The 225,811-nt window shown below is 43.7% G+C and overlaps 7 protein-coding genes and 1 pseudogene across 20 annotated transcripts; 4 read left to right on the top strand and 4 right to left on the bottom strand.

Annotated features, from left to right (window-relative positions):
* Positions 1–43,796: 43,796 nt before the first annotated feature.
* Cct6b (chaperonin containing TCP1 subunit 6B) lies at positions 43,797–94,280 on the bottom strand. 4 transcript variants are annotated; one of them, XM_013359816.4, is made up of 14 exons: positions 94,139–94,280; positions 75,015–75,078; positions 74,345–74,479; positions 70,914–71,087; positions 67,612–67,715; positions 59,665–59,775; positions 59,374–59,533; positions 56,458–56,540; positions 55,438–55,534; positions 52,229–52,376; positions 46,159–46,292; positions 45,336–45,438; positions 44,567–44,639; positions 43,797–44,060 (listed from the first exon to the last, which is right to left on the bottom strand). In XM_013359816.4, the coding sequence occupies exons 2-14, from the start codon at positions 75,015–75,017 to the stop codon at positions 43,988–43,990; spliced, it is 1,398 nt and encodes a 465-aa protein (XP_013215270.1). In that variant the 5' UTR covers positions 75,018–75,078; positions 94,139–94,280; the 3' UTR covers positions 43,797–43,987. The 4 variants fall into 4 exon arrangements, with proteins under 4 accessions (XP_013215270.1, XP_021583732.1, XP_005327828.1 ...); XM_021728057.3 differs by having other exon boundaries at positions 94,007–94,247; XM_005327771.4 differs by lacking the exon at positions 94,139–94,280 and adding an exon at positions 77,021–77,300.
* Positions 77,324–78,714, top strand: Znf830 (zinc finger protein 830). The gene has a single exon (XM_005327770.5). The coding sequence runs from the start codon at positions 77,324–77,326 to the stop codon at positions 78,434–78,436; it is 1,113 nt and encodes a 370-aa protein (XP_005327827.1). The 3' UTR covers positions 78,437–78,714.
* Positions 79,500–93,256, top strand: LOC101972213 (trafficking protein particle complex subunit 4-like; annotated as a pseudogene).
* Positions 94,281–94,287: 7 nt separating the features above from the next.
* Lig3 (DNA ligase 3) lies at positions 94,288–119,310 on the top strand. Of its 4 annotated transcripts, XM_078042457.1 has the most exons (21): positions 94,288–94,430; positions 95,008–95,079; positions 96,373–96,926; positions 100,175–100,318; positions 102,651–102,848; positions 103,703–103,854; positions 104,528–104,694; positions 104,824–104,901; positions 105,348–105,516; positions 107,225–107,380; positions 109,093–109,224; positions 109,883–109,962; positions 110,963–111,050; positions 111,418–111,495; positions 111,756–111,879; positions 112,467–112,609; positions 112,897–112,971; positions 113,498–113,644; positions 114,104–114,308; positions 114,671–114,750; positions 115,788–119,310. In XM_078042457.1, exons 3-21 carry the CDS (start codon positions 96,377–96,379, stop codon positions 116,019–116,021), a joined length of 3,000 nt encoding a protein of 999 aa, XP_077898583.1. In that variant the 5' UTR covers positions 94,288–94,430; positions 95,008–95,079; positions 96,373–96,376; the 3' UTR covers positions 116,022–119,310. The 4 variants fall into 4 exon arrangements, with proteins under 4 accessions (XP_077898583.1, XP_077898585.1, XP_077898584.1 ...); XM_078042458.1 differs by lacking the exons at positions 94,288–94,430; positions 115,788–119,310 and adding an exon at positions 114,946–115,053 and having other exon boundaries at positions 94,568–95,079; XM_078042456.1 differs by lacking the exon at positions 94,288–94,430 and having other exon boundaries at positions 94,569–95,079.
* Positions 119,258–182,981, bottom strand: Rffl (ring finger and FYVE like domain containing E3 ubiquitin protein ligase). Of its 5 annotated transcripts, none has more exons than XM_078042462.1 (8): positions 182,287–182,423; positions 161,978–162,121; positions 134,779–134,966; positions 129,942–130,346; positions 126,469–126,552; positions 125,320–125,530; positions 124,033–124,056; positions 119,258–121,365 (listed from the first exon to the last, which is right to left on the bottom strand). In XM_078042462.1, exons 2-8 carry the CDS (start codon positions 162,072–162,074, stop codon positions 121,184–121,186), a joined length of 1,191 nt encoding a protein of 396 aa, XP_077898588.1. In that variant the 5' UTR covers positions 162,075–162,121; positions 182,287–182,423; the 3' UTR covers positions 119,258–121,183. The 5 variants fall into 5 exon arrangements, with proteins under 5 accessions (XP_077898588.1, XP_077898589.1, XP_077898590.1 ...); XM_078042463.1 differs by lacking the exon at positions 182,287–182,423 and adding an exon at positions 145,430–145,548 and having other exon boundaries at positions 161,978–162,107; XM_078042464.1 differs by lacking the exons at positions 161,978–162,121; positions 182,287–182,423 and adding an exon at positions 182,721–182,981.
* Positions 182,982–190,563: 7,582 nt separating this feature from the next.
* Positions 190,564–203,570, bottom strand: Rad51d (RAD51 paralog D). Of its 3 annotated transcripts, none has more exons than XR_005726421.2 (10): positions 203,238–203,570; positions 202,832–202,893; positions 202,596–202,714; positions 197,152–197,233; positions 196,913–197,047; positions 196,326–196,421; positions 195,088–195,178; positions 194,908–195,012; positions 191,432–191,599; positions 190,564–191,270 (listed from the first exon to the last, which is right to left on the bottom strand). XR_005726421.2 is itself a non-coding variant. In XM_040269131.2 (10 exons), the coding sequence occupies exons 1-10, from the start codon at positions 203,317–203,319 to the stop codon at positions 191,187–191,189; spliced, it is 1,023 nt and encodes a 340-aa protein (XP_040125065.1). In that variant the 5' UTR covers positions 203,320–203,570; the 3' UTR covers positions 190,564–191,186. The 3 variants fall into 3 exon arrangements, 2 of the variants coding, with proteins under 2 accessions (XP_040125065.1, XP_005327816.1); XM_040269131.2 differs by lacking the exon at positions 195,088–195,178 and adding an exon at positions 195,179–195,302 and having other exon boundaries at positions 194,908–194,978; XM_005327759.5 differs by having other exon boundaries at positions 194,908–194,978; positions 203,238–203,569.
* A 1,392-nt stretch (positions 203,571–204,962) lies between these two features.
* Positions 204,963–212,283, top strand: Fndc8 (fibronectin type III domain containing 8). Its single transcript, XM_005327932.4, has 4 exons — positions 204,963–205,197; positions 209,079–209,448; positions 210,818–211,054; positions 211,513–212,283. The coding sequence occupies exons 1-4, from the start codon at positions 204,968–204,970 to the stop codon at positions 211,663–211,665; spliced, it is 990 nt and encodes a 329-aa protein (XP_005327989.2). The 5' UTR covers positions 204,963–204,967; the 3' UTR covers positions 211,666–212,283.
* An 827-nt stretch (positions 212,284–213,110) lies between these two features.
* Nle1 (notchless homolog 1) lies at positions 213,111–221,667 on the bottom strand. Of its 2 annotated transcripts, XM_005327758.5 has the most exons (13): positions 221,589–221,667; positions 221,315–221,458; positions 220,188–220,405; positions 219,329–219,408; positions 218,409–218,485; positions 217,957–218,054; positions 217,426–217,618; positions 216,782–216,917; positions 216,599–216,645; positions 215,505–215,707; positions 214,350–214,509; positions 214,181–214,251; positions 213,111–213,453 (listed from the first exon to the last, which is right to left on the bottom strand). In XM_005327758.5, the coding sequence occupies exons 1-13, from the start codon at positions 221,604–221,606 to the stop codon at positions 213,441–213,443; spliced, it is 1,458 nt and encodes a 485-aa protein (XP_005327815.1). In that variant the 5' UTR covers positions 221,607–221,667; the 3' UTR covers positions 213,111–213,440. The 2 variants fall into 2 exon arrangements, with proteins under 2 accessions (XP_005327815.1, XP_040125064.1); XM_040269130.2 differs by lacking the exons at positions 217,957–218,054; positions 220,188–220,405; positions 221,315–221,458; positions 221,589–221,667 and having other exon boundaries at positions 219,329–219,370.
* Positions 221,668–225,811: the final 4,144 nt, after the last annotated feature.

Here is a 225,811-nt window from a genome sequence, read left to right as displayed (position 1 = left end):
TCTATGAATTTCTGTGTACAAGCTTTTGCGTGGATGAGTGTTTTCATCATTTGGGGATGTATCCATAGGAGGAGAAGTGCCCGATCACATGGATAAGTTTGTGTTTGACTTTATGAAGAACTGCCGACTGCTTTCCAAAGTGGCTGTACCATTCTATCCTCTCACCAGCAGTGGAAGATTCCAGGTTCCCCCCACATCGTCCCAACACTTCTTATTATCTGTCTGCTTTATTATAGCCACCCTCCTGGATATGAAGAAGTATCTCCCCTGTGGTCTCGATTTGCATTTTCCTAACGGCTAATGATGGTGAGCATCTTTTCATGTGCTCGCTGACCATCTGTATGCCTTCTTCGAATAAGTATCTATTCAGCTCCTTTGTCCACTTTTAAATTGGGTTGTCTCTTCATTATTGAGTTGTAAGAGTTCTTTCTATATTCTAAGTAGAAGTCCTTTATCAGATATGTGATTTAAAATATTTTCTCCCATTCAGTGGGTTGCCTTTTCACTTTCTAGATAGTATTCTTTTGAAGCACAAAAGTTTTAATTTTGATGAAGTCCAATTTCTCTATTTTTTTTTCTTTTGTTGCTTCTAATAACCCCATTGTGTATGTGGGGGAAAAAAAAAAGAAAAGAAAAGCAAGGCATAGAGATTGAGAAACTTGCCTGAGAACACATCATCGTAACTGATTCAAAACCAGGTCAGCAGATGCCAGAGGAAGGCCTGAGGATGTCACCACCAATGGGGACACAGCCCAAGCCCTGGGAGAAGGCTCCTTCTGCACCCAGGGTTCAGGAATGGCCCTAGTCATAAAATAGTGACACCTGGTCCCAACACTGATCGGCAAGTCTGTCTCCGAGGGCCCCGAGGCACAGAAGAGAGACCCTCCCTGATGTTCTAGAGAGCATCTCCTGGGACAAGGGGCGTGGGTAAAGAGGACTCTCAACCTGTGGCTCACTGGCTCACCACAGGCCAGGAGTTCAGCCAATCATGTTAAGAGATTCCTTCCAAGCCCTTTGTGCTCCAGCTGCATGTCCCCCATACCTCACCGCACCATCCTCAGTGAATAGTCCGATCTTCAGCAGACACGTATCAGGTTCCCATCTGATGGAGAGCCCTAAGCTGAGACAATGTGGAAGAGGAAGCGTTCTTCTCTAGGAAAGGGGAGAGATCCATACGCTTAACCCAGAGAGGAGGAAAAGAAGCTACCAGAGTATTCCAGGACTTGTCCAAGGTGACAAAAACCAAACATCAGTCCCTTACTAGAGCGTAGATCTCTGGGCCTTGCATCTGTGATGAACGCCACAGTGTGCCTCCAGCCGACAGGGTCAAACTCAAGATGACCTCTGCCTCGGTTTCCCCCCTCTAAGAAGGGAACTCACCGGTCAGACAGAAGGTAAAGGCGGGAGCAAGAGGTCCCGCAGCAAGTTCCTCCTGCCTCTCCACCAGGGACAACATGGCCACAGTTTCCGAGAGGAGACCCTGCCAGGAGCTGACTCGGCAAGCCAGCCTCCTGCCTAGCAAGATGGGGCCAAACCTATCTTCTGATTATTATTATTTTACGACTAATTTTCCGGGCAAATCTTTCACTTGTGTAAAAGCCCATCCAGCCTTAAGCACATTCCTCTTGTCTTTGAATTTTATCTCTCTTTTTAATTAAAAAAAAAAAAAAGTTCTCGCATAAGGAGACACAAATTAGGTCACCATCAAAGACTTCTTCCCCCTCTTAAAGAGCAGGTCTGCAGATATTAACCCTCACACTGCTGCTGACTCGGGGCTGAGCATCCAGGCCACTTCACCTGTCGAGGCTGGTTTATCTCCTCTGCAGGTCATAGCTTGGGCTCCCCTCTCCCCAGAGCCCCCTCCAGCCCTGTCCTTCCAGGGCTCTCTCTCTCTCTCTTGCTAGGACTGAGTCGCTAATCCTCGGCTCTATCCAGCCAGCAGGGAAGGGGAGCCAAGATGCACAGTGACCTCAAATGCAAACCAAGGACACATTCCACCTGTTCCTGAGGATGACAGGCCCATTTGTTGAGCACCTGTTGTATGTCAGAAACCTCATCTTTAATCTTCCGTCGCCAATGTGAGGGAGCAGCCAGGGGAATTCTTTTTAAATATACGTCAGATCGCATCAATTCTCGGCTCAAAACCCTCCGGGCCTTCCTTTTCACTTGGAGTCAAAGCCAAAATCTTAACCATGACGTCCAAGGCCATCCGCCGTCTGACATCCCTCAATCCCTCTCCTCAGCACCCGCTCGCTCCACTCCAGCCATGTTGCATGGACACCAAGGGGGTGCTTCCCTCTTGGGCTTCAGTCCCTCAGCCTAGGATTCTCTTCCCAGTGGCTCTCAACCAAGGGTTGCCCCCAAGGGACATGTGACAAAATGTGAGGACATTTTGGTTGTCCTAAGTGGGGAGAAGGTGCTAAATAGAGGCAAGGGATGCTGCTGAATATCCTCCAATGAAGACAATCACCTCCTACAGCAAAGAATTGTCCCTTTGGAATGCCGACCATGATTCCCAGGGCCTCCCGGCTCCCGTCCTCACTTGCTTCAGGTTTCTGTCCTCTTCATAGAAACGAGAAAGCTCCCTGTCTCATATGACCTGCCTCCCAGTGACCTGACTTTTCTCTGTAAAAGTGAGAACCCTCTCTGGCCCTCGTCATTGCTCTTTCCTGTGAAGAGCTAGCAGGCAAGTTCCCTGGGGACAGGGCAGGGAATCTGTGGTCTCTGCTGCCATAGGACCCGCCCCCTCATTTCACAACTGTGGCAGCTGAGGCTCCCTTCGGCATCTCATCCACAGTAGCTGTGGGCGTGCGGTGGGTGCTGCCCAGGGACCCCCTGCAGGGCTGGGGCCTTCGCTCCCCAGCCGCCAGGATGGCTGTCCGCCAAGGGCTGAGTCCCTCTGAAGGCATCGCCTTCAGCCCCAATCTGCCAGGTCCTGGCTGAGGCCGCTGCCTTGGAGAGCTCACCTGCACCGGCGGCTCCATGAGGAACGGGTAGGTGGTGACCTCTTGCCTCGATCTAGGATGAGTCGGCCTCACCTGGAATGCCCCAGAGGATCCCTGAGGCCTCTGTCACCAGGGTTTGGATGGGAAATGCCCCCTCACCGCCCCTCCCCCACACTGATTCCCTCATTTCCCGTGGGGGTGGTTCCTACCGGGAACCCTGTAAATCTCCTCGCACCAGCTGTTCACCAAATCAGCTCCCAGGAGACGCAGACCTTCCATCACACAGCGTGAAAGTCATGGAAGTGGGGCCTCACCCAAACCCCATTGATAGACAGCCTCACTCTTCCTGCTCTTCCACGATGTCCCTGCCTGGACTTTGATCAGTCGTGGGTGGCCTGTGGGCTGGTGGTATCGAGCGACTCTGACAGATTCCCTCGGTGTGAGACATCGCAGTCCCCCAGGAAGACAGTTCCCCACCCAGCTTACCAGTGCTCACCCCACGGGCTCAGGGCCCGTAGCACCACCTGCAAAGGTCAACGAGACACGTCCCCGATCCCAGACTCGGGCACAGTCATTGCAACCTCCAGCCGGCGGGGACTACAGCAGCCACTGGATCTCTTGGGGTGAACTTGAACAAAGGACCCCTAAGTGTCTTGTGTTCATGGAAAATGGTCCAGAATTCTCAGTCCCCGGCCGGGTCTCTCCAGGAAGGCTGAGTCTGGTTCTTGGCACAGTGAAGACCCTCTAATTCCCTCCCCTGCCTCTCCTGACACTGGACTCCAATCTGCTGACCACCTTGCTTCAGGTAGCTTTGGGGTCATTGTGATCAAAAAACCTGACAAGAATAACGTAGAGGAAGGGAAGTCTATTTGGGGGTTCACAGTTTTAGAGGGCTCAGTGCACGGTTGGCCAGCTCCATGGCTCTGGGCCCTGGATGAGGTTGAACATCATGGCAGAGGGCTCATGACATGGCAATCAGGAAGCAGAGAGAGCTCCACTCACCAGGGGCAAAATATACATCCCAAAGTCATGTCCCAGTGACCGTCTCCTCCAGGCACACCTATCTCCCTACAGTTACTACCCAACTAATCCATATCTACGATTAATCCACCAACTGGGTTACAACCTTCATAATCTAATTATTTCACCTCTGAATGTTCTTGCATCGTCTCACACACGAGCTTTTGGGGAAAACCATATATCCAACCATAACACACCTCTGCCTCTTCTCCTGTATCCCTCTAGTCTTTGCTGTGCCTCCCCCATTTCCCAAGGCTCTCAAGAAATTCTCCAAATATACCCACCCCTTTCCATATGATTCTATCGTCCAGACCCACCTCCTTGTTGTAGGTTTTTTTTTTTTTTAAGATATTAGAGATTGAACCAAGGGGCACTCTGTCACTGAACTGCATGCCCAGCTCTTCAAAAAAAAAAAAAAAGCTTTTTTTTTTTTGAGGCAGAGTCTCAGTAAGTTGGTGAGTCTGGCCTCTCACTTGCAATCCTCCTGCCTCAGCCTCCTGAATCATGGGGATTACAGGTGTGTACCACTGGGCCCAGCCTTGGCTTTTGGTCTCCGATGCTCAACAAGTGTCATGAATGGATGGGGAAAGGGAGGAGAAAAGAAAAAGAGAAGGAAAGGGAAGGGAAGGGAAGAGCACTAGTAAGAAAACTAACAGGATGCCCCACGTTTATCTGTTTGAAGGGACTGACAGGTTCCAAAGTGTCACCTAGGGATTTCTACAGCACTCTGATCCCCCAATGTAGGTCCCTTCCCTCTGTCTTACAGCTGGAAACACTGAGGCTGGGGGATAAATGAGAAAACTTTCCTGAGTACATTGAGAGACAGCAGCGAGAGATCCAGATCTGGAGCGTCCTCGATGCTGGCAAGGCTGAGCCCCGTGTGTGAGACACTGACGGTCAGCTGTCCCCCATGGTGACCAGAGGCAGGCCAGAGCTGCCTGGGCAGGAGCAGGAGCCACTCCAGGCAGTCTGCACACCCACTGCTGGCTTCAGGTATGGCCGCTGGGCCCCCGAGGTGCACCGGTTCTGGGGACACGGCCCCGGTGCCTTCAAGGCCGTGATACTCCACCTTTGTCCTCGGCCCCCATCACCAGCTTCGGAGGCTGCAGAACCGAGGCCCAGCTTCCGTGCTGCCCGCTACTTGCTGTGTAGAGTTGGCCACGTCCCTTTGCTTTTCTGACCTCCGTTCCCTGCCCATAAGATGGGAAGGCTGGAGGAGATGGTTTCCAAGAGAACGTTCCAGAAGGAAGGCCTCCAGGCTCCAGGGCACAGCAGGTAAGAGACACCCAGCACTGGGGCCCCCACATGGACACTAGCTCTACCCAGTCCCCCTTCAAGGGCTTGAACGGTGGCCTCCTCCAGCCAGTCCATCAGGGCGGCCGGGGGCCCCTCCAGGGGGCACCTTCAGCCTCCCTGGCTTTCTCCAGGATTCTGCATCTCAGCCCCTGTTCCCGGGGCTGAGCCCTGAACCTCTCACAGCTGGAGGGGAAGAGGAGCAAGACCAACACTTGCTAAGCCCCTTTTCCAGGCCAGGCCCAGAACCCTGGGCTTTGACCCACACTTCTTGTTAGGATTCTTCCAGTGAGTCATCTTCTCCTTACATGAGAACCCTAAGGCTCAGAAGTTCAGTCACTTGCTGCACATCACACAGCTCTTGGTGGCCAAGGCCAGAATTCCATCCTCTGCATCCTCAAAGTCGCTCCCTGGAGAACCCATCCCCTCCCTCCTCTGGCCAAAGAACATTCCATGCATTTTGTTGCTGTCGGCAGCCAGGGTTCGGAACTCCTGTGCCAGGTGACCAGAAATAATGGAGGAAACCCAAAGTCTAACCTTGAGATTGGACCGCCACCTTGTCCCTTGCTAACTGAATGAACTTGAGTACAGTATAACCTCGGTTTTCTGATCTGGAATAAAAGGTATTCATTTTAATCCACCTCGTTGTCGCGGGCATTGAACCTGACAGTGGATGTGAAAATATCCGGCATAGCGTATGCAGTGGATCAATACGACGGCCCTGCCCTTTCCTCGCAGCCCCGTTTCTCTTAGGCTCAAGCCCTGCTTCTCGCTCATATGCTAAGTCCCGAGAGATGGACAGGGATGCATTCACCTTAGCAAAATGCTTCTGATATAAAGATCTGCACTCAGGGTGCTTCTTCCCCTGCCCCCATCCACCGAGCTGCATCAAGGAGGCTCAGCCCGGGCAGTGGCCACAGCAGCCTGGGGGCCGGGACAGGCTTGGCCTTCCTCCCCTCCAGCCTGGGCGCCTGCCATCCCGCCGCACACCTCTCCAGCTGAATGCTGGCACAGGGGCGCCACGAGCCAGATGTTTGAGTTTTGTTAAGAGCAGCTTAAATGAAGCCTTTAAAACAATAATTCTCAGCCATCAAAGGGACCGTTCTCTTCTGGCTCCATCGTTCTGACACACACAGGGTGTTTTTAAAAGAAGCAAAGAGGGAGAAAAACAAGGGCTCTACAAAGCAGGAATATATTTGAAAAGCACGCAGGTTTTGCTCTGGCCCTTCTGATATCGCCCACGAAAGAAGAATGGAACTTTGAGGAGGGACCAATTTTCTCAGGCTCCCGGTACACACCTGCGGCTCCAGAAGGTGTCTGGGGAAAACTGATCAAGTGGTGGCCACTTGACAAGGCCCCAAAGGCAGCATTCAAAGAGACCTACACTTGGACATTGCTGGCGAGTTGGGGAGTCTACCTTCTCCCTCCAAGACTGCTTCTCCCAACAGGGACAGTGCCAGGAGAGTGTGTGCTCAAGAGAGGGACAAAGCCCACCTCTCAGCTCCGTGCATGAGGACACCTGGGTGCCCCAGCAGCCCACACCTTCTTCCCAAGGAAGGACATATTGAAGGGGACATCCAAAGGAGGCAGCACCACCCAGAGGGTTGTCATGGACACAGTCACCACACTTCCAAGAGCCGGTTGGTGACAAAACAGCAGCATCTTGGTGTAAGTACCTATGAAAAGGAGTTGGAGACCAGACTTCTTGAGACTCTGCTGGGCCTGATGTAGCTTTAAGAACTGAGCCCAAGCTGAGTGCAGAGGCACGTGCCTGAAATCCCAGCGGCTTGGGAGGCTGAGGCAGGAGGACTGCAAGTTCAAAGCCAGCCTCAGCAATTTAATGAGGCTCTAAGCAACTTTTAGTGAGACCCTGTCTCAAAATAAAACATAAAAAGGGCTGGGGATGTGGCCACCTTGGGTTCAATGCCCAGTTACCAAAAAAAAAACAACAACAACCACAAAAATGTAGAAACAAGCCTACCTGCTCAGAGCCCTAGAAGGAACTGTCCACTTCAAAGTTGAGCACGGCTTTCAATAACGGCCAAGTAGCTCCTATCAGACCTGTCCTCCCACAGATAACACCATAAACTCTGCGTACACTGCTCCAAAGGCATTGGTAAAACAAACAGCAGGCAGAAAATCAGAGGGGAATTGATACTTGGAAGAACAGCCGAGGGTGTATTTCATGTTTTAAAAGCTTTTCTCTTGTGGGCAGATGTCATATAAGGTAGGGGAATTTATAGGAACCCACAGTGTTAGAAGATTGAAGAACTAGAAAAAAAATGTGAGTACATTAGTTGAAGAGTGATGATGGAAATCCCATAAAGAAGAGAGTCGCAGAAACTAAGCCATAACTTCTGTATATAAACTTTGCCCAGATCTCTGCCAAGCCTTCGGCATACACTCCCAGGAAGACGGCAGGCTCCCCGGCTGAGATGAGATAAACTGAACTGAGATTTCACCTGGGGTCCGCCAGAGGGGAGACGGAGTTTGAAGTTGAGTTCGGGCAAACCAAAAAATTTAAAAAAAAATCAATACCCTTCAGAGGAATATAATGGAATCCAGATTCTCTCCAACATGCCCTTCAGGATGGCCCAGTCACAACCCAGGATTACTAAGCCTGTAAAGAGACAGCAAAATATCACCACACTCAAGAGCAAAAGGCACTCAATGAAGACCAGTACTGAGATGGTATTGTGGCTTCAATCGACACGTAAGTGGGTCTGGAATAAGGAATCACTGCTGGGGAAGCTCCCATTCTGAGGCAGATGGCCTTGGTTTATGTCCCTGGTCTACCACTCACAGATGTGTGACCCTGGACAGTTTAGTTCCTTTATTTCTCTGAGCCTCAGTTTCCTCATCTGCGTAAAGAGACTCACACCGTCTTCCTTCATGGAACCAAATGAAGCAATGAATATAAAAGTGCTTACATTGGGCTGGGGTTGTGGCTCAGCGGTAGAGCACTCGCCTAGCACGTGTGAGGCCCTGGGTTCGATCCTCAGCACCACAGAAAAATAAATAAATAAATAAAGATATTATGTCCAACTATAACTAAAACATAAATATTTTTAAAAAATGCTTACATTGCATCGGGAGCATCATATGAACTCATATAACTTATTTGTTGAATCCCTGTCTCCATCTCAAGAATCTTTAAGCTCCTTGACATTCCATCTCCTTCAGCCTTGAAAATGCAAATGTTTTGCTTTGAATAATGGGAGTTCGGGGACAATCTCTGAAATATATTCTAAGAGAGAGCCTCATTTAGTCATTAGAAGGCATATATCCAGGGCTGGGGTCATGGCTCAGTGGTAGAGCTCTTGCCTAGCACTCGTGAGGCCCTAGGTTCGATCCTCAGCACCGCATGATATAAATAAATAAAATAAAATAAAGATATTATGTCCCTCTACGACTAAAGAAATATTAAAATCAAAAAGAAAGCACATAGCCAATATTACATATCTTCTTAGTAGAGCCCTAGAAGATATTTTCCTCACCCATCACAAGGCTCATGGCTGACGTCTCACTAACAAATGATATAGATTACCAAGAGAGAAGAATTGCAAAGTTAATGTAAGTGTTACATGATGAAGAAGCCTTCATAAAGGAAGACCCAAAGACCCCTGAGAAACCGTGTGTTTTTAGGATCATGCAGAAGTGCAATTGGAGAACAAGAGGGATATAACTTAGTGGTGATAAACTAGGGGGGATTTAGTAAGATCTACTTGCAGATTCTTCTTGGCCCCCAGGTATATGGCAGGAACCCTCTGGAATGAGGGTCTCGGTGGCCTACTTTCAGGTGAGGTAGGTCACAAACTTATTTTATGACAATGCTTCAAATGGGAAAGGTAGGAGAAAGAGAGTCACCTTCTTGCCTCTGTGCTTGTCTCAATTTCCTTCAGTTTAAAGTACCGGGTCTATGAAAGTACTGCTACATGTGGGGGAATTATGTCCTGAGTCCCAACACCTCCTGCCTAGAAATCATTTTAGTAAAATGCCTGTCCAAACAAAGCTCTGCCTCTTCCAAAATTCTGCATGTCCCACTCTCAGCTGGGGACATGTCAGTCAGGAACCAAGGTACCAAAATAGTGGTAGGATCAGAAGATGTTTAGGAAGGACAAGGACCAAAAGTTCATTGGATCTAAGCTCTGGATTTAGACACGGGGTCTCTGAAACCAGGAAAAAGCAGTGACTGGAATGGATTCCTGTGGGAAATTAACCAAAGAGTTCATCACGACACAACCCATTACAAGGTAACCAGCACGCGTTCACGATTTTATTTAATCTATACTGAAATTTTATTTATGAGATATGAAGACGGCTAAGGGAAGAAAATGCTAGTCCTGTTTTCCAGATAAGGAAGCTGCAGCCCTAAGAGGTGATGTGACTTATTCAATGCCACCTTAACAAGGAATGTCTACTTGGGGTCTATCCTGGCCTCTCAATCCTGGGTCCTCAGATGCAGCCATTTCTGTTAGATCGTGTGCCTGAGAAGGCTCTTCTTGGAGTCCAATCTAGTAGAGGAACCTACACAGAAGTTGGGACTATCCAGAAGGATCCATGATAGAGAGAGGGTAGGACCAGCTTCTGCTGTTTGCCTCCCAGAAGCGCTGCCCTGACAGTCCAGCCAGGCCTCTGGATTCTGTCTAGCCCCCACCCCTAGGCTGAGAATAGCCCTCTGTTCCCACCTGTCTCTCCTCTTGCTCAGCCCAGACCCAGGCCGTGGGGATCCCAGCAGGGTTTGCTCTTCCTGGGGCCTGACGCACATCCTGGCCCGCTCATTGGACCCTCCTTCCTCATTTTTCCAGGGCACAGACAAATTCTACCAAGCTTGGTGGCCTGGGTGCTAGAGCCCAGGGCCCCAGCCCCACTCCCACCTCTGCCTCCCCACAGGGCAGCCCCCAGCCCTTCAGACGTCCTCCTCCCTTCCCCTTCCCACCCCAGACTGCTATTTTGAGCTGCTCATAAATTGCCAAGTTCGACTCATTTTTCTTCATAAATCCAGAGCTTCCAGCCTCCTGTTTGATTTGTGTTACTGAATTATCCATGAAATTTTCAATGGCTCAGCAAACCGCCAAGCGGAGGTCCCCCTTGGCCCCGAAGAGAAGCACTGGGGGCCAAGACGAGTCGATGGAGAGGGTGACAAACTGGGGAGAGCGCCAGACTCTGGAGGGACAAGGAACTTCAGGGGGCATGACCAGAAATTTCTGGAAAGCTGTAAGGGGAGGCCACTGACCGGGTCCGGAGGAGCCACTTTCTGCCACCACCCAAGGAGGCAGAATGCAAGAGGGAAAGGGACTTCCCCGAGCTCTACAGTCTGCTCCTGGAGTCCCCACACCTTCTTTAAATCCAGGATCATCCTTCCACAGAACAAGACCGGAAGGACACTTCAGATTAAACTCATTCTTAAGACGGTTTTTTTATTTTATTTTTTATTGCACTAAAATATATTTAACATAAAACTTACCGCTTTCCCCATTTTTGGTCTATAGATCAATGAGACCAACTCTGTTCACCTTTCGTAGCCATCACCACCCACGGGGGGCAGGGGGGCTGCACCTGATCCTACAGACGGAGCAACCAAGCCCAGAAAGACAGAGCACCCTGCAGAGGTGGGACTGCAGCACCTGCCAGGCTAGAACCTGCCCAGCCCAGTGTCCCCCACAAGCAGACCCCTGCTGGACACCGGCTGCGCCTACACTCCAGGAGAGAAAGGACTCCCCCAAACCCCACCCTGCCGGAGCCCCTCTTCTCCAGCACCTGCTCATCCACTCCCTCTGTGAACTTGAGAAATGGTCCCGGCTGCAAGTGAGCCGCCAAGCGCAGTAGGGGTCCAGGGCCCTGAGGGTTCCAGGAAGACATCCATCCCCAGCAGAGAACACCACCACAGAATCAGCTCTCCCTCACCCTCTTGCTGCCACCCGTCCTCCCGAAACCTCTCTGAAGCACTAATCCTTCTTCTTTTCCTATATATATATATATATATATATATATATCTTTTTTTTCTTAATTGAAAACATAAATGGACCCAGGGCAGACCAGAAACCCTGCCTGTCACCAGCCCTCTCTCCTCCCCTCTACCAGTGGCAGAGCAGAGTGGCCTCTGTTTAGGCCCAAGTTCCTGGTGTGGCACAGGTGAGATCAGACACTGGGAGGGGACCAGTAATAGAATCCATCTCCTGAACACACTCACACACTCACACACACTCACACACACACCCCACTCCATGCACCCCACATACGCCGCAGGGTGAACACTGGATCATCCCAGGAAATCGCTTCCTGGCAGTGAACACCCCCGGGTCTCTCTCTGCTCTCGCCACACGCCTTCCACTGGGACACTTGTCCCCATAATAAGCCCTCAGTCTCCATCTGAATAATCCAGACCTGGGCAGGGCCAGGTCTTATAGGGAGGTCTGGGATGAAGCAAGAAGCCAGGGAGAGCCCGAGGGCTGGCAGAGGAGGGGGCTCAGGCCGGTTACCAGCATCTCTCTGAGAAGGTGGCATTTAAACGGAGGCTGAAAGTGTAAGGGGAGGAGGGCATAATGGGAGGAGGGCACTTCCGGCAGAGGAACCCCAGGCCTCCTGGATGCCTGTCCAGTCCTATCGAGTCCAGGGATAGCTCCCCTCTGCCCTGCGTCCCAGGTGCTCCCGGGTGAACCCTGAACAGCTCCCCCCAGCTACAGACCCACCACGGGCGCCCTGGGAGTGGGTCGGGGAGATGCTTCAGAGAGGAGGAAAGCCAGGCTTCAGAGACATGGAGAGACTGTTCAGGGACACAGAGGCCGGGACAAGCCTGGCATCCTCCCTCCAGAGCCTGTTCTACTTGCCTCCTGCTGGAAGCCCAAAGAAGCAGAGCGGAGCGGCGGGGGCCAGTGTGAGTCCCACCCGCTACCTGAGCACCCTTGGTTTTCCCTCCCTGCTGATGACAGGGCAGCTGAGCCAGAAGGACACAGGCCCCAGAATCAGACTGACCAGCTTCACACCCCTGTGCCTCCAGCCAGCTCACCCACTCCTCCAAGCCTCAGTTTCCCCATCTATAAAACGAGCTCAGTATGTTTCCTACCTGGCAAGGTTGCTCTGTGAGCCTTTGCACAGAGCGGGGATTAAATCTGATTAGCATTACTCAGGTTCAAAACCAAGACAAGTGTGGGCTCCTTTATTTGTCTTAAATAAAGGGCCGGGGTACAACTCAGTGGCAGAGGACTTGCCCAGCATGTGCCAGGCCCTGAGCTTGATTCCCATCTCTGGAACAAAAAAGATAAGAAAAAACAAAAAAAACATGAAAAAATGAACCGCACACCTCCAGCCCTCCCATGCACATAGTTTCTATATAAATCCACAGGCTCTCTCTCCCTTTCCTCCCCACCTGCTACAAAGGGCCTAACTATTGACCTTGGCCCCCACAGCTGGGAAGCACAGGGTGCTGTCACGGTCTATGAACACCACGTGTGGCTTTGCCCACTGGAAGGAGCTGCACAAATGGTCTCTGTGGATTCACCTGCTCCTAAAGCACCGACCTCATTATCTGATGCTCCCGGCTCCTGCTGGTCCCCCTACTTCTGTTTTTCTGTTTGTGAGCAAGCAACCATCCAGCTGCACCCTACGTCTGGAGCAGACTTTTCTATGTTGTAATCAAATAAAACTTACAACAAAGCTCATCAGCGCAGTGCGTCATGATGATCCTGCCACTTGGAGATAAGCTCCCAGCGGAAAGCAGCGGCTCAGAGAGGAAGCGTTTGTTCTCCTCCTTTGGGGACGCTTCTGAACTTTGAAATGGGGTGGTGGGAGCTTGAATCCATGTCGCAGACACGTAGGCTGAAATGCACACTTGGCAAGTTCCAAAGACCCCGGATCCCAGCAGCCAGGGTGCCCTGATTGCCCTCTGATCCATCCAACCACTCCCAGGTGGTCCCAGGTGTCTGAAGCATCCAGTGTCCATCCAGGCAGGTGCAGACTTCCAGTTAATGTGCTCACCTTCAAGTCCCATCTGTGCCACTCACTAGATACAGGACTGAAGTCGGTACAGGGATGTGTGAAATAGCACGTGTCTTAACGTAGCACCACACCACACGGGCTCCGGCACCAGATGGCGTGGGTTCAAATCCCAGTTCCTCCATTTATGAGTAGAGACCTTTGACCTCCCTGAGCTTCAGACTCCTCTTCTGTACAATCGGAATAGAAACGGTCCCTGCTGAATAGGGTTGTCGTGGGGATTGACAAGGACATTGCACAGTAAGTGTTTGGAAGAATGCCTGTTTTGCAGAGAGCACAGAACAGATTGTCACGGTGGCTGGGGGCACTGTGACTGTCCTTGTGCTTGGCACATCTTAGGGACTATTATCCAACGCGTATGTTCTCCGCTCACACCCAGAAGGGAGAGACCAGGTGTCTCGAGCAACAGTCTTGGAACCCAGAGCCATGGCCGAGTGGCTGCAAAGTGGCTTTACGGAGCTTCACCTGGGGTTAGGTTGGGGCTGGGGTAAGAATCCAGACAGGGAAAGATCAGGGAGGGGGTCAGCCTGCCGGGTGGGAGGCCAGGGCTTAACAAGACAAGTTCCAGAGCTTAGGGCTATGACTTAACACTATTGATGAGCCTAAAAATGTGGGCCTTCACCCTCAGCAATTCTGGGAAGATATGCCCAGCAGCCTTGGCTTTGAAATGTGCTCCATTCCACGGTGAATGAATAATTTACAGTCTTTGATCTTATATTGCTGAGAAGACCATGAAGGCATTGGGTGTCCGAAGATGAGAAAGGAGAGAGGAAATGACTTCACTCTCTGGCCTACCTGGACGGACAGTCTCCAGAGGAGTCAGTTCTGAGCGTCTGGAAGTTGGAAGCCTGTGATTCCTGCCTCACCAGGAGCCCATGCACCCCCCCCCGTGCCCCATCCCCCATCAAGAGCCACGAGAACACCTTCAGGCTGGCTCGTCACTCAGGCCAGGGGGCGGAGAGAAAGGAGAGGCTGCTAACGTGTGAGTCACAAAGGTGGGCACAGTTATCAACATTGCCGCCGACTCCTGTCTCCCCCACAGAGATCGCCTCTCCTGTTGACAAGTCGCTTTCTTCATGCAGAAAACATTGCTATGGCCCTTTCTCCACCAGCCAGTGGGTGTGAATGGCACAAACACCCAAATGTCACAGGCGCCAAGCACCTCGCTGCCGACTGGAGATTTGGATCCTTTGCAAAACCTACTCCCATCCTTGAGAGTCCCTGGGTCGCCTGGGACTCCACTTGCTAGACTACTACTCTGCGGGTGGCTTTGTCCTCCCGAGACCCCTGCAAATTGTCAATGACAAAAACCGTTCATTGAATGAGCTTTGGGGACTTAATGGGAAGGGAGCATTACTTTAACCAAGAGTGTCTGAGCACCTGCTTTGAAGTGGCTGCTGTAAAGATTCAGTGTTCTCCTGCCAGGAAGGAAGAAGGCTCCCTCAGCCCACCTGGGGTTCAGGTCCTGAAGGAGGGGGTCCCCTGCAGCACTGCTTGGCCCCAGAGGGTTAGGGAGTTGTAGAAACAATTATTTCAGTCCACACACAGTTTTTTTTTCCTCTCTCGGGGACACACAGGCCATCAAAGTCATTGGGTTGGGAAGGGTTTGACGACCAGCCGCACGCCGTTTCCCAAGATAACTGGTCCTCTGGTCCTCTGCAGCCACCAAACCCAGGGCCAGACCTCGTTAGGTCCTCATGATGCAATCTCTCCCAGGGACACGACTGTCCCACACCATCCTGGCTCCCACTGGCCTTCCCTCTAGACACATGACCCCCGTTGTGGTGGACAGAGTGAAGTATTTAGGTCCCCTCCTCCTCCAAGTGTCACTCTCCGAGGAATCAAGGAATGCTAACAGGCCCTTGGGGTAAGAGGGGTCATTATGACACATGCCAGCTAGATCAGCGCCTTGGCTCAGGCCTGGCCAGACCCGGAGGCTGCCATCTCCGTCTCTGCCGTGGGCTCTGTCCTGACTGGCAGCCCCTGGTGGGAAGCAGCCCCAGGCTGGAATGAAAGGCCACTTGGCCTGGCCTCTCCTGCAGAATTGGGCCTGTTCTTTTCTGAGTCTGGCCACATAGGAGCCTGGGACATAAGTGTCCCTGATATGGACAACTTCATTTGACCCTTGCAGCTAGGACTCAAGGTAATCAGGAATAAGTGTCAGGAAGAGACTAGAGGAAGAGAGGTGGTGGCCAGCCCCAACCAGCTCCATGCACACGCCCCAGGCGGACAGCCCACACAGGCAGGCACGCAACCTGGAGGCTCAACCCTGACCAACACATGGGGCCTGACCCATAGTTTCCATGGCCTCCTGCCTCCTTCTGAGGCCAAGTCCCACTCGAGGCTCCCATTCTGATAACTGCAGCCAAAGCCCTGAGCCTGAGACCTGGCCTCGATAGCCAACTAAGAATAACCTCAAAATCAATAAGGATAGCTAAGATTTATTGACATTGTGAGTCTTACACGGAGGCTCTCACTCACTCAGCCTTCACACAACCTTGAGAAATAAGTGCCCCGTTTTACAGATGTTAAAAATGAGGCCCAACCCCCAAGGGGCTGGAGGCCTTACCTAGCCCCCCATTCACCTCCAAAAGGGTCTCCCAAGGCTGATGCCCTCTCCCTGCATGACATCATCCAGCTGGCTCGTCGGCCAGCTAGAGACTAGGCTCCCTGCCTGCACCGGGTACCTTAGGTCATTTAATTTCGTCCTTAAAGTTCCAGAGGGTGAGCTTTACCGCCCCACTTTGCAGATTCTAATACTGAGGCTCAGAGGCTGGAGGGGCATACCCATGTTGGCACAGCTGCTAAGTAGCAAAGCAGGGATGCCTGTCTCCTGGCCTCCTGCCACGGATGCCCCTTCTACACCTGCATCCAACGTCCGTGGTTGCTGGCAGGTGCCCACCCTTACTTCACCATAACTCGGTTTCAGGGGAGTGGGGAGGCAGGAGGGAAAACCAGGCCAAGCACACACTGCAGGCAAGAGGACCTGGAGAACCCTCTGGGCAGAGGTAGCCCTCTTCCCTCAGCCTCCCTTCCCTAAGGAACCTCAGGGAGGAGAAGCACTCAGACCTGGAGGCCTCTTGTAAAGTGATTAAAGGCCCTCCAGCTAGAGGAGCGGGTCCTCCCGGAACACAGCCCCCAGGCTCAGGGCGCCAGGCTGAGCACTTCCCGGCATCTTGCTCACCCTCCTGCCCAGGGCTGCAGCCCCAGCCAGGTGTGAGGGTAGGGCCTCTTCACCTCAGTCCAGAGAGAAGGCCAGGTCCTACCTTCCTCCTCCACATGCCCCCCCCCCCCCACACACACACTTTACTTTGATTTTCTTTGTTTAAATCAATCTCTTTCTGCACAGGGAAGAGCTGCCTCCCCACTCCCTGGTTCTGAAATGGGCCTTATGAAACGTGGCCTCCCGTGACCTCTCGTGGCCTTCCACTGCCTTCCTGAACAGCCCCGCCCAGCTCTGTGCCACCCCTCCCCACCCCCAGGATGTGTCCCTTTGCTCCAGTTGGGGTGCACTGAGTGTTCTTGGGAGCTGGAGGAGCTACCCAGCTTCTCTCCCTCCGGGTCTTTGAAATGCTGTTTCTTCTGTGGGAAAACAACTCTACTCAGCTTGCTCTAGAATCTGACTTTTGCCTCATTGTACGATGCCCATGTCACCTCCTCTGTAAAGCCATCCACAATCATGCCCCGGGATTGATCATCCCCTGAACAATCCTTCCCGGTCACCCTGTCACCTAACTGTGGTCCCAGGAGCCTGAGAGCATCCGAGTCTTACCTAGCTTGCACAGGGTCAGCACATAGTAGGTGCTCAATAAAGGCTAGGCAGAGAAGCAGCTCTCCCTATCCCTGCGGTGGGCGTCCTCAGGAAAGGCAAAGGCCGCTCTCAAATCTTTGCAGATCTTGCACTGCAGCAGGGCCACGGGCGGGATCTGGCTGGGGCTGGGCTCCGTGGGCGCCCAGAGCAAACCAGGATGGCAGATTCTGAGTGCAGCGGACATTTAACGGGCCACTTGTTACTCTCATTATCCTATTCATTCCTCACCATGACCATGTCCTGTGGACACCATTAGCCCCATCTTCAGGTGGGCAGGTGGAAGACTAGAGGGGTTAATTGAGCTGGCCAGCCACACAGCGCCTAAGAGGTGCAGCCAGAATTCAAATCAGGTCCGTTTGCCTGGGTGCCGGCTCTTACCCCCCAGCTGTCCGCCAGCGCCACGGGCATCTGCACCCCACTCCTGCCAGGCCGCCCAGTGCCCCACCTGCTGTTTGGTCTCTTCTGAAGACAGAAAGGACCAGAGGCTCTGCTGAGACCAACAATAAGCTCCATGCCCCTCCCGGTGTCAGGACTCAGACTGCCCAGGACATCAAAGGGGAATGTCCTGGTCCATTACAGAGTCACCTCCAACCTGGGAGACCGGCCTCACCTGTCAGATCAAAGGTCCTACCAGGCAGGTGCTCGGCCACCTGCATGTGCTAATTAAAGGGAAGCCGGGGCTCAGATGCAGCTGAACCAGCAAGCCTGGCAGGCTCCCTCTGCCCACCCTCCCCTGGCTCCAGCCACCCAGGCCCCCAGCTCCCTTCCGGATGCAGGAACTTTGCAGCAGCCTCCCTGGCTCCACCAGAGGCCCATGCACTGGCCTCCCTCCCCCTGCTCCTGGACAACCTGGAGGAGGAGGCTCCAGTCTCACTGGTCAGTGCTGGGGGCTGGCAGGACTCAGGGTCTGGCTTCTGGAGGGCAAGTGAGTCCTCAGGACCATGCACCCGCTGGAAAGAACTTAAGGGTCGCCTTTCAAAGAAGGGACAAGATGATCCTGAGTAGGTCTCCTCATCTTGGGAGCCTCTGGATGCTCATCCATAAACCCAGTAGCCTCCTGCTGGGCCAGTCTTGAGGCAGCAGTGAGGGCTTCAGGCAGGTCCTTGGGGGTAACTGTAAGGAGCCAGGGCTGTGCAGGCATGTGACTGTTGATGGTGACAATGATTTCCACTCTTACAGAATGCGCACATGGGGCAGGCACTATTCTAAGCACTTTGTGTATATTTTATCATTGGAACGACCCTCTGATGTGGAGCTATTATTGTCCCATTTTTAGAGATGAGAAAAGTGAAGCACAGAGAGGTTAAGTAAATCGCCTAGGACACGGAGCTGGTCCTAGGGTTCAAGTCCTATCTGGCTCCAGATTGTCTCCAACCATTAGGTATTCCTGCCTCTCTAGAGTTGGGGTTGCGGGTCAGAGACAAGATCAGGGAGTCTGCCCCTTTGGACAAGGTGGCCAGAGGGAGCTGCCCCTTGTGGACACTTCCTATGTGCCAGGCACTTTCCTCGCCTCCTTTGTTCAGTAGCTCTGAGGGACAAGCCCCGTCACCACAGGGAGACTGAGATCTCCAGGGGGCAGGATCAACCCACCCGAGGTCGAATCCAGTTTCTGCACCCCTACATTCCTGGGCACTAGTGACTGCACACCCTGGGGATGGGCAGTGAGGTGACCAGAGGCTGGACCGGGGTCACCCAGCCCAGCACATCCCAACAGCACTTCGTCTCTCCCCACCCTGCAGCCAGCTGCTCAGCTGCCGCCTGCCCCCTACTGCCACAGCCCCGAAGCCTGCCCAGGCGCCCAGCAGAGCCCTGTGGAGGGGAAAAGCCTCAGGGGACCGCACTCAGGCACCAAGGAGCTCCCGGTGCTGGAGGACCCCTCCCCTGGCCAGCCTAATGTGGGGCCCCAAGTCCCCAGATTTCCACCCACGTGCCCAGCAGCCCAGCCGTGCCCTGGCCACCTGGGGCCAAGGTGCCCCTCCTCTCCCCTGGAGGCCCAGCCCTCCTCCCACCTCCTCCTGGAGCCCCTGCCTAACCCTGGAGCCGGCGGCTGGCAAGCTCTGCAGAGGGTGCGTGGGGCAAGGCTGCCCCCCGCAGGCAGTCGGGGGAGGAGGCAGCTGTGCTCAGAACCAGAAATCCCTTTCCCAGAAGTGGGGGAGGTTGGGCGTGGGGGAGTGGCATCAGAGTCTCTCTGCTGGATTATCTTCCCGATCCTGAACCTCACCCCTAAGACCAGGGCAGAGAGAAATCCATTTAAAAGGGTATCAGAAGCAGATTCAGAGCGGGGGTGGGGGTGGAGGCGTTCCAAACCATGAACGTGGGACTCAGGGTAGAGAGAGAACTCCAGTGTCGGATCCTTCCCCCAGCCCGTGCCCTCCCTGCTCACCTCACCCCCTCCATTGTCTCTACTGCTGGCTCCAGGCCCCCTTCCCACAGCCCTCAACTGTCTGGAAGTACTTCCTCAGATCCAACCAGAATCCCTCCTACTGCAACAGAAGTGCATGTCCAAATGCTGCGGTCCTGCTGGGTCCGGGATTGGGGGACATGGAGTGGAGGGCAGCCTAAGTGGAGAAGTGGGCAAACCAGTACTGCAAAGGAGCCCAGGGCAGCAAAGCAGTGCTCAGAGCATCTCATGACGAACTCTGTGCTTCCTTCAGCCCCATTTCCATAAAGACAGTGTGCGTCCTGCTCCTCCACTTAATTGGAGCGTGTCTGCAGCGGGGAACGTGCCCACACCAGCTGCGGGGGGAGAACTGACTTCAAAGCCACTGAAGAGGGGCTGGAGAGGGTGCGCCCACTGCCAGGCCAGGGGGGACTCTCGAAGGGGCAGTTTCTTCTTGGCTTTGGCCTGGGTGTGAATCTCAGCCCTACCATCCCCTCTCTGTGCCCCCTGGGAGTTTCCTTCTCTGTAAAGGAGGAGGCCATTCTGACCCTGGGGGGTATTTGGGAAGGTCATTTCCAAAGCCAGCGCTTGCTCCAAACATTTAAAAGCAAGTCCTTCCAGAAACGACGGGCCTGCCTGGGTGCCAAACCCACCTCGGCCCATTTCTGCAAGGACTCTTGGGTCACATGCAGGAACTCTGGTCTGTGCTGGGCCAGAATTATTGGTAACCACATGCCACCAGCGAATCACTGGCCGAGGCAGAGTCAGGAACAGGTCAGAGGGATTCGGAAGCCACCTGCGGGGTGTCCTGCTGGCCCCTCCTAGGCTGGGTTTCTCATCTGAACGGTCAAGCTCAGGGCACTCAACACCAGGGCCAGGTGGCCCTCATCAGGAGCCGCAGGACTGCTGGGTAGATGATGGGGACCACCTTCTCGCCCCAAAGCACAGAAGTCAGCTCCCTGATTGCTCCTCAGCTCCACCACCAGGGTGGGGTCGCCCTGCGGGCCAACTCGCTAAATCCTCTGCCTGAGCTCAGGAACCATCAAAAGGACAAACGGCCTGGACTTCTTCCTGACTCGTCCTGGGGACCCCCAGCGCTGTCCTGCCCTTGGCCCGGGAGGCCTCTCAGAGCCCCATATCTACAGCAGTAGGGCTACGGCTGGGGACTGGGGGAAACACGGGGCTTCGACTGGACAGGGTTAGGACAGGGAGGCTCAGAGAAGGGGAGGCTGGCCTCAAGTCAAAGGGCGAGTCATCAGGGACAAGGCTGAAATGGACTTCAGGCCAGCTGAGCCCTGGCCAGGACACTGTCCCTGCGCCCACTTTTGTCCTGGGGCCACACCAGGGCAGGCTGCCTCCACAGGACGGCGCTGGAGCAGAGGGCCCGAGTTCTAGGTCCCGCTGTCCCGCCTCCTGGCTGGAAGGACTCAGGCTCCAACTCACAGCCCTCTGACAGAGATGGGTCCTTGGTGGCCCATGAAGAGCGTCTGATACAGGGGAGCTGTTGCCACGCCACCATTGTGAGCTCTCTACCTACACGCGCACACGTGTGCACACATGCAAACACACCCACCGCCACACACACACAACACATGCTGCAAACATCAATAAAAGGGAACAAAATAAAAGCCTCGTGCCCCCAACCTGGGACATCGTCCCCTCTCTGCACACACCCGGCCTCGAGGCACTGCATGAAGCCAGACGGGGAAGGGACAAGAGGCAGTGGCACAGGGCCCACCAGGGCGCAGGGATTTACCCAGAAGCTAATGAGGAAAGAGCCCAGGTTTTCTACCTCTCCCCACGGCCCCCGCTGGTCACCTAGCAACAGCATCTCCCAGGTCCTTCCTAAATTGCCAAGAGCCTCCTCTTCTGCAGGCACCTGGAAACCCACCCCTTGCACATCCTCCACGTCACCTCCCAAGCAGGAGAAGCATTGCTGGGAGCCACGAGGACAAGGTGCTCCGTGTCTGACATCTGGATGTTGGGGACTGGAGGGGCAGCCGGCCTGGGCTGGACCAGGGTGTCTGTAAGCCATTAGGCACATTCCAATGGCCTGTGAGAGACCCTGGAACTTGGAGGAATCCTTGTCCCCTTTGGGAACACTGGGGAAGCCTGTCACCCCGTGACTCAGCCCTAGGCCTCCTCGGGTTCCACGCAGGGAGCTCTGCACATGGCCACAGCTGGCAGTGTGGCTGGTGGCTGCACGGAGAGGTGGCCATGGTGTTGCGGTGGAAACTGATCAATCAAATCAGTAAGAGTGCAAGTTACAGGTTATAGATTAGTAAAACTATATAGATTATCGATATGATTTTGATAAGTGAGCTAAGACAATTATAAAGCCAGAACTGTCATAGACACGCCTAAGATTCCATTTTGCTGCCTCCTATAAAAAAAACTGTTACAAGAGCTGTTTCTGAGAAACCGAAAGGAAAGCCGCTTTGTCATGTTGTTTTCTGTACTCTGTACCCCACAAAATGGACTCGACCCAGGGGTATTCTTGGTGACCCAAGACTTTGAAGACTCACCCCCACTAATCACCTGCTCCAACTCAGGACACGGCTGCTAACACCTGCTCAAACCTAAGATGCGACTGTGAGTTGCTGTGCTAAGGAAAGCTCCTGAGCTGTGGTTGTCATCTTTAAGTTCCCAGGACACAGGCCAGGAAGTTGCTGTTCTCCCACGGGGGCTTCAGTTGCTACGGGCGGGTGACAGTCCCTGTCCAGGTAATTAAAGCTCTCTTTGATTTGAATTCAGACTTAGAGTGTTCTGTGAAGCGGCTCCCAGGACAACGGGAACAGAAGTATCAGCAGAACCTGCCCCTCAGCAAGACAGCCAGCTCCTAGGACAGGTGTTAGGCTCATTTATTTCTGCACCCACAGCACCCAGCACGGGCCCGCCATGGAGAGGAACTTCGCAAACATCTAGCGAATGAAAGAACCCAGTAGTAGCACCTGGCCGCTGATGTCTCCTCCCCTCTTCTTCAGATGAGGCTCCCTGACTGCAAAGATGCCCAAGTCCCCTCTGTCTTGTCATCTCAGACCAGCTTGCCAGCCCTTGCCCATGGAGAGTCAAGTGTCCAAGTTGTCCCTGCACCAACCTGGGCAAGCCTCTCAGGTCATTCTGGCGGCTCCAGGAAGCCCCCCAAGATCAACCAGATGGACCCCCAACAATTCTTGGCTCAGAACACTCTTGGCTACTTTCCCACCATATCCTCCCCCGAGGGGTGGGGGGGTCTGGGAGTCTCAGCACTAAACTGGCCACAGATGAGACCTGGGGACAAAGAGTCAAGAGGTTTGGGTTCCTGCACCAATTTCCTGGGTGACCTTAGGCCAGTCACTTAATCTTTCTGTGCCTTTGATGTCCCATCTAGGAAAGAGAGGAAATAATGGAACACCTCTCACAGACTGGCTGCGAGAATCACATGAACCCGTGGGCCTCAGCTGGGCCAGGCACCGGGGGACTTCTGTCCTGGGCGTGTTCACCAGCTTCTCTCATCCAAGTCCAGGGAAGGAGAATCTCTGGGCTGGAGCCTTCCAGCTCCACATCTTACCCTAGCATCTAGCCCAAGGCCCCAACCATGGGCAAGGCCACCAGCAAGGGACAGTGACAGGCCTCTGGGTCCAAGTCTGCTGAGGTTTTTGTTTCTGTGAACACAGTCATGGCCCGGCTGACACCAGAGCTGGAGGGGGACCCCACATCACGGCGGGTCTCAGCCTGGGAGTGCAGATCTGCCCAGCGAGGCTCAGAAAAGGACCTGGGCAAGAAGCTGAGGCCACAGCAATGAGAGCTTGTTCTTCCTGCTCACTTCCAGCCTTCCTCTCCCCTGATCAGGCCCAGTTCGATTCCTTTCGTTCCCTCTCCCCTCTCCTTAAACAGACGGGAGCATCAAAGCGCGAAAAAACAGCGAAATTGCCAAATGCAATTTCTCTCCAGAGACGACGAATTTGCTGCAATTTGTATCTCCAAACAGGAACTGCGGCTCCTGAGCTCAGCGGCTCCCAGGCAGGTGCCCTGCCCCCCACCCACTGTGTCTTCGGGTGGGCTCCCCCCACTCCCTCCACCCATGAGAGGAGGGGGTGCCCACCCCATATTTGCTCCAGGGGCAGGGGCCCTCTTGAATTTTGGGGAAGATTGTCTGGGCAAGAGCAAGAGGCGGGAGAAACAGCCACCTCTGTGTGCACAACTCAGAGGGAACCCCCCAAGAATCCCAAGACCAGCTCTGCCTCCAACAGACAATGACAGTCCCCGAGCATCACCAGCTGTGCCAGTCTTAGAAATCCTCCTGTGGCTGCTCTGACAGCCAGTGGTTTTTATCTGAGGGGAAACCCCTAAGAAGTGTCAAGGGGCTGGACCAGATTTGAAACCCCAATTCTTCCCATCACCTGGGGACCCCACCCCTCTCTACACCTCAGTTTTCTCATCTGCAAATTGAAGAGATTGAACAATGACCCTCTTTTTTAATCTACGCCTTTTGGGTCTGATCATTAATTTTAACAAGTCAACTTTGACAGGGCCCTAGGGTGCTCAGATATTAGATTAGGCATAACTCTGGATGTTTCTGTGAGACTCTTTCTGAATGAGCTTTTCAGTGAAGTCAGTGGACTGAGAAAAGCATTTTGTTCTATCATGGGTGGGCCTTGTCCCATCAGTTGAAGACCGTCCCTGCTGAGTAAGAGAGAATCCCTCCTATCTGCCTATCTGCTATCAAACTGGGGGACCTGGGCTCCTTCCTGCCTTTGGACTCCAAAAAAACATGGACTCTCCCTGGGTCGGCTGCCTTCTGATGGAACTATCCCATCGGCTCTCCTGGTTCCTGATAGAGAACCTGAGCCTGCAGACTCAGACTGCAAGGAAACCACTGGCTTTCCGGGGTCTCCAGCTGCCAGACACACCCTGCGGAGGAGGCTGGGGCCTGCCTGTCTCCATAATTGCATGAACCAATCAGTTCCTTACAATAAATCCCCATGATCAGGCAATGTGGGGATGCACCTAAGCATCCTGTGCTTCTCTCTGGAGAACCCTCATACCCTAACATTACAATCCCATCCCCCTTCTGTGATCTGTCTTATGAAAAACAGGTTTGGGGTGTTGTTTTTTTCTTCTTTTCCAAAACAAAATTCTATTATCCAAAGGGAAAGGGAAGATTGATCTCCAGAGATGCTAACACTGTCCCCCCTCCCCCGTGTTTGTCCACCTGCTGCCCCTCTCCGCTGCGGGAGGTCCCGGAGGTTGGGGTGGGGAGGGCCGGGCTAGAGGCTCCCACCTGGTTGAGGTCTGGGCTCCAGCTCCCCGTGCAGTGGCATCTCCCACACTGCGGGAGGCGGAGGAGCCCCAGAGCCCCACTCTGCAATGAGAGCCTGGGCGGGGACCTCTCCGCTCCTTAGTTGTAACCTGGGAATAATAACAGTTCCTAGCGGTGTCGCGAGGATGCCATGAGCTAAACCTGCAGCGCAGTGAGAGCGCAGCGGGAAGTGCTCCAGAAGGGCTCACCATCCTTGTGCTTCACGGATGCTTAATTCCCAGAGCCCCTTTATTTGCCTGCACCCCCAGAAACTCCTGGAGCCGCTGCCCGTCCCCAGGCTGGGTCCCGGGAAGTCACTGTGGACCCGGGCGTGATTCAGCTGCAGCTTCTGGGCGCTCCAGGCTTATTGTGGGCCTGAGGATCTGCAGGGACCCAAACAAGTCAGCCTCTCTCCAGATTTTTCGTATTTGAGGAACTAGCCATCTGGGGGAAATTCGAAGTTAGATCTTTACCTCACTGCATACACCAAAATAAATTCCAGATGGATCTCAAATTTAAACATAAACAATGAAAGCAAAAATGTACTTAAAAAAAGAAAGCGAAAGCTAAAAGTGAGCAAAATCCTTTTCTAAGTAGGGCACAAACCAGAAACCATAAAAGGAAAAGAAGGATAAATTCAGTTCCATCATTGTTTTTTTCTTACTTAATGTGAAAAACAATTATAAACAAAATGAGGAGGGAAATGGTAAGTTCAAGGAAATACACCTTAGTTTTCATATTTCATAAATAAGGCTAATTTCTTAAACAAAGGAGAACTGCAAGTTAATGAGAAAACACAAAGATCCCATTTAAAAATGGACAAAGAACAGGCTTAGATGATTCCCAGAGATAAAAATGGCTCCCAGACATGTGATCAGGTGGCTAATCTCATCAACCAGGAAAACACAAATGCTGAACAGGTTACCTGTGGCTTTTCATCTGTCATTGAAAAAAAATTTCAGATTTGCTAATACTCTGTTGGGAAACAGGAAGCCTCAAGCTCTGCTGGTGGAGGTGGTAATGGACACAATTTCTGTTGGGGGGGGTTGGGATTTGGTAGAATTTGATCCCAGTACTCCCACCTCTAGCAACCTGTCCTTTCCACACATGCAAAAGGACCTAAGTACGAGGATATCATTGCTAAATAATAAACCCCACACCCATGAGCATCATCAGCCAGGCACAGGCCCTTCTCTGGGCCTCAGTTTCCTTGTTTGTAAGATGGGGATACCCAGGGAGCTGGCCTGAGATTGTTGTGTCCTGTGTGTATATAAAATTCCTAACACAGTGGCTGGCGTGTGGTGTAGGAAGAACTTAGTGATTGCCACTATTCGTATTATTAGGAGTGATTTTGCTGTCATCAGTGGGACCCCATCCAGAGATGACTCCAACCGTGTGAGGGGCTTGGGAACAGCCACATTGCCTGTCACCCTCCCTTAAGAAGGAGGAACCTGTGAGGCCAGGCAAGATTGCAGCTGCACCTGAGCAGGCAGAGACCTGGACGTTGTCCCTCTTGCCTGTAGAGCAATGGAAACAGCAAATGGCTTTCCCAGAAGCAAGTCTTGACAGTGCCTCTGCTCCAGCTGGGAAAGAGCGTTTAGGTTGAGGAGACTGGACCCTTCCTTTCTTCCTTTCTTAGCAGTTGTACCCAAGTGAAAGCTCAGCTTAAGTAAGACCCTCCTTCATCGTTCCTGATCATCACACTAAGAGCCAACATTTTGCAATGTGTTTTCTGAATGCCAGACTTCCCCACACCCTCAGCACACAGCAGTTCATTATTCCTGACTACAGCCCAGTTGGGCAGGTACCATTTTTCTTCCCATTTTTACGGAAGGGGAAATCGAGGTTCCAAGTTGCAAGGGTTTGCACAGCAAGTAAGTGGCAGAGCCCACATTTGGACCTAGATCTCTTGTGGCATCGCTGGCCAAGGTGAGCATTCCCTCCACTTGGGCAACTGTATGTCTCTTTATAAACCACAGCGTAACTGGGCGTGATGGTGCATGCCTGTGATCCCAGCTACTCGAGCAAGAAGTGGAGGCAGGAGGATCGCAAGTTGGAGGCCAGCCTGGGCAATGTAGCAAGACCCTATCTCAAAGCAGGAAGTCTGCAGGAAGGGGTTTAGAAAGGCCCATAAATAGGGCCAGCAAAGCATTCCTGCATCCCATAATGAGGTCCCCAGAAGAACCAGAATCCCATTCAAGGCCATCAAGCCCCCTCCCCTCCTGCAGGAAGGGTGGCTGAGGTGTGTGCTGCCAGCTGTCCTGGCTAATCGCCTCCCAAATAAAGGAGAGGTGGGCTCTGGGGAAGGGGTGGCAGTCAGCGACTCCCGCAGGGCTTCCAGGAATCCTTGTAGTCCCTTTTGCACAAGATAAATTGTTGCTTCAGATTCAATTTCTTTCTCCCTTGCCCCTGCCCACTGCAGTTTCCTTAAACAATAAGAAAACACATTCTTCATCCCCCATGTTTAATCCTTCAGGCCTGGAACACCAGCCACACATCCTGTTCTGAACATCAAATAAAGTGGGAGGGAGAGATGGCCGGCCAGGGAGAGCCCATGGGAGGGCTCGGGGAAGGCAGCTCGCTGGCAGTTCTTGAGCAGATAGGGTGAAGCTCGCCTTCCTGTGATCATAGTGAGATGCTCATGTTGTATGCTGGAGAGGGAAAGAGGAGAAAGACAGACCAGCTGGGCACGGTGGCACATGCCTGTAATCCTAGCAGCTCGGGAGGCTGAGGCAGGAGGATCAAGAGTTCAAAGCCAGTCTCAGGAAAAGCGAGGCACTAAGCAACTCAATGAGACCCTGTCTCTAAATAAAACACAAAAGATGGCTGGGATGTGGCTCAGTGGTCAAGTGCCCTCAAGTTCAATCCTTGGTACCCCAAGAAGAAATAAGAGACGTAGGCCAGGGTCCATGTAGTGGGGGCAACTGAACTGGAAGCCACTAACTAGATTAGAGCATCACACAATCTGATAGGGGAATGTGCTGGGTCCTCTGGGAATATGAGGGGAGGCTTCACTTTGCCTGTGGAGGTTTTGCAGAGGGTGGGGCATTTGTGTTTCTTGCCCACGCTCAGCCCCCAACTCTGCCAGGCAAACGACCCAGGGAGAAAAAAAATGCCATTTCAGTAATAACACCTACTACTGCAGCGTTCCTTACAGCGAACATGCGTACAGGGCCTCACAGCTGGCCAGGTGCTCTTGCACATGCCAGTGGGATTTCCTCATGCCTCATCCCTGTGAAGCAGGGACTGCCCTGTGGTGCCCATTCTGCAGAGACCCAGGTGGCTTGTCTGAGTCTCCACAGCCAGTGAGTGGCAGAGCTGGGGTTCCAACTCAGTTTTGTGTGACTACCAAAACCATGACATCATGTTCTTTCTACATCCTTAGAGAAGCCAGTCTGTCCCTCTGGCAAAGGGTTCGCTGGGGAGGCATCGAAGGTGGAGTGGGCCCAAGGTGGGGTTCAAGAGGCCTGGTGCCCATGGAGGACAGATGGCCAGGAATCCCTGAAGCCAGGCAGCCACCAACCCCACAACACAATCCATTGCACACAACTTCCTAGGCCTGAGCTGAGAGGACTCTGGTGCTCAGGGTGACAATTCTCACCCAACCACAAAGTCACGGTGGACCTGCATGTGGGTGGTTTTGTTTTTGTTTGTTCATTTGTTTTTTAAGGAAAGATGTCTCGTCTGTTGGCGTGGATTTGCTCTTGCCCTATAATATGGAGATATATATGTCTAGGTTGTGTGTGTGTGTGTGTGTGTGTGTGTGTGTGTGTGTGTGTGGTGTGTGATCAGCTGCTATTTTGAAAATGGACTGAAGGAACAAGAACATGACTCTTTTCTTAGCACCTAAAATGTGCTAGGTGCTGTGCTAGGCTATCTATCTGTCTCACCAGGCCACCCTGTCAACCTGTCCAGGAAAATACTAAAATACTGCAATCCCACTATAGGGATCAGGAAATTGAGTCTCTGGCCAAACTGTTTGCCCAGAGTCTCTGACCTGAGCCTGGGCAGAGGCTAATTCCTCTGCACCCTAAATCTCAGAAAAGGAGCAGCCAGACTTTCTCAGAGCCTGAAGAGCCCTGAGGGACACCGGGTGGCTTCCCCCTGGATTTGCCAGGGGCCTTCCAATAATCCCCTCACCTTCATTTTAAGATGATCAGTGTCAGTAACAGGAATTCCCAGTGCTACCATTTGTTTATCAGAGCAGGCTCCTGAGAGTCTTGACTACAAGTTAACTAAAGCAGAAGAGAGCACCAGAATTCCAACGGAGACTGTTTTAACATCTCAGGAAGTGCCACTCTGAGAAATGGAAAGAGCAAGCAGAACCACAGCGTCCCCTCAAAGCCAAAGGCTTCGGAGCCTGGAGACAAGAAGCCATCGAATGGCAAATCTAGCCCTGAGTGGCAGTGGCCTCGGAGAAGGTCACCTGTACCCGGGACTGGCCTGAAGAATTGCATAACAGAGGAATAGAGGCCAGGGCTAGGACAGAGAGGCTGAGCTCCTTCTTTAGTTTATAGAGCTCCTGAGAGAGCTCCAACAGAGCTTAGCGGGTGCCATCAAAGTCGCCATAGGAATCTTGTCAAGTTGCGATGGATACGCTGAAGATTTTGCAACCGCAACTGTCTGAGAAGATGACCCCCCAAAACAACTTGGGAAAGTGTAATTATCTCCTCAGTGGGTAAGGGTTTTCATCCTTAAATGTGGAAATGTTTGAGATACTTAAAGCCACAGGATGAACACTTTTAGATGTTAAAGAATCTGGGCATATTTGGTGCCCTAAGAATTTGTAATGAATGAGAATTGGAACTATTTCAGCAGCAGATCAGCTTCTAATTCCAATCTGAAATATAATTGAATCATCAAATTAGATTTATGATCTTATGTTTTTAAAAAAGCCATACTGACTTCATATTAACTGTAAGGTTCTCTAAGATTTCAAAGAATTATTCTTAACTTCTTGGGAAGGTTTATCACTCAGGAAGTAGAGAACTTAAAAATGAAACCTTAAATTTATCAAATGGTATTTTAAATATTTGAAGATGTGCAAGTTTTTGAATGGGACAGACACCATCCAAAAGCCCCTTTAAAGTGACTGCTAAAATTTAGTAGATTGACATGTGGAATAAGAAAAACTAGGGGCTAGGGACATAGCTGAGTTGGTAGAGTACCTGCCTCACATGCACAAGGCCGTGGCTTCAATCCCCAGCACCAAAAAAAAAAAAAAAAGAAAAGAAAAGAAAAGAAAAGGAAAAACCCTGGGGCTGAATTTCAAAAGAGAAGAACTAGATCATTACAAAATGCATCACTTAGATCAATTAAACATTCCTTTCAAAATATTTTTTTCTCTGCATTAAAAAGCTATCTCTGAAAACAGAAAATACCTCACGCCTACCTAGAAGATTTAGCACAAGCTAAGAGCTAATGCTTCACATGAATGATCTCATTTAATCCTTGCAACCATTCTAGAAGTAGGCACTATTCTCATCAGCCACTGGGGACCAAGTGCCGGAGATGGGGTTCTGACTAGACAGCTAGAATTTCAGAGCCATCTGTCTTTTTTTTTCTGTTTCTTTTTTGGGGGGAGGTACCAAGGATTGAACTCAGGGGCACTCAACCATTGAGCCCCATCCCCAGCCTTATTTTGTATTTCATTTAGAGATAGAATCTGAGTTACTTAGCGCTTTGCAGCTGGTTTTTCCTCCTGCTTTAGCCTCCCAGTCTGCTGGGATTAAAGGCATGCCCTGGCACCTGGCTTCAGAGCCATCTATCTGTCTTAATCCCTAGTCTAATTCTCGGCCCCCCCCCACCCCCCCCACCCCCCCACCCCCGTTGGGTTGGCTTGGAGCACTTTTCAAACAGCCTGGTCACTGGCCTCTTCTTTCCCTCTGATGAAACTAGATGAGTCTACACTCTTCATTAGCACTGGGCCACAGCTCCTGTCCTCACCTCTGGACTTATTTCCACAGCTTTGCTCCTCGATGTGTGGTTCAAGAATTCACAGCATGGGTGTCACCTGGGATCTTATCAACAAATGTGGCATCTCAGCCACCCCAGGCCTTTCTACATCAGAGTCTGCAGTTCTGGGTTGCCCAGGTGACGGGCGTGAGTCTGGAGAAGGCGTGCTCAGGGGCGTTCATTTAGACCCGCCTTGCCCTACCTGGCCAAGCAAGTTGCTGTGCTGCTCTTCCTGTGCACTTCTCCCAGGAAGTCACCAGAGAGAGGTGGCAGAGCCGGCTGGCCCAGCCTGGGGCACGTGAGTCCATTTCCACAATTTGAGGTTCTTCTAAAACCAGCTGCCAAGAGAGGTAAATTTTGTAGAACTGCCCAAGGCCACACTAGTCTTTAATTATCCCGATTATGTCCATCTCCCCCCAGGTTGTTGTGACACCTGCAGTTACTGTGTTGCTCTGGCTTGAAACAGCTTGCAGATTTCCTGACGGTATTAATGGAAGTTTCACAAATTGATTTGGGGAGATTAGGTAGAAAGAGCCTGGCTTGACTGGATGTGAAGCCCATTCTAAGCAGCTCAGAGCCCCATGTCCTTGGTCCCTGCCCAGGGCAAGAGGAAAGAGCAGGCATCAGGGATGAGGATTCCAGGCTTGGCTCTCTTCAAGTGTGTGACCTTGGGCCTGCCACTTCCTTCTGTGCCTCTTCTTCAAAATGAGCACTTTGGACTCCTCTAGATTCACTAGAGAGCTCTCCTGGCTTCGGATGGCTAATTCTTAGAGGCTGGCAGAAGGGCTCCCCTTAGAGAGGACCAGCCTCCTTCTCTTCTCCCCATTCACCCAGCCCCCAGCACACGATTGAGGACAGGGCTCCGTGAGGCTCTGCAGGTAGGCCAGCTTGGCACCCAGGTGCTGCTCCAAGACCCAGAGGAAGGCAAGGACCAGGACCAGCATCCCAATGGGGCAGAAACGAAGTGGCCTTGGTGCCAGAGGCCTGGCTGCTCTCACCAGGGCTGCGTCAAATCACCCCATGGCCCTGAGGAAGTCATCTTCTATTTATGGCCATCATTGCTGTCTATAGAAAATGGGGAAATGGGCACAATAATCCCATCCTGCCCTGCCTTGCTACAGGAAAAACCACAGTTAGTGAGCCCTGGGGGCCTTTTGTGTACAGATGAGGGGAGAAGGACCCCATCTTTCAGTTGCCCAGGAGCTGACATACCTGCTTCCAAAAAATCCCTCATGATAGGGTATCTGGAGGCCAGGCCTTTACTGAAATCTCACTGCCCTGTGCTCCTGTCTCATAAGTGACAGTGGCCTCAACACTTTTTATTTTTAATATATTTTTTATTTACACATGGACGCAATATCTTTGTTTTGTTTATTTATTTCTATGTGGTGCTGAGGATCAAACCCAGTGCCTTACATATGTGAGGCAAGCACTCTGCCACTGAGCCACAACCCAGCCCTGAACACTGTTAAAACATTCCCATGAAGACAGGCAGGGCAGGAACAATGGGAAAGTGACCCAGAGCAGAGGAAGCAGAGTCAGAGCCAGAATAAAGGCCAGGGGTCTGACCTGCTCCGTAAGAGGGTCCTCAGTGGGGGTCCATTCCATTGCAGATGGACAGAGACCCATGTCCCACCCCAGTATCCCAAAGACTAGGGGAAGTGTCCCTAGTTCCACATCCAGTGAGGTGGAATTAAGGCTCAGGCCTCCAGGTTCCCCAGGCCCAAGGCCTATCACTCTAAGCTGGGCCACCTCTGCGTCTCTGCCCTTGTCCCTCTGCCTGCCAGCTTCAGTCTCAGCTCCCTCTCCACCAGCAGGCATCTGCATCTTCTAACAGGCTGGCTACCTCCAGCCTCCGGATTTCTGCCAACGCCACGTCCCTGACTCCAGAGCCTCTGTCAGCTCTGGCTGACAGACTCACCCCTATCACCATCACAGCCAGCAACAGCAAGAAGGGCTTATGGACCTGGGGTTTATTCTAAAATTAAGTTTTCAGTTGAAGTATGAGAAGTATGAGAAAACACTGCCCCAGGCAGGCAGCCCCCCTCCCAGGCTTCCTCAAACAGATGGTTTGTAGCATTTTTAATTAATGCGTGATAGTGCAGATGGGGGCCCCTTAATATCCTGCAGCAAAATGTAGAGGCTGGGGATAGGTGGACGGGGTGGCCCTAGGCAGGCTCTGGACTGGGGCTGGTGCCAAGGCAGGGGAGGGGTACTGCCCTTCAGCCCTGTCTCCTTCAGGGCGGACCTGGTGTTTATGGTAGCACCTTGCCAGGTATGGCCAGCTCTGAGGATGGGAGAGTCACACACCCTGGGTTCTCTGCCCTGTCCCAGCACATGGGAAAGGAAGGAAGCAGAAGGGCAAGCCACTCTGAACAGAGCAGAGGGTCCTGGAGGGCCAAGCAGACCTGGCCCTAGGAGGTCCTCTGCCTGTCTCTCCCCAGATCTCTGACTTGAGCAAGTCATATAATTTATATCTCTGAGGAAGATGAGGATGGGAGACTCACACCCACCAGCCTGAAAGGATCATGAAGTCTCTGCAGGCCACCATCAGGGCTGGCACACTACCAAGACTCCCCTTCCAAGAGGGGGCCCAGGCCGGGGACCTCACCACCTCCCAGAGTCACACCCAAATCACTTTACCTGTAGTCAACTCTTAATTTGTCTTTAGGTACACTCTGCTTCCCTGAGTAGATTTTGATTATGAAAATTAAGAGAAGATGATACTTTAAAGCTGCTTTGAAAATGAAGTGAAACTACCTTGAATTACTGGTGCAGGCAATGGGGGGCCAGGAGAGGAGAATACAGGGGTCAGCCAGGAGAAAGCTGGGGATCAACACAGGATCCTAATACTTGCCACTGAAGCCCACCAGGTGACAACCAGCTCCCCTCCCCTAACCCAACCTCAGACTATCCCCACCCCTTGGAGTTTTTGCTCTTCCCTCTAAAATGGGAAACAAGACCAGAGAACGTGGCCCTCAGTCAGTACCAAGCAGCCATTCACTCCATTAGCTAAAGTCCAGAGCCCCCACTATGTGCCAGAGGCTGCCTAGGCACCGAGGATCCCTCCAGGGATAGGAAGCAGTCTGGTTGAAAAGCAGAGGAACAAAACTAAGTCCAGCATTTTATTTCGCTAAATATCAGATAGTGATGAGTGATCTGAAGAAAAAGCAGAGGACAGAAAACGTGTCAGGGGGAGAAGCAATTTTTTTTTTCTCTCAAGTGTAACTAAATTAAATGAGGGCCTGAGCCATGCAAGGGTCTGTCTGGCTGAGGGAAAAGCCAGGGCCAAGTCCCCAAGACAGAATTAAGCTTGGCAGGAGGAACAACAGGGAGGCTAATGAGGCTGGAGAGTGAGCAGGGGTGGGGGAGGGTGGGAGACAGAGCAGGAAGCAGAAGCCACTGTGATGGGGGCGGGTCCAGGAGCTCCTTCCTGGATGGAGCCATCTCTCACTTCCTGCCACAGCAGCAACCTCATTTCCATGATCTCTGGCTGCCCATGGTTCTGTGAGGACAGGGAGGCCCCAAACTATTTGTCATCCACTAAGGCATCCCAGATGTGGGTTGGCAAAGGAGGGCTGAGTGGCTATGGGGACAGAGGAAGAGGTACTTCATTATTCATAAGAGATGTGAATCTCTATGGAAAGCGGGGGGCACCATGAAATGTAGACAAATCAGGCAGAGAGAAGGACGGCAACAAATAATAATATTAGTGGGTGCAATCTACGCCAGGCACTATTCCTAAAACTTCATAGTATCTCTTCATCTTCCATCAACCCTATGGGGTGGCTACTATCGTGATGTCCATTTTACAGATGAAGAAACTGAGAGGTGCAGAACAGTTAAGTAACTTCAAAAGTCAGCCAGTGAAGTGGCAGGGCTGGGGTTCTACCCAGTGGGCTGATCTGAGTTTGTGCCTGTAGTTAGGTAGGATGCTTGGGGCAGGAACCTGGCTCAACAGAAGCAGCCTGAGTGGTGACAGGGGAAGCTTAGGGAATGAATGTGGCCTGTCCTACTATTTTCTCCCCATAAAATTCAAAGGTGGTGCTAACCATTCAGTGCCCGGGAAGTTCACACAGCGTCTTCCCAGTGGGTCCTTTCAATGACTCTGTGCAGTAGGTGTTATCCCCAGTTTGAACATGGGGATACTGAGACTCAAGAGGTGAAGTAAACTTACTAGGGAGGAGAAAGGATTTCAAATACGAGGTTCGCCTACCTCCAAATCCCGTGCTTTTTCATTCATTCAAAAAGCATGTATGGGCTCTTGAGTGGCAGGCACTAAGTATTCAAACATGGCAAAGAGACTGCCTTGGAAGAATCCCTGGGTTAGCGCCCGTGTCACCCACAATCTGTATACAGCTGCATAAGGAGCAGTCGTCTTACCCTGACTCCTGGATGAAGCATGTGAGCTGGGGCAGGGTTTCATCAGCCTCTGCTCAGTGATTGGCATGACGTCACTCACTGCTCCTTTCCATCAGCACAGCAGGGTGGGTGCTTTACCTATCCAGTGACACTCTCCCCTACCTCCACAGCATGAGAACTCTGGTTTTATCACCAATGCACTTAACTAAGGACTACATTTTAAAGCCTCTATTACAATTAACTAGCCATAGGGCCAAGTTCTAGCTAATGAAATACAAGAGGGAGTCACCATGCGGGACTTCTGGAAAAGCTCCTTAAAAGTAGTTAAGACTGCTGAGGTTGGGCCCTTTCTCCTTGTGTCCTGCCCCCCACCTGTGATAATGGCTGAAGTTCCCACAGACATTATGGATCATAAAAGCAATCTTTAGGTCGGAAATCATATCCTGGAACAAAATAATTAAGGCCCTGGGCCCCAGATGATGGGAAACCTCACGTCCTGATCTCTGTGTCTCTGAAAATGAGTAACCTTCTGCATTGCTTATTTTAATATTATTCCTGATCTCAGTCACTGGCATGGGTTTGTTTGTTTTGCAGGGGGGTCTTTTAAATTTTTTGTTCTGAGGATTGAACCCAGGGGTGCTTTACCAGTGAGCTAAGTCCCCAGCCTCTTTTCTTTTTTTTTTTTTATTTTGAGACAGGATCTCACTAAGTTGCTTAGGGCCTCACTAAACTGCTGAGGCTGGCCTCAAACTTTCGAGCCTCCTGACTTAGCCTCCAGAGCAAATGCATGTCAGAAACTAATACAATTGTTTTACCATCATCCCACTTGGAACTTGAGGCTGACATGTTGAGAGAAGAAACAGAATTCAAACTTAAGTCTTTCTGGTTCCCAAATCCATGACCCTCCCACCCCTTTGGTAAGAAGCCTGTGGAAAATTCAGTCTCAGGATTCATGTGGGCACAGGTGCTGCAGTGGGGTTTAAAGCAGCTGACAACTGCTATGTCCCCTGCTTGCCTTAGAAATGCACATCACAGCAGATGACCTTCCCCCATCTCTATGCACTCTCAGGAGGCAGACTGTTCATTTCCCATTTAACATCCTCTCTGCCTCCAAGTTCCAAGTTGGATGGATTCTTTTCAAGGGGCCCAGAAGAAAGACCTATGAATTAATTATCATGCAAACTTGATGATGTACTTTCACAGGAATACCTGTATTTATGAATTCCTTGTAATTTCTAAAGACTAGCTCTGGTGTTGTCTAAAAACAGGTTTACTTCCTTTCTTGCCTGGAGACACTAGCTAAGACCTCTAGTGCCATGTTGAATTGAGCATCTTTGGTCCTGATCTTGGGTGGAAGGCTTTCAGGCTTTTGTCTTTGCATACGGTGGTATTTCCTTTAGTTTTCTCTGGATGCCTTTTCATCAGATTGAGAAAGAAAACTATCTATATTGAGTTTTTATCATGAATTTTGTCTTTTTTTGGTGTATATATTGGGACAATTTGTGATCTTCATCCTTTATTCTATTAGTGTGGTATATTATATTAATTGATTTTGAACATTTTAGACATAAACCAACCTTGCATTCTTGGGATAATTCCCACTTGGTCATAGTGTATAATCTTTATATGAATATTGGATTTGGTTTGATATTTTATTTATGATTTTTGCTCAGATATTGTTATGCAATATTCCTGTGATGTCAAGAATACTAATCATACTAATCACTAAACCACCCTCAGGTTCAATGTTTCACTAGGAAGACTCAGGACTCAGCACAGGGTCACATTCATGGCTGTTGTTTCAGAAATAATACAATAGAAAATCAGCAAAGGAAAAGGCACATGGGATGAGCCCAGAGGAAACTTAGTACAAGCTTCTGAGGGTCCTCTCAGTAGAGTCAGAATGTTCTTAGTTCTTCCAGCAATAAACTGGGACATGTTGAAATGTTGTTACCAGTTAAACTCTATTAAATAGAGATAGTACCCAGGATCTTATTAGCATCGATTCACATTATGCCCTACATGTACCCAAATTCCAAACACCCAAAAGGAAAATAGGTGTTCGGCATAAACTGTTTAACAGTTTCGACACAATGAGATATTCTTATGAGGGCAATGGGAACACTTCCCAAATCCAAGTTTCCAGACACCAAGCAAGCACGTACTTGACAACTTGAAACATTCCCTTGCCTTTCCGACGTGTCTGTGTAAAGGTTAACCCTGCTTGTCTGGAAAGTTTAATTTGGAATGACAGAAAAGGGCTCTCAGTTCATGTCATACAGTGCATAGGCAAATCTTTTCCCTGCACTGTAGAGAAAATGACTTTAAGGGCCTGTGGTCTTTCAGCAACATGAGGCCCCCCAGCACTACAGGAGTTTTACCAGTCAGTCACGATTCTGGGGCACAGATTGGGAGAATGCCAAAGGGGAACACAGCAAAGCGAACACTCATTTGGCACACCCCTGGCATGCTCTCCAGGCTGCTTCCAGTCAGCTGCATCCTGTTCTGCCTCCTGTTCTGCTACAGCCAGAGCCAGCAGAGTTGTTGTCTCTAGTTAACTTTGTTCTTTATATATTAAAAACCGCACAGCCAACCCTCCTCTGATGCACACAATTAATGATAATAAAAACAATAACAGCTCAACAGTTAAGCACAAAGAAGAGATCAAGCACTGTGATGCAGTTTACACATACCAACTTATTCTCACAACAATCTAAGATAGATAGATTATTAGCTTTCTTTAAAGAAAGGGGAGGAGGAAACTGAGGCGCAACAACTGGCCAAGGTTGCACAATGAATCCACGGCAGAGATTGAAAAGGATCCCAGGTCTCACTGTGGTCCCAGAGCTGGCAATCTAAGCCACCAGCACAACCACACCACAAAGACAACCCCCCAAGACAGAGGAGGTTTCCGGCACTGGCCTCCTCATAGAATAGTTCCTCACCTTCTCTGATCTGGATTAGTGATTAAGGTAAAAAAATAGTACTTTTGGGCTGAGGATACAGCTCAAAAGTACTCTTTTTTTTACCTGTGCTTGCCTCACATGCACAAAGCCCTGGTTCAATCCCCAGCACCACAAATAAATTAAATTAAACTAAGGTATTGTGTTTATCTACAACGAAAAAAAAATTTTTAAAAGAGTACTTTTGAGATTGAAGTTTAGTGAAGACAAAACACAAAACAAACAACAACAAAAAAAAGAACAAGTATCCAAACAATGATACACAAATGGGTAAGCCTCTAAACAAAATTCCCTTCAGTAGTTAGCATCCTCCAGAAGACATGTAGAAATACAGGGGCCTTTTTTGCTGTATAAAAAAATGGGAGTTACTATTGGCCTTAACGCCTGGACACCAGGATGTAAAACCTCCTAAAAGTCAAGCACAATGAGCCATGGTAATAAACAGCACTCCTGCTAAAAAAATGCTGTCTATATATATATATATCCAGAGCTATAGAAGGAGGCAAAAGGAAAGATCCCTTTAAGCTCACTGCTTTCAGAGCCTTACTTTATCTTGAGCTTTCGTGAAATACATGCTAGGCAAGCATATGGCCCAAACCTTCCCTAACCTCTGCATATAGATTTATTTCCAAGGCATGGACAGGAGCCAGATTTAGGCCCACAGGCTATTTGTCCAACAAGACATTTGGCTCCCTCCTGGCCCAGGCAGTGAACAGACATAGGGCTACACCAGCTGATTCTTGGACTAAGCAATTGGAAAACATTAAGAGTCTCAGAAGAAAGCAAACTGTGGTCATTGCTCATCAAGACTGTCATCAGCTCAGTTCTGTACTGGCATCGACTCTGTTGAGCATGGAGAAGGTCTTGGCGAGACAGGCCAATGGGAAAACCATTCCTTACCATCTGTGGGTTCTAGGGAAATGCCAGCACCCCACCTGGTACTTCCCTTCTCTCTGTCCTTGACCACAACATCCCTCAGTAGAAGCCCAACCCAGGTCCCCAAGTTTCCTCTTTCAAGAAAGGCTAATATTTATGAAATAATTAAAGAGCAGGATAATCAGGAATGTGTGATCAACTCCATATTATAAGTCACTTAGCAGTATATGTTTTCTACTAAAGTCAAACAAAACTGATCTTCCAGTTTCCCATCTCTATCCCTTTGCTATACAGATGTTTCTTGACTTACAATGGGTCACATCCTGATGAACTCATCATAAGTTGAAAATATCATAAGTCAAAATGCACTGAATATACCAGATACACCAAATGTCCTAGCTTAGCAATGCAGTACATTGTGAAGTACGGATTATTTGCCCTCGCGATTGGATGGCTGGTTGGGAGCTGTGGATCCCTGCTGCTGTCCAGCAACCAGAGAGCATCACACTGAATATTCTCAGCCTGGGATAAGATCAAAAATTAAAATCTGAAGTACTGTTGCTACTGAATGCATTTCACTTTTACACAATCTTAAAAGTCAAAAACTCCTAGGTTGAACATTATATGGAAGGGACCATCTGTGTAGCCAAACATCTGACCAGGAAAGGAATGATTGAAAATTAAATGTAATTGATGGGGCATTTGATTTCCTCGTTGGTAATCCTAAAGACCTCTATCTAGAATAGAATAAGGAAAGCAAGACTGGGGATGCCCTTAATGATTGTATCCTTGTTCCCTAGATCTCTTTGACAATTATATAGGCAGCTGTAAAGGAAGAGTGAATGGATTGTTAGGAGGCCTTAATACCTACAGATATTAAACTGAATTATGTTCAAGAGCCAAACCCCTGGGATAGCAGTGGTACTGTGGGAGGCTAGGAGAGCAGTGTTATATGACTATGAGACAAGATCAAAACATAAAGCAATAGTGATGGCACCAATAAAATGACTGCAAAGTAATAGTTATTGTTACAGAAAGGACTGTTAAAAAAAAGGTAACAAACAGTTAAGAGAATGGCAGACGGGGGATAACGATTTTTGGCTCATGATATTTTAACTGAAACCAGGAGATTTATGAAACAATCTAAGGATAAAGTCTTTTTTATTTTTAAGGGAACTGTCATAAATTTTTATGGACTTACAAGTTGGATACTCGCCAAAAGACAGAAAAATCAAACAATTTGCATAGATAGGTCTGGCAGTTCTAGCACATTGCAGACTTCCTAATGTGGACCACTTTCTACCTTGCCCTGATTTACAAACAAAAATGCTGGAGAATATATATGACCCACAATGAGATACCATTCCACACCTCTTAGGTGGCCATTATCAAAAGATAACAACAGTTAGAGAATGCTGAGTAAAGTTAGCCAATCCCAAAAATCCAAATGCCGAATGTTTTCTTTGATATAAGGAGGCTGATTCACAGTGGGCTAGGGAGAGGGAGCATGGGAGGAATAGATGATAGATAGGGCAGAGGGGTGGGAGGGGAAGGGAGGGGGCATGGGGTAATTAATGATGGTTGGATGTGATGATCATTATGATCCAAAGTACAGGTATGAAGATACAAATTGGTGTGGATATACTTCGTATACAACCGGAGATATGAAAAATTGTGCTCTAAATGTGTAATAAAAATCATAATGCATTCCTCTGTCATATATAAAGAAAGAAGAAAAAATAAAGTGATATGTACCAGTAAAAAAATAAATAAAAATGTTTGCTAAAAAAAAAAGATAACAGTGGAGATGAACAGAAATTGAATCCTTGTATATTGCTGGTGGGTACGTAAAATGTGTGATAATTCCCCCCAATATTAAAAACAGAAATTACTATATGATCCATCAATTCCACTTGTGGGCATATATTCAAAAGAACGGAAAGCAGAAAATGTGCTCTGCTCAGGGATGCTATATGAAATTGAAACCCTAGGTCTACACCATGCTCAAGTGTGGATGATGAAATTATAATACCTGAAGTTTTAAAAAAAAGGGTAAAAGTAAGTGCTATGCTTTATAAATTGCCAATGAGAGTGCAGAAAACAATGGACTAATTTTTGAAAAGTGCTGAGAAAAAAACAACAGAACTCAGAATTCTCTGTGCAGGTAAATTAGCAATGAAAATAGTAAGGCACAATAAAGAATTTTTTGAGGGAAACAGACCTACACAAGAAGGATTAAAGATACATACATGAGGGTGTATGTATGTGTGTGTGTGTGTGTGTGTGTGTGTGTGTGTATATATATATATATACATATATATATATACCTACATACACACACAAATATGTGTATACATATATATGTATATATAATATATATATTATATATTATGTTATCTTTTTATAATAATATTTATCTTACATATATATATAAGATATATAATGTATATATCTAGAGAAAGTGAAAAATAAAGTGTTATATTTTGGTTGTGAGGATTCCCCCAAGAGCTCATGTGTGAGACAATGCAAGAGGATTTAGAGGAGAAATGACTGGATTATGAGAGCCTTAACCCAATCAGTGAATTAACCCCTATTGGGGATGAACTGAGTGGTAACGGAAGGCAGGTAGGGTATGGCTGGAGGAGGTGGGTCACTGGGGGGCGTGCCTTTGGGGTATTCGTTTCTTATCTGCTCAGTGGAGTTTCTCTCCTCCGTCCTGATCATCATGCTTCCATCCACTACTCTCTTCCTCCCTAATGTCCTGCCGCACCTTGAACCCCAAGGAATGGGGCTGGCTGTCTATGGACTGAGACCTCTGAAACCATGAGCCCCCAAGTAAACTTGACCTCTGCTAAAATTGTTCTTGTCAGGTCTTCTAGTCACAGCAGCAAAAAAGCTGACAAAAGCAGAAAGTGAGCCCAAAAAGAAGAAAATAGTTGCAAGAAAGGTACTATTGAACAAAGAAATTAATAAACATGAAAAAAACAATAGGAAATGACTTTATAAAACAATAATTATTATTATAAGACTAATTTAGGGAATTTAAAAACAAAATGGAACTAAAATACTGAATAAGAAAACACAAGCCAGGCACATACATGCCTGTAATCCCAGGTACTAGGGAGGCTGAAGCAGGAGGATTGTGATTTCAAACCTAGCCTCAGCAACTCAGTGAGACCTTGTCTCAAAATTAAAAATAAAAAGAGCTGGGGATGTAACTCAGTGGTAGAGTGCCCCAGGTTCAACCCCTAGTGGAATTAAGTGGAAAATAAAAGCAGCAAAACCATATCTACAGGATAACTACTTACACTTTTCAAGCCAAAAAAGAATATTTTACACTGTCCCAGATATTTGCACATATATTAAAAACAAAAAAAAATGCACGGGGTCAAAGATTACCTCTAGGGGTAAAGGATAGGAAAAGCAAATGATGGGGTATGAGTGGTTAAAGATGATGCTTTAATTAAAATTCACACTTTAATTTCTTAAAAAGAAAATCAAAAACAAACATGGCAAAATGTTACTATTGATTAAAGCTAGGTAAAGGGTACAAAGTGTTTATTATTTGCTCTCCTTTTTCTACATTTTAAATATTTCCTAATTTAAACATTTTACATAGAAAAGGTCCAGCAATATGCATGGTATGAGCATTTTAAAAGTCCTATACTACAGAATAAGGCATAAGGTTTAAAAAGGAGATCTTTGTTTATAATTTAAAAAGTTAAAAATAAAATTATATTATTTATAAACATAAAATTTATAATAGAAATAGGATATTGTTTGATTTATTTTCAAAATAAATTGAAGTGAAACCATACAATGAAATGCCATGTAAGACAGTTCAGAAGTGTAATTATTGACTTGGAAAGATATTGACAACATTTCAAGTGAAAAAAAAATGACTATAAAATTATAGGTGTTAAACCAGGGGAAACCTACATGCACAAATAGATCAAAGATCCATTAATGTACCTACCATATTTTAATCCCTTAGACCCATGAAAAGTTAACCAAAAGGAGCCTAATAACAATTAAAAAGTATAATAGATTAATTCTCGAGTTTGGAACATGAAAGATATTACTGTAATCCTATATAAGGGGAATGAAGGGAAGGGAGGAGGATGGGAGGAAAGATAGTAGAGTGAATCAGACATAACTTTCCTATGTTCATATATGAATACATGATCAGTGTAACTCCACGTCATGTACAACTACAAGAATGGGAAGTTATGGGCTGAGGTTGTGGCTCAGTGGTACAGTGCTTGCCTAGAATGTGTGAGACACTGGGTTTGATTCTCAATACCACATATAAATAAATAAAAAATAAAGGTCCATGAACAACTAAAAAATAACTTAAAAAAAGAATGGGAAGTTATTATACTCAATGTATGTGTAATATGTCAAAATACATTCTACTGTCATGCACAACTAAAAAGAACAAAAAACAGTGGCATTCAAAGCCCAAAACAATTATTTTAAAGAATTGATGCTAACAATATCTACCTTTTCAGGTGAAAGTACTTCATTATATATTCAGATCTGAATTAGCACAGTAACCTAAGTTGTTGATCACACATAAAATCAAATACACAAAAGAGCCAGGTAAAATATAAGATATTAAATAAATACCAGGTAATGTAAATCAATGCAATCCATAAAGTGATGCTATATTTATAAAAGGAAAGAGTGGCAACAAGAATTTACTGAAGGACTTTCAAGACAGTAAAACAGTTTGTCTTACTACCTTTATACCCTCTGATAAATGGGGAATTTATTTAGATTCTAAAACCTGTGCTGCATATTTGAATAATTAAAAGTTATCCCAAAATATCTAACAATTATAATAAATTCTATTTTATAAAAATTGCAATAGCTTACAAAACACAGAGTAAGGAGTTAGGACTCTGAAAAAATATTTCCATTATATCCTTTTACTGTGAAAACATTTCTTTGGCTCTTTATAACTTGATGATCTTTGAGACAATTTAAACCATAATATATAAGCTACATTTATTTTGTAAAAATTAAGAATGGCCCATGCTATCCCACAACAGTTGAATGTCAGATGCCCTGAATTGTCTTCCAGAAGAGTTGGGTTTCATTTCATCACCCTTTGAGAGAAGACATCCCAGCTCGCATAATTTCATCAACCAGGAGAATGTTGGTGGCAATCACTGTGCTAAGGGAAGAGATGAGAGTGAGTAAAGCCTCTACCCTGTGCTTATCCTTCCCCCGAAACCTGCAGCTATGAAGCACTTTTTCCTTCAATTATGTTAGTGTGAGATTTTACAAGACAAAGCTATTATAAATACAAATCATGCTTTGTATCACAATTCAACTCCTTTGCTGATAAGGTGGAAGACTGATTTATATTCCTGAAAAACTAGGCTTATTGTTAAGTACATGGTTTGATTTTCCACACAATGCAGATGGTACTATTTCAGAGAAGTTTGTTCTTTCCTTTCCCCCTCAGACAGTGAGATTAACCTTTCCTACAGCTAATACTGCTACAACCAAAATATAAAAGGGAATGTAAAATTATAGAAGCTAGTTTTAATAATTGGGTCATACCTTCTCAAATGCTTGACAATTTTTCCACTGTATGGTCACAAAAATAATAGAAATATTTTAATGTTATCAATTATACACTTAATGATACTTCTCTTTATGTTACTACCAACTTACCAAGAGTGAAGAAGTTGTTTTTTCACACAATAATTATCCCAGACTCCTGTATCTGCTGGTACCATTGACTCCCCTGCAAAGTAAACACACACACACACACACACACACACACACACAATATATATATATATATATATATATATATATATTTATTTTTTTAAACAGTGCTGGGGATTGAACTCAGAGCCTTGCTCATGGTTCAGTGTAGGCAAGTGATATGCAAGTGCTCTACCAATGAGCTACAACCCCAGCTTCAAATAAAACATTTAAATACTATGCTGTAATCAATCAGTGTTGATTGGTATAGTCTAACAATATTTAATACTACTTTTGTCAGAGTCATCAATGACCTCCATGTTGTTAAATCCAGTGGTCAATTTCCAGGCCTCATCCAGCAGAAGAATTTAACACAGCTGATAACACCCTCGTGTATTTTGTCCTCCAGGACACCACACTCTCCTATTTTTCTTTCTTTTGTACTAATGGTTCCTTTTCCCTGGGCTCTTAATGTTGGAGTACTCAAAGGTTCAATCCATTATTCTTCTCTTCTTTTTCTGCACTTATCCCCAAGGTGACCTCATCCAGTTTCCTAGATTTAAACGGTACAACCTCATGACTCTGGATGTTTTAAGAGATCTAAAAGTAAACTAGAGGCATCCAATATGTAAGTAATAAATTCACCCAAACACCCACCCTTACTATAAGATCTGGATCAATGAAGAATATCTTCTTTCTTTACTAAGGAATTAACTTTTCTTCAGTTTCTTACCTGTATTCAAATCTATGCCAACCAGTTGCTTTGATTCTGAATGCTCAGCCTGAATTTTTACTAGTGTTTCCTGCAAGTCATAACCAGAATTCTGAGCCAGAACCTTTATGAATAAAAATAATAATAAATACATGTGTTAAATACCTTTACATATATATTTTAACACCAAATATAAAAGTAATTCACTATTAGTCTTTTGAAAATATATCCACAATACAGTAATCATTTCCTTTTGAAGAATTCCATCCTTAAACTACATCAAAATATTGTCTATTTAGTAGTGTTTTTATTTATTTAAGCATTTCCCCTATGCACCTCACACTAAATTCTGAGGACACTCGAGTTCCCTCATCCCATTAATTTCCTTTCTTGAAAAATTCTTTTAAATGTGGAAAAAAGGAGAATAGTATTTTTTCTCTAGTCCACTAGCCACATGTTCCTCAATTTCTCCTAGCCACTTGCCAAAGAAAGCATATTTGCAGCCCCTTTTTGCCCCTCATCTTCAGGAGGACAGCCATGACCTGTGGTAACAGAGAGAGAGACACCCGCACTCCAAAACAGGCTCGTGTCAAGGTGGTCCCCAACAAATGGCTGATAAAGCTACCAAGAATATAATCAGGCTATTTCATGAAACTCCTAAAAGGATCTGAGCTATTATCCCAAAAGTTTCCCTGCTTGAGTTGTAAAATATATAAAACTGTGTGAGGATTTACAAATCAGTACCTGTCTTTCTCCTCTGCTAACTGTTCAACAGTATGGACAATATGCAATTAAACATCTTTAGATCTAACCAGTTATTATTTGGCCAGTAGAATGGTTGTACCTTGGGAATAATGAGTAAGGCATCAGCAAAAGCTTGGACTCCAAGACGAGCTCTTCCCTTTACACTGTGCTTGTGCTTAACAAGAGCTTCAGCTATTGCCACTTCAACTGCACCAGCCCCTGGAACCACACAACCTATCCAAGGAAAAAATGATTGGCAAGATACACCATATAGGAAAAGAGAGGAAGAGGAAAACGCAATCAGCCATGCAAACATGATCTATTACCTTGCCTACCCATACAATATTTTTAAGTATATATAGAAGTCAAATAAATCACACAGCTGAGCAATTAGTTGTCCTACAAAGCATTATGAAGTTAAATAATTAAGCAGGGTAGCGCTGGAGTTGTAGCTTAGTGGTAGAGCACTTGCCTAGCATGGGTGAGCACTAGATTTGATTCTAAGCACCATATATAAATAAATAAAATAAAGGTCCATCAATAACTAATATTTTTTAAAAATAATAATTAAGCATGGTATAGATAAATGGCTATAAACATCTAATTTCATCTTTTATTTTCTGGCAAATAAATTGTAGATTTTTTTTCACTTTCACCTTATTCTTCTATGACTTCATGGAAAAGGTAGCTATTCATAATTTATAGTAGCAGGTAATTATAATATCTGATTTGAAAACTTTTTAGGCCAAGATACTTTGGGCAGAGTTTTGGGATTGAAATTCTTGAGACTCAATGAAGTATTTGTTTTTTGCATTAGAGCAGAACCCAAACTACTGTTGTCTCCAGAGGGGTACTTCAGCTTGGAGCCATCCATACTCTTAACATTTGTCACAGAAAAAAATGGCAGGATGAGTCAATAAGTGAGGCACAGGTAAGGATTTCTTTATGGACAACAAAGAAATTCACATTCAGAGGAACTGTGGGCAATCCTCACCTCTCAGGAGTTTAACATCAAATATAAAAGTAATTCACTATTAGTCTTGTGAAAATACATCCATAATACAGGTGATGTGGCCAGATTTGGGGGGAAGCAGGCATCCTAAGTAGATGAACCACTGTTAAAATTTTGTTGATTTGGAAAATGTTTAAAAATATTTTTGGAGATCAAATCTATGGCAACCAAGTTTCTTGGTGAATACTCTGTACCTGGAGGTCAGAATATTCTTCTTTGATCAAATATCCTTAGATATAATCACCTGTAGGAAAAGTGTACAAGTTCCTCATGTGGGTGGCACTTAACCACTAAGCCACATCCCAAGCCTTTTTCTATTTTTTTTTTTTTTACTTTGAGGCCTCTAACTCGAGATCCCCCTACCTCAACCTCCCCAGTCACTGGGATTACAGATCACCTCACCCAGCTGGACAACTGATTTTTAATAGAGATGCAAAGGGAATCTGGTGGTGAAACGTGTTCTTTTCAAGAAATGGGGCTAAAACAATTTAACACTTATATGTGAAAAAAATGAGCATGGATCCATATCCTGAACTATATACAAAAATTAACTTGAAATGAATCATAGACCTACTGCTTCCTGATTGTCGTGTCCTGAACTGCTTTCCTCTACCATACCCTTCCACCACAATGTGCTGTGCCTCATCTCTGGCCAAAGCAATGGAGTTGGCCACCTAGGACTGACACCTCTGAAATGAAGGCCACTCCGACATAGATAGATGGATAGATCGATCGATAGATAGATAGATAGATTGATAATATTTTAGTCCTGATGAAGACTTACAATTTGTCATCAAAAGGCAGCCATGGAGGGCTGGGGTTCAGGCTCAGCGGTAGAGCACTCGCCTAGCACATGCAAGGCACTGGGTTCCATCCTAGCACTATGTAACAATAAATAAATAAAATAAAGGTATTGTGTCCAACTACAACTAAAAAATAAATGTTTAAAAAAAAAAGGCAGCCACGGATCTCTGCTACAAAGCAGTGTCTGTTAAACACCTTCCCCACTGCCATTAGGAAGGCAGCAGAGCTATTCTCTGAAATGAATAACTCCACATTCAAAAGAGGTTTTCAAAAGATGCTGGGAACTAAATAGATTAAGATGAACTGAAGACACAGAAAACCGGTATGTTTACAGAATAAGCAGTTTTAGTCATTTAATGTTATAATAAAAGTATTTGGCTGTGACGTGCTGCTCTCCCATGAAGCACCATGAAAGAAAGAAAGAAATCAAGCAAGCAAGTAAGCAAAAACCAAATGTAAACCTTAAGACAATAACATTTTAAAAAGAAAAAAAAATAAGAGAAATTTTGTGACCCTAGGTTAGGTAAATATTTCTTAGATACCACACCACAAGTATAATCTGTGAAAGAAAGAAAACTGATCTTAGACCTCCTCAAAATTAAGAACTTCTTTTGAAACACACTCTTTAGAGAATAACAAGCTATGGGCAGAGAAGGATAAAACTCTACAGATCATATATCTGACAAAGTACTTGAATCTATAACATAAAAGAACTTTTAAACTCAACAATAAGAAAACAATCTAATTTTCAAAAAGGACAAAAAATTGAACAGAAACCTTATGAAGGATACATGGATAACAAGCACATAAAAAGATGTTCAACATCAATAATCATTGGGAAATGCACATTAAAACCCTAATTTGTTTGTTTGTTTAATATTCAAAAGGCTAAAACAGCCTATCATATCAAGTATTGATGAGAATAACAGGAATATTCATACACTGATGATGGGTGTAATGTAAAGGTTACAAAACAGTTTGTCAATTTCTAAAAAATTAAATAAATACCTATCATAGCCATTGGATTCCTAGGCATTTATCCAAGAAAAATGAACACACATATCCGTAAAAGGCTTATTCATGGCATCTATATTTGTAATAGCCAAGAACTGGAACTAACTAAATTCCATTAACAGGTGAATGGATAAATTATAGTATATTCACACAAAGGAATCCTATTTAACAATAAAACAAAATCAACTACAGAAAGATAAAATATTTCAAAATAATTAATGAGTATCAAAGAAGTTATACTAAGGGCTGGGGTTGTAGCTCAGTGTAGATCATTTGCCTAGCATGTGTGAGGCACTGGGTTTGATTTTCAGCACCACATATAAATAAATGAATAAAATTAAGGCCCATCAATATCTAAAAAAATATTTTAAAACAGAAGCTATAATAAAACAAGAGAACAGGGGCTGGGGTTGTGTCTCAATGGTAGAGCACCTGCCTTGCATATGTGAGGCACTGGGTTAGATTCTCAGCACCACATATAAATAAATGAATAAAATAAAGGTCTGTCAACAACTAAAAAAAATTTTAAAAAATTAATAAAACAAGAGAACATACTATATTATTGCATTCATATAAAGTATTACAGAAGGCAAACTCATCTGTAATGTCAGAAAGCAGACCAGTGAATGCCTGGAGATGGGGTGGCATGGGGAGAAGCAGAGGGAGGAATTATCAATAGGCACTGAGGAACCTTTTTGGGGTGATGGATATGTTTATTATCTCAATTGAGATGATGATCAGGGGTGTTCACTTTAAATATGTGCGATTCCTTATGTCAATTATATCTTAATAAAATTCTTTAAAAAATAAGTGGTTGAAGTGATAAAGAAAAATACTAGTTTATTCATCCATCTATGTATTCTAAATTCTAAGAATTGAATGTAACTACCAAAGGCTTCAAGAGTCTATCAAAAGTAACTACAAAAATTGGGTATGCTGGTGCTAGTGACTTGGGAGGCTAAAGCAGAAGTATCTCCACATTTGAAGTCAGCCTGGGCAATTTAGTAAGACCCTGTCTTAAACTAAAATAATAAAAAGGGTTATAGATGTAGCTCAGTGCTAAAGTGCCCCTGGGTTCAATCCCCAAAATAGCAACAAAATTTTTCTGACTATAATAAGCAGCCAGTGACCCATATATAAAGCCCTATATTTCTTCCAATTAGGAACTAATATATTTTCTCTTTTTTTAGTAATGAAATCTATGTATATTCTGGTAACTTAAATATTAATAGTGATTCATAGTGGTTAAATATTAACATTATTATATTTGCTATTATTTATATTCTTTTCTCTAGGTTCTAACTTTCCACTTCAACTTTAATTTTACATTATTTCATATCTGTTTCTGCTTATCAAACAAATCTAACCATTATTTATGTTTCTTATCTTTCTTACATGCCATAAAATTCAACCTCTTAGAGTGTACTTTTCAGTATTTTAAAAAATATATTGCCGGGCGTGGTGGCGCATGCCTAAATCCCAGCGGCTTAGGAAGCTGAGGCAGAAGATCACAGCCTCACCAACTTAGCAAGGCCCAAAGCAACTCAGTGAGACCCTATCTCTAAATAAAATACAAATAAGGGCTGGGGATGAGGCTCAGTGGTTGCCCCTGAGTTCAATCCCTGGTGCCAAAAAAAAAAAATATATATATATATATATATATATATATATATATATATATATATATATATAATATTTACAAGACATTGCAATCAGGCTGGGGTGGTGGCTCAATGGTAAAGCATTTGCCTAGCATGTGTGAGGTACTAGGTTCGTTTCTCAGCACCACATATAAATAAATAAAATAAAGGTCCATTGACAACTAAAAAATATTAAAAAAAAAAAGACTGCAATCATCACCACTAATTTCAGAACATTTCAGCATCCCTCCCCCCCCAAAAAAATCCCTGTGCCCATTAGCAATCACTCTTCTCCCCTTCCCAGTCCTTGGCAATCATTAATCACTTTTTTGTCTATATGCATTTGTCTTTCTTGGACATTTCACATAAATGAAAGCATATAGGAGGACTTTTGTATCTGGATTCTTTGACCTAGCAATGTTTTCAAGGTTCATCCATGTTGTAATATATATCAGTACTTTATAATACTCTTATCATGAAATTACCACATTTTTATTCATTTATCAGCCAGTGCACATTTGGATTGTTTCCATGTTTAGCTATTTTGAATAATGCTGCCATGAACATTTGTGTGCAAGTTTTTGTGTGAACATGTTTTCAACCCTCTTACATATATCCCTAAGACTTGTTCAGTCATACAGTAACTACATGTTTAGTTTTTTGAGGAACTATATATCTTCCAACACTTTCCATTAGCAATGCATTCAGTTTCCAGTTTCTCTACATTCTATCAACACAATCTTGTCCAGCTTTTTTATTATACCCATCTTAGAGGTTGAGAAAGAGTACCTCTTTGTGGTTTTGATTTTCATCTCCCTAATGACTGGTGATGTTGAAAATCTTTTCATGTGCCTATCATCCTACTTTAAATAAAGTTATCTACCCCAAATCCTTTTCAGAAGAAAGTTGGTTATAAATTATTAATAAATAATAAATGCTAATATTCCTTCCTAATTTTTCATAAAATAATGCTGCACCTGAAGTAACAGAATGAATTCTAACTATTAAAATTTTCATGCTTTTAAAAATAAACTTCTAAGGCTGGTGCTGTAGGTCAGTGGCAGAGCACTTGCCTAGCACATGTGAGGCACTGGGTTTGATTCTCAGTACCACATAAAAATAAATAAAGGCATACTTTCCAGCTATAACTACAAAAAAATTAATAAAATACAATTAGACTTCTAAAAATAGTGACATTATATCATTAAGTCAAGTACTTTTTCATTTCATAAACTAATTAGGGAGGACAGCAGAATATTAAGAATATTTCAAAGGAAAAATCTGGTTTTTTTTGGGGGGGGGGACGTTGCATACTGGGGATTGAACTCAGGGGCACTCAACCACTGAGCCACATCCCCAACCCTATTTTGTATTTTTTTTAGAGACAGGGGTCTCACTGAGTGGCTTAGCACCTCACTTTTGCTGAGGCTGGCTTTGAACTCAAGATCCTCCTGCCTCAACCTCCTGAGTTGCTGGGATTAAAGGCATGCACCACTGTGCCCAGCAGGAAAAATATTTACAACCCAAACAACACAAAAATATTGTAAAAATTGTAAAAATATTTACAACCCAAACAATTTCCAAAGTGAAATGAAAAAATAGTAACAACTCTTTTCTTTTAAAATACCATATATATCATGACAGATTTACTACTAATTAAAAAATATGTGAGGTCCATATCCATCACAAAAAGATCTTACCATCTTCAATGGCATTTTTGATGGCACGAAGTCCATCTCTTAGGGCATCCTTGATTTGTGTAAGAGTATGCTTATTTGGTCCTTTGACCAACAAGGTGACAGAGCGAGGGTTAACACAGTCCTCAATAAAAGTGAACTTTTCTTCACCCTAAAGAATGACACAAGAATTTCAGGCTGGAGATGTAGCTCAGGGGTAGAATGCTTGTGGAGCATGTGTGAGACCCTAGGTTCCATCCTCAGCACCCCCCTCCCCCTGACACACAGATATAACTTTAATATTCAATGTCATTATGAAATCAAGACTTATTTTTTATTAGAATCTATTCTTCATGTGAATTTTTCTTAAGCATAACTAAAAATATATTTAAAAGTAAGTTGTGGCCGAGTGTGGTGGCACACGCCTGTAATCCCAGAAGCTTGGAGGCTGAGACAGGAGAACCGCGAGTTCAAAGCCAGTCTTAGCAACTGCGAGGCACTAAACAACTGTGTGAGAACCTATCTCTAAATAAAATACAAAACAGGGCTGGGAATGTGGTTCAGTGGTCGAGTACCCCTGAGTTCAATTCACAGTACCCCAAAATAAATAAATAAATAAATAAATTGTATTTAAACTCTTAAAAATATTTAGGTAAATAAACTGCAAAGTCTGTCCTATGGGATCGCCAGATTTCAAAATGCAAAATATGAATTAAAAAGTTAGTATTTTTTAAAAAGGCTTAGTTTTTTTTTTTTTAAGTGGAAAATAAAACATTCAAAGTTTATTTTGCAACAGACAAACACCATCAGCAATTCCTACAGGGGTTTCTCCATTGGTCACACATTCACTAGGCACTGTGAGCTCAGCAGTGAGAGCCACTGGGGTGGTCTCCGTAACAATATCTGTATCACAGTGTCAACAGGCGCTATGACTGTGTTCACTTACAATTCCAGAAGGAAAGGCACAACTTGGCAAAAACATATATTATTTTTCCTTTTCTTTCTTTTTTTTTTTTTTTTGTTTTTGGATCCTAAAGCCAGGTGCAATAACTAAGACAAAACTTCGGGTAGCATTCTTGATCCACGTTTCAACAAGGGCCATCCAAACAGAGGGAAAGAATCCTCGGCCCCAATGTTGGGTTCTTCTTTCTCCTTCCTCATTCAACCACTAGAGCAGTGTTTCGGCATCTGCTCTACATTATCACATGCACAAAAGGAGATTTAAAAAAGGAATCGCAAAGACATCCAGAATGTCTGCACCAATAAGTCAACTCTTAGGTTAAGACAGGGCCTGGGAATACTTCAGCGGTTATAAAATAGGAAAATAAAGACTATTGCTACTAACATAAAAAAATAAATGAGGTAGATAAATTAAAGCTTTCACACCCAGGACTTGCCTGTTTCAACTTCGTAGCCTTCATACAACTCAAGGAAAAATAAAAATCTCCATTATTACTGGACATAAGTTGCACTGGGGAAATTGAAAAAAAAAAAAAAAAGAAGAAGAAGAAGAAAATGTGAACCTGCGATAGAAGTACGCCCTTCCATGAGCTTCTTTTTTGAACTGTCTTTAAATAAGCAGCAACACACACATTGGCTCCCTAAGGACTAAAATAAGTCCATGAAAGGGCATCCTACTTAAGATTCTAAGGTTGAATGAATTTTGTTTATTCTACAACCTTAGAGTTTTTTTGTTTTGTTTTGTTTTGTTTTTTTGTTTTTGTTTTTTAAAGTACATTCAAAAATTAAAAATAAAAAGGATGGACACAGGATTCGAAGGTCAGGTAAAACAGGCCCCTAAGCAGAAGGTGTCCATCCACTTACTTATGCACATTTGGTTGCCCTGGAGGTAGAGTGTACCCCCCCCCCACCCAATTAGGCTAAGTAGTTGTCTTTTCCACCAGGGTGCAGTAAATTCCAACTGTTTCACCCTGAAAGAGGCAACAGTCTTTGGAAAGTCACTCTAAGTTGTACAAAGCTTCTATGTATACATACAGTTTGTCACAAGTAACAAAGGTACTTTGCAAGACCCGCTTCTTTCCAAAAGAAAAAAAAAGAAATAAACAGATTTCAGTCGGTTTTGGTATGCCTATTTTTCTTTTTCAATTTTTCCTTTTTTTGCAAAGCAGCATAGCAACAATCATGATTGTAGGACTGCTCAAGGTTGAGGTCACAACCATAAACATCATTTGCATATCAGTAAGAATAAAGAAAAGAGGACATGGGTTCTTGAAGAAAATTAAAAAAAAGTCCAGCTTTCATCCATTCCACAGGATCTGCATTTCTCATAGCAGTCAGGTTCACCTGGGCTTAGCTGACTGTGATCTTCTTTTCCTCCAGGAAGTGAGGGAACTGATGTTTGGCAACACTGTCGGCAACACCTGGCTTCTCCACCTCGGCACTGCCCCCAGACTGGGAGTCCATCTTGGAGATCATGGCGCTGGGGCCACAGAGCTGGCCCCCAGGGAAATGGGCAGGGTGGGAATACTACCACTCTGGATCTTAGAGATCTCGTTGTTCTTCACGGCCAGGCCACCATTGAGCACACTGGTGTACTGGTTCCACAGACAGGAACAGGGTTTTTCCATCCATACCCAACAGGGCCATAGTGTTCTCGATGGCCAGCTTCCTCCTGCAGTGAGCTGAGTTATTGTTTGCCCTATGTGTCATGTAGTGGACCCGGCTCCCCCGCCGCCGGCGCCGCTGGGACCTCATCTGCGAACTCTGGAGTTGGCTGCTGCCGCGGCTGCTTGCCTTGGTCCTGCTCGGAGTTGATGTGCTGGGGTCTTGCCTGCTTGCATCTCCACATGGTGCGAGCCTCGGGGTGCTGGGAGAGCTGTGGTTATTGGCCCTCTATGCCACAGATTCCTGGAGTTGGGAAATTTACGCCCTTCTGGCCAGAACTAGGGGCGGGACGCGGCGGTGGTGGAGGCTTGCAGAGTAGGCCCGGCGCCTGCCCAAGTCCACCCTCGTCTTCCGGGCTTGCAATGCATTTTGTAATGTGTTGACTTCCTCTGCAGCCAGTGTTTCTCCTTAGTTTTTTTTTTTTTTTGTTATTCACTTTATAACAACTATTTTTAAATATTATTTTAGTGGTAGAAGGACACAATACCTTTATTTTACTTATTTATTGGTGCTGAGGATTGAACCCAGTGCCTCACACATGCTAGGCAAGTGCTCCACCATTGAACTACAACCCCAGCCCTATAAAAATTATTCACAAAAATACTCACTAGTGTGTACTCATATACAAGACCAGCATGTCCCAAGCATTCTGCATTTAGGTCTTCAAGAGAATTCACAGCCACTCCACCACAAGCAAGAGAGAGTCTGAAATTACATAGTTTTGGTTATGGAAAACATAAAGGCTAACTTCTTAAAGATGAAAGGTTCTAACATAAAAGACTATATAGTTGCTGTGTTATATTATTTGGAGGCAGTTTTTTACTTTTTAGTTGACAAATAAATGTATTTAAAACATACAACATATTTTGAAATTTTATACACACACACACAGCAAAATGGCTAAATCTAGCTAATTAACAGATGCATTAACTTTCATAGTTATCATTTTTATGGTGACCACACTTAAAAATCTAGTCTTAGCATTTTCAATAATACGTATATTATTAACTACAGTCACTATGTTGTACAAGATCCTTGAATTTATTCTTCCTAACAGAAATTTGTATACTTTGACCTATATCTTCTAAACCCCCAAACTTCCCAGCCTCTGGTAAACTACCATTCTTTTATCTACCCCACCCTACCATACTGGGGATTTAATCCAGGGGTGGTGCTTTATCACTGAGTTACCATCCCCAGCCCTTTCAATTCTTTATTTTGAAACAGGTCTCACTAAGTTGCTTAAGATCTCACTAAGTCGCTGAGATTGGCCTCGAACTTGAAATTCTTCTACTTTAAACTCCGGAGTTGCTAGGATTACAGGTATGTGCCTTTGTTACTATTTTCTCTCTACTTCTATGACTGCAACATTATTAGACTCCACATGTAAGTGAGATCACATCCCATTACATTGCATTGTTTTTAAAATCTCTCTTAAAAATATGAAAACCTTCCTTGTACTTGACCCTAATTTTACAATTTCAACTGTTTATTAGAATTAAGAACAAAATTTGGAATTCATGCACTACTATTTTGTTCAACAATGTTTACTTATAAACTTAAAGGATTAAACATGGAATAACTTCAGTTTGTTTAAAGAAGTTGAGATGTACAATGCACAAGCTTACCTTTCCATATTTCTTCTTTTGGCTCTACGAAGAGCTACTATTCCATGTTTTGCAAGAACATCTAAGGAAAATGGATCAATTCCCTATGATTAAATAACACAAAAATTGTATATTTTTTTCTGTGCTATATATCAAACCCATGCTAGGCAAGCACTCTATCACTGAGCTACTCTCCTAGGCATAAACATATATTAAACGAGCATTTCTCAAACTTTTGTATCTCAGTATCATTTTATACTCTTAAATTTTTTTTTTTTTTAATGAGGTGAGGAAAGCAGGAAAGGTGGCCAAGAAGGAAGGCTCCTCAGAGGTCAAAGGGCCTTTGAACAAGCAGCTGTGAACTTGGGCTTTATTCTGCAAGTGGTGGGCTCTGGTGACTGCATGAAGATACAACAAGGCCCTGTTGTCCTCAGCAAGGAGCCTGTTTTTTTGTTTGTTTGTTTGTTTGTTTTGTTTTGTTTTGTTTTTTTAGAGAGAGAGAGGGAGAGAGAGAGAATTTTTTATTTTAAACAGAGAGAGAGAGAGAGAATTTTAATATTTATTTTTTAGTTCTCGGCGGACACAACATCTTTGTTTGTATGTGGTGCTGAGGATCGAACCTGGGCCGCACGAATGCCAGGCGAGCGCTCTACCACTTGAGCCACATCCCCAGCCCTATACTCTTAAAAATTAAGAACCCAAAGAGCTTTTGTTTATATGAGCTATATCTGTTTATCTTATTATAAGTTAAAATTAAGAAATTTAAAAATATTTGTTAACCATTAAAATAATATATCTATTTTATGTTAACATAAATAATACTTTTTAATAAAAATTTACTATACTTTCCAAAATGATTTACATGAGAATGATTTACATTTTTGCAAATCTCTTTAATTAAAGTCTGTCTAAATAAAAGACAGGTAGATTCTCATATATGTTTCTGCATTTGGTTTGGTATAATATGCTGTTTTGGTTCAGATACATAAAGAACTCTGGCCCCACATAGATAAAAATTGGAAAGAGAAATATTTTTAAAGACTTTTCAGCTGGGTGTGGAAATATTTTTAAGGACTTTTCAGCTGCACATGCCTGTTATCCTAATGACTCAAGAGGTTGAGGCAGGAGGATCACAAGTTTAAGGCCAATATCAGCAACATAGAGAGGCCCTTAGTAATTTAGTGAGGCTCTAAGCAACTTAATGAGACCTTGTCTCAATCAATCAATAAATAAAAGGGGATGGAGATGAGAATATGGCTCAGTACTTATATGCCCTTGGGTTCAATCCCTAAAAGCCTTTTCAGACAACTGGGTATTCTTCTCTGATACTGTATGTGTTACAGTTTAGATGTGAGATATCCCCCAAAAGCTCACATATGACACAATGCAAGTGTTTAGAGCTGAATTGATTAGGGGATTAACTAAGTGGTAAGTGAACGCAGGTAGAGTGTGGCTAGAGAAAGTGGGTCATTGGGAGTCTTCTTTTGAGGTACTTATTTCTTATCTGGTGAGTTGAGTTTCTCTCTGCTTCCTGGTATGAGGTCCTGAGCTGCTTTCCTCCACCATAATCATCTGCTATGATGTTGTGCCTCATCTCAGGCCCTAAGGAATAGAATGGGCCATCTATAAACTGAGACCTCTGAAACTATGAGGCCCCAAATAAACTTTTCTTCCTCTAATTGTTCTTGTCAGGTATTTTGGTCACAGCAGCGAAAAAACTGACTAAAACAACATGTATACCAAAACTCAACATGTAATAGTATCTGAAAATTTGGTTTCAATATGGAATAAAGGAACCACTATGAATGAACTTTTCAGACTCTCTCACATTAAAATCCATTGGTCTTTTTTTTTTTTTTTTTGATATGGGATATTGAACACACAGGTGTTCTCCCTCAAAGCTACATCCCCAATCTTTTTAATTTTTAGTTTGAGACACAGTCTCACTATGTTGCCAAGGCTGGCCTCAAATTTGCAATCCTTCTGCCTCAAGCCTCCTAAGTCACTGGAATTACAGGCCTGCATCACTATGCTCAAACATTGGTCTTATACTTTAAAATGCATTATTTATCTATGTGTGATTTTGAAAAATCCTGCATGTTTAGTCATTTATTAAATATTGATTAACTTGGGGCTGGGGTTGTGGCTCAGCGGTAGAGCACTCGTCTCGTGTGCACAGGACCCTGGGTTCGATCCTCAGTACCACGTAAAAAAATGAATGAGTGAAATAAAGGTATTGTTTCCAACTATAAAATAAATATTAAAAAAATATATTGATTAACTACATTAGACTCATATGTTACCACTGGCAACAAACACTGTCAGGTATTTTCCTTGAAGTGATAAAATTGCTTCATTCATTTCTCAGAAAAATCTTCCAAATACCCAAATCTAAATAATATATAGTTTGTCTATCAGTCATTCTTTCAAGTAAAAATGAATAAAAGTAACTAGTTTAGCTCACAGATCAATCATTCAAGGGTTTACTTCAAGACAGCTATCCCATTTTGGTATTTTAGTAGAAGTTCTCTTTGTGTATTTCATATTTTATCACATAAGATTTATAAAAGAATGCATTAAGGATCAAAATTTAATAAAACTTACTAGTGTTACCATTTGATCAAAACATTCATAAATGAAACTGCCTTTCTTTTTTCTGAAAGTGTGTGGTGGTGTGGCATAAAGACGATGAGGACTGCCAGGATAGTTGGGGCTGCTGCCTTCATTTGTATTAAGGTGCTGGCAGTTTTATCTACCGTTGCTTTTGCACCATCATTGCAAATGTCAGCACAATGTGAAAGGATTATTAACATGAAAATAGTTTTAACATCAGAGTCCCTGTAAGGGTCCTTGGAACCCTCAGGGTCCATAAAGCACACTTTGAGAAATACTGAAAAAAACTTACAAATAATTAAAATCTAAATGTTTTTTTCTCACCTTTTGATTAATGACAACAAATCCTTTATTGGTCTCAGAACAGACTTTCTCTTTCAGGTCTATTATTTTTTGTACTCTATCTTCAATAAATTTCCTTTCAGCTTTTACCAATTTCTCTTTCTCTTCTGCAGTCTTGTAAAAGAAACCAGAGTTCACCTCTCTAAAAGATTAATAAAAACAAGATAAAGACAGAGGGAAAGAAGGAAACAGAAGAAATCTAGGAGGGAAGAGATTTTAAAACACTTTTAGAAAAAATAGTTTAAAAATTTATAAAGAGAAATTATCACTTACGTTTTTTCATATTCTAGTGACACATTGCAAGTAAGAATAAATGCATCTCTTACTTGCTTCTTCATATCTGGATGACGGGCACCATGATCCAAAACTAATCCTCGGATCAACCTATTAAAACATGCAGTTTCTTACTTTGAATATACACTCTAAAATTTGACATAAATTATACTCAAATTTATAACAAAACAGCCAAGGCACACATTGTTTCTTTGTGAAAACTTCAAAATCTAACATGTAATTAGTAAAATCAGAAAAGAGAATCTATTTTAACATAGTATGACTGTGAACTCACAATGAAAAGTCAAACCAGAATTATTCTCTAAGTTCTACAGCTCAAAAACATGACACCACTGATCAAGTAATGAAAGGAAGGTATAAAATGAAGCTCTTAGGAAAAATCTGTTCAAAATAATTACATGAAACAACTAAAACTGTTACCTAAATATCTAACAATAGTATATTGCTCAGCAAATAATGACCCAACTATTTGATGGTCACAAATACTATGTAACAGAGTTGGGCATAGTGATGCACACCTTAATCCCAGTAACTCAGGAGGCTGAAGCAGGAGGATCCCAAGTTTGAGGCCAGCTTGGGCAACACAGAGAGAACCTATCTCAAAATAAAAACTTAAAAATGGCTGGGGATGTAACTCGGTGGTAAAGGACCCATAGATTCAATCCCCAGCACCAAAATAATAATAAAGTGGAAAAATATTTACAGGATAGTTGATAATCACTGAATGACAATTTGCATTTAAAGCATGAATGTAACTATACTTATAAAGAAATAAGGATCTTGACATTAAAAAGGAAAAATATAACCCCCTAGGCTTTCACGGTAGGAATTTAGTGGGGCACTTTTTTTCTGTTTGCCAAATATTCTTTCTAAAGTATATATTTTTATAACTTGTAAAGCTGATTTACACACACTTAGAGGATGGCATTTCTACTTACGAATCTTTTAGAAAACCAATATTTGTCCCACCTTAAAGAAATTATTTTTAAATAATTCAAAGTACTTATAAGGAAGTTTTCAAATGTTTAATACAACTAGATTACTACAACTCCTGAGTGAGAAGATGTTTTATTTAGGAAGAAACTAAACATTCAATGTTCTCCACTTTTTAAGCCACCTTCATGCTTCCTGTCTCATCACTCTCATCAAGTGATCTTGTTTCTTTGAGAAAACAGAAACATTGTTCCATCACTACCTTTAGCAATCCTACTGCTATGAATGAAGTATTCATCCTCCTCTGTAAGGTTAATCTCTCTGCTTATTTACTGAACTCTATTCCCCTCTCTGTTCCGGCATTGTCTCCTATATCAATTCTTCTTTCCTATCAGAACATCCTTATCAGCATACAAATTTGCTATGATAAAGCCCATCTTTAAAACAAAACAAAACAAAAACTTCTCCATGAGCTCCATTCCAGTATTTTCTTCTATTTCTTTGCTCCACTTTGAAGCTAAACTCCTCTGGTTGGTCCACATTTGCATTTCCACTTCTTCCCGAACTCCTCTCTCGAGCCCACCTTCAATCTGACTTTCATCTCTACCTCTTTAGAAACAGGTCTCATTAAAGAAACCAAAAACTGTTTTCCAAATATAACAATCAATTTTCAGTTTATAACAATATACTTAAACTTTCAGCAACATACAACAAAGCTGCTCTTTCTCTCCTTAATATACTTTCTGCTTTTGGTTTCTGGGGCACTACTCTCTTGGGTATCCCACTTCAGTGACCACTGCTTCTCAGCCTCCTTTATGAATCTTCATCTTTTCAAACTCTGGGCATTAGAATTCCCAAGCCTCAATCTTTAAACTTCCTCTTTTCTCTATTTTTATTCACCTCCCAGGTGATCTCATTTACTCTCATGGCTTTAAGTCATCTATATATTGATGATTCTCAAATACATATTTCCAGTCCAATCCTGAACTCCAAACATCACACCAACTACCTACTCAACATCTCCACAGGATACTTAACAGGCATCTCAAACATAACATTCCCCAAAATGAACTCATTTATTTCTTCAAACTTGTTCCTCTCACTCTTCTCCATCCCAAGATATAGTGTATCTACTTTTTCAGCTGATCATGCAAAAACCCCTTGACTTTTATTTCTATCTCATTCCATGCAGAACCATTGCCAAATCCTATTGCCTCTTCCTTCTAAAATATGCCCTGATCTAAACCATTTTCATTTTTAACCTGAACTATATTAACAAATTCCTAATTGCTCTCCTGTTTCTTCCCCTCCCCCACCTTCCAACTTGCTCTAAAGTGTATTCTCCACACAACTACAGATATCCTTCTGAAATATAAATCAAGAACTTGCTATCTTCAGTAATAGTAGGACCAACCCTATGACCAAAAACTAAATAATGCTGTATTATAAACCAAAACTTAACAACACTGAACATGTACAAGATAGTAGATTACAAGACCAAAACTAAAAACAAAACAGGAACTGCAGGTATTTTTTATTCTAAAGTTATTTGACATGCCAGACAAATATGAACTTTAGTTCCAATAACTTCACAATGAAAATGGGACAAAATTAAAAGCCCAGTGATCATCCAAAGTGGTGAGTCTAATAGGAGATCTTCACATTGAGCTTAGATCCCAAAAGGCTACATACTCAGGGTCATACAGAAGGATGAGCTAGAAATAATCAGTCCTCACATGAACTGGCATTAAGAATTCATATCAAATGAATATGCCAAAAAAGTCTCAAGCTGTAAATTTTAAGTAGTCCCTGGGCTCCCAACATAAGCGAATGCCTCTCTCCAGAAAGGCACCTTCATCCTAGGTCTCAAATTCTTTCTTTCTTTTTCTGGTACTGGAGATTGAACTCAGTGGCACTCAACAATTGAGCCACATCCCCAGCCCTGTTTTGTATTTTATTTAGAGACAGAGTCTCACTGACTTGCTTAGTGCCTCACCATTGCTGAGGCTGGCTTTGAACCAGAGATCCTCCTGTCTCAGCCTTCGAGCTGCTGGGATTAAAAGCATGAACCACTGCTCCCAGCCTCTGAAATTATTTTTACAAATACTTCTTTCAAGTGCAATGAATGGCACATATGGAAACAAAGCATGATGAGCAAGAACTAGAAAAATATAATTAACACCTGAAACAAACCAAAATTTAAGATATTATCAGATATAAATTCTATGCTTTAAGGAGTTTATTTAAAGGTAATTTTGGAAAGATCTCCAGGGAACAGAAAATCATAAGAAAGTGACAAGCAGATTCAAGGAAGAACAAAGTATAACTTCTATAAGTAAATACAAAAAGAAATACACACATGTACACACCACCGTTAAATTTTTTACAAACAAGCTGGGCACAGTGGCACACGCCTACAATTCCAACACTCAGAAAGCACAAGCTGGAGGATCACTTGAGTTCATGAGTTCAAGATTAGCCTGGGCAACAAAGCAAGACATCAGCTCAAAAAAACAAAACAAAACAAAACATTTTTTTTCCCCCAAGAGAGCAACAGACACAAATCCACATGTCTAACAAAAGGATGTTATAATGTTTACAGAAGCACTACTCATAAAGGTCAAAATTGAAAACTCCCTAACTATTCAATAATAGCAGAATGGATGGATTGCAAGAGTAACAATAAAATACTACAGAGAAATGAGAATGAACATGGAACAGTTCAGATGAGTGAAAACAATACTGAATTTTAAAAAAAGTCAGATACAAAAAAGCACTTGCTTTATGATTCCCCTTAGACAAACAAGTAATATTAATATATGTCACAGAAATTCAGGTTACTCTTGACAAATAAAGGCTGAAAGGGAACATACCAAGGAAAGGTTCTTAGAGATCTGTTTCTTTTATGAATCCTAATTATACAGATATATTATAAAATTCATCAAGCTATACCATTATGATGGGAACACTTTTAATTGTGTTACTTTTCAGTGATTATACTTCATCTAAAATTTCTCCTAATCAAAAGATTGATTTAAAGATTAGCCACTGCTCAACAGAAAATAATTGAATAAGTCACTACAAAATAAATAATTACAAATTAGCCAAATACTGGATATGTAATGTAACTCAAAAGAAAGAAAGTAAATGGAAGACAGAGTAAGAACATCAAGCATATGTTTAACTGAAGAAAAATAACAGGTAACAGGGCAGAATAAATATTTCAGGAGGTAATGGATGTGAACCAAATAAAATACATCAATTCATAAACTCAAGAAGCCCAGAAAATACCAAGCAGAATAAACAAAAAGAAATTCACATGTACGCACATCATAGTAAAAGTGTAGAATACCAAAGAGAAATATCTCTGCATCATCTAGGCAATTAAAAATTTCATTAAAACTGCTAATTTCTTAAGAACAATCATGGAAGTCAGAATACAGTATAACAATCCTTCAATCAGCTCAAAGAAAATGCTCCTCAACTTACAACAAAGTTTTATCTCAATAAAATCATCAAAGTTGAAATCATTGTAAGACAAAAATGACATTTACTTTTCCCAACCTTCTCAACATTATAGTTTACTCCACAGTACAATGTAGAATATTGGTCCTTTACTCTCCTAAATGTTCACTGGTGGGGAGCTGTGGCTACTCTCACTGCCCAGCAATGGCAGAGGGTATCACACCACAGATTACTAGGAAAAAATCAAAATTCAAAGTATAGTTACTACCGAATTCATATCACTTTCACAGCATTATAAATTTAAAAAATCATAAGTTGAACTGTTAGGGACCATCTGTACCTGTGAATCTAGTTCGATATATAAAAAAGTAAAATACAAAGAATGAAGATGAAATAAAGGCATTTTCTGGAAAAAAAATTAACAATACGCCTCCATCAAACTTTCACTAAAGGAAATCTATATAGAATGAACTTTAAGCAGAAGTGAAGTACAGTAGTCCCCTTGTCTGAAGTTTCATTTTCCTCAGTTTCAATTACCCATGGCCTCAGATACCTGTCAACTACTGTTTAACATTAACAAATGAGGGATTAGAAATGTTTGTTGAGTCATCTACAAAGAAAGAGGAAGACAAAGAAGCCGAGTCAGATGTGGTGGCCATGCCTGTAGTTTCAGCTACTGAGGAGGATGAGGCAGGAGGATCTCTTAAGTCCAAAAATTTGAGGCCAGCCTGGACAATGAGAAGGAGAAAGTGGAGGAAGAGGAGGAAGAGGAAGAAGTGAAGAGGAAGAGGAGGATGATGAGGAAGAAAAAGTAGAGGAGGAAGGAGGAGGAGGAGAAAGGGAAGCAGAATCACCAATGAGGACATTACCCAAATTTGCCAGTATGTTAAATGGCACAGACATTAAAGGACAAAATTATGGAATACAGTCCTCAGCTGGAATGCAACATTAAAGCTACTTATATGGTCACTGAAGTATTAGCTTCTGCAGCAACACCTTGATGAGACAAAAAGAAAAAAATAACAACTTTTGATTATAATGTTCTTCCAAAAAATTTCAGCAAGAGTTCTTTTAGTTGTCAAGGATCACTGACCACTGACATTGTCATTGCTCTATGATCTACCAGAAGAAGATGATCCTTCTTCTTAAGTATCATCAGAAGGTATAGTAGCTTATATGTAGCTTAACACTACATCACAATGCCTAAATCATTCATTTCTCTTCATCTCATCATGTAGACACTGTATTATATCACATCATTATAAGAAGTAAAAATTGTAAAAAATCATGTAGAATATAACAGAGAAAGATTGAAAGTAAAACATTAAAAAATGACAGGCAAATACTAATTTAAAAAAAGCTGGTGTGACAGCTATATCAATATCAGATAAATTATACTTTTAAGCCATTACTAGAGAGAAGATGGTCACTTCATATTGTTAAAAATGTTCAATGCACTGCAAAAATATAATGCTTTAAAAACTGTATGCAGCTAATAATACAGGCTTTTGTTTTGGTTTGGTTTGGTTCTTTTGGCCAGGGATCAAACGCAGGGCCTTACACATACTAGGCAAGTATTATACTACTGAGTAACATTCCCAAGCCAAGACAAGTCTCAAAATATATAAAGCAAAACTGTCAAAACTAAAAATACAAGGTTGGGGTTGTAGCTCAGTGGTAGAGAGCTTGCCTAGCATGTGTGAGGTATTGGTTTTAATCCTCAGCACCACATAAAAATAAAAACATAAGATATCATCTCCCTCTACAACAACCAAAAAATTTTAAAAAACTAAAAATACAAACAAATCTACAGTAACATTGAAAGATACTAACATATGTCTTTCAGTAATTGACAGAATAAGCAGATAAATACCAATAAGGATAAGAAGGTCTAAATGAAAGTATTAACAAACTTGATTCCCTTGATCTAACTGGACATATATAAACTTGTACCTAACAACTGCAGCATACATTTTTTTCAAGTACATGTAATATTAACAAAAATTGACTATTTATACACTTAGCCATAATGCACAGTCAAACAAATTTCAAAGCAATGACATTGGGTAGTGGCAAATGCTTGTAATCCCAGCAGCTCGGGAGGCTGAAACAGGAGTATCGACAGTTCAAAGCCAGCCTCAGCAACAGTGAGGTACTAAGCAACTCAGTGAGACCCTGTCTCTAAATAAAATACAAAATAGGGCTGGGGATGTGGCTCAGTGGTTGAGTGCCCCTGAGTTCAATCCTTAGTACCCCTGCCCCTGCAAAAGCAGTGAAATCTCATAGAACATAGTTTCTGACCATAATATAGTTAATCTAGAAATCAATTTACAAAAATGTCCCTAATATTTTGAAATTAAGAATCATAGTGCCAGATGCAATGGGTCATGCCTGTAATCCCAGCTACTCAAGAAGCTGAGGCAGGAGAATAGGGAATTTGAGGTCAGTCTAAGCAACTTTATGAGACCCTGCCTCCAAATCAAATTAAAAAGAAGGCTGGAGATGTAACTCAATGGTAGAGTACATGCAAAGCCCTGTGTTCAATCCCCAATACTGAAACACACACACACACACCCCTCATGGACATTAGAAAATATTTTAAACAGAATAAAAATTATAAAACCACATATCAAAATTTAAGGAATGCAGCTAAGTAATATTTTCAGGACAATTTAACACCTTAAATACTACATTATAAGAATAGAAAGCTGAAAATTAATAACCTAAGTAGCTATCTCAATAAAAGAAAAGCAAGAACTGGGTGCAGTGGCAAGCACCTGAAGTCCCAGCTACTCAGAAGGATGAGGCAGAAGAAATTACTGAGCTCAGGAGTTCTGGACCAGACTGGAAAACATAGTGAGACACTGTCTCCAAAAAAAAAAAAAGAAAGAAAAGGAAGGAAGGAAGGAAGGAAGGAAGGAAGGAAGGAAGGAAGGAAGGAAGGAAGGAAGGAAGGAAGGAAGGAAGGAAGGAAGGGGCAGGGAGGAAAAAATACATAGTATAGAAGAAGAAAATCTCTCCAAAAAAGTAAAAGAAATTAAATAATAAGGAGAAAGATACTATGAAGCAAAACCCAAACCAATCCCTGGAAAAAATTATCAAAAATGAAAAAAAAGGAAAAATAAAACAACACCAGGAAAAATAAGGATATCATTATAGATCTTGCAAATAGGATTTTTATGAACATTTATGTCAAATATTTAAAGATTTAGACAAAATTGATGAATTCCTGGAAAAATATTACTTAATAAAGTGGTTAAAAAAGAAGTAGAAAAACCTAACTTGTCCCAAGAAAACTGCATGAATAATCAAGACTCTTTCCACAAAAAATGTGGAAGACGAATAACCAGACTTCTTCAAAATAATTATCAAAGTAAAAAGTAACTGGCTCATGGTAGTGAAAGGCAAAAACCAGTCAATGAATGTTGAATGAATAGACTAATGTTGAGGTAAAACAACTAGTGAAATTAATGAAAGAATATTTGAAGAAAACCAAATATTCTAAACCCATGTATTGTCAAAATTTACTGTGTATCTGTTCCTGCTTTATGCTTCATCTCCACTATTTCCACCATGAAGAGATCAATAGGATAACCTGGTCTTCTAACAGCCAATACGGAATCCACCACAGCCTGAAAGAGAAGTGAATGAGGATAGTTGGTTATTTGGACTATTAAAAAAAAAAAAAACCTGGCCCCCATAATCAATCACCAAACACAGAAAGGGCTTCTCAGGTTTCAAAATATAAGGCAAAGCCAACAAATAGCACTTTATTGTAGACACTGACAAAAAATAATATCCATGGATACTTTAGAGTCTAAAGGAACTACAGAGATCATCAGGTCCAAATCCTTTATTACATAGATAAGAAAATTGAGAGAACCTAAGAAATTACAGTTTTAAAATAATAGTAGCAGAGCCAGGACTAGAATTCAGGTCTCTGTTAATGTCAATTTCTGCTATTTCTGCCTCACTAACACTATATAACCTCTTCCACCAAAGGGTACCTTAATAGAAAAGGAGGAAATGCAATCTAAGAGCTCAAATTTGCTGCCTATAATAACATGTCATTTTTCAGTCTCATGTTTTTCCATGAAAAGTTTCCAGGTCATGCCACACATTTATTTCAATGTGAAAATAATGCTTCCACCCAAATAGTAAAGTAAAATTGACATGCCAGGAAAACTTGTCTCATTTATTTTTCTATATTTCCCCAGGGCTGTGCAATTTTAAAAGCAGAACACAACATATCTTTTTTAAAAAAATATTTATTTTTTCAGCTGTAGCTGGACCCAATACCTTTATTTTATTTATTTTTAGGTGCTGCTGAGGATTGAACCCAGGGCCTCACACGTGCTAGGCAAGCACTCTACCACTCAGCCACAACCCCAGCTCCAAAACACAACATATATTATGGTTAGCTCAGAAAATAATTCAACATGCATTGACTGGTTTTTGCCTTTCACTACCATGAGCCAGTTACTTTTTACTTTGATAATTATTTTGAAGAAGTCTGGTTATTCGTCTTCCACATTTTTTGTGGAAAGAGTCTTGATTATTCATGCAGTTTTCTTGGGACAAGTTAGGTTTTTCTACTTCTTTTTTAACCACTTTATTAATAAAATAATATGAAAAAAACTAATTATGAAAATTAAGAGCTAAGGTATAACCACCCTAAAATAAAACAAAAAACCCACTATATCTTAGAAAATTTTACCTGCAGTAACATAATACTTAATTGCGGCACTTATTAGAGAATAAGACAAAGGTCACTGAGTAGTAAGAACATAAGTGGTTTTATATCTCCAAAAGAAAATGGTGCTTCTGCACAGCAAAGGAAACTATTAAGACTGAGAAGAGAGAACTTCTAGAATGACTGAAAATCTTTGCTAGCTACTCCTCTGACAGAGAATTAATATCTAGAATATATTTTTAAAACATTTACTTTTTAGTTTGAGGTGGACACAATATCTTTATTTTTATGTGGTGTTGAGGATCAAACTCAGCACCCTGCGCATGCCAGGTAAGTGCGCCACCCCTTGAGCCACATCCCCAGCCCTAGAATATATTTAAAAACTCAAAAACTTAACAATCTCCCCCCAAAATAACCCAATTAATAAATGGGTAAATGAATTAAACAAACACTTCTCAAAATAAGAAATATAAATGACCAACAAATATATGAAAAAATGTTCAACATCATTAGCAATTAGGGAAATGGAAATCAAAACTCCACTGAGATTTCATCTTTTGCCAGTCAGAATGGCAGTCATCAAGAATACAAATAATAAATGAAGGAGAGGATGTGGAGAAAAATGAATACTTTTCCACTGTTAATGGGATTGTAAATTATTACAATCACTATGAAAATCAGTATGGAGTTTCCTCAAAAAAACTAGGCATGGAAGTACCACATGACCCAACTATATAACTCCTTCGTATTTATCCTAAAGAATTAAAGTCAGCATACTATAGTGAGACATGTCTATACCCATGTGTAGAGCAGCACAATTCACAACAGCTACAGTGTCCATCAACAGATGTATGAATAAAGAAAATGTGGAAATATACTAATGGAGTTTTATTCAGCCATAAAGAAAAATGAAATTATATCATTTGCAGGAAAATGAATGAAACTAGACACTGTTTCATAAAGCAACATAGGTTAAACTGAAGTCAAGGATCATGTTTTCTCTCATATGTGGAAGCTAGAGAGGAAAAAGATAAAAATGGGGGCGAGGATCTCATGAAAATCAAAGGGAGATCAATAGAGGAAAGGGAAGAAAGGATGAGAGGAAGGTGGGAGGAAAGGAGGAAGGAAGAAGTGCTGGGGAGTGATATTGGCCAATTATATCATTATATTGTGTGCATGTACGAATATGTAACAATAAATTCCATCATTTTATACAACTATAATGCACCAGTAAAAAATGTGGAAAAAGGAAAAAAGAAAGAAAGAAAGAAAATGACTGCCCTAAATACCAGAGATCTTGAACCACTTGAGTATTCCAACAGCAGAAAATGTAGCTGCTTCTTCTGACTCTGCTCAGCAAGAAATTGTCTGATTTTAATCCAATTTCCCACACTTTTCCTATTGGGAAGGAGAATGAAGCAGAGGCAACTCAGGTGTTTCAGTCCATTTGGCATTTGTATTTCTCAAATTAGTAAGATAGCATTCTGCTTTGTATTTCCTTTGCTGTGCAGAAGCACCATTTTCTTTTGGAGATACAAATATGAGTTTGGTTACTATGAATTCATCATTTCTGATACATTTAATACGGTCAAGTTTTAGAAACTGCAAAGCTGGGGAACAATAATGATGTCATCAAATGATAACCACCTGATAAAAGCCTTCTTAAAATATCCAACCAATCTTGTCTGTATATTACATATGCTCCTCCTTTAGAAGAAAACAAACACACATTTCCCAAATGTGAATATTATATATCAGCTCAATCATGCTTCGTAAAAGTAGTAACCTTAACCACAAGACACAATGCAAAAACAACTTCCTCATGTGTCACTCCATATAACAAAATATGGACCTCTTCTAGGTTTAGACTAGTATACTACCCATAGGAGATAATCTACAGGAGGCCAACTCCCTCCCAACTTTCAAGTCACATAAGTGTTAATATGACACTTTTGGAAAACTACAAATACTATTCTGACCAATTAATGTCTATACATAAGCCTGTAAGTGTTTATCTCCTTATTTTGTTGTACATTCAAAAGAATCACAGGCAAATCTTGGCTGTCTTCTAGGAAAAAAAAATATCATCATGTGTTAGGCTATACTCATTCTCAATACAAAAAGTTTAATCACATACCTCTGTTAACACATTAGCCAGTTCTGCATGAACTTTCGTCCGTAGAGATGTTCTAGCCACATCCAAGAGGATTTCTCTTTTCATCTCCTTTTTTACTTTAACTTCCTCCAAAACATCAAGTGCTTTTATCTTTGCAGCTTCAAATCCTTCTGCTATTATTCTAGGGTGCAGGCCCTATTACATCAACATGAAATTTAAAATTATGAAGTAAATCATTGAAAGTCAAAAGTAACTATCCTCTCTTATTAATATATTCTAAAAAAGTAATGTCAGCCACATTAATGCCACTAAATGTAAATGAGCAATTTATAAAAGATAAAGTTGCTCTATTTCCAAAAATTATGACTACATTGTCATGTGGTGCCCTTCTAAATGAGCTCCAACAACAGCAACAACAAAAAAGGCTCCTTTTAATGCTAAGCATTTAGAAAAAAGTGCTAACAACACCTTCACCCAGTGATCAAAGTTAACATCACAGTAATGAGATAGACAGACATCATGTGCCTTCTGATAGGATGCATTCAGAAGAGCACAACAGTACTTCTGTGATTTTCCTGCCAAAAATTAATAAGCTGAGTATAATTGTGAGGAAAGAGACAAATCCAATTAAGGGACTTTGTATAAAATAACTGGCCTATAGTCCTTAAAAGTAGCAATGTCATGAAGCATAAAAGGAAGCTCAAGAATTATTTCAGCTTACAAGAGACTAAAGGAACATGACAACTGAATGCAATGCATGATCCTAGATTTTCTTTTTCTATAAAGGTCACTATTGGAAGCAGTGGTGAAATTTGAATAAAATCTGCAGATTAGATAATAGTACTACTTGAATGAGTCAATGTTAATATTAATTTCCTGTTTTATGTAATTACACTGTGGTTATATAAGAGAATCCTTAATTATAAAAATGTACACCGACTAATTCTGAAATAGATCATATCTGCAGCTTACTCTCAAATCATTTAGAAAAAGATACATAAAATGAAATATATTATTTCCTCTGATATATAGTACAATATGATATGTATGATATGTACAGTGATATATATGATTTCCTCTATTATAATGTTATATATAATTATATATACAAAATTATATATATATATATATGTGTGTGTGATATATATATATATATAAAATATCTCAGAGCAAGGCCAAGAATGGAGAAATTATAACAATTGGAGAATATGGATAACATTCTTGCAACTTTTCTGTAGATCTGAAATTCTGACAAAACAATTTTAAACAGTATTATTTACTCTGAAAAATAATAAATAGGGGCTGGGGTTGCAGCTCAGTAGTAGAACACCTGTCTATAGCATGTGTAAGGCACTAGATTTGATCCTCAGCACCACATATAAAATAAATAAATAAAGGTATTGCGTCCATCTATAACAAAAATATTTTTTAAAAAAATAGTTAACAAATTTTGTGAAGGCTGGTACAATTTCTAATTTATTCCCACCATTCCTTTATGTCACTCCTATAATATTTAAAAGTTGACATTTAATTGAACATTTGTGCTGGGCACTATCCTAAGAGCTTTACATGAATTAATTAGTTTAATCCTCTCAACAACAGTATGAAGTGGATAGTTATTACTCCCACTACACACAGGTGAGTGACCAAATTTTAAGGGAATAATGTAATTTGCCTAAGATTAGCAAACTAGTTAAGTGGAGCAATGTACCAGGGAATGAAATTGACCAAATTACGTGTATGCGTGTGTGAATGAATATGTAATAGCAAATCCCACTAACATGTAAAACTACAGTGTATCACTAAACATTTTTTTATAAAAGTGGAGCCAGGATTTAAACCCAAGAGACTTGACTCTAGAGCCTCGCTATTACCATTTTCAAAAATTTCCTCAGTCCAGGACATCACAATTGCTCATCTGGACTACTAGAACCTCTCTTGTCATGACGCCCTTAAAATTGTCCCCAAACATTTAAAATGCCAATATGATGTTACTATGTTGACATGTTTAGTCTATTCAAATCAGAATAAAGTGCAAGTTTCCTGGTTAACATACCACCCTCTGTGATCTGGCTCCCACCTCCTCCAGCCTCTTCTCTGCTACCATCCAAATCATTATAAACTCCAGCAATATCAAACTGCCGCCTGCTCTATAAAACACTATGTTGTTCCTTCTGTCTGGAATGCCATTCTCCTTGCTCCTCACTCTTTCATCTGGCTCATTCCATCCTGAAAATTTAGCTCAGGACTTACTTCCTCCAGTGAGTTGCTTTCTGACTACAACAGTTTAGTTTAGGAAATCCTTTCCTCCTCAGGGTTTCTGCCATATCCTGTGCCTAGCTCTATCACCAACTGCCAGTTTCATTATTATGTCATTATCTACCAATCTCTCAAAATAAACCAAACCTTATATTGTTTGGGTGTCCCTTTTCCCAGTCAAGGAGTAGATCCTGATTAATTTAAGTCAATTCCCCTTTAAATGGTTATTGGTTTAGAATGAGCATAAGACTAAAGTTGGCCCAACCACAAAAAAAGAAGTTGTGTCCCCTACTGAGTATTACCAAGAAGCAAGTAACCCTGATTTCCTCTGACAGTCTTACACTCAAGATAAAAACAAGCCTTAGGATGAAACAGTACCATGAATGGAAGAGCTAAGAGACAGAAAGGTCCCAGGTTCTTGATGACTGAATAAATTTTTTAATCAACTCAACTTGGATCCATCCTTATCTCTTAATGTTCTATTATGGGAGCTTAATAATTTCTTCATTGTTTAAGTGAGTTTTAGTTAATTTCTACTGCTTACCGGCCAAAGCATCCTAACTGAGATAAATTGCAGGTACTGAATTAATAGACAATTCTCAATACTGAATAAAACACAAAGAAGCAATAATTTCAGCACTTTAACTGGGTAATGCTTTGCTGAAAGGTCTCTGAATAAGAGAAAAAATTCAAATAATTATAGGAAACAGGTAGGTAATACTAAGAAAAGAATAGAGATCAAACAAAGACACAGAGCTAGAACTGTGCATGATGTTTCTGAGGCTAGTTAATGGAGGAATCTGAATAGATGGTTTATAAAGGAAAATAAATCTAAAAAGGTAGGTAAATTCACAAGATGGGAAACTTTCAATAAGGTTTTCCCTCCAGTTATTTTTTTAAAGGTGTGTAATTTGGTTTCAACTTTTATTAGTGGCATTTTCTTTCTTAAGCCATTACTCCTGGGTACATGGGTAATTTTTTATCTTTCTATAGATCTTAACCATTTCATTTTTAAAAGAGGCATATTATTCCAATAAAAGGCATTTATTTATTGGGGGGGTGAAGTTCAATGCTATTTCCATTTATAATTATCCAAGAATATCTTGAAATTAACCTGTACTCTCTCTAAAATTAAACCATTTTATTTTTTATAAACTTCATTCAAAATAGTGAATTCTGTGAAATAGTAATACCTCAGAAATGTAAAGATCAGCTTGTTTTAATAACTCTCCAATAATTAGAACATTTGAAGTAGTACCATCTCCTGTGATGTCATCCTGTGCTGTTGCAACTTTTGCTATCAAGGAAGCTGTTGGGTGTTGAATTTGCTAGAAAAAGTAAGCAACAGATTTAAAAAGAAAGGGGAATGAGATAGAGAAGGCTACAAAAAGATAACCTAAGGGTCAACAGTATAATTAAGAAATGAAATAAGCTTGATCCTACAAGTTTACAAGTTTTATATTATCAAATACTTAGTAAATGTCAAGTCCAAAATTTAAAAATTGAGAACTAATGAGGTTTGAACATTTTACAACACTCCTTTTTTCAGAATGCAATGATATTTACAAAAGAAGATTAAATCCTTCAATCTCAAAGATGAATATTTATGAAAATTGCAAAGGAATTTTTATTCTTCCATGATTACAAAGAATATAACACAGTGCCTTAAGTTTATTATTAATTTGCAAATATCCCTAAGTTATTGCTTGAAACAGCAAAAAAAAATTATTGAGGTTTAATCCAACAGGCATACCTCAAGACTGCAGTACTTAGCTGACAGCCTTGGCTTAAATGAATACAAATTGTACCATGTTCTTACTTAAGGCTTATTAAAGTTTATTAAAGTCAACAGCATCAGCTCACCATCTCATGAAGCAGTACATTGCCATCTTTGGTGAGTTTGATGTCACCGGCACCAGAAACAAGCCTGTTCAAAGAACAGTAATAATATTAACTTCACATGTCAAGAGTCAAACACAACATTCCTAGCACTTGTCGTTCCACTTTCCTTAATAAAGGAAACAGAGCTTTGAAAACTCCATTATGCCATGGGGGATTACCACAGTAACTATCACCACTTGCTGCTCACAGGATCCTTTCTCCCAAGATGAATTTATGGTGAATTCAGAACAAATGGAATATTCGGAGAGTACTTGAGTATTTAGAAACTTGGGTCAAAGAGTATGAGAAACAAAGCACATGTTTGCAAACTTTCCTGCAGGTTTTTATTTTGGTAAATGTCATCAATCATTCACTCCTTCAACTTAGTTCCCCTCATTCATCACCAAGCTAGATCATCAAGCTCTGTCAATTCTACGATCTAAATATCTCTGAGTCATAACCCCCCCTCCCCATTCCCACTGTCATTATCATTCTACCCTGGACTGCTTAAACAGCATCCTGATTACCTCCAAATTTGAATTTACCTTCCATGCTATACATTTATTTTTCTAAAAGGCAATGTGACTCAAAAATCCCTCAGTAATTTGTTTGTTCTCCATCACCTTCAAGGTAAAATCCAAACTAATTTAGCAATGACATACTTGACCTTTCCCAATCTGGCTTGTCTATCTTTCTTCCTCATCTACCACCTACCTACAAATCAAGTCTTTTACTTCCCCTTGTTTTTGTTTTGTTTGTTATGTTTACATTGTTGGGCTTTCTTATTCCTGAAATTATTCTACTTAGGAGGACTTGTACTCCCTTCTCCAACTGGTGAACTCATTCTTCTTTCAAGACTATGATCAAACGTCATCTGTTATCTTTTTAAAATATTTATTTATTTTAGTTTTAGGTGGACACAATACCTTTATTTTATTTTTATGTGATGCTGAGGATCCAACCCAGTGCCTCACGCATGCTAGGCAGACGCGCTACCACTTGAGCCACAACCCCAGCCCCATCATCTGTTATTTGAGAGGCTTTTCCTTCTGCCATCAGTAATTAGTCCCTTTCCTCAGTATAATCATATGCATCTATATATAATTAGCACATCTGTCTCTACCAGATTTCCTTAAGAACTAAAACTATCTTTGTCATCTGTTTTCCCAGCATCTAGTGCGTAAGTGCCTTCTTCTACTATTAATATTAGTTTTCTCCTTGCTGTCAGGATGTTTCTCTTATACCCTTTTGCTCTCACCAGTCTCTTCTCCACTTGTGAAAAGAAAAAAAAATGGTGCTAAATAAATACTAAAATAACGAACAATTATAGGCACAGAGCATTCAAGGAACTTGCCTAAGTACTCAGAGCTAGAAGATTAATTTGGATTTGAACCTATGCCTGCCTAGCTCCAAATCCTGTACCCTTTCCATAACAACACATTGCTTGCCATGCAAAAAGACTATCTGTCCTGGGTCTAAAAATTTAGCTCCGTGGTAGAGCCTGTGCTAAGCATGCACAAGACCCCTGCACCACGAAGCGGGGCTGGCAGTGGGGGGTAGAGTCGAATTTACAGACTAAGGGCATACAGTTTTAAAAAGCAGAGGAGTTGGGGCTGAAGATGTAATTCAGTGACAGGATTTGCCTAGGTACACCAAGCTCTGGGTTCGATGCCCTGCACGCGAGGAAGAAAGAGGTGTTAAACGCCTTCCATTTACAATGAGACAAATGAACTGGCTCTCTAATCCCACAGAAACCTTAACGAAAATGGGAGAGCGGGTGTCACGGCTTCACTGGGGGGGGGGGGGGGCTCTTTCCTCGGGGGAGGCTTTTCTCCTCCTGACCACCAGGCTAGAGATATTCTCAGGTCAGAAATGACAAAAAGGGAGCCAGGCCTACAAGTTGATCGCTCCAGTGTCTTCGCGGAACTTATGCATCAGAGGACGTCCCATCACCCCAAAACCGCCTGGTGCCCTAACCGCCGTCTCACATTTTCATGGTGCCCTTAGGACCCAGGTTGGTCCGCAGCACATCCTGCAACCCTCGGGCGGCGCATATGTTGACAGCCAAGGCCGCCTGGGCCCGCGCCACCTCAGCCTTGGAGTTTATAGCTTTGATCGCTGCCATAGCCTAACGGTTGAGCGGGGAAAAACAGCCTTCTTGCTGGTTCTGAGGTAAAATTCTGGCGCCACGCCCTCTCCTGCGCTGTGACCAATCGTCGCTCCATCAGGAAGTGACGCAATCAAGCCTCGCCGGGACGGAAGCCAGAATCGCCAGAGATCTGGTCGCAAAAATGGCGTCCTCCGCCTCCGCTCGGCCTGCGGCCGGGAAGCGAGTAGTAAATCAAGAAGAACTCAGACGATTGATGAAGGAGAAGCAGCGTCTGAGCAGTAACCGGAAAAGGATAGAATCTCCGTTCGCGAAGTACAACCGCTTGGGGCAGTTGAGCTGTGCCCTTTGTAACACCCCGGTAAAGAGCGAGCTCCTGTGGCAGACTCACGTCTTGGGAAAGCAGCACCGAGAGAAAGTGTCCGAGCTGAAAGGTGCGAAGGGAGCCGCCCAGGGTCCATCTGCAAACGCTGCGTCTCTTCTCATCAAGAGGAAAGCGTCGGATGCGGATAATCAAGACGCCAAGAGAGCGAAGGCCTCGGTTCCTCAGGTACAGCCCTCCACGTCCGCTTTGTCCACCAACTTTGACAAAACAGGAAAAGAGTCCGCTAGATCGACACCCAGTAAACCTTCGGGACTCGGTTTACTCCCTGATTATGAAGATGAGGAGGAGGAGGAGGAGGAAGAGGAGGGAGGCGGAGAAGGAAAAAAAGGAGATAGTAAGCTGCCGCCTAGTACACACGGCAAAGAACACTCACTTTCTTCCTCTCGGGAAGCAACAAGTAGTGTGCTACCAAACGATTCCTTTAATACCAATCCTCCCAAGGCCCCCTTAATTCCTCATTCAGGGTCAATTGAGAAAGCAGAAATACATGAAAAAGTGGTGGAAAGGAGAGAGAATACCGCGGAAGCATTACCGGAAGGATTTTTTGACGACCCTGAAGTAGATGCAAAGGTACGAAAGGTTGATGCTCCAAAGGACCAAATGGACAAAGAGTGGGAGGAATTTCAAAAAGCCATGAGGCAGGTCAACACTATTTCCGAAGCTATAGTCGCTGAAGAGGATGAGGAGGGACGGTTGGACCGCCAGATTGGGGAGATTGATGAGCAGATAGAATGTTACCGTCGGGTGGAAAAGCTGCGGAATCGCCAGGATGAGATTAAAAATAAACTTAAAGAGGTTTTGACTATAAAAGAACTGCAAAAAAAGGAAGAGGAGAATGCTGACAGCGACGATGAGGGAGAACTACAGGATTTGTTATCTCAGGATTGGAGGGTGAAAGGGGCTTTATTATAAGGTTTCTTGTTTTGTTTCTTACCTTACTGGGAATTGGATCCGGTGAAGCTCTACAGTTAAGTCCCAGCCCCAGCTCCCTGCCCCCCCCCTTTTTAAATTTGAGACAGGGTCTTCCTGACTTGCCCAGACTGGCCTCGAACTTGGAGATCCTCCTGCCTCAACCTGCGGAGTAGCTGGGATTCTATAGGCCTGCTCCACTATTGTTGTAGCTATTGTAAAGTTTTTTTCAGCAGTAAAAATGCTTTCAGTATAACAATACATCTGTTACTCCTTTCCTAGAGGTTTGGATACTCGTGTTTATTTTTGAGATAAAATGAGCCAGGAACAGTAGCACTTTGGAAGGTTGGTGTAATGTATTTTTGAGGTAAAGTTGCTTTTGAAATTTTTGAAGTGTTATGTAACAAAGTGCCAACTTTTTCATACATTTTAAGGCTTAAGTGTTTACTTTTGAGTTGAAAATCTGTTAAGTTGTAAATATTGTGTACAGTTAAATATATATTTACCTACATAATTATTTTGAAATTTATAAATTGATATAAGTCTGATAAACAGACAAGTGTTTACATGAGTACTCTGCTATTTGAGATGTATATATTTTTCTGAATCCTATATCAAAAGGTTGGAATTTTTTATTTTGTCTTGTTTTAAGAACACTACTCAAACACAAAAGTTATTCTGGGTTACTCAGTTCTCTGGATATTGTATTTTCAAAAAAATTTTAGAAGAACATTGAGAAAAATGTATACCAAACATGTTCAACCTTCTTAAAGCAAACTTTCCCTTTGATTAGACCAGTCATTGTCATACGTGGATGTATATGAGAATCACCTTTGATACTTTTAAAAGTGTACACATGAATCACCTATAAAGCTTAAAAAAAGAAAAAGTCGGGGCTGGGGATGTGGCTCAAGCGGTAGCGCGCTCGCCTGGCATGCGTGCGGCCCGGGTTCGATCCTCAGCACCACATACCAACAAAGATGTTGTGTCCGCCGAGAACTGAAAAATAAATGTTAAAAAAATTCTCTCACTCTCTCTCTCTCCTCTCTCACTCTCTCTTTAAAAAAAAAAAAAAAAAAAAAAAAAAAAAGAAAAAGTCAAATATCTTGAGTAAACCTGGGTGGGATGGGGTTCAGACAACTATTTTTCTTCTTCTTTTTACATGAGTAGGGATCAAATCTAGTGCCTATTAGACAAAACACTCTAACCCCAGCAGAGACAACTGTATTTTTGAAGTTCCTAAGTTATTCTAATAATATGCCAAAATTGGAGAGTGCCCTTAATCTAGAATCCATTTATGTTGTTTTCAGAATTACTTTTGCTCTAAAACATTTCATAAATTTCCTGTTTCTTGAATGAAAGAAATACTTATTACCTTTATTTCCATCTTATCCAGTCTGAATTTTGATTTTGTGATAAATTAGGATTCATTTTTATAGGTTTTGTTAATTATGGAGAGGACATTTAAAGTTTTTTTTATTATTATTTAAGTTTTCCTATTAGAAACAATTACCCTTGTTGATCTTTAATAGATTTAGTTATTCCTTCCTTTGGAGATTTGGTATTTAAACAGGAAAAGGGAATTAGTGTTCTGGAGGCAGAAATGCATACTCAGACAGCATATTCAAATAATACGTAAGACTTAACACTTCTTAGCACAGGCCAGGCAGGATTCTAAGTGCTTTACATATATTAACTCAATATATGAGTTTCCCTAAAGCGAAGATTTTATAGATAGAAGTAGGAAGAAAGTTTGCAAAGCCTTGAATTCTAAATAATTCTTCCTGTTGGCAATGTGGAAATCAATGGAGGTATTTTAAGCAAAGAATTAATCTGCAAAGAAATATCAGATGTCATTCTAGTTGCAGTATATAGAATGAAATGAACATGGAAGAAAGAAGCTGGGAGACTACTTGAAAAATGCATCTTCAAAAGCAAGGTAATAACTAAGACTGATTAGATATGGACTGGAAAAAAACAGAATTAAAAGAAATTTACAAGAAGAGTTGTTTTAGTGACTAGATGTAGAAGAAGAGAGAAAGATGGATTCAAAGGATAGATTTTTTTATTAGTGTGGATGCCTAGAAGTTGTTGTCTAACACTTATTGAGCAGAAGCACAAGTTATTAGTACTCTTTCCATCTCTGGCACAAAAAATCTTTGCTTTCTTGAGCTGCCAGTTGGTCAGGGATAGCACTTTCAGTTTGTCTAAGGGTACACCTACCTCAAATCTATGAACCCACACTTAGACTTTTCTGTCATTCATCACTTTAGTTGTAGTTGGACACAATACCTTTATTTCACTTATTACTTTTTTGTGGTGCTGAGGATCAAACCTCACACATGCAAGGCGAGTGCTCTGCCGATGAGCCACAACCTCAGCCCTCATTCATCACTTTATTATTTCAGCATGAAAAAAGTAGAAAAATGGGTTGAATTGTGAGCCCACTTCTCACTTTATTATTTCAGCATAAAAGAAGTACAAAAATGGGTTGAATTGTGAGCCCACTTCTACCTTGGTTAATTAATAGAGTAATACCCAATAAATAATGCAAGCCACATATATTTTAATTTTTACAATAGCTAATCTAAAAAGAAACAAGTGGATTTAGTTTTAATAATTTATTTGATTTATCAAAAATATTAACATTCGGGGCTGGGGATATGGCTCAAGCCCTAGTGCGCTTGCCTGGCATGCATGCAACCTGGGTTTGATCCTCAGCACCACATACAAAGAAAGATGTTGTGTCCGCCGATAACTAAAAAATAAATATTAAAAAATTCTCGGGTTGGGTATGTGGCTCAAGCGGTAGCGCGCTCCTCTCGCATGCGTGCTGCCCTGCGTGCTGCCAGGGTTCGATCCTCAGCACCACATACTAATGAAGATGTTGTGTCTGCCGATAACTAAAAATAAATAAATAAATATTTTAAAAATATATCTAAAAAAAAATTCTCTCAAAAAAATTAACATTTCAATATGTAATCAGTATTTAAAGGTTACTAATGTTACTTTTTCTTTTCTTTTTTCTTTTTTCCAAGCAAAAAGTGGGTTTACTGCAAAAGAGAGACTTCTTCAAAGAGAAGGGGCCCCAGAGTTGGGAATCCCTCTTTGCTTGTTTTCTAAAATCTGAGTGTTATCAGCAATCACAGTTTAGACTGGCCACTTTTCAAGTATTGAGTAGCCATTTTGTGACAGCACAGATTAAAGAGAATGTTATCTAAGTGAAAAAAATAAAACGGTAGGTAATAAGCAGACTGATATAACTGGAGCAGAGGGTTCATTCCTGGCAACAGTGAGAGTTAGCACTGGAAATATAGTTTGTGAACAGTGTGGAAAGGCCTTCAATGACATCTATAAAGAATTTGGACTTTCTAAGTTAACGTTTTATCCTTAAATGCTATCCCCCACCCCCATGGGGGCTTTGAACCAAGGGACGCTTTGTCACTGAGCCACATCTCCAGTCCTTTTTTTAAAGAGAGAGAGAGAGAATTTTTATTTCTTTATTTTTTTTTTAAAGAGAGAGGAGAGAGAGAATTTTTAATTTTTAGTTCTCGGCAGACACAACATCTTTGTTGGTATGTGGTGCTGAGGATCGAACCCGGGCCGAACGAATGCCAGGCGAGCGCGCTACCACTTGAGCCACATCCCCAGCCCAAGAGAGAATTTTTAATATTTATTTTTTTTAGTTTTTGGACAGAATCTGTCCATTTCTGTCTCCACTGGCCCTAGTCACTTGCCTCATTATTGCCCTGTCCTCCCACCTTTAACAACAGTCTTTTGACAAATTAGGATTGTTTTAAGAACCAAAATTAAGTCACTCCAAGTCATCATATGCTTCCATTACTGAGAAGGAAAAAAAAAATCAATCCTTCATTAAACCTACATGGTACTCCAGGATTGGTAAATATCATTTCCAAATTGATAATAGCCCCATTGAGGACAGAAGAAGACAGAATATAATTGTTCTACTTTGAAGCAAATGTTCCCATCCCAGAATATGGCTGTTTGTTTGTTGTTTTTTTAATTTTCAAAGAAATTGCAAGTCAAGAATGTTTTTGTTTTTAGTGAAATCTCAAAAACACCATGTGGGCTGAAGGTGCTCTGTGGCCCTCACTTTGTGCCGCCTCTCCAACTGGATCTGCTGTACTCTTCCTCTTTATTCTCATTGGCTAGCTTTCTAGTCCTCTAATGTGCCATTTGGGATCTTGAATCAATGTCCTTCTCTACTTGGAACCTGACTTCAGGTAGCATGACAGTCTTTGTCCCAATGTCCCTTTCTGAGATAAAAAGTCATCCCCCACCTCCTGTCACTACCATATTATAAGTTCATTAAACTGTTTACTATCTTAAATTAGCTTATTTGTACACGAGTTAATGTCTTTCCCCACAAGAATGTAAACTCCCACAAGGACAGGGAGCTTGTCTGTCCTGGTCACAACCTAAAATTATTCCAGGCACATAATGGGGCTCAATAAATATCTGTTGAATGAATAATACCCACATAGCTAGATGTTGATTGGTAAAGTGGTGAGAAGACCAACCTGACTCACAGAAGTGGCAACCAAAATAAAAGAGGCTTGTGTTTAAGAAGCCTCTTCCCGCTGTGTCTCCCTTACTTGCTTGACACATGAAATCTTTACCTGTTCTGAGCACATGAGCAGCTCAAGGAGGTTTACACAACAACCTCTAGAGTGCAGTGGGCCACCTCCGCAGTTAGCAGCTAATAGGAATTCCTCATGACACCAAACAAGCAAAAGGGGATGTCCATATGTCAGCGAGATCTGTGGGCAGCCCTGATTGCCTAGAGGACTCTTAAGTGGAGAATAGAGGAATAAAATGTTTCAGAAGCAGGGAAAGATCAAAGAGTCGGCAAGTACACACTGCCTCCCAGCTGCTCGCAGCCTTCCCATTGCATTTGGCTCCCTCCTTCCATCACTTGGCAGTCAAAGCCATTCCAGTGAATCTGCACTCAGCCATCCTTCACTAAAGCACTCTCCATCTCAGAGGAGGAACCGAGTTCCATCTGGCTGCACCACCATTTTGCTAACAGCATTTGGCAGGATTTGTGCACACTGGGGAGTCAGCAGTCACCTTTAGGGAATGGTAAGGACCACACTGGGTGGTTGATTATTTTCTTTTTCTTCCTCCTACCCCACTACACCATAATGGGGATTGAGCCTCGGGGCACCCTACCATTGAGACACACCCCCAATCTTTTTTTTTTTTTGAGACAGGGTCTTGCTGAGTTGCTCAGGCTGGCCTTGAATTTACAATCCTGCCTCAGCCTCCTGAGACCCCGGAATTACAAGTGTGTTTCTTTTCTTTCTTTTTTTTTTTTTTTTGGTGGTGCTGGGGTTTGAACCCAGGGTCTTGTGCATGCTAAGCAAGCACTCTACCAACTGAGCTATATCCCCAGCCCAAGTGTGTGTTTCTGCACCTGGCATTGTTCTCCCTGTGTGTGTTGTTGGTTGTCAGTTGTTTTGTAAATTGTAAGGCAATTTCAATCAAGCAAGCCTGGTGGTCAGATTATTAATAATAGCTACCATTTGTGAGATATCTACCATGTGTCTGGCCTTATGCTAAGGCTTGACCTATGCCATCTCTAATCTCACAACAACCTGTAAAGTACATCTCTTCATTATAAAGATGAGAAAACTGAGGCTAAGAAGTGAAGCAACTTGCTAAAGGAAACAATCCAAAAGCTCCTATACTTCCCACTATCACCATGCATCCTTATTATTTAATATTAATGTGTTTGCACAGTGAGAATACTTTTTCCTTCACTTTAGTTTTGAAGTCTCAACATACCCCAGAGAAGTAAAGCAACTTTTACTACCTAATGATTATTCTAGATGTCTATGATTTGTCCAAGTTCACTTAGCAAATTAATTGCTAAAAGACTAGATGTAGCTTAATTCCCAGTTATAGCTTTTTGTTTGTTTGCAGTACTAGGAATCAAACTCAGGGCCTCTTGCTCCACCATTGAGCTATATCCCCAGCTTCCCAACTACCCAAAGACATCTTTCTTTCTTTTTTTTTTTTTTTTAAATCGCTACTTTTTTTTAGAGAGAGAGAACTGTTTAATATTTATTTTTTAGTTTTCGGTGGACACAACATCTTTATTTTATTTTTATGTAGTGCTGAGGATGGATCCCAGCGCCCCGCGCATGCCAGGCAAGCGTGCTACCGCTTGAGCCACATCCCCAGCCCCCAGAGACATCTTTCTATATGTAAAAATGAAATGTATAAAATGGAAGATGATCTCCAAAATCACAAGAATTAAAATTACAGAAGCCAGGCATGGTAGCATATAATGCCTATAATCACAGCTACTTGGGAGGCTAAGGCAGAAAGAAAGTTCAAGGCCAGCCAGGGGAATTTAGTGAAACCCTCTCAAAAATAAAAAGGACTGGGGATGTAACTCTGGTAAGGTGCTTGCCTAGCATGTGCAAAGCCCTGGGTTCAATCCCCTGGTACTGGGGGGAAAAAAGGAAGTTGTTTCCCTTAGCAAGTTGCTAAAGTTTAAGGGAACTCAGTGCTTCTCAGAAACCGTGGCTGGGCTAGGAAGCCATATTTTTAAAAGTTTCTTATCCACACTGATTCTCTCCACGCACTCTTGTCCTGCCTTACCTCCATTTCAACAACAATAAAGTTTACTTCTTTGTCCTCTGATGGGAGGAAGAATGGTAACTTCAGTTCCCAGACACTCCAATGAGGAACAATCATTACACAGTGCCCATGATCCACCACTGCTATGGTTCAGATATGCTTTGTCCCCCAAAGATTGAGACTTTGGTCTTCCATGTGGTGATGATGGGAGGTAGGGCTTGGTGGGGGGTCCTCAGGTCACCGAGGCCTACCCTGTGAAGGGACTAAGGTAGTTCTTATGGAACCCCTGTGGTTAGTTCTTTGAAGATAAGCTATAAAAGCCTGAGCCTGAACCCTGAGTCATTCTCTGGCTTTCTGTTCTGCAATGTGGTCTCTCACTTCTGCACGTGCTCCTGTAATGCCATCCTTCCCAAAGCCAAGCTATTCCCCGGATCATGCCTTTGAACTCCAGAACTGTGAGCTAAGTAAACCTCCCTTCTTTATAAAGTTACCCAGCTTCAGGTATTTCATTATAATAATGGAAAATGGACCAATACAACCACTTTTTATTTATTTATTTTTTTTATATTTATTTTTCAGTTTTCGGTGGACACAACATCTTTATTTTATTTTTATGTGGTGATGAGGATCGAACCCAGCACCCCGCGCATGCCAGGTGAGCACATTACCGCTTGAGCCACATCCCCAGCCCCAAACCACTTTTTAACAACGCAACCTTAGGTCACCCTGGTTTTGAGAACACCATATTCGCTTAAGGAAAAGACTCTGAAAAAAGAAAATGCCTAAGGCTGGAGTCCCACTTCTGCCACTTACTTTGTATGCAATAGCCACCTGTCCAGGTTATACTAAGAGCCTGAGTATTACGCTGTCTGGGTGCCCCCTAAGGATCCTCCCAGTGGGTGCTATCAAGGCCAAGTGTAGGCAGGTGAGGGAGACACAAAGAGCTGCCCAGGTCAGTAGCCTTAAACCAGAGGGCGTGGGCAGGACTGCCCAACAAAAGAGAGAGGAGGGAAGGGGTTTTGGAATAAGAAAGGGGTCAGAGGAACAAGAGTGGCAGAAAGGGCGTGGTGGCGCACACCTGTAATCCCAGCGATTTGGGAAGCTGAGGCAGGAGGATCACAAGTTGAGACCAGCCTTAGCAACTGAGCCTGTCTCAAAAAATGAAAAGGGATGGGGGTTGTGGGAACATGGAGAGGAGGCTGGATCCGAGTTCTTGAGCAGCACCTGTTGCAATGATGATTTTTAGTATGTATGAGATGAACAAAGTTGGTGGCCTGATTTACCAACTGGACAACTGCTAGCCACGGGCTGAGCTACATTCAGGTACCCTCTGGATCTGCTATCGAGCTACACAAGAGCATGTGCTGGTTGCCTTCAGACAGCAAGACAGCATCCAGGTGGGCTGTAAGGAAAGAAATGAAGGAAATCAAGAGAGAGGAGAGGCAGCTCAACAGTAACAGGTTTATGAGGGACAAACCTGCAGAGGGGGCCCAGAGACTGAGCCCTTTCTTCTGCTTATAGCCTGAGGTAGTTATAGACAGATGAGGGAGTGGGTGAATTTTTGTGGTTAGGCTGCTGGGAGGGGTTTGTCAGGGAAGGGAAGGGTCCTTATGGTCAACTCCATTATTTGAGGTGGTCACTGTTCCATGTCAAACCAGGTGTTTACAGAATTCCAGTCCCAGATAGCAATTTCCTTTCTTTGCATGATGATCAAGTATTGCCTGAGGTTGAAGGTCAAGCTGACTCACAGTGATTGTGAGGTGGGTCTTGTTCTAAGATGAAGGATATGTTTCAAAATGACCTTGCCTTTGTCAAATCTTCCTAACATGGGCCAAACAGTGCTGGCCTTCAGAGGTGTGGACATGAAGGGCAGTACATGGCCAATGAAAAAGAGGTGCTGGAGCACCCTGCTAATTAGCTGGTGTCTCTTCAATTTAGTCAACCCGGCCCCACCTCCAATCAGAGAAGCTCATGCTGGCCTCCATATTCCACTTGCTCCTTGCCACTAGCTCCCAGCTGTCTCCTGAACAGGGAAGCTCAGGCACATTCAAACTGCACTTCTTCTAGATACTGACAGGGATCAAGGTTGTGGCAGAACCTGGGCAAACTGGAATAGATTCTGTTCTTTGAAAAATTTATGAAATTTACTGAGATTTTGCCCTCAATAATCCATTCTACTCCCTGGAAGTATGCATCAGGGGTGAGCTGTTTGATCAGAACCTGAAGCTAGCTTTGGAGGTGGCAGAGAAGCCTGGGACTTTTGGAACTGGATCATAGGCTAAACCTTCCTGGGACCCCCAAATTCTGATAGATCCTGCAGCATGAGTTCTACTGTTTCCATTCCAATGGGGATCCCAGGAGCCTTGAGTGTACTTGGGAGGATGCCACACCTGATGATGTGTACTATCCCTGAGCCTGAATGCCATGCTGTCTTCCTTTCTGTATATAACATGGTCCTAATTCCCAACTCTGTATGGATTTATTTATGGAAAAGGTAGACCCATAAATCCCTTTGATTCCAAAAAAAGGGGTTGGGGGTGATGAGGATGTAGCTCATGGTAAAGTACCTCTAGGTTCAATCCCTAGTTTCTTAAGATAGCTTTTTTTTTTTTTTTTTAAAGAGAAAAAAAGCTGTCTTCAACCTCTGCCCCCAAAACCAAAGCTGGAAAACTGACAATCACCAATACTACCTGTCAACCAGCTCTGTGTCCTATGCAGGATACAGAACTGAAATTTGCTTCCCAAATAGGCTCAACTCTTTATAAAAACCACATTGTCCTCTGAAAAGCGTTAACTTTCTTCTTCACACTAGAAAACCCAATTCAGGAGCTCAAGGAAAGTGACAACACCACCTTCCCCACACCTTAACTCTCCTCTCAGTCCTGCCCCCAAACTGTGCCCCCTCCCAGCTCTGCCATGCACAGCTACTCCCAAAGCTTTGCTCCTTCCTACCTGAGCCTGGCAGCTGTAGCACAAGGTTTTCAAAGGAGAGGCCAGGTAACACCTCTGATTAAGAACCAATCTCTGCAGCCTGTACTAAGATGAAAAACCAGGGATTGATTTTAATTATATCTTCCTACAGCTATTCCCTTTTAAATATTTATCCTGGCAAACACCACCACCATTTTTTACAACTTACTTTAATTGTGCGACTATTAAGCAAACCAAACCGTAAAATTGGCTTTCACTGCTGAGATTTATGTGATTCATAGAGCAGAGCTTATTAAAGAAGGGAATCCACTGAGAGGAAACTAACCTCATGAGTGCCCATCCTCTCTAGGAAGGTAAGAAACCTTTCCCCTATTCCTGCCTGTGGCTTCCCAGCTTCCAGCTTCTAGCATAGAAAATATAGAGAATCTACCCATCTCCCTGTGATTTTTATTTCTTCTTAACTCTAATGAATCTAAACTGGAAGTTAGGAATGATAGTCTTAAGAATGGTGTTAGCTTTGAGACACAAACAAGATCAATGCCCTGGAGGATTTATGACCATGGTCTGAAGAAAGGAGCTGATCATGGATTTTTGTTTCATTTTGTTTTTTTGTGGTGCTGGGGATTGAACCAAGGGCCTTGTGCATGCAAGGCAGGCACTCTGCCAAAGGAGCTCTATCCCCTGCCCTGTGATTTTTGAATAGCTAGAAATAGGCAAGGGGTGTCCTGATTATTCACCACCATAGTTTTGCTTTGAGACTCCAATAGAAGTTTTCCCCTCCAAAATGCATATGTACACATTTGTATAAAAATTCAGTGGGTTCCAGGACACCCCTGACCCCCTAGTATGGGTCCATAAGCCTCAGTTATTTCTCACTACTTTCATTCCTGCCACCAAAGCTGCCCTCATTTCTCCCAAAGCTGTTCTCATTTTTCACAGTAGTTACCTAACTCGTCTCCCGATTTCTGGATACAGCAGCCAGAGTGATAGAGATCCCGTTACTAAGCCAGATCATATCATTTATCGGTGCAGTGCAGTCCATTAGCTTCCCATTTCACCTGGACTAAAAGCTAGTGTCTTTATAATGGTTTAGGGCTCTGCAGGAGCTGTCTCTTTGTTGACCTCATCCTCTGCTCTTCTCAATCTTAACTTGAACCACTTTAGTTGTTCTCCCAATGTAATAAGCACATTCTGGCCTTCTAAGTCTTTCCTTGATACTCCCTCTACCCTAGATCTGCATATGGCTCTCACTTTCATTCACTTTTTTTTTTTGTACTGGGGATTAGACCCAGGGGCACTCTACCACTGAGCTACATACCCTATCCTTTTTATTCTTTTTTAAATTAAATTATTTATTTATTCTAATTCATTATACATGATGGCAGAATGTAACTCATTTCATATTACACAGATAGAGCATAATTTTTCGAGTCACTGATTGTACACAAAGTATACACAGACCTAAATGTAAAAAGTAAAACTAAAACCATTTGTGCCTTTTTATTCTTTATTTTGAGATAAATAGGGTCTTTCTAAATTGCTGAGGCTGGTTTCAAACTTGTGATGCTCCTGCCTCAGCTTCCCAAGTTGCTGCTATTACAGGCATGTACCACCACTCCCAGTTTTTTTCATTAATTCTCTTCTGAGTTTAGTTGGTGAATCCTTCCTGATCTTTATTTAAAACTGCAACTCTCCCCTCATTGTCCCATACCTCTGATCCTCTTTAGCTCCCTTCTTCTGCTTAGTACCCATCCATACCTTACAGCCTATGTACTTTACTAATTTGTTTGCTATGTCCCACACTAGCCTGTTAGCTTCATCAGAGTAGGAATGTTTGCTGTATTCCAGGTTGGAGAATTGTGCCCAATACAGAGTAGGCATTCAATGATCACTTGACTGATTAATCCACAAAAGAGAGTAAACTCTGAGTGGGACGAATGTACCCAGGCTGGAAGGTAGAGGAGAATGTACATTTACTGTAATACTTCTACGGGCTAAACAGTTTGCAAGTCAATATTGTCATCTCATTTAATTGTCATAAACAATCACAAAAGTTATTTTATCCTTATTTCACTCCACCCAAAATGAAATATTTAAGTATAAATCTAGCAAAATATGTACAAGATCTATATAAAGAATACTACAAAACTTTGAAGAAATCAAAGAACAAAATAAACGGAGATATTCAATGTTTATAAATAGGAGACTCAATACAAAACTGTCAAGATGTCAGTTCTTCCTCACTTGAGCTGAGGATTCAGTGCAATCACAAGAAAAATTCCAGCAAGTTATTTGTGAATATTAGCTTTAGGAAATAATCGTATAGTTTATATGAAGTAAAAGACCCTTAATAGTCAACATAACATTGAAGAATAACCATGTTGGTAAACCAACACCACCTGATATAAAGATTTATTATAAAGCTGAAGTGATCAAAATACTGTGGTACTAATGAAACAAATAGATCAGTGGGGGGAAAAAACAGAGCCCAAGCTGTGTGCAGTAGTGCTGTGATCCCAGCAACTTGGCAAGTAGAGGCAGGAAGATCACAACGTTCAAGGCCAGCCTGGGCAATTTAGCGAGGTCCTAAGCAACTGAGTAAAAACTTGTCTCAAAATAAAAAGGGCTGGGGATGTAACTCAGGGGTTAAGCATCCCTGGGTTCAATTCCCAGTACCAAAAAAACCCACCAAAATACATTAAAAAAAGAAAAAAAAAAAAACAGATCCCAGAAGTAGACCCATAAATATACTAAAATGATCTTTGACAAAGGAACAAAAAAGCATGAGTTTTTAAAAAATTGGTGTTTGTAGCCATGTGTGGTGGCACACGCAGCAGCTCAGGAGGCTGAGACTGGAGAATCCCGAGTTCAAAGCCAGCCTCAGCAATGGTGAAGTGCTGAGCAACTCGGTGAGACCCTGCCTCTAAATAAAATACAAAATAGGGCTGGGGATGTGGCTCAGTGGCTGGGTGGCCCTGAGTTTAATCTCTCAGGTACCCTCAACCTCAAAAATGGTGCTTGAATAACATAGGCATACATTAGCAAAAAAGAAAAAAAGAAAAGAATCAAAATAACAGACTATACACTCTTCCCAAAAATTAACTCAAAATGGAATACAGACCTAAATGTAAAATGTAAAACTATCGCCACTTCATTAAGAAAACTAAAGGCCCAGAGAACAAGACAGATGAAGGTCACACAAGTTGAGGTAGAATGTGAATCTATAACTACAAAGCTATAAAGTTGTTTTCCCCACCACACTTTACATTCTCCTTGGGAGAACAATTCCCACCTTTTTTTTTTTTTTAGTACCAGGGATTGAACTCAGGGGTACTAGACCACTGAGCCACATCCCCAGCCCTATTTTGTATTTTATTTAGAGACAGGGTCTCACTGAGTTGCTTAGCGCCTCGCAGTTGCTGAGGCTAGCTTTGAACTCACGATCCTCCTATCTCAGCCTCCCAAGCTGCTGGGATTTCAGGCATGTGCCACCACACCCAGCCAGTTCCCATCTTTCTAAAGAGATTCAATTGCCAGCCTTCACACCTAGTTCTATTTCATAGGAGGGGACCTGAGTCAGAGATCATTGGGGTGCCATGGAGCTCTAATGAAGCAAAACAATACTAACAATACTAAGTCTGTAATTATTGTCAAAGACACAACTTAATAAACATCCTTGTAAGGGATCTTTTTCCTTTCTGTGTACTATGTATGTGCCCGGCACCATCAGGGAGGCTAAAAAGAAGCACAAGGCACAGATGCCACCCTCTGCAAATAGGTTTTAAATGTAGGGCTTTGGCATCTAATAGGAAAATAGTGCATGCAGTTTCATATTTTCTAGTTGCCACATTGTCAAAAAAAGTAAAACAGCTGAGATTAATTTTAATAATATATTTTATTTAATCCAACATTTCAAAAATTATTTCAACATGTAATTAGCATACAGATATTATTAGTGAGATCTGACATTCTTGGGCAGTGGTATTTATTTATTGGTGTGTAGCTTTCACTTAATAGCCTCTCTCAACTTGCATTAGCCACATTTCAAGTGTTCAAAAGCCATACGTGGCTAGTCATTATTACAGTACTGGATAGCACAGGATTAGGGGAAAAGATGGATACCAGTTAAGTGTTTCAAATCAAAATGTAGTCAATGCAGTGGTAGAGACGTTCAGGATCACTGGAATTAGGATGTAAGCCTCTGAGGCCTTCCAATTCTGAAGACTCTTATTCTGCCACATATCATAGAAAAGACAGAGAAGCTTTAGTCCACTTTGTACACTGGAATCAACATTAGCCTTGGTTAACCAAATTTAATACACCCAAAACAAAACTGATCCCTTTATTGGATGTACTTCCTCCTCCTTTCTTAATTTTTTAGTTCAGGTGATGGCCTCTATATGGTCACTCAAGTCATCCTTATTTCATAACAGATATATGAGCACTTCATCAGGACACTCTCATCTCTCACATGGATTACCACAAGGGCCTTTGGGAGGATGACCTTAGGCCTGAGCCTAAGCAACTCCATTTTAAAGCCAGCAGTCTCACCAGGCACACCCACAGAGCCCTCCAGTATGACCTCAAACAAGTTACTTCCCCTCACCCTGGTAAAGCCCCCGGCAGGCTGACCTTGCCAGATACAAGGGAAAGGCGAGAGGATCAGGGTGGAGACCACCACCAGACCAGATGTTTCTGACCCCAGGGTAAATGATGTCATGGAAAATTCCAGTGGACTGAAAGGGGGGTCAAAAGTCCCAGAATTTAGTATAAATAATAGAGCTGATGAACAGGGATTCAGCCAGCTGAAACAAGAATGCACTGGAGCTGGAAAGCCTGGTGAGGACCTAACATCCCATCAACTGACGTGGTTTCCTGATCCTCTGCATGATCCTCACCCACTCTCAAACTCTACTGCCTGGTCTGGACCCTGGTGAGAGCCACAACTTCTCCCTACAACCCTCTCCTCAACTAGTCGTCCATTCCATGCCAGGAACAGCCTGCCTTGGTTCCAAAGCTGGTCACCCGGGTCTAAAGTGAGTGTGCATCAGCTGGACATAAAACCTAAGGCTTGAGATTTTTGAACTTAGCATGTAGAGGAAATGACTAGCCTATCATGATTAAGTGTTTTGCAGTGCTTAAAATTAATATAGAATTGTTTGCTGTGAATTGATTGTCTATTGCACTGCCTAGCATTAAGGATTGTTGTTTTCTTGTTTAAGAACCTATAGAGTGAAATTGTATTGAGTAGTTTGAGTGAATAAAGCACTAAAAAGGGCAGAAGCTCGTGTACATTCTTTATTTCTCCCCTTGACGGCAAACATTGCAATTTTGCCCCCCCCACCCACATAGCCTTCTATTTGGTTCCCTTGCCTCAGTCACTCCCTGACTAACAGTAATTAGTATTCCCTAGGTTCATTCATGGTTCACCTTCCCCTACAGAATGAAGGTCAAACTGTCACAAAGCAAAGAATCCTCTTGGGGGGTGGTGCATGCCAATAATCCCAGAGACTTGGGAGGCTGAGGCAGGAGGATCACAAGCTGGATGTCAGTCCCATCAACTTAATGAGACCCTCTGTCTTAAAAAATTAAAAAGGTTGGGGTATAGCTCAATTGTAGGAAGCCCCTGGGTTCAACTACCACTACCAAAAGGAGAAAAAAAAAATAAAGAATCCCCTTAGATATCTGTTCTTTGTTTATGTAATAAGATCCAGCTGTTTGCCCTTTCTGGACCCTGAACAAGGTTACTTGCCTTCTCTGTCGCTCTTTTGTAAAAATAGCCAAGTCAAGCTGTCATAAAGCGGACTTGAGGTTTAGAAGTGAAAGTACACTTTGAGGGCTGGGATTGTAGCTTAGTGGTAGAGTGTGAGGCACTGGGTTCGATTCTCAGCATCACATATAAATAGACTAAAAAATAATAAAGACCCATTGACAACTAAAAGATATTTTTTAAAAAATACACTCTGAACCATACCTAACCAAAGGGCTACTCTCCCCCACCGCTCCTTCACACGACAGCTACCTTCCACCTACCCAGTGTCTCTTTTCAATCCAGGAAGTTACTGCCCAGTGGCAGGGCGTGACACGGCACCGAGGAAATAAGGAAAAAGCCTGGATGACGCCACCTTTGCCAAGCTCACTACAGTACAGTTTCTCAACCAGTACCTTTAAGGACTAGACGATCCCTGGCAATCTGGGGGCGTCCTCGCGGGGCTGGGGATCCCACTACCTCCACTCATCACCAACCCGACCGAGCGGAATCCACACCAAGCACGTGGCGGGACCGGGGGCGGGGCCGGGTCACGTAGCTACGGCCTCGGTCGTTGCGCCTGCGTACTGCCGCCAGCTCAAGGACCCGTATTTAAAGAGACAGGCTCTTCAACTGCCAGTGGGCTGCCTGCGGCCTGTGGGCGCCTGGTCGGGAGGCGAGTGGTGGTCGCTGGAGCCGGGGAGGCAGGTGAGGGGCGGCGCGGCTGGGCGCGCTGTGGGGAGGGAAGCGGGCCGGGGCCAGAGCCGGGGCCCCAACGCAGTGCGGCCCGGGAGCCGCCACCGGCTCCTCCCCCGCCCGCCCGCCCGCCTGCGGAGCCTGGGGGCACACCCTCCGTGACGTGGCGTCCCCCCGGGAGCCCACGGGAGCCCGCGGGGCCCCGGGACCCCCAGGGGCCGCCCACTGCCCGCGCCTGGATGGATTTGGGAGCCTCTCGCGGCCGGCGGCCGTCCTGCCCTGAGAGCTCCGCAGAGGCCCCGGGACGGCGGCTGCGGCCAGGCCTCGGCGCTCCGATCCGGTTCCAGATTGGGCCCTTTCATTATTCTCCTTTGCTTCCCCTGGGGGCCGCGGGCTGCTCTTGTAAGGATCGCGTTGAGGTCCAGCTTTCCTGAGCTGCTCTTGTGAACCTCCTGGCCTTGCTCACCTCCGCGACGGTTCTTCAACTTCAGGGGGTTATGCAGTTCTTTGTGAATCTCACGAAACTTACTGATGTTCTCGCTCCAAAAACGTACATTGTCAAATATACATATTTTGTATGCATTTTCAGAGAGTTCAGAACTCCACCATTACCATCAGCCCGTCCATGGATTCTTTGTAATTTCCCCAACCACCCTTCGAGGTAGGTCTTATTTTCCGTTTTAGAAGTAGGAAAACTAAGACTCAGAAGTTCAGAGATTCCGCCAGGGTAACAGTTGCAAGCTGGACGCACTGGCCCTCCCATCCCTGATTCCTCAGTCCACCTGCTTTTCTCTGCACCATGTTGCACTGCTGTAAGGCCCTCTTTTATTATTAGAAATTAGAAATTTCACTTCATAGCACTGTGCAGACTGAATATAATTCACAGTGTATTTAAAATTAGAACAATAAAGTTATTTAAGTACAAATATAAAAAAGTCTGAATGAATCACAGTTGATAAACCACATGGCTTGACTTATCAGTTCCTTCGATTCTGACCATCTAGTTGCTGCAGCATTCCCTGATTCAAGTTGCTGAATTAAACAGGTTAATTGCACATAGGGATCCTCAGTTGTTTTTTTTTTTAAAAGATAGAGTGAGAGAGAGGAGAGAGAGAGAGAGAATTTTTAATATTTATTTTTTAGTTCTCGGTGGACACAACATCTTTGTTGGTATGTGGTGCTGAGGATCGAACCCGGGCCACACGCATGCCAGGCGAGCGCGCTACCGCTTGAGCCACATCCCCAGCCCGGGATCCTCAGTTTAAAGATTAACTGCTGCACTGACTAGTAGGAGCCAACATTATTGAGTCCTTGTTGTGTGCCCTATTCTAAAGGCTTTAGTCTTGGAACAAAAACCCCTTGATTTAGTTACTATTATTAGACATGTTTTGTAAATAAGAAAACAGCTACAGAGAAGTTAAGTAATCCACCAAGAACACACAGCTAATAAGTGGCTTAGCTAGGATTTGAACCTGAACCGTCTGGTTCTGGGCTCTGCTAAATTCTTAGCCTCACAAACGAGGACTTCTGTTTAGATCACGAATCTATATAGTGGTTTTGTTTTCTGGGGATGTAATATGTGTTACACTTCTAATTAAAACGTCATGAACATTATTTCATTTTTCTTGGTGATTAAAAAGAAACTTAAGGATTTTGTAATGCTTAAAGGTCATCATCCATTATGAGTATCAGATTGTTGATGGCCTGAGGAAAAAAATTTGTTATTTAGATTCTCTTCATTGTGATTTACTAGATGTATTTATGTACATTAGATAATTGAACACCTTTTTGGAAACTGGATTTTCCCGTACTGCTTCACTTAGGCAATGAGTCTTTAATCCTTTGGAAAGTGATTAGTCAGCATGGACTGTATGAGATTGTGGTCTTTGGGAAATTAAAAGCCTGGCTTCTCGTTTACATCTCACATTTTGTTGTCTCCTGTCCTTTCATGTAGCTATATGACTTTGGCCTTTAAGATCCTCTTCCCAAAAAACTTGTGTGCACTTGGCCGAAGAGAACTGTGCCTGTTCCGAGAACAATATCACTGGCCTGACATAAGGAAATTCAGCCAGTGCTTGGAAACAGATCTGCTACGTGGGCGTTGCCTCCTCCTGCGAAGAAAGCCTGTTCTGTCATTCCAGGGAGCCCATCTAAGACCACGTGCCACCTGCCTTGTTTTCTTGCCAGAGTCGCATGTGGGACTCTGCAGTAGCCCCTGTAAAATGGCCGAGCAACGGTTCTGTGTGGACTACGCCAAGCGCAGCACAGCCGGCTGCAAAAAATGCAAGGAGAAGATTGTGAAGGGCGTGTGCCGCATAGGCAAGGTGGTACCCAATCCCTTCTCCGAGTCTGGGGGTGACATGAAAGAATGGTACCACATTAAGTGCATGTTTGAGAAGCTGGAGAGGGCTCGGGCCACCACAAAAAAAATTGAAGACCTCACAGAGCTGGAAGGCTGGGAAGAGCTGGAAGACAACGAGAAGGAACAGATCACCCAGCACATTGCAGGTGGGATGGGGAGTAGGGCTTTCTCATCACACTGGGGCTGATGGAAAAAGGGAGGGGAGGAGAGCCCAGTTTTTTTGTTTTCCTTGGAGAGGGGTACTGTGGATTGAACTCAAGGGCACTCAACCACTGAGCCACATCCCCAGCTTTGTTTTGTATGCTATTTAGAGACAGTCTCACTGAGTTGCTTTGTGCCTTGCTTTTGGCTGAGGCTGGCTTTGAACTCAGATCCTCCTGCCTCAGCCTCCCAAGCTGCTGGGATTATAGGTGTGTGCCACCACGCCCGGCAAGCCCTTTTTTTGTTCCTTTTTTTCTTTAAGCTTTTAAACATTTTATTTGAAAATAATTTCAAACTCACAAGAGTATAAGAATAAAAATAGTGCAAAGAACACTTACCCTCTATAACCAGGTTTACCTACTGCTGAGTTTATTTCCTTTATCGTTTGTGTTCATGTCCTCTCTTTACACATGCACATTTTTTAGTTTTTATCCACCCCCACCCCCAACCATTTAAGTAAGTTGCTACATCATGACCTTTTAACTTTGTGTGTGTGTGTGTGGTACTGGAGATTGCAGGCAGGGATGCTCTACCACTGAGTTGGATGTATTTATGAGACAAGTAAATTGCTGAGGCTGACATGAAATTGGTGATCCTCCTTCCTCAGCCTCCTAAATTGCTGGGATTACAGGCAGGTGCTGCCACACTTTTAAATATTTTAGTTCATGTATCTTAAGAACAGAAATATTATCCTCCAGGACCATAATATTTTTTCCCTGTGACTTATAATTCATTGCTGTACTTAATTTTGCCACTTAACAGCCCCTTCCAGCTGCTTTCTGTATCCTGTTCATCTTCATGTTTTTTTCTTTTTACTATTTCATTTTCAGCATAATAAGAAACCCTTAGTCTTCTCTTGTGTCCTACCCCAGTCACAGAATCTTGTGTGTATCTTATGCCGTTTCTCTTTTTTTTTTTTTTAAAGAGAGAGTGAGAGAGGGAGAGAGAGAGAGAATTTTTAAATTTATTTTGTTTTAGTTATTGGCGGACACAACATCTTTGTTTGTATGTGGTGCTGAGAATCAAACCCAGGCCGCACGCATGCCAGTCAAGCGCGCTACCGCTTGAGCCACATCCCCAGCCCCTTATGCCGTTTCTCTTAAGAGTCCAGGTTCTTGTTAGTGGAGAATGATATTAGAAACTCAAATCTAAAGCTGGGTATAGTAGCTCACACCTGTAATCCCATCAACGTGGGAGACTGATGCAGGAGTTTGAGGCCAGACTTGGCAATTTAATGAGCCCTGTCTCAAAATTTAAAAACTAGGTTAAGGGCACTGGGGATGTAGCTCAGTGGTAGAGCTCTGCCTGGCCAGGAGGTTTGGGGATGTGCCTCAGTGGTAGAGCACCCCTGGCTTCAATCCCCGGTACCTCCCATACACAAAAATCTGGATGCTACATGTTCTCATCATCATGGGGTAGCTTAGCTTTTAAGCCCTTGGGACAGATAGAGCTAGGAAATACCTATGTGTACATACACAGCTAGGAAATACCTATGTGTACATACACGTAAACACACAGGTATTTATAGATACATGTGCCTATTCACATGTACACACATTCATGCATATGTGCATATTGCATATTTAGAAATCTTACACCAGGGGCTGGGAATGTGGTTCAGGCGGTAGCGCGCTCGACTGGCATGCATGCGGCCCAGGTTCGATCCTCAGCACCACATACCAACAAAGATGTTGTGTCCGCCGAGAACTAAAAAATATATATTAAAAGATTCTCTCTCAGGGGCTGGGATGTGGCTCAAGCGGTAGCGTGCTCGCCTAGCATGTGTGCGGCCCGGGTTCGATCCTCAGCAGCACCACATACCAACAAAGATGTTGTGTCCGCCGAGAACTAAAATAAATAAATGTTAAAATTCTCTCTCTTTCTCTGTCTCCCTCTTTCACTCTTTCTTTAAAAAAAAAAAAAAAGATTCTCTCTCTCTCTCTCTCTCTCTCTCTCTCTCTCTCCCTCTCTCATTCTCTCTTTAAAAAAAAAAAAAGAAATCTTACACCAGTACTTTCAAGTTTAATTAGTCAGTCCTCTTTGATCTTCAGCATCTGTAAAGTGATCCTTTTTTTTTTTTTTTTTTTTTGGCATACTGGGTATTGAACCCATTGGTATTCTTAACACTGAGTTACACCCCTGGCCCCACCCCATCCCCCTTTTTTTTAAATATTAAGACAGGTTCTCGCTAAGTTACCCAGGCTGATCTCAAACTTGGTATGCTCCTGCCTCAGCCTCCTAAATTGCTGAGATTGCAGGTCTGTGTCACTCTGCCTAGTTTAATATTCATATCTTCAGTTAATCACAGTTCTTGTTGCTGTAGGAAGACTTGTAAATGGCTTTAAAAAGAGAATCTATCCTTGTTGAGAGGAAAAATAAAGGACTTATAGGAGAGGAAACTGTTTCCCACATGCTTCATTCTCAAGTTCCCCATCCACTCTGCCCTGTGTCAGCCATTGGTCTCAGCCTTTGTTACCTTTACCCATCTCTCATTTAGAAGAAACGAAACACAGGTAAACCATCAGCTGACCTCAGATGAGCCAACAGCTGGAAATTTCCTTCCTATGCCAAACCAGCATGCTCTGATCTGTCTTCATTGTACTTTTTTATTCATCTGTAAATTGGGGCTATTCCATGGAGCTATCCCCCAGTTTTATCTATCAAAATGCAACTGCTTGGCTGGGGATATAGCTCAATTGGTTGAGTGCTTGCCTTGCATGCACAGGGCCCTGGGTTCATTAAAAAAAAAAAATGCAACTGTTGATTCTCTCAAGTCCTCTTAGTTCTGAAGATTATTATATGTGGGATAAGAGGTGAAGAAAGTTGATGAAAATTTTAAGTTACTCTGGACTGGGGATATAGCTGAGTTGGTAGAGGGCTTGCCTCACTTGCATAAGACTCTGGGTTCAATCCCCAGCACCACAAAAAAAAAAAAAAAAAAAAAAATTTAAGTTACTCAGAGAGATAAATGGTTAGTGGGTCTTTTGTCCCCAGAATCCTCTCCCTTTCCTTTCGCTTCACCTGGTATCTTACCACCTCCATTCAAGAAGACCTGCCTGCCACTAGGCCATGTTGGGGCTCATGGGAGTGGCTTACCAAGCAAGCCTCTAAAAGAAGTTAATAATTTGGAATTTTTATGAGACTTTTCACTGGAGGATATTTTTCTTTTTTTTGGGGGGGGGGTGTTCTATAGATCTGTCTTCTAAGGCAGCAGGCACACCAAAGAAGAAAGCTGTTGTGCAAGCTAAGTTGACAACAACTGGCCAGGTGGCATCCCCAGGGAAAGGAGCGTCACTTGTCACCAACACCAATCCCCGAAAGTTTTCTGGCTTTTCAGGTAAGATAAGTTAAGGTCCTCTTATTTGACTTGTTGAAAATTTTGCTTTTTTGTCTCAATAATTTGCTTCCCTTGGGGCTCCACGTGTGTGGCCTGTCTTTGTATACTTTAATCTCTTGTGTCAGGAAGAGGTTTGTTTTGTTAAAACTTTTTCTATGTGAAGTTATTTCCTGGTTCAGGCAGATTTTTATAAACTGCCCCTTTACTTCCTTATATTTTTGTAATGAAAAGACTTTGAGAAATTATCTTCCTAAACTTGCCTGAACTGGAGAGGAAAGTATGGTAGAAGAAGGGAGATACCCTGCACGGACCATATCCCTTAATTTCTCTTATTTCTTACAACTCTTTGTCAAAGGGTTGAAATGTTTGTGGTACAAGGAGCAAGAAGGAACAAAGGATCTAAGGGTATTAGCTTCTGTTTGGAAGCTGCAGCCTCGTCAGGAGGCATGTGCTCTCTGGAATCAGAGGGCTGTGTATTCAAATCCCATCTCCCAAGGGTTGGATTATAGCAGGACAGGTGAACAGTAAAGTGTTTATTTTTTTTTCTTTCTCTTTACCCTATGTACACATATAATCACGTACATGTGGTTTCTTTATATAACATAGAAGTACTGTTTCCTGGACCAAGGATTCAGGAAGATCTTGCTAGAAGGAGAAGATCAGGATTGTTTGTTGGCCTTCAAAAACAGGTAGCTTTGGCCTAGGGGCTTTTATCTCGTCTTCAGTTAATTGTAGGAAATGTTCTTATAAGGCCTACTTTATGAACAAGAAAGCTGAAGTTTAGGTTCATGATAGAGTATGTGCATTGAAGTCTGGCTGTAGTCCCAGTGTTCTTTCACTCAAATCCTATACTTTTTTTATTGTTTTGAGACATTCTTGTAATTGATTCAGAGAAAATAATAAAGCTATTTGGGAATTAAAAGAGGCTTGATGTGATTGAAAGAAGCCTGGACCTGAAGCTGGAGTGTTGGAGCCTGGTTCCAGCCCTGTTGCTTGACAGCTTGGAGCCCTGAGCGAGTCTTTACCTATCTGAGCTTCTGTGAATTGAGGGTGGCAGCATCTGCCTGATCTACTCCAGTGTTCTCCTGAGGACTATAAGAGATAATGTTGTAAAAATGGTGCCTAACTGTAGGATTTTTAGTATTTTAAAACCTTAGATTTGTACTTACTAGGCCAAAGACAGAAATAGAGAAGAATCCAGGTGAAGATAAGGACAACATGAGCCTGGAAGGGCCCTGTTTATTTTTGTTGTTGTTGTTTTTTTAATTTGGAAGGAGTTGAGAGGAATGGGGTGTCCTTACGCTTGCAACCTTGCTGAACATCAATGCTTTTGAGATTTTGTTCTCTAAAATCCGATTTAGAGTCCGGGTCAGAGACAATGACAGATTTATAATTTACAAGCCCAGACAAGAAGCTTATGTCAGCAGACAGCTTGCTGATGGCCTTGCTTTTGCTTTGTAAATGAGCACAAGGAAGTGAGAAGGAATCACTAAAGAGTTGTTCAGCATTATTTTTAGGTATCTGGAGGAAAGCTCATAAGCAACCTTTTAATTTGACAAACAGAAAGAACAGGCTGGAGTGGTGAGGGGAAGGAATGTTGGGAGTACACCACTGAGACCTGACTTTCTTGGTGGCATCCTTGTCCTGGCTCTGCCACCATGGAGGTAGGAGATACTGGAAGTCATCTGCTCTTCTTGGGCCTGGGTCCTCTCATCACTAAGGATTTGCACTAGATAATCTTGAAGGTTCCTTCCAGCTCTGATAATCTATGAGAGCAGTAACTTCACATTGACTAACATGTCCCTTGATTTCTTCCCCCTTTCTCAACCCAGCTTTTCTTTTTTTTTTTTTAAATGTGAATTTATTTATTTTTAAAGAGAGAGTGTAAGGAGAGAGAGAGAGAATTTTTTTTTTAATATTTATTTTTTTTAGTTATCGGCGGACACAACATCTTTGTCTGTATGTGGTGCTGAGGATCGAACTCGGGCCGCATGCATGCCAGGCGAGCGCACTACCACTTGAGCCACATCTCCAGTCCCCAGCTTTTCTTTTTTCGTCTTTACAGTTAATAAGATCCTCCTGGTCAGTCTTGGCACAGCCTGTGTTCCTCTCTGAAGCATTCACAGCTCCGGAGGGAGGGTGCCATTGCTCCTTGACCATTAATAGCTCTGAGATTTGGGGAAATGACCTTTAGTGGATACAGTGATGTCTACCCCAGGGAGCTCTTTGAAGAGATTGAGTGAAACTGTGTATAAAGCACCAACAGAATACCTGTGAGTTTCCTCCTTTCCCAGAAAGGCAAAATGAATCATCTTTGTTGTTTCTTCAACAGCCAAGCCCAACAACTCTAATCAAGCCCCCTCAAGCCCCACCCGCAAGACAAGTCTGTCCTCAAGCAAATGTGACCCCAAGCACAAGGATTGTCTGCTACGGGAGTTCAGGAAGCTGTGTGCCATGGTGGCTGATAATCCTAGCTACAACACGAAGACCCAGATCATCCAGGACTTCTTGCGGAAAGGCTCAGCAGGAGGTGGGGCCAGGAGCATCCTAAATGGGCTTTTCCCTGGAAAGCTCAGAGCCTTGGCTGGCTCTGCCATACAAGTCGTTGCACAGGGTCCCATGGTTGGTTTATTACTGTCTTAAAATTCCTAAAATTTTGGCTAGGTGCAGTGGTGCATACCTGTAATCCCAGGGATCGGGAGGCTGATGCAGGAGGACCGCAAGTTCAAAACCAGTTTCAGCAAAAGCAAGGCACTAAGCAACTCAGTGAGACCCGGTCTCTAAATAAAATACAAAAATGGGCTGGGGATGTGGCTCAGTGGTCAAGTGCCCCTGAGTTCAATTCCCCAGTACAAAAAAAAAAAAAATTCTTAACAGTTTTGAACAACGGACCTCACATTTGCATTTGCCACCAGACCCCTCAAATTTTGTAGCCAATTTTCAGAGACTGTGGCATCTTTCTTCTTCTGCTCTTATCCTGTCCCTAGGAAGGCAGAAAAATTCATCTCATTCAACCAGTAGGAAAATTTACTATCCTGCATATTTAATTAAGTTTTTGTGAACTACGTGCACAGCTTGGAATAGAATCTTCCAACTCTGTTTCTTTCATTCATGTAACATTCATGTCACTGAGCATCTGTAAGTGTGCTTGTCACTGGGGACATGAAGTCAAAGTCATGGCTCTTCCCTGTGAGAATTCATCCAGGAGCTAAAGATGGGACAGGTGCAAAAATAGCCAATCACTAAATTCTGGCCTCTGAACTAGTGATCTGCACAGGGTACTGTGGGAGCACAGTAATAGATCTTTTTAAACCTCTGCTTCCTTGAGTTCATCCATTGTTTTAAGCTCTATTTCTCAAGAAGGGTTCCTTTTTTTCTCTCCAGATGGTTTCCGGGGTGATGTGTACCTAACAGTGAAGCTGCTGCTGCCGGGTGTCATTAAGAGTGTTTACAACTTGAATGATAAGCAGATTGTGAAGCTTTTCAGCCGCATTTTTAACTGTAACCCGGATGATATGGCACGGGACCTGGAGCAGGTCAGAGGGAAGGGGAGGAGACTGTATTCCAGGTGGGGTTCACCAAGCCAGGCACCTGCAGCCATTTTTTTTAAATGGTTAGGCACATACTGTTTTAGGAAACTGAAATCTATTTGAGCAAGCTTCCGGTACAGAGGAAGCTGAATGTGAGGCTGCAGCTGTTAATGTCATAAGTTTCTGAGGACTGAACTGATACCACTGCTTAGCCACAAAAGGCCTTATCTCAGAAGTCAGGACTTGAGACTGTGCTCTGTCTCTTGTGGGGCCCTCATTCTGGACTCTTTTGCTTTCTTCCCCCACGGGCTTATCATTCATCATTGATCTGTTCATGTCTCAAGCCCCAGCCGCCAGTTCACATACGTAAACTTCCAAGAATCCTCACTATATGATGACTGCATTTACCTCTTAGCTCAAACTCATAAGCAGGAATCAAGTTGACTGGGCTTGGAATAGTGCTGTCTCTTCTCAGCTAAGCCAGGTGGGCATATTTTATGTGGAGAGATGCACCCCTTTTAGAACTGTTGATGAGATAGTCTCTGAGAAGTGAGGTAAATATGTTGAGTTGGGGACAGGAACTGTGAAATTTCTTGACTCCTCTTTAGTCCTGAGGTTTTAGGGGATACACCTGGCCACCCTGGGGTTGTAGCAGTGGCATTTTGGTTTTTGGAGACAGGGTGACGTGTCAGAGACGATCAGAGTCTTCTTTGAGCAGAGCAAGTCTTTCCCTCCAGCTGCCAAGAGCCTCCTCACCATCCAGGAAGTGGATGAATTCCTCCTGCGGCTCTCGAAGCTCACCAAGGAGGATGAGCAGCAGCAGGCCCTGCAGGACATCGCCTCCAGGTGGGGGAGCTGCCCCAAGCAAGTCAGACCCAATGGGGATGAGCTCAGGGAGAGGGAGTTACTTGGGAAAAAAGGTTTGGGGGTGCAGAGCTCTTCAGAGATCAAACTGAATAGGCCTCATTCCTTTAGGTGTACGGCCAATGACCTTAAGTGCATCATCAGGTTGATCAAACATGATCTGAAGATGAACTCAGGTGCAAAACATGTGTAAGTATCGTCTCCTGGGACAGCCTAAGCTTCCTTTGTTCCCAGCTGGTATCAGGACTCTGGAGTCCTCCTCTGGATTTGAATCCTCATTCCACTTTGTTGCCTCCTAGGTTACTTAATCCTGTCTCCACCTCCATTTTCTTATGTGAAGTGGAGGTAACAATACCTTTTGCAGAGAGTTGTTTTGATTGAAAGTATGGAGCATGTTTAGTAAGCACAGAATGCAGCTTTTGCCCATTCCAGCCCCCTCTTCTGCTAAGACTGCATCCTGATAGATAAAGGTCTCAAAAGACTGAATTGTCAGATTTTTCTCCTACTATGAATCCTCAAGATACTTGAACACAACTGCATATTGACAGATGAGGGTCTCTCCCCTCTGAGAACAGACTGCTATCCAAAGCCATAGTGTCAAATGCAGACGTCTTGGTTCCTTACTCCCTTGACAGGTTAGATGCCCTCGACCCCAATGCCTATGAAGCCTTCAAAGCTTCACGCAACCTGCAGGATGTAGTGGAGCGGGTCCTTCGCAATGAGCAGGAGGTGGAGAAGGATCCAGGACAGAGACGGGCTCTGAGTGTCCAGGCCTCGCTGATGACGCCTGTGCAGCCCATGCTGGTGAGGAGTGTTGCCCTGCCCTGCTGTGCACGTTGCACATCCCTTGGGGTGGGATCTGGTAGGGATGACTGTTGACTGGTTGCAGGGTGAGAGGATTTGGGGAAGGAAGTGAGTAGAGGCAGCAGAGTGTTGCTGTCGAGAAGTGAAGGCACAGGAGGAGACAGGTGATGGGGTGTACTGGCCAGAACCCAGTTCCCACTTTACTACCAAGCAGCTGTGGAGTGTTCAGCAAGTTACTTAGTCTTTTAGTTTCTTAGTCTTAGTTTCTTTGTGGGAATGACATGTGAGACTTGAAGCACCTACCTAAAATAGCTTATCTGTCATACTTGAACATGGGGCTGTGTTCCCTGAGGTCCCTTGACCTGATGCGGGGTGGCTTGGAGTGGGCAGCGAACCAGGCTCCCTATGATAGGGTAACTTGGGAAGGGAGAGGAAGCTTAAGGAAGAAAGACTAACTCCCACAAAGATCAGCGTGCACGTTTGCTCCTATCCTGAGAATGGGGATCTCCTCTGTGGCATTGGTTTTCCTGTGCAGCAGGACCCCGCAAATGCTGCCATGCCTACCACCAGGCCCTTTGGGTCTTCCAGCAGTGTATGGTGCTTTTTGGGGAACTCTCTTATGTGTTATTTTGAAATTTTGCCTTAGGGTTCTTTGTTTGGAATAGAGAAATGTCCTCTCCCTGCTAGGAGTGTGGAACAGCTGGCACTCCAACAGTGACATCTCCACAGGGACCCCTAGTCACCTGAAGTAGTGGCCTTTTGACTTCTATAGGAATTCTTCTGGAGTGTGTTGTACAGCCTGTCATTTGAAGAATGGCATGAGTTATATAGCTTAGTGGCTGAACACACAATCTTTGGAGTTGAGCCTAAATTAAAATCTCACTCCTGCTGTGTACTAGCTGTGTAACCTTAAATGACTACTTAACCTCTTTGACCTTTAATTTTCTCATCCATAAAATGAAAACGCTATCTATCATGTAAGATGCCACATCAAAGATGAAGTGAGATTATGTATGTGACCTGACAAGAATCCCCAAAACAGTAACTGTTGTTTGGCTTAGGCTAGTACAGGTGTGAGTGTAAGCACACCTCTGTCTGGATGGTCCTGTACTAGGGATCCCTGATCACTATCACCCTGCCAGCCTCATTGGCACCTACAGTCTCTACTCTGACCTCTGTCTGCCTCCTGTGCTGAGATAACTGATGTATTAACAAGCTAGAGGCCCTGCAGGAGCCTCAATTATTGATTTAAAAAATATTATTTCAGCGGAATTTTGTCTGCAATAAATAGCATTCATCTTCCTTGAAACGCAAGCTCCTGTGTCAATGCTGGTAATGATTTGATGCTCAGAATACATTTTTTTAAACAGTTCTATAGAATGAGTATTGTTCCTTTCTTTATTCTTAATTTTTTTTTTTAAGTTGTAGTTGGACACAAACCTTTATTCCATTCATTTATTTTTATGTGGTGCTGAGGATCGAACCCAGGGCCCTGCACATGCTAAGTGAGCGCTGTGCCACTGAGCCACAATCCCAGCCCCTGCCCAGCCTTTTTTATTCTCAGCTTTGTCCTTGCCCTGAGCGTGCACCATGGACAGTCAGTCCCAGAACCCAGATCCTGGCTGACAGCCCTATTCTGGGCTCTCTGGCTGTCTTCCTAAGCTGCACGTCATTGAAAATCTCCAGGCTTTGTTTTTCCCACCCCAAGGCCGAGGCCTGCAAGTCCATCGAGTATGCAATGAAGAAGTGTCCCAACGGCATGTTCTCTGAGATCAAGTATGATGGCGAGCGAGTCCAGGTGCATAAGAATGGGGACTACTTCAGCTACTTTAGCCGCAGTCTCAAGCCTGTCCTGCCTCACAAGGTATTGATCGCTTTCTGTTGGGACTGTCTTTTCCTTTCCTGCTGCTAAGAATCTCAAGGCCAGCTTTCCATAGTCTCCCAGCTAGAGTTCACAGTAAAGACTTTTTGTTTGTTTAATGAGTGGATAAATTCATTTTTGGAGTCTCAATAATGAAGGACTGCTCAGCAGGGACAGCCAGAGTCCAGACATTGGTTAGTCAAGACAGAGCTTCCTGGGACAGTGATAACTCTCTCCCATGATGTTGTGATATAGAGCTTATTTGCTCAGTGGCTGTGCAAGTCTTTTGCATTTTTTTGAATCCTGTGTGCTTCAAGCTAAATTAAAGTTCATGTATAACATTCATTCTTTCAACAAATATTTACCAAATGCATCTGTATTATTGTAGTTAATATGCAAATATCAGTGACAAAAAAGCGGATAAAAGCTTTGGCCTTCATGAAGCTTACATTCTGCTATAATCACAATACCATGGGGACAGCTGGGAGCCCAGATGCCTGCCCTAATTGGGGGAGGTGACAAAATCTCATTCCTGAGCCCTTTTCAGTTCCTAGGGGCAAGTCATTGTAGGTGTCTCTAGGGAAAAGCAGCTGGAGTGACCTGACCTTGCTACCCTCTTCTTTCAAGCTTTGACTCAGTTTTCCAGAGCCCCCAGGGGTCAAGGGGATGCGTTCTACACTCCGTGTACTCCCTTTAGCCCTGCCTTCCTGCTGGAGCACTGGAACCAAGCAGTCAGGCTACTTGTTTTAGGTGTTTGAAAGGAAAACTGAGCAGTGGCCTCATGTGACACTTTAGTGGAGGGTCACATGTCCTGTGGGACTCTGTGCAGGTGCTCAGGAAGTGCCCTGGTGAGGTTGGTGTAAGATGGACACCTCATGTGACCCAGGAAGACAACTGAGCATCTCTTTCCAGCCCTTTCCCATACCAGATTCACTCATCCTTTGCTTTTCCTGTGTTGTGGGTTCTTAAAGGGCTGGATTATTGACAGGGAGTGGGACAGATGGGCAAGCCTTTCCTGATCCTGCTCCAAGCATTCTGGGTAGGGGCAGGCATGTGCCCTGCCCAGGTGGGGAGTAGAGCCAGAGATGTGCTTTCTGGTTCCCATTGCTGTTATCACTTGACAGAAAATACCTTGAGTTCTGATGGCACTTCTCTCTGACTAGAGTTGTTGAAGATTAAGGTTCTGCCTTTATCAAGACAAATCCAATTCCAGGCATACTCTCTTAATCTCTAGATGGCTCTGGGAGTAGAGCTCCTACATAGGGAGGATTCTGCTCACATTTTCCTTCCTCCAGAGAGGGAGTTCATTTCTTTCTAACCAGTCTGTTCTCCCCATCCCAATTCTAAGCCTAATAACCATCTGTCTTCTAAAATAGGCTCTAATCTCTGCCCACCTGTTTTTCTTTCCTCCCCCACCCCCCGACATTTGTCTACCTCCACCTCCTCCCCCAAATGCTCATTTTGTTTCTTCCAAATCTGAGCCTTCTCTACAGCCCATAGACAGTGTCAGCATGGGCTGACTTCTGCCCGGGTCTGGACAGAGGTACTAAAGCAGCCACATCTTGTCCAGGTGGCTGACAGTTTTGCACATTAGCTGTTTTGCACAGAGCATGTTGCTCTGTGTTCCTTCTGAGGTCTGGCTTTGATCTCTATGGCTTGGCTTTGGGGTTTTGCCGCCTGTTCATCCCTCATCAAAGATACTTTTCCACTTCCAGGTGGCCCACTTTAAGGACTACATCCCCAAGGCTTTTCCTGGAGGCCACAGCATGATTTTGGACTCTGAGGTGCTCCTAATTGACAACAAGACAGGCAAACCACTGCCCTTTGGGACCCTAGGAGTGCACAAGGTACTGGGTTAAGTCATTTGTGCAAAAATGCATGTGCTGTCTCCAAAGGAAGTAATAAGTTACTTAGGATAGGGCTTATTTTTTGCTTCTGAACTATGTCTGAGTTTATTTAGTCTTGGGTTTAGTATTTCTTATTCCATAAAAAGACTCTATTAGGAGCTAATTTATAATTGATTTTCATTCAGTTCTGTCATTCAGCTTTCCATAACTGTAATAAAATACTTGAGCTAATTTATAAAGAGAAAACTTTTATTTTGGCTCATTGTTCCTGAGGTTCCAGGCCAAGATCTGAGGAGCCCATTGCTTTGGACCTCTTCATGGTAGAGCAAAACCACATGGATCACAAGCCAGGGAACAAAGAGAGAAGAAGGGGCCAGAGTCCCATGATCCCCCTTGGGGACATACCCACAATGATCAAAGCACCTCCCACAAAATTCTACTGTCTCTTACTAATACCTTCCTGAGACCAAGCCTTTATCACATGGGCTTCTGGTGAACATTTACAATCCCAACTATAGCGATCCCTGTCTGCTGTTTGCCCTTATGGCCCAGGTTTTTCTGGGCAGAAATAGAATTATCAGGTGCTTCAGGAAGCCTTCAGAAGTGGATTGGTACTCCCCATCTCCCCATTTTTTATGCCCTCTTTTTGTCTTTACAGAAAGCTGCTTTCCAAGATGCTAATGTCTGCCTGTTTGTTTTTGATTGTATCTACTTTAATGATGTCAGCTTGATGGACAGGTGAGTTGACTGATTTAGTTTTGTTTGTTTGTTTGGTGCTGAGGATCTAACACAGTTTCTTGTGCATGCTAAGCATGTACTCTGTTACTAAAGTATACCCTGAGGCCTGGCTAGCATCCTTAAACCCAGGAATCTATTTTAATTTCCTAGGTAAGAATGTGGGGGGTTCATTGGGAAGGAGGGGATAGGAAGTGGCTAGCATATGTGCCTTTGTATCCATGAGCTTGGTAGGGGCAAGAGCAGGAGGGAACTGAGAGGTAGCATAGTTGCTACAAATAAATTCCCCATTCACTGTAAGGAAGACTTACCTCTGTGAGCTTAAATCTCAGAGGAAACCCAAATCCCAAAGAAATCTCAGTCTGCTAAAGCAAGATGGACTGTTGAGAGACAGAGATGGTGAACATAGCAGGGTTTCAGTTTATTCTCCAGTGACACCCCTCAGGGCATAATGCAAGTGCTTTTCTGCTCAGAGGTTTTGATTTCAGGAGAGACTGGCAGTAGAAAACTCCCTATTGATGGTAGGGGTGGCTGTGGGTGGGACTGTCTTGGGAAGAGCTAGCAGTCCTGACTTAGCTGCCTTTAAAGGCTTGGGCCCAAGAAACCAGCATCCTGAGGCCCGACAGCCTGCTGACCCAAGGACCTGCCAGCCTTGGGGTTAGGGTGAAGCAAGGCAAAAAAAATACCCAAGTGGGAGTCATTTTTCAAATGAGACCATATTTTATATAATCTGGGCTAGAGGCCAGATCTCCCTTGGCTCCATAAAGTAGAAACAGGAACTACAGCTACGAACTGGCTAACTGGCTCCATACCCCTGCTCACAGTTGTCCATCTTCGGTCAGGATGGAGCCCTGCAGCCTATGGCAGCAGAACTGTCACACATGAGGGCTTTAGTTCACGTCAGACCCTCTCATGCAGCAGCAATTTTATCATTGTGCTCCTTCCCTCAGAACGGCTGCTAGGGGTGGGAAGATCCCTCCCTCAGCTTTCCTGTCCCCTTTAGGCCTCTGTGTGAGCGGCGGAAGTTTCTTCATGACAACATGGTTGAAATTCCCAACCGGATCATGTTCTCAGAAATGAAGCAAGTAACAGTAAGTGAAGAACCTACTCTAGACAGGGTCATGTGGCTTAAAAGCAGGACACAGAACCCCTTGCACAACAAGTGTGACAGAGTGAGTCTTACTTGTCCTTCTGGGGGTGGCTGATGTGTTTGCCTTTGTGTCTGTTGTCTGTTCGTTACCCAGGAGGACAGGGCATGGAAGTCCTTCCTAGGTAAGCACCCTGTGCCTCCAAGCCACTGCTGCGCTCTGGTTGAGAGGTTCCCTGGTTTACAAATCCCTTGTCCCTAGTATTCAAGTTAGGGCGTTTCCAGTGGGTACTCGACTAGCATGCCGTCGATGCACTCCTATGCCATCCTCTTCTCACACCATCTTCAACATCTCTCCTGCTGTCCCTCAGAAAGCTTCAGACTTGGCTGATATGATAAACCGGGTGATCCGGGAGGGCTTGGAAGGGCTGGTGCTGAAGGATGTAAAGGTAAGGTCATCACACCTGTTGCTTTCCTCTGAGCCTTTCCTGTCCTGGACAGATGGCAGTGCCATCTGAAGAGGTGGGGGTGGATCCTTTCTGGGGCTTGACAGGTCTGTTCTGGATTAGGAGGATGGGTTTTATACATCTCCTGAGGAGCCTGGAGTCCATGGCCCTTCCGGTGTGGGCTGGTGGGCTGCAGTGAAGAGCTAAATCCCTGCCTCAGAGAGTTTCCATTGTACTTTGTGTTCTCTTTCATGTCCCTTCAGGGTACATATGAGCCCGGAAAGCGGCACTGGCTGAAAGTGAAGAAAGACTATTTGAATGAGGGGGCCATGGCTGATACAGCTGACCTGGTGGTTCTTGGGGCCTTCTATGGACAAGGAAGCAAAGGTCAGGGTGGCTGCTGGTCCCTGTAGTGGTACTCTTGGAAAGTGCCATGTCAGAGAGGCTGGCCTTTTTCCTGGCTTGATCTGCCAGCATGGGCCTGGGAGCTATGGACTTGGCACAGTGAACTCTAGCAAGAATCCCCTGAGCTGTCCTGGCACAAGGAGGCTTATCACAAGCTATTTCATCAGGGCCAGTTTTTCCTTTTCAGGGAAAATCTCCTAACTGGAAGGAAGCTGGCATCTAAGGGATTAATACTTTTTAGGTGATTTACTGTATGACAGGCACTATTCAGTTCGCTAGGGCCCTGCAAGTTGGGTGTGATTACCCCTAATTTTTTATAGAGGAAATTTGAGTTCTTACAGATTGAAAAATCACACACTTAGAGCAGGTAGTTCAGTGGTGGAAAACTTGCCTAGGAAACTCAGGGCCCTGGGTTCAATTACACAGCTAAGAAGAGGTGAACTCTGGCACCCTGATGCCAAGGGGACCGCTTCCTCTCCACAAGGTTGCCCCTCATGGGACTTGTAGGGTTGGCAGAGGTGGTTTCTGCTATTCACACTCAGCCCATATTCTCTACCCTTACCCTGCAGGTGGTATGATGTCGATCTTCCTCATGGGCTGCTATGACCCTAGCAGCCAGAAGTGGTGCACAGTCACAAAGTGTGCAGGAGGCCATGACGATGCAACCCTTGCCCGCCTACAGAAGGAACTGGACATGGTGAAGATCAGCAAGGTGAGCAAGGGAGCCTGTTGATCCTGGCTTCTGATGGGCTGTTATGAGGCAGACGCTGTGCTTTGAGGACTGCAGATATCATTTATCTCCTCCCCAGTAAGGAGAGTGCTGTTTGGAGTGCCCGCCTTGTAGACAGTGGCCTGCATGTCCTGGAGGCCTCACTCCCTTTGAGCAGGGAGGATTACATGGGTGAGGAGTTGGTCACATCTCACAATTTCATTACCAAAAAGGGTTTAAGCCTTGTTGCAGCTTAGGAACAGCCCAGAACAGCATCTTTCTTCCTCCAGGATCCCAGCAAAATACCCTCCTGGCTGAAGATAAACAAGATCTACTATCCTGACTTCATCGTTCCAGACCCAAAGGTATTAGCCCAGTGGCTTGGGGTCTTCTAGCCTACAGAATCAGTTTGCAAGTTAGTTCTCTAGGGCCACAGAGAAGTTATCCGAACCTCACAGAAAGTCACCTTGAGATGGGGATCTGGATTATTCAGCCAAGTGAGAAGCCTAGGGATGACTAGCCACTGCTGAGGAATTGTCTTCAGTGAGGAAGATAATAGAATACCCACCCCCTGTCACAGAGGGTCTGTTCTAATGGGACCTGGCCTAATCTCTCGTTTTCGGCGGACACATCATCTTTGTTATGTGGTGCTGAGGATCGAACCCGGGCCGCACGCATGCCAGGCGAGCGCGCTACGGCTTGAGCCACATCCCCAGCCCTGGTCTAATCTCTAAATAATGGATTCACAGAAGAGGCAGGACTAGCACCCAGGTCTCCTAGCTGCAAGCCAGAGCCTCTGTGTTTTGACCCATTCTGTTTCACTTCTGGCTGATGGGAGGTGTTTCCTTCTCAACTAGAGATGACCTGACCTTCCTGCCTTGCTCTTGACAGAAAGCTGCTGTATGGGAGATCACAGGGGCAGAATTCTCCAAATCTGAGGCTCACACCGCTGATGGGATATCCATCCGATTTCCCCGCTGTACCCGAATCCGAGATGATAAGGACTGGAAATCTGCCACTAACCTCCCCCAACTCAAGGTGCCAGCTCTCAGGCTGCATGTTTGTCCTCCAACCCCATCTCAGTCTTAGAACCTTGGGCATCTGGCCTATTGACATGTCCTGTCTTCCTCTTGACCCTATTCCACTGATATAGCAAGGAGGGCAAGTAAAGGGAGACTAAACTGGCATGAGGGCCCTTCCCACCAGCTCCAAGTAGACGGTCTCACTTTCTTTAGGATCCCCTGAAAGGCCCTTGGTCTAGCTGCCTCATGAGGCCTTGCCCAAGTCCTTTGCTGATTAAGAGCTGGAGTCAAGAGAACAGTTACTCGGGTGAAGGCTCCATGTTGGAAAAGCACCAAGGAAGCCACCTCCTTTTCTCCTTGCTCTTTGTCTTTCTCTCCTGTTTCCCCAGCCACGAGTGCCTAAAACAGACCACACAGCACCCTCTGAGGCATGTCTGGGGAAGGGAGTGATAGCACCTGACCTTCTCCTTCTCAGGAACTGTATCAGCTGTCCAAGGAGAAGGCCGACTTCACTGTGGTAGCTGGAGATGAGGGAAGCTCCACTAAAGGAGGCAGCAATGGCGAGAACGAGGGCACTTCTGGGTCTGCTGCATCCCGCAAGGTCCCCAGAGCCTCCCCCAACAAACCCTTTCCCAGTGCCCAGAAGGCTGAAGGGAAGCTGAGGATCCCCAACAGCAAAGGTAGCCAGGATAAAGAAGGGGGTCTGGGGGGCGTAGGGGCAGGGACCCAATCTCACATTCCAGTTCTGAGAGCATGTGATCAAGTATCCACTGCAGCTGACAATGACCACATTCCTGGTGTGTGTCTAGCCATGGATCAGAAGATGCTCTGCTAGGCACCCCTTATCAGCTCAGCAAACCTGAATGATAGTGCACCAGAGCTGGTGTGACTGGGGACTAAGCCACTTTTGAGCTAAAGCATTGGGCTGATAACTCTTCCCTCTCACCCATGCTCATGGCAGGGGAAGGATCTGGCCCAGCTTTAGGAACCATGATCAGCAGTTCTTACTCTCCTAATTCTCATCCACAACTTTGTCCTGCAGGCAATAAGCCTACCACAAAGTCTTCAGTGAAAGTTGGGGAGAAGAGGAAAGCTACTGATGAGATGCCATACCAAGCAAAGGTGAGTGCAATGACAATGCAGAGGCAGGCCAGTTTGGCCAGGGCCCAGCGTTTCCAGCCTTGTGCACATGAACTTTGAAAGATGAGCAGAGGAGTTGGGGGAGGCTTGTTAATTCCTTCCCCTCCCACAGCTGCTCCTCCCTCAGGCAGGCCAGCATGCTGCTACTCCACCCTGTGCCCTCTTGTTACCTTGCAGAGGCGGCCAGCCAGCCGGCAGAGAGGAAGGAGAGCTGTACCAGCAGGCAGGAGATAGAGCCCAGCTGCCAGTCCCCAGTCAAATTTACATTAAAGGGGAGAAAGCCCAGTCTGGGTGTGGGGTGCAGCGTGAGTCTGTGGTTGGGGGAGCAGGTCCAGCCAGCAAGGAGGGAGAGTGCACTGCTTTGATGACTTTTCCCTTTATGCTGTCAGTCTTGTTTGGCAACATCTGTTGAGCGCCTGCTGAGGCCAGGAGCTGGGTTAGCACTGGCTCAACCCTGAGGAACTGCTGGCCCAAGGGGTGGAGGGAGAAGTAAAGCTAATCCCTAGAATGATTGTGCCCCACCCAAGAGAAGCACAGAAGTCTTGACAACTCATAGCCTGAACCCAGTTCCCAGCAGACTAGTAGAAACCATTTCCTTCTCCCTTCCTTGAAGCCCTTGAACCTATGCATAGTAATGAGCAAGACTACTGACCCTGCAGTCTACCCACCTGTGCAGTGGACTGTGATCTTAAGGGGAGGTCATTGAGTCACAGCCACTGGTTGGCTCCTGGAGACACATCCTTTTCCCATATCTAGGTCCCAAATGTTGGAACCCATCTCCTCCTCCTCATCACCTGGCAGGGAAGGGAAGAATGTCAGGCCTGTGTCATCCAGAGTGACTGGAGGATGGGGGGGGGGGGGGGATTGGCACCAGTGTCTTTTCTCCAGGACGCACTTTCTAGTTAAGTCCTAAACTCCATCTCTGGCTCTTGTCCTTGTCCTAAGTGAACTGTATTATACTAAACTGGGTAAAGATCCACCTGCACACCAACCCCTCCCTGACTCCTCTGTGTTTGCAGGTGCTGCTGGACATCTTCACTGGGGTGCGGCTCCACTTGCCACCCTCCACCCCAGACTTCTGCCGTCTCAGACGCTACTTTGTGGCATTTGATGGGGACCTAGTGCAGGAATTTGACATTGCCTCAGCCACACATGTGCTGGGTAGCAGGGACAAGAACCCTGAGGCCCAGCTGGTCTCCCCAGAGTGGATTTGGGCATGTATACGAAAACGGAGGCTGGTAGCTCCCTGCTAGGACTCAGGTCTTCCTGCCCCCTTGGGACATCTGCACCCTTACCACACTACTCTGCCAGCCTTAGCCTGGTGGTAGGTAGGTGGAGGAACAGGGGGTTGTCCTTTCGTCTTCAGGCAGCAGTCTTCCAAAATCTGCCAAGTCTTCATGGTCTCTTCTGGAGCAGGAATTATTTGCTGTGGGCACAAGTCAATTTCTCTTGCTGTTTTAGATCTCAAATCTGGGTGCTGGCTTTGTCATTTTTGTTTTCTTCAAAAAGCTGAGTTATTTTTATAAATGAAACAACCTGCAGCATCTGTCCTTCCCCCACCATTCCCTTAGTTTCCTTAGTGGTCAAGGAGTGAAGGCTGGGCTACTAAAGCTGGCGGCAGACTTCTCGCTGCCTCATTTTACTTCCATTCCTTTTAAAGCTGTATTTAAAAGACCACCCCAAGAAATGCATCTTACATTTGGCAAAACTTAACTATCTTTTGAAAGAGAACAAAATTAATTTTGATGACTTTATTCTCCATGTTCTCTATTACAGGGGAAGGACTAGGATTGGGTGGAAATGAGGCCTGTGTATGGGGAGGGAGGTTATTTGGGCTACTAGGGTGGGGTTATAGAGGCTCCAAAAAGATCAACCTGCCTTCTCAAAATCTGGAAATAAATGCCTTTTAAGAATACAGATTCACACCTCAGTACAAGTCTACATGCCCTGCTTACAAAGACCTGCCAGCTGTGACTGATTTGTTTGAAGAACAAAAGGAAAACAGTTTGTATAGAAGAGTGGTACCAGTAGCTGTTTTTGCAGCAATGGATAAAATGGAAATATCCTCTGAATCTATATATGATTGTTGAACATTTGAAATGTGACAAGTGTTGGGTGCAGTGGTTCACACCTAAAATCCTAGTGACTCAGAAGGCTAAGGCTGGAGAATCACAAGTTTAAGGCCAGCCTTAACTCAGTGAGGTCCTAACTTAGTGAGACCTTGTCTCAAAAAATAAAAAGGGTCATGATGTGGCTCAGTGGTAAAGCATCTGAGTTCAATCCCCAGTACCCACCCTCCAAAAAAGTGGCTAGCATAACTTAGGAACTCAAGTTCTTTTAATTCAAATGGCCACAAGTCAGTAGTGACCACAATGGACAGGTATAGACAGTCCTGAAATTTAATAGCTATAACCTTAGCAAGTTAACCATCTGAGCATCAATTCCTATAGAATGGGGAAATTCATTGTTCCTAAATCACAGGGTGGCTGTCAGTGACCTTAGATACATGTCAGAACGTGGCACACAATATGTAGAGTTGGGAATGTCACCTTTGGTTTGTGTGGCCAGGAGGGCTTTTAAATGCAGAACCCACAGCTATGCCTGCCTATTTAAACTCTCCTTGCTCTGACTGCAGGCTCATCAGGATTCTGTGTGGTTATAGACTGGCTTCTGTCTCAGTCTTGCCACCTCATGAGAATGAGCTCTTTTTCCTTATTGCATTAGCAGGCTTGTTTGTCTACCTCCTGAATTGGATTTACCCTTTTAAACACGTGAGCATCTGAACTTGTAAGATAGAGGGCCACACCCCCCTGCCCCATGTACTCAGCTAAGGTATGGGAGGCTGCCAGTCAGGCCGCTTACAGGCCAGCTCGGATGTGACCTTGGTTTCCACCTGGAAGGCAGGGAGGTGGTGCAGGTGCTGTCCTTGCTAGGAAAGGACACCTCATGTTTTTGAACTGGCACCCTTCAGTCTGGCTTCAGTATTGGAACTAAGACACCCTAATCTGTCCTATGGACACAATGCTGCTCCTCTGAGCAATGGCCTGCATAGATTTCCAGCCTCAGGCCAAGCAAGTGGGCAAGGACAGAACAAGGCTTCCCTCGAGTTCTGCCAAAGGCACTGACTTTTCATCCTCGGGGCAGCCTCCTAGCCACAGGCCATGATCTTGGCCACAAGCTCAGCCCTTGACCCTTCTCTGCCTTCCTGGATATCAGCTTCAATTTACCTTCATCAGTCTTTTGTATGTTTCCTTCCAGTCTTGGGTGCATCTTTTTCTTTGCTGCACAGATTAGACTGTATATACAATCTTATATCCTTTATTTCTACCTGACCCTAATCATCACCATGTTAAACCTCCCTAGGCCACTGGCCACCTGCCCCCTTTTCAGCTGTTCTTTAGATGCTGCTGGCTGGCAACAGGTAGAAGTCACCACTGGGTACCATCCACAGCACTAATAACCAAATGATGTGCCTCAGCCTCAAACCTTCCTCTGCGCCAGTCTCCCTCCTCTTCTGTCTTCAACCACAGGAATGTACCCACATCGCCCTACTCTCCCAAGGGCTGCACTCTCCTTCCCCTGGGCAGCTGGTTAGGGAAGAATGTGCAGGACTATGCACACACAGTCTACCCTTGAAGCTGGGCCCATCTTTTCTGAGCTGTTTCAGCCATACCACGACTGTACCCAAAAGCTACCATACACCTGCCAGGATAACCTGAAGACTTTTACTGGCTACACTGGCTGTCCTCGATTCCTTTCTACCTAGAACTTGAATGCTTAGCAATACTAACTAGATTACTGTGAATATCTGAACTCATTTGGTGCTTCTTCATGTTTGGTCTAGGGATTCATCCTTTCCCTACCACAGCTTCTTCTCCTTTCCCAGCTGTTTTATGGCCTCTTCCACATACTGCTTCTGAGCAGGGATACTGACCAAGGTCCCATGGCCCAACATTTCAAAAAATAATCTCTCAAGAGCATAGCCTTGGATTTACCTGTAGTTTATCAGTTTGTCAATAATCTAGCAGACCTCTGGCATCCTCACACCAGATCCAACAGGCATCTATGTTGAAACTTTATTACAAAATTATAAAGCAGAGCTCTGTAACAAAAAATACACATTTGGGTTTGCTTTAACACCCAAGTGAGTCTGAGAATCTTAATATAAGCCACTTGAAGTATCACATTCACATCCAAGAGATTTCAACAAATTTATACAATATATATTGAGCACTAATTCCTGTACAGCTTATTCTTATTAGTTTGGATCCAACTATTCCAAGGTATTATGAACCAGTCAGTTGTCCAAGTCTTTTAAAACAAGTCTCAACTGAAATCTCAGCAATCACAGCAAAATCCACAGAATAACTAGAGGAATTAGATGTTGCTGTGATAATTAAGACCAAGGATCCATGAGGGACAAAAGGGGAGGCTCAAGGATAAAATAGCAGGTTTTCTACCTGGGTTAAATATGAACTGGAATGGGATCTTAGAATTCCCAACTTTTATTTGGTGTAATAATAAAGACAATACAAAAACAAATCGGTTGTTTGACATCTTTTTTCCCCAATGGAAACCTTCACCAAAAGATGAGATTTAAAGGCAAGTTCTTATTTTTAAAACTGAGTGGCACCAGTTCCAATTCTTACTGAGGTCACCAACCAGCCACCAGTATGTTATTTTCAGTTCCTATCTATCTAGGAGGAAAGTTGGGAGGTAGGGGAGATGAGGCCTCAGCAGAGAAAGGAGGGAGAGCCTTGAAGTTATTGCTAGATCTAACTGAGTTGCATACACAGACCTGTTTCACAGTGGAATTGAGGGAGCTGAATTCAATCCCTTTGATAAACTGGTAGGCATTATAAACTACAGTACTAACTATTCAGCAGAAAGGTGAAAGGCAGAGTCTTGACAGGAAAATCTGATCCCAACTGTGGCCCAGATTATTCTGACTTGGTATAAGGTTGAGTCGAGTGTCCCAGAATAACATTGCCAACTACACCTCTTAAGGTGTTTAGTGGTTGATGATAAAAAAACTTTCTAAGATAATAGGTCCCCTTAGAAGTTTTCCTCTGCCTTCTAGAATCACAATTGATTGGTTCTAGTCTTGGACCTCAGCTGCAGCATGTTGGGAGAGGGGAGATTCTGCCAAGGCCCTTGGGTATTTCGAGTATGTTTTATCTGTTGGTAATGGGCGCACACAGTTCCGACAGCAGGCGTGTTCTGTGCTCTTTTGTGCTTCTCCAGCTCATTCAGGGGTATAAAAAAACAGTAGGAGGGTTCAAAAACATTACCTACTCATTACATGGCCCTTCATAAATGGTCCAGAGAATGCTGTTCCCAAATCTACAGAATGAGAAAGGAAATTAAAGTAGGGACTTCCAGCTGTTTAGTTAGGTGCTCTTACATGTATTTTTCCAGGAACTTCATGAGAAGTCTGTCTAGAGGAGAGCAACGCTCTTTGCCTGAGCCTGTCTATGCCTTGGGTGAGACCAAGTTTAAAACCTCAGTGGGAAAGGGAGAGATTTCATTGAAATGGTTAACAGTCCTGTCTGTAGGAAGAGGATCAGAAGCCAAAGTTAAGAAGAAAGCCACTGCCTCCACCAAATGCGTCCCCTTCCTCATAATCTGAAGTTCAGGATGTTGCAAGGTCAAGCCCCAAAAGAGGAAGCAGTAGAGTATCCATGCACCATCCCTTGCACACACAGACTAGACTAGATTTCCCAGCTGTTTGGGAGTCAGATGTTTTGTTGGCTCCCTAGATCAGGTTAGGAGATTGATAGCTCCCAATCCCAACCCTTAAGGAAGTGACTTCACAAATCGAAAATTTTCTATAATATTTTCCTATAGAATTTTCTCACCAGAGGTAAGTTTACTGATCCAAATTCTGCCCTAAGTACCACTGTTGATCTTAACCACATAAACTAACACATTTTTGGTCCAAAGAAACAAACGGATTTTAGGCAGTATAGCAAGAGACAGGTATGTTAAAGCACAGAAAGCCAGAGAGACCAGAAGTTTAAATCCAAATGTGCTGGGTCTAGGAGGACTTCTGACTGGTGGGATACAGGAGGAAGGGTGAAAATGTGTCTAGGTTCTCAGAGGAAGGAAGACATGGTCCAAGTTCTGGAAAGTCCTCTGTTCATCAGTTACTACCATCACCCAAGATCACTAATGCAGGCACTCACCCATGTGATTTGTACCAGTTCCCACTGGCCTCGGGGGCTCTGCCAGCCAAGAGGTGCACCCCTATGGCAAGACAGGCATGCCGAGGTATGACATGGCATCTTTGCTTGCCCTGGTCTTGGGAACACTACAAAATTTCCTGTTAGCCTGCCCCTCTGCAAGCTGACCAACCCTGAGCCCAGATACCCTGGGCTATATCCCTGTAAGGCACTGAAGAAGCCGGTGCCAGCCCTTAGGACCGGAAGACGTGAACAGCTCGGATCACATACTGCCGGCAGATGGGACATTCATTCATGCGCTTGCCACATTTGGTACAGGTTACCATGTGGCCACACTCCAGCAGAACACAGTCAATGGGTGAGTCCATGCAGATCTTACACAGGTTCTCCTCCAGTCCAGACGGCATTGCTCCCCCTGTACAAACACACAGTGCAGGAAATGGGCAGAGGACAAAGTGAACAGAGTATCCATTGTCTCAGATTGTCTCAGAAATTATTTCAGTGTGTTTGGGAAGTCAGAGGACAGAGGTGGGAGAAAATTGGAAAAATGAAATCCCCCAAATTCACACACTTCCTTCAAAATAGAGCTCCTTCCAGAAAACTTAGCAACTAATCCCAGTTGCTTGTTTAATCCATACCTCCTCCCAAGACTATAGATTTGAAGATAGTACTGTGGAAAAAATACAGCCAGAGCATGGAAACTAGGGCAAAGTCCTCAAAGCTTAAAAGAAATTAGATAAACCGGGCTGGTGGCACATGCCTGTAATCCCATTAGCTCAGGAGGCTGAGATAGGAGGATCACAATTTCAAAGCCAGCCTCAGCAAAAGTGAGGCACTAAGCAACTCAGTGAGAATGTTGTCTCTAAATAAAATGCAAAACAGGTCTAGGGATGTGACTCAGTGGTCAAGTGACTCTGAGGTCAATCCCTGGTATCCCCCACCCTACAAAATGAGACAACTGAGGGTGTAATATGGTGAGTGAGGGTTACTTGGACTCATTATCCCCTGAGGTAGAATATGCAGAAAAGACAAAACTGGTTCAGGAAGTTTAGACACAAGCAGAACTGTAATGAATGGTGCATTAGGAACCATGAGGCTTACCTATAAACACATTCCCAATTTAAGGAAGTTAAAGATCATGGGGGCCTCCTGTGCTATCCCATAAACTAGCTTTCTGAGGAGAATTCCTGATGCAGGAGCTCAGCAGTTTACCACTCCCCACTCTGTGCCAGTCTCACAAAAATTTTTTCTGGCCTCCTGACTGCTGCTATTCACATTGTATTCTATTTTTGGTTTGCCTACTTATCAGTCTCCCCCCAGGAGACTTAAGTAGATTTAATTTAACATACTCAATTTCCACAATCATATACTTAGCATTTGCTATGTGCTGAGGCTTCGTATTAATCTTTGAAACCCCAAATCACAAGTCACTCAGTAGATATTCTCAAAATGTCTTATAATAAATGTCTCCCAAGGGAATCGAAGAAGCTCACCTTGACCAAATGTCTAATGTGCAACAGGCTCCAAAGAACTTTGCATGTATTAACCCACTGAATCCTCATAGGAACTATGAAGTAGGTAAATTTATTTTTCTCATTTTATACATAAGGCAACTGAGGCTAGAGTTAAGTGACTGCCCAAGAGCACACAGCTACTAAGTGGACGAGCCAAGATTCAAACCCAGGCAGGCGGGTCCCACAGCTGCTCATTGGCAGTACAGCCTTCTGGATAAGTGCTCTGTGGGTAGAGACTACTGAGACAGTATTAACTGCCCAGTGTACAGAGTTCTCAGCAAATGCTAACTGCCTTGTGCCAGTGGTAGGATATGGTAAGCATGTCCAGTATCCTAGTTCAGCTGCATAAACAAAAAAATCTTCATGTTCAAAACTCCGGCTATTTCTAGCATGTCTTAAACTGCACCTGAACTGGGTCACCATAAACAGAGAAGTAGTTTCATACCAGTCACTGCTATATGGGGCTTCACCATTCCACAGGGGCAGTCTCTCAATCTATTGCTTCTAAAGTTTCTTTTTCTCTTCTCTGAACAAGTAATAAAGTCAAGAAAGACCTCCCCTAGGAGGTGGGCAGCTGTGAATGGGAGTAAAACCTATTTACTTCTCTTGAGGGGCTGTTGCCCTAACAGGGAAGGTTTGGAAGGCCTACAAATCTCAAGATCTACAGGATCACTTTGTAGAACTTCAGTTACTTTTTCCTTTTTTAGGAGCAACAATAAATTCATCAACCCAGTCCTCAGCATTCTCCCAGGGAACAGGGGGGAAAAAAAGGCAGGCACCAAGTGAGGGACGAACCCAGCCTCCAGACAGTTTCAGGAAACAGAAAAGCTCAACTCCCTGCTCCATTCTGAGCAAAAGGCCATTTTACTAATTAACAAATTTGGGTAGTGCTCTGAAAAAGGTTTAAAATGCTTTGCAGACCACAACACTACTCTGAGACTGTTTTCTTGGGAAGGAACTCACAACCCTAGACCTTGAGGCTTTCAAAATGATGTAACACAGTTTAGAATACTTCCTGGATTGTCAAGAGTGTATCCTGGAGCTCTACCACTGGTGGACCTCAACACACCAGTGGGTTACAGCAGTTGAGGTGGGAGATGCACCTTGTGCTCAGAGAGCACTCCAGGTGACTCCTATCCTGCTCTTTCCACAGCAGCTGACTACTGCCCAGCCCCATACCAATAGCTCCTTCAGTTCACCACCCTTTCTCTTTGGTTGGTACTAGAAGCTGGTACACATCTCAAGTGACTTTCCCACCTAGACCACAACTGAGTGGAAACACAGAATTAGGAAAAAACAAACTGAGCAGGACTTGTGGCAAAAAGGCATCCCAGAGCTGTGAAGATCAATCTGCCCCTGGGCACACTGCCACTCTGCTTTCTTCCCAGAGGACAGGAGGATGAGCATTTCTAAAGACCTGAGAAACCCCAGTGAATTTCCACACACCCTCTCTTTGGAAACCCATATGCTCATAATTTTAAAGAATGTCAAAAGGGATTAGGGTTGAAGATGGGAGGACAGAATCAGTAGGAGCCTAAGCCCATTTCCAAAAAGAAACAACTACATACCGTTTTGGTCCTCAGCACCACACACTGAAAAGGAAAGAGAAAGATGTCTAAATATGTGATGGTGTGATGGCACAAGGGAAGTCGCCCACCACCTTCATGTCATTTCTGACTCTAGCCACTTCCCTGCTGGGAACCAGGCCTGTCAAAAGTCTGCACAGACACTTGCCCTCCTCCTTCACTGCATGCTGAGAACTCCCACAGAGCTCCTGCTGGTACATCTGCTCTACTCTTAGAAGAAGGTCCTCCATTAGTCTGCAGGAGCAAAACCACCTGAAGGACACTCTAAATATGCCACATCCTTTCCTATTGCCTTTGAATTCAGCATTCAAGTAAAAGAAAAAAAGGAATGAAGAATCTGGCTGTTTCATTTAGTCATGGGTTCTGGATAAAGTTCTCACATGCAGTCATTATTCCACTTCCCAGGTCCTTGCAACTCTAGGGAGACTTGAGAGAATCTCAGAGAAAACTGAGACACCATGTCAGTAGGTCTCAGTCTGCAACCAGGTGAGTACTTAGATGACTCTTAACTCTGATGAATTTTTGCCATTTGAATTTATTAGAAGAGAGCCTGACATCTGGCTTCAACCACTGTTATGCAAGGAATCAAATAAAGCTCTGTGGGAACTGTATCAGCTGGGAATGGGAAGGAAGGTGAGGGTTTGATGGTGAAAAATTGGGGTAAATATTGACTTCAAAACAGCCAAACACCTTTCTCTTCTGTAGATAGGTATTAAAAAAATACCTACCATGAAATCAGTGTGGCATTAAATATTTCCCCAGACTCAACCACACACTAAGATATTGTACTAGATAACTCCTGAAAATGATGTCATGTCAAATGCTTTGGGAAATGAACAAAAGGTATGGCCCAAGTGCTGGCAGAACAGATATGTTCTCCCACTGTGGTTGCTGAGATTCACTTCCTAATCTCCCAAATATGCATGTGTTGCTGGAGTAGGGGTGAGTATGGAGGAGGCAGCGTATGGCAGGAAAGGCATGGGCTTAGACTAGAAAATCCTCCATTCAAACCTGAGCTCCACAATAAGGGGGTAATGCCAATAATCTCCCTCCCTGCTCAGGTTGCTTTGAGGATGAAACAAGTGTGTACAATATGAACCAAGTCTTGGCACTTAACCACAAGTGACAGCTATGATTAGATGGTACAAATATAAGTGGCCTTCCTCCTCAGCTTAAAAGCATGCAACTGAATCAGGTCATGCCATCATGTTTTGGGGTGATAGCAAACACCCTAGAGCTCTGTGTAGCTGCCACCCAGACAGCCCTCACCCAAGTGCTGGAGTCCTTTCTGATCCTTGTACAGCCGTGTCACTCTCTCCATCAGCTCCCACTTCTCACAGCAGCCCTTGTAGTTGACAAAGTTGCGAGCCAGGATCTCTTTCAGCTGCCGCACCGTCAGGCCTTCAATGTCTTCCAGGTGGGTCAGGTCAGACAGAGAGGCCCGCCGGCCTGGGACAAAGCTGTCCTCAGAGTCAATGGACTGAAATGGCAAAGATGAGATGGGGGTGTTCAGCTCTTACTTCCTCCGAGCACCTTTCTTCAAGGACTCCAACTCACTCATTGCACTGCATTTTGGTGATGGATCTCAAGAGTAGGAACAACAGAAACAAAGAAATGCCTGGCATGGGCCTTTGCGCTGCAAACTGGACTAGAGTCTCTTCCTGACTCACAGATCTGTGCCCAGATGCAGGTAGCCACAAAACAACCATGAAGTATAACATATACAGGGCGCACGGTCTTGAGTCAGACGGCCCTTTTTCTGATCTGACCCCTCTGCTATCTAAATGTTAAATAATTCCTGGCAAGCTGCTTCTCTCCTCTGGGCCTGTATGCCCCTCCACAAAGTATATAAAGCAGTGCTACCATATAAGGTTCTTATGAAGATCAAATGTGGCAGCGCATGAAACCCCCAATCATGGTGCTCGCCTGTCTCTCTGCCTGGGAGAGACTGCTTGCCTCTGGAAGAGGCCATACACATCCTCAATCATGGTTCTTGGCCCTGACAGCTGTGCTGTCTGGACTGACCTTGGCCTTAACTCCTCATTATCTGACCCTCTCCTCCTGACAATGGCTACTGTGTGAGAACACAAAAGAAAAGAACAACTAGGTTTTTACAGTAGCACCTATAGCCTACCCTCTGGCAGCTCTTAGAAAGTCAAAAGACCGGGAACATAATGGGCCACAAGGCTCCAGTCTCCACTGTGACCTCATCCCTGCTTACTCACACACTGACAGCACCAAAGGTTCATTTGGAATGCTAGCACTAAACTCCCCGGAGAACAAAACCTCAGGACCATCATATCACAGACTGGTTTCTTCTCTCTCCACCTCGGAGTCGGCTAAGAGGCTCTTAAGAGCATCCCAAGAATACCAGTGAAAGAGCAAAGGCAAAGGCGCAGACCGGAGTAGAGGCCCCACCTGGGTCTCATCCTCGGTAGGTGCTCTGGCTGTGCTCTCCAGGTAGACAGGCTCCTCTTGGTCCTGAGACACATGGCCATTGGCCTGTGGGAAGAGAAAGGTGCCATCACATCCACAGAGATGTCCAGGAAATTTGCATAGCATGAGACTCTTTCCAGCTCACATGTCCAAAATGTATATTCCCATATCCCCCAGAGACCAAACTTCCCACAACAGTGTCACAAATGCCTGTTCTCTACACCAAACCTGTCACTCAGAGAAAACTATACAGATTTCAGTAGACTCACAGCTGCCCTCCAGAATAAGAATGTGTTAGTGAATTCTACCCACGACCAAGATGGCATGGCCCCCACTCACAATTTATTATCAGCCTGAACATAATCACTGTGTCCATCCCACTGCTGAACTGCTCTCTCCCTACCACCAAGTTTGCTCCTGACACTGATCCAAAATTTCCCTCTCCACAACTTTCACCCAATGCTCCTTGTTCTGTCCCTCAGAACAATGGCCACTGTTTTTCCAAACAGCTCATAAAATCTCTTCCTCCTTCATACTGAATCTCCCTGGCTTCCTCAATGGAACCTGAGGGAATAGTGCCTAGATCCTCACCACTCTAGTCCTTGTCTCCAGCCTGGTCACTGCTCTCACATCTTCAAAATGTGCTTCAACCAGCAGGGCTTACTAAGAGTGTCTCAAAACCTGTTCAAACATCGTTTAATGAATCTACAAATCTACCAACCTAAGTCTACAGAAGACAAATGCCTAGGCTTGCAGAGTTTCATAATACTCAGAATTCTAGCTCCCCAAAAAGAGCCTCCTAGGTGCTACTCTAGGGGAGGGTTTGCCAAACAGTAGTTACAGCTCTGAGCTTTCTGTTCCATCACTATTTATACCACAAATCCCTATTTAGATCCTCTTCACTCCCTGCTGCTTCCAGGAAATGGGTCTGGTATGAGCTCAGAGCCTTTCAACCAGACCCTCAGAGTACCAACAAAGGGATAATTTGGGAAACCAAACTCACCCACTGGCCTAGCCACTTATCAAAAGAGTCAAACTACTGTGGAAATGAAAACAAAGACAATATGCCAGGTGACGACAAGAACCTACATGTGTATAGGGATGAATCCCAAACAACATCCACAGCTCCAGTTTTCTTTTTTTGGGTACTGAATTCAGGGGCACTCGGCCACTGAGCCACATTCCTAGTCCTACTTTGTTATTTTATTTAGAGACAGGGTCTCACTGAGTTGCTCCACCTTACTAAGTTGCTGAGGCTGGCTTTGAACTTCAATCCTCCTGCCTCAGCCACTGCATTTACAGGTGTGTGCTACCATGCCTGGCTACATCTCCAGCTCTCTTAACTTATGTAGACATGGTGTCCATCATTCTCTTGAGTCTGTTTCAGAGTCTAGCCTGTTCCTTGGTGGACAGCTTTTGTATGTCCTTTGTATCCCAGAAAGAGAAACTGGACCTCATGCCACAAAGCATGCTCCTGTATTGCCAGTTTGCCCACTGGCTAAATCAAAATCCACGACTCATATCTGTCCACTGTTTATTGCAGACTTTTCCTTCCCTAGCAACTGTCACTACGGCACTAAATGTAAAAGACAGAACCCTAGTGGAGCAAATAATATGAAAAGATTTGCATTCTGAGCACAGCTCACTTGTAGACTCAACTAATAGCCTTGCATAGGGTGCCTAACTTGGCCATGCCTGTCTGCCCTGCTTGCTAAATGTAGAATGTAGACTTCATCAGGACAAGGAAAGTGAGTTGACACTCAGGTCCTCTGGAAAAGTACTCAATAACAACCAGTATGCAGTTGTGACCTATGGATGCCATCTGGATATTTCTGGTTAATGACGAAAACCTTATAATATTTCATTAAAAAATCTACCAAAGTAACTAACTCTGGGGATTTGTTCAGTGGTTGAGTGCCCCTGGGTTTCAATTCCTGATATCAAAAAATAATAATAAAATAAAATTTTAAAAAATAAAAAAATAGAAATCCATCTGAAGCTGGGTGTAGTGGTGCCACCTGTAATTCCAGCCACTCAAGAGGCTGAGACATGAGGATCTGAAGTTCAAAGCCAGTCTCAGCAACCTAGTGAGGCCCTAAGCAACTCAGCAAGACCCTGTCTCAAAATAAAAAATAAAAAATGTTGGAGATGTGGCTCAGTGGTTAAATACCCATGGGTTCAATCCCCAGTATCTCCCGACCCTCGCTAAAAAAATAATTCCTCAAGTTCCTCTTCTTGTTTCCCTTAAACAGAGAGAAGTGCTCCAAAACCTGAGCAAAAAGAGGAACATATTGCAAGAGGTGAAACCTGTCTAGCATACCAAAAGCTTTGGAAAGAGTTAAAGTCCAGCTGGGAAGAAAAACATGCTCAAGCCAATTAGAGAGTAAAATGATTTTACTGCAGTTAAATTATGTGATTACATTGGCCTTTATGCCTCAGTGCCTGTCAAGAGCTGAATAAGAGTGCCCAGTCTTGGCAAAGGAGGTGATCATAACAAGAGGCAACTTTATGTCACATGTGAGAAAGGACAGTGCTAGCACCATACCAGCCCTGAAGCTCAAAGCTCTTTAGACATGGTATCACACTACTCAAGCCTTCCTCCATCCTGGCAAAATCAAAAGGGGTTTGGGATTGCTGATCCCATGTCATTGTTGCAAGTTTTTCCAAGGTGACCAAGGAGTCAGGAACAAAAGTGGATAGGGGGCTGGGGGATACTTCAGTGATAGAGTGCATGCTTAGCAAACACAAGACCCTAGGTTCAATACCTAGCAATCCCCAGCCAAAAAAAAAAAAAAAAGAATGTGGAAGCCAGATTTAAGTTCTGATCTCCCACTGCCCATATAGATATCAGGGTCACTAAAGTACTTCTGTAGATCTGTGTGACATCACTACTCCTAACACTAGGATTAATTAAGTCGACTGGCTGCACTAGAATCCAAGAATTGGTCTATCCTCCTCTCTTTCAGGGGCTGGTTGAGGATAGAGATCACTCATTTCTGCACTCCCCATGCCCAGCTCACAGTTCAGTCAATGTGCTACCTTAACTTACCATTTCCAGGCCCATGAGATAAGGACACCACAGTGACCAGGAAAGTAGCAAGCAAACTCCTCCTTCCCTGCTTAGAGTCCTTTTCTCCTATATGCCTTGTGATGGTTACCATGGAATGAGTCCCCAGTCTGGCTATAGAAGACCAAAGGTAAATTGGAGCACAAATATGAATAGAACTAAATTTACAGAGCTAATGGTGAACTAATGAATAGTTCTTCAAAATATCTGTGGAACAATGATTTTTTTTAAATGTCTGACTAGGATAATATCTATTAAAAACAAAAACCACAAAACATGGTGCCATGCACATCATCCCTGAAGAAACCCCAAACACAAGTCTGATGTCCAGAAATCAATATTTCCTGCATCAGTAAGCAGAGAGGCAGGACCATACATGGGCTCATACCTGCTGACTTTCCTGAGCAGGAGGAACAGAGGTGGCTTGTGCAGGTGAAGAAGGGAGGCTAGGTGAGGTAGGAGGTACTGTGCTGGCATGAGGCTGGGTCAGGAAGGCCTGCTGCTCAGGAAAGTCCGGGGACAAGGTTGGGACATGAGTCCTGTCCTCCTCGGAGATTACAGGCTGCTGGCCAAGCACCAAGAATACCAGCTCTTCTTTCTCCCGGCACATTTCAGTAGAGATGTCATGGAGGCTGAGGTAGTCCCTCAGGTCCTTCACCTTCATCTTCATGAGCTCCTCCCGCTGAAAGGCTGTGGCTCGGAACCGTTGGCAGAGAAGGCAGAGGCGGGGCCCATTCCCCTCTTGGCTTGAACAGGTCATGCAGAAATTTTTCTTACAGTCCAAACAGGTCTGCTGCTTAGAGCAAAAGGCAGAGGAAAATGTGTCAGCTTGAGGCAATAAGACAGATCTGGCAGGACCACCACACCTGGCAGGATCCTTCAAGTCACTTTGTTACAAGCTGTCTCCTATATCCAAGGGCACAAGCTACTTTGCAGAACCCAGAAGAAAAGCCACTCAAAGATACCTGTATATATCTATGTATTCATGTACAGGACACTTGGCATTTAGAATTTTATTTAAAGCTTCTTAATTAGTTTTACTGACAGGTTACCTGAAGCTATTAATTAAAACTACCACCTTTGGAATTCAAATACTCTGCATTTTTATTAAACCTCCTTCCCCATTTTTCATGATTATCACCTTGAGTATATAACTTTGCTTCTCTGGCACTTAGTTTCCACATCTATAAAATGGGGTAATATCAGTACTTATTGCATTTAAGTATATCTGACATGTAATGAGTTTCCAATAAGTGCTAGTGATTTTAGTTATTATTTCTAGGAAATATTGGCTAATGATAAAAGCCAAGATTCAAGTCCTAAACTGTCATTCTTTCTACTTTATTGCTAAGGAAAGAAGGTAAATGTGTGAAAGTTAAGGTGGCAGGTGTTGCTACTGTCAATTAGTATTAATTCAATTTATGGAGGTGTTATTATGTGCTAGAGCTATATCTAGCTTGTCACTGAATTCTCAAAGCACCCCGCAAAGTAGGTATCAGGGTTCTTTCATGATTTGCAAAGCAACAAGAAGGGAAACTGAGTATTCTGTTCAAGGTTAGGCAGGAAAGGCAGAGCTGAGGTTCACAGTTGAGGTCCGAGTCCAGTGCCTATGATTATGCCCCTCTCACCCTGCCCTGCTGCCACACTCAGAACCATCCAGACAGGCAGCAGTACTGAGTCATGAGCCTGGCTTTCCACCTCCAAACACCCAAGCCAGCGCCCCATCCAGAGGCTGGTACCAGCTTCCACTAATCTAGCAAGGCCACTCAGAGTGCTGGGAGATAGGTGGTGTATAAGGTCACTTCCAAGACAAATATTTAGATATAATGAGAGGCCCCAGACACTAGGGCACTCTCCTTTGTGAAAACACAGAGTGTCTTGGCGACAGCACCTGACAAACAAGCTGGCACAGCCTGGCGGCAGCTCCTCCCACAACCACAAACAGCACGCCAGAGTTTGCTGGACCCACAGGAAGCAAAGCCTTGTTGCTCAAGCTGCAGGCTGCGCCAGCACAGTGACACCTGGCTGAGCTCAGTTCCAGCCAAGGGTAGGTCACCCTCCCAGGAGAGGAAATTCCCTCCCAGCACCCTGGGTTTGTCCTCTTGAGCACCCTCACTGATCCTCTAAAGAAGTTAAACACTTTCATTCTGTGATGACTTAAGCATTAACCTGCATGTTTCTGCTTCCTCTCTTCTAAATATAGGAAGCTGTGCAACCCATGTAAGAATGCCCAAGAGAATTAAGAATCTCATAATCAAGGTCATAGGAACCTTATGTGGGGCTGAAGCTAGTCCACATAGTTAAGGCAGCTGCAACTAATGTTTGTGTAAGCATCATTCCTACCATAAAGGGAAAAGAACATATTAATCATCCAGTTTGGGCTATTAAGTCTTAGAAGGTATTGCAAAAGGACACACACCAGCTCCTTTATTCTCCACACAGTTATAACCAGACGATGAACTGCAGAGAGTGGCAGAAAAGAACACATGGCTGTGCTAACATCATAATGTTCTTACAGGACCAGCAGTCATGCAGGTGGAGTATTTGGGGTTCATTCATATCTAAAATTTTCCCATGTTAAAATGGAATGTTTAGGATGGCTGACAGTGAAATGAAGAGGCGTCAATGTCCTAAAGCTGTGGTCCTGACATGAACATTACTTAAGTCAGTGCAGTCTGACAAGCTCTAGCTTGACACAATTATATAGCCTATGTGGCTCAATCAACCAGATCCAAAGAATTCTATTCTTCAAATGTGTGTGGCTTGTTGGATGAAAGATCAAAAAGGAAAGATAGCAACTTGGCTTCTTTGTACCCCTGCCACCAGGGACTCTGAAGTAAGTGAACATCTGCTCAATACTCTAGAGGAGGAGGATAGCGCTCAAGGCTAAATTCCCAGAGTTGAGTGTGGTGGCAGAGAGAGCAAAGCAGAGGGGGAAAAAGCTATAAACCAATGTGGGCAGAACAGCAAAGGAATCCCTATATGTAAATTATAGCAAATGGTTCAAACCAGTCAATTAACAAGGTAGCGGGAAAGATGAATGAGGGACAGCAACATGCCTGCAGAAATGCCCAGAGTACACTCAGACACCCAGCATCAAGAGCTGGCAGTGGCACCTCAGGTAGGCACTACCCTTCAGGGATACCAAGTAGGGTACTTTGCTTTCTCATCCTCAACAATCAATCTGCTTCCCTTCTCTATCCCCTCTTTGCCTGTGTTTCCTGGCACTGCTCAGGCCCACTTTTTCAATGTACCAGTCTAAGGACCACTGGGACATTATATGAGAGATAATTCACATAAAGCTAAAGGTACAGAGTCATCTTTTATTCTCTTTCCCTACTGCCTCATCTCAGCTCTTCCCAACACCTAAGAACCACTTCTCTTTCCACTCTTGAGATATGTATACCACTCCTGTGTTTCCAAGCACAACTTCTCCCTCCTCTTCAAAACGGTACAATTAAAGAGGCTGGGTGCCAAAACACAATCCAAAATTGCCAGGGCCATTGCTAACTATAGGCAGGTATTATATGCTGATGGGATAAATGGCTTATGAAAAAATTACAGCCTGCCACTTCTTTCAAAGACTGGGAATTTGGGAATGCAGGGAGTTCTTCTTACTTATATTTTCTTAAAAAGTCCTAAATGTTATCTATACTTTGCACCCAATAGGCATGCAGAAAATACTGACCATAATGGGGGGGGGGGAGACACCAGGATCCATGTAATCAATGCAATTCAACCACTTCTAGAAAAGACATTTTAAAAGCCTCTGGCTATTAAATGCCAAGCACTTAAGATAAGAATGCTGATCCACTTAAGCATGAAATTACAAATGAAAAATTCTTGTAGGAGAAAACATCCTTACTATCCACAAAATTCACTGTGAATTGCACAAAATTAACTTGTACTTTTGCAGCAAGAAAACAACTTACCAATAATCATCTTTCATCATCCAAATTGGGATTCGTCTCCCCCCCCAAAGCTTTTCATGCCATAGTGGCTTTTCTCTGGCAGGTCTCATTGTGTGGTATTTGTTGCCCCAACTTCCCTGTCCAATTGCAAGCTCCCTGGTGAGCAGGGATGGTCTCTATTTGTCTGTCTCCCTAGCAGAGGTCTGTCACTTATCATCAACTCATGCTAAATGTCTCCTGAGAGGGAGCTTTGGAATCCAGGACCTGTTTGAATCAGCTCTGCCACTTAATAGTCATGTGCTCTTGGGCACTGGCTAAATAAAGAAAAGAGTTTTTTTGTGTGTGTGTTTTTTTTCTCTTTGGCTATTTGTCAGAAAGTTGACAGGTACAGTTTTAATATTTTGAACTGTAAGCCTTAGTTTATCATATATAATATGAGACTTGGTGGACTCCAAAACGTATATATAGTTACTATGAGGATTAAATGAAACCAACAATCTAAATTTAAAAAACACCTAAAAATCTAAAGGAAATTAAAAATCTAAATCTTAAAACTAACTCTTACACACACTGGGTGGTTTCAAAAATAATATTTCTCTCAATTTCCCATTACCACCATTTTAACTTCATATCCTATCACCCTCTCTGGGCTGCAAATCTCTCATTCTACAGAAGAAAAAACTTGTTACTGCTGGGCACTGGAAAAAGGACAGCCCACACCCACACCTTCACATAGCCAATGATTCCATTTCCTGCTCGCTGATCTGGGAAGCACGGCTCCCAAGCATTTCAAAAGAAAATCTGTTACAGTAAACAAGCTCCAACCTCTGTCTACTATGGTCTGGATGCACCTGAGACATCCTTGACATTGCCTTTGATAAAAAGAACAGGTTACCCTGCAGTCAGGCCTTGTACAATCGCAGCTAATGGAGCAAACAACACTGGGGCCTGTTAAATTCCGAGCATCATGTTGGGGGGCTCTTAATACCTTATTTTATTCTAACTCTAGGACATGGCTACCATTGTCATCCTCACTTCACAGAAGGGAAAACTGAATCTCAAGAGAGGTTAAGTCATACAATTAGTAATTGACAAAGCTGTTATCTGAATTCAAGTCAATTGGTTCCAAATCTATGCTGAGATGCTTGGCTTTTACTTGAGTAGTCGTTCTTGAACATCCTTAAAAAAGGGATGGGCCAGGGTCCCTAGCACCACATTAGTAGAGGTCAGGTGGCAGGCATTCAGAGCAAGGCCAATGGCCTTGCCTATGGTCCTAAGGCTGTGGACAGAGCAGATTGAGAAGTCAGCACTCACCTTCCTGGCTGTGTTTGCAAAGTGGGCCCCACAGGCCTTGCAGCTTGGTTCCAAGCCTGTTGGGGATGGGAAGGAGCTGTACCCAGGGTTGGAATAGGCTTGTGTCCTGGCTCCGGGGGCTGGTGGGACCTCCTCAGGCTGTCCATCCAGGCAGAACCAGTTGCAGCAGGTTGCCCACATGATAAAATCTGGTGCAAGGGAGGAAGGGAGGAAAGGTCCAGGTTAAGACACACCAGTACTGCAGATTCCATCCCCAAGAGTGCAGGTGAGCAGGGACCCTGGAGCCACACCTTCCAAGTAGAAGAGAGGATGTGTCCCAGGAATTGAACCCAGGCATGCTTAACCACTAAGCCACTTCCCTGGCATTTTTTATTTTTTATTTGGAGACAGGATCTTACTGTTGCTCAGAGCCTTGCTAAATTGCTGAGATTGGCCTTGAACTTGTGATCCTTCTGCCTCAGCCTCCCAGGTAAGTGGGATTACAGGTGTATGCCACTACACTCAACTCTACTGTTAATTCCTATTATATACATGAGGCAAGGGCATGGTGGCACATACCTCTCTAGTCCCAGCTACTTAGGAGGCTGAGAGAGGAGGACTGCTTGAACCCAGAACAGCCTGGGAAACAGCAAGACCCTGTCTCAAAACAAACAAACAAAAAAAACCACAATGCAGTGGCACATGCCTATAATTTCAACAGGTTGGGAGGCTGACGCAAAAGGATCTAAGTTCAAAGCCAGCCTCAGCAACTTATCGAGGCCCTAAGCAACTTAATGAGACCATGTCTCAAGAAAAAAATAAAGGGTTGGGGGCAGGAGATATGGCTCAGTGGCTTTCAATCCCTGGGTAACAAAAAGAAAATGAAAAAAATACATAGATAAATCAACTCAGGCTCAAAGAATCAAATACAGAGAGCTAAATCGGAGAGAAAGCTAATCTGAGTAGAGTGCTTAGATTCTAAAACCCTAGGTTTTCTGACTCTAAATCTCAGGTCCTCTTCCTTACGCCATGTTGTCCTCTCATTTCCCCTCTTGCCAGTCTGTAAAACCAGCTACTCTTACATATGTGCCCCTAATTCCAGGTAAACTACTAGGACAGTACTTATAACAGTTTCTTACATAGGTGATTTCTTCTCTACCCCGAAGTCACAAATTCTTTAAGGGCAGGGACTACTTCTCTTTCCCATCTGTACTGTACCCTATCAGCCCTGTGCCTGAAGCAGATGTTCAACGAATGTTTGCTTCCTTGCTGAATCAGTGCCTCTGAGGGTTTAAGAAGTTTTGGATTATTATTCCTGCTTTACACATCAAATACTGGTACTGGGGGCAAGAGGATTGATGATTTTTATGATCAAAAAGAGAATCCAATCTCTCAAATTATCAGATCACCTATAAAGAGAGCCCACTAGAATATGAAGCATAGCTGTGACCTATGGGTGTTTTCCACAGCAGAGGAAGACAGTCATTATGGACATTCTGAGCCTGAACTCTCTGCTTACAGAGATAATAAATGAAACATTTAGCCTTATTATTGAATAATTAGTTCACATAAAAGAATGATACTTTCTGTTCTGTTGCCTGACTCATGGTTTTAACAAAGGCACCTTCATAGTAAAAGACATGATAAGCTGGAAGGAACTAGGAGGCACCCCTTGGTCGACTTGTAGAAGAAAGAACAAGGCCAGTTAGAGGAAGTAACCTCTAGGTCCCCAGGTTAACCTTAGGCCTCAATACACCTGCAATACAAGTCATTCTCTCTGGTAGACATGTCTTATTAATACCTGTCTATGACTACTTGCCTGCAACCCTTATGAGAAAAGGGAATGTAACAGTCTTACAGTTCTTAGACAAGTGGCTCAACAAGGACTGCTGAACAAATGAGTCACATACAATATTTAAATCTTCACTAACCACATACTCATTCAATTTCCTGCACATCAAAAACATTTCTCTCAGATTCAGTATTGCTTGTCTGAAGACTCTAAGTTCCCAGAAGACAAAGACCTCATCTGCCTTCCTTGAAATTATGAGTTCACAGGGAATAATGAAGCAAAAAATTCATCACACTGTGTGTGCCTGTGTGTGTGTGATAAAGTAAATGAACTCTTTGTTGACAAGAGAACGAGGACAATGGAGGAGAGTATCCCTCTGAAAAAAGGAACTTTGTTAATTCTTTAAATCATATGTTGGTAGACACATTGGAGACAGCATGTAATGATAAGAACACAGGCTCTGGAATCAGAAGGTCTGGGGCCCAAGCCCTGCTTGACTGCTCATGGGCTGTAGTCTTCCTCTAGTAGGCTGCATCCTTCCCTACTTCATGTTTCTCCTCTGGACATTCCACAGGACATAAAGCGCTAAATAAACATTAGTTGTTGCTATCTGCATTATAACGATTCCTTTAATTACAACTTATCTGGGAAGGTAAGATATAAAGTAAATCTTGAGGTTTCACCACAATTATCTCTTGGCTTTCTGGGCATGTCTCCTGAAAGGGAACAAGATTGTAGGTGATTCACCAATTTTTACTAAAAGCTCTTCACATTCACCTATGCCTGTAACCTTTACTGAAGCAAACCACCTACCCTTCCCAGTGTTAGGTGAGTAAGGCTTAATTAGTACCTATGCTCAAGAAGCCCATAGCTGGGTCAGAGAATTAAAACTGCAAAACCAAAAATTGAAATTTCAGGGTGGTCCCTACTTTTTAAGGGAGACTTATACCTGAGGGTGGCAGGCTACAATGATGGAAGGATAGCTCTATAGGGGCAGAGGCAAGACCAGAGAGACTTCTCAAGTGAGGTACCACATCTTTTTTTTTTTTTTTTTAAAGAGAGAGTGAGAGAGAGGGACAGAGAGAGAGAGAGAGAATTTTAACATTTATTTATTTTTTCTTAGTTCTCGGCGGACACAACATCTTTGTTGGTATATGGTGCTGCTGAGGATTGAACCCGGGCCGCACGCATGCTAGGCGAGCGCGCTACCGCTTGAGCCACCTCCCCAGCCCGAGGTACCACATCTTGATGTGAGAATAGGCAGGAATTTACCAGGAAGTAAGGAATAGAAGAAACTTGTAAGAAAAAAAAAAAAAAAAAGGCATGCACCATGTCATTAGAGAAACTACAAAATGCTTGGTTGGTCAAGGGTAGGAGTAAGATGGGGTGGGATAGATAAGGGCACACAAGTTAAATAAACAGGGAAGACCTCATATTCCAAGGTAAGAAATCTGGTCTTTACCTTATATGTAATGGGACACAGCTGGGGTCTTTAGGCAGCGAGGTTTTATGATGTTATTTGCACATGAGAATGCACGTATAGTACTAGTCAGTGTAGAGGACAGATCACCAAGGAGAAGGTTAGGAGCAGAAAACTGCTAGAGTAGTACAGGCAAGATATGAGAATGCAGACTTAAAAGAAAGGGACAGATCTCTGACAGAATTAGCAGGATGCATCAATTAACTGAATGAAATAGGAAAAGGAGAGAAAAAGGAGTACAGGACAAATGCAAGGGTCTCTTAATTCACAACAAGAAAACCAGTGAATTTATTTACTGGGATAATGCTCTCAGGAGGAGGCATCTGTCGTGTGGAGGACAGCAGGTGCAAGGCTGAGATGATGAGCTGAGGTATTGTGTTCAACTATAACTCAAAAATAAAAGAAAAAAAGAAAAAAAATAAAAAATAAAATAAAATGGACTGGGAGTGTGAGAGGTGCCCTCCCAGCAGCTCAGGAGGCTAAGGCAGAAGGATAGCGATTTCAAAGCCAGCCTTAGGAAAAGCAACTCAGTGAGGCCCTGTCTCCAAATAAAATATGAAATAGGGCTGGGGATGTGGCTCAGTGGTTGAGTGCCCCGGAATTCAATCCCAAGTAACAGCTCCCAACAAAAAATAAATTAAATAAATGGACTGGGTATGTAGCTCACTAATAGAGCACCCCTGCATTCACTTCCCAGTAGCAAAAAGAAAAGAAAACCAACTGATAACCACAGACTGGAAAGGAAATGAGAAGTGAGACTTGCAAGATTCTAAAAATAAATTATTCTTTCAAGAAACTTGATCATGAGAGAAGGCAGTTAACTAAAGAGCACTGAGGATCACCAAGATAAATGTAGACATATTCAGAGACTGCAGAGGAAACCCACAAGATAAAGAGACTGTAAAGAAGGGAAGCTGGGAATCAATGAAGGGCTAAAGGGCCAAGAGAAGGAAGAAAAGCAATCAGGTGATTAGACTAAGAGGTAGACTACTCTTGGGCAGGAGAAGGGTTATCTCTTTCATCAGAGAGGAGCAGAGAGGTAAAGGCAGATGAAACCAAAGAGAAGTTCACAGCATTAGCAACAGAAAGATAAAAGAATGAAATAAAAAGGAAAGAGGAAATACACTTAGCTATAGAAGAAAATAAACTCTTTTGGTTATAATTCAGTGGTAGAGCTCTCTCCTAGCAAGCACAAGGCCCTGGGTTTGATCCACACCAAAAAAAAAAAAAGACAAGAAGAAGAAAGAAAAGATGTTTCTTCTACACAGGAAAATTACAATGTGTAGATTCCTTAAGAAGTAAAAGCTCTGCCACAAAATGAGCAGACACACTTGGTAAAGCACAAATAGTAGGGTGGGGGCAACCTGAAGGCTGTATGTTACTGAAATCCACATGCTTTAGCAAGCACTTGGGAAGCACCAACATCAAGGATACAAAAAGCAATTGGACAAGATCTTACCCAAGAGGTCTGTAGCCCCAGAAAGATACGGTAGCTTCACTGTGCCATCCTGATGGCACCCCCCCGCCCCCACCGCCAAAAAAAAAAAAAAATCCATCAGCCTGTCCAGATATCTGGTTACTGGGTTCTGTGAGAAGACGTGAAATGTGGGGGCAGGGTTTACAGTTCAGTGGTAGAGCGTTTGCCTAGCATGTGTGAGGCACTGGGTTTGATTCTCAGCACCACATATAAGTAAATAAAATAAACATCCATTGATAATTAAACAATAAAAAAAGAAGACATGAAATTTACCTTTCTGTGATCCCATAGGTCCCATGTTAGGGTGGAGAACAAAGTCTCTTAATCTAGGTATGTATATGTGGGAAAGGGGATGACTACAGGAAGGAGGAGGCTGATGTCAAGAGTCTCAGTGCTAAAAATACCTCAGACCACCTAGGTCTAATAGAACAGGGTCACTGAAATCAGTAGACGAGGATTTTATTCTTTTTGACAGATATTTGAATACCAAAAAAGAAACATTTGCTAATGTGATCATATACAAGTACTCTCCTGCCAAACTGGCAAGCTCTAAGCCTAAATAACAACTGCATTCAGGATAATTTCAGGGCACAGGAAACCTAATGTAGACAGTGACACGCAAGCTAAACACTTTTTTCTTGGGAATATTCTTTTCACCCCTCAGCACTAAATAGACATGCACACAGCATCTGATGTAGCTAAAGGACTGAAGTGGAGACAACAGTGAGGTGTGGTAAGTGCTACACTTTGAAAAACTTCACTCTCTGACCTGCAAAGCTCTTCCTGATCTTAAAAGAAAATCAGTATCATGTCTTTTCTGAGTGCTTGAAAATTCCTTCCCAGGCTTTCTTCCCCCTCTTCTGAAAAGATGGACTTGGTAATTTAATCCTTAAGAACAGTTTGACTGCTCTCCTGCTGTCCTTGTCTGAAATTTCAAGTTCTCCTCTTCCACTCTGCCTAATGGGAGAAAGATAGGAGTTGTAGGATCAGATGCAGGGCGGGGGGGGGGGGGGGGCGGGGGGAGATAAGAAAAATTTACTATTCCTTGTGGAAGAACCCTGTGTTGAGAGGCAAGAATGGCTAGCCAGTACATAGGATTTTGACGATTTGATAGGTATGCTGGTATTTCTTGGGAGACTTAGCCCTGCTAAATGGGAAAATTATACTTAATAACAGAGTAAGATAAATGACCTCTTGCAGGCAGGTTCAGTTAGAGGCAAGAAGATAGATAATGTGATTGCTTCCTATTAAGTCCCAGATCCCTAAATAATTTTAAAACACTTCTCTACTTGTTCACCTGCCCATGGCCAATAATTTGAAGTGGATCCGTGGCTGTTACTGGCTTTCCTAAGAAAGGGAGAAGAGAATAGAAGGGTCGTCCTAGTTTGCAATGTAACTCCAAACCACCTTTCTAACCATCAAAAACTAAGGCAATAAAGTCCCCAAATTTTTATACAATCTGTTCAACCCTGCGCACAAAAGCAGTTCTGCAAACAAAAGGTGTTACACAGATGCAAGGTCAGCTAAATCCTGGAACTAACAGACGTACAGTAAACACAGCATGTAAGACTATACCAAAATCCCTGAAAAATAACTAACTAAAATGCCCCCAAACCTCAAAGAAATATTCTTTGACATGTAAAGTCAGAAATGGCTGGACAGCAAATCTTACAGAATCATCATCAGTTTATTGAGGATGGCACACCTATTTATTGTCACTAATGTATTTCTGGAATGTTTAAAAGCATCTATGCTATAAGTATATAAAGGAAAGTATCCCACCTTACAGATCATTAATTCAGAATGGGCTTAGCTTCATCTTGTATATTATACTTAAAAAGCAATTAAAAGGCTTTGAACAGAAACGCTGTGAAAGGCCTATCAATATGGCTTAGCTAAGCCTCCCTGAAATAATTGATAATTACATATTTTGAGAAGGAGAAAGTTATTCACTAGAAGAATGCTTCTTATCTGCCTGGCATGAGCTAGGTCCTTTACCTAGTGTTCTCATGTGATTCTGACAAGGTTGATTAGTTCTTGCTTTCAGGTAAAGCCAAGGCTTAGAGAACTTGTTAAATGTCACAGCCAGAAGTTAGCCAAGCTAAGATCTAAACTTAGGTCCCACAGACCCTGAAGCCTATGCTAAATAGGCTACAAGGGAAATACTTTGATTTAAAAAAAGAAAAAAAAGTTAACCAGGCATGGTGGCATACACCTATGACTCAGGAGGATGAGGTAGGAGAATCATAAGTTCAAAGCCAGCTTCAGCAATTTAGCAAGGCCCTGAGTACCTTAGTGAGACCCTGTCTCAAAATAAAAAAGGTTGGGGATATGGGGCTCAGTGGTTAAGCACCCCTGGGTTCATTCCCCTTAGTACCAAAAAAAAAAAAAAAAAAGTCATCTGTCTACCCTGCAACCCATCCCCCTCTGGGATCTGGCTCTCCGGCTCTACTAGAGCTTTCCTATCAGCATACGGGTATGCTCCAGGATCTGCTGTTTTATAAAAACTCTTCCTTATCATAAGACAAATACAAATTACATCCAGTATGCGTTACCACCACCCATAAAAATGGGTGAAAAGAGGAGAGATTCCAGCAAGCAATGGTAAGGATGCAGGGCAGCTAGAACTCAAACACTGCTGATAGAAGTGTAAATGAATACCAACAACTTGGGTCTTCCAACTCTGTCCTCAAATGTTGGCAACTGCCTTGGGTGCCCACATTCCACCTCAGATGGCTTTCGATACCTTTCTAAAGCTCCAGATTTGGATTCCTCTTTTCATCTCCCCACCATGACAGTGGGCTAACTCATGTTTCATCTGCTACTTATGTTTCATTCCTTAGGTCCTTTGGGTTTGCTGTTATTCTTTCTGCCTGGACTATTTTCCCCAGAACTCTATCTGCTTAGCTCCTTCTTGTCATCCAACCCTCAGCTTCAATGTCACTTTCTAATCTCATGTATTGCAAACACTTGGTACTAGCTGGTATTATCCACTTGCTTGCTAACTGCCTTTTCTCACTAGACTAGAAACTCCCTGAGAGCAGGGACTTTGTGTCCTACTACATTTCCAGACTCTAGAGTGGCTTCTAGGAGGAAAGAAAAGTCTCTCAAGTAGCTTCAATTCCTTTTGCTCTCCAGTTCTTTCTCCATAAGGCATCATCCTCTCCCTTCCTTCCCACATAGATACTTGCAGTTCTTTAATAGAGCCCTGTTGCATTTTAGAATGAAAAGCCCCACTCCTCACATGGTTAAGACTTTGCTGTGCTCCTTTTCTCACAAAGCTTCCAGCCATAGTGAATCTTCAGCTCCTCAAGCTGTGGGTGGGTCTCTATGCTTTCTTTCCTGCCTCTACTGCTCCTTCCCATGCTCTGATCTCAACTCAAGCATCATGTCTCTTGGGAAGTCCTCTCCAGTTCCACATACTTGCTCATGTCTGTTGCTTTCCTTCAGAACTATCATAATCTGTAATCATATTTTTGGTTCATAGTCTACCTCCCAGGGCAAGAACCTTGTTTATCATCATCATTTAAAAAAAAAAAAAACCTGGGGCAACTAGCCCAGTGCCACTTTATTGTAAGCACCCAAATAATTTGTGGAATGAACAGACTAAGGTCTGAGAACATTCAAGTACTAGTTCTTTCCTTGGGATCAAAAGCATTTTCTCAATATAGTTATAAAATGACTGTAAGAAGGAAAATTCTTAATGAAAAATGAAGGGCAGCTAACCTTAGACAGGTTACCTTTTTGCATCTGTTTCCTCACCTATATACGTGTGTGTGTGTGTGTGTGTGTGTATGTGTGTAGAATATATACATATACCTCACCTCATCTCTATACCCATCTAGGAGGATAACTATAAGAAATAACACAAAATACTTCAACATTAGTAAACATTTGATAAATGGTACATCAAAAAATTATTAAACCACAAGTTATAATTTTAAAATGGCAACGGCCCATATATTTAAAAGTGACTCGACTGGAAAGCCCACAGTCTCTCTCTGGTCACGAAGAGCTTGTTTCCTACCACCCAAGGCACTAGGAGGTGGGGGGAGGGTGAGAAGGGCCCTGACAAAGGTGATGACATGCTGCACATGATGACACACACCCATAATCCAGTGACTTCTGAGGCTGAGCTAGGAGGATCACAAATTTGAGGTTAGCCTGGGCAACTTAACAAGGCCCTATCTCAAGATAAAAATAAAAGACTCAAGGTGTAGTTCAGTGGTAGAGTGGCCCTGTACCAAAAAAAAAAAATTCAATCCCAAGTACAAAAAAAAAAAAAAAAAAGCTCATGCCACCACCTACATGATATAGAATCATCTGTTTCTGGAGAACTCACCTGAAATTTAAAATCATCTCTCAACTTGGAAGGCTGTCTGCCTTTACAAATAAGTTGGTCAGGCAAGAAACTTGAACTCCCTTGACACTGTTAAATTTAAAACAGAATCTCAGAGTTGCAACTAGAATTTTCCAGTAAACCCACCTTCAGTGGCCACCCCAATTGGGGAAGATTTAAAATGCTGGTGACAATACAATAAGCATAAAATAGGGTGACTACTATTGTACTTGTAAGTAAGCAACCTGCAGAGTGAACCATATTACCAACTGGTCTCATTGGCTGGGTGTGGGACAATGTAGCATGTTCTCTCTGATACAAGAATTCTTTCTGAAATATTTATTTAGGAATAAAGAATTCAGAACACCTAAGTCACAGAGGAGACAAGTGGAGAGTGGAACTTTAGAACCCAAAGCTTAATCAAAATAAACAGCCCTGCTAAAGTGGTACCTGGGCCAGACATAAACAAAGCATGTTTCACAAGGCTGGAACTCAGCAGAGGAAAACACTTCCAAGGACTTTAAATCCTAACAGATGTCTTCCATCCTCCAAGGCAGTCCTATGGATGTGGGTAATGGATAGTACATATTTCCTAGATAAGAATTTTATTTGAAGGATAAATTTTTAGAAGACAAAACAGTTTGGAGGTGAAAAGTTGTTCCCAAATATGTTTTACTTTAGTTTTAGAACCAGTCAGACTTTACCTTAAATCCTGGCTTTCATGCTGAGTGAGACAAATTGAATGAGTTCTCTCTCTCTGAGCTTCAGAATAACAGGAATAGACTTCCCTACACCTGGTAGCACATCTTCTGTAAGAGGTGCTGAGTACAGAGATGATCATACTTTTACTGGGTTTTTCAATCTTCCATTAAAGAGAGGACAGTGACGAAAATGCAGGCATTCTAATAAGGCCCGAAGTTAATATGAATTAATGTCTGCCTCTCTCCAAGCCAGCTTCCAGAACCTCCATGAACATCAATGTCAGTGACTTTAAAGACACTAGGCCTAGGGGCTCCTCTTATCCACTCCTCAAATTATATTTTAATATAAAGTACTAAATCTGTAGGAGTGAGATAATCTTCTGTGCTGTTCCTTCAAGCAGCAAAGGGAAAATCAGAGGCGCTATTCATATTTAAGGTTCCTTAAACTTCTCTTTTCAGATGATCCTAGAAAATTTTATTTTGTAAGAACAAAGTGAAAACACTCCAAAACATCTAATATATGCCAAATGAGTTATGTCTGCATCTAACATCTCATTTAACATAATAATCCTACAAAACTCAGAATTAAAATGCTTATTTTGTGAACACTGACTTGGGGCCCTGAGGTTTATTAACTGGATCAGAGTCACAAAGCTAGAGGTTGAAGATTGTGAGTACAAAGTCTTTGACTATTTGGGGATCATATAGAAAGAGTAAGCTACTTGCACTTTCCATACTGCCCACAATTAGCAATAGTAATTCAAGGGCTTTGCTGTGAGAGATGATAATGAAAATCACCTAATATGGCTTGCTTACAGGGAGCAAGTATTTAATACTAGTTCCTCCCCACTTCTAAAGACACCAAAAAGGGGTACCTACTCACCAAGCCAAGCATTCCACACTTGAGCACTTTATAAAGTGCACTAGATAACTGTAATCCCTCCGATTTGTGAAGCTAAAGCAGGAGGATCACAAGTTCAAGGCCAGCCTCAGCAACATATCCTGTTTCAAAATGAAAAATAAAAAAGACTGGGGATGGAGTTCAGTGGTAGAGTGCCCATGGGCTCAATCCCCAAGTACTGCAAAGAATAAAAAAAGTATAATAGTGTAATAAACAGAAAAACCATCCTTAGAAAGCTAAAATTTTCATTTATACATCTGTGGATCATCTGCATTTCTCTTTCTACAACTTAAGGATAAGCAGGGCGCAGTGGTACACACCTGTAATCCCAGTGGCTCAGGAGGCTGAGGCAGGAGGATCACAAGTTCAAAGCCAGCCTCAGCAAAAAGTGAGGCACAAAGCAACTCAGTGAGACCCTGTCTCTAAATAAAATACAGAAATGGGCCGGGATGTGGCTCAGTGGTAAGTGCCTCTGAGTTTAATCCCTGGTACCAAAATTAATTAATTAATTAGTTAATAAGCCAATTTTCAACTTCATAGCTAAGATGCATCTCAGTTCCTATTCTTGCCCATCTTTATTCTAGTTGTGTAGGTTTTTATAGTTTGTTTTTTTGCTTTGCTGGAGATCAAACCCAGTGCCTTGTGCATACTCAAGGGTAAGTGCTCTACCACTGAACTAATCACATCCCCAGTCAAGAAGGGGTCTTTTAAAAATTGTCTCAACTGTACTGAGAGTAACTACTAAATTACAATGAAAGTAAATCTTCATCACTCAGGGCCTTAGTTTCCCTGCCTTACATTGAGGTATACCCCATTCTTTCAGTACCTCAGATGCCAAGCTTATTTTGGCCTTAGGAATCCCCTTCAAGTATACTCATCCTGGAGCACTAGCTCAAGGAGACCTTCTCTGACCCATATGTGCTCTCATAGCATCCCACACATCTCCCTGTAACTCTAATTCACTCCCTGGAGTATCAGCTCAGCACTATGCTCTGCCAACACTACTGCAAATCCAGGAGGACCAACAACTAGCAAGTGCTACATCTCTCACAGTGATTACAGTCTGGGGGATGAGCATTCTAGCAGCACTACATCTAACCATAGCTAATGATCTATATATTCTTTTTGAAATATTTTTCTCCTAGAGTTACACTATGGAAGGTGAAATAGGAAACAAGAATGAGTATTTATTCTCAGCCTTAATGACAGCTAAGTGTAATCACCATGTATTCACTGAACTAAATAAAGGTAACAGCAATAGAGTGAAGAGTGGGGATGGAGGGGCAGAAATTCATGCTTGAAAACTCCACAATATGATTCTAAAATGATTAGCAAACTAAGGGTTTAAAATACATATAACCATAGCAACGCCTTTAAGTAAAGACCTAAGAGTATGTAACATGCCCACTTCAGGCATACTGACAATAATTTTGAAAATGTCTGCTAAGATTACTGGATAACAATAAAAGAATGGCAAGTTTGGCCTAAAATGTAACAGAAAAATGTTAAAGTTGTCAGTTATTACAACAGTAGAAAACCAGAAAGGAAAAGCCTAGAAGAAGAACTGGCCATCACTTCTTCCATCCCTTTCTTGCATCAAAAGGCACAGCTGGTTTCAATGCCTTCCCAATCATATTGTCCTGACACTGTGATGGGAATCACAAAGAATACAAATGAATATGAAAACATCAGAGAAAAGAAATGCTAGAAATCACAGAAACCAACCCTACTAAATACACCAGGTCAGGGTGGAGCTTAGCCTATCTGTCATTCCTGACTCACCAAGACAGAGGGAGAAGCAATCAAAGGATATAAGAAATACGATACCAGAGGCCTTGGAGCATGAAGTGTTAAAATAACATTATAAATAAAGGAAAAGGAAAGAGACTACACTTTCTACTAGCAGTAAGTGAGCTCTTTTCCTGAAGTGGGAACTGCTATAAACAACTGAAAAACATACATAATAATCACAAGTTATAAATGTTCTTGGAAACTCCCTGGTTTCAACTAGTCCATGACAAATATCTGCAGAGGGAGCTCAGCATCTGCTATGAAGTTCAGGGAAAAGTAATTCTAACCAATGGAGTTGTGCCAAAATATCATCCCCGGGGTCTGACCAATTAAATGGCTGCTTCTTAGTGTGGCATTTAGGAAAGATGACAGATTGAACACTGCAGCAGAGAAACCTACACATTTATTTCAGCCCAGGCATTCTATCCCAAAGGGCAAAGTCAATCAGGAAAGAAAGCAGTTCGAGTAAAATCTCCTACCAATGCTGAAAACAGAATAAACAAACCTGCAGTTTAATTACCATAGAATCCTTTTTCTATTAGAATACTCTTTCCATCAAAATGGATAACAAAACTCTTTGAGAACAGAGACTCTGATCCCCCCAGTAGTCCTGTGCAGGAAAAAGGATGTATCAAACATGCCTGTCAGAACCTTCTGCCTGAAGAAGCTACTTTCACAAGATAATATCACAGTGACTACTGGGCAACTAGGATTTTTTTAAAAAGCAGCCACTGTTAGAGACTACAGCAGAGGGTTTAGCCTTCCCGTGCCCTGGGAAAAGGCAGCAATTCAGGACCAGGATCAAGTAGGATCAAAGTTAAGCAATCTGCCTTTCCAAAATGAACTGCACAAAAGTTAACGAGGTCAAACACTGTAATGAAGAATGAATAGGACTCTAAATCCTAGTGTTTACTAAACCTCAGTATAACTTAAATTTTCTTAAAATAATAGAACCTGTTATATTTCAATTATAACTGAAAAGAATAAAATACTGGGCTGGGGTTGTAGCTCAAGTAGTAGAGCACATGCCTAGCACATCTGAGGCACTGGGTTCGATCCTCAGCACCACATAAAAAAATAAAGAGACTGTATCCATCTAAAAGCTAAAAAATAAAATTTTTTTAAAAGAATAAAATACTGCATCCTGGGGTTGTGTCTCAGTGGTACAGTGCTTGCTTGGATGTATGAGGCAGTGGGTTCGATTTTTAGCACCACATAAAAATAAATAAAATTTTTTAAAAATACTGCATGTCAAGTATTTACTCCATAGTCTAAGACTTAACAAGTGTTCAATACAAGTTAACTATAAATAATTTTAAAAGGAAGTATTTTTTAAGGTTCTTAAAATTTACCTGCTCTATCTGTACCTTTTTTCTTTAAACACACCAATATTTTTAATCATATTCAATTTGGTTCTCCAACCATCCTCCAAGAACTAAATGACTGATCCCAGGCCTTTCCCACTAGCTCAAAATTACACACACACACACACACAAACTTATATTCCCTTGAAGAATGTCTCTCAGAACTGGTGAGAAGTGGTTTATCCTCCTCATAGAATTTCCTCCCAAGTCTACCTCACTACTAACGAGTTTCAGTTTGTCATCCACCTCCCAGGCAGTCTACACAATTCAGAATTTCTCCCTTAGCTCCTCAACCCTTCTTCCCCGCCACATCCAAAGAATGGACTGTACACCTTTGGCCCCCACCTGGTGCACCATAATTGCTCACACTGCACTGAGGCCAAAATGGGATTCTGTGATAAATGGAAGATGAATTCAGATGAAGTACCACCTCCTCCCACAGACCTTTAGCTTGGTTCGATATTTAATCTCAATCTGAAAAATAATGCTGACTTCCTGAACATTTTCTGCTCCTGCCAGGATGTAATATGCCCAATATTTATCCCAAGAAGCAGAAATAAATGGATTTCAATTTCATAGAATGCCACCAAAACCACAACAAACCTTTGTATTCTCACTGTATTCTCTCCTTGCAAAGAAAACCTATGCTTAATTTGGGCTTCAGTTTTCCTCTTTGCCTCTGTCCCACAACAAAGTGTAAAATATTGCATATTTTTACCACTTTTCCATAGATTCAAGGAAAAAACACTCATGTAAATATCAAGCAGTTTCTTGCTATTTTCACTTGCGAAGTCCCCAGACCATCCCTGTTGATCAGATGTGCCTTTTTTTTCACCCATTTTTCTTTATCCCTTTGCTCCTGGATTTACAAACTGGAAGGATAGGCAATCTTCTTTGTGACATGGCTGGGATATGAAACGCACAAAAAACATTATCAAGACCTATACCTGCAGCAAGTATGGTTAGAGACCAGAGAATGAACCAGTTCAGAAATAACTCACAGGACTGCAATAATCCGCCAAGATCCCAAGGTGACTCCCTGCAGGTGGTTATCCCTTAGCCAACCTAGTCTCCTAATGAAGGTAATAAAGCAGATTTCAAAATAAAAAGCAACGAGAATTTGGAAAAACAAAAGTCTCTGAGATTGTTTACCAACAGAGTGACCCTAAACAAATTACTTATTTAACCGCTTCTCCAGAGACTTGCCAACTGAGCAGCTAGCATTTGATGCAGCCTCCAGTATTCAATGAAATTTTCAATTCAAAGATTAATAAAACCTTCACAACCCCCATTCTGTAATTTGTAAAGTAATTTGTAAACTACCATGGTCAGAAAACACTCAAAAAGGTGTGCTAGAAATCCTGGAACCTAACAAAATTAAACTATTATTTAAAAGGCTGGTGAATTGCAGGCTAAAATTTCCTATTGTTATTAAAAGAATAAATAGCTAAGCACAGATCGAGTCCTACACCTACCCAAAGTAACAGACCAGCAGTCAATTTTCTGCTTCCAGTTCATAAACCACATGAGTGTGGTGTAAGCTGGGAAAAACAACCATGCCCCAGGAAGAAAGAATAACCTGGTCCCTAGAATTAAGATGTGCACATGCATCAAGGCAAAGGCCATAAAGGACTATTATGTTAGTTTCTTCACAAACCAAAAACAGATTTATTCAGTCAAGCACCAATATTAACAGCTTGACTTTTTTAATCACAGCAAGTTTCAAAACACAGGCACACAAGTTACAGTAAAGAAAAGCATATCCTTGGGGCTGGGGTGGTGGCTCAGTGGTAGAGTGCTCCCCTAGCATGTATGAGGCACTGGGTTAGATCCTCTGCACCACATAAAAACAAACTAATGTATCCACCTAAAACTAAAGATACATAAATAAATAAATATTTTTTTTTTAAAAAAAAGAAAAGCACATCCTGGTTTGCACTGGACTTCCTGTTTGGGGCTATCTGATCTCTTTACACCACTGCTCCTAGGCCAACAGTGTTACGTCTTCGACAAACAGGTAACCTATTCATACGTGCTGACAAATGGCTTACTGGATGGTATTTCAATTGATAATAAAATCCATTACTCTACAAATTAGGTAAAAGATTCACTTAACAAACATCAAAAACAAGCACAAGCCTCTAAGACACTTTCTGGATCTCCCATATTTCATACTGACATTTGTCCTAAAGTAAACAATAAAAACTTAACACAAGCCTGACTCTAATCCTAGCCACTCAGGAAGCCAAAGCAGGAGATGAGGCCAGCCTAGACAATCTAGCAAGACTCTTGTCTCAAAAAAAAAAAAAAAAAATCAAAGGGCTGTGAACACAGCCCAGAGCACCACTGGTTCAATTACCGACACCACCCAAAGTGGGGGAAAACGAATATAAATAGTGCTGAAATAAGGAAATGAAGTCTGAAACAAAATTTGGAATACAAGGGCTGGGAAAAGGAGCAAAAAAAGTTGGAAATGCTTTTATAATTAAATACTGGCCCCTTTCCAAATGCAGAAGGAATAGATTTCTTCTATCAGCTGGTCATCACTGAACAGACCCCAGAAGGGAGAAACTGAGAATCTTCAAAGGGTCCTCCTGGTATGCACTAGCCCAAATCTACCAGCTACCCCACTAATAGTTTACTCTTGGTATTTCTGCGGCCCTCAGCAGCTTCAAGGCTGAAGCCTCTCACTTTAAGCCTAACTTCCACTGCTCTCAAAGAGCTGGTGGTTTCCCAGCCACATTCAGTATTAGGAATAAACACTCATCAACAAATATCCCAGCTTTTATGGACAAGTCATATTGCCTGTTTCCTCTGGAAGAGGAAGGTTGGACTACACTAACCTCTAATGTTTTTTCCAGCTGTAGAAAAAATTTCAGGATTCAATATTAACAGTGGAAGCTACTATAGCTTCCTGAATTATTTCTATGGTCAAATAGATGCCTCTGACATCCCACAGTGCAAATATTATATGCCTTTATCTACTATGCAAGAATTTTTCCCCCTTTCCCTTGAAACACAGAATCAGAAAATTCCCCGCTTGGAAGCAATATACTAACAAACCATAAGGGCTGTGCTTCATACATGGTCTTTTTATTAAGGTCTTACTGTAATCATCACTCAATTCCCACGCTAGTCATATGATTCACAGGGAGAAGAGAAAGGTACAAGAGAACACAGGAGATCTGACCAGCAACATGTGGCACACCCACACAGTGGCTGTTAATGGGGAAAGAATTTGAGGCAAAATCTGGGTAAAGAAAGGGGAGGAAAGAAGTGCAGTGAGTCAGTGCATGGGAAAACATAGCAAGTTTAATAGAAAACAAGGAAAAGGGAATAAGAGAGAAAGAAAAAGAGGGAAAATCTAAATCATAGAAATTTAAATCTGAAATTCTGTTCATCCATCCTTCATTCATTTGACAAATACTGAACACCTACTATGTGAAGGAAACTGAACTATATACACCAGGGCAAATACAAAGGTCAACACACAGTTCTTACTCAGTGAGGTTATGGTCTGGTAGGAGAAATAAAGGCAAGTACACAAACCATTGAAATGCATGGCAGAAAGCATACTGTGCTATAAAGGCAGCGTAAGTAGAATCCTCTGTTACAAGACTCTGAGGATATGATTACTCCCAGTAATGGATCAGACAAAGGAGGCTTCATACCAAGAGTGAACTGTAAGACAAAAGCAAAATGGAAACAAAGGCACCCAAAGAGGAAATCAAGGATGTGTTAAGTACAATGAGTAACTGGATTTGATTTAAGACAGAGGCAAACATCAAGGGAGGGAGAGTATTAATAATTGCTAGCAATTCAGAGAGTCATAGCTAAATCAGAGAGCTGGACTGGAGCCAGAGAGAATTCAGAAACCAGCCTAAGAATCTGAATTTTAATCCAGTGGAAGAGGAATGGGAGAAGCTAACATGATAGAAGAAACTAAAAAAAAAACTTGGCCCCTAACTGGCACAGTGGCTCACACCTGAGGCAGAAGGATCACCTGTTATAGGCCAGTCATGGCAACTTAGGGAGACCTTGTCTCAAAATAAAAAATACAAAGGGCTGGAGATGCTGTAGCTCAGTAGTAGAGAGCCCCTGAGGTCAATCCACAGTATTTAAAAAAACAAAAACACTTGACCGAAAAAGATAATGAAATCAACATAAAATTAATGTGTGCAAATACATAAAGTCTCTCCAAAGAGAAAAGACGATCAAATTAAAAGAAAAAACAAAAAGGCTTGAATAACAGTATTAATACATTTAAGCAAAGAATGTCACTATATCAAAGAGTAGTCAACCAAAAACTTTGGAAAAATCTAGGAAAAAGCCGTGGTGCACCTTTGGACTCTGGAACTGCCCAAGGCAAAGAAATACTAGAGTTAGGTGGCACATCATTATCTCTGGAGTAGAACAAGTTTATTTCATGAAGCTTAAATGGAAACAGCAAAATAGCACATAGTGATAACTAGGAGTATGAGCTCTTAGACAGGAACTTGGTTCAAATCTTGGTTCAGCCTCTTACCAGTTTGAACAGAGGCTTAGTTTCCTCACTTGTAAGTTAAGAATGATTGAGCCTACTTTTCAGGAGGGTCACTGGGAAAATTAAATGTTCTACTGTATCCAAAATACTTATAATACCCAGCATATAGTAAGCAATCAACAATCTGAGCTTTTTTGTAACTGCCCCATAAATCATCTTATTTTATTAATCCATGCTTACCAAGCGAGCTTAATGTTATTATATTTGATTTCCCAGATCTCTTGATATCAAAGAGCAATATCCTAGCAAACCCTAGAATCCTGTTAACAGGAAAGGAAATTTTCACTTTAAAATAATAAATTGGCATTCTGTTCTGAGCTCAATCACTCAACCCCAAATGCAATGCTGCCTCCAAGACTCATCATTCCCAGACACCCAACAAAATATATTTTATATATAACCCAAGAACAAACCTAGAACATACTGACCAAAACTGAGGAGTCCTCCTGAGAACCTCGTTTGGCATCCCTTTAGCCAGCCCCACCTAAATGCCACTCCCCTAGTTTGTATTCTTTCCCATACTCCTCCATCCTCCACCTCTCCCTCTCTAACCTTCTAGAGGTCAAAGATTTCATCTTACACATTTTTGCATTCCTTCCCCTCCATATTCCAATATACCTTTCAGCAAACCAAATTACAATAAATATTTATTACAAGAACAAATTTCAAACACAACTTTCATTTAACAACACAATCCACTGCAATCCACCATTCCTGCACTGAACTCTCTGAACTTTTTCAGATTACTGAACTCTTCTGCACTCCTCCCACCTTTATATTCCTGCATATTACAGAAAATTCAGAAACTTTATTTAACTGGGTTCTCAAGTAAATTATATAATTGGGGGCAAGCCATCACTAGCTCTGAAAAACTTTTATCTATCTCTGGTTGATGTCCCATAGAACTTTTCAAAGAGCAATTCTATGCAGGGTTAGGGAGTATGAGGCCTAGAGTCAGAGCTCATAGTCTTTTCATTCATGCAAACGCTTAACAACAGATTAAGTGGACCAAATGGGAACTAATACAATGTTCTACTCTAAGTAACCTCCAACCACTATATTCTCCTCTTTCATCCTTCTGTGTCATAGAACTAGAAATCCCCTCACTTTACCAAAACAATTCAATCTGATTCCACTTACTTTTTCTTTTTTCTTTTTTTTTTTTAAGTTGTAGGTGGACACAATACCTTTATTTATTTTCATGTGGTGCTGAGGACTGAACCCAGTGCCTCACATATGCTAGGCCAGCACTCTACTTCTGAGCTACAACCCCAGCCCCCTGATTCCACCTACTTTTGAGAAGCATTATGGTAAAGTGAAAAAAGAACAAATCAGAAGTCCATCTGGTGCCATAGAATAGTAATCATTTTGTCTGTGCCTCAGATTCCTCAATTGCAAAATGGGTATTTTAATATGTTTCTTACAGAATCATTGAGAATTAAATGGAAAAATATAAGAAAGCATTTAAGAAAATGAAGAAGGAAAAGGGTAAGGTGGTAAATTTTTTGAGTGAAACAGACCTGGAGTCAAATTCTAGTTGTATCACTTAACTAGTTGTGTGATCTCAGGTAAATTAAAAATTTCTAGTCCTGTTTCTTATCATGAGAGGTGTGTAGACAGACTACAGGCTAGTTCACTTTCCACTCTACCCTCTGCCTCATTTTCTCTCCCTATATTTAAAAAAATCCCTCAGTAAAGTCCTCCATTTTTGATCAGCAGCAAAACAAACAGAACTGTATATTTAACAACAATTGGACATGTACTCCTATACAAATATACTATGTTCTATCTAAATCATAAACTAAAAAGGAATTTCAAAGGGTAAGGTAAAGCTGTAGAAAAATTTGAGTTCTAATATTTCCTTTTTCTACCCCAAAGGAGAGCCTTATGCATCCCTAAAATTTGGAAATTATATACTGTTTAGTAAAATAGTTCAGAACTATTTTGCAGACTTTTTTTGGGGGGTGAGGGGGTATGAGGGATTGAACTCAGGGGCACTCGATCACTGAGCCACATCCCCAGTCCTATTTTGTACTTTATTTAGAGACAGGGTTTCACTGAGTTGTTTAGCACCTCACTGTTGCTGAGGCTAGCTTTGAACTGGTAATCTTCCTGCCTTAGCCTCCCAAGAAGCTGGGATTACAGGCATGAGCCACCATGCCTGGCTTATTTTGCAAATTTTTTAAAGACAAAAAGTAAATAGAATAGACTGGGTACAGCATCTAGCACAGTGACAGGCATAGAGAGCTGCTTAAGTAAATGTTGGCGCCCTGGTTTTTAAAAGCTAACCTTCACACTCAGGCCTCTTTCTACAAGTTTATGCAAAGTGAGCTCTGTTGTGTCCCTTTTACTTCATTCCCAGTCTCTAAGAAAGCAGCTGGCACTCTGCCTTCACTTCCTCTTCATACACTCAATCATTAACTCCACTCCACTCTACAGAAGCTCTTCTCCAGGTCACCAATGAACAGATGGAGAAATGCATAGCTTTTCCTAAGTCCTCAGACTTCATGACCTCCTCCTCATGATGATGACCTACTGACATTTCTTCCTGAATCTCTTACTGGATCCTTCTTCTGTCTTCCACAGAAAATGCAGTAGTTGGACTATCCTTTGACTTCAAGGACCAATCTTTCTCCCTGTCCTCCTTTCCTGGCTTCTCCTTTTGCTCCCTAAATATGCTCTAGGGTTCTGTCTCCCCACTCTTCCTTTCCTTCTCTAGTGAATTTTACTGGTTTTAGTCTTTAAATATATCCATCATCTATTCTATGTCCACTGCCATACCCTAACCTATCTGCCTCCATCTTTTAAGAAGGAAAGTAAGCACTTCTTCATTGGTTCCTCCTTTGCCACTCTCTATCCTCAAGACAGTAGCTATGATAAACTTTTATTTTAAAAAATAAATTTCTGCTTGTTACTTTCCTGTTTCAAAGTTTTCTATGGTTTCAAAAGTCTATCATTCTTTTGAGTAAATACTAGGCTTCTTACATGGTCCACAAAAGCTCCACATGATGTGGCCTCCCCTGCCTCACCACTTACTTCACGCCGCTCTCCCTCTCTTTGACCTCACTCAGTCTTCTGTCATGTCTTTATTATTCCTCAAAAAAAAGAAAGGTATTTATTATCCTCAAGGCCTCACACTTGTGGTTCCTATCAGAAGGAGGGCTCCTTAAGTCAGTCAGCCTTTGGTTCACCTTCCCTATAACATAATTGTCTGGCACACAGTGAGGGAACACTATTTGCTGGAAGAATAGATTTCTTAGTATTCAGTCAGTTAACTCCCAAATCTAAATCTCTGGCATCAGTCTCTCCCTTCAGTTTCAGTACCTTATTTCTAAATGCCTGCTAGATATTCACCCCTCAACTTTAGCAATACCAAGTATACTCAAAACCAGACACTTTTTCTTTTTTTTTCTTTTTTTTTTTCCAGACACTTTTTCAAAACCAGTTCCTCCAATCTTCTGAAAGTATATGAGCAACATGATTCCCACTTTCCAGTTCAAAACACTGAATTCCTCATTTATTTGCTCTGTCTGTCCAAAACTCTAATCACTCTTTGAAAGTAAATTCAAATACCACTTCATTCATTCATGCATTCAATTATCTACTTATTCATTCAACAAATACCGAGTACCTTTTTTGAGGCAAAGATACAGGAAAGCAAAGCAGACATACTTTTGTCAATTATATGTGAGTCAATCACACAAATATTTAATTATAGACTAAAAAATGCTAAGAAGAAAAATCATTAGGAACCATGAGAAAAAAAGTGAGGCATCAAGAAACACTACTCAACCAAGCACAGGGGTATACACCTGTAATCCCAACAATTCAGGAGTCTGAGGCAGGAGGATTGCAAGTTTGAGACCAGCCACAGCAACTCAGCAAGGCCCTAAGCAACTCAGCGAAACCCTGTCTCAAAAAAAAGGGCTGGGATATGGCTCAATGGTTAAATGCCCTGGGTTCAATCACTGGAACCAAAAAGAAACACTGCTCTGATGATGTGCTGACTGAGAGAGAGATGACTTCTAATAGGCAGCCTGGAGGGAAGAACAGGCCAAGCAGAGGAATCAACCAAGTCCTGAAAGCAGGAGACCAGCAGGCCTATTTAAGGCACCTACCATTTCTGCCATACATAACATATCTATCTGGACCTGTCCCCCACCTCCATACTCATTTCACTGGTGGTTACCCGAGAGAAAGGACAGAGAGTGTCTCTCATGAGCCAAAAGCCCCAGGAGATGCTGAGTCACATGTCTGGTGCCTAGGAATCTAAGATTGTAAAAAGCTCCCACATGACTCTGATATGCAGCCAAATTTGCAAATCATATGCCCAATGGCCCATTCAAAAGACATATATGATTATTCTCTCATGAAAAACCTCTATGGCCAGTGTGACAAATAGTTTCTAAAATTGGCAGCAATAATCCCAACCATAATTTGTCCCAAAAGGACAACCAAGTCCTTTTGTGGGGTGACTTAAACGTTCTACCCTTACAGAGGTAAAGTTCATGGCCCCACCTCTTGAATCTGGGCTATACTTGTGACCAACTTTGACCAAAGAATGGTTCAGAAGTGATAATGAATGGCTCCCAGACTAGAAAAAGACCCTGCAGCTTCCATTATGGCCCAGTCACTACGCACAAGGAGCCTGATTTAGATTAATAAACAATGGGAGGCCATGAAAGAGACAGACTGCATGGAGAACCAATAAGTCCCCGCCAAAAGCTAGCATCAAGGCCCCAAACACATGAGTGAAGCCGTAGACTGAATCCTCCAGTCCAATCATCATCACTTGGAGGAAAGCAATGTGTCCTCTTCCCTGAACTAGTAACCCACAGAATCATGAAAAACAAAATGGTTGTCATTTTACTCCAACAAAAACTTCTGGGGCTGGGGATGTAGAGCACTTTCCTAGCATGTGCATGTGCGCACCCACACTTTTGGGTAATTTTTTACTAGATAACTGTAACAGTCAGAAATTCAAAACTCTCTCTAGCAGTCATTCAAATGTTTCCTAACTTTGATGACCAAAAACATCTTCCTTATATTCATCAAAATTACTCCTCTTTCAATTTAAGCCCATTTCTTCTTACATCTTTGAAGTTGATGAAGAATAATTAATCAAAATCCCTCTGGCAACTATTCTCATGCTTGAAAATGATAATCAAGCTATCCCTTAGCTTCTTCTCTAGGCTAAAATCTTTCTCCTCTTTTAAACTTACACTGATAGGGCCTATTTCCCAATCTTTTAATCATCTTTGATTATCCTCTCAACTATAAAAGAATCAAAATTGAGTGTCAAAATGTTTCTAACAGAGATTATTTCCTAGCCCCGATGGTTCATCTTTTTATAATCTCATTTCACATAGTCCCAAATATGGCAGCACCCCAAAAGTTATGAAGTGTTCTACAAACTTAATCACTCACTAGAATTGCTATGAGCCCTTTTCTGCTCTTAACAATTTACTTTTTTTTCATTCTGACTCCCTTCACTCATCAAGCTGATGTGACACTGCAGAACAGCAGTCAGTTTTTACATATTCCAAATATTATAAGTACAATAGAAGTCCAATGAGACAGGAGTATGACTCAGTGGTAGAGCACTTGAGTAGTACTTGAGGCCCAAGATTCAATCCTTAGCACTGTCAACTTAAGGGGGGAAAAAAAGGGATAAAAAAGAAGGGAGAGAAAAGCCTGAGAGGTTGGAGTAGGCACACCATTAATTTCAATCAAGGTCTTTAATCATAACTGGGGCCTTTCCATAGGTCAGGTAAACTCTGGTACCTCCTCTATCTACCTTGATAATAAGGTGGCCTTGTAAAAGGCAAGATCTGTAGCACTTGCCTCTTCAGCAAAGGTCTCATTTATGTAGAACCAGATAGGGTGTATTTAACTACAAAGAATCCAACTGGTTATGTAATGCATTGCAAGAATACATTTTTTTCCTGAGTCTTACCTCAACATATGCTTCTAAATAGAATTAGACACTGGTAAAATAGGGATAATAAAGCCTACCCCAACATAATATATGGAAATAATTTTTGTAAAGCACTATAAAAATGTTAGGATAAGACTTCAGCAAGTCCCTTAAATCTTCACACTAACTTAAAATTGTTACCTGAGGGTTTCAGGTAACACATACTGTTATGGTTTGGATGTGAAGTGTCCCCCAAAAAGCCTTTTTGCATGTGAGACAATGCAAAAATGTTCAGAGATGAAATGACTGGGTTATAAGAGCCTTAACCCAAACAGCGAATTAATCACCTGATAGAATTGAGTGGCAAGTGGAGTATCTCTCTGCTTTCTGATAATCATATGAGCTGCTTCCCTCTGCCACACTCTTCTGCCATGATGTTCTGCTTGACCTCCAGCCCTGAGGCTGAGGAAAGGAGTCTACTGTCTGTGGATTGAGACCTCTGAAACTGTGAGCCCCTACATAAACTTCTCCTCTCCTAAAATGGTTCTGATCAGATCTTTGAGTCATAGTAGTGAAAAAGCTGACTAAAACACATACTGAATAGGTAGCCATGGGCTCAAAGTCACCAACGGGAGCCAAAACCATCTGTCTAAGCAGAGTATATGAATTTTTCAACCTTTCAAAACCTAGAACAGTGGTTTGACCTTGGTAACTCACTTCAGACACTGTTTCTGATGGTGCCAGTCTCCACACTCAGAACCAAATTCAGTCAAGGAACTCAACAATCTAAAGCAAAAGAGACAGTGCTGTTGGAGTCAAATCAGGCAGAATAACTATACTTGGGAGGTCGGAGCTCACTTCATATATTAACTATGACTTCTAGGGGATAAGAATTTCTCAATCAGAGAAAGGGAGACCGTTAGGAAAAGGCATGGAGTGCTGAAGAGATATCTAGGAATGGGATAAGAAAAGTTTAGTGAAGGCAGAGAGGAGAGCATTGGCTGAGAGAAGGAGAGGAGGAGAGAACAGTGACTGGCAGGACGGGGTCAAATTTAAAGCGTTTTACAAATAAAGCTACACAGAAAACTGAGAACCAATGGCATCCTGAAAAGACAAGAGTAAAGATTAGATTTGGCCTTTAGGAAGATTACTTGGGCAACAATATGAAGAAGATAGGAGCAGAGAAAGATTTAAAGTGGAGTAACCAAAGTATATTTGATAAGAGTCTGAACCAAGAGTTGCAAACATCAAATTCCTGCAGGCAAAATAAATAAAATGTGAAATCTTTGGTCTATAAGATCTTGGAGAACGGTAGTCTCTGTGATCTTTGAAGAGTACAGGGCCTGACAAAATGTTCACAAAAATTTTAAGCCACTGAGCTGTTTAAACAAAATGTCCAGTTTTTTGATCTCAGGTAAACTGAAGCAATGACAGTGAAGATGAAGAAAAGCCACACATCAAACCAATATTAACAAGGTTTAGCAATCATGGGTTTATCATATTTAGAAGACGTGAACATAAAAGGAGCGAACAGGAAGACTCGGTAGATATAATTAACAGAGTTCAAACCTACAGCAATATACACAGAGCATGTGAGACAGCAGGTGAGAAAATGCGTTCAGGTGTGTGCATGCTGAATTTAAGATGCCTTTTGAACACCCTGATAGTTGTCAGATTGGACAAAGCTTGTTGAGATTGCCCAGTTGGCAATAAGAATCCAGATGGATAAGAGGGATCACTGGGCTACTAAAACATACTAGGGGCAGCTGAAGTTATGGGCATCTTTGAGATTCTTGGAGGGAAGACAGAAGGGCAAAGACTTGGAGCATCTCAACATTTGCTGGATTATCAAAAGAGAATGAGAAAAAATAACAGAAGGACACTGGAAACTCAGGAGAGGAAAAATGAAAAGGACTGTTGAGGTAAAATAGCTCAACAGTGTTAAATGCTAGGCAGAAATTAAGATGGAGGCTGAAACAGGGACAATGGTTTGATAATTAGTTCACTGATGAGCTGCAGAAAAGCCACAGTAGAGTGCTCATGGTGGAAACAAAAAGGACAAAAAGCTCATTGAGAAAGAGAGGAGCTCTTCCTCTCTCTGTCCTTACTGAGAACCTAATATGTGCAGAGTACTGGTGAATATGATTCTAAAACAAACCCTCATTCCCAGCATCCCTACCCTGTGCCTGAAGTAAAAACCAGATTCTCCTGGTACTCAAAGACCTGGTAAATAAGCAGCAGCTTTGTGGAAGTGACTTCTAGGCCGAAACCAGCTGGCCAGGTTCGCTGGGGAAAGATGTTTCAGAGAAGGCCCACAGGTGCAAAGGTGAGATTACACAGACCACTTCGAGTAACTATACAGACAAGTGCCTCAAAGATATGAGAGTTTTGACTCTAGCTGAAGAGTTTAAAGGTGAAAACAGGAGGGAAAAGGGCAGGAACCTGAACAGAATTTAAGGGGAGGCTCTTCACAATCCCTCACAAAGGAAGATGGGCACATACTCACAGGTAACACAGTTCAGTATTCCATCAATTCAACATTCACAGTTAGGAGGAAGGTACTCAAATGTGTATCTCTCTTCTATTCACAATGGTTTAGTCTGACAAAACTGTTTCTCACAAGATACAAAAATAACAGAAAAAAAATTTTTAAATAAGAGCAAAAGATGGATGAAGTTGCAAACCTAACATGGTTTCTCAAAGGCTTACATAAACAATGTTCTAATGAGTTCTAAAACCACATTCAGATCCCAAATGAAAGGAAATGTTTCCTCTCAAGGACCCCTTCAAAGAGTTTGAAGGGCTAACTTTAACACACCCAAACTGATAAAGCATTGACTCATTTCTTAAGACTAAGGGCTTCCCCAGTTTCTTCCCCCAGCTTAGTCTAGCTTAAGAAAACAATCTAGGGTTACCTGATTTTTCCTGTTTCAAAATACTGCCACGGCACACAGCAAGCTGCCTCCAATTCCTGCCACCAAGGTTGCTGGAGCCATGTTCAGATGAGATCATCTCAGGAACCAACAGCAGCAGCTTTCAGGCAGAGTGAATGGTGCCGCCTGGGGACGTATCTTTGGTAAGCAAGATTGCAACAGAGCAGGCAGTTTACCCAGGGCAGTGCTGACTCACGCTAGGCAAAACTCCTATTACCCAAACAACTCAGCCTGAGCCAACTGCAATCAACTGCAACCTAGAAAAGAAAAGGCACCCCACTGATTGTTTTAAATCAAGGGCTGATTATTGGGGGGCAGGTAAACCTCATTCCCCTACTGCTGGTAGTAACTCAGCAGCTCCTAGAGCCCTTACTATGAAAGAAAGCCTCCAAGGCCGTTTCTGAAATTTCATCTGAACACAGCCTTGAACTGGGCACAGCAAGATTGCCGCAGGTGGGAGGTTCACAGCTCTAAAGATTTCCCTAGGAAGGTAAAGAAGTCACTCTGCATTTACAAACTGAATCATCTGGGCTGGTGGCTTCAGAGGAAATGGCCCAGTCATTTCACCACTTGCTGGTCAAGTCATTAGGGTGAATTTTTGTCAGCTCTACCCAGGCTCACTATTCTTTTTTCCATCTAGGCCTGCTCTGGTCTCTGTTTCCTTAGACAACTCGACTCTCTCATTAAGACAGAACTACAGCAGGATTCTTCCTTTTTTTTAATTAGCTGCCACATTCTCTGTGCTAAAATAAAATATGGGAGGCTGTGAAAATCACTTAACCAACTTGCTCTTAAGAGAAAAATCCCTAAATGTATGTCAATTCTTATTTATTAGCCTACTTATTAAAAAAATTAATCCTAGAATGACTGACTCATCATTATTATTGAATTCGCCCTGATAGGTTGGAACTAGCACTGGTGTTATGCAAAGAAAACAAAAGATCAAGTCCTTGTTGTTTTAACTTGAAAGGAGAAAAAGTAAAGTTCATATCATATCCTTCTGTCCCCTGTTTAAAAAATTCAAGAATTCTATGTCCCATCAGCTATTTCTTAGCCAGGGCATTTGAGGCTGCTGTACCTAGCCTTCTTGTCTTTCACAGTAGGTCTCACAGGACATGAACTCTGGATGTAGCTGCCAAGCCAACTTGTCATTCAATAAATGTTAGGTTAATTAAAATGTTCAAGCAGATACTTTCATTCCTTTTCACGGGACTAAGTTTTTTTGTTGTTGTTGTTAAATAAGTCTTTTATCCAACTCACAGAATTCTCCTTAACTACATTATTCAAGTAGGATAACCACTCTGGGCTTTTATAAAATATTATAAAATGTTTCCCCCCTTTTTTCCCCTCAACTTCAGTGCTTCCTATTCAGAAAATGGCTGTTTAAAGAAACTTTGTCTTCAGTGTGTTAATTAGTCCTTTTCAAATGATAAAAGCATCTTTATAGCAGCTGACAACAATTATCTCGTGAACCACACTTTTAAAAATATTTCTGTAGTTGATGATAAGTCACAAACATTCTAATATGAAACAACTCTTAGGATACAAATACAAAACCTCATTTGGAAAAAACATGGTATTGTTAGAAAAGCTTCTGGCCCATTCAACATTAGTGAACTCTAAATAAGGGAGAGAATATCCAGACTATAGAGTGTCCAAGAAGTAATATGAAATAGGAGGAAAGCAATCAAGAACCAGAAGCATCGGAACTCCATAACTGATAAGACAAATACCATTCAGCAGGTGAGGAGAGCCTCTGAAGCTCTGGAATTCTGATAGTTTTTATCAGTTTCCCCCAAATACAGCCATACTCCATCCTAGTTCCTTCTTTTAGACCAGAAAGGTTGAAGATACACATCTGGAGCTTATGAAAGACGCTAAATTTGAACTATGGCTTCAGACGCTTCAAGTTTTATGAGGTTATATGAAAATAATGAGAATATGAGATTATGTAAAAATAAGAAAAATAACTGCAGTATGTGATTAAGTTCTTTCAAAACATTATTTTAGGGTTGGGGCTGTAGCTCAATGATAGATAGAGTGCCTGCCTTGCATGTGTGCGGGCGGCACTGGGTTCAATCCTCGGCACCACATAAAAATAAATAAAGATATTGTGTCCATCTACAACTAAAAAGAAAAAAAAATTTAAACTCAAGTAATTTATACCCAAAATTATTAATAGGGTTTGGTAGTATAAACTCTACCACAGAGCTACTACATTCCCAGCCCTACGTTTATTTATTTATAAATAAGTGGCGCGCGGGTACACACACATACCACGTACATAAAATTTCACCACATATAAAATTTGTATGTATCCACACCCACTGTTTTATTTGAATAGAAAAATGTAACATCATTTATAGCCCACATTTATTTTTTCCTCCAATAGATCTTAGCATTATAAACAAAAAGCAAGTGTCAAAAAGAAGTATTCATTTCTCAGGATTCTGTAACTTTCAAATCCTCAGAAAATTAACAAATATACAAAAAGAACAGAGGATAACACAACCAGGCGGAACTGCAATGGGGACAAGGATCAAGGAGCTGTGTTCAGCTTTCCTGGTATTTGAACTTTTCTTAAACAACAAGGATATATTCAAATATGACTCTGTTATTTAAAATTCAGTAAATTTTCACAATTTTTATTGTTTACATACTACTTTATTACTGGTTCTTGTCTTCTATCATGTGTTAACAAACAACAAATAGAAATGTACCAAAAGCATAGATCAACTAAGAATGGATCTACAATTTCTTACAAATTGTATGCAGTTTTATTTTTATGTTGGAATGTAGAAATCTATATTGATAATATTTTCTGATAGTAAAATTGTACCTAATTAACAGATTTCAAGTAAATCGAGAGCTCCTGTCATTCTACTTCTTGGCTTCCGCTGAGCTTTACAATCTGATTCAGTTTGAGAATGACTAGTAATAAGCACACATCAAAGTCCAACAAATGTTTTCCATCACGTCAAGAAAACTCAAATATCACAGTGAAAGTGGTGAAAAGAAATCTTTTCTTCTTTATATTCTTTCCTCTCCATACCTTCTGTCTACTTTCTACCCCTTGCATCTTAAATGATACTGAGCATTTCTTCTTTTTATCAAAATTAATCTTAAGTCCACTTCCTTTTTCTGATCAAGAAAGTTAATTAGTAAATCTAAATTTCCAGGAATCAGTGGCTGTCTCACACTATTGCTAATTAAAGACACTGCCAAAATCTAATCTTTTGTGTTCAGGAATCATATTACCTTTTTTTTTTTTTTTAAACTGAAGTACCTACTATTTAAGAAAAATAATATGGGTGCCAACCAAACATTATCATCTAATAAATCATAAAAACTTAAACACGAAAAATGAAGTAAATTTTAGGATAGTCAAAAATCAACTGTAGGGGTACTTAGAAATCAAAAGGGTGCTTAGTGAAAATAATCACTTACCATCTCAGTCCTTCAGATGCTCTGAATTAACAGAAGTGGAAGGAGACCCCAGAATCTGAATTTTAAATAAGCGTCTCCCCCACACAGGATTCTGATGCAGAAAAGAGCCTTGGAGTGTACTTTGAGAGACAGGTGACAGCTACTTTCCCTAAGTGCTACTCAGGGCAAAATCACTTTTTTTCCCAAAGACCACCAAAGCAGAACAGTAGTCACACTAAGCAGGTCCCAGACATCAGTCCCCTCACCCACAAGAACCACAAAGAATATAATAATTGAACTGTTATTTTGTTGGTTGGAACATTATTTTCTTCAAGTCTCCAGAGGCAATTATCCTAGCTACTATTAAGGACTTCAGCTGTCACCCACAATCTTGTTACACAGAGACATTTTCATACCTGGGCTGCAATACAAGGGGCTTAATGGAATTTTTATAGCTGTGAAAAAGTTCACTTGACTCAACAGAACAGTCAAATGAAACAAAGGCAAAAACCTCCCCCAAAGGTACAGGTTGAAAGTTGAGGCTTTTGACTTCCTGATGAGGCAGTTTTGCCAGAAATTCAAACCATGGATGCTCTATAGCTCATGTGTCTCAAGAGTGCCCAAATGTCAACTTATCACCACAGCATCAGCCAGCACAGGCTCACTGTAACGTTTGGAAGCACAAACCTGCTGTATAAAATGGCCTCTCCTGGGAGACAAAGGCTGTCGCCATGGCAGAGATCATTCCATCTTGGGGCCAGAAGGACCAGGCAGTCCCTTTAATCTTTAACGAGCCACTTCCACGTTCAGATATGGGAACTGGCGATGTTCAACCTGCTTCACAGCACTCTGCTGCAAAACAACCCCCGAGTGGCATGATGGTATGCCCACCAAATCTGTCCCCGCTGGTACAGTTACCAGAATCTGTTCTATAATGTAATTGTGAGCACTTTATTATCCACTATGGTATAATACTTCATATCTCAAGAAAGGTATCCAATATCAAGAGCCTAGCGATTGCCCACCTCAGGCACAATGAAATAGTAGGTTCCTGTATGTCAATATTTGAAAAAGTAGCAAACAGGCAGGAAAGGGAGGAATCCAAAACTGTCAAGACAGTGTCTGAAGACCCGATGACAAGGCTGAGAGAAAGGAAGTCAGCGATGTGATCAAATTGCTATCTTGCTATTTATTTCAGAAAACTGGCAATGGAAATCTTGGAACTATTTGATGGGTGTAATTTTCTACCCAAGGCTATTTCTTAGTTTTCTTCATGAGCTGCTAATACAGAGAAAGGGCAGGGAAAAGGCCCCCATCATCAAACTCCATCACCTAAACAACTGTTAACAGCTTCAAATGAAGTGACCTAGGCTCGTGTCCTATTACTTACCTGCCTCAGTCACCTTCCTCTCAGAATAAAGATTCTGTAATTCAGCTTTGAAGTTTTCCTGAATTCTTAATAATTCTTTACTATATACCTCTGGATTCTTCTCCTCCTTCTTACACACATGCCTTGCTTCCAATAAGTCAAACATTCCAAATGTTCACCCCGATTTCCACTAAAAATGTCATAGGATTAAGTTACCTTTGTCTCTCTCATCCCCCAAATCTAGGGGGCCTTTGTCAACATTGTGAAGGGCGATTTCTAGCCAAGTAGAGAAGATTACCTGTTCACCCACAGTTCATCTTCAAACTGACTTCTGTAGGCTATGGAAATAAAAGGATAAGACTGCAGAACTTGAATGTCCCATCAAGGTAATTAAAGTAATGAAAGAGAGAAAGACAATAGAAGGAGAGAATTCAAAATAAAGACTGAACTATGCATTTCAGGACACTTAAGAAAACACTCCATCTGACTAAGCAGCTGATGAGTAGACAAATACCCAAAGGCCTGCACATTCTCTAGAGACCACTGTGCTCACAATGCCTGTTTGCTCCCTGATTCTGCAAGAGATCACTTCATAACCTCAGACTCAGTACGTATGATAAAGCAGATGAACACATTTCAACATCCAGAATTCTACTGATCTACTTGCAAATAAAGTTACAGACTTACTTCATCCCAAACCCATGTAACAAGGAATAAAACTTTTTTTTTTTCAAGTCTTTCAAGGGTAGAGAGAGGGAGAGAATTACGGAGAGAGAGGATGATCACTGGGTACTCAAGTATAGTTTGAGAGAAATAAGAAAGCCAGGGCTGGGGCTATAGCTCAGTGGTAGAGCACTTGCCTTGCATGTGTGAGCCACTGGGTTCCATCCTCAGCACCACATAAAAATAAATAAAGATAATGTGTCCATCTAAACTAAAAAAAAAAAAAAAAAGAAAGAAAGAAGAGAGCCAGGCACAGTAGTACACATAATCCCAGCCACTGGGGAGGCTGAGGTAGGAGAACTGCAAGTTCGAGGCCAGCCTCAGTAACTTAGTGAACCCTATGTCAGATTTCTTTTTTTTTTAAATATTTACGTTTTAGTTGTAGTTGGACACAATATGTGATGCTGAGGATTGAACCCAGGGCCTTGCATGTGCTAGGCGAGCACTCTATCACTGAGCCACAACCCCAGCCTCTATCTCAGAATTTTAAAAATTTAAAAAATCAAGGACTAGAGATATAGCTCATTGATAAAGCACGCCTGGAACCAGGGGGGTAAAAAACGAAGGAGGAGGAGAAGGAGAAGAAAAAGAGGAGGAAGAGATAGGACTAAAGAGATTTTGCTATTTGATTGCAAGTAGGGTGACTACAGATAATGAGATTGTACTATGTGTGTTTTGCAGTATTGGAGTTCAAACCCAGAGCCTCACACATGCTTAGCAAATGCTCTCCCAGGTCCTTTTAAAATCTTATTTTGACAGGGTCTCACTAAATTTCTAAAGCTGGCCTCAAACTTGCGATCCTCCTCTACTTCAGTAACTTAGTGAACCCTAGGTCAGAGTGGCAGGGATTATAAGCGTGCACCACCATGCCATACTGTACTGTGTATTTCAGAAGCTGGAATAAAAGAGTTTGAATGTTTTCACCACAAAGAAATGGTAATTGGGGCTGGGGATGTGGCTCAAGCGGTAACGAGCTCACCTGGCATGCGAGGGGAGCTGGGTTCGATCCTCAGCACCACATAAAAATAAAGATGTGTCCACCAAAAACTAAAAAATAAATATTAAAAAATTCTTGGGCTGGGGATGTGGCTCAAGCGGTAGCGTGCTCGCCTGGCATGTGTGTGGCCCGGGTTCCATCCTCAGCACCATATACAAACAAAAGATGTTGTGTCCGACAAAAACTAAAAAATAAATATTAAAAAAAAATTCTCTCTTTAAAAAAAAAAAGTATGTTTATATATATATATATATGTATGTATGTATGTATGTATGTATTTATACTGGGGATTGAACAGGGGCACTTTGCTATTGAGCTACATTGCCAGTCCATTTTGTAATTTTTTATTTTGAGGCAGGGTCTAAGTTACTGAGGCTAGCCTTAAACTAGCAATCCTCCTGCCTCAGCCTCCCCAGTTGCTTGGATTATAGAAGCTTACCACCAGGCCTAGCAAGAAGACAAACATATTTAAGCTGATTTAAACATTACATGTTGAAAACTCACATGGCATCCTATACATATGCACAACTTTTATGTTTTTATGTAAAAGTTAAAAAATAAATTTAAAATTCAAATTAACAACAAAAAAATAAGAGATACTTCACACATCCCTTTTCTAAAAGAACAAACCACAATGGTTAAAGGGAAGAACCATAATGCACAAGGCCCTAGATTCAATCCCTAGCACCACCAAAAAAAAAAAAGCAATAATAAATGTTATCGGGGCTGGGGATGTGGCTCAAGCGGTAGCGCGCTCGCCTAGCATGCGTGCGGCCCGGGTTCGATCCTCAGCAGCACCACATACCAACAAAGATGTTGTGTCCGCCGAGAACTAAGAAAAAATAAATAAATGTTAAAATTCTCTCTCTCTGTCCCCCTATCTCTCTCACTCTCTCTTAAAAAAAATAATAATAATAATAATAATAAATGTTATCGAGGATATGGGGGGAAAGGTATACTCATACACTGCTGGTGGGACTGCAAATTGGTGCAACCACTCTGGAAAGCAGTGGGAATGAAGCCACCCTTTGATCTAGCTATTCCACTCCTCAGTTTATATCCAAAGGACTTAAAATCAGCATACTACAATGACACAGCCACATCAATGTTTATAGCAGCTCAATTCACAACAGCTAAACTATGGAATCTACCTAGGTGCCTTTTACAGATAAATGGATAAAGAAAATGTGGTACATATACACAATGGGATATTACTCAGCCTTAAAGAAAAATGAAATTATGGCATTTGCAGGTAAATGGATGGAACTAGAGAATATCATGATGGGCTGGGGTTGTGGCTCAGAGGTACAGTGCTCACCTACCATGCATGAGGCACTGGATTTGATCCTCAGCACCACATAAAAACGAAAGATATTGTGTCCACCTATTACTAAAAAATAAATATAAATATAAGAGAGAATATCATGCTAAGTGAAATGAGCCAATCCCAAAAAAACAAAGGCCAAATGTTTTCTCTGTTAAGTGGATAATGATCCACAGTGGGAGAGCCGGGAGGAAGAATGGAGGAACTCTGGATTGTGCAGAAGGGAGTGAGGGGAGAGATGGGGTGTTGGAGATGGGAAGGATGGTAGAATGAGACAGACATTATTACCCTATATACCTGGATGATTACACTATTGGTGTGCCTCAGCATTATGTACAGCCAGAAGAATGAAAAGTTATGCTCCATTTGTGTACATTGTGTCAAAATGTATTCTACTGCGGCTGGGGTTGAGGCTCAGCAGTAGAGCGCTTGCTTAGCACGTTCAAGGACCTGGGTTCAAGGACCTGAGTTCGATCCTCAGCATCACATAAAAATGGAGTGGGGCTGGGGATATAGCTCAGTTGGTAGAGTGCTTGCCTTGCATGCACAAGGCCCTGGGTTTGATCCCCAGCATCAAAAAAAAAAAAAAAAAAAAGATAGTGTCCAACTAAAAAAATAAATATTTTTAATAAGTGCATTCTACTGTCATTTATAACTAAATAGAACAAACAAAAAAATAGGGCTAAGGATGTGGCTTAGTGGTCGAGTGATCCTGAGTTCAATCCCTGGTCCTGCTCCCTCCAATTAAACAAATAAATCAAATAAAATTTTAAAATTCACATGGAAAATTTCCCACAATAAACTTTTAGGGAAAAAAAAGCACTGTGAATAGGTGAGGAATATACATTTATATACATACATATGATAGATATGCACACTGACATGCATATTTACACATATATGACACAAGCAGAAATACAAAATATATATAATTAAAAGTCTAGCTGGGGCTGGAGCTCAGAAGTACAGCACTTGCTAAAGTCTATAACAACTACAAAAAATATTTTTTTAAAAATTTAATAGTAGTTACTTCTGGGACAGATGAAGGTTTAGCTTTTGCTACATATGTACATTCTTGTGCTATCTTGGTATTTTTCCCCCAAAGACCTAGACAGAGGTTTATTTAGGAAATAGATACAAATTCAAGGGAGAATGGGGGCAATCTCAAGAGAGATGCCTCTGGGGTAAAGCAAGGAATATTCCTTCCAGGGAGAATGTGAACCATCCCCAGAGATAGTCTATTTTAGTATTTTTAAATGAGCAGTGTAAGCTATCAATATTGTCAGGAATAAGATTCCACAGACCACTTGACAAATAAAATAATTTGAACAAGACGCTATGGTCATGGTTGCAAATTTGTAAGGAATTAAGACAAGCAAAGCAGGAAATCACAGCTTACTGACATAACTGTGCTGTCTGCAGTGCTGTGCTAGGTACTATTGGGTATAGACTTAGCCCCTACTCTCCAGGAAGCCACTGGGCTAAAAAGCAAGATAACAGAGCCCTGGCCACACTGCAGAAAATCCACTCAAAATCCACCTTTGTTGGCCAACCCAAAAATATAACCTATAAGAACAGCTAAAAACTTAAAAATAACAATACCAAAAGTGAGAATACAAAGAAACCAGATCTCATCCATTGCTGGTGGGACTGTAAAATAGTACAGCCACTCAAAGAGAGTTTGTTAATTTCTTGAGAAATCTGAAAATATGCACTTACCATAGACCCAGGAACTACATTCCTGACACTTAACCCAGGGAAATTAAAACTTGTGACCATATACTCACCTGTACACAAAACATTCACAATGGCTTTATTTCTAATAGTTCCAAAGTGGCAATAAACCCATAATGCCCTTCAAGGACTGTGGTATGCGAAGATAGCCAAGTTTTACTTTCTATACTGATCAGGGCTTCCTACTGAAAATGGTCTAGCACCATTTATTCCACTAACATCCCTTACAACATGAGGTCCTGTGGGTCACTAACACTATGGATCTTACAGAGTCATTGATTCCTTAAGAAGGCCTGTTGACAAACAGGAAGGCACAACACTGGTACTCAGAAAAATGAAAACAAAATACCAATGAACTATTCTCTAACCCAAAGCTTTAGATAGTCAGATATGATTTTAAAGGTGGCTGGCTTATGTATCAAATACATTTATAATTTTAGAATTATGAATAAACTGCAAAACAGTTCTTCAGAACAGAACTAGTGTAAAAAACCGATATTGGTAATATTTTAAAATCCCATTCCACATAAGGAGGCTCATGTAAAAGCATAGCTTTAAGCCTACATTATATAAAAAAAGAACTTATTCATAAAGACCTCCTCCAAAAAAAAATCCTATGAGATGAGAAGATGGAGCAGGAGGCAACTGTAGCCTATGACTGAGAGCTTAGCCTTTAATTGAAGGACTTTTGGGTTTCAATGCTGTACTGCCTTAGGCCTGCTCTTTAACATCTCTGTTCAGCATTTTCACATCTGTGGAACACAAATAATAGTACCTACATTAACAATCATTAGGTTGTTGAGAGAATTAAATGGGTTAATACAGTATAAACCCCTGGCACACAAAAAGCACACAATAATATTAGTACTGTATGTACAAGGTACCATAGATTGAATCTAGGGCCTTGTGCATGCTGGGTAAGCTCTCTACCACTGAGCCACAGTCCCAGTCCATTGTATTCATACTGTTTATAGAAGTAAAGAATACACAGAGAAATATCACATAGCAAAAGAAATGTCAGTCTTTTGAAGAGTCTTACACAAAATTCTCTTACTTTTATACAAGACTGTGCCTTCCCCTAACTCCTACTAAAGAATGCTCACAATTTCGTTCAGAAAAAAAGTCTCATTTTACCCAATGGAATGAGTAAAGTAAATCCTGCTGAGCATGCCAACACTGCCCAAGATCCTGTGGCCAACATATTATTTCAATAGCAAAGGGGACTGTTTAAAGACAATTTTATAACATTTACCACTGAATTTTCACCAGTGAAAATTCAAGATTTCGTGGCGGGCAGAGACTTTCAAAAACATCTGTGCCCTCACTCGTGCCCCACCCCTCTTTCCTAATCAAGGTTATGGTAACCAAAGCCCTCTACAGGCTGGCACGGATCTGACCACAAGCTCTCCCACTGACTAGTCATTAACTAGGAAAGAAAGGCCTCAGGGGCCAACAACAGTCCATAAACAGCCCCTTCTTTGATATGAGAGAGTTTATTGTAGAAATGCTTAAAGAAAAAAACACTTGACTTGAATAACCTAGATACACCCAATGCCTTTCTCCCCCTTCTAGTTTCCTAATCTATTTAGGGAAGAACCATAGAAATTGTTGTGATCAGAAACATAAATTGTTTCCAGAAGTGTTAAACAATGCTTGTCCAAAGGCCCCAATATAGCCAGGGGTTTAGACAGCTGTGTTAGGAGCCACAGAAGCTGCATTTTCTAACCAGCATTGCTTCTGGACAATTGAAACTTTCTCTGTGCAAAGTCCAGACACAGGAAGCAGTGTTCCCTGCAAATGTCCAAACAGCTTCATTATTGTTTAACTACCAAAATAACACTCCAATAATCTATCAAGTTTGACATTTCATCCAACCAAGCAATCAAACCAGGATGAAAAACATGCATGGAGAAATTATTTTCTCCCCTAGCCCCAAATCAACAAGAGTTTTGATGTCACAGACATAAATTAATAATGCTTCTTCCTACACTACTTATAAAAGACCTCTGGAAAACAAATAGAAACCAAAGTGCCTCAGTTGGGTGTGCTGGCACATGCCCCAGTGACTCAGGAGTCAGGAGGATCACAGGTTCCAGGCTAACTTCATTAACTTAGCATGGCCCTAAGACTCTGTCTCAAAATAAAAAAGGGCAGAGGAGGGGCTGGGGTTGTGGCTCAGCGCCTGGCACGTGCAAGACCCTAGGTTCCATCCTCAGCACCACATAAAAATAAATGAATAAAATAAAGGTATTGTGTCCAACTACAACTAAAAACTAATATATATATATATATATATATTTTTTTTTTTTTTTAAGGGCAGGGGATATGGCTCAGTGGTTGAATGTTCCTGGGTTCAATCCCCCATACCAAAAAAAAAAAAAAGTGATGCTTGACTGAGAAGACCAAATAATACTAAAACACATATCAACACTGAATTACATACTATGGCATCAAAAACTGCTTTCTTGACGTCATGTTCAGAACTCTTGAATTTTGTGCTAATCCTTTCCAAACAAAACTAGAGGGCTTTTTGAGGTACTGGGATCAAACTCAGGCTTCCCACATGGTGAGCAAGAGCTCTGCCACCGAGTTAATATCCCCCAAAACCTAGAGGTTTATCTGTGTGTTATTTCTAAAAAAAAAATTGAGAAAAAAAATATTTCAGACTGCTATTTGCAAGCATTTTCACAAATAACACTGTAGCCTAAATTGCATATAAAAATCAAATTAGATATAATTGTCAACATATTTTCATTCTTAATATTAATTTTGGTAATATAAGAGATATGCTGGTATTCTCTATAAAATATTTTAACAAGTAAATGCAATTTAGGAATCTGATAAAGACCATCTGGAAGAGAAATAGAACTACTTTCATTTTTATGTTCCCCATTAATCGGTGGGTTCACAGTCACTATTCCTTAAGCTGTCGGTCTACAACAGTCCCAAGAGTTGAAAAACACTGAGGATGATGGTTCAGTGTCATCTGGAGGAATCAGTCCAACCACATGGCCAAGGATAGACTGGGAAGGCAGAAGGCCCTTTGTCAAGCTCTCCAGGAATATTCTGATACAGCCTTCTCCTCCCCCACTCGGTAAACACTGGCTAAGGTACACTTCAGTTCTGTCTAGAATGATTATGTAAACTCTTCCATGGTATATGATGAAATGACCAAGAATGGTACCTGAATCTAGTCTTAACCCAAACACAGAAATAGCTTAGTTTCTGTTCCACTCTAATATTACTTTTTCAGTGCAGGTGGGATGGCACCCAGAACCTTGCTCACGCCAGCAAGCACTGTACCACTGAGCTACATCTCCAGCCTCTCTGGATTATCTCTGAGAACAAGGTGCTCGAAGGTCAGAAGTCCCTCTTCAGGTGGGCTAGAAAAAACCAATTAGCTCTAAAATGGCTCCAGAGTGACAACAAATAACTTCTAACTTCACTTAGTGAAGTGGACAAAGATTGAAAAGAACCATAAAAGGAGGGAAGAGAAGTGGACCCTGAATTCCAGAATAATCTCCACCTATTCTCAGAAAACACCTGAATATTCCTCCCCTTATTATTATTTTCTATCCTTTATCTATAACCTCCCAACCCCCAATAGATTGAGAAACTAATCTGTGGAGCCCCTCTTCCTGTTTGGCTAGAAATAAACTACCTTCCAGGCTCAATCCATGCTGTCATGTTACAGGTTTCACAATTAGAGGGAAAAAGGACCCAGTTTGGGGTCAAAATGGTAACACCTGAAAGACTTAAGAATCTTCCATTGTGGACTGGGAAATTACTTATCCCTCAAATTATTCCTTTTTATCCCTCTTTGCATATAATTTTAGTCCTTTTCATTTGCCCAAACAATGACTGCTTATCTTCAAAAACAATTCTACCTTTGACTAAATAATCCTCAAACTAGCTAAACTTCAGTAGATTGCCCTTGCTATCCCCCTAGTAAACACTGTCCTCTTTCCCCAAATTAGAGCACCCCTTTGTTCAGAATTTTCAAATAAAGAGTATGCATTAGTTAATCTTCCACACTGTGTAAAATAATAATTAGCATAGTTAAAGATGGTAATAATCCAATCTAATGGCAATTGGCTATGTACCCACTGACCCAAGACCTAGAAGTTGGGAAGCCAAAAGAGGACAAAGGAGCTGGGGTTGTAGCTCAATGGCAAAGCACTTGTCTAGCATGTTGTGAGATGCTGGGTTCCATCCTCAGCACCACATTAAAATAAAGGTACTATGTCCATCTACAACTAAAATTAAGAGAGAGAGAGAGAGAGAGAGAGAGAGAGAGAGAGAGAGAGAGAGAAAGAGAGAACACAAGCTTGGTTATTTCTAAAACAGAAATATTAATTATTATAAAAGTGAAAAGGCATGAGAAGATGCAGAAAAATAGAGTGTCAGACACATGCTTTCCCATATGTTTTAGGATAAAATATATTAATTCATGTGCCACTAAGTCTGTGTTGTAAGTACCAAGACTCAAGAGATTTTGTAAAGAGTAAAAGAAGGAGGTGGGGTAGAAGCGGAGGACATTCCATTTACTTAAGAAAATACTTTTTTCCTTTGGAATCTTTTAACATAATCCAGCAGTTGCAAATAAACAATGGTGCTGATTACTAATGAATTGCATTTAACCACTCAGAAGCCTGTGCCAGCAGAGCCTCCAGTTGGCCTAACTTCCGGTAAATTTCAGAATGACTAGGCAGCATTTCTTTAAAGAGGATGGATACTGTTAAAATGTTTCAGCAAATTATACTGGCTCCTAGTAGTTCAAGTGGGGGTGGGCTTTCCCTACTCTTAAAACTAGTAACAAATGGCTGTGCTGGAGATCCCTGATTATTCCCTATCTTTAGTTGTAATTTTAGAAAAGCTATGTGAATGTTAAACTAGGAGACTAAGGCTTAACCAACCTGTCTGTAGCTGCAGAGAGAAGCAGCTTTAAAAAGTAAAGTAACACCAGCTCAACAAAATAAAAAATGCAAATGTGCTCAAGCACATGTAGAGTAGCAGTTGAAAAAAGTTTCGGAGAGAGCTGGGAGGTTTTGCCTGTACTTCTTCATGGAGAGCACCAAGGAGATATTACCAGACCAAGGTCACTTTCATTTAAAAAAGAAAAAAAAAAAAAAGGTTAGTAACCTTAACAAATATTTTAAAAAAAAATTGTATAGGTCATAACCATGAAAGTAGCAGCCTGTTGAGAAGCCCTCCAAGAATCCTGTAGGAAATTAAGTGGAGATTAGAATAATTAAATGTAAAGTCTCCTTGAGAACAAGTTCCGCTGCTGAAGACTAAAGTCATTTTTATGAAACATACAGAAAAATTATGAAAGGATTTACCAAGCATCACAGCCTTTCTACTTTCATATCAAGTTTGTAAATGCTATGATCTACCAAAAAAAAAAAAACAACCATTTGGGGAGGGAATTAAATAATACAGCTTATCCGAGAAAACCACCCCATTCTCCAGTCTTTGCAAAAGTTCACTTGCTCATGGAACTGTAATGTACTTAGGAGTTGCCAAAAATTACATACATTTCCTCAAAAGAGATGGAGAAAAAAATATAATCACGGGGTAAAAGGCCAAACATTGTCTCTTCTGAATGCTTAAACAGCCAATTATGTGGCTTAATATATTAATTCTATAGAAAGAAAGAGACTATTACAGGAAAGTTGAATAAGACATCTTAAAAAATGTACCCTGGGGCCTAAGTCCATTCAACTGACAGTAAAATCACCCCTCAAAAAAGCACTTTTATGCAACATCTAGTATTTTAATTTTCCAGCTGCCAACAGGAATATATAAAGGAGAAGAAATTAAACTAATTATGAAAGCAGCACAGTGAACAAAACTTTAATTGTATTACACACTAGACATTTACCGAACAATACAAAGGCCCTTAAGGGTAGAAACTTCTTTAGAATATAAATGATTCCCAATCAATATGACAGAAATTAGTCTGTTTAGGCAATAAACAGATTCATAGTTTAGGTGCAAAAATTCAACCGACAATCCAATATAAAAAATAAACGGTATAAAGAAACTAATTTGTAAAATGGCTTTAAATCACTCCATGATTTACACATGCTGTATCATTATTAGGCCCTTAAAGCCAGTATTGTACTAATCAGCTTCTTTAACATCCTGCACACAAAAGAGCCTATTCATTTAGCTGGAAGACAGGTGTTAGCAACCAGCAACCTCTTTTAGCCTCAAGTTCTAGGGGCCCAGCCTATATTATTATGGCGTGATTGGCAAGTCAGGAAGGACACCTTGAAAGAGAGAGAGACAGAAGGAAAGAATTAAAAAAAAGACCAAAAAGGGAGAAAGGAAGATAAGGCAAGAAATGGATGTCAGGTACTACTTAATAGGGCCACCCTCAAAGCCTCATAGCCTAATCAGAGCTCCTGGGCTACCATCCAAATACATACAGCAGAATTTGGATAACGTTATTAATTTATTCTTGCAGATAGTAACTCTGGGCACATGCCAACACTCCATTCATTCTGAAAAAAAAAATTTAAACATTGCTAATTGTCCTATGACTCATTTTTCTTACCCATATTCTCTAGTTCACTTTCTACTCTAGTACACTTTCTACAAGAGCTGAGTAGATATTCCTGGAAAGAGATATAAAGGCTAGATTTAGAAAGACATCTTAAACCTACAAAATAAAAATCCTACAGAAAAAGTGGAAGAGAAACTGAGTGGCCTACAATGTACGAAAAACATCTGCTATCTTAACTTTAGTATGCATATTTTTCTTCATTTGGTTGGCTTATTTTAAATTCTTACATAGAGAATTCCCAGGCATCTCCCATCATTGATCAAAACTAGATTCAGCTACCAATTCAGACCTCCAGTTGTTTCCACATTATCACTCATTTGTCCACTCATGAGATAAAGAAAGCTACTTTCACCAGAAATTCTCCCTCATGACTCCTGACAAATAATACAGCAGAGGTGCTTTGCTGTAAAGCAATTAACATAAAAGTTATAAAAGCTCTTTGTTATCTGTCATGACTAGGAAATAGGTTATTCTAGCAAATCAAACATCATGGACAGCATGATGCTATTAGAGGAACTACCAATTTAAAAAGAGTTTCAGAGCATATAATTTCAATAATTTTAAAAAACAGAAGTGAACCCCAATTTTCAAAGTTCCATAAGGCTTGTTGCACAGGAAATACAGTTAAAAAGAAAATACAGTTAAAAAGAAAATGCAACAGTTCCCAAACTAGGCTGCATATCAAAAGCACCAGGAGCTTTTTGGAAATATTGCCAGGGAAGTTTTTTAAATAGAGATTCCTGTTCATCACTTACCTACTCAACCAAAATGTCCAGGAGGTGGGGCTGGGAAATCTGCATTTTAAAAGAATGCCTGGGTGACTCAGTTCCAAAATGCCAGGTAGAGAATCTTGCAAGGAGTGGCTGGCCTTAGGTAACTCCTTGCAATAAAAGCTAAAAATCTAAAGCTGCTCTAAATACAATGTGACCTTCCTTTGATGAATCAGGAAACTTCAGGATCCTCCTATGCCACTGGGTCATAATTCACTTCTAGTGACTAGCTGGTGCACTGGCAAAACCAGAAAGTAAGGAAAAGTAAATGAAGACTTCCTATTGGTAGAAAGCTGGAAAAACCAGCTCTTTTTTACTATCAGATTTAAAGAGCTGGTCCTCTCCCAGAAGAAAGGTTTTATGCTTGCTTTAAAAGAAGAAAATGTTTCAAAACATGTAGTACATGTAGTATTCTTAACTGCTTAGCTCCACTTCAGATGTAAACAGACTCAAATGCATCAAAAATGTGGGATATTCAGCCTGAATAAGAAAAGTAAAGGAAGAACTTCATGACAATCTAATGAAGAGAAAGGATCATGGGTTTAGACTGGCATAACAGGATTAGATAAGACCAATGTCCCAACCGTGGCAGCTGTTAAATCCTGGGAGCAGGAAGAAAGGAGGTATATTTGCACCTGAGGCCAATGATTACTTACCTGAGATGGCTTTTATCTGAGATATAAAAGGATATTCTACTAAGGGCTCAACTATTTTTAGGATTTTAAAACTCCAGGACTATAAAGTCACAAAATAAAATGAACTTTTCCCTATATCAGAACTTTTCTCTATTTAAGAATGGGAGACTGTGTGTTTGTATATGAAAAAACTGTCCTTATAATTGAAAAATCTTTTAATACAAACATCAAATAACATTGTCAATAACCAGTAACCAAACATGGAGCTGCAGATATCTCTCAGTGGTAGAATGTGTTCATTATGAAGGAGGCCCTGGGTTAGATCCCCAGTACCACAATAATAACAATAACCACCATCAATCAGTAACTACACCAAACAACAATAATAAAAACAAAGCAGCTCTTCCCTGGAGACTTCACCAAAGGCAATCTAAACCATCTGTTCTCCTTAAACTCTAAATTACACCTTAACTCTGTATTGCAGAGGTTATGAATTTCCAAAGTACAGAGGATAAATCTTGTGCTCTCCAAACATAAACATTACTGTCAGTACAAGTTTGGTATAAAAGTCTGTCATTAAAACAGCAACAGTATTAAAAATTCTATTACAAGAATAAAAATCAAGGTGGAATTAGTCCAACATTCCTTAAGTTTCTGTAGGTGTTTTCACAAAGTACTGGGTGACACCAATACAGACAGGAGTGGCTGGCTGTATTAAACATCACAGTGCACATGTAATTAGAAAAGAAAAGGTGTCCTTTTCTTTGTTTTTGTTGATGTTTCCTCATCTTACACACTGGTCAATAAAAATGCCTTTTGCACTAATAGGAACAGTATTCTTATTAAATGGCACTAGGCAGAGTTATGTCAACTGACTGGGCCAACAGAAAGTTTGAAAACAAATTGTTGAGCTTTCTGAGAACAACTCTCTTTGTGCTCATTATTTTAACAGTTGGCTAAAGTGGTCAATTTAGAGGATTTATAATCCTCGATCCCAATGTAAACAGGATAACAGCTGATCAATATGAGAAGTTTTAATGGGCTGTTCTTCATAATTAGGTAGACATTAAAATGTGTGTATATCCTAAATGACATATATTCCTGCACAAGATATTAGTCCTGACACATCAGTCTGCAACTGTTATGCCCAATATACAAACATTTTCAAACTTAAGAAAATAATACCTCTAAATAAACCCTAATTTATGAATTGTACTCTGAAGTCCAGAATTAAGAAATATGCAATAAGATTTACGAAATGCTTTTCATCATATTTCCTTGAATGTGAAAGAGAATGCAATCAGGGAAAAGGGTAAAGTTGTCAAACCTGAAATCCCCTTACCAGAAAAAGAAATATGGCCAGCTTTCAGTTCTAGATCTCTGTATACAAACTCTGCCTAGGCCCATGTCCTCTGTATTTGAGTTCCTAGAAAAATGGTACAATACATGAACAGCCTTGCCTTCGTTTCAATACACTAACCATCACTGAGAGAACTACAGGGCTCTCAGTTGTAGTAACAGTGGTAACAGGAAGTCTCTGCTCTTTAAACCACCAAAGGATGTAAAGGAACTTACTGCTTTCTTAAAAGGCTATATGCACCCTACAATGTTTGTTCATCTGTCACTCTGCCCTGTAACCAGGGTGCAAAGTGACAGTTATGGGCAAAGCCCTATTTCCAAGCTAACAATAATTCTTTCCTGTAGTTGACTGGGAAGAGTGTGGTACTTTTTGTTTTTGAGGGGTTTTTTGGTTCTGGAGATTGAACCCAGGGTCACTTTATCACTGAGGTACATTCTCAGCCCTTTAAATTTTTAAAATTTGAGACAAGGTCTCACTAAGCTGCTGAGGCTGGCCTCAAACTTGCCATCCTCCTGCCTCTGCCTCCTAAGCAGCTGAGATTACAGGCGTGCGCCAGGCATTCTTCCTTGACTACACAGGTTTTCCCCCTATAACAAATGACAGACCAACAACAACAAGAAAATATGCTGTTGTCTCTTCTGCCAGCCTAAAATCAAGCTCTGAGCAGGCAGATCCGCGGAGGCTCTGGGCTCCCCTGGTCCAGCCAGACTTCCCCATGCCTAGTCAAATGTCTCCCGGGCAGCCAGCTGGAGAGAGGCCCCACTTCCCTCTCTGCCTTGCCCAGTGCCGCACAGTGGCGACCTTTCACACATCCTGGAGAGGACGACTCCCAGGAGAAGGAACTGCGGACCCTGTGGGATAAGAGCTGCATTCCCAAACTTCTCCATCATACCTCCAAACTCCAAGCCTCTCTCCTTCAGCCTCCTCCTTCATCCGAGCAGCCCGCGGGGCTCCTCAACTAGGAAGGGGACAAGCTAGCTCTTATAGAGGGGAGAGCAGGCCGCCGCAAACCTGCCTCAGTTTCCTCTGCCTTACAAAGAGGCGTCCTGCCCCCACAAGCCAGCTGGACCTGCCAGTCTCTAAGGCGCTTGGGTATAGCGGAGGACACACCGTCCCAGGTTACCGTCCCCGTGGGTGAAATGCTTTGAGGGCACTTTCAATGGGACAGGTGTGGGCTACCCTGAACGCAGAGACTTCCAGCGATGAAGGTGCTTCCCCACCCCTGGAGGGCAGGGAGAGCCCCAGGCCGCGCCCCACACGGAGGAGGCGACCCCAGCCCACACTCTAGGGTACCGGAGGCCAAGGAGCGCCCCCGTCCTCCCGCCAGACCCCACCCCAGGCCCGGCGTCCCGCGGACCCCAGCGCCGCCGCCGCCTCCTCACCTGCCGCGGCCGCCTGCCCGGCCCGCACCTGGGTTAAGGAGGGGAGGGGAGAGGCCGGATCCGCGCCCAGACACCTCAGACAGGGGGGGTGCGGGCTTCGCCGAGGCGGCGTCTCCGGGGCTGAGGGGCACAGGGGGGCGGTCGCGACATCCTCACGGGCGGCCCCAGGAAGTCGCCCCCCCCAACCCATCCCCTGGCGGCTCGGCGCGGCCGCTCCCGCCCCTCGCGCGGCTCCGCCCCCGGATCGCCCCGCCCCCGCCCGGGAGCGCGCCTCCGCCCTGCCGCTCCACCATAGAGAGGAGCCAGGCGCGCGGCGGCTAGAGCGCGCTCTCCGCGCGCGCCCCCTGGCGGAGCCGAAGCTCGGGAGGCGGGGCCGGCAGGAGCCGGTGAAGCTTGGGTGCGCAGAAAACAGGGCGTCTGGAGCGCCTCGTTACCTGAGCCACACAACTCTGATGCCCGAGCGAAGGGTCAGGGTCTGAGTCTCGGCTGGGCCTAGCCCCGGTGTGATGACCTTGAGCGAGTCCCTTAACTTCTTTGAATTCGTTACATAGAGTTTGGAAGTGGCCTCACTTCGGTAGCTTGGCGTTCTGCACCCAGTGCTTTGGGGCGGGCGATGATTCCCCAGTCCCCCGCGGAAGAAACCCGGCCCGGTCGAGGTCCCACAGCTGGGAGATGTGGGAAGCCCGAGCTCTGGGACATCAGGACCCGTCCTTGTCCGCTCGCGCTCTGGCACCTCCCTCCTGTAGCATCTCCCAGTCTAAACCCCTGGGATTAGTGCTTTCGCCTTAGGAAGGTTGGGAAACTGCTGAGAAAGGCTGTGGTAGACTGCAGATGACCCCGCCAAGGAACCACCTGGGCCATTCATCCGCTGAGTACCTTTCAGCAAGGCACTTAACCTTTCTGAACTCTTCCCCATCCCAGGAATGCAGGTTGCCCTGCGAATTAAATGACCTGATGCCCTAGCATTTAGTAAACTATAATGCACGAGGATAGCATAGGGGGTCCTTAGCCAATCTGAGCTAAAAAGATGCCTAGGTATGAAAATAAATAAATGCTAATCCTTCTTTTGACTGATGTCTAATGACACAATTTCCTTGTATTTATTTATTCATTTTTTTTATTTTTTTGTTGTGTTGGGGATCAAACCCAGAGCCTTGCCACTTCTAAACTATATCCCCAGCTCCTTGTATTTTAAAATAAGAAATATCATAAGAAAAATTGATATAAAAATAAATATGCATCAGGCTTTGTCATTTTATAAATATCTTTATTTCCAATCCTCAAAACAGCCCAGGAAGGGCTGGGGATGTGGCTCAAGCGGTAGCGCGCTCGCCTGACATGCGTGCAGCCTGGGTTCGATCCTCAGCACCACATACCAACAAAGATGTTGTGTCCCCCGAGAACTAAACAATAAAACATTAAAAATTCTCTCTCTCTCTCTCTCTCCTCTCTCACTCTCTCTTTAAAAAAAAAAAAAAAAAAAACAGCCCAGGAAACCCAGCGTGGTGGCTTTTATATGCAATCCCAGCTACTCCATGGGCTGAGGCAGAATTGCAAATTTGAAACCAGGGGCTGGGGATGTGGCTCAAGCGGTAGCGCGCTCGCCTAGCATGCGTGCGGCCCGGGTTCGATCCTCAGCAGCACCACATACCAACAAAGATGTTGTGTCCGCCAAGAACTAAGAAAAAATAAATAAATGTTAAAATTCTCTCTCTCTCTCTCTCTGTCCCCCTCTCTCTCTCACTCTCTCTCTAAAAAAAAAAAAAAAAAAAAAAAAAAAAAAATTTGAAACCAACTTGGGCAACTAGTGAGACCCTTTCTCAAATTAAAAAAAAAAGGGGCTGGAGATGTTGCTCAGTCAGTGGTAAAGCATCCCTGCGTTCAACTCCCAGTGCAAAAAAAAAAAAAAAAAGTAAACTGAGTGCTATTATTTCATGTTACCTTATTAAGTAATTTACCCAAAACCATACAGATAAGCTGGAATGTGAAACCACTTCTTTTCCTTCACCTGGAATGCACAGAAAGATCTAGAAGTTTTCTATACCTAAATTAAATGTGCCCATATTTTTTCCTACCTGGCTATTTTTGTAACTTTCCTTGATGCAATTCCCTGTCTTCTCTGTTTCTTTCCAGAGGTTTATTCTTCCCCACAAAAAGAGAATAAAGTCCCTCTTTTCCCTCTCTGGTTCCTTTTCCCTTGAGATGCCGACATTGTCCATCCTCTCTTGTTTCTGAAATGGATTCCTGAGCAGTGACAGAGGTGTAGTGTTCTCCATGACATCTCTTCTCTGCATATGAATCATACCCAGAGAAAATATAATAAGTCCAAAATAAGGATAAAATGACAGTCAGGGATATCCTTTTTGTAAACTTGGTTTATAAACTGAGTGCTGAGTTCTGAAAGGGAGTGCATTTAATCCACTAATTGGACCCAGTAATTTGGAGTCTGGATTCATGACATCCCATGGAAATCTTTCTCTGGGCCCTCTGGTCCATATTATGGCTAAATCATTGGAATGCTGCTAAATAATGTGCATATCATTGAAGCGATGAGGCCTCAGAGCTGCATTTACCCATACTCCTCTTTTCTCCACCTTAGGCATTACCACCATCACTATTTTTCATCTTTATCGTGCCTTTCCACAGAGGCACTCCATAATGTACCCATTGTGCAAGTAATCTGAAATCCTTTTCGGTGAGCAATAGTATTTAGTAGTAATAAAACACTAATTTGTCTACCAAGTGACATATTTATAGGAGCTGTTTACTTTGACATATTTTTATTATTTCTGCTCATTTGCTAAGTACTTTCCAATACATATTTATGAAGCACATGCCTTTCCCCAAACAGTAGTAAAAAAATAAATCTTATTATTTCTTTTATTAGTAGCAAAAAGGCTTGTAAGTCCTAGTGCCCTGATTTTTGTTAGTTCTGGCAAGAACTAGAAAAATTAATAGTGATTGAACACCTACTATGTGCCAGATTCTCTGCTGAAAGGTCACTTTACATAAATTACCTGTTTAATTCCCCTGAGATATATATTTTACCAATAAGGAAAATGTAATTCCCCTGCAACATAGATTTTACCAGTAGGACAGAAACATTATCTTGTCCAAGGAACTCAGCCAGGAAGGGCTTAGCAGGGTTTTGAACCTAGATCTTTCCCTGATTCCTAAATCCTGTATCATCCTTCTACTTCACTAGGCACCCCAGTGGAATTTCTCAGGACCTCATATATTCTATAAAATACAGAGTATCCCTTTCTGAGACAGGCTGCAGAGGTTATGCCAGAATGGAACACTTAAACATACACAGGATGCTAGCCCTAATTTATTTATGGGTAAATTATGTATTAATTCCAAGGGAGTTATTCCCTAGGAAATCAGTGGTAGTATAGCTCCCAAAAAGAAGGATCCAAACTGAAGCCATTCCTGAAAACAAGACTGGCCACATTGTTTGCAAGCACAGTATAAAATGAGGACCCTTGGTCAGAAATTCAAAATTACAAGATGGCCATAACACAGCTTTAAACTAAGTGCAGGGCCCTTCTGAGCAAGGTGTCCGGGATGACTGCACCAGTCACACCACCATGAAGCTGCCCTTCCTGGACAGAAGCTCTCACCAGTATCTCTAAGGCATTATGAGCCTCCCAATGATACGAGATTGAGTGCCTATGATACACCTGGTAATATGATATTACCTATGATATTTGGCACTTTACATAAGCTACATGACCCTAAAACAAGTCTATGAAATAGGCATTATTTTTCCCATTCCTCAGTGGATGAAACTGTCTTCAAAAGGCCATGTCACTCATCCACTGTCATAAAACAAGTAAATATCAGAGCTAAGACCAACTTAGTTGAAATGTTAAAAATCCTGCTCCTTAGCTGGGCATGGTGGCACACACCAATAATCCCAGTGACTCAGGAGTCTGAGGCAGAAGGACTGCCAAGTTCAAGGCCAGCCTCAACACTTTAGTGAGACCCTCAGAAACTGAATGAGACAGTCTCAAAATTTTAAAAAAGGTTGGGGATGTTGCTTAGTAGTAAAGCACCCCTGGGTTTAATTCCCATTACCAAAAAAGAAAAAAAAATTGTTCCTTGACTTTGTATCCTTTTCAGCACTGGTCCTTTGTCTTCTGGCAAAACATAAACATAAACTGAGGCTATAATATCCAGAGACTATGAAGGATCCAGGGAAGCTGGGCATGGCACAGTGGCACATGCCTGTAATCCTAGCTGGTCAGGAGGCTAAGGCAGGAGGGTTGTGAATTCAAAGCCAGCCTTAGCAATTTAATGAGGCCCTAAGCAACTAAGTGAGACTCTATCTCTAAATAAAATACAAAAAAGGGACTGGGGATGTGGGTCAGTGGTTAAGTGCTGGGCTCAATCCCCTATACCCCTGTGCCCCTCACTGTGCCCATAATTAAAAGATGCCAGGGAAGAAAAGGGAGTTACTCAAGGAGTCCATATGTGCTGCAGCTAAAGCACCTGTTCCAAGATTGGTGATAAACACTAGAGGTGTTTGGGTTTTGTTTAGTTTTATGGGGGTAGAGGGGTTGGGGGTGGTATGGTGCCAGGGAAGGAACCCAGGGCCTCATGCATGCTGGGCAAGAATTCTACCAGAGCCACCTACCCTCCAAGTTCTAACTCAATGATAAAATATTGGAAAGGGCCTTCTAAAGTCAGGAACAAGACAAGGATGATAGCTGTTGTTGCTTCTACCTACAGAATACTGGAAGTTAATCTAACCAGTGCAGTAGATAAGAAAAAATGTTGAAAAGCATTCAGAAAAAAAATTTTTTTATTTGTCCTGCTGTGTTGAGAATTGAACCAAAGGCCTTAAACATGCTAGGCAAGTACTCTACCACAGAGCTTCATCCTCAGCCCCCAGGGTCCCCTTTGATTCATTATATACCTAACTCTAAAAGGAAAATAAAGGGCGAGGGGCTAGGGATACAGCTCAGTGGTAGACTGCTTACCTAGCATGAATGAGGCCCTGGATTTAACCCTCAGTACCACAACATCCTCCTCTAATGCCCATTTTCCACACACAAAATTGCAGTTGTAACTCTACCCAGACAGTTCCATGTTAGAACACGGCAAAAACCTAGAGGGATATGCATCTAAATCCCTTATCTCCTCCTGGCTCATGTCTCAGGGATGCAAAGCCCCGTTGTTTTTTATTCAGCTTTATTTTCCCCTAATCCTCCACTTCTCTTTAATACTAATGATATCTGCCTTCTCCAAGTGTTTGTCACTCTCTCTTCCCTAGGGAAAATCAGAAAAAGCTGATAAAGTAGATCTCTGATCCAGAGTTTTATGGTGAGCTAAGCTGAAAGAGGTTGGGATATAGGCAGCCTTTGCTGCTACCATGGCAAAATATGAAAAACAATTTTGTTAAAACACTTGCATATTTATAGCTGAAGGCAATGTGAAGTTGGGAAGAAGTGGGTTAGGCATCAGATAGATTCAAGTTTGGAGTCCTGTGCTATCACTTATTGGTTTTACGTCACAGAGCTCTCATTTACCATCTGTAAGATAGAAAGATCCCCTGTGTCACACAGCTGTTCTAATGTCACCATGAGTCACGTGTACAGGGCCTGAACAAACATAAGGGAGCCTGGATGAACTTGCCCTCTAGACTATGGCAGGCCTACCCAATGTCTGATTCCCCTACACTCTCCCTCCTTTCCAGTAGACCACAGCATTTGCTTCAGAAAAACCCACCCCCAGCCCCAGCTCCAGGGCTATTTCCTGGCTGATCTCAACCAATCACAGCAGCCCCACTTCCTCTGCCAGTTACTGAATTAAACATGGGTGTATGAAGCAATTCGACTAATCAGATACAGAATAAGTCAGCTTTGGTTAGAAGGAACTTCTGCATTTTCCTTGTTCTTCAAAGGACAAAAGTAGGTGATCCCTTTCCTACTTGTAGATTTTGTCATATCTGGATTGATGCTCAGAGCGGTATCAATCCAGAGGGCAAGTTCTTTTGATGAGGGCAACAAGCTTTAAGACAAAATACAAAACAAGAACAGAGCGGAAAGGCCCTCTGCTACCAATCCTGGACTTTACATTATCAGAGATGAGTGACCTTGTTGATGCATCTTTAAGCCAGGTTTTAAAACTTGCAGTGCAAAGTGGCCTTAATAATACACAGAGGAGTGGGATGTAGCTCAGTGGGAGAGCACTTGCCTAGCATGCATGAGAATTTAATCCCCAGCACCAAAAAGAGGTGGTAGGCGGGGGACTTCTGCCTGACAGTCTTTAGTTCAAGTGCCATGCCATCAGTGCTAGCACATAGTAGGAACTTAACATTAATTCCATCTTATTTCAAATAAAGGACATACCAGTCTCCTGTAGAGGGCTGTAAAAAGTGACTATGGGAAGTTAATGACTACTTAGATCAAGAAGACATTCCTGCATTCCTCCTTGACCATCTTTCAAATGTGTTCAATCCCACTCATTTCATAAGCACCCATAAAATGGAAAAATAAGAGAAAAATTGACAGGGAGCTCTTGGAGTGGAGCTTGGGCTCCTGGGCAGACACATGAACAGAAAGTACAGGTGACTAGTACAGGGGAGCTATTATGAAAATCTAGCCCATGATTGGGACATAAGGGAGGATGTCAGGATGGGTATGCATCAGGCACTGTGAGGGACAGGCAAAGGTATGCACATAAGCCAAGAGAACAAAAGACTCCCTGGCAGGAGAACCCACTTGCTGGAGGCCTTTTAAGAGCCTGCAGTATGGTACAGCCAGGATGGAGAGTGGAGCAGCATGCAGGCAAGACAAAGGCCTGGTCTAGGAACAAGAGCCAAAGGGATGAAGCAGGCCACCCAGGTGCCTGCAGCAATGCTGCCTGGTGGCCTGGAGTAGCCAGGAATAGAACACTCTCCCATGGCTAGTGTGAGCACCTGGGCAAAGGCTGCGCAGCTCAGCTGCAGCCATGCCCCAGCAGAAACACAACTACGAGGCTGGAAACTGCAAGGCCCCGTGGTGATAGCAACAGTCCTGACCTATGAACTAAGAGTCCTTGTTCTGCAAGCCCTTGTTCTGCCCTGGGACTGCCACTTTTCCTTTATGCCCCAAGTTCTTTTATAAATGACACGATGGGCCAGGTGATCTTTATATGCCCCTCAAAACTGCACTTTTTGAGGGTTCTCAGTCAGGTAGGAAGTACCTAAACTCACACAGGGAACAGGACAAGTCTGCCCAGGACAGAGGGGGCAACCAGGCCACCTTGAATGCCAGCTTCAACTGACAAGTAGCATCTGTCTGTAGTGCTGCACTGAGGAAAAACTGCAAAGTACTCCAAGTTCTACAGAAAAGAGTGGCTGCGATGGCTGATGATATCTGCCGTGGGCTCTGGATGCCCAAATGGTACCATGAAGGGCAGAGCTATGCCATTCCTAGCTTAATGAATTGCTTCTTAGTATAACTCCAGGAAAGTGCCAACCAAAATGGTGTAAAGATTCTGAAGATTGATTTTGTCCTAGGGTCTTCCGTGGGATCAAGAATCAGACTCACCAATCCTGTCCTCACTCAGACACCCCTGTGCAGGCGTGCCGCTCATTGCTCATCCTCCCTGCTTGTAGTACTACCTGTTTCAGTCATCACCCATAAATGTCGTATCTTCTAAGTGTAACTCTGACCCCCTTTTCCTGCACCCAGGATACAACTGATTACACAACAGGTTCTCTAATCAAGAAGAGTAACCTTTAAAAAAAATGTGATGAGTACCCAATCCTGATCATTTCTCTACTTCACCTTTTGTTTTCCTTCCCCTGGCATGATCCTCCCCTCCCAGACAGGGTTATAGCTCTCAGACAAATGGCCACAGTAGTGGTATCAGATGAGGGGGGTGGGGGCGGCTTTATTTCATACACTAAGGAACAAGGCTGTGGTACAGCTGGCAGGAAGAGGTGTAATTATATTGCATCTTGGAGCCACCAGCAATGAATTTCTGCATAAAGGACTAGGTTTGCCATGTATTATTTACACTAGCATCAATTTTCCCAGCTGGCTGTATTTATTGTGCAAATTCTCCTGTTTGTGGGCAAGGCCACGGTTCAGCACCTCTGGTTACTCTATACTGTGGAAGGGCCCCACAGGGCACCATGCATATTAAACAAGTGGCTGGATTCACCAGGAGCAGGTCATTGCCTTCCTTCTTGTTAAATTATATCCCTGGGACAGCAGCAAGCTCACATTCTAGTCATGGTGATGCATGCAGGTGTGTGAAACCAAATCAGCAGGAGCAAAGGAATAATCATTCTTTGGGGGCTTTACTGGGAGAAACTGAAAAACAACCTTGGGGGGGTGGTTCTGGAGCTCAGGGAATTGTCTTTTACATATACTTTTAAGAGAAGAACCTAGATGAAGAATTATTTTTGCATTTATGAGGTTATTTCCATCCAGTAACTCAGAGGCAGCTGACGGGAAAGGAAGCCCATCCTACAGATGGAAAAACAGAGACAAAAAAAAGAGGAAGAGAGGGAGGCAAGCTAGTGGCTCTCTGGCCCGATCATTGTGCTAGGACTGAGCACAAGATCTGATGGTGATACACAGGAGTATTCTTCCATTTACTAGTATGGCCTCTGCAGTGATGCCCAGGGTGAACTCAGCTTCCATTGGAAATATAGAAAGTGGATGCAGAGGGAGGAAATGTGGCACCAGCATGGACCTGTGCATCCTCCACGGCAGCTTTCTCTTGGCCTGTGGCTCTAAGAGTCTCCATAGAGATTGAAGCTCAGGAAACTGAGCCTGTTCTTTGGGCCAGTCTGAGAACTTCTGCAGTCCCAGGTGCAGGCTGGCAGTAAACAGCAACATTACTAAGAAGGAAAGGTAGGGGACTGTGATGCCTCCTCCTGTCCCAATCAACAGCATCAGTCATGTCTGCTCTCCCTGAAACACTGGGCTCTGCTCTGGAGTCTCCCAGGTCCCAATGTCCACCACTTCCTGGAACCCTGTTGGCTGGAAGAAGAGACAGAGGGAAGGGTAAGTTGAGTTAAGCAACCCACGTGGGTAGACCTATTCCACAGTTTCAGCATCAGAGAATTCAGTAAGATACTTGTGGGCATGGAAACCTCCCTCCAGGGCCCAAGGTCACTGGCGCTCCCCTGGGGCTGGCTCACCTGACGTGGAGACTTGGTCAGAGACACTGTGCGCTGGCTGCTGCCTGATGCTCCTGTACCCTCAATTATGTCCAGAAGAATTCGGGTGCTGGGCACAAAGCTCCAGGAACGTCCAAGAGCAGGTTTGAACTTACCACTGTCCCTGTCCCGGGTCATGTGGTTGGTCACCTGCAGAAAGGCTTATAGATCCATAATGCTAGTACAGAGGACATCTGCTCCTACTGCTTCAATTTATGGATGGGAAAAGTGAGGCCTGGCATAGACAGATGACTCCCCCAAGGCTCTATAACTTCATGGCAGGTCTGGGACTAGATCATAGGGCTCCTGACCTGGACCCAGCTCTCTCTGCTAAAACCTTCAAGCCTCAAGCCTAACCCCCAACTAGAAGGCAATGTGGCACCTGTTTGGGAAAAAGCAGTGCTAGTCACACTTTCCCATAGGGAAGTTACTGGTGGGCTTGCAGCCACTATACCCCCAACCCAGCAAATGGGCATCCAGAGACCATGTCCACCCAGCCCTTTGTAATATACCTGTGTGTTTATGGGGGCAAGAGGAGTTCTGTCTTTTTTTTTTTTTTTTTTTTTTGGTGGTACTGGGTATTGAATCCAGGGCATCAGGCATGCTAGGCAAGCATTCTACCACTGAGCTATGCCCCCTGCCCTGAGAGAGTCGTCTGGTTTGATACCAGGGGCACTTAATCACTGCGTCACATCACATTTCCAGCCCTTTTTTTTAATGTTAATGTGCAAATATATTTCATACCCAAATTCATACAAGATGATTCAAATACTAGATGTACAATGATCTGTGACTGACTAAACAGACACATAAACAAGAAAGTTACAAGCACAATGCAAGCATGAAAAAGCTGTTGAATTCCTGTTTTAAAACTGACTTTTCACCTAAACTACAGTTCCTGCGGCCCAAAGCAAAGTATAACTGTATTTGTGTATGTTTGGGAAATAATAGTTTGACCTGTATTGGTCACTTGTGCTCTGATGGGGGACAGAAACCCTGAGTATTCACAGAAATATTTATAATATTCTTGATATCATTCATTTATATCTAAGTGGGATCATAAGCAAATATTTACATGCTAAATCATACCTTTCTTATCATTAACAATCAAGCCTTTAAAATGTGACCTCAGAAATATTTTCAAATAACGTGAAAGAATAGCTAAAAGGACTAATATGAAAACAAGGTGTAGTGGTCCACATCTGTAATCCCAGTTATTTGTGAGGCTGAGGCAGGAGGATCAAAAGTTCCAGCCTAGCCTAGACAACTTAATGAGACCTTATCTCACAATAAAATTTAAAAAGGGCTGGACATGGGGCAGGGGTTGTGGCTTAGTGGTAGAGCACTTGCATAATATGTTTGAGGCACTGGGTTCTATCCTCAGTACCACATAAAAAAAATATATATATAAATAAAATAAAATTATTTTAATAAGGGGGGTCCAGCATTTTTTATTTTGAGATAGGATCTCAATAAGTTGCTTAGGGCCTCACCAAATTGCTGAGGCTGGCCTCAAACTTGCAATCTTCCTTCCTTAGCCTCCCGAGTCACTGGGATTGTAGGCATGCACAGCACAAGTTTTTGAATAGGAGTCCTAATCTGGTGGATCGGCTCCCATAGAGGCATGCAAGTGTGATAGCCTCTAGAGGCTAGGGCTTGTTCATCACTGAATCCCTACTGCCTATTCTGGAGTCTGGCACACAGAAGGTGCTTACAGACATCCAAAAGCCAGGAAAGCAAGGCCCCAAGAACTTGTATTTGAATAAAAGGATAGGAAAACAGATCCTTCTACACTGCCAGTGAGAATACAAATTAGTATAACCTTCCACAAAATGTGGAAATGTTGCTTCTAGACATTTATTTATTTATTTGGTGGGGGGGTACTGTAGATTGAACACAGAGGTGCTTAACCACTGAGCCATATCCTCAGGCTTTTTAAAATTTTTATTTATAGACAGGGTATCACTAGGTTGCTTAGGGCCTCGCTAAGTGGCTGAGGCTAGCCTGGAACTTGTGACCTTCTTGCCTCAGCCTCCCAAGCCACTGGGATTACAGGTGTGTGCCACAGTGCCTGGCCCATGAGTTATTTTTCATGGGCACAGAATTTCAGTTTTATAAGATGAAAACAGCCATGGAGATGGACAGTGATAAGGGTACATTACAAATGTATTTTATACCACTTATCATAACATAATTTTAAAAACTGGGAAAAACATGCATAGCTCCTAGGAAGAATGTGAGTTGAAGGCCACCAGAGTGAGAATCTATCTCAAAAAAAAAAAAAAAGAAAAGGAAAAACCTGCTAAAAATGCCAGTCTTAAAGATCTATGTAAGAACAAGGGAGATGGACTGAAATGGTAATTTTTTATGGTTTCTTAAACAAGTTTACTTTAGTTAGAAGGTTAGTTAAAAGTATAACTTTAGCCGGGAGCAGCAATGCACATCTGTAATACCTGCAGCTTGGGAGGCTGAGACAGGAAGATCGTGAGTTCAAAGCCAACCTCGGCAAGGGTGAGGTGCTCAGCAACTTAATGAGACCCTGTCTCTAATAAAATACACAATTGGGCTGGGGATGTGGCTCAGTGGTTGAATGCCCCCGAGTTCAATTCCTGGAAACCCCTCACCCCCCAAAAAAGTATAAATATATATACAAAGAAAAAAGATTTTATGGAGATAAAATATAATTAAGTTTCTGTGGATATGGAGATTGATTACAAGTTTGAATTTTATATTTAATTACTTTTTAAATCTTCCTATGAGAAGCATGAAGACTTTAAAAACTGCTTCTAGCCAGGCATAATGGTGTATGCCTGTAATACCAGTGACCTGGGAGGCTGAGGCAGAAGGATGGCAAGTTTGAGGCCAGCCTCAATAACTTAGCAAGACCCCAATCTCGAAATAAATAAATAAAACAGAAAAAGGATGGGATGTGCCTCAGTGGTAGAGTGCCCCTGAGATCAATTCCCAGTAATAATAAAAAAAAAAGAAAGAAAGAAAGAATGAATGAATGAAAACAAAAAATAAACTGCTTCCTGAGCAGAAAAAGTTACTTTAACAACAAAATGATCCATTATAGGAAAAACTGGAGAAAGGAAAACCATAGGGACAGAAAAATTACGAGGTTGTCTGGGATCAAGGGACCTTTGGGTAGGATAACAAGATTGGATACAACTGTATTTATTAGTCAAACTTCAAACAAGGAAGAGCTACTCTATGTAAATTATACCTCAATAAACATGACTTAAAAAAAGAAAAAGAAAAACAAATTGGTTCCTAATCCTCCTGGCTATTAATGGTCCAGTTTCTTCCCTTTCAGTCCAGAGCTCCAGCTGACCTGGGGAAATTGGGCTATATCCCTTTCCTAAAGGGTTTACTCTGGGTTCAGAGCTGCCATTTAAGGGAAATGAAGAGTTAGCTGTAACTGCAAATTAAATTTGTAGGCTGAGCCTCTTCCTCACCACCACTGCCATGCTGAGCTCCCGGGCCAGGGTCTTCAGCTCTCGGGCCAGCTGCATCATCAAGGCCAAGCCTGAGGGAGGAGAAGGAGAGGACAAGGGATAGGGCTGGCCGGGGGTCGGACTCCAGAGTCAGGAGATGAGGGTCCGTCCGCTCCCCTCAAGCTCTGCCACAGCACTCACCATCTCTCTGCTGACCTCCCAGAAGTGGGGAGACCACTGCAGTGACCGAGTCCACAATCACCACCTTCACAGTCCCTGAAGAACACCTCACCTGGAGGGATTTGGGGGAAGCAGCCACTATGAACCAGTGGCCTCTTGGGCAGGGCACCCGTTGCAGGACAAGCTTGCACATCCATCAGAAGCTGGTCAGAAACAAGCTCTCCATTCCAAGTAAGCTGCACGGGCATCACAGAATTCCAGCAATGCTTTCCCCGACCCAGCTGAGTGCCTAACAGACTTCACTGAAGACTTGGGTGGGCAGAGGGGGTTTAAATCACAGGATGTGGCAAATGCTCCTTCATAAATTCCCATTCAGAGGACTGTGGTCAGCTCTGGGTTCTCTCACGTCCTGTTTCCCACCAACCATCCTCTTAGGACCTTCTCCTTTTCTGACTCACTCCTCATCTCTCTCCTACTCACTTCCACCCCAAATTCCCAACTTCTTTCACTGAAGAGTTTGCTTTCTCTTTATTTCATTGCCTCTTTCTAGATCATTCCTCCAAAGCCTCCTTTCCCATAGCTAAAGTGGTTCCAAATAAAGACAGCTCTTTAAGAAGAGCTCTGATGCCATCTTTCAAACCACAAGCATTAACATCCTCCTGGTTCCTTGGGCCTAGGTTGTGTTCCAGGATTCCTTTCTCTTCTCCCTTACTTCTTATATTCTGATTCTGTTTCTACAACACTGGCCTGAATGTGGATGTGGATGTGTGAAGAGAAGACACTTGAGGATATAGCAGCCACTTAGCAATCATGAGGGGATGAACAAGAGAATCAGACATACAGCCTCGTCCCCTGATGTTCTGGAGTGGCCAACCTCCATAACTCATGTGAGATAATTAGATGTCCTTAAAGTTCAAGTCTGTCAAACAATCTCTATTACTTGCAGCTGAAATCATTTCTATTTGGTTTTAGTGGTTTTATTCGTCTCTTCATCTCTTTAGTGCAGAGATGAAGAGACGAATACAACATAATCCTTGTATTCAAGGAAATTACTGTTTAGCAGGGATGGGGAATACGTAAACAATAAGGCATATGAAATAAGTACTAAGGAATTCCACTTTGGGAGTGGCACACACAGCTGACGTCATCAGATTGTACATATGTATTCCCAAAGAGAGTCTGTAATAGGATATCTGCCCACATACAGACGGTACCTGGAGAGCAGAGTAAAACAAGGAAGGGCAGGACAGAAGCCTCACCTGTTGGGTCACAGTGCCTCGGAGGTCCTGCAGCACATCCAGCATCTGAAAGATGTCAAATGCACGCACCACCTGGATCCTCTGGAGAGCTCTTGCCTGTAGGGATGGGAAAGAAATGTAGAGGCTTGGGATAGATGGATCAGGGGGCTGAGGAAGGTAATGAAGAGGAATTATAAGGCTGAGAAGGGGAAGAGGCACTCAGACTTGGGTTTTGTCCAAGGGGCTAGATCTGCCTGGGTATTGAACTATAACATATTTGCAACTTGGTGGGAAAGAGATACAACTGATTGATGATATCTGCCATGGGCAAGAAATGGGTTGGAAACAGATGTTGGGTGATTGCCAGCTCTGATTAGAATATGCAAGGAGCTGGGAGGGATTCCTGGAAGAACTGTCCCAGTGGCATGCAAGCTGGGAAGATGACACTAACAGAGCAAGCTTGAGGGACACAGGAAGTATCAACAGAACCTCAAATTTCAAAGCAAGAAATGACTGTTCACTGAAACAGCCCACATTTTTGCAGTGTAGGGGACAATAGGGTCTTCTAGTCAAGAGTCTCACAGGAACCCAACCGTCCTGCCCCTTACCTGTTCCTCTTCATCCTGGGTCCTAGGCTGAAGTAGCTGGAGGAGGCGAGAAGCTGTCAGCCCTCCATTAGAATCAATGTATAGGACGTTTTGCTGCAGGCCATGGGCCACATTTGCAGCCACACAAAGACATACCTTAAGAGAGAATGGGCCATCAGGTGAACCTGAGCCCTCAGAAAGGGAAGGTCTGATTAGGCACTCACCTCTACCAGTCTTCCTGGCTTCTGCCTCACACATACCTGGGTTTTGCCACTACCTGGGCCTCCTACAATTTCAGTCACTTCTCCTGTATACAGACCAGCATCAAGCAGTTTGTCCAAGCTGATGGCAGAAGAGAAATCAATCATGAGGTTGGGGGGGAAAAAAAGAGAAGAAAAGACCTTCCTTCCAAGCACTGGTTCTGTTCAGAGATGTCCCAGTCATCTCTGGCTAGGAGCTCCTCTCTCTAGCAGAGCAAAAGCTTTTAATTTTTATTAGGTCCAATTTATCATTTTTTTTTTGACAGTGCTGTGTGAATTTTTTTAATGGATTATACTTCTAGTGTCAAGTCTAAGGCTTTTGCCTAGCCTCAGATCCCCAAGATTTTTCTAAAAGCTAAAGAAATTTATGTTTTACATTTAAATTCATGATCCATCTTTAGTCTTTTTTTTCCCCCTTTTTTTCTTTTTTGGTACCAGGGACTGAACCCAAGGATGCTTAATCAAGGAACCACATCCACAGCCCTTTTTATTTAGATGGGGTCTTGCTAGGTTGCTTAGAGCCTCACTAAGTTGCTTTGAACTCATAATCCTCCTGCCTCAGCCTCCCGAGTCACTGGGATTACAGATGTCTGCCACCATGCCTGGCTCATTTTTAGTCAATTTTTATATCAAGTATGAAATTTAGATTTTTTATGTCCAATAGCTCTAGTATAATTTGTTTAAAAGGCTATCTTTCCTTTTTGCTTCTGTATCTTTGTCAAAATAATTTTTTAAAAAATTTTTTTTTTAGCTGGCGATGGATCTCCATTTCATTTACTTATATGTGGTTCTGAGAATCGGACCCAGCGCCCCACACATGCCAGTCAAGTGCTCTACCTGAGCCACAACCCCAACTTGAGTCATTCATTTTTTATCTCTCTCATCAGCAATTTTTAATTTCTCACAGGCAAATCCTACACAATCTTTTGACTCATACCTAAGTATTTCATTTTCTTTGGTGCAACTCTAAATGGTACTGTTTTTAATTTCAGTTTCCACATGTTCATTGAGAATATAAAGAAATGCAATTGATTTTTATGTGATGTTGTACTCCGCAACCTTGCTGAACTCCATTATTTGTTCTAGGAGTTTGTAATTATCTGCTTGTTTGTCTGTCTCCCTCATCTGGTAAGAGCACCCTGGGGCAAGGACCAGGCCTTGTGCCTGCTACATCACCAACATTAGCACATGCCCCAGACCTGAGAGGCACACAATAAAGGTTACTAGAGAAATGATAATAGAACAAGGCTGTTGTTTTATTTAGTTCCTGTATAGTCAACACTCAGGCTCTGCAAGCCTTGGGATAAACTTTAAGAAGCAGACAATTCCTAAGCCAGGTTCTGTCCTTGTACCACCATAAAACAGATCACCCTCCTTGCCCTGCCTGGTATGGGGCTGAAGCTTCATCTGAGCCACAGCCTGTACCACATGCATCCCTTTTCTGATGCTGCAATCATCTTCACAGACTCCAGGCCTCTGAAAATGGTTCTTAAAGACCTCCCATGACCTACCTATGACCTGCAACCTGCAACGTGTCAGGCAGCACTCTAGTAATTGTCCCTTCTATTTCAAACCCAGGGACCACAGGTTTCTGCCAGTCAAAATCCTTCTGGTTAACACTCCAGCCTTATGGCTTCTTGGAATAACTGTGCTCACACCGTCTCTGTTTAACAAGCACCTGTTTAATACACATCCAAGCTCCAGCACTCCTGGATCCCATCCCTCCCACTAAGATCTGGGAAGCTCCAGTTTCATTCCATTGTGGTCACCAGATCAGCAGTATCTGCCACACTCCAGAATGGCTAGAAATGCAAGATCCCGTTTCCCCTATCTTGACCTACTGATCAAATATTCTGGCAGTGGACCCACATCTAGGTTTCAATAAGAACTCCAGGTGATTTTGATGCATTTTACTAGTCATTCTCAATCCTTCCCATTATAGGGAAAGGTTTTGTTTTTGTTTGAGATGGGGTCTTGCCATGTTGCTTATGAGTCTCAAAGTTGGGGGCTCAAGCAATCTTACTACCTAAGCCTTTGGGGTAGCTGGGACTACAGGGGCATACCACCACACTTACCTTCCAGGGAAGTGTTATGTTGTGGGTTTTTTGTTTTGTTTTGTTTTGTTTTGGTGGTGCCGGGAATTGAACCCAGGGCCATGCACATGCTAGGCAAGCACTCTACCAACTTAGATAAATCCCCAGCCTGGTTTCCCCCCCCCCCCATTATTGGTTGTTTGTTTTCTTTTTTTGGGTGGGGGTGGGTAACAGGGAATTAAATATGGGCACTTAACCACTGAGCTACACGCCCAGCCCTTTTTTTGTTTTTTGACATGCCAGGCAGCACTCTTGTAATTGTCCCACTTTAGCAAGGCATTTGCTAAAGTTGCTTTAGGGCCATGCTAAATTTCTGAGGCTGGCCTCAAACTTGTCATCCTCCTGCCTCAGCCTTCCAAATCACTGGGACTACAGATGTGCCACCACACCTGGCTCCAGGGAAGTTTTTAAAAAGATGCCTTTATCAGCAGTTCCTCAAACTTATCCACCCACTAGAGTCAGGTGGGAGTTTCAAAAACAAAAATAAAAACACTGATGCCTGGGTCCCACCCCCAAGGAATACTACTGGTCTCGGGGGAGGCTTGTGCTTGGGATGTTGATAAGTTCCCCAGGGGATTCTAATGCACAGACAAGTTTAGGAATCACTGGCTTAGATCAATTAAGTTAGAATTTGTAGAAGTGAGACCTAAGCCTGAGTTTCTTTTTGAGTCACCCAGGCAATTCTAATGTGCAGCCAGGATTCAATCAGTGGGCTTAACTCTAGTCAAGAACCAACCACATCCTTGGTTGCCTTGTTCAGCCTACATGAGCTATTCCCAAATCCACCTGTGTTCCTTTCCATGTTTCCTCCAATTATGTAGAGGACCTTCCTACCAATATATTCCATATCCCTCTAGCAGCACAGCAGCATGAAAAAGAACCCCTGGCCACCACTGCCTAGGATGCCAGTGATTGCTGGGGTTTATCCTCTATCTTTTCCTCTGAATTACCTTTCAATCACTCTTTCAATTATTCATCCAAACATCACCTGAATCCCTCATATTTCCTGAAGGCCTTATTATAAAATGAGGGGGTACAGAGATGAACAGACAAAGCTCTTGCTTGAATGGAACCACCTTCTCTCTGATGAATCTAGTTTTTCCAAGGTACATTACCTTCTCTATTACTCTGCCAAGATTCACATTGCCCACAGCACAAAGGCTCTGAGAACGCTTACAACAAAGAAACCTGCTTAACTGGAGTCAATCAGGCATTTCTCAAACTTCTGACATAGGAATTCCCTCCCCGCAGCCAAGTTTTAAAGTTATATCCATTAACTGCCCACGGTGCACTGGGAGGAGGTCATCTTTGACTCTTCATATCTGTATCCTACCTGTTAGTATAATTCTTCTTCAGTATGTTGCCAAATCTCACTTGTCCTGGATCAGACTCATACACCCTGCATCGGCACCACCAGACCCCTGCTTGATCTTTCTCAGTTCATCTACCCTGCACAGCTCTACCCCACTGCCTGGAACTCTACTTTCACAATGCCCTCCCACCTGGAAGAAGGCAACACAGCAGATCAGTTAGGCTGTTAGACAGGACCTCAAGTGCCCAGTCTGGTAAAGTAAGATCTTCAGCAAATCATTTAACCCAAGTCACAATTTATTCATCAAGAAAAAGATTTTTTTTTTTTTTTTTTGGTACAGGGTATTAAACCCAGGTGCTCTTTACCTTTTTATTTTGAAACAGGGTCTCCCTAAGTTGCCAGGCTGACTTTGAGCTTGCAATTTTCCTGCCTCAGCCTCCCAAGTAGCTGGGATTACTGATGTGCATCACCGAGCCCAGCTAAAATGATGATTTTAAAGGCAAGGCACTCACTCAATAGTGGTTGTGAAGAACAAATGACATAATGTATCAGGAATTGCTAAGCACTCGGGGAAAGTCCATCTATTCCTCAGGGCCAAGACCCTGCTTATCCAGGGTCTTCCTGCACTCTGATCTGCACCTGCTAGTAACCTATCAGCTTGCCATTCGACTGCTCCCTCTGTGTATGTTGGTTTAAAAGCTTCTGAAGCCCAGAGGCCAATCTGCTTCCTGTTAATCACTCCCTCCGTGGGGCTGCTTCCCTGTGTGCATCCACATGTCTTCTATTCATGTTTTCCTCCTATACACACTATATGCCATACTCCTAAGAGCAGGAGCCTTGCCTCACTCGCATATGTATTCTCTGCATGTGTCTGGCACCCACTAGTTTGGATTACAAACTCATACCCCAAACCAGTGAGAGCAAGCACCATGCTGTATGAACCTTGCCAACAGAATGTGTTATGGAAACAGTAAGGGCCAGCCAGACCAATCCAAAGGCCTTTGTGGTGGCAGAGCTATTCATCAAGCTCTGCACAAACAGGCCAGAAGAGAGATCAGTCTGACTTGGCCAGAAAGCGCCTGTTGTCTTCCAAGTCTTTCCTAACCTAAAAGACATGGCACAATGTAACTGCTCCTTCTGGTGAGCTCCCCTGTTCTCTATGACTGCAGAGTGTAGCAAAGGCACCAGGTTCTGGGTCAGATACCCGTGGACTTGAGCCTTATCTCTGCTACTTGCTCTTCTTAGGCTAATGCAAGGGGAACTAACAATCTCTATCTTGCAGTTTCACTGGAGAGATATCCTATAGGCAGCGACTACATGCACAAGCTCTAGGTAAATGTTAATCCTGCTCTGTTCTCTCTTGCCCTACCTTTAAGTGACATGGAAGGTAGGGCGGATTCTAATATGCTGAATAACAATGAGAGGCGAGGGACATCCTACTCGCCCTCCTTCACTAGCAATTTAAATAAGGGGCACTCCATCTCCGAGCTAAATCCTCAGACCATTTTATTTTTTATTTTGAGACAGGATTTGGCTAAATTGCCCAGCTGGCCTTGAACTTGTGAATCTTCCACCTCTGCCTCCCAAGTAGATGGGATTACAAACCTGGGCCACTGTGCCCAGCTGATACTGCAGACATCTTGTATTGTTTGACAGTAGATCTTACCAGGGGTAATTTTCCACGCAAGGGACATTTAGCCATGTCTGGAGACATTTTTGATTGTCACAACTGCAGGGAGGGGAGGTACTACTGGCATCTGGTGGGTAGAGGTCAGGCATACTGCTAGACATATTCCAAAGCACAGCACAGCCCCCACCCCAATAAATAATTACCTGTCCTAGAGTATCAATAGTGTTAAGGCTGAGAAACCCTATAACCTTGTTCTAAGATAAAAGAACTCAGAAGTCCCAATGCCTCTCCTTCACATCTGTCTATATACTGCTCCCACTCCAGCCTTCAAAAACCCTGCTCTCTCTTGATCCAAGCACTGAACGTTCTTCTGTCTCTGGCTTTTTTTTATCCAAATACGTGTACAAACCTTCCAATGCCGGTGGACAGGATGGCAGTGGAGGTCTTCATTTCCTCATAGAGATCCGCGCCATTGGAAGGGAAAGCTGAGAACTGAGCCAGCAACACACGCCTCAGGGCAACCAGGGCCTGCCAAAAGGGTAGGCACTCATACCACTCAGTACCGAGCCACCCACGGGGCTTCCCAGGTCCTCACTGGAACTCACTGCTCCCGAGGCTTAAGGGGCGTGGAGATCTCGAGCTCACCTTGTATGACAAGCTACACTTCTGAGCTACCTCCTCCAGGTCTGCCGCAGCCAGGTCCACCACTAAAAACAAAACACGTGCAGGTGATTGTCGCCCGGGCAGCCCGGGCTTCCCGCGTTGGTTTCCCTGCTCTGTGATTCGGGGGTGCACTCTGCCTCTGCGCAGGCAGTCTCAGGAGGCCTGCGTGAAGTCTCAGCCATTGGGCCCGGCACACAGTAGGGCTCCTCCCCGGGGCCCGGGTTTGGCTCCCGCACTCCCAACCTTTCCAGAAGTGTATGGGGAGTGGCCCTTCAGTGAGAAGGCAGCACCCCCTGCGGGTATGGCAGGGGACGCGGGTCCCGCCCGAGGCTTGTGCCCAGGCTGTGTGCTGGGCGCGCGGCTGCCGGACACGCGCCCACACGGTCACCTGTCTTGATGCCACGGCTCTTCAGAAGCTGGACCATCTCCTGGGTGAGGCCCGGGCACAGTCCAGCTCTGAGCACGCCCATGTCCCTGCAGGCCGGGGACGGTCCGACGGGCTCCGGCACTGTTCGTCACGTGGGTACCGCGGGACCCTCTCCAGACGCCGCTTCGCATCCGCTTTCGGGAGAGGGCCCTGGTGCGCCGACTGCGCAAGGAGGAGGCAAGGCAGCAGCAAAGCAGGGGGAGGCCCACCTGCCCTCCAGGATCGCCTGGGACTCCCGGCGCCCCGGGGCCCGCTCTCCTCCGCTTCCGGATTCCGGGCTCGCGCGCGCGACGTGAGCTTGGCCTACAGCGCCATCTGCTGGCAGCACGGGCAGATCCACGGCGGCGAACCTAGCCGGACCCGGGCGCCCAGTTCCTGCTCCCATGAGCAGCGGGACTCTGCCTGCCACTCGACTCTGGGCGCTAGGAGCCTCCCACATTCAGCTGCATTCGGCTCCCAACTTCTTCGCCAACACACGCGCCAACCTTCTAAAGAAGGTTGAACGCCAGCTTCTGTTTCAAACGCTGGGGACACAAAGTTAAGCAAGATAGACAATCCCATCCCCTCAAGGAGTTTACATATTATTGAGGGAGACTGACAGGGAAAAGGAATCAAAGACATCAATCAGATCCTTACAGATTACATAACAGGTGCTAAGATGCAGCAATGTGCATCGAAGTCACCTGCTTCTCTGTATTTTCCCAAAATTCTTTCTTGTGTGTGTGTGTGGGGGGGGTGGAAGGGGTGGGTTGTCTGTGGAACCTCAAGTACATATGAGACACGAAAATATAATTTGGTATTTTGAAATGGCCTTTGGTTTGCCACATCCACTGGAAGAAATAAAACAGTTTCACAAATCTATGAGGGAGGTGTTATTTGTATCCATATTTTATAGGTGAGGAAACTGAGGCTCAGAAAAGTCACTTAGCAAAGGTTACACACAGCTAGTTGGTACAGGGCTGGACTCACACTAAGTGTACATCTAGATGCAAAGCCAGTGCTGTTTCTAAGAGCCCTGCCTCCTGCCCCCAGAAGTGACAGAAATGTTTTCCTACTGTAGAGGTGGTTTTCTTGAGAGTGGAGCTAATGACTGGCTTTGTTTTGGAATCTCTCTGCAATGGCTATCATTGTCACTCAACGCCAAGTCACTTGAAAGTGAGGGTGTAGCACATTTGCACTTCTGGCAGTAAAACCAGGTTATGCGTGAGTTCTAAGCTCTTAGAAAGCACCTGGGCTTTCCTTGTGCCTATGCAACATCCTGCTTGGCCTGTGTGTCAGGATACAGATCGGGACTCAGCACCTATAGGCAAAGTCTCCCACCCTGGTGGCCCTCCTGGGAGCTGCCTCCTCCTGTGCCCAGGTGCCTTTCTCTCACCATCCTTTTTCTCCTTCCACAGCAGCTCTGAAAGGCACAGGTGTTAAACACATTGAGGTTCTCAGAGGCCAGGGCTACTGTGACTACGGTGTGTTAGAGAGCTTTGTTCCTAACTACCCCACTCCTGACGCAGGCTCTAGATCTGGCCAGCTGTAGTGAGAGCCTCAGATCAAGGGCAAGGCTGGCCCCTAATTGTTACACTCCGTGATGATTGTGAAGTCAGCTCACTGCAGCCCCATCCCACTCAAACTAAGGGTGGGCCTACTGTCCTCCAGTTTCTCTCTACTTCCTATTAGCTGGGCTATCCTGCATACTGATGGCTGTGGTTCCCCCAAACCAGATGGCATCAGAGACACTTTTTAAAGTGGGGGATGGGGAGGAAGCCCTACTGAAGAAGGAAAACCTCAACGTGATGAATGCGCTCGATCAACTACCGAAGCCTTTTCCAAACCCCAATTTTATGAACAGGGCTGTTGCTACCAAAGGACTCCCACTTTCTTCAAAAGGCAGTTTGGCTAACTTCTTGGAGTCAGATAACAATCTCATGTAAGATACCAGTATGGTCCTCCCTTCTTTTTTTTTTTTTTTTTTTTGGTCCTGGGGATTTAACCCAGGGGCACTTAATCACTGAGCCATATCCCCAGCCCTTTTTTTGTATTTTATTTAGAGACAGGGTCTTGCTGATTTGCTTAGGGCCTCGCCAAGTTGCTGAGGCTGGCTTTGAACTCTCAATCCTCCTGCCTCAGTCTCCTGAGCCACTGGGGTTACAGGTGTGCACCACCGTGCCGGGCCCTTCCCTTCTTTCTAAGGCTGGAGCTGTGGATGGGAAGAGAGACATGAAGAAACCTGACTTCCTTACCTGTCTCAACCCTCCTTGGACTCTCAGGGAAGAGCATGTGTGCAGGTTGGACCTGTCTGTGTGTACCTCTGCCCCCAGGTCTGTTCTCAGAGCATGTGGGCTGCCCCCTCCACAAGGCCTTCCTGGATTAGACAAGAGTTTTGTTGATGGTCTTTCTCATCCTGCTTTGTCTGGATAGAGTCCTTACCCTCCCTCCCGCCTCCCCACTGCATGCACCCCATGGCCTAATCTTCCCCCTCTAATACCTTCATCTGCCTGATGATACTCCCCATAGCCTTCCTTCCTTCCACTGAAGTTCACTATTACTCTCAGAGTCTGATTTTCCTCTACTTCATGCCTCAAAACTCTTTCTGCTGGCAGGATGTCTGGCCCAATATTAAGTTCTGGGAATGTAGAGCAGAATTCCCTGCATTCAAGGAGCAGCTAGCTTAATATGTGGCAGGGTGGGGAGAGTGCAGGAGCCTCAGACAATAATGAGAATGATACAGCACCGTCTGGTGCTAGGATAGGACACCTAAAGGAACCAAAGGTATCACCCTCTTGGGAGAGGGTGCAGAGAAGGGGAGGCTTCTTGGAGAAAGTGGTATTTGAGCAGAATCTCCAGGGAAGGGGTGTTGGCGCAGGGTGATGTGGGCTAAGGGAACTGTATGCAAGGCAGTTTCATGGATATGACCTATCAAGTCACATGCAGCCCCACTTCAGAAGAGGGTTGTACTTAGTTCAATGCTTTGCTGTCACTGTCTAAAAATCCTTAGTAATTTTTCAGATGAGGGGCTCCACTCTTCAATTTGCACACACTATGTAGTTGGTCTTGATGATATGGGAGGGATGCGGTGTCCATTACCTAAGGTCCTGTAAGTAAGATCTGGTTAAAGTACCCAATGCTTGGAGAAAATTAATGGTGTAGTGGAAAAAGGTCTTGGGTTGAGTTGAAATCCACACTCTACAACTTAGATATATGGCTTCAGATAAGTTCATTAATATCAGAGACACTTGGGCTCTCATATGTAAAATGGGGCTAACACCCATCCAGCTGGACTGTTGTGAAAAGAGGACACATCCAGCCTGACACCTTAGTGGGCCTTCTCTGTTCATGTTACCACCAGCATTTCCAATAAATGAATCTGAAATACATATTAGGACAATCTGAAATATAAATGATATCAGTATCTAGACTCTTCAGCCTACCTTGTTGGGGGAATCATTTATTCCAAATGTTTATCAAGAAATAGAAATGGTGAGGGTATTGGCCTAATCACAGTTTCTCAGGGGGTTGATAAATTGGGGCTTGGGGAGGAAAAATAAGGCAAATCAATCTCCATCAAGTAGGAGACTGACCTGGAGTCAAGGACACATAAGCTGTGAGTTATGACCCATTAACAGCTCCGGAAGTCATTCTAGTTGGTGGAGACCAGTATGATAAAAATGAATTCAAATGCAACCAGGGATTCCAGAGCACATCACACATGGAGTAAGTACTGCTCTGTGAAACGTTTTAGTTATGTGTATGTATACTAAGTGGCCATTTAATATGTATATATATTTTTTACTTTGGGTTAAGGTTAAAAAAAAATATTTGAAAGCCAAAGTTTTTGGATTGGTGCCCTTTTTTAGTAGAAAACTGAATCGTATATAAAGTTGGTTGTTTAGTAATAGCAAAAAACTGTCAATGATACAAATGTCCATGTTATAGAAAACCATAAAAGTTAAAATGACTGAAGTGGAGCTGCATGTATCAAAAGACATGAATCAAAACAGAACATTGAGTGAAAAAAAAAGCTGCAGATATGTTCTGAATAGTATGTTTAATCTATATAAAGCTGAAAAACATGAAAATTATTAGATCTTGCTGAGGGATAATATCTGTATGTGATAGACCCATAAAGGCATGTAGTAAATAATAGAAAACTTTTAAAATGTACTCTACAATGGGAATATGAGTGTGGTAAGGGGGAAGCATCTGGGGGCTTTAATAATTCTGATAGTTTTATTTGCTTATTGTGGTGCTAGGGATCAAACCCAGGACCTTGCACATGGGAGCTCTCTACCACTGAGCTATAGACAAGGCAAAATGCTGCAGGTTTTATTTCTGAGGCTGGGTGAGGGGTAAATGAAAGTTCAATATGTTATTTATTGTATATATCTAAAATATTCCCTTTTCTTTTTCTGATACTGAGTACTGAGCCTAGAGGTAATTTACCACTGAGCTATATCATCTGCTCTTCTTATTTTGAGACAGGATCTGGCTAAGCTATTCAGGGTCTTGCTAAGTTGCTGAGGTTGGCTTTGAACTTGTGATTCTCCTGCCTCAGCCTCCTAAGTTGCTGAGGTTACAGGCGTGCACCACCGTACATAGCAATACTCCATAATTTAAAAAAAAATCATAATAGAGAACGCTTTTGAGCATTCACTCAATGTGTATTGAACATAATCTAGACTTAATTTTACATGATAAATATCATTAGATGTTACTAAATGTAAATTACTTTGAATATTAAACAATATTAGATAAATACTATTAAAACTTTTTTTTTTTTGGTACCAGGGATTGAATCCAGAGTTGTTTAACCACTGATTCACCTTCCTAGCCCATTTTACTTTTAATTATTATTCTTCCTCCTTTTTGGAGGGGGGAGTACCAGGGATTGAACTCAGGGGTACTCGACTACTGAGCCACATCCCCAGCCTTATTTTGTGTTTTCTTTAGAGACAGGGCCTCACTGATCCGCTTAGGCACCTTACTTTTGCTAACTTGGAATCCCCTCACTGATCCGCTTAGGCACCTTACTTTTGCTAACTTGGGATCCTCCTGCTTAAGCTTTCTGAGCCGCTGGGATCACAGGCATGTGCCACCACGCTCAGCTTACTTTTAAATTTGACACAGGGTCTCGCTAAGTTGCTCAGGGCTTCACTGTGTTGCTGAGGCTGGCTTTGAACTTGTGATGTTCCTGCCTTAGCCTCCCAAGCCACTAGTATTGCAGGCCTGTGCCACTACACCCACCAAAACTCTATTTTTAATTAGATATTTGTGGATTTTCCCCCACTCCAGTAGATCGCTGTCGTCATTCCCTGGGGTTCTTGTCCTCACTTTGAAGGGAGGACTTCAAGTTTTAGCAGTTTCTCAAATTGTGGTTTTCACAACACCTGCATGAGAATCCTCTGAATATCTTTTTTTGTTTGTTTGTTTCTTTCAATATAGGGATTAAACTCAGGGGCACTTAAACACTGAGCTATATCCTCAGTCCTGTTATTTTGAGATGGGGGAGCTCCCTAAGTTACTGAGGTTGGCCTTGAATTTGCAATTCTCCTGCCTCAGCCTCCCGAGTGGCTGCTATTACAGGTGTGCCTGACTGTACCGAGTTAAAGATCTTATTAAAGATGCAGCTTTCCCTATTGCATCCCAAATGGGGGGCCAGACATTTTTAGTGAAAGAAACTGGATCTGGTGCACTGCTGCAGTGAGGGTATTCCCAGGTGTTCAGAAGTAGCTGGGATGTGGGTAAGACAGGCCCTCAGGCTGGATGCACTGGCTTCCTTCATCTGACTCACCTGTCTCCCTCTTGCTCTAGGAAGCCTCTGACAGTGGAAGAATCTGAATACAGCTCTGATGACACCAGCATAACCCCCATCTCATCCAGTTCCTTGAACCCCATCAAACTGGCTGTGACCCAGCCCAACAGCAGCTTCTTTGCAGGAATGCTGGAGGGTGAGCTGAACAAACTCAGCTTTTCCTCACTGGTCAAGAACCCAGAAAAGGGGGACCTGGCACTCTGCCCCCATGCATCTAAGACTCAAATGGCTCCTGGCGGCCTGTTGGACCTTGACAACCCCGCCCTGGACACAGACACCTCCTCAACACGTTCGGAATCCTCTGTGATCATGAACCTGCCAGAGGCCCCTTTCATCTGTGAACACACAGTCAGCGATTCCACAGCCGTGGTACGTTCTCTGAGTCCATGCCTGTGGCAGAGGCTTGCTATGCTGGTGCTGAGTTCAGCTCTGTGTGGATTGGGAAGCTGCCTACCACCTGTGTCCTGACCTCAAGTTCATGGTTTAGGGAGCAAGGGAGGGGCTTGTCTGTATAGAACTTCAGTGAAAGGCAGAAGGGGCTCAGGACTGTAGGGAAGATTCAGATCAAGTGCCACCAGAAATTTAGAGAGAAAGAAATATTACTTCCAGCTGCAGGAATAAGCTTGGTGGCTTTGGGTAACACTCGGGCTGGGAGGTAGAGCTTGAGGTGGAGAAGAGGCATTCCACAGAGGGACTAACCCAAGCAAAGGCTGTAGGTAGGAAAGTATGGGAGGAATGGGCAGCTGCTTTCGTTGATCCCAGCTCCTAAGTCAGGGCTTCTCACTGGTGTTCCTACAGAGCACTATCAACTTATCAAAACCAAGATTCTGGTCTCATCCCTACAGGGGCTGGGAGGGGCCTGGGAATCTGCACCACTGACAAATCCCAGGTGATGCTGATGCTGCAGTTCATGGACCACAAGCTGAGCAGCACTGTAATGGAGTGTGCAGGAAAAATGGAGTGCAGTGGTGGGGGAAATGAGCATGGGCTCATTTTCTGGAGGTTCTCCAACATTAGGCTAGTTTATATATTTTTCTGTAAGCAATTTAGAAGATAAGTCTGGAAGTCTCATGGCCTACAGCAGCGTTTTTCAAAGTGTGGCTAGCCTCAGCCTCATGCGGTGATTTGACAGAAATTTAAATTCTCATCTTCACTTGAATCAGAACCAGTGTGGCCTACTGAACCAGTAACAGTGGGGATGAAGGCTAGCAGTTATAATAAGTCCTCCAGGGTATTCTAATGCACACCTAAGTTTAAGAACCACTGGCCTAGATGAAGAAATTGGAAATGGGAGACCAGAAAGGAGACAGCAGGCTCTGGAACGTGAAGTGTTAGCAAACTCCACGAGATGCCGACCTAGGCTTGCAACCATCGCTGTAGTGAAGGGTATGGGTTCTGGAGCAATGGGTTTGAACCTTGGCTGTCATTTAATTACTATGTGACCATGGGCCAGTAACTTGCCATCTCTGGATCTGTAATGCCACCTGCAATGCATGAGGTGGACAAGATGATTTCTGAGGTATCTCTCAACTCATACAGACAGTCTAGAAATATGGAATAAGGGTGAGGCTCCCCAGGGAGAGTGGCCCATGCTGTAGGGCCACATGCAGTGTTGTGTTTCTCACACCTTCCTTCAGACCTGCCTGAACTCCAGCAGGAACTGGGGATGGGAAGAAGACTTCTGATCCACCGAAGCTCAGGCCAGGTCTAAGGGAGGTTCGGGTTTTCTTTCCCCTAGATTTCCTGGACCTATACTTTGGGCAAGCAGCAGGTCAGTTTCTACCAGGTCCTGTTACAGGAGGTGAGCAAGAAAAAAGAAGAAGAGCCACCCAAGGCAAAGAATCGTCCCTGGATCTTCAATAAGATCTTGGGCACCACCGTCAAGCTGATGGAGCTGAAGCCTAACACGAGTTACTGCCTCACCGTCCGTGCAGCCAACACGGCTGGGGTGGGGAAATGGTGCAAGCCCTACAAAGTGAGCCCTGGGAAGAGGGGTCTGGGGGCTGGAACCAGGGCTGTGGAGGTTGGGCCCCCCCCACCCCAATGTCCTTGCTAGTTTTCCTTGTCTGGAGTGTTCTTCTGGGAGCTGTCAGGATTAAGCCTGCTAGGAATGCAAATGAATGCATTCACCACAATGTTCCTTTTCCAAAGCCTTTGGCTTTTGGATTCCTTAACTTAGTCTAGGAACTGGAGGAAGGAGAGGGAAGGCCTGGGGTGGGCATGGGTCCAGGGGTGGAACAGACAGTCCACAGCTGGGGAGGTACACCTTGGTGTCATACCTCTTTGGACCTGTGTCGTATGTTGTGACTGGGTTGGATGAGGCCAAGATCACACTTAGCAGGCAAAAAGGGAGCAGAGAGAGGAAGCCAAAGGGAGAGGAAGCCAGGCTTGGATCTGGGAAGGAATCTGAGGGACTTTCTTGTTTCACTTTAGTTTGCAACTGTGGCCAGTGACTTTAACAGCTTTCCTGAGAACAATCCCATCCAGATCACTGTGCAGCGCAAGGAACCCCAGCGGAGAACGGTGTCCATTGGGCTGGAGGACATGCGGAGGCTGGAGGATTTGGAATACCTATTTCCTTACTAGTAGAGGGCCCCGGACACCCCTCACTGGGGATCAGCCTCAGCCCAGGGCCCTCAGGAACCAGACCATGAGATGTACCGTACCACCATCACCATGCCAGAGAACCACTGACTACCCTGCTGGCCAGGGCCTGGAGGCAGTGGTACTGGTACCCTACCCCTGGGCCATGGCCAAGCCTAGGGGAGCCCCATTCACCTGGAGACATCTCAGGCCGAGCTAAGCCAGGCCAGGCTCAGCCACTGCCCACAGCTGCTAGGCTCCCTCCTTCCCCAGATCTGGGCTGGGTCCAGATTCCTCATTAAAGAACTGCAGGTCATCCAGCACCCCTAAGTTTTTCTTCATGCTGCAGATAGCCTCAGCTGGGCTAGCTGCCACCCACTCTCAAGCTTTTGTTAGGACCAAGAATCCAGATAGGTTGCGGGGGTTGGAAAACAGGACCGCCATCCCTTGCAGTTTGGTTCTGCCACTGCCTGTGGTAGGGGAGGAGGGAGGACTGGTACTCAAAGACTAAAACATCTTCACAGAGAGAGTGACCCTGGACAGGTGCAGTGGCAGCCCATGGACCATTTGAGCTCTGGAGGGACACAGTGCAAAGAACACCGGCTTTGGAGCAGGGTCTGATTGAACCATGGCTCTTCCCCTTATTTGTTGTGAGGGCAGGGGCAAATCCTGTAAGCTTCCTGGACTTGGTAGCTCATTAAAAGTATGAGGAAGAGAGAACCTTTCAGATACAGGTGCAGGATTACTTGGAGTACAGCAGAACAAGTACCTGCACCAGGAAGGAGTGCAGCAACTGGCAGCTCTTTCTGCCCTCATGCCGAGGGAGAGATGTGCAAGGTGCAGGCTGAGATCCAGTTAGGTGCTGTGCAGTCTCAAAAGCACAGGCAGGGCTGGGGCGGGGGTGAGGGTGGGGTGGGGTGGAATGAGGTATTAGAAATGGAGGCGGGATGCATGCAGGGCAAGGTCTTCGTCAAGGGCCTAAGGAGGTCTTGGTGGGGATTCCTTTCATATTTGAAGGTTCTCACAGGGCAGAGTCATCCTAACACCCATGCCCACAAATATTAAGAGTGTTCTCAGTATGGCCCCACTGCCACCTGTCAGAGAGGGAGTCCTCCCACTTGCCCATGGCCTTCTGTAGCACAGAACTCAGCACCTAGCAGGGCCAAGTGTGCTGCGGGAGAAGCAAGAGGCATCTGTTTTCTAGCTGTACTCTACCCTAGCCAGTGCACACAGACACATGTGGCCAGTGCCTGCCACGGACAGCACTGCTTTAACCTGTCCTCTGGCCACGGTCACACTGGCCTCTCCCTTATGCATGGGGGAGAGGAAGGGCAATTCCTGGTCAGAATGGTTTTGCTATCACCCAGAACAAGGAAGGGGGTCAAAGAGATTTAGCACGGTTCACGCTGAGCCCTAGGATTCTAGGACAAGGAACTGTAACCTGAACACACAATATATAAATTATTTATTTGGCCATAGAATCTGGGGTCTGACCCTGAACACAGCTGATACTTGGAAAAAGAGGCAGGGGCAACAACGGAGGCCTCACATAGGCCTCACATACAGCCTGGCCTCTCCACTGCTGCCAGCACCAGCAAGGGACCTAAGAGTGCCCAGAGTAGACAAAGGACCCGTGGTGAGACCCCACCAGGGTCTGTCAAGGACAGGAGGCCTCTGCTGGTGAGGAGGGGGTGTGCACTCCCATCCTGGTCTTTGTTCTCTGGCAGGGCAGGCAGCAGGCAAAAGCCAAGTTCAGGTGGAGTCAGAACTGTGAAACTTCATCTCCTCCATCTGTGGGGAAGAGAAGGAATCAGGCTGGGATGCCTCTGCACAATCCCAGGAGCCCACTGTGGGGGATGATCTTTTTTTTTTGTTAAACTTTATTATTTGTATGTGGTGCTAGAATTGAACCCAGGGCCTTGCATGTGCGAGGCAAGCGCTCTACCACTGAACCACAACCCCAGCCCGGGATGATCTTTTGATGACCTGAGAGTCATCAAAACCTGGCACTGTACCTCCTCTAGCCATGCAAACCCAGGCTATGTGTCCCCTGCCTGCCTCAGCCAGGACTCCACCTGGGACCTGGACTCTGATGCCCACTACTAGTGACAATCCTTTGCAAGTGCTTCAGTGTCAGAGTGTGTTTGCCCTCCTCCGTGATCCTCTATGAAGGTTCAAAAATTCCCAAGAGCCAGATTAAGTTTCCTGTGATTTCATACCAAAAAGCAGAACCAGGATCTGCACTCAGGTCTCAGGACTCTAACAAAGACTGAGTGCCTTGTGCTGGCCACCTGCACACACTGCTAGAGAGCAACCTGAGTGCTGTCAGGGCTTCACAAATTTCCTAACTCCTGCAGCCCTCCACGTGTCCACTGAGGACCTGGCTTCACACACCACCACAAACTCTGAATACCAGATGGTCCCTGAGAATGCCATGCCACAAGGGAAAGAATGCAAGGAGGGACTAACCCACTCAAGGGTAAGAGGAACACCTCAAACACCACCTCCCCACACTCACATCCGGAGGCACTTGTCCTTCCCGCCACTTGCCACTCTCTGGCCATCTGGACTCCAGTCAACAGCATAAACCTAAACATGAAGAGGAGGAGGGGAAGGACAGTGGAATGGTGAGGGGAGAAGGGCCAGGGTGCAATCCCAGCCCCCTCCTGCCTGCAGTGGCAGCCCACCTCATCAGCATGGCCTGGCAGGTCTGTGGCCAGCTTCTGGGCCTTCACGTCCCACACCTTCAGGGTGCTGTCACTGCTACCACTGACCAGCAAGCGGCTGTCAGCTGACCATGCAATCTGATAAACAGCAGCCACATGGCCACGAAGGGAAGCCAGGTACCTGGGCCAGGGGAAGATAATGATGGAGATTATGAAACAGGTATGAAGTGCCCCCCCATTCCCACAGCAGTGGTTCTCAGCCTTGGCTGTCTGCTAGAATTACCTGGGAATTTTTATAGAATTGTGCTGCCTGGCCTCCATGCCAGACCATTTTAATCATTGCCGGTCATTACTATTTTGTAAAACTTCCCTAAATGAATTGCTCTGGGGTGTCTGGTGCCAGGCTTCCTACCTGCATGGCTTCGAGTGCCTTAGAATCCAATGTGGCCACCTGCCTAGCCCATCTGCCTGACATCCCCCAGCATAGCAGCTGCTCGCTGACAGGTGGCCTGGAGTAACTGTGGGCCAGGCCCACCTGGAACTTTCAAGTCAATATAGTCTATCTGTGACAGTTTAGACAAGCCATTAGGCCTGAGACTCAGTTTCTTTATTTGAAAAAGGAATTAAACAACTTATTACCCAGAGGTGTTGTGTGAAAATACACAACAACTGACACTCAGTTTCCCTTCAACCCCAACAAGGGTTCCCCTTTTTCCTGTCCCTGATGCATGTCTTTGCCTTGCCTCTGACCTAGTTAACCCCAAGACATTAAAACCCCTTACACTACAGCTTCTGACACTTTTAACTGACAGCAGTATCACCTAATGAGTCTGCATTTTCCATTATGCTCCCAGGAGATGCCAACGCCACTGGCCCAGGGATCACACTTTGAGGGCAACATAATGACTGCACCACAGCCCTACCTCGGGTTCCACTTTCTCGAGGGCTGCCACACCCTTGGCCCTCTGGCAAGCTCTAAGGTCATTTCTTTACTTTGATGTGAAGGGATCTAGCAGTTTTAGTGCCTACTTAGTGCTGTCCCAAATATTCTATCTCACTGATCCTTGTAACAATACTGAAAAAGAGGCAGAAACACAGAGATCTAGACAATTGCTGAGGCAACATCAAGCACCTTCTATAGCTACTGTGTCCAGTGGCACACTGCCCCCAACTCACCTTCCAGTCCTGCCGTCCCACAGCTTGATGGACTTGTCGAAGGAGGCACTGGCCACGATGCGGGAGTCAGGAGAAAAGAGCACCTGGTTGATGAGGGCTTGGTGTCCCGTCATCCGTGCGAGGGGCTTCTTGTCCTCTGCTGGGGACCACAGGAATAAGGTGAAGTCGTCTGAGCCAGATACCAGCCTCTCTGGGCCCTGGCCCTGGGGAGGGGGGCAGAAAGTACACCACATTGGATATGGTCAGACACTGACCGCACACACTAGGGACACAGGCTAGGGCTAACTAGGAGCAATGAGGCTACTTGTTCACACGCGACTCCAGGCAAGTCAATTCACCCAAAAGAAAAATGAAATCCTGTATGTTCACGGAATCATTTCTATGACATAAAATTATATGACAAAGCAGGTACAGACTGGTATATTAAAAAAAGGAACGGGCTGGGGTTGTGGCTCAGCAGTAGAGCAGTTGCCTCGCAGTGTGAGGCACTGGGTTCGACTCTTAGCACCACATGAAGGTATTTGTCCACCTACAACTAAATACACACACACACACATATATGTGTGTGTGTGTGTGTATGTGTGTGTGTGTGTGTGTGTGTGTGTGTGTGTATATATATATATCAAATACAAGACACTGGTAGCAATGGATGCTTCCATAAGGAATGGTTGGCTGTGCAAGAGATGAGTGATGTTTTACAAAATACCTTTTTATAAACTTTGAACCTTAGATCATGTGAATGTGGCCCTTAAACACACACACACAAAATAAAATGATCCCCAGTGCATTTAAGATTTAAGGATCACAAATGAGGATTATTAAGAACAGGTTTTCAGTGGCACAGGTCTATTCCCAGCTATCCAGAACGGAGACTGAAGCAGGAAGATTGCAAATTCAAAGCTGGCCTGTGCAACCTGGCGAGCCCTTGTCTCAAACAAATTAACAAAAAACAACTTTTCAGAATAGGTACTCTGTGAACTGGGGATAGAAGAGACTAGAAGGGAACAGAGGCCCAAGTGTCTGAGAGAGTGTTTCAGTGACCAGCTGAGAAAAATACACAGAGCTGGGGAAGCACATGGCTGGCACACACTCACCCGCACGAGGTTGTACCGGCTCAGGGCCCTTTCCTTCAGCTCCTGCACTGTGTCCAGGTACCATAGGAGAAAGAAGATGGGGAACAAGGCTGATTAGAAAATTCAGTACAAACAGCAACATCCCCATGATGCTCGAGAACTGGCTCCTTCCCGGCAGCTCTCTCCCCTCCTCCTCTCACTCACAGGACCCCTGCAGGTCTTGGGCATTAACTGTGGCCTCGGCAGGCTCAAAGGCTCCTGTGCGCAGGGCATAGTCAGTGCTGAGAGCCATGGTATTCACCCAGTGGCCATGGCCTTGAAGAGTCCGGCACAGCACACCCTAGGGTGGAGGGAGATGGATCAGACACACATATAACCCACTTCTACCTTGGAAGATCAGCCCCAGGAGACCAGCATGGGATAGGAATCAGGACCCTGAGACTTCAGCACCCATTCACTATGATCTTAATCAAACCACCCATGGGCTCAAGTTTCTGTTTATATATGAAATGAGGGGACTGGCCTGTTTCATGGAAGAGAAGTCCACCAGAATGAAAGGGCTCCAGTCAAATAGTTTTGGGATATGGTAGGTTTTAAAAAGCTAACCAGGCTTCCCACAGCAGGACTTTCCAGAGCTAGACTAGGCTAATGGGGGGAAAGGAGGTGCTGGAATCCCCATAATAAAGCAGCACCAACCTCAGGGCCCCTTGTCGCAGCAGCACCCTCCTGACTGGACTCTCAGCACATTCAGGAAACGCTAGACTTGCTGAGGCCAAGTGTGCTCCCAGTTCCAGCACTGTGTGCCCCCAAATTTGCCAGAATGGCTTCTGTACCCTCTCAGTTCTTACATCATGGGCCCTCCAGACTTTGATGGTACGGTCCTGGGAAGCAGAGTACAGAAGCCCATCTCCTCCCCACCGGAGACAGGTGACTGACTGCGTGTGCCCGGTGAGGATTCGCTCACAGCGGCCTGCAGTTGTGTCCCAGACACGCACACTGCCATCCTTGGAGCTGCTGGCCACGTAGCGGCACTCAGGGTTCCTGCCAAGGGGAAGGGAAATGTGCTCTTATTTCTGACCTGGCAATGCCGTTCTGCCCACAGCACCTCCCATTCCCAACTCAAAGGCCAGGGACAATCTCCTGATGGCTTCCTGACCCCAAGATCTGGCTGTTCTGCAAGACAGTTCCCAAGCCCAACCATGAGCAGCCTCCCTGCAAGTGGCAGGGTGGGTCTCCATCTAGAGGCCCCGCACCCTGTCAAGCTGTTACTGACTTCCAGATGCCCATCACACCCTTCAGGAAAGTGTCTCTGCATCAAACAGGAAAGGGGGCAGCTTTGATCCTGGCTAATTTGTCCCAGCTCAGTTAGTGTCACTTACGCATGGAGGGGCTCCCAGCTCAAGCCCGTAATCCACTTGCTGTGGCCGGCAAGGGTCCTGCCCACCTGCTTTCCTGTGCTTGGGTCCCAGAGGAGAATCTGAAGAACAGAAACTCACTGAATAATCCTTTCCAACCTATCCCAAAGGTCCCCTGGTTACCTACTACCCCTACACCTAACCCTTCCTGAAGATACCAGGACCCTATTCTGAACTGGCCCTAAGTCCTTAGTTTTTGTTTTATTTTTTTTTTGTACTGGAAATTTAACCCAGGGGTGCTTTACTACTGAGGTACATCCCCAGCCCTTTTTGTTTTTTGAGGCAAGATCTCACTAAGTTGCTGAGGCTGGCCTTGAACTTGTGATACTTCTGCCTCAGTCTCCCAAAGCTACTAGGATTACAGGTGTGGACTACCTCACCACACCTGGCTGCTTAGTTATCTTGACACCACCTACCTGGCCATTCTTGCAGCCTGAGGCTAGCTTCTTGCCATCTGGGGACCAGGATATGCTAAGGACCCAGTGTCTGTGTCCTAAGAAAGCAAGGGAGAGAGAAAGGAGGGCCCACATCCATCTTCATCCTCAGTGCCTAACAATACACGGCACATTGCAAGCACTCCTAAACCAACTGCCCAAAAAATGAATGCCAAGAAAAGGGGAGATGAGGATCCTAAGCTGAGGGAGAACGCAGCCCAAGTGCTGGAGCTGTGCATATTGCTGCGCATATCACACCATCACTTTCTAATAATTCCTCATGGGACACGTGGTATAAAGGGTTTCCACACACAACATCCCTTTTAATTCTAATATAGGGAGCAAGACAAGAATTATCCTTTTCCAGATGTGAAGACAGAAGCTTAGGCAGGCAGCATGACCTGCAACATATAAAACCATCCCAGTATATTCCTAGCATATAACATAAAATCATCCTAGTATATGGTACAGCACTCACTCTCCTAGTGTGGTTCCCAGACTCGCACCATCAGCATCATCTGGAACTTGTTGGAAATACAAATTCACAGGCCTTACCCCAGATCTACCAAAACAAAAACTCAGCAATCTGTATTTTGACAAGCCCTGAAGGTGATTCTGATGTATGCTAAAGTCTAAGAAAACTATGGCAGAGGTTGGATTTAAGCCAGGCTCTCCTTGCTAAGGGGTAGTCAGCTCCTCTCCACAAGGTCATGTTGATTTTGGTCCAGTCTCTACCTGTTTTAAGTGGCTGGCTAGTCTCAAGGACACAGTCTCTATCTAGGAATAGGGAACCAGAAATTGGATGGTAGGGGGGTTAGAATTGGCTCTGAGCTTCCTCACAAACTAAAAAGAGCTGGAAAGTCAGCCACCTTAAGACCCCAAGTGGCTACATATATACTGACCCTTGCATGTGAAATGTGGTGTCTCTGTGCTGAGATCCCAGAAGCGCACAGTGGTGTCTCCGGAGCCACTGGCCAAGTACCTGTGGAAGAGAAGAGGCCCCTTGATTGTGGCAGTGCACCCCAGATGCTGCACATGTGCATTTCTGTTGTCTATCCAACCATTTGTGAACAAAATCTGGGATAGGACTCCTTCCTCTCCCTGAGGAGGAGAAATATGGCAATGACGCCATTTGGGAGAAAACCCCAGGAGGCCACTTTACCTCCTTCCTGATAGGAAGGACCACAGTGATAACCTGCCTTTTCTTCCCCCGTTCCCAGTGCTGGGGTCAAACCCAGAGCCTTGAGCATGCTAGGTGAGCATTCTACTATTGAGCTACATTCCAAGCCCTTTTTAAAATTTTAAGCAGTGTCTCAGTTGCTGAGGCTGGCCTTGAATGTGCAATTTTCCTGCCTCAGCCTCCAACGTTGCTAGGATTAAAGGCATAAGCCATTACACCTGGCTGTAACTAGCTTTGGAAGCTTTTCATATCCTCAGAGGGCTCTGAGAAGAAATGAATCCCAGTTTCAGGGGAAATAAATGAATTCAGAAAGGTGAAGTGACTCATTCAAGTCACATAGCTCAGAAGGGATGAACCTGAAGCTCCCATGCTCTGACATCAAGTCCATGAAAGACTCTTCCAAGGCAGGTATCCTTAGCCCTTGGAAAACAGACCTCAATAGGGAAGTCCCTTTCTTGCAAATTGGGTGCAGAGCTCAAGTCTATGGTAGGCAACATCAATCTTAACTCTGGGGCACTCTCCCCACCCCAGTTAGAGACGGCATCCCCAGACCCCAACCACAATTCTACAGCTATGCTTACTTTCCTGTGGGGCTAAAGGCCACAGAAATGACTGCTTCACTGTGACCCTCCAAGGAGCTGGTGCAGCGGGTCACGGCTCGGACCCTGAAGATGGCCTGTGGCTGGTAGATGATGTCTAGGATCTTCTCTGTCTCCACTGCCTGGGACTCCAGTGTCTTCCCCAGTGAGGAGGTGATTTCAGCATCATGGACAAAGAAAGCCAGGGGCAGAGGATCCTCCTGCAAAACAATGATGAAGGGCAACTCTACTATGCAGGACATACAGGGACCACCTCTGCCCTGGACACTCCCCAGTGAGCGGTGGGAGGTAAGGTTGCCTTCTTTACAGCCACTCTGCTTGGGATACCCCTATCAGTCCCCATAGAGCAGGATGTTTTAATCCTTGAAGAGCAATCTTAGGACATTCACATAATCTGCATATCACAACCACCCTGGGAAACAGACATTACTATCCCCACTTGATGGATTAAAAAAATAGGCTCAGAGCAACTAAATAATTAATTCAATGTCCTATTGCTAGTGACTAATTCAGGTTATCTGGTGTTCTGCAAAAAGAACAGCAAGAATCAGGGTTAGGGTCCCCTCATAGCATTATTTGGTATCTTCCAAACCATCCCACTAGTCTATACCTGTGTAAGAAGCATCTGAAAAGCTGATTTAAAATGCGGACTGTTTGCCTGGTCTGGTTTAGTAAGTGGGGTAGGGGCCAAGAGCTGCATTTTTAGGCACCACCCCACCCCAGCAGAGAGCAGCACTTCATAAACACTGATTGAAAGGTTAAGAACACTGGGTTTGAGTCTGAACACTGGTTCAGACTTGCATTCCAATTCCATATCTATCACCTGGGGATATTAATATGTCCCTTCTTAAAGGGACCGTGACATGGAATCAAGGAGATTTGGCACCCAAAGCGTTCAAAATGCAGCCTCTGCGCAGGTGAACACGATGTGAAAGGGGTAAAGCGCTTTCACACGGATCCCACCTTCTGCCCTCACCGGGAGGCGGGTGGGGCCTCTCGCAAGGCAGGTCATCCACTGTCGGCTAGCGGAGGGGCCCCTGAACCCCAGATCCTCGATCTCCTGGTCCTCCACTGGGCCCACCCTGGGGAGGAGAAGCTGGGCCGCTCACCTGCGCCAGCAGCGCGTTGCACACCAGCTGCAGCTTGTCGGGAGTGATGTCCACGGGCACGTCGAACGGGGAGCCCAGCAGCTGCCCGCCCTCATCCTGGAACTGCACTAGCAGCCGCTGCACATCGGGCGCCGCCGTCTCGTCCTGCGCGAACAAGCGGGGTGTCGGTGAGCTTCGCAGCCCGATCGCTGGCCCCGGCTTTGCCTCCCACCGGCCTCGGGGACCCCGCCCGGCGCCGAGCCACGGAGCCCCCGCCCCATCTGAGCACACCCACCACCACTGCGGCCGCCATCCTGCGTCCCCACGTGGAGGAGAAAGATTCCGGCAGGGACAGAGCGCCGCCGCGGTGCCGCGCGTGGCCGCCGACGGCCACAGCGCCCTCTGGAGTTCGGAGGAGAAGAGTCGGGCCGTCCCTAGCCGGGGCTCTGGACTTCCTCTGATCAACAGCCTTTCCATATTTGTCCCCGCGGTGCCTTCCTGGGTATAGTCAACCTTTTTAGACTCTTCGCGACAGGGATTCTTGCCCTATTTTATAAATGAGCAAACCGAGGAGTTGGGAAGTTAGTGACTTACCTCCAAATCACAGAGACAGAAGACGGCAGAGGCTGAGTGGGCTGAGTTCCAGTCAGCGCACCTGGCAGGGGTGGCTTACGAAGTCAGAAACTATTATTCTTTTTAAAAATGGGTGGAGTCAATTAATAATTGATGAGCACAAAAGCAAATAATCTCAGCTGGACATGATGGTGCAAACCTATAATTCCAACGACTTGAAAGGCTGAGGCAGGAGGATGACAGTTTGGGGCTAGCCTTGGGCACTTAGCTAGATCCAGACTCGAAATAAAAAATAAAAAGGGCTGGGATGTAGTTCAGTGGTGGAGTGACCTGCCTCGCACACCTTGAGGCCCCAAGTTTGATCTCCAGCACTGCAAAGAATTGGGGGTAGGGTGGGGGGTGAGGTGGGGGGTGGGGATGGGGGCGCAAACCATCTACAGTTACCAGCGCTGTACAGCAATAATAATGACAGTAATGATAGCACTGTGACAGGCATCGTTCAAAATGCTTTATATATATAATAACTCATTTAATCTTCACAACAGCCCTTTTCTCTTACATTTCTGATGAGGAGTCTAAGCAAAGAATAATGAACATGAGCTCTCTTATTGGTCACTTGGGGTCTTCTCCAGCCACTCTCCTGTCCCTGGCTCCTCTGGCAGTCTCAAACTCCTAAGTCACTTCTGCCTCACTTACAACCTTATCCCCTGCAGCCACCCTGCCACACTGAGTAACACACCTTCACTTCTTTCTTTCTTTTTTTGGTACTGAGGATTGAACCCCTGAACACTTTACCCCTACCCATATCCCAGCCCTTTGTATAATTTATTTATAGACAGGGTCTTGCTGAGTTGCTCAGATTCTAAGTTGCTGAGGCTGGCATTGCACCTTCGATCCTGCTGCCTCATTTTCCTGAGCTGCTGGGATTATAGGAATGCACCACTGTACCCAGCTCACCATTGCTTTCTGCGTGGACTACCACCACAGCCTCTGGACCTGCCTCCCCATCTCTATCCCTTCCCTACTGCAGCCAGGGCCATCTTTCAAACCAAAAAGCTGCTCTATTACTGACTCTTCATCCCAAACCCTTCAATGTTCCCTTTACATGCAGGAACGAACCACACTCCTTACGGTCCACACAGCCTCACTGTCTCAGCCACCCCTCTCTAAGATCAGAGCCTTCTGTCTTGTTTCTGAACTTGTCCAAAGCATGGCTCTTCCTGTACCAGTGCTCTTGTAGTTGCAGGTTATTTTTATTTTTCCTGTCTGGGAATATTATGGACAGAATTGTGTCCTTTGAAATGCATGTGTCAAAAAACATAGGCCCTCTAGGGAGGAAATAAAGGTTAAGTGAGGTCCTAAGGGCAGGGCCCGAGTCAGATTGAACTGGTGCCTATAAGAAGAGAAGAGAGTCCAGAACACGCACTCTACCCTCCATTCCTGGTCTCTCTACCTCTCCCCACTAGCAGCCGCTGTATATCGGGCACCACCATCTCGTCCTGCGCCAACATTCTTCGAGGACATGGAAGCACTAAAGAATCCAAGAAGACGACTGTCTGCAAGCAGAGGAGAGAGGCCTCACCAGAGTCCAACCCAGATGGCACCTTGAACTTAGGCTTCTCAAGCCCAGAGCTGTGAGAAAATCAATGTCTTCCCTTTGGGCCTCCCAGATGGTGGTATTCTGTCATGGCTGTCTGAGTAGACTAATACAGAGACAGTTCCTCATTCTTCAGGTCTGGCCTTAAATATTCATTCATTTATCCATCCAGCAAATGTATTGAGCATGTATTCTCTGCCAGACCTTGTTCTTAGAACTCTACATGCATTAAACTAATTTATCACTAATTCAGGAAAACCTTCTCTGAAACATCATAGTTCCCTGTTTAGCATTTTTATTTTATTTATTTATTTGGTATTAGGCATTGAACCCAGGAGTGCTTAACCATTGAGCCGCATTCCCAGCCCTTTTTATGTTTTATTTTAAGACAGGGTCTTGCTAAGTTGCTCAGGGCCTTGCTAAATTGCTGAGACTGGCTTTGAACTTGTGATCCTCCTACCTTTTCCTACCTTAAGTCGCTGGGATTATAGGCATGAGCTGCCAAACCTGGCCTGTCTTGCGTTTTTGAAAACATCTTGGTATTCCTCACATTTAGAAATCACAGATCCAGCTGGACATGGTCGGGTCCTCCTAACAACTCAGGAGACCGAGGCAGAAGGATCACAAGTTTGAGGCCAGCCTTAGCAACTTAGCAAGACCCTGTCTCAAGATAAAACAAAAAAATTAAAAGGGCTGGGGATGTAGTTTAGTGGTAGAGCACCCCTGGGTTAATCCCCAGTACCAATAAATAAATAAATAAATAAAGAGAAAGAAATCAGAGTTCCATGGAATTACTTCACTAATTAATTTAAAAAATACCACTGAGCACTTAGTATGTACCACACATTGTTATAGACACTGGGAATATGTAAGTGAATAAGTGGCACAAATCCTTGCCCTTGTGAGTGTTCTCTGCTTCCCTTACCATCCACAGTTCCTGGCACATAGGAAATGCTTGAAGAATAAATTACTGATCAGGATTTGAATTTAGGGTCCCTTAGCCCTCAAATCACAGAACCAAAGTTCTCTGCTAATGGCAAGCTCCTTATCATATTACCTCATTGTTTGCCCCACAAAGGGGGTCCAGGGCTTAGAATATCAAGAAGGCAGGGGATTCATCCATCCATTCATTTGTTCATTCAACAAATACATGTTAAGCTGGGCACAGTGGCACACACTTGTACTTGGGAGGCTGAAGCAGGAAGATCACCGGAGCCCCAGGAGTTCTAAGCCAGCTGAGCAACACAGTGAGACCCCTTATCACAACAAAAACAAAACCGAGGACAAAACCAAAATCAGGGCCTGGGGATATAGCTCAGTTGGTAGAGTGCTTTCCTCGAATGCACAAGGCCTTGGATTTGATCCCCACCACCACACACACACATACACACAAATCATAATAATAATAATAATAAATAAAATCAACCATGGATTGGGGTTGAGCCTCATGTTTAGCAGGGAAGTAGAGCCTATCCAAGGCACACTTAGCTGTGTCTAAGTGTCCAAGGTCACAGGATGAGGAGCAGGATCTGACATGGGTGATTCCACCTACCTTTTTTCTTCAGTGTCTTTTGGGCAAGTTGGAAAATTATGGGAGGTGGGGGTGGAATAGGGATGTGAGAGCACAGCCCGGCAGACAATGCCCATTCGCCCATGCAGAGGACGTGACTCTGCCTGTCTCTCTGGTTGGGTGGGGGGGTTTGCAGTCTTTTTGAGCTGCTGTCCCTTCCCTCCAGAAGCGAGCGCTCAGCCCCAGTTTGGGGGCTTGGGAGGGCAGAAAGATTCTCAGTCCAAGTGGGAACATCTAAGTAATTTTGCCTTGGCAGCCCTCCCCGAGTGAAGGAATAACAGTTGAGCCCCAGGATCTCCCCCCTCTGCGACGGTGGATGCAGCTTGTCCCCAGAAGCCTGCTTCTGCTGAGGAGCCTCCTCTTGTCCTGGGAGAATTCCCTGTGACCTGGGCTGAGGGAATTTGCATTCTGACCCAGCCCTGGCCCTTGATTTCAGTCTGATGGGGAAGAAACAGAGCCCTCAGGGAGCTCCCAATCTGACCAGAGAGGTAGGCTGAATATGTTCCCAGGACATAGTGGAGGGACGGGTGAAAACATTCACACCCAAATAGTTACCCAGGCACACGACACCTAGCTGGTAGGTCAGGCTCCTCTTTCTGCAAAGCGAGGACATTTCAACAGGTGAATGCAAGGAGAGCCAGGTGGAGGTGTTGCAATAAGTACAAGTGGAAGAGGAAAAGGAACTTTCCTCCAGTCTGTCCTCCCGCTCCTGCCAGAAAGGCATTTCTGGAAGTCTCCAGTTGGTCAGGGACCTGGGCAGCTGCTCTGTGTCCAAGTC

This window comes from Ictidomys tridecemlineatus, chromosome 3 (genome assembly GCF_052094955.1).
Source record: "Ictidomys tridecemlineatus isolate mIctTri1 chromosome 3, mIctTri1.hap1, whole genome shotgun sequence".
Classification (NCBI taxonomy): domain Eukaryota; kingdom Metazoa; phylum Chordata; class Mammalia; order Rodentia; family Sciuridae; genus Ictidomys; species Ictidomys tridecemlineatus.
The sequence above is the reverse complement of the archived record's forward strand: the minus strand, read 5'-3'. Positions and strand labels throughout refer to the sequence as shown.

What these genes read in the sequence shown, in the direction of transcription:
- Cct6b (XM_005327771.4), bottom strand. Translation starts at nt 77,157, where the DNA reads ATGGCAGCGATCAAAGCTATAAACTCCAAGGCTGAGGTGGCGCGGGCC. An exon ending in AAAGCAGGAACAGATACACA is followed by an intron (nt 59,776 to 67,611) that starts GTAAATTTTGAC and finishes ATGTTTTAATAG; the next exon opens with GTTGATCCGAGGATTAGTTT. An exon ending in AAAAGAAGAAATATGGAAAG is followed by an intron (nt 55,535 to 56,457) that starts GTAAGCTTGTGC and finishes ATGTAATTTCAG; the next exon opens with ACTCTCTCTTGCTTGTGGTG.
- Znf830 (XM_005327770.5), top strand. Translation starts at nt 77,324, where the DNA reads ATGGCGTCCTCCGCCTCCGCTCGGCCTGCGGCCGGGAAGCGAGTAGTA.
- Lig3 (XM_078042456.1), top strand. Translation starts at nt 94,916, where the DNA reads ATGCAGTTCTTTGTGAATCTCACGAAACTTACTGATGTTCTCGCTCCA. An exon ending in TTCCCCAACCACCCTTCGAG is followed by an intron (nt 95,080 to 96,372) that starts GTAGGTCTTATT and finishes CCTTTCATGTAG; the next exon opens with CTATATGACTTTGGCCTTTA. An exon ending in GGACCCTAGGAGTGCACAAG is followed by an intron (nt 109,225 to 109,882) that starts GTACTGGGTTAA and finishes TTGTCTTTACAG; the next exon opens with AAAGCTGCTTTCCAAGATGC.
- Rffl (XM_078042460.1), bottom strand. Translation starts at nt 182,476, where the DNA reads ATGGGTTGGGGGGGGCGACTTCCTGGGGCCGCCCGTGAGGATGTCGCG. An exon ending in CTGCTCAGGAAAGTCAGCAG is followed by an intron (nt 126,553 to 129,941) that starts GTATGAGCCCAT and finishes CTCTTCCCACAG; the next exon opens with GCCAATGGCCATGTGTCTCA. An exon ending in TGGTGCTGAGGACCAAAACG is followed by an intron (nt 121,366 to 124,032) that starts GTATGTAGTTGT and finishes GTGTTTGTACAG; the next exon opens with GGGGAGCAATGCCGTCTGGA.
- Rad51d (XM_040269131.2), bottom strand. Translation starts at nt 203,319, where the DNA reads ATGGGCGTGCTCAGAGCTGGACTGTGCCCGGGCCTCACCCAGGAGATG. An exon ending in CTGTCCACCGGCATTGGAAG is followed by an intron (nt 197,234 to 202,595) that starts GTTTGTACACGT and finishes TTCTGCCATCAG; the next exon opens with CTTGGACAAACTGCTTGATG. An exon ending in CCCAGGATGAAGAGGAACAG is followed by an intron (nt 196,422 to 196,912) that starts GTAAGGGGCAGG and finishes CCATCCCTACAG; the next exon opens with GCAAGAGCTCTCCAGAGGAT.
- Fndc8 (XM_005327932.4), top strand. Translation starts at nt 204,968, where the DNA reads ATGGCTGTGGTTCCCCCAAACCAGATGGCATCAGAGACACTTTTTAAA. An exon ending in GAGTCAGATAACAATCTCAT is followed by an intron (nt 205,198 to 209,078) that starts GTAAGATACCAG and finishes CTCTTGCTCTAG; the next exon opens with GAAGCCTCTGACAGTGGAAG. An exon ending in TCAGCGATTCCACAGCCGTG is followed by an intron (nt 209,449 to 210,817) that starts GTACGTTCTCTG and finishes TCTTTCCCCTAG; the next exon opens with ATTTCCTGGACCTATACTTT.
- Nle1 (XM_005327758.5), bottom strand. An exon ending in ACCACATTTCACATGCAAGG is followed by an intron (nt 218,486 to 219,328) that starts GTCAGTATATAT and finishes TTGCTTTCTTAG; the next exon opens with GACACAGACACTGGGTCCTT. An exon ending in AAGTCTGGAGGGCCCATGAT is followed by an intron (nt 216,918 to 217,425) that starts GTAAGAACTGAG and finishes CCTCCACCCTAG; the next exon opens with GGTGTGCTGTGCCGGACTCT.